The following is a 288,358-nucleotide window of genomic DNA, read 5'->3' as shown; positions in this document are numbered from 1 at the left end:
ATGTCATAAAGCCATAAACAAAAAGAGCTGGAAGGAAGCTTGGTGTCCATCTAGTCCAGAGATTTCAAACTGTAGCCCTCCAGGCAGAATATGGACTACAGAAATATTTTATTTTGTCTTCATATTTTGTCTTCATTGTTTTAGTTGTTACTTGTCAACAACTAAAAATTAAAGATTTCACATAAAAATCAGAATTGTTGAATTTTCTACAAAACTTAGAATATTGAATGTGCTTTGGCACTTAATCACAAACAGCTGAAGCTCTGTTATTTCTGTCTGTTTAAACAAGGTATGCATGCTTTAGTTAGACAGGTCCCCACCTGTCCTTCAGCCATTTAGCTACTTGGCCTTTGTAAGAATTTACATGTATGATCCATGGTTTGGTCGATCTCCAGATGGGAAATAGAGACTTAGAGAGGGACACCGACTTACCCAAGGCCACACAGAAAGTTGGTACCAGTACCAAGACTAGAGCCTAGGTCTTTTTGACTCCCAATTCAAGGTTCTTTCCACTACATGGTGTGTTTCTTTTTCTGTGTCTTTGAATAAGTTATTTCTCTTACTACTAATGGCTCTTTAAACATTTCTTTCAGTCTGTTCATTATTTCCTTCAAAACTGGCCTCAAAATTTACCACCATACATAGTTTTCCAGGCTAATCCCATCTGACTCTGATCACTAATATACTCAACATCCCCTTCGTACTAATTAATTTGCACTTTCTGATATGCTGCTTTGTAAAGCATTCAGTCATTTCCTCTGTGTATGTTTTATTTCCTCACCTAGACTAAGCTCCTTGAGACTAAGGCTGGCTTGAGGCAAAATATGTGAAGTTGGTGAAACTTGTGTTAGGTGGTTCCAGTTTCTTTCATTGCCCTTTTGACTATCTAGTGCTCACTCCGGTGTTCTCTTCCTAATCTTATCAAAGCTTTCCTTAAGGAACATCTCTGATGTCAATTTTTTAGCAAGGGTCCACAACTTGGTGTCCTGAAAGCTGAATTTGGCCAGGAGATATATTATGTTGGTATAGAAAACATTTTTTTTGCTTTTTTTGAATTTATATGTCTTTATATGAGACATTCAACTAGTTCATCACAGGCCCCTTTAATTTAGCATCATTGACTTGGCCTGATTTATACACTTGTGTTTTCTGCATCACCACTGTAGCTATTTGAGTTTGTGTTCCCTGTATCATATATTCCATTTGGGCTTCTGCATTATTCCCAAGACCTATTTCCACTTTGTCCTAGATTTGGTAACTGAATGCTTATCTTGTTCCCTGTGCTTGAGTCTGGGTAATCTTGATAATCTTTCCAATATCTCAAGATCTGCCTTGTTATCAGGTGACCCATTGCCTGATGCTAAACTAAGTCAGCTTGACTGTGTTCTGAATGAAATCTGCTCCTTGATTCAATGGATTTGTATTCTGACCTACTTTGGGGAGCATGCAGTTTCTTCCCATTAGACTCTCTCATGTTAACTGCTTGTGTAAATGACCACCTGTTGCCCTGTCAATCTGATATGTTGTCTGTCTGCCAGATAGGACTTCCCTCGAATGCTTAAGGCTGAATCTGATCCCAAGTACCTACCTCTGTCTAGTGGGATGACCTAATTCCAGATCCTGTTCCTGCCCAGTTTATCTGATGACATTTTCAATTAATTAGGCTGCAGTCAGGAAGGTCTACCGATACGACACTGAATGTGAATTTAAGTTAATGAACTCCCTTTTCTAGGAACATTTATATTCTGGCATTTTAGAAATCAGCCAATATGGGGCAAGGAAGGTTTAGAGGAGATGAAGGGGTAAAAGACATGAGGAAGAACTTCCCAGGGTCTCTGAAATATCAGGCTGTATCCAGGATTGTGATCCTGTTCAACACCTTGGTGAGGATTACTTTTTGTAAACCCATAATTTCTAAGCATAAATGGAGGTTGAGTAAATATTGTTTTCTTTCTGGGAAATTGTTCACAATGCAATACAAATCACATAACAGAACAAACCAGAAACAGAAAAGAAAGTTATTCAAAATTAAGTTCTTAGTGAAAAAGATTCAAGCTAGTTATATTACTACAGCAAAGAAACCAGGAGTTATAAAAACTCTTGGAATTTTATCCATGAAATCCTGGCTCAAAAGAGGAAATGGAAAGTTTAATCAAAGTAAAATGCTTTGTAAAAAACTAGTCTGGACCCCTTCTGATTGATTAAATTCTCACTCACATTTTTTTCTTTAGTTTTATCACCAAGTGTGTATAGGGCTTTTGTTAATAAAAGTAAACCTGGATTGTTTTTTAATTCTTTTCAAGATTAAATAAAATAAATAGTATCGCTTCTATTTTTCTCATAAGAAAACCATGACTGCTAAATTAGTAGTCCAAAGTCTCCAAGAGAATAGCACTCAGAATGAGAAAGGTCTGTTTTTCACAGTTACATGAATACGCCCAAGACCTCAACTCACTGATCTAGAACAGATATCCTTAATATAGTTATTAAATGTCCAACTGAAAATTATGTGATCATATATATTTTAATCCACATTTGTATTATTGTACATTGAAAATATGGAGACAACTTCTTGGAAAATAATAGCTATAGAATTAAGATAATTACACTAAAACTTAGAATTTTTCATATGCAGAATATATACTGTGGATGCAATTAAAATTAGCTGCAAAACTAATATATCAATTGAAATAATACTTTTAAACACATAATGGAGTATCCATAAAAAAAGAGATGGATACAAGATGAAACATCTATAAGGGGAATTATTTGCTGAGGGGTACATAATGGGCAGTTTTGTACATTCTCATAATCTGTGCCACTCATTGAGTAACTATTTATTTGTTAGGACACTTTATCTTCAAAGATGACTTTACCCTGCCTTTTGTTTATTTGTTTCATTTTCCCCTATTTTTTTAAACCTAATTTTTACCTGAACGAAATTGCCTTGTCATGAAATCTTACATAAAAATAGAAGTGTTGGGATGATTCTAGGAAGACAATGGCAGTACCCAGTGTAATTTTTAATCACTTGCCAAAATCACCCATAAAAACAGACAGAACAACTAGAACAGTAAACAAAAAAACATGAGCAACATCTAAAACAAAACTAGAGAGCAAGGTATCCCCCACAAATCCCAAAATTCAAGCTGGGGGAACAAACCACCAAGAGATAGATAGATGCAATATGGTAACAGCATCTGTGAGGAGGAGAGCTACAGAGCTTCTAACAGATATGAGAACACGAAAACACTAAAATAACCAAAGGTTACTCACTGGAAATTGCATTAAACCAATTTTATAATAGCAGCTGAAACTGAGATTGTTTCCAGTCTGCAGATGAGTAAAGAGGTCCAAAGAAAGGCTGAAGGGGTTGGAACAGTCTGTGCCCTATGAATTCTTGAAATTAACCATCTAAACTCTCTTCCATGCAAAGCCCTACATTGAGTAAAAAACCAGCTGAGAAAAGAAACCTCAAAATGAGCAAGAGAAGGAAAGGTCCAGACAAAAATGAGTTTGGTGAACATAAGCAAGAGATATCAGAAAGAGGGACATTTTTTTAAATCACTTTGTGAAAACAACATTAAGAAGCTCTAGAGTCATTAAGATAGAAAAACTCTCCTAACCCACCCTCCTTACCAAATTTCAGAAAAATAATGTCATGTTACGGTGAGCAAAAGAAAAGTATTGTGGTTGAATCCATACAAAAAATTGTGTGAGTGTCTGCATGAGAGAGAGGGAGAGAAAACATAAAGAACAGAACAAGAACATAAAGGAAAAAAAAAAAGTATGACAGAAAGACATGCCCACAAAGCAGATGAAAATTATAACCTAATATTTCAAAATAAGCTAAAATACATTAAGAAAATTATATAAAATTTGAAATAACATAAATAAGAATAAGAAGAACTCATAAATGAGATGATAGAACTCAGGAAAGAATTAGAAATTAAACAAAAAATTACTTCAGAAATAAATTCAAAACTAGAAGAAACAAAAGAGTGATATTGGGAAATAGAAGATGAAGAGAAGGAAATTTCTATTTTATTTCTATTTTTTAGTTTGCAAGGAAAATTGGAAATCATTATTTATTCTTAGAGTAGGAAGAAGAATCTTGAATGTTTATCTCAATGCCATCATGATTTACTAACCATTTATGTGGTTTGGATACACGGTGTAACTTTAAGAAAAGTTTAGAGAGTACATCACTCGACTCATATCAAATAACATAATTCTTAAAACATCATTGACATTTATATTACCTAGTGTTTCATGACATGTAATTTTCTACACACTGTTTCAAATCATTATAGGGTTCTGAAAGACAAAGGATTTTTTTCTTTTGTCTTCTTTTCTGGGCTCATAGACTACATTTCCCAGCTGCATCCCCCCTTTTTTTAATTGCAGTAAAATTGGTATATAACATTGTATAAATTTCAAGTGTACATCATTATATTTCTGCATAGATTACACCATGTTCTCATGTTCACCACCCAAATACTAATTACAATCCATCACCACACACATGTGCCTAATCATCCCTTTCACCCTCCTCCCTCCCCTCTTCCCCCCTGGTAACTACCAATCCGATCTCTATCTCTATGTGTTTGTTTGCTGTTGTTTTTATGTACTACTTAATGAGTGAGATCATACGGTATTTGACTCTCTCCCTCTGACTTATTTCACTTAGCATAATACTCTCAATGTCCATCCATGTTGTCACAAATGGCTAGATTTCATCGTTTCTTATGGCTGAGTAGTATTCCATTGTGTATATATACTACATCTTCTTCATCTGTTCATCCCTGATGGGCACATAGGTTGCTTCCAAGTCTTGGCTATTCTGAATAATGCTGCAATGAACACAGAGGTGAATGTATCTTTACGCATTAGCGTTTTCAAGTTCTTTGGATAAATACCCAGCAGTGGAATAACTGGATCGTATGGTAGTTCTATTCTTAATTTTTTGAGGAATCTCCATACTGTTTTCCATAGTGGCTGCACCAGTTTGCACTCCCACCAGCAGTGTATGAGAGTTCGCTTCTCTCCACATCCTCTTCAACACTTGTTGTTTCCTGTCTTGTTAATTATAGCCATTCTGACGGGGGCGAAAGAGGGCGTCATTGTAGTTTTGATTTGCATTTCTGTGATAGTTAATGATGTTGAACATCTTTTCATGTGCCCATTAGCCATTTGTATGTCTTCTTTGGAGAAATGTCTGTTCAGGTCTTTTGCCCATTTTTTAATTAGGTTGTTAGCTTTTTTGTTGTTGAGATCCATGAGTTCTTTATATATTTTGGAGATTAATCCCTTATCAGATATATGGCTTGCAAATATCTTCTCCCAATTGTTAGGTTGTCTTTTCATGTTGTTGATAGTTTCCTAGGCTGTGCAGAAGCTTTTTACTTTGATGTAGTCCCACTTGTTTATTTTTTCTATTGTTTCTCTTACCTGGTCAGACATGGTGCTTGAAAATATGTTGCTAAGACCCATGTTGAAGAGCGCACTGTCTATGTTTTCTTCCAGAAGTTTCATGGTTTCAGGTCTTACATTCAAGTCTTTAATCCAGTTCAAGTTAATTTTTGTGTATGGTGTAAGATAATGGCGTACTTTCATTTTTTTGCGTGTGGATGTTCAGTTTTCCCAGCACCATTTGTTGAAGAGACTTTCCTTTCTCCATTGTATGCTCTTGGCTCCTTAGACAAAGGATTCTTAATGCTATAACAAAAGACTAATACATTAAATCTATCAACTCTAGACGAATTCTCTTTTTTAAAGAAAATCAGAAGCTCAGTAAACAATGACTTCTAAATAAAATAGGGATAAAAAAGTTTTAAGACAAAGTGGCATATATAGGAGATAGGCAAGTAATATCCTACATACATACAAAAGAATCCCCAAAGAAAATCAAAGTTAAGGAAGAGTAAAAATGCTAACATCATTAATTCCAGAATATTTTCCTGAAGAAAATTGAAAAACTTGAAACTACATATTTAAAGGGCACACAATGTACTTGGGATAAATGTCCCAGAAAGATAAAGATTAACACATATTTTGGTAAACCTACTGGGCTTTAAAGAAGAAGAAAAAAGCCCTTTGGACAATGAAGCAAAAATACCAAGTTACATTTAAGTGAAAGATAAAATATAATTGTTATCAGAATTCTCAAATGTAAGCCCAATACAGTCTATTTGTCCCACTGATTATAAGTAAAAACTCTGAACAACAACAACAGCAAGAAGACTCTGAAAAGTAAATAAAGGCAGGCAGATTGGGGAATGTCAAAACCTGGAGATGTGATTCACACAGGGTGAGTTATTCATTTTTTTCTGCTTTTCTCTTATAACTTTGACCCAAAGAGGGAGTTCTACTTGCAGAATAGTTCAAGCAGCTAAAACTCTGAGAGAAATACTGTCTTCCTGGTCAGACGACCAGGAAAGGAGGCTCCTGTAGCCTGGAGACAGTAAAGAGAGAGTTGAAAAAGGGGATCTCCTTATACTGTGTGTAAACCCACTAAAAGACTGGGGTCATCTCTGAGCTACACAAGTGTGGTAAAAACCTTAAGCCACATAGCAAAGGCTTTTATAAATGAACTGACACTGGAACTACTACCCTAGAAGGTGAAACAGAATTTACAGTCTGAATCTAACTGAGTTGATCACCTGCTAAAACAAATAAAATCTTCTCTAGAGAATATTTTAAAAATTTACATGCAGAAAAATTAATTCTTTTAGGTGTAGAGTTCTGTGAGTTTTGACAAGTGCAGAGAGTCATGTAACCACCACCACAATCAAGATACAGAACAGCTTCATCATCCACCCTTAGCCCTTTGCAATTACTGTTCTGTTCTCCATCCCTATAGTTTTCCTCTATCAAGAATATCATATAGAAAGGGTCATATAGAATTTAGCCTTTTGAATCTGGCATCTTTCACTAAGCATAATACATTAGAGAATTATCCAAAAAATAAACTACTTGGTAATAAACTTTTAAAAGAATGTGTGCTGGATGTGTATGCTGAAGACCACAAAACCCTTAAAAGAACTCTAAGAAGACCTAAATAAATGATGAGCTACACTACATTCATGAATTGGAAGACTTAATATTGGTAGGATTTCAATAATCCCAAATCAATCTTTAGATTCAATGTTATCCTGATTAAAATCCCAGCAGGGGTTTTTTGTAGATATCAACAATTTGATTAAACAATTTACATAGAGAAATTTCCCTCTAGGCTAAGATGAAGTAACAGAAACTAGATTTACCCTCCTGCATGAAACAATTAAAACTAAAACATTGATTAAAATATATGAAACAATGGTTTCTAAGATTTGGGGCATCAGGCCTACAGTGATAGTGATCCCTGAAAGAAGGGAAACAAATGAGGTGATTCCTACAATTGCCCCAGTGTACCGCCTTGAGAGTGTTTCCAAGCCGTAGTGCAAGGAGGGGAAAAAAAAAAACAAATACACAGCCATAGAAACTATAAAAATGAAATACACAGGGAAAAACAAAAAAAAAATGAACAGAGCATCAGCGAGCAGTGGAATAATTTCCAAATATCTAATATACATGGAATTGGAGTACCATAAGGAGAGAAAAGAGAAGGAAAGGCAGAAAAAAGAAAAAGAATGGACAGAGTTATGTCAGGTAAATGGAAATGAAAAATGCAAGAGTCTCAATTTTGATACCTGATAAGATAGAATTCAGAACAAAATGCCTCAAAAAGGAAAAGGATGATTTATAATGAAAGCGGCTAAAAGTCACAATAATGTTATAACAGTTATTATTATTATTTGTGTACCCAGTAACAGCAACAATTCTAATAAAACAGAAACTATAAGTTATGCAAGGAGTAATAGAAAGAAACGCATTAATAACAGGAAGCTTTAACACACCTCATTCTGCTCAATAGAGATCAAGTGGAGAAAAAAATGATAATATAGAAGAACTAAACAACATAATCAATATCATATATCTGATAGATAGATATTGAACTATGAATCCCATTCGTAGAGAATACAGCTTCTTTAGAAATGTTCATGAAATGTTCACAAAAGCTACCCATATCTTAGCTCCAAAGAAAATCTCAATAAATTTCAACAAATAGAAATAATACATAAATGTCAATTATATCTCAATAAAACTGGAAAAAAAGAAATAATACAAACTGCATTCTCTGACTGTAATGCAATAAAACTAGAAATTAACAGCCCTCCCTCTTACCCCATAAAAAGGACCTTTTGCCTGGAATATTAAACCAAGAAACAAACATTGTACTAAACTCTTGAGTCAAATGGGAAATAGAAAAAAAAGACATAATTTATTTAATTTAATGAGAAATAAATCACGAAGTATCAGAATCTACAGTATACAGCTAAATCAATTATCAGAGGAATTTTATACTATTAATACTTATATCAAAAACACCTACATCAATAAAAATAAAATAATTAATTGAATACCTACTTCAGAAAGCTAGAAAAGAACAACAAAGTAAAGTAAAAGCAAACAGAAGGAAATAATTAAGAAAGGTAAAAGTAGAAATTAATGAGTTAGAATAAAAAAACAGCAGAATTAAAAAAATAAGTCCAAAACATAATTCTTTTAAAAAAATTAACAAAATATGTTAATACAAGTCATAATTAACCTAATCAAGAAAAAAAGGAGAAAACTCAAATGCACAAAATTAGAAATGACAAAGAGAAATAACCATAAAAATAGAGGAATTTAAATCATGAAACTACTTAGCACAACTCTGTACAAATAATTTTGACAATTGAGATAAAATTATTAGAAAAAAATGCAACTTACCAAAATTGACTCTAATAAAAAAGTCTAAAATAATAAATTACTATGGAATAGAGAAAGTAGTTAAAGAGACCCTCTGAAAACAAACAAACAAAAAACCAGCCCATAGGCTTCACAGGGGGAATTCTAGGAGGTCTAGTAATCTTTTAAAGATGGGATCATCTCAATTTAAATTAAACAAATCAGAGCATAAAAAAGAAAGAAAATTGTCAAATTAATTTTACACAATATAACATTGATCCCTAAACCTGACAAAGATTATACCAAAAATGGAAACCATAAACCAATCTCATTCCTGAATGTTGATGCAGAAATATTTAATAAAATAGTGGTAAATAGAATCCTACAGGCCACTTAAAAATATGTATTTCAACTGAATAGGGTTTATTCCAGACAAGCAAGAGTGGGTCAATATTAGGAGATCCATGAATATTATTCATGTTATTAATAGAGATAAAGAGAAAGATCATAAGATAATGTCCATATATGCAGAAAAGACTTTTTGTAAAAATATAACACTCAATCATGCTAAAAACACTAAAAAGAAAAAGAAGAAATCTATGGATACTTCCCTATTATGATACAAGAAAAATTTCTTTGATGCATAAGAATTGGAAAGAAGCAAACTATCTATATTTGTAGAAGGTATGCTTGCATACCTGGAAAACCAAAAATAACCAATGTAAAAAACTCCTACAGAAGATGAGAAAACGTAGTTAATTAGTGTTATAAAATTAATATACAAAAATCTGTAACTTTTATATATAAACAAAAATCAGATAGAAGATACAATGGAAGACAAGATTCTATTTATGATAGCATAAAAGAAAATTAAATACATGGCATAAACTTACCAAGAAATGTCCAAAACCTATATGAAGAAAACTATAAAACACTCCTAAAAGACACAAAAGTAGACTTGAATAAATGGAAAGACATAACATGTTCTTGAATAGGAAAAATTGAAATCCTAATTTCAATTACCTCTAAATCATTAATTTTATGCAATCTCAATAAAAATGCCGTAAGTTTTTATTTTCCTGAAACTAGACAAGGTAATTATTACAAAGTTCATATAGAAGACTAAACAATCAAGCATAGCTAGGAAACCCTGAGACAAAAAAAACAGGGGGAGCTGTCCATCCCGGATTTTAACACTAACTATAAAGCCTCTATAATTAAAACAATATGGTATCGAAACATGAATAAACAGATTAATGGAAGAGAATAGAAAATCTGATAAAATATACAAATTTGGTGTATGATAAAGGACATGTCTTAGCTTGGATTCCCCCAGAAAGAGATCCTGAGAGACAAGGATTTAGGTGCAAACGTTTATTTGTGAAGTGATCCTAGGAGATACCAAGAAGAGCAAGGGGTAATGAAATATGAAAGGGAAGGCAGCCAATAAAGATTTTGTTATCAAGCAAATTACCTCTGTGGGTATCTATAGCTAACTTCTGCTGGGTAATTCTGGAAGAACATGTGACTCATGGTTATCTCTCCTGAAGCTTATTCTGTCAGCAACTTTTATTAGTCATTGGTTGTAGGCCGCTTCTGAGTGATGTTAATTTCCAGGAACTTCCAACCTGAAGTGTGTGGGCAAAATAGGTTCTTGGGACCAGAGAAAACCCTCAGGCAACAAAAAGCAGTTGATGGTAATTGGAAGTCCTGTTGGCATGCACTGAAGTGGTAAGGACAAGGGGATATAGACAGGGCACTGACAGCTTCTGCCTCAGATAGAGCTCAAGTAAGGAGGAAAAAGATGAACTTCTTAATAAGTGGTATAAGGGTAACTAGAAAGCCATATGGAGTAAAGAAAAAACTGTATCCATTCTGCAAACTATACAATAGGACAAATTGTATAAGGATCAGAGATTTAAGTGTAAAAAATGAAGCCATACATGTACTAGAAGAAAATATGGGTAAATTATATTACAATCTTGGAATGCGGAAAACTTTCTTAATTATGACTTGATATCCAGAAGCAATAAGGGAAAATATAGATATATTTTTTTTAGATTTAACAAGACAAAAGACACTTCTTAAGTAAAGGAAAAAGACAAATGACAAAATTGGAAAAAAATATTTTCAATTTATATCACTAACAAAGTGTTAACATTTTTAATATATAAAAGTGCTTCTAAAAATAGAGACAAAAAGAGATCAATCACCTAAAAAAATGGACTGGAGAAATGAACAGTCAGTTCACAGAAAAAGAAATGCAAATAGCTCTTAATTCTATCATTCCTGGTGACTTTGAGAATTGGGTTTCTCAACATTGGAGAAAACAGATACAGATGTAAGATAAAAGACATTAATTTAAAACCTGTGATCTGGGATTTGAATTTTAAGTATCAGTATGCACTCATGAAGTATTTATTCTTTAAAATAAATTCCAAGCTCTGTCCACTGAAAATACCTAGAAATAATGATCAACTCAGGAACAAGGAGCACTCCTTAAGTACTCGGATTGTGGTCTTGCAAAAACTATTCTCTCTAAAATGAAGCAGTGTTACTTGGAGAAATTCAAGTTTTGGGGCAGGAAATGTACAAGATGAGCTTGGAACATCTTGTCATACCAGAAATAAGGAAGCTATTATTAGACTTCTGGGGGCTGTGTCAAAAAGACTCGGGGGCCAACTTCAACAGACTCTCACAGGTCAAAGAAGGACAATTTGATCACCCATAAGGATAATAACTGTCATGGATTGAAACACATTAATCAATTAGATCATGCTGAAAGTTTTAAAAAAACAAATTGGTCACCACAGGAAGCTGTTACTACACAAACTCATTTTGAAAGTTGTGAAATAAAGAGAAAGAATCAATATTTTCCCTGCCTCTCCTAAATAAAATGCATCTCAGAGTAACCAAATAGTAGATGGAGGTGAAGTTCATCTTTATAGAAGTATTCCAGCTAATAAATGAAGAAGAAATGTTACAACTAGAATATAACCATTTTGCAACTCTAATTAATTAATAGATCTAGACATTTAATATCAGCGGCTGCTAATATCTCAAAAAGAGACAGCTATACATATAATGCATGCCCCTGATGGAAGAGTGCAACACAACCTATGAAGCATTCTTGTCCCTCAAGAAAAAAAAATCAAATCTGAATCTGATCAAGCCTTTAGGTCCAGCTATCTATTTATTGGAAATACAGAGGGCACAAGAACATACTAAATGACACTTCTGGGATACAGTCATCAAAATCCAGACCATAGGAAATTCAATGTGTCAAATGATGTAATTTCGTCAATAAAATAAATTGCAAGAGGAAAAAAAGAAATAGAGCAGAAATCTACCAACTAAAAGAGACAAGAAATATATCAAGCAATCCAAATCTGTGGACCTTATTTGGATCCTAATTCAAACAAACAGCTGCTAAAAGAGTACTATAATATTTATGAAATAATTGGAAATTGGAAACTGGATATTTCATGACATTAAGGAATTAATTTTTAGGTGTGATAATGGTATTTTCGTATGTTAAACAGAGTTCTTATGCTTTAGAGAGAAATAATGAAATATTTATGGGTGATATATGATTCAGAGATTTGTCTCAAAATAATCAGAGGTGAGTATGGAGGTGAGGAATAGATAAAACTAGACCTCATAGTACATGAAGTCAGCCACTCTCTTACCAACTCCTTCAACTTAATTTCCTCTTTATCTTTCTTCTGAGGCTACCCTGATCAAAACTTAATCTAGGATCAATTCAACTATTCTCCTTCCTCAGTCCTACCCACAGAGAAATCAGAGAAACTAAAATAATCATGAAAATCAGTGCTACCATAAAAGTGTTTCTCATGACCCCTAAAATGGAACAATATTTTACATATATCTTTTTTTTAATTTTTTGTTTATTGCAGTAACATTGGTTTATAACATTGTAAAAATTTCAGGTGTACATCATTATACTTCTATTTCTGCACAGATTACATCATGTTCACCACTAATTACAACCCATCATCACACACATGTACCAAATTATCCCTTTCACGCTCCTCCCTCACCCCTTCCCCTCTGGTAACCACCAATCCAATCTCTGTCCCTATGTGTTTGTTTATTGTTGTTATTATCTACTACTTAATGAAGGAAATCAAATGATATTTGATCTTCTCCCTCTGACTTATTTCACTTTGCATGATACCCTCAGTGTCCATCCATGTTGTCACAAATGGCTGGATTTCATCATTTCTTATGGCTGAGTAGTATTCCATTGTGTATATACACCACATCTTCTTTATCCATTTGTCCCTTGATGGGCACTTAGGTTGCTTCCAAGTCTTGGCTATTGTGAGTAACGCTGCAATGAACACAGGGGTGCAGGTACCTTTACAAATTGGTGTTTTCAAGTTCTTTGGGTAAATACCCAACAGTGGAATACCTGGATCATATGGTAGTTCTATCCTTGATTTTTTGAGCAATCTCCATACTGTTTTCCATAGTGGATGCACCAGTTTGCACTCCCACCAGCAGTGTATGCGAGTTCCCTTCTCTCCACATCCTCTCCAACAGGTGTTGTTTCATTTCTTGTTAATTATAGCCATTCTGACGGGCGTGAGGTGATACCTCATTGTAGTTTTGATTTGCATTTCCCTGATAGTTAGTGATTTTGAACATCTTTTCATGTGTCTGTTGACCATCTGTATATCTTCTTTGGAGAAATGTCTGTTCAGGTCTTTTGCCCATTTTTTAATTGGGTTGGTAGTTTTTTTGTTGTTGAGATGCATGTGTTCTTTGTATATTTTGGAGATTAAGCCCTTATCAGATGTATGGTTTGCAAACATCTTCTCCCAATTGTTAGGTTGTCTTTTCGTTTTGTTGATGGTTTCCTTTGCTGTGCAGAAGCTTTTTAGTCTGATGTAGTCCCATTTGTTTATTTTTTCTATTGTTTCTCTTGCCCGGTCAGACATGGTATTTGAAAAGATGTTGCTAAGACCGATGTCAAAGAGCGTACTGCCTATGTTTTCTTCTAGAAGTTTCACAGTTTCAGGTCTTTCATTCAAGTCTTTAATCCATTTGGAGTTAATTTTTGTGAATGGTGTAAGGTAATCATTTTTTTGCATGTGGCTATCCAGTTTTCCCAACACCATTTGTTGAAGAGACTTGCTTTTCCCCATTGTATGTTCTTGGCTCCTTTGTCAAAGATTAGCTATCCATAGATGTGTGGGTTTATTTCTGGGCTTTCAATTCTATTCCATTGATCTGTGTGTCTGTTTTGGTGCCAGTACCATGCTGTTTTGGTTACTATAGCTTTGTAGTATATTTTGAAATCAGGGAGTGTGATACCTCCAGCTTTGTTCTTTTTTCTCAGGATTCCTTTAGCTATTCGGGGTCTTTTGTTGTTCCATATAAATTTTAGGATTCTTTGTTCTATTTCTGTGAAAAATGTTGTTGGAACTTTGATAGGGATTGCATTCAGTCTATAGATGGCTTTAGGAAGTACGGACATCTTAACTATGTTAATTCTTCCAATCCAAGAGCACGGAATATCTTTCCATTTCTTTGTGTCTTCTTCAGTTTCTTTCAGAAATGTTTTATAGTTTTTGGTGTACAGATCTTTCACCTCTTTGGTTAAGTTTATTCCTAGGTATTTTATTCTTTTTGTTGTAATTATAAATGGGATGGTATTCTTAATTTCTCTTTCTGCTACTTCATTGTTAGTGTACAGAAATGCAACTGATTTTTGTATGTTGATTTTGTATCCTGCAAATTTACCATATTCGTTTATTACTTCTAAAGTTTTCTGGTGAATTCTTTAGGGTTTTCTATATATAAAATCATGTCATTTGCAAATAGTGACAGTTTCACTTCTTCCTTTCCAATTTGGATCCCTTTTATTTCTTTCTCTTGCCTGATTGCTCTGGCTAGGACTTCAAGTACTATGTTAAATAACAGTGGTGACAGTGGGCATCCTTGTCTGGTTCCTGAACTTAGAGGGATAGTTTTCAGTTTTTCACCATCGAGGATGATATTAGCTGTGGGTTTATCATATACGGTCTTTATTATGTTGAGGTACTTTCCTTCTATACCCATTTTATTCAGAGTTTTTATCATAAATGGATGCTGTATCTTGTCAAATGCTTTCTCTGCATCTATTGAGATGATCATGTGATTTTTATTCTTCATTTTATTAATGTGGTGTATTACGTTGATTGATTTGCGAATGTTAAACCATCCCTGCATCCCTGGAATAAATCCCACTTGATCATGGTGTATAATCTTTTTAACGTATTGTTGTATGCGATTTGCTAGTATTTTGTTGAGGATTTTTGCATCGATGTTCATCAGTGATATTGGCCTTTAATTTTCTTTTTTTGTGTTGTCCTTGTCTGGTTTTGGTATCAGGGTAATGTCAGCTTCGTAGAATGAGTTAGGGAGCTTCCCCCCCTCCTCAATTTTTTGGAAGAGTTTGAGAAGGATAGGTATTAAGTCTTCTTTGAATGTTTGGTAGAATTCAGCAGGGAAGCCGTCTGGTCCTGGACTTTTATTTTGGGGGAGGTTTGTGATTGCTGTTTCGATCTCCTTACTGGTGATTGGTCTATTCAAATTCTCTACTTCTTCTTGATCCAGTTTTGGAAGGTTGTATGATTCTAAGAATTTATCCATTTCTTCCAGATTGTCGAATTGGTTGGCATATAGCTTTTCATAGTATTCTCTTATAATCTTTTGTATTTCTGAGGTGTCTGTTGTAACCTCTCCTCTTTCATTTCTGATTTTACTTATTTGTGCCTTCTCTCTTTTTCTTCATGAGTCTAGCTAAAGGTTTGTCAATTTTGTTGATCTTTTCAAAGAACCAGCTCTTGGTTTTATTAATTTTTTTCTATTGATTTTTGAGTCTCTATTTCATTTATCTCTGCTCTGATTTTTATTATTTCCCTTCTTCTACTGATTTTTGGCTTTGTTTGTTCTTCTTTTTCCAGTTCCTTTAGGTGCATTGTTAGATTGTTTATTTGAGATTTTTCTTGTTTGTTGAGATAGGCCTGTATTGCTATAAACTTCCCTCTTAGAACCGCTTTTGCTGTATCCCATAAATTCTGGCATGTTGGATTTTAATTTTTATTTGTCTTCAGGTATTTTTTGATTTCTTCTTTGATTTCTTCGCTAACCCAGTCGTTGTTCAGTAGCATTTTGTTTAATCTCCACGTATTTGTGGCTTTTCTGATTTTCTTCCTATAGTTGATTTCTAGTTTCATACCGTTCTGGTCAGAAAAGATGCTTGGTATTATTTCAATCTTCTTAAATTTATGGAGACTTGTTTTGTGGCCTAATATGTGATCAATCCTGGAGAATGTTCCATGTGCATTTGAAAACAACGTGTATTCTTCGGTTTTTGGATGGAATGCTCTGTATATATCTACAAGGTACATCTGTTCTAGTGTGTCATTTAAGGCCAATGTTTCCTTATTGATCTTCTGTTTGGATGATCTATCCATTGGTGTAAGCGGAGTGTTAAAGGTCCCCTATTATTATTGTGTTACTGTCTATTTCTGTTTTTTCTCTGTTAATAATTGCTGTATATATTTTGGTGCACCTACATTGGGTGCGTAGATATTTACAAGTGTTATATCCTCTTGTTGGATTGTTCCCTTGATCATTATGTAATGCCCTTCTTTGTCTCTTTTTACAGTTTTTGTTTTAAAGTCTATTTTGTCTGATATGAGTACTGCTACCCCAGCTTTCTTTTCATTGCCATTTGCATGGAGTATCTTTTTCCATCCCTTCACTTTCAGTTTGTGAGTGTCTTTAGGTCTGAAGTGTGTCTCTTGTATGCAGCATATATATGGGTCTTGTTTTTTTATCCAGTCAGCCACCCTATGCCTTTTAATTGGAGCATTTAGTCCATTGACGTTTAAAGTAGCTATTGGTAAGTATGTATTTACTGCCATTTTTTAAGTTTTTTTTTTTCTCAGTGTTTTAGTAGTCCTTCTCTGTTCCTTTCTTCTTCTATACAGAATTGATGGTCACTTTAGTTTGGCCTCTGTCTGAAAGCAGTACTCTTTAACCCCCCTCCTCCCTCCTTTTATGTTTTTGATATCATATCTAACCTCTTTCTTGTGCACTTGTATCCATTACCTTCTTATCATGGAAATAGATAATTTTTCCTATTTGTGGTCTTCTCTTTTCCCCTTAATTCAGTCCCTTTAACATTTCTTGTAGCACTGGTTTCTTGGCGACAAACTCCTTTAATTTTCGCTTGTCTGGGAAATTTTTGATCTCTCCTTCCATTTTGAATGATAATCTTGCTGGGTAGAGTATTCTTGGCTGTAAGTTTTTTTCCTTTTAGCACTTTAAATATATCATGCCATTCTCTTCTAGCCTGTAAGGTTTCTGCTGAGAAGTCAGCTGATAGACTTATGGGATTTCCTTTGTATGTAACTTGACTTTCTCTTGCGGCTTTTAGGATTCTCTCTTTATCTTTAATTCTGGACATTTTGATTATGATGTGTCTTGGTGTGGACCTCTTTGGGTTATCTTGTTTGGGGCTCTCTGTGCTTCCTGTACCTGGATGTCTGTTTCCTTCCTTAGGCTAGGGAAGTTTTCATCTATTATTTCTTGAAATAGATTCTCTGCCCCCTCTCTTGCTCTGCTCCTTCCGGGACACCTATAACACGGATGTTAGTGTGCTTGATGTTGTCCCAGAGGTCCCTTAGACTGTCCTCACTCTTTTTAATTCTTTTCTCTTTCACCTGTTCAGCTTGGGTAATTTCTTCTAGTCTTTCGTCCAGCTCACAGATCCGTTCTTCTGTATCCTCTACTCTGCTTTTGAGTCCTTCTAATCAATTTTTCATTTCCAGTATTGTATTCTTCATTTCTGATTGGTTCTTTTTTATATCTTCCATTTCTTTGTTGACATTCTCACTGAGTTCATCTATTCTTCTCCCCAGATCAGTGAGCATCCTTAACACTCATAGTTTGAACTCTCTGTCGGGTAGGTTGCTCATTTCTGTTTCACTTAGTTCCTTTTCTGGAGTTTTGTCCTGTTCCCTTACTTGGAATGTATTCTTTTGCCTCCTCATTTTGTCTCTTTCCCTGTGCTTGTGACTACGTATTAGGTAGGTCAGCTACGTCTCCTGCTCTTGGATAGGTGACCTTATGTAAGTGATGCCTTAGGAGACTTCCAGTGTGCTTCCCTCAGTTCTCAATGTTCCAGGGGTGACCTCTATGTGGGCTATGTGTGTCCTTCTGTTGTGGCCTGTTTGCTCTTCCTGTAGGCACCCAGGGAGGCCTAGTTATGCTCCTGGCCAGCTGTTGTAATGCTCAGCTGCTTGTAGTTGTTGTGGGCCCTTCAGTCTCTTTATCAGGTGTGGGGAGCCTCAGCACAGTTGCCTGCAATTCTAATACCACGTTTGTGTTGCAGTATTTCTTTTAAGTCAGTAGGCCCCCAGCGTGGCAGGTTGTTAGGCTCAGGGCCTTACAATTGCTCTAAGCCTCTAGCCTATTAGGTCTCTTGTCACTTCTCTGAGGATTGCAGCTGGGTGGGGCTGGCCTCAGGCAAAGGAGCACCCAATTGTTTCAGGCTTTGGAAGGTGGGGCAAACCCCCTATGTGGGTCTTCCAGAAGCACAAGTCTTCTGCAGCTGACAAGCCCTGCCGGCCACAGGTCCACACACACAGTCAACACAGTCCTGTCCCGTGTGTGCGCCCCAACCTCCCTAAGCGGACCCAGTCTCTCCACGGCTGGAGCCCCACACACTCTGCCACCGCCCCACACTCTCCACCGGCTCCTTGTGCACACCCTGCCCTGCTAAAGTTGGCTCAGTTGCCAGGCTGCAGAGAATCCAGTCACCAATCTAGGCAGGCCCACAAGTTGCCTGAGGGCTTGTTGTTGGGTGGGGCCAGTCTCTAGGGTGGGCTGCCTGCCCTGTATGAGCTGGATTAAATTGGTGCTCTAGTGGGTGGGGCAGACCCTGGGCTAGCTGGCCTCAGGGAGAACTCCAAGGGTGTCTGTGTCAGCACGCCCACACCAGGCCACAACAATGGCCGCCGCCAATGTCCCAGTCCCTGGAGAGGTCTCACCCCTCACCGAGATGCACTCAGGGCCTATTGGGTGAGTCTCTTTTCACCACAGCACTGTGCACCTTTCTTTCCGGTCATTTTAGGTTGCTTTCCAAAACGGGTGAGTTTGCACGTGGGCCCTTTAAGAGCCGGTTTTAGTTTCTTTGTGAACTGGGTTTTCTGGGGGTACTCCCCAATGTTTTAGTAGCAGGCAAAGTCAGATATTATGCCGCTGATCTTGATTGTGCTGGGTCCACAAAATGCCCACAGCAGGGACACTCGCCTGCTCAGGGCCCCGCTCCTCCAGGGAGGGCTGCGTACCTGTGAGCTGCTCCTGGTGGCTATGAAGCTGGCGGCTTGTGAAGGCGGCGTTTTTCCTCTCCAGAAGGGAGTCTCTGCCTCTTCTACCTCAGTTAGGATTGTCCGTTGTTGCAGGAGTTCCTCTTATCCAGTTTTCAGTTCTGTCTCAGGGGTAATTTTTCCACGAGTAGTTGTAAATTGGCTGTGTCCACGGGTGGAGGTGAGTTCAGAGTCTGCTTACGCCGCCATCTTGACTTGAGATCTTACTTATATCTATTCAGCACTTTTTCTCATTTCCCACAGTGCTTTTTTGATAACTTACAATCTCTTTCATCAGTTCATTCAATACTATATAGTTAATTCTTATCCCTCTGGATCTTGGGTTAGCAGTCTCATGAACTCATCTGCTTCTCAACTAATGAGTTCTGGAAATCTTGACTCAATCCACTGATATTTAAAACTTGTTTAAGAGATGCCATGAGAATCCAGTACCCAAGAGTCCATTCTCTTTAAAACATCAACAGTTAGAAGTATCTGGTGCAACTCTTTTCCACAGGGATCTGAGACACTCCTCCTTGGTTGAAGACACTAATTCTGGACTATAGCTGATTGCAGAGCCTTCAGGAAAGCATCAGACTAAAACAGAAAACTATCTGTAGATGACAGAGACTTAAAATGGCTATGGCTAATTTATTACTGATAATTTTCAAAAGTGAAAGACATGATGAAAGTTCATAACAAGAATAATCAAACTGACAAGTTAATTTGGTTGTTTCTATGGCATGCAGAACAAGATAATAAAGCCAATCCAAAAAGTTTTAGACAAAATGACTATAAAGATAATGATTAAGTCTATTTTCAAAGAATACAGTGAATGCTATATTTGATTTATAAAAATGGGTGAATATAATTTTTGTAGAGAAAAATATTTTGGGATATAACATTGTAATCCTGAAACATGATGTATGTAACACATTATGAATATGCTAAACAAAATAAGAATATACCAAGAATATATCCAGAATATCTAATAAAGAGATTTAGTAATCTGGAGTAGGTCCTAAATATCCATATTGTAATAAAAATCCATGGGTAAGTGATGTGAATTCCCAATTAAAAACCACTGGCCTAGAAGATCCCAGATTCACATTAAAAAAGTAAGATTGAGACCAAGTAACCATTTTAAATAATACTCTATCGTGCTGTTGCCTAACATCAGACAAACCACTTTCAAGACTCTGATAAATCTAGGAGGACTCAACAGAACTTTTAAATAATATGTCAGTGTTTTCCCAGAGGTGAAAACATATTATAGACAGTGAGGGCATTGACAAATCTCCAGGGACTTCCTAGGAAGCACACAATTTCTAAAATACTAACCATAATAACTTTTTACCCATAAAAATTTAATCTAGGGAAGGCTGAACATGTTTTTGGATTTGACAACTCTCATGCAATTCTTCAATAGTAACGTATCAAATAAACTTAGTTATTTCTAGTGCTTGTTTTTTTACAAAATGAAAAAGAAAGATCATTTGTGAATTTGCTCTCTGGGAAATCTCAAATAGTTTTAGTTACAACACATATCTCAAACCGCTACCTTACACCATACACAAAAATCAACTCAAAATGAATTAAAGACTCGAAAGTAAGAAACCATAAAATTCCTAAAAGAAAACATAGGGGGTAAGTTCTTTGACATTGGTCTTAGCAGTGATTTCTTTGGATTTAACATCAAAAGCAAAGGCAATAAACGCAAAAATAAACAAGTGGGACTACATCAAACTAAAAACTTCTGTATACCAAAGGAAACCATCAAGAAAATGAAAAAGCAACCCCACAGAGTGGGAGAAAATATTTGCAAATCATATGTCTCCTAAGGGGTTAATATCCAAAATATATAAAGAACTCATACAACTCGACAGCAAAAAAAAAAAAAAATCCAATTAAAAAATGTACAGAAGACCTGAATAGGCATTTTTCTAAAGAAGACATACAAATAGCCAACAGGTACATGAAAAGGTGCTAAACATCACTAATTATCAGGGAAATGCAAATCATGAGCTATTACCTCACACCTGTTAGGATGGCTATCATCAAAAAGACAAGAAATAACAAGTGTTGATGAGGATGTGGAGAAAAGGGAACGCTTGGGCAATATTGGTGGAAAAGTAAATTGGTGTATCAACTATGGAAAACAATATGGACATTTCTCAAAAAATTAAAAATAGAATTATATGATCCAACAATCCCACTTCTGAGTATATATCCAAATGGAATGAAAACAGGATATTGAAGAGATGGCTGCACTCCCACATTGATTGCAGCATTATTCACAATAGCCGAGATATGGAAACAGAGTAAGTGTCCATCAATGGATGAATGGATAAAGAAGATGTAGTATTTATGTACAATGGACTATTATTCAGCCACGATAAAGAAAGAAATCCTGTCATTTGTGACAACATGGATGGATCCTGACAGCATTATGCTAAGTGAAATAAGACAGAAAGGGAAGACAAATACTGTATGGTATCACTTATATGTGGAACCAAAAAGAAAAAAAGGTCCAACACATAGAAAGAGAGAGTAGAAAAGTGGTTGGGTGGTGGGCAAGGTGATGGGAGAAACAGGGAGAGGATGGTAAAAGGGTACAAACTTTCAGCTATAAGATGAATAATGTCTGAGGATCTAATGTAAAACATGATGACTATAGTTGGTAACACTCTATTGTGTAACTGAATTTTGCTAAAAGAGTAGAACTAAAAATAATCTTGAAATTTTATTTTGATTTATTTTACATTTAGAATTCAATTTTGGGAAGGCAAAAATCAAAAGTTAGGAAACTCAAATATTTAAGATAGTATCATGGGTGCTTGAGAAACGATACTTGTCTCCTCATTTGAAAGTGACAATAACAAATCTAAAAATAAGCATAGATGGTAAACATAATTATAAAGAATCTTAGCTCTTTGTTAAGTGATAAATCTCTGTCTTCTTAAATAATCAAGGACATAATAAAGTCAACATAAATCACAGAAAATTATTCTAGTCAAACACAGAATCTTTGCTATCTAGAGAGATTACATGGTATGGGGGAAAGAAAATTCTCCATATTGTAGGTTAAAGGCAATAAATAGTAAACAAGGAAATAAGCCAGTCAAAATTGAGCAAACTTTGCTAAGATGTTAACACATTTCAGAGCTTTTTAGACTCAGGCATTATATATAAACCTAGAAAAACAAAAGTTGCTTTCCAAGTATTGTCCATTATCCTCTTTCATCTCCTGGAACAAACTGCCACTTTATCTTAGAAGTTTTGTGAGGTCAGGACAAATTTCATAATATTACTAAGATGTTATTAACATACAATATATTCATCATTGGTATCTTCAAATGAATCAATGAGGAAATTTTTTAAAATTTCTCAGTTTCAATTTCTAATATGGTAAATATTGGTAGTTAAAACCCACGTAAAACTCCTTGGATACCTAAATACGTTTGAAGAGTATAAAGAGGTTTGGAGAAAAAGACAATACAAAACAAAACAAAACCCCTCTGACAACTGCTTCTTTATGATAAAACAACTCTTGTCCTTGAGAAACAAAAGCTCGTACACAGTTATATTTCTCTGAACCTATTGTTCTTAAGTACAGTCTCAACCGTGTATATTAATTATAACTTTTAACCAAAGTAACTTCTATTTTACAAAGAAAACTGAGGGGTGGGTAATTGAGAATTGCCTGTCACACTCCAGTATTTAGCAGGCTAGCAGAGTTCATGAATACACATAATATAACCTTTTACAGCCACAATCCGATATACAATCTCTCAAAGTGGCAAAAATGAACATATTACCAAGAACCAAAAATGTAACTTTGCATATAAAAATAAGAAGCAAAAGCATATAAATGTAAATTTATGCTTAATAATTCAGTTTCCTTTCATTTAGAAATGATCTAGAAATCCCATGAATCCATTAATTAACTCAATTCGATATCAATCCAAGACTTTAAGTTACCTAAAGATCTTTGAAATTATATTCAAGATGACATACTGCAAAACACAAATACTGTTGAAATAAAGTTCGTCAGAATAATGATTCAATTAGGTTAAACATAAATTTACATTTTTCATAGTCTTAAACATTAAGTAGAAGTAATGCTAGCTTAACTGATCAGTAAACCTGTATAAGTCAAATAAAATGTATGAATAAAAGTAGAATAAAATATATGCTTGTATCACACTTAACACTAATAAATCAGAGAAGACATGGCTATTTTTATTAAGACAAAATTATTAAACTACTCTCATTTGCCAAAGTTTTACCTAAATTATATAAACATATTTATATAACGTTTTCTGAGTTCATTTCTTCAAGAATACTTTTTTCTAGCACATTGGAAGTCTTAGGTATTTAATTTCTTTAAGTTCCTGGAACTTTAGGAATATTCAATTTATATAACTGCCTATTTATCTCCATAAGCCAAATACAATAGAGTTCCTTTAATTTAAGTGACTTATAATCTCATTTATTAATATCATCTGGAAGTAGAAAAATATCATACTCAAGCAATGAGAGGTAAATATTCATATATGGCTGATAAGTTATTTCCCATTGGTGACATACAGAAAAGAGTATAGACTTAGACCTAACAAACCCAAGTTTATACACAAGTTCAAATATTTATCAACAGTATGACCTTCGGCAAGAGACTTAATCTGTTTGATTCTCAGTTTCCCTATATGTAAAATGGGATAAACGTATCTCACAAGATTACTGGAAAAATAAAATGGACAATATAGCAGCATTTCTGACCCATGGTAAATATTCAATGTACGGTGACTCCCATTTTATTACCATAGTTGTTGTTACTATTATTATTTAAACATACATGCAGGTAACCCACCTAAAAACCAGTCTTTCTGTTACTGGACTTGCACAACTCCACTTTAGACATCCCACCCACATGGCTATACCCTAAATTTTATAACTGTTCCATTTCAGAAAAATTAAACTTTAGTATTCCACTATGACCACAACCGACTCTTCTACCAGTTCTCTCATACCCTTACTGCCTTCAAACCTGCTTTTTGAACTCAGAGTCTCTCAATTGTTCCATTATTTTTGCAACTGTAAGCACAATCCTGATTTCTCTATTTTGTCCGCCTATCTTGGGCTCCACGATTTATCATATGAACTATTCGTTCTCAATTCTCTTGTACATATTTTTCTTTCTTCTATACATTATTTCTCAGAAATTATCCACTCTGTCATCCAAATTTCAAACCCACGACTCATTTGCAATTCTCTTTGTCACTTTCCACATCTAAAGTTGCTGCTTTCACATGAAAAATATTTCTTAAACGTGTCTTCTTCTCTTCGTTCCTACATGTATCATTTTCAGAGCTTCCTATCTGCTTCTTGTCTTTTTCCCCTTCCAATGAAAATATGGCCATGTTACTCCCCAGCTTAAAACTCTTCAATGACTTTCCATCACTTGGATAATTCTTTAAATGTGGACTTTTGGAGCTCTACAGGCATTCTCATGGGTTCTACAAGTTCTCTATAAGAATTTTTAAGTTAAGGGCCGGCCCCGTGGCTTAGTGGTTAAGTGTGCAAGCTCTGCTGCTGGCGGCCTGGGTTCAGATCCTGGGTGTGTACAGACACACTGCTTCTCTGGCCATGCTGAGGCCACGTCCCACATACAGCAACTAGAAGGATGTGCAGCTATGACATATAACTATCTACTGGGGCTTTGGGGGAAAAAATAAATAAATAAAATTATATAAAAAAAGAATTTTTAAGTTAAAATCTAAAAAGTGTTAACTGAGTAATACTAAGAGAGTTGTGTCCATATTTGTATTTATGTTTATTATCAATTTGTCACATGTAGTACTACTTCAATGCTTTCTGATAAAGGTATATTAAACTTCTTGACAAGTGAAAAGTTAGATTATAAGTTTTAACTTCTACTTAAACAACTTATCGGATTAATTCTCTCTATCAATTATTAAAATTATATCCACAGTACAGTGAAGGCACATAGTTGTTGGTTACTCTGTAGAGCAGGGAGGTCCAATAGAACTTCCTGCAATGATGGAAATGTTCTGTATTTGTCCTGTCCAGTACAGAAACTACTTGCCACATGTGGCTATTGAACACTTGAAATGTGACTAATTTGACTGAAGAATTGAATTTTTAACTTAATTCAATTTAAACTTACATTGTCATATATTGCTAATGGCTTTCACATTGTACAAAACAGCTCCAGAATGCTTGAGTACTTCTGTTCTCTGAGTTGTGTGCTTACCAAGAGTCAACTACATTTGTTCTAAACATGTTTATGCCAGTTGTACTTGTTGCAATTATATAATATATATATAACATATATAATTGCATAATTTACTTAAATATTATGTAAACTGATGAAATCAGTGCAAAAAGAAAGATGTTTTATGAAAGCTAAGTTAAACTTTGGAAACACTCATTATATATCATTAAATAAATCTGCTGTCAAATCAGGTGTGGGTGACACAAGGGTAAATGATTGAGAAAAAATATTATGACACTATAATCTAGGATTCTGCCTTCTGATTACTTTGCAAACATCTTTAATTTCTTGACTCACTTTAAGGAAATTGAAACTGGAATGGATACAGTTTATGTCAGAAAGTTAACCGTGGAATACCTTCAGGATACCCATACTCAAGGAAATGTCTTGGTGCTAGAACAAACCAAAAAGTTCTTGGTGCAAGCACAAACTTGGTGATTGAAATAAGTTTAAATAAAATATTTAATGCATTTTATTTTCATTATTTCCCACTCCAACACCGTTTTTCAACAAATTCGCCAAATATCTGTTGATCTCTTCTCAGACTGCATTGATAAAACATTTTCTGCTGTAGTTTAAATAGAGAAAAAATAGTGGAAGAATTGGAATGTTTGGGCATAAAACAGAATAAGCAGGCAGAATTCAAACAAACCCATGCTGAGATAGTCAGTTTCATATCCAAATTAATTTCAACAAAATACCAAAATAAGTCACATTAATGTTGTTAATTCAAATTTAATGAGGTTTCTTCTTTTGTTTATATATTCATTGTAAATTTGTTTTGATTTAGTAGTGGAATTACTGATATATTAAATAAGCATAACTCATGGCATGATCAAAATAAAATTTATTATTATTATGTCTTTCACTGTTCCTTTAATATTTATTTATGGAGGTAATCTGTCTCCTCCCTTAAAAAAATACCCCAACAGGTCCAACAATTGCTTTTTACTTAGAAAAAAAGTTATTTTATTGTATAGTAAAGACTAGTAATACAGTGTGATAGTATCATAAACTTCCTTTTTTTTACAATTTTTTCTTGTGAAGAGAACTTTTAAGATTTACTCTCTTAGCAACTTTCAAATATAGAATACAGTATTAGTAACTATAGTTACCATGCTGTATGTTACATACCCATTACTTATTTATCTAATAACTGGAAGTTCATACCTTTGACCACCTTCACCCATTTGGCCCAAACCCCACCACGCACCTCTGGCACCCACCAATCTGATCTCTGTATCTGTGAGTTGTTTTTTGTTTTTTAGATTCCACATATAAGTGAAATCATATGGTATTTGTCTTTCTCATTTGACTTATTTTGCTTAGCATAATGCCCTCAAGGTCCATCCTTGTTGTTGCAAATGGCAAGATTTTATTCTTTTTTATGGTTGAATAATACTCTATTGTATGTATGTATAACACAACTTCTTTATCCATTCATCCATTGATGGACACTTCGCTTGCTTCCATGTCTTGGTTATTGTAAACAATGCTGCAATGAACATAGGGGTGCAGATATCTTTTTGAGCTAGTGTTTTCATTTCCTTTCGATAAATTCCCAGAAGTGAAATTGCTGGATCATATGGTAGTTCTATTTTTAATTTTTTGGGGAAACTTCATGCTATTTTCCATAGTAGCTGCACCAATTTACATTCCCACCAACACTGCACAAGGGTTCCCTTTTCTCCACATCTTCTCCAACACTTGTTATTTCTTGTCTTGTTAATTATAGCCATTCTGATGAGCATGAGGTGATATCTCATTGTGGTTTTGATTTGCATTTCCCTGATGATTAGTGATGTTGAACACATTGCATGTACCTTATAGCCATTCATATGTTGTCTTTGGAAAAATTTCTATTCAGAGCCTTTTCTCACTTTTTAATTGGAATGTTTTTTTTTTTTTACTATTGAGTTGTATGAGGTTTCTATATATTTGAGATATTAAGTTTTTATCAGAAATATGCTTTGCAAATATTTTTGCCCACTCAGAATGTTATTTTCATTTTGTTGATGGTTTTCTTTGCTATAAAGAAGCTTTCTAGTTTAATGTAGTCTTACTTTTTTATTTATTTTGTTGCCTTTACTTTTGGAGTCAAATCCAAAAATTCATCACCAAGACTGATATCAAGGAGCTTACTGCCTATGTTTTTCTTTTCAGAATTTTGTTGCATCAAATCTTATATTTAAGTCATTAGTCCATTTTGACATCATTTTTGCATATGGTGAAAGATAGTGATACAGTTTCATTCTTTTGCATGTGGCTATCCAGTTTTCTCACCACAATTTATTGAAGAGACTGTCCTTTTCCCATTGTATATTCTTGGTCATATATGTGTGGGTTTATTTCCGGGCTCTCTATTCTGTTAAATTGATCTATGTGTATTTTTTTGACAGTACCATACTGTTTTGATTACTATAGCTTTGTAATATAGTTTGAAATCAGGAAGCATGATGCCTCTAACTTTGTTCTTCTTTGTCAAGTTTGCATTGGCTATTCAGGGTCTTTGTGGTTCCACTAAAATATAGGATTGTTTTTTCTATTTCTGTGGAAAATGCAATTGGAATTTTGATAGGGATTGCATTGAATCTATAGATTTCTTTGGGTAGTATGAATATTTCAACAATACTAATTCTTCCAATCTATGAGTATAGACTATCATTCCATTTATTCGTGCCTCATCCAGTTTTTTTCATAAATGTCTTATAGTTTTCAGTGTACAGGTCTTTCCCCTCCTTGGTTAAATATAGTCCAAGGTATTTTATTTTTTTGATGCAATTATAAATGAGAATGTTTTCTTAATTTTTCTTTCTAATATTTTATTGTTACTGTACAGAAACAACTGACTTTTGTATGTTGATTATTTTATCCTACAACTTTACCAAATTTGTTTATTAGTTCTAATGGTTTTTTGGTGGAGTCTTTAGGGTTTTCTGTATATAATATCATGTCATCCACAAATACTTATAGCTTCTGCTTCTCTGAGTTACATGCCTTTTATTTAATTAATTTATTTTTTTTGTGAGGAAGCTCAGCCCTGAGCTAACATCCAATGCCAATCCTCCTCTTTTTGCCAATGAAGCTTGGCCCTGGGCTAACATCCGTACCCATCTTCCTCTACTTTATATGAGATGCCGCCATAGCATGCCTTGACAAGTGGTGTGTCAGCGCATGCCCGGGATCTGAACCTGCAAACCCTCAGGCTGCCAAAGTGGAGCGCAGGCACTTAACCACTGCGCCACCGGGCTGGTCCCGCATTTTATTTCTTTTACTTGCCTAATTGTTCTGGCTAGGACTTCCAATACTATGTTGAAAAAAAGTTTCTAGTGTAGGCATCCTTGTCTTGTTCCTGATCTTAGAAGAAAAGCTTTCAGCTTTTTGCTGTTGAGTATGATGTTAGCTATGGATTTGTCCTTTATGGCTTTTATTATGTTGAGGTACATTCTCTCTATACCCACTCTATCAAGAGTTTTTATCATAAATGGATGTTGAATTTTGTCAAATGCTTTTTCTGCATCTATTAAGATGATCATATGATTTTTGTCCTCCAGTTTGTTAAAGTGGGGTATCACATTGATTGATTTGTGGATGTTGATCCATCTTTACATCCCTGCAATAAATTCCACTTGATCGTGTAATATGATCCTTTTAATGTATTGTTGAATTTGCCTTGCAAATATTTTGTTGAGGATTTTTGCATCTAGGTTCATCAGGGATATGGTTTTTAATTTTCTTTTCTTGTGTTGCCCTTGTATGCTTTTGATATCAGGGTAATGCTGGCCTCATAAAATGAGTTTGGAAGTGTTCCATCCTCTTCTATTTTTGGAAGAATTTGAGAAGGATTGGTATTAATTCCTCTTTAAATGTTTGGAAGAATTCACCAGTGAAGCCATATGGTCCTGGATTTTCTTTGCATGGAGGTTTTTCAATTATTGATTTAATCTCCTCACTAGTAATCACTCTATTCAGATTTCCTATTTCTTCATAATTCAGTCTTGTATGTTTCTAGAAAGTTATCCATTTCTTCTAAGTTGTACAATTTGTGGGCATATAATTGTTCATAATAGTCTCTTACTATCTTTTGTATTTCTGTGGTATCAGTTGTAATGTCAACTCTTTTATTTCTGATTTTATTTGTCTTCTCTTTTTTCTTGATGAGTCTCACTAAATGTTTGTCAATTTTGTTGAGCATTTCAAAAAACCAGCTCTTAGTTTCATTGATCTTTTCTATCATCTTTTTAGTCTCTATTTTATTTATGTCACTGATCTTTGATATTTCCTTCCTTCTACTAACTTTGGGCTTTGTGTGTTCTTCTTTTTCTAGTTCCTTGAAGTATAAAATTAGATTGTTTATTTGAGATATTTCTTGTTTCTTGGTGTGGGCATTTATCACTATGAATTCCCCTCTTAGAACTGTTTTTGCTGCATCCCATAAGTTTTGGTATGTTCTATTTTCCTTTTCATTTTTCTCAAGGTATTTTTTTCATTTCTCTTTTGATTTTTTCTTTGACCTGTTGGTTGTTCAGTAGCGTGTTTAATTTCCACATATTTGTGAATTTTCCAGTTTTCTTTATGTAACTAATTTCTAACTTTATACCATTGTGGTCAGAAAAGATGCTCGATATGATTTCAGACTCCTTAAATTTATTAAGATTTGTTTCATGACCTAATATATCCTTTATACTGGAGAATGCTCCATGTGCACTTGAGAAAAATGTATATTCTGTTGCTCTTGGATGGAATATTCTGTATATGTCTGTTAAGTTCTTCTGGTCTAACATGTCACTTAAGGTCAATTTTTTCTTATTGATTTTCTGTCTGGATGAATTATCCATTGATGAAAGTGGGATATTAAAGTCCCTTACTATTATTGTATTGCTGTTTATTTATCCCTTTAGGTCTGTTAATATTTGCTTTATATATTTAGGTTCTCCTGTGTTGGGAGCATGAATATTTACAAATGTTTTATCCTTTCCTAGAATTGACCCCTTTATCATTACATAATGACCTTCCCTGTGTCTTATTACAGTCTTTTTCTTAGAGTCTATTTTGTCTGATATAAGTATAGCTACCCCAGCTTTCTTTTTGTTTCTATTTGCATGGATTATCTTTTTCCATCCCTTCACTTTCAGTCTGTGTTTGTTCTTACATCTGAAGTGAGTCTTGTAGGCAACATGTAGATGGGTCTGGCTTTTTTGTCCATTTAGACACTCTACGTCTTTTGATTGGAGAATTTAGTCCATATAAATTTAAAGTAATTATTGATAGATAAGGACTTATTGCTATTATGTATATTATTTTATGGCTGTTTTGTAATTTCTTTGTTCCTTTCTTCTTCTTTTGCTCTCTTCCTTTGTGATTTGGTGATACTCTGTAGTGGTATGCTTAGATTACTTTCTCTTTATTTGTTTTGTATCTTCTGTAGGTTTTTGCTTTGTGGTTACCATGAGGCTTACATAAGACGACTTATATGTATAACAGTCTATTTTAAGTTCACAACAACTTAAGTTTGAATGCATCTTAAAACTCTACTTTTTTACTCCCCCCAAGCATTTTATATTTTGATGTCACAATTTGTCTTTTTATCTTGTGTATCCAACAACAAATTAATGTAGTTATAGTTATTTTGACTACTTTTGTCTTTTAACCTTCATACTAGTTTTGTAATCATTAAAGCCACCACCTTCACAACATGAGATTGTTCTGAATTTTACTATATTTTTACTTTTACCAGTGAGATTTATACTTTCATATGTTTTCTTGTTACTAATTAGCACTCTTTCATTTCAGCTTAAGAAGTCCTTTTAACATTTCTTTTAAGGCCAGTTTAGTGGTGATAAATAACTTTAAGCTTTTGCTTATCTGAAAAACTCTTTATGCCTCCTTCAACTCTGAAGGGCAACTTCACTGGGTAGAGTAATCTGGGTTTGCAGCTTTTTTCTTTCAGCACTTTGAATATATTGTGCCACTCTCTTCTTGCTGAAAAATTTCTGCGAGAGATCTGTTTACAGTCTTATAGGGATTCCCTGGTATGTAACAAGTTGTATTCCCTTGCTACTTTTAACATTCTCTCCAAGACTTTAAATTTGGTGGTTTAATTATAATGTGTCTTGGTGTGAGTCTCTTTGGGTTCATCTTATTAGTAACTTTCTGGGCTCCTGGATGGATATCTGCTTACTTCCCCAGGTTAGGGGAGTTTTTAGTCATTATTTCTTCAAATAAGTTTTCTGCCTCTTTCTCTCGTCTCTTCTACTTCTAGGACCCCTATAATGTATATGTTGGTCCACTTGATGTTTGCCCATAAGTCCATTAGGCTCTCTTCACTCTTTTTCATTCTCTTTTCTTTTCACTGCTCTTTTGGATAAATTCCACTGTTCTGTCTTTGAGTTCACTGACCCTTTGTTTCACTACATCTAGTCTGCTATTGAACCCCTCTATTATACTTTTCAGTTCAATTATTGTATTCTTCAGCTCTGTGACTTTTATTTGGTACTTCTTTACATTTTTCGACCTCTTTTTTGAAATTCTAACTTTGGTCATCCAATCTTCTTCTGAGCTTTGTGATCATCTTTATGACAGTTATTTTGAACACTTTATCAGATAAATCACATATCCATTTCTTTAAGGTCTTTTTCTAAAGTTTTATCTTGTTTTTTGTTTGGAAAATATTCCTCTGTTTCTTTATTTTCCTTGACTCTCTGGGTTGCCTTCTATGTATTAAGCAAAAGAGTCACTTCTCCCAGTCTTGAAGGAGTGACCTCATGTAGGCGATGAAATTTGTTGTTCAACCCTGCCGTAGCTCTTTGTTTTCTCTCAAACTTTTTTTGTGATGAAGATTAGCCCTGAGCTAACATCCATTGCCAATCCTCCTCTTTTTGCTGAGGAAGATTGGCCATGGGCTAACATCTGTGCCCATCTTCCTCTACTTTATATGGGATGCCACCACAGCATGGCTTGACAAGCAGTGCATTGGTCTGCTCCTGGGATCTGAACCTGTGAACCCTGGGCCTCTGAAGCAGAGCATGTGAATTTAACCACTACACCACCAGGCCAGCACTCTCAAAACTTTTTGATTGTCCAAGAAGCCTACTTTATTCTTAGTGGCTCATAGTAGTTGAGGGTGTGCTAAGACCTGTCAGTGTCCCAAAAGGGAGGATCTCAGTAAGACTTAGATTCAGGCTGATTAGAAGTCAGACCCTCAGGCAGTTTTTTTTTTTGAAAAAAATAAATTTGACATGTAACATTGTGTAAGTTTAAGGTGTACGGCATGTTATTTTGATACCTTTACATATTGTAATGTTATTGCGGATATAGCAATATTTATCATGTTACATAATTATAGTACAATATTATTGTCTATCTTCATTATATTGTGCATTAGATCTCTATGACTTATTTAGTACTTGTTATAAATTTGTACCCATAAGCACCATCACTCTTAGCTCCCCCTATACTCTGGTAACCATAATTTTACTCTCTGCTTTTTACAGGCTTAACTTTTTAAAATTCTACATATAAATAATATCATACAGTACTTGTCTCTTTCTGACTTATCTCGCTTAGCATAATGTGCTCAAGGTCCATCCATGTTCTTGCAAATGGGAGGATATTCTCCTTTCTCATGGCTGAATAATATTCCACTGTGTATATGTACCACATCTTTTTTATCCATTCATCTGTTGATGGGCATATGGGTTGTTTCCATACCTTGGATATTGTGAATAATGCTGTGATAAACATGGGAGTACATATATCTCATCAAAATCCTGTTTTGATTTCCTTTGGGTGTATACTTGGAAGTGGAATTGCTGGATTGTATGGTAGACTCATTTTTAATTTCTTTAGGGAACTCCATATTCTTTTCCATGGTGGTTGGACCAATTTACATTCTAATAAACAATGTATAAGTGTTCCCTATTCACCTGCTTTCTCTTGTCTTCTTGGTGACAGCCATTCTAACAGGTGTGAGGTGATATCTCATTGTGGTTTCGATTTGCAATTCCCTGATGATTGGTGATTTTGACCATCTTTTCAGGTGTCTGTTGGCCATTTTGATGTCCTCTTTAGAAAAGTGTCTATTTAGTTCTTCTGATCATTTTTTAATGATATTGTTATTTTGTTGTTATTAAGTTGTCTGAATTCTCTATATATTTTGGATATTAACCCTTTATCTGATATACAATTTGCAAAAATTTTCTCTCATTCTGTAGGATGTCTTTTCATTTTGTTAATTATTTCTTTTGCTGTGCAGAATCTTTTGAGTTTGATCTAGTCCCATTTGTTGATTTTTGCTTTTGTTCTTTGTACTTGTAGTGTCATATTAAAAAATTATTGCCAAGACCAATATTGATGAGCTTCTTCTGTATGTTTTCTTCCAGGAACTTTATGGTATCAGGTCTTGTGTTTAAGTCTTTGATCCACTTTGAGTTAGTTTTTGTGAGTGCTGTGAGATAGGGGTCCAATTTTGTTCTGCATGTGTTTCTCCAGTTTCCCCAGAACCATTTTTTGAAGAGACTATCCTTTCCCTATTGGGCATTCTCGGCTCCCTTGTTGAATATTAGTTGACTGTATATAATGGGATTTAATTCTGGGCTCTCTATTCTGTTCCATTGGTTGATGTGTCTATTTTTGTTCCAGTATCATATTGCTTTTATTATTATGGCTTTGTATTATAGTTTGAAATCCAGAAGCATGATACCTCCATCTTTATTTTTTTTCTTTTACTTTTGCTTTGTCTATTTGGGGTCTTTTGTGGTTCCACACAAATCTAGGATTAAAATTATTTCTTCTATATTTGTGAAGAATTCTTTGGTGTTTTGATGAAGACTGCACTGAATCTGTAGATAGCTTTGGGTAGTATGGCCACTTTAACAATATTAATTCTTCTGATCCATAAACATGGGATGTCTTTCCATTTGTTTGCGTCTTCTTCAATTTCTTTCATCAAAGTCTTGTAGTCTTCATTGTACAGATCTTTTACTTCCTTGATTAAATTTATTCATAAATATTTTATTACTTTTAATACTATTGTGAATGGGATAGTTTTTATTTCCTTTTCAGATGCTTCATCATTAATGTAAAGTAATGCAACTGAATTCTGTATATTGATTTTGTATCCCTCCACTTTACTGAAATTGTTGATTAGTTCTAAAACTTTTTTGACTACCTCATTGGGATTTTCTATATATAAGATTGTATCATCAGCATATAGCAACAATTTTACTTCTTCTTTTCCAATTTTGATGTCTTTTATTTCTTTGTCTTGCCTAATTGCTCTAGCTAGGACTTCCAGTACTATATTGAATAGTAGTGGTGAGAGTGGAGATCCTTGTTTGTTCCTGATCTTAGAGTAAATGCTTTCAATTTTTCTCCATTGAGTATAATGTTAGCTGTGGGTTTGTTGTATATGGCCTTTATTATGTTGATGTATGTTCCTTCTATATCCAACCTGTTAAGTGTTTTTATCATGAAAGGATGTATTTCATCAAATGCTTTTTCAGCATCTATCGAGATGATCATGTGATTTTTATCTTTCATTTTATTGATGCAATGTATTACATTTATTGATTTGAGTATGTTGAACCAACCTTTCATTCCAGAGATAAATCCCACTTGGTCAAGTTGTATAATTCTTTTAATGTGTTCTTGAATTTGGTTTGCTAATACTTTGTTGAGAATTTTTGCATCTATATTCATCAGGGATATTGGTCTCCAGTTTTCTTTTCTTGTGGTAGCCTTTTCTGGTTTTGGTATCAAAGTAATTCTGGCATCATAGAATGAGTTTGGATGTGTTCCCTCCTCCTCAATATTTTGCAAGTGTTTGAGGGGAACTAGTGCTAATTCTTCTTTAAATGTTTGGTAGAATTCTCCAGTGAGGCCATTTGCTCCTAGAGTTTTCTGTGTTGGGAAGTTTTTGATTACTGATTCAATCTCTTTACTTGTTATTTGTCTGTTCAGATTGTCTATTTCTTCTTGATTCAGTCTTGGTCAAATGTGTGTTTCTAGAAATGTATCCATTTCTTCTAGGTTATGTAATTTGTTGGCATATAATTGTTCATAGTTGTCTCATGATTCTATGCATTTTTGTAGTATCAGTTGTAATGTCTCCTTTTTCATTTCTAATTTTATTTGAATCTTCTTTCTTTTTTTCTTAGTTAGTCTAGCTAAAGGTTTGTCAATTTTGTTTATCATTTTGAAGAACCAACTCTTAGTTTCATTAATCCTTTCTACCGTTTATCTGGTATTTATTTCATTTATTTCTGCTCTGATATTTTTTATTTCCTTCCTTCTGCCAACTTTCAACTTAATTTGTTCTTCTTTTTCTAGTTCCTTGAAGTTGTACAGTAAGGTTTTTTAAGATCAAATTTATTAATATATGTGTTTATTGGTATAAACATTCCTCTCAAAATTGCTTTTGATGCATCCCACAATATTTGCTATGCTGTATTTCCATTTTCATTTCTTTTGAGATAATTTGTATTTCCCTTTTGATTTCTTGTTTGACCCAGTGGTTGTTTAGAAGTGTGTTGTTTAATACCCTCATATTTACAGATCTTCTCACCTTCCTTTTCTTCTTGCTTTCTAGTTTCATACAATTGTGTTCAGAGAAGATAGTTGGTATGATTTCAATCTTCTTAAACTTGCTGAAATTTGTTTTATGGCCTATCATGTGATCTATTCTTGAGAATGTCCATGTGCACTTGAGAAGGTGTATTATGCTGCTGTTGGATGGAATGTTCTGTATATGTCTATGAAGTCCATTTGTTCTAAATTGTGATTCAATTCCAACATGTCCTTGTTGATTTTCTGTCTGGACTATCTATCCATTGCTGATAGTCAGGTATTAAAGTACCCTACAATTATTGCATTGTTGTCTATTTCTTTCTCAAGAGCTGTTAGTATTTGCTGAACATATTTTGGTGCTTGGATTTTTGTAACATATATATTTAGGATTGTTATATCTTCTGAACGCACTGACTCCTTTATCATTATATAATGACCTTCTTAGTCTCTTGTTACCCTTTTTGGCTTAAAGTCTATTTTGTCTAAGTATGGCTACATCCACTTTCTTTTGGTTTCTGTTTGCTTGGAATTTCCTCTTCCAGCCCATCATTTTGAGCCTATGTGTGTCTTTAGAGCTGAAATGAGTCTCCTGAAGGTAGCATATAATTGTTTTCTTTTTTAAATCTATCCAGCCACTCTGTGCCTTTTGATTAGTGAGTTCAACCCATTTACATGTGGAGTGATTATTGATATGTAAGGATATACTACTGCCATTTTTTCTTTTCTCTTCTGGTTGTTTGGTCTCTAAATTGTTTCTTTTTCCTTCTGTTTTTGCCTACCTTTGTAAGTTGGTGGCTTTCCATGGTCATTTGCTCGGTCTCCTCTTTTTTTTGTTTTGTATCTCTGCTCTAGGTTTTGCTTTGTGTCTACCATAAGGTTTACATAAAACATTTCACAGATAAAATAGTCCTTTTTCTGCTTATAGCAATTTATCTTCATTCACCTGTGAAGGTACCATCCTTTATTCTTCTCCTTTTATATTTTTGATGTTACAAATTATCCCCTTTTATGATTTGAATTTGTTACCCATCAGTAGCTAGTTATTTTTAATGCTTTTTTCCTTTAACCTTTATGTTATAATTAAGAGCTTAATATACTATTCTAAAAAATAATAACATTTTTCTAATTTTATTTATCACCTTAGTCAGAGTTTTGTGTACTTTCATCTCTTTGTTTCAGCTTGAAGAGCTCCTTTCAACTTTTCTTGTAAGGCGTGTCCAGTGGTGGTGAACTCCCTCAGCTTTTATTTGTCTTGAAAAGCCTTTGTTTTCCTTTTATATCTGAAAGATAACTTTGTAAGATAGAGTATTCTCGGCTGGCAGTTTTTATCTTTTACTATTTTGAATATTTCATTCCATTCTCTACTGGCCTGTAGAGTTTCTGCTGAGAAATCTGCTAATAGTCTAATGGGGATTCCTTTGTAGGTCACTGTCTTTTCTTCCCTGGGTGCCTTTAAAATTCTTTCTTTATCATTGACTTGACATTTTTTTGTGAGGAAGATTGGCCCCGACATCTGTTGCCAATCTTCCTCTTTTTGCTGTGGAAGATTGGCTCTGAGCTAACATCTGTGCCCATCTTCCTCTATTTTGTATGTGGGATGCCACCACAGTGTGGCTCGATGAGCAGTGCATTGGTCCGTGCCTGGGATTCAAACCTGTGAACCCTGCGCCACCGAAGCAGAGTGTGCAAACCTAACCACTACACCACGAGGCCAGCCCTGACTTTTGACATTTTAATATAATGTATCTTAGAGAAGGTCTTTTTGCATTGAGATAATAAGGTGTTCTATTAGTTTTGTGGACTTGTATACCCAATTCCTTCCCCAGGTTTAGTAAGTTCTCAGCTATTATTTCTTTAAACTCTCTGTTCCTTTCTTTCTTTCTTCTCCTTCTGGAGTACCCATTATTCTTATGTTGGCTTTTCTAATTGAGTCTCATAACACCTAGGGTTTCTCCACTTTTTAAAAATCTTAGTTCTCTCTCCTCTTCCACCTGCATCATTTATAGATTTCTATCTTATAACTCACTGATTCTATCTTCCATCTGATCTGCTCTATTTCCAATGCTTTATAATTCATTTTTCTTATCATTAGTTGTATTCTTTAGCTCCGGAATTTCTGTTTGGTTATTTTTTGAATTTCAACCTCTTTGGTATAGTACTCCTTCTATTTGTTAATTTTATTCCTAAGATCATTGTATTGCCTTTCTGAGTTTTCTTGCAGCTTATTTAATTTCTTCATAACAGCTATTTTGAATTCTTTATCAATCAGATTGCAATATTCCATGTCTCTGAATTTAGTTACTGGAAAATTGTCATTTTCTTTTTGTAATACCACGTTATTGTGATTTTTCATGGTGTTTGATAAAAAGTGCCTCTGCCACTGCCTTTGAAGTAGTGAATACCTTTCTTATTTAGGCAAGGCTTTGTTTACTTTCATTCTAACAATTCAATAGATTGGTAATAGGAGCCTTCTTTTTGTTTTCCAGAAGGTGGTGCTATAGCACATGTTTTTGGTTTCTCTTACCAGAGCTGATTCCTTGCTAAGATTGGGAGCACACGCATAAAAAAATCAAAAGCTGGCAGGGGGATAAAAAAGGCATTGGCAGAGTGGAGGAAGGTGTGTACTTAGCACTTGTGGTTTTTGGTATGCCCACTGGTTGATAGGGGAATCCTCAAGTGGGGGGGTCCCAGAGGTCCTTGGGTTGTCCTCTTACCAGAATCCCTGAGCAGACAGCAGGAAACCCTTCTTCAGTTTTCTTTGTCTGCCTACTTCCCTTTCTTTTCCCTCCTCCAATCACTGTGGTCTCTCCTCTGAGAGAGCAATGGGTCCATCCAGATGCAGAATGTGTGAAAGGGGAGATCCCCACTCACTGCCTTCATTCTCAACCTCCTCTGCCAGAAAGGTCATGCTATCCTGCTGCCAGACTTGTCACCACCTTCAGTGCCACTGCTGCCTCTGCTGTCACCAGCTCTGCTGCCACTCCCCTCACTCTTCAGCCTCTTTCATGATCCAATTGATTCATTTTGGGGTGCAGAGATGAAATGGATATCTTGGGTGTCTTGGTATCCTGTGCAAAGGTGTTTTTTTTTCAGCTATAGATGTCCTATTAGTTGTAAATGAAAGGGGAGAGAAAAAAGAAGCCACTTACTCTGCCATGATGCTGATGTTACCTCGGACAGTAGCTTTTAAATATTTAAATGTAGTTCTTTCAGGGGAAAACTGGGAGATGGACATTTATATCTGCTCCCTCTGTGATGAGCCCTGGGGTTGTAGCCCTTTAAAAACTGTTTCTTTCTTTGCTACCATCTCATTGAAGTCATGAATAGAAGTCCCTCTGGCCACCAGAGCCAGGCTATCAAGGGATGTGTCTTCTAGGTGGCAGCCACAAAATCCAGGGCATCTAATGTGTACACAAGCTCCTTTCTCAGAGACACCAATGACCTGAAGCAGGGCAGAGGGAAATCATGAATGTAGTGCCTAACGACCTCCCCAGTCTCTGGAGAGGAATGTAGTCAGCACCTAGATGTGTATTTAATTAGAAGCCCATCCCTCATGCCACAGCCATGAAGATAAGCTAATAGGCCTCTTTCACTGATACCAGCGACCCAGGCCACGACAGAGGGAGAGTGCAAAGATGGCACCCAGTGGCCTCTGCCCCTGGATAGAACCTTAGTAAGTCCCTAGATGTGTGCCAAACCAGAAGCCTGCCCCTTATGCCAAACCTCCAAGACAAGAAAATAAGCCTCTTTCATAGAAAGCCTGGGGTTGTACTTCAGTTTTCTCCCTCTGCACTGGGCCCTGGGGTGGGTGAGTCCTTTAAGAACTGTTTCTTAATTGATGATAGCCTTGTGAGTCTCATGGATGCAAGCCCTGTTGGCTTTCAAAGCTAGATGTTTTGGGGACTCATCTCTCAAGTGCAGGTCCTAAAAGTTGGGGTGCCAGATTTGGAGTTTAAACCCTTCACTCCTTAGGGAGAAGCTTGCGATTGTGAGCTTTCTCTCAATTGTGGGGTGCCACATGGGGAGTAGAGTTTATGGTGAGATTGTGTCTCAGCCTCTCCTACCTGCTTCAATGTCATTTTTTTCTCATTTGCCCACCCGATGTGTAGGAGTCATTCAGCTAGTTTTGTTGTTGTTGTTTTTTTTCAGAAAAGAAATTGTTTTGTATGTATCTGTAGATTTGGTGTGTCCAGGATAGGATATGAATTCAGGATCCTCTTACATCACCATCTTGAACTGAAACTCCCAAAACTTCTCTAATTATTCTTAGATAATAGACAGTCCAGCTCTGACTTTAAGTCACAAAGGTAGTCTGATTTAAAAATAAAAATATTTAGTACATGATATTAATAGGATTCTATAGTTAAAATTATTCAAATCTGCCCTAGCCCAGCTTGAGTTTATGTCAAGCTAGAAGACTTCAGTGGGAAAAATATATGGTTGACTTTTTATTATTATTATTTTTTTTTGCTGAGGAAGATTGGTTCTGAGCTAACAGCTGTGCTCGTATTCCTCTATTTTGTATGTGGGATGCCTCCACAGCATGGCTTGATGAGCAGTGTGTTGGTCCTTGCCTGGGATTTAAACCTGTGAACCCTGGACCACTGAAGTGGAGCATGCAAACTTAACCACTATGCCTCCAGGCCAGCCCCTGGTTGACTTATTTTTTATTTCTCTTCTTTGCACTTATCCTTTTCACTCCTAACTTGCCCATTCCTTGTTTGCTAGCAAATGTCTAACTGTTCCAAGGTCAAAGCAGTTAGAAGAAAGGGTAGGTAAAAGGATAGGAGAGTCTTGAACTGGTTCTGTCCTAGACTGGCTTTTTATTCTCTGGGTCCAATTGATATTTAAAGCTAACTCTTTCTCATTGAAGCTTTCTTGCATTCTTCAGAAATCTCTCTCCTGTAATTCTTTTACTTAGGTGGTAGGCATGTCTATCCCAGTTGGTAGCTGGTGACTCCTTCCATAGTTCTTGTGAATCTGGCATTTACCTCTAGATCTTGCTGCTGAGGTATCTGGCAGCCCTATTGAAAACATTAAAGATGACCTCCTGCTAATTCTCCCATGTGGCCTACATCTGGTCCACAAAATATACTTCTGCATTACTTGCCCTAATTCCAATACTGTCACCTCTACCCTACTTCTATAGCCTATTCTAGCTCTCATGTGTAGGCCAAGCACCAGTCTTCTATGTTCTCCCAAATGTAGGAAAAATTTTTCAAGCTCTCCAGATTTTACCATGGAAGGCCCATCACCAAGCTTTATGAGCAGAGGTAGAGCTCTCCTACTCCTCGTCCTTTGGGGAAATGTACATACTCACAGCAGTGCAAAAGTTCTCTTCACAAAAAAATCTTCTCATAAATTCTCTTCCTCCTTTTCTTTCCCCTTTTATATTCTTCAAAGAGTCAGGAGATTCAAGAGTTGATGAACCGTGACCTTAAAAGTTTGCATATGTCAATCTGTCCCACAAACTTTGGTACCCAATACTTATTGTATTGAGGGCAAAATTGAAATTGAGATGGGAAGAGTTCTACTTTAACAAACTGTTACAGCTTGTAACAGCTGTGTATAAGAGCTGGTATGTTTTTTCAAATCAAAATCTCTAATCCATTGATGCATTCTGCCACTTTTTCACTGTCCATCAACTCCATAATATTTCCCTTACTTTCCTCTTTACCCAGCTAGATTCCATGATCCATCACTAGAATCACACTCTTGCTTATACTTCTTAGTCCCATTTTTACGTACTTCATACTCACCTAGCAAAACACTAAATCTAGTTAAACATCCCTTCCTCCTGTTGTGCACCTGTGGTGAGCAGCAAGATGTAGCTGGAAATCAATACAAAACCATGTTGACTGCTCTAAATTTAAAAATAGGATGGTTAGCACCCCTAGAAATTCTGCTATATTTATCTTCTTATTCTCTTATTCTCCACTCTTCAAGACAAGGATTTTGTATCATCTCATCTCTCCTGAAATTCCAATACCTCTCCCTTGTCTTCACTCTTGCTGATCACTTTGCTTCTTATTTAATTGAGAAGATAGAAGCAAACAGAGGAGAACAATGTCATTTTTCCAACATCAATTATGCCAAACCATCTACACATATATCTATATTCGTTGACTTCTAGTTTTCTCCACTTCCTAGTTGTGTGACCTTGGGTAAATCACTTAACGATTATGTGCCATAGTTTTTTTCATATGAAAAATGGAATAACAATAATTCTTTCCTCATAGGGTTGTCATGAGGATGAGATGGGTTAACAACACTTAGAATAGTTCCTGGCACAAGTATGTTTGGGAAAAATCTTAACTCTTTTATTATTAAAATTCCTATTCATATCTAAGGCCAGTTGCTCTATTTGGCTCTAGATTTGCATCCCTATGCCTGATCAAGGACTTTACTCTGGAAATTATCTGTTACATGTCCTGCATCATCAATTTATTCATCTCTATTGAGCATTCTTATCATCATACAAACAAGCTATGATACCTCTTATCTTTAAAATTACTGTTTAGTTCCCATGTCCCTCTTCAGCTACCCAATATCTCTGCTCTCTTTAACAAAATTCTTTTTAAAAGTTGTTTCTTACTCAAGAAGGCCCTCAGGCCTGAAAAAAAGAAAAGAAAGGGAACACAAAGCTTGGAGGAAGGAGAAAAGTAGGTAGACAAAATCAGAGAAATAGTAGATCTTTACTGGAATAGGTTAACAACCACTTAAATACTAAACTCAAAGATCAAAGGAAGAAATTCACCAAAAATAAATTTAACCTCATCACTGTAAACACACAGCCACAACACAATATAGAATAAGGTATAACAAGAACAACTTAGAAGGGGAAGAGGAAAGTGACTGAATTGACTTAGTATAAGGAAATAGGAGGCTATCAGATAATGGACTATCTCATACACAAGATTTTTTGCCCAAACCTCAAGGTAACCACTAAACAAATAATCAAAGCAAAACCACATATGATAAACAAAGAGAAAACTAGAAGAATCATAAGACAGAACAACCAAACGGAATTGGCAGTCCAAAACAAATGGGACAAGAAACAAAGGAAATGCAAAAGAACCAGAAAATAAGTGACAAAACAGCAACATTAAGCCCTCATATATCAATAATTACCTTAAATGTAAATGGATTGAACTCTCCAATCAAAAGATACAGAGTGGCAGGATGGATTAAAAAGCAAGACCCAACAATATGCTGCCTTCAGGAAACATATCTTAGCACTAAAGACAAACACAGGCTCAGAGTGAAAGGATGGAAGACAATACTCCAAGCTAATGGCAAACAAAAGAAAGCAGGTGTTGCCATACTCATATCAGACAAAGTAGACTTCAAGATAAAACAGGTTAAGAAAGACAAAGAAGGGAAATATATAATGATAAAAGGGACACTACATCAAGAAGACATATCACTTATAAATATATATGCCCCCAACATAGGAGCACCAATGTACATAAAGCAACTATTAACAAACCTAAGAGGAGACATTAACAACAACACAATAATAGTAGGGGATCTTAATACGGCACTTACATCAATGGATAGATCATCCAGACAAAAAGTCAATAAAGAAATAGTGGACTTAAATGAAAAACTGGACGAGATGGACCTAGTAGACATATACAGAGCACTCCATCCAAAAACAGCTGACTACACATTCTTCTCAAGCACACATGGAACATTCTCTAGGATAGACCATATGTTGGGAAACAAAGCAAGCCTCAATAAATTTAAGAAGATTGAAATCATAACAAGCATCTTTTCAGACCATAAGGCTATGAAACTGGAAATGAACCAGGAAAAAAAACCTGGGAAAGTGACAAAAATGTGGAGATTAAACAACATGCTACTGAACAACCAATGGATCATTGATGAAATTAAAGGAGAAATCAAAAACTATCTGGAAACAAATGAAAATTATAACATGCCATATCAAACCATATGGGATGCAGCAAAAGCGGTCCTGAGAGGGAAACTCATAGCGATACAAGCCCACCTTAACAAACAAGAAAAAGCCCTAATAGGCAACCTTAAATTACACCTAACAGGACTAGAAAAAGAAGAACAAACAAAGCCCAAAGCCAGCAGAAGGAGAGAAATAATAAAAATCAGAGCAGAAATAAATGAAATTGAGACCAAAAAAACAGTAGAAAGGATTAATGAAGCAAAGAGTTGGTTCTTCGAGCAGATAAACAAAATCGACAAACATTTAGCCAGGCTTACTAAGAAAAAAAGAGAAAAGGCTCAAGTAAATAAAATTAGAAATGAAAGAGGAGAAATTACAACGGATACCATGGGAATACAGAGGATTATAAGAGAATACTATGAGAAATTATATGCCAACAAATTGGACAATCTAGAAGAAATGGATAAATTCTTAGACTTATACAACCTCCCAAAATTGAACCAAGAAGAAATGGAGAATCTGAATAGACCAATAACAAGTAAAGAGATTGAAATAGTAATCAAAAACCTCGCAAAAAATAAAAGTCCAGGACCAGATGGCTTCTCCAGTGAATTTTACCAAACATTCAAAGAAGATGTAATACTCATCCTTCTCAAACTATTCCAAAAAATAGAGGAAGATGGAACACTTCCTAAATCATTCTATGAGGCCAACATCACCCTGATACCAAAACCAGACAAAGACAATACAAAGAAAGAAAATTACAGGCCAATATCGCTGATGAACATTGATGCAAAAATCCTCAACAAAATATTGGCAAACCGAATACAACAATACATTAAAAAGATCATACACCATGATCAAGTGGGATTTATACCAGAGATGCAGGAATGGTTCAACATCCGCCAATCAATCAACGTGATACATCACATCAACAAAACAAAGAATAAAAACCACATGATCATCTCAATAGAAGCAGAGAAGGCATTTGACAAGATACAACATCCATTTATGATAAAAACTCTCAATAAAATGGGAATAGAAGGAAAGTACCTCGACATAATAAAGGCCATATATGACAAACCCACAGCCAACATCATACTCAACGGGGAAAGACTGAAAGCCATTCCTCTGAGAACAGGAATGAGGCAGGGCTGCCCACTCTCACCACTCCTGTTCAACATAGTACCGGAGGTTTTGGCCAGAGCAATTAGGCAAGAAAAAGGAATAAAAGGAATCCAAATAGGTAACGAAGAAGTGAAACTCTCACTATTTGCAGATGACATGATTGTATATATAGAAAACCCTAAAGAATCTGTTGGAAAACTATTAGAAACAATCAACAACTACAGCAAAGTGGCAGGGTACAAAATCAATCTACAAAAATCAGTTGCATTTCTATATGCTAATAATGAACTAACAGAAAGAGAGCTCAAAAAGATAATACCATTTACAATTGTATCAAAAAGAATAAAATACCTAGGAATAAATCTTACCAAGGAGGTGAAGGACCTATACAATGAGAACTACAAGACATTATTGAAAGAAATCCATGATGACATAAAGAAATGGAAAGATATCCCATGCACGTGGATTGGAAGAATAAACATAGTTAAAATGTCTATATTACCTAAAGCAATCTACAGATTCAATGCAATCCCAATCAGAATCCCAATGACATTCTTCACAGAAATAGAAAAAGGAATACTAAAATTTATATGGGGCAACAAAAGACCCCGAATAGCTAAAGAAATCCTAAAGAAAAAGAACTAAGCAGGAGGCATCACAATCCCTGACTTCAAAACATACTACAAAGCAATAGTAATCAAAACAGCATGGTACTGGTACAAAAACAGACACACAGATCAATGGAACAGAATTGAAAGCCCAGAAATAAAACCACACATATACGGACAGCTAATTTTCGACAAAGGTGCTAAGAACATGCAATGGAGAAAGGAAAGTCTCTTCAATAAATGGTGTTGGGAAAACTGGACAGCCACATGCAAAAGAATGAAAGTGGACCATGTGCTATCACCATTCACAAAAATTAACTCAAAATGGATCAAAGACCTGAAGGTGAGACCTGAAACTATAAAACTCATAGAAGAAAATATAGGCAACACACTATTTGACATTGGTTTTAAAGGAATCTTCTTGGATGACATGCCTACCCAGACTAGGGAAACTAAAGAAAAAATAAACAAGTGGGACTTTATCAGATTAAAGAGCTTTTATAAGACAAATGAAACCAGAATCAAGATGAACAGACAACCCACCAGCTGGGAGAGAATATTTGCAAAACATACATCTGACAAGGGGTTGATCTCCATAATATATAAAGAACTCACACAATTGAACAACAAAAAAACAAAAAACCCGATCAAAAAATGGGCAAAGGAAATGAACAGACACTTCTCCAAGGAAGATATACAGATGGCCAATAGGCACATGAAAAGATGCTCAACATCACTAATCATCAGGGAAATGCAAATCAAAACAACACTAAGATACCACCTCACGCCCGTTAGAATGGCTATAATCACCAAGACAAAAAACAACAAATGTTGGAGAGGATGTGGAGAAACAGGAACCCTCATACACAGCTGGTGGGAATGCAAATTGGTGCAGCCTCTATGGAAAACGGTATGGAGATTCCTCAAAGAATTAAAAATAGAGATGCCCTATGATCCAGCCATCCCACTACTGGGAATCTATCCAACGCACCTGAAATCAACAATCCAAAGAGGCTTATGCACCCCTATGTTCATTGCAGCATTATTCACCATAGCCAAGAAGTGGAAGCAACCTAAGTGTCCCTCGACTGACGATTGGATTAAGAAAATGTGGTATATATATACAATGGAATACTACTCAGCCATAAAAAAAGACAAAATCGTCCCATTTGCAACAACATCGATGGGCCTGGAGCGTATTATCTTAAGTGAAATAAGCCAGAAAGAGAAAGACAAACACTCTATGATCTCACTAATATGTGGAATATAAACCAACACATGGACAGAGAAAACTGGACTTTGGTTACCAGGGCAGTGGGGGTGGGGGGTGGGCACAAGGGGTGAAGGGAGTCATATATATGGTGATGGACAAACAAAAATGTACAACCCAAAATTTCACAATGTTAGAAACCATTAAAACATCAATAAAAAAAAAAAGTTGTTTCTATTTCCTCACTTGACCATTTTCTCCTCAATCCACTCCAATCAGGATTTTTTTCCCTACAACTCCAATGAAAACTCTCTTGTCAAGGTCACTAATAGCCTCTTTGTGCCAAATTTAATGTCCAATTGTCAGTCCTCATCAATTCTACCCATCATCAACATTTCACACAGTTGCTCACTCTCTCTTGTGTGAAGCACTTTCTTTACTTGGTGTGGTTTCTGAGACATCTTGGATGTACTAAGTTCTGAATATTTAAAAAATTAAAAAATACATGATGAGAAAGTTACAACATAGTGTTTCTCAGATTTGAGAACACAAGAACCCCCTAAATACATCTTTAGATGTCTCAGTTTGAAATACGTTACATTAAAATTTAATCATTCTCATTTCATGTGATCTTCTGGCACTTATGCTATCAGTAACAACTGCAAACGTGGATACTGAAATCATATGGAAATTTCAGTTATAAGATGGTCATTCAATTTAGTTATTCTAAATTATCATCCAAATAAAACCACAAACCTTACAATTTCTCATAGAGGACTCTCAAATCTTTGAAAATATCTTGGTGGATCTCTAGAAGGTACAAAAACTCTACAGTATGAAAAATAAGGACAAAGTGATCAAAACTCTTGGAGTCAGAAAATGTGATAGTTCTATATTCCAGATCCACTACTTACTAACCTTTTTAGCCATCTCTTTTCTTATCTAAAAATATAAATAATTATGATCGTTATGTTACTTATGTCATAGAATAGTTGTGTGGGTTACATGAAATAATTTATGTAAAGAGCTAAGCACCTAGTAAATGCTCAATAAATGCCATCTTTCATTCTCTCACTCTGTTTCTCTCTCTTCCTCTTTCTATATCTCTTTTAAAAACTATCTCTATGTAAATGAATAAAGCTTTGTCTCATATCTTAACCTTTTTTTAGGATGACAATCATTTTGGGAATCTAATTAAAGTTAGACACACTCTGCCCTGAAAAAGGAACATTTGAAAAAAATTTGCATTATATTTGCCATAATCCTGAATCCCCAAAATTGTTCATAACCCTTTCCCAAGATTTCAAATTTTTTGAATGCAACTATAGTAGAAAATAAATTTTAAATCATGATCCATGGAAAGCTATTTTACCTAAAGTTACATATGTAAGCAATAGCAGAAGTCGAGCACTCAGGTTGTCAGCATCAGGGATTCCTGCTAAGAAATAACAGGGACTTAGCCATTGGAGATTGACATGCCAAGGAAATTCAGTTATCAAGTCAGAGTGGCACCTGCACTAGATATAACAAGAAATGTGACCAGTAAGTTACTGTCATAAACTTCCTTATATATTCATCCTTCATTTACTCAAGATTGTCCTGGAATTTGTAATTGAACTAGGTTCCAGTTATCAACAGGTTAACATTTAGTAGTTAATATTTGGAAGAGTGTAGGAGTTGGGAAATCAAGCATGTTATTGTGTATGTACTTAAAAGAAAATATTAATGCTTTTATTTTTTCACTATTGAAATTTTTTTTAAATTCATAAAAATATGAAGAAGAAAATTAGAAGATTCCATAATATCACTATCAAGGTATAACCAATGTTAACATTTTAGTCTATTTTCTTCCACTTTTGTTTGTACACATAAATAATTTCACATCATGTAGGTTTTTTTTTTTGTGAGTGAGATCAGCCCTGACCTAACATCCATGCCAATCCTCCTCTCTTTTGCTGAGGAAGACTGGCCTTGAGCTAACATCTGTGCCTGTCTTTCTCCACTTTATATGTCATGCCGACACAGCATGGCCTGACAAGCAGTGCCTCGGTGTGCGCCCGGGATCCGAACCCAGGCTGCCAGCAGTGGAGCGCATGCACTTAACTGCTATGCCACAGGGCCGGCCCCACATCATGTAGTTTTTAAAGTAAAATTTGTGGTTACCTTTGAGTTGTGAAGAACATAAGTTAAGATTAATACAAACAGGAAGGATAAGATATTTCTAAGGGAAAAAAAAATCAGTTGAATCCTCCACACTAGTGATTCTGTATCAATCCAACCTAAGACAAAACCATTTTAGTAATAATTAAATTAACTTCATTATACACCACATTATTTTGGGGGTAAAATACTGTGTAATAACAATAGTCAATAACTGAGGAATCATTTAGATAATCTCCTTCATGGCTGTTACTAAGTGAAGACACTACAATTTTTAAGTCCTAAAACCCAAATATTTACAACTACTACTATCTCAGGCTTTTTTTTTGCATATCTTCACCATTAACATCATGCCAATTCTCTGATTTTAATTTGGTCTAGCATAGATCTTGTCCCAAAAACATACTGAAGAAAAAATGGAAAGTACAGGTAATAATATATGCTGAATTTTGCAGAACAGATGGAACAGTAATATGTGGGCAAGTATCTCTTGACGCTGCAAATCAGCCTACATCTGCTATAAAGGACATAAATATCATGATTTGTTTCAATTGCTAGAGTATAGAATCTTAGTAAATTGAGTAAGGTTAACAGAATTTTTTCCAATTAAATAAAAATAAAAAGACATGATGACTGACACTATAGTGATATTTGCATTTAACATACAAAGGGGACTTAAAACAATGTATCTAAAATAATTTAATTATGGCTTACAAAAAGGTAAAAAATTATATGAATCTTAAAGTTTTACAACATTGGAAGACAGGTGCATATAAAAATTGCTCTTTAAAAAATTATTATAATGTTGATGTGGTTCTCTTCTCTCATAAGAAAAAACTGCAAACTAATGTCATCATGATTATTTATCATTTTGTACATACTATGGGATAAAATGTGGTCATATGCATATGAGGATAAGTCAAAAACACTATACATAAATTTAGTAAAGTGTTAAAATTATAAATTAAAATATCTCCCCCAAATTATCAAGCTAATAATTTAGACAAAAATAATTAAAGCTTTAAAGCAACTAAAATTCTTACTGCTCAAACTTCATAAGGTATAATGGGGAAAAAAAATCACTGGACTATAAGTCAGGAGTCCTAGATTCTAGTATTACCTCTGGCCACAACTAGCTTTGTGACCACAATCAAGTCACTTCATCCTTTTGAGCTTAGGTTTCCTTATCTGAAAAATGAAGGAGTTGAATTAGGTCTCTGCAGACCCTTCTAAGTATATGACAACTTAACACTTGTTATATTAAATATGTTTTCTATAGCTCACGAAATAGCATAAGTTTATGGGCCCACAAAAACACTAATTTATGAGATTCTTGCATTTTAAATTTGGAAACGCACCAAAGGCCTTCTCCCAAATCTAGTTGCTATGTTTGCAAGTGATTGGGTAATCAATAGCCAAAATTTTATAATGATATTATATTTCCTGAAAAGCCTTATAGCTATTATATCCAATCATTTGTTTCCCCATTTTTGTGGTGATGTTCTGGATGATGGGAGGAGAGCACATATTTACATAAGTGAATTTTCTATCACACAGAATCAGCAACTTTGACACACAGACAGCAGATTTTTCTCACTTATGTATGGATACATACAAAATCTGTAGCTAAGTCATTTTCCCACTAAATTATCTGATAAAGATTTACAGCATGTTTTAACATAATTTTCATTATTTGGAGAAAAACTAAGTGAATTGTCTGGTAATTTTCTGCATTGTGCCATTAATTCTGAGGTAGGGGGTTTACAGAAGAGGTTTGAAAATAATGCAAGGAAATAGATTCTGTAGCCCTTAACACCTTTCACAATGTGGCATTACATTTTAAAATGGCTTGCAAAATTTATGTATCAGTTTAAAATAATTTTTAATAGAAGAATAGCAACCTTAATTTCCGAAAGTTGGCACAATCAACTCTTCATTATTTGCACTGTTACAGAGAAGCAAGGCAGTTAATCTAATAACATTTCTACTCAACATTACAATGTATTTTGGCTCCTAAATGTAATATGTTTATGTCTAATGGGATTGAGGATTTCCTTTACACATATGGGGTGTTTTGCCTCAATGTTATAAAAAAGTGAGATAATATTATACAGTTACTTTGTGATTTATTCTTCTCACCTAATAAGATGTCATAGACACCCATCAATTCATTCAAGCTCACCTAAACTATAGCTTCAATTTATTCTCTTTACAGATTACATTCCATGATTTCTATAATATTTCAGACTAATCCACAGAATTTACTATATTTTATTCAATTTTCCCCTACTAATGGATATTCTAATGTTTTCATTTCTTCCTGACACATATGTACTGCAAATAGTTGTCCACTAAACACCCTTGTATGTATATTCTTTTGTATTGGGGTTCTTATTTCTGTAGGATGTAATCCTTAAAGTTTGATTGCTAGGTCAAAGGACATAAGTGTTTTTAAATTATTGTGAATATGGCCAGGTTACTCTCAAAGAAAGAAGATTGTAGCAATTCTAACTCTAAACAGCATTGTACGAGAGTGTGTTTTCCCACACCTTTGCAGCACTAGGTATTATCAATTCTTGTAAATTTTTGTGAGCTTGATGGATAAGAAATCATGTCTTTGCTGTTTTCATTTACATTTCCCTCACTACCCAGCGGGTTGTACATGCTTATATATATTAATTGGCCAAGTTGCATTTTCTCTTCTGTGAATTGCCTGTTCATATCTTTGGGATTACTGATTTTAAAGTTATCATATTGACAAGCAAAATAAAAAAGCCATACTGTAAAGATTTGGCTCAAGAAGGACTGGAATATTATCTAGTTAATTTATTTTCAAATGACTAGAGGATCAATACTCAATACTTCAAAATGTACTGCTGAAGTTGTTATTAGTTTAAAATAAGGTGTCATAATTTTAAGAGGTTTTATGTAAGCCTCATGGTAACCACAAGGGAAAATCCTGTAGTAATTATACAAAAGAACACGATAAAGAAGACAAAGCTTACTGACACCACAAGACAGCAAAACACAAATAAAGATAGCAGGACAAGAAACAAGAAAAAAATGGATTTACAAATAACCAGAAAAAAATTAACAAAATGGCAATAGTAAGTCCTTACTTATGAATAATTACTTTAAATGTAAACAGATTAAATTCTCCAATCAAAAGACATAGAATGGCTGAATGAATTAGAAAAAACAAGGTCCAATGATATGCTGCATATAAGAGACTCACTTTAGCCTTAAACATATAGAGGTTTAGAGTGAAAGGATGGAAAAAGATATCTCAAGAAAATGGCAACCAAAATAAAAGCAGGGGTAGCTATACTTATATCAGACAAAATAGACTTTAAAGTAAAATTGGTAAAAATAGACAAAGAAGGTCATTATATAATAATAAAGGGGTCAATCCATCAAAAAGATATAACCATTATAAATATTTATGTGCCAAACATCTGAGCCCATAAAACCATAAAACAAAAACTAACAGAGCTAAAAGGAGAAATAAACAGCAATACAATAATAGTTGGAGACTTTAATACCCCACTCTCAACAATGATTAGATCATCCAGACAAAGAACCAATAAGGAAACAGCAGATTTGAACTACTCTATAGGACAAATAGGCCTAAAAGAAATATATAGAACATTCTATCTGACAACGGCAGAATACACATTCTTCTCAAGTGCACATGGAACATTTTCTAGGATAGACCATATGTTAGGCCACAAAAAACTGTTAGCAAATTCAAGAAGATTGAAATCATACCAAGTATCTTCTCTGACCACAATGGCATGAAACTAGAAATCAATAACATGAGGAAAACTGGAAAATACAGAAATACATGGGCATTAAACAACACTCTCCTGAACAAACAATGAATCAAAGAAAATGTTAAAGGAGAAATAAAAATGTATCTTGAGACAACTGAAAATGGAAACACAACATACCAAAACTTATGGGATGCAGCAAAAGCAGTTTTGGGAGGCAAGTTTGTAGCAATAAATGTCTACTTTAAGAAGCAAGAAAGATCCCAAATAAACAACTTAACTCTATACCTTAAAGAACTAGAAAAAGAAAAACAAACTGAGCCAAAGTTAGCAGAAGGGAGGAAATAATAAAAATTAGAGAAGAAATAAATATAGAACAGGAAAACAATAGAAAAGATTAACCAAACTAAGAGTTGGTTCTTTGAAAAGATAAACAAAATTAACAAAATTTTACCTAGACTAACCAAGGAAAGAAGAGAGATGACCCAAATCAACAAAATCATAAATGAAAAATGAGACATTACAACTGACACCACAGAAATACAAAAAATTATAAAAGGCTATCATGAACAACTTTATGCCAACTAACTGGACAACCTAGAAGAAATGGAAAAATTCTTAGAAATATAAAAACTACCAAAACTGAATAAGGAAGAAATAAAAAGTGTGAATAGAACAATTACTAATAAGGAGACTGAATCACTAATTGAAAAATTTCCAAACAATAAAAAGTCCAGGACTAGATGGCTTCACTGGTTAATTTTACCAAACATTCAAAGAAGAATTAGTGCCAATCCTTCTTAAACTCTTCAAAAAAATCAAAGAAGAGGGAACACTCCCAAACTCATTTTACAAGACCAGCATCATTCTGGATACCAAAGCCAGAAAATGGCACTACTAGAAAACTACAGACCAATATCCCTCATGATTATAGATGCAAAATTTTCAATAAAATGCTAGCAAAACAAATTAAGCAGCACGTTAATAGGATCATTCATGATTATCAAGTGGGATTTATACCCAAGATGCAAGGATGGCCCAAAATATGCAAATAAATCAGTGTGATACATGACCTTAATAGAGTGAAATAAAACAATCACACAATTATCTCAATAGATGCAGAAAAATTATTTGACAAAATTCAACATCTTTCATGATAAAAAAGTCTTTAAAAGTTAGGTATAGAAGGAATGTACCTCAACATAATAAAGGCCATATATGATAAGCCCAGACCTAATACCATACTCAATGGTGAAAAGTAGAAAGCTTTTCCTCTAAAATCAGGAACAAGGCAAGGGTGCCCAGTCTCACAACTCCTATTCAACAGAGGCCTGGAAGTCCTTGCCAGAGCAATCAGGCAAGACAAAGAAATAAAAGTCACCAGCATTGGAAAGGAAGAAGTAAAATTATCTGTATTTGCAGATGACATGATTTTATATATAGAAAATCCTAAAGACTCCACCAAAAAACTGTTAGAACTAATAAGTGAATTTAGTAAAGTTGCAATATACGAAATTAATATGCAAAAATTGGTGGTATTTCTATATATTAGCAAGAAATTATCTGAAAAAAGTAAGAAAATAATCCTATTCACAATAGCATAAAAAACAATCAAATACTTAGGAATAAACTTAACCAATGAGGTGAAAGATCTCTACCCTGAAAACTATAAGACATTGATGAGAGAAATTGAAGAATACACAAATAAATGGAAAGATATCCCATATTCATGGGTTGCAAGAATTAATACTGTTAAAATGTCCACAGTACCAAAACCATCTATAGATTCAATGCAACACTTATAAAGATTCCAAAGGCATTTTTTACAGAGGTAGAAAAAACAATCTTAAAATTTGTATGAAACCACAAAAGAGTCCAAATAGTCAAAGCAATCCTAATAAGAAGGAACAAAGTGGGAGTCATCACACTTCCTGATTTCCGGCTATATTATAAGCCTGTAGTAATCAAAACAGTAAGATACTGGCATAAAAACAGACATACAGATCAATGGAACAGAATTGAAAGCGCAGAAATAAACCCAAGGGAGGCCTGCTATGTATAACTAATATTTGGATGCCAACTGCACTCCCAATAGGTAGTTGACATCTGAATAAGATCATTACCAGGAATTGCTCAGTACCGTACTCTGCACAGAACACTGGACATTCTGGGAGTGAGGATTGCTTAAATCATGTCTCCCTCCAAAGTTTCCTATTCCTTTTGTGTACCATAATATAAATTGATCAATTACCTTTTCCAGGGTCAGCTCAGCAAGTGATGTAGTTCCTCCAGCCCACATAGTTCCAAGTTCCAATGAGTTGCTAGATTTAGCCAGCCTCCCATAGGAGCATGTCAGGGTCTCAGCCCTCAAGTTTCTATCCATCTATATAATTTTACTAAGACAACAATAATCTATAATGCAGCAAGATTTTAGATCTCTATTATTTTATGAGCATTATTAGAGCAGAATGTAAAAATTTAAGGAATACAAAAAATCTTGAATTAAATATTTCTGTTATCTGAAAAAATTGAAATAGGTTAACATTTTGGCTACTTAGCTTCCTCACTTCCCTATGAATGCTATTTTTTTCAGATAGTGTTTGTTGTGGGTGTGTGTATGTGTAAATGTACGAACACACTCAACTTTCATGTGCAATCAAGGATGCAAACACCATTAGCACAGTAAGAGTATGATGCCATGTAAAAGATACTAGCCTCCAAAACGGAAAGTCTCGATTTCTGTTATGGCTTAGTGTATTACAGCAAATTAATTAATCTTTATGTATTTAAATTCCCTGATATGATGATGAGGGGAACAGACTAGATTACCTTTCAGGTACCTTCCAGTTTTAATCTTCTGTAATCCTAAAACACCTCTTGTATTACCTCCTGTTAAATATATGATTAAGTATTCACTTAATGAAGGGATTGCATGAAAGCTGAGTACTAGTTCAAATGAAAAAAGTTTCATTTGTAAAAATTACATAGGGGCCGGCCCAGTGGCGCAAGTGGTTAAGTGTGCGTGCTCTGCTGCGGTGGCCCGGGGTTCGCCAGTTCGGATCTCAGGTGCGCACCGACGCACCGCTTAGCAAGCCATGCTGTGGCGGCATCCCATATAAAGTGGAGAAAGATGGGCATGGATGTTAGCCCAGGGCCAGTCTTCCTCAGCAAAAAGAGGAAGATTGGCAGATGTTAGCTCAGGGCCGATCTTCCTCACAAAAAATAAATAAATAAAATTAAAAAATTACATAGAAAAAAACTTGTTTGTGAAAGAGGAAAACTGTGCCTGTGTTTGCATTTGCTTTGCAACATTAAGTACATAATCTTATTAGGCAAATTAAAGCTTAAAGAATAAAATGATTTTTGCAAAATACACTGAGATAATTTGGAACCTTCAGAGATCAAATAAGGAAGGAAAGGATTCTGAGCTCAGAAATCTTCCTCAGGGAAAGAAGGATGGACAAATGCATAAACAAACAGGTTTAGCTAATTAAATTAGCATCAACCTCATTAAGACCATATCTTGCTGTTTGTTTGTTCCTCCTATTTTACAGAGAATCAGATTTACTTATACCAAAAATTTGTGAATACATTAGGTTTATTGTTTCCTTGCTGGGAGAAGCCAAATGGGATGGGGATTTACATAATAAACATGATTCATCAAACAACCAGCAACATTCAATGAACCCACTTAAAAGTTTAAAATGAATAAATTTTGTTCTGCCTAGCATCAAAATCACACATTGAAAAAGCTGCTTTTTGTAATAGGTTTGATTTACAAAGAGGTAGAGAAAAATTAGGTAGTGTGAAGAAAAGGGGATATGCTCAATAACCAATATGTGTCAAACACTGTTGGTTGCCTCCCTGATAGCCATTACCCCTTCTTCTTGCTAACAAAACCACATTTTGTCCAGGTGGAAATGTGTCCATCTCCAGAAGATGAATCAACTTTTGTCTTAGTGGAGGGTTGGGGAGAGATGAGGCATTACAGCCCCAAGAAGGTGCTTTGGAAAGTTGTGAGGGTGGTTTTGGCTGTTGTTGTGATGACTGGGGTGTCACTGGCATTCAGTGGATGGGCCTCATGGATATTAAGTGTCATGTAATGTACCAGATTGGATAGTCCCACAAAATGAAAAATTGCCTCATGATCCCTTGCCTTTCAAATGTCTCACTAGATATTCATTGAGGTTGAAAAAAAAACCTGCTTAAAATTATCTAACCTACATGTTCACATATAAACAGAAGAATTTTTTCCTTTTTTAGCTTTATTGAAGTATAACTGATATAGAAAAAAATGCACATATTTAATGTATACATCTTGATGAGTTTGGACATATACATACACCCGTGATACTATTACCATAACCAAGGTACTAAACATATCCATCACTTTCAAAAATATCCCTATGTTCTTTTGTGGGTTTGTTTTTGTTTTTGTTTCTTTTGTAAGAACACTTAACATGAGATCTAACTTCTTAATATATTTTAATGTGCACAATAACGTATTGTTAACCATAGGTACTATGTTGTAGAGCAGATCTCTGGAACTTATTCATTTTGCATAACAAACTTTATATCCATTAAAAAACAATTCCCCATTTATTTCCACCCCCAGCTTCTGGAAACCACCATTCTATTCTCTGCTTTTATGAGTTTGACTATTTTAGATTCTTCATATTGGTAAATCATGCAGTATTTATCCTTCTGTTACTGGCTTATTTGACTTAGCATTATTTCCTCTATGTTTATTGATGTCATCACAAATGGCAGGATTTCCTCCTTTTTTAGGGCTGAATAATATTATACTGTATGTATATAACACATTTTCTTTATCCATTCATGTGTTGGTGGACACTTGGGTCACTTCCATAGCTTCAATAGCTTGGCTATTGGAAATAATGCTGCAATGAACATGAGGATGAAGATATCACTTCAAGATCCTGATTTCAATTCTTTTATATATATAACCACAAGTGGGGTTTCTGGATCATATGGTAGTTCTCTTTTTAGTTTTTTGAGGAACCTCCATACTGTTTTCCATATTGGTTGCACAATTATACAATCCCACCAAAAGTGACCAAGGGTTCCAATTTCTCCACATCCTTGCTAACACTTGTTATTATGTATATATACAAATATATATAAAATAGCCATCCTAATAGGTGTGAGGTGATATCTCATTGTGGTTTTGATATCCATTTCCCTGATGCTTAGTGATGTTGAGCACCTTTTCATATACCTGGTGGTCATTAGTATGTCTTCTTTAGAGAAATGTCTATTTAAGTCCTTTGTCCATTCTTAAATTGGATTATTTGGCTTTTTGCTATTGAGTTTCTATTGAGATTCTTATCTTTTTTATATTAACTCTTTATCAGATAGACAGTTTACAAGTATTTTCTCCCATTCCATAGGATGACTTTTCACTCTGTTGATTATTACCTTTGCTGTGCAGAAACTTTTTAGTTTGATATGGCCCAACTTGTCTATTTTTGGTTTTGTTGCAAGAGCTTTTGGCATCAAATCCAAGAAATCATTGCCAAGACCAATGTCAAGAAGTTCCCCCGACCATGTTTTCTTCAAATAGTTTTACAGTTTAAGGTGTTATATTTAAATTTTTGATCCATTTTGAGTTTACTGTTGTGTGGGGTGTAAGATAGGGTCCAATTTCATTCTTTTCCATGTGGATATCCAGTTTTCCAAGCACCATTTGTTGAAGAGACTATCCTTCCCCCATTGTGTATTTCTGGCACCTTTGTCAAAGATCATTTGACTGTATATATGTGGATTTATTTCTGGGTTCTCTGTTCTCATTCATTGGCCAATATGTAAAAAAAGTATTTTCTGAACATTTTTGGTATACATGAATTCTTCAGGAATGCAACTACTGTGTAAATGAAGAAAAAATTGTATTTTGTTTATTTAAAATTCTACCAAGACTTGCTAACCATTTTGGAAAATTACATAACTAATAGCAATGAAGCTTGTGATGTTTGAGTTGCCAAGATAACACACTTTAAAGAGTCTACAATTGAGGCTGTCAAATTTATGGCAATTCTGTGCATGGGGACAAGTATCTGACTACTTTATTATTTCTTCTACTATAATAATGCACAAGCATATCCATATTGAAAAAAACATTTCTATTGTAAATGCCTCTTCTTTCTCTTTTATATTATAATTATGTTATTATAATTATGCCCTTTTATATTATGTGTGTAAGTATGTTTAAATATCCATACACTTCGTTTCAGGACAGTAAACGGAATTACAAAATATTTGTAATACCAAAACCAGACAAGGACACTACAAGAAAAGAAAATTATAGGACAATATCCCTAATGAACATAGACTCAAAAATTCTCAACAAAATATTATCAAACCAAATTCAACAATACATTAAAAGGATCATATAACATGATCAAGTGGGATTTATTCTAGAGATGCAGTGATGGTTCAACATCCACAAATCAATCAAGATGATACACCACATTAACAAATGAGGGATGGAAATTATATTATATTAATTATTATATTATAAATATTATAACAATATAAAAAATATAAATATATAATAAATTATTATGAATATTAAATTATACATTATATTTTGCATCTGAATCAATGCAGAAAAACATAATTCTACATCCCTTTATGATAAAAACTCTCAGCAAAATAGGTATAGATGGGATGTATCTCAACATAATAAAGGCTATACATGACAAGCCCACATCTAACATCATACTCAACAGTGAAAAATTGAAAGCTTTTCCCCTAAGATCAGGAACAAGACAAAGATACCTACTTTCACCACTTTTATTCAACATAGTCTTGGACATCCTAGCCAGAGCAATTAGACAAGAAAAAGAAAATGCATCCAAATCAGAACAGAGAAAGTAAAATTGTCTCTATTTGCAGATGATGTGGTATTATATACATAAAGCCCTAAAGACTCCACCAAAAAAATTGTTACAACTAATAAGTGAATTCAGCAAAGTTGCAAGATAAAAAATAAATATACAAAATCAATTGTGTTTCTATACATTAATAAGAAACTATCAGAAAGTGAAGTTGATAAAAAAATTTCCATTTACAATTGCATCAAAATGAATAAAATATGAAGGAATAAATTGAACCAAGGAAGTAAAAACCTATACACTGAAAACTATAAGACATTGATAAAAAAAATCAAAGAAGACACAAATAAATGGAAAGATATTCTATACTCATAGATTGGAAGAATTAACATTGTTAAAATGTCCATTTACAATTGTAAATGTCCTATTTACAATTGCATCGAAAATAATAAAATATTTAGGAATAAATTTAACCAAGGAGGTGAAAGATCTGTACACTGAAATCTATAAGATATTGATGAAAGAAATTGAAGACATGAATAAATGGAAGATAGTCCATTTCCATGGGTTGGAATGTCCATAGTACCCAAAGCAATCTACAGATTCAATGCAATCTCTATCAAAATTCCAATGGCATTTTCCACAGAAATAGAAAAAACAATCTTGAAATTTGTATAGAACCACAAAAGACCCCGAATAGCCAAAGCAAACTTGAGAAAGAAGAAGAAAGCTGGAGGCATCACACCTCCTGATTTAAAACTATATTACAAAGCTATAGTAATCAAAACAGCATGGTAGGGATATAAAAACAGACACATAGATCAATTTAACAGAATAGAGAGCCCAGAAATAAACCCGCACATATACTGTTACTTAATTTACAACAAAAGCGCCAAGAATATACAATGGAGGAAAGGCAGTCTCTTCAATAAATGGTGTTGAGAAAATTGGGCAGCCAAATGCAAAAGAAAGAAACTGGACCACTATCTTACACCATACACAATTGTATGTAAGATCTGAAACCATAAAACTCTTGAAGAAAACATAGGGGATAAACTCCTTGACATCACTTTCGGCAATGATTTTTTGGAGTTGACACCAAAAGCAAAGGCAACAAGAGCAAAAATAATGTGGGAATGTATCAAAATAAAAAGCTTCTGTACAACAAAGAAAACCATCAATAAAATGAAAGGCAACCTGCTGAATGGGGAGAATATATTTGTAAATCATATACAGTCATGTGTCACATAACATTTCAGTCAATGACAGACTGCACATACAACGGTAGTCTCATAATATTAGTACCATATAGCCCAGGTATGTAATAGGTAATACCATCTAGGTTTGCATAAGTTCACTCTATGTTTGCATGACTATGAAATCGCTTAACAATGCATATCTCAGAATGTATCCCTGTCATTAAGTGATGCATGACTGTATATGATAAAATGTTAATATCCAAAATATATAAAGAACTCATACAACTCAATAGCAAAAAACAATTCAATTACAAAGGGTCAGAGGATCTGAATAGACATTTTTCCAGAGAAGACATACAAATGGCCAACAGGCATATAACATGAAAACCTCAACATTATTAGTCATCAGGGAAATGCAAATCAAAAGCACAAGTAGATATCATCTCACACCTGTTATAATGGCTATTATCAAAAACACAAGAAATAACAAGTGCTAGCGAGGATGTTGAGAAAAGGGAATGCTTGCATGGTGTTGCGAGGAATGTAAATGAGCGCAGCCACTATAGAAAAAAGTATGGAGTTTCCTCAAAAAATTAAAAATAGAACTACAATTGCATATGATCCACCAATCCCACATCTGGATTTTTATCCAAAGAAAATAAAATCACTATCTCAAAAAGAAATTTGCATCCCCGTGTTTATTGCAGCATTATTTACAATAGTCAAGACATGGAAACAACCTAAGTGCCTATCAATGAATGAACGGATGAAGATGATGTTATATATATAAATATATATAATTGAATGAATATTATTCAGCCATAAAAAAGAAGGAAATTCTGCCATTGCAACAACATGGATGGAACTTGAGGGCATTATGCTAAGTTAAATAAGTCAGAAAAAGAAAGACAAACCATATGATCTCATTTATATGTGGAATCAAGTAAAGGAAAACCAAAACTCACAGCTACAGAGAATAGATTGGTGGTTACCAAAAGTGAAGAGGCCAGGAGTAGGGGAGTGGGGTGTGAAATGGGGTGAAGGTGGTGAAAAGGTACAAACTTCCAGTTATAAGATAAATAAGTCATGAGGATGTAATATACAGCATGATGCGTACAGTCCACAATACTGTACTGTATATTTGAAAATTGCTAAGAGAACAGATCTTAAGTTCTCACCATCAGAAAAAAATGGGTAACTATGTGGTGACGGTTGTTAGCTAAACTTATTGTGATAATAATTTTGCTATATATACATATATCAAATCATTACTTTGTACACCTAAAACTAACACAACATTATATGTCAATTATATCTCAATTTAAAAAATAAATTTAAAAACATTTTAAATAAAAAAAATCATCAGGTATGGTAGATTTGAAGACCTCTAGTTTAAGCCTATTAGGGCAGACCTGTTGCCATTTGCCAGAGATTGGTATAGGAACAGTGTAACTTTTTACTTTTTTGCCAATAAATAGTAAATGGGAATTTGCTGGAGAATTTCCTCCTTAATAAAAGAGAGAACTGCATAAGAGGAATGCTCTTTTTTTTCCTGAAGAAGACTCGTCCTGAGCTAATATCCATTGCTGATCCTCCCCCTTGCTTGAGGAAGATTAGCCCTGAGCCAACATCCATGCCAAACTTCCTCTACTTTTTTGTATGGGGGACACCTCCACAGCATGGCTAGTGAGTGGAGTAGGTCTGCGCCCCTGGGATCCAGGACTGCAAACCCAGACTGCAGAAGCAGAGCATGTGGAACTTTAACCACTCAGCCACGGGGCTAGGCCCAGAACTCTCTTTAGAAAAATTGCCTTTTTAAGTGTACAAGTCAGTGACATTAAGTACATTCACAAAGTTGTGTGTGCAACCATCACGACTGTCCATCTCCATAATTTTCCATCATCCCAAACTGAAACTCTGCACCTGTTAAACAATAAGTCCTCATTCCACCTTCACAACATGAATTTTACTATTCTAGGTACCTCCTGTAAGTGAAATTATACAATATTTGTCCTTTTGTGCCTGGCTTATTTTATTTAGCATAATATCTTTAGAGTTTCACTCCTTTTTAAGGCTAAATAATATACCATTGTATTTATATACTTCATTTTGTTTATCCATTTATCCATTGATGGACATCGAGTTCTTTCCACCTATTGAATATGGTGAATAATGCTGCTACTATGAACACTGGATTAACAGACATTTGGTCTTGCCAAAAATATTCATAAGACATTTGGTGCATAAGGCATTTGGTCCATGATAGAAGGTCCTTGATATTTGCAGGACCATTTGGTCCTGTCCAAGACATCCATGGAGACATTGGGTCCACACCAAAAGCTCCTTGATATTTGGTCCTGTCCAAAACTATTTGGCATGCCCAAATATGTTCATGGGTGTTTTGAACAAGACCAAATGTCAAGAACCCTTTGGCATAGACCAAATGTCTTATAGACATTTTGGACAGGACCAAATGTCGTGCATGGCGAACACTGATGTACAAACACCTGTCCAAGTCCCTGATTTCAACTCGTTTGGGTATATATCCCAAAGCAGAATTGGTGGATCATATGTAAATTCTACGTTTAATTTTTTGAGCAACTACCATACTGTTTTCCATAGCAGCTTCACCACTTTACATTCCCACAAGCAATGCTCAAGGGTTACAATTTTCCACATCCCCACCAACACTTTTCTTTTTATTGCAGTAACATTGGTTTATAACATTATATAAATTTCAGGTGTACACCATTATATTTCAATTTCTGTATAGATTACATCATGTTTACCACCCAAGGACTAATTACAATCCATCACCACACATATGTGGCTGAGTAGAATTCCATTGTGTATATATACCACATCTTCTTTATCCATTCATCACTTGATGGGCACCTAGGTTGCTTCCAAGCCTTGGCTATTGTGAATAATGCTGCAATGAACACAGGGGTGCATGTATCTATGCATTGGTGTTTTCATGTTCTTTGGATAAATACCCAGCAGTAGAATAGCTTGATCGTATGGTAGTTCTATGCTTAATTTTTGAGGAATCTCCATACCCTTTTCCAAAGTGGTTGCACAAGTTTGCACTCCCACCAGCAGTGTATGAGAGTTCCTTTCTCTCCACATCCTCTCCAACACTTGTTTCCTGTCTTGTTAATTATAGCCATTCTGACAGGAGAGAGGTGATATCTCATTGTAGTCTTGATTTGCATTTCCCTGATAATTAGTGATGTTGAACATCTTTTCATGTGCCTGTTGGCCATCTGTATATCTTCTTTGGAGAAATGTCTGTTTGATGATACAAATTACAGCTGAATTATGGTGGAGGTGAATTATGATTTTCCCAATCAATGGTGGAGGTAGGCAAGTTGAACCAAAATGAGGTATTTTATTTAAAAAAAAAGTGTCTGTTTGCAAACTTCTTTGTTTCTGTTAGATCCATTTTGTAGGAAATATCAAAAATGATGAATTATTTTGTAATAATGTATATTGTGCTGTAGCACATATCAAAGAAGTTTAACTAATTTTGGCTGAATAGCATCTCTGCTTTCAAGCCTTTACATTCAGTGATACAATATTACAAAAGTTCTATTCTTTATCTCACTGAATACATCCTGTACCATACAAAAATATGCATACTCTGTATCATTCATATACAAGTTCAGCAGCATAAGGAGGAGCAAAAGCTCATATATCTTCATTGCTTGTCTCTCTACCAGTTACTTCCCACATGCTAAAATCTAAAAACAAAATTTCCATTCTCATCACAAGAAAAAAATTTTGTACTATGTATGGTGACAGATGTTAACTAGACTTATTGTGGTGATCATTTTGCAATATATACAATTATCAAATCATCACATTGTACACCTGAAACTAATATAATGTTATATGTCAATTATACCTCAATAAAAAATATTCATTCATAAAAATATTCCATCCTAAGAAAAGCTACTTTTTACCCTGCTTCCCTCACACAATCAGTCTTATCAACAAATCCTATGGCATATATTTTTTCCTAGACAATTTCATCCATTTTCATGGTGTTCTCTTATCGCTTGTTTATAGTATTTAACAATATCTGTCACTTTTTCTTAAAATGCTTTCTTCCCTTGATTTCCATGACATATTGCTCACCTGTTTTTTTCTTCAACATCTCTGACATCTCCTTTTCATTATCCTTAATGCTCATGTATTTCACTAATCATTGTAGAAAATGTTGTAGAGCTGCAGGACCCTGTCATTGTCCCTCTTTCCTTTATCATTTGGTTTCCTCCAGCTGGGTGATCACGTTAATCACTGTGGCAGTATAATACAGTAGTTGAGATCATATATAGGCTTTGAGATTTCTAGTTCTGGTAATGATAGAGTTATAGGGACTGGATTTAACCACAATTGCCTAAAACAATAAAACAATTTAGACAATATATGAAACAATGGTTTTTGAGACACTAGACATGAAGTAAAGAAGGACAATGATACCTGAGAGACAGGAAACATAGGAGATGAGCCATACTTTTGTTCCAGCTTAATGCCTTATGAGTTTCCAGGCCACAACAGAGAGTGGGGCAAATCAAGGCAGAGCCAGACAGATTCTCTGAGCTGAGGAGATAGAACTGAGAATTTGTAGAGACCAAAGTGGCTCAATTTGAAGGACAGAGTAATGGAAGGAAGAGAGTTGCACAGAGACAGAATCCCTGAAATCTGCAGAGGTTCTTCCTTGAGTGTTCAGTAGAGTCCTGATCAGCTCATGTATGTTAGAAAACTACTTGAAGCTAAGGAAAGAATCTCCCAAAAGAATTAGAGGAAATATCACCCAGCACTAACAGAGAGCCAGAAACAGTATCAATGTATTTCCCATAGCCAGACCAATGAAAATTCTTAATTTATGAGACATTGGGTAGGGTACTCAGGAAGGAGTTACTTCAGTCATAGGAAATAATTATTCCTTGGTATGGCTCTAGACCTGCCTAAAAATCATTAAAAACAAGATCTGAAAGGGTAAAACTATCGCCAAGTAACTTAACTGCATCCTAGAATAAAGGTAAAAAATATTGATAGGAATGCAAAAGTACACAGCACCCAAAAGGTAAAATTGACAGTAGTGCTGTCACTTTGGAAAACAGTATGGAGATTTCTCAAAAAATTAAAAATAGAAATGCCATATGATTCAGGTATCCCGCTACTGGGTATTTATCCAAAGAATATGAAATCAAAAATTCAGAGAGATTTATGCATCCTTATGTTCATCATAGACTTATTCACAATAGCCAAGATGTGGAAGCAACCCAAGTGCCCATAAACAGATTAATGGATAAAGAAGATATGGTATATATACAATGGAATACTACTCAGCCATGCAAAAGTCAAAATAGTGACATTTGTGAAAACATGGATGGGACTTGAGGGTATTAAGCTAAGTGAAATAAAGCAGGTGGAGAAAGACAAACACTGTATGAATTCACTCATATGTGGAAGTTAAACAAACACACAGATAAGGAGAACAGATTAATGGTTACCAGAGAGGAAGAGGGTGGGGGGAGGGAGAAAGGGGTAAAAGGGCACATATGTATGGTAATGGATAAAAACCAGACTATTGGTGGTAAAGATGAGGCAGTGTACACAGAAACTAATATATAATAATGTACATCTGAAATTTACACAATGTTATAAGTCAATATGATCTCAATAAAATATTTCTTTTTAAAAAAGTAAAATTGACAGTGCTTGGCATCCAATGAAAGGTTACCAGCCATTTGATAATTACCAAAAGCAGGAAAATAAGACCCAAAATGAGGATATAAATCATTCCATTGAAATCAATCCAAAACTGACACAGATGTTAGAATTAGCAGAAAAAGACATTAAAATAGTTGTTATAACTGTATTCCTTATGCTAAAAAAGTCACATAGAGACAGGAAGAAATTTTTAAAAACCCAAATCAAACTTTTCCAGACAAAATTTAAAATTTCTGAGATAAAATAATGCACTGTACGGGACTCATGGAAGAATATGCTATGTAAAAAAGAAAAAGATTAGTCAACTTGAATAAATAGTAATTAAAACTATACCAAATACAGAAGAAAAAGACAAAAACAATATGAAAATACCATCGCTGATCTGTGGCACAACGTCAAGCAGTCTAATATATCGGTAACTGGAGTTCTCAACAGAGAAGAGAGACAGAGCAGGGTGGAGGGAGGGGGTAGGAGCACAGAAAAATATTTGAGGAAATAATGGCTGAAGATTTTCAAAAGTTATGAAAACTATAAATCAGAGGTTCAAGACAGTCAACAAATCTCAGGCACAAAAAACATAAAGAAAACTATATCAAAACATCATAGTTAAATTGCTCAAAACCTATGATAAAAAGAAAATAAAAACAAACAGCAAGAGACAAAAAAATGTACAAAAATGCAAAGATAAGGATGAACAAAGTGAAAACAAGAAGAAAAGAGAACAATATTTCTTAAACACTGAAAGAAAATAACTCAATCCACAAAACTATATTGAGTGAAAATATCTTGCAAAAACCATGATGAAATAAAGACTTTTTCCAGACACGCAAAAGCTGACTGGACTATGAGATATGTTAAATGAAGTTCTTTAGACAAAAGAAAAATGATACTGAGTGAAATCTGGATCTGCATAAAGGAGTAAAGAGCACTAAAAATAGTAACTATATTTATTATTAGTTAAATTTCTTTAAAAATTGTTTATGCAAAAGTTACAATGTATTGTGGCATTTATTATTTATGTAAAAGTAAGAAAATGACAACAATACCATAAAGGCAGGGAGGGGAGAAATAGAAGTATATTATTGTAAATTTCTTATACCATACATGAAGTAGTATGATATCACTTAAAAGTGCACTGTGAGAGGTAATGATGTATAATATAAACCTTAAAGCTACCACTAAAATACTAAAAAACAAAATAAAGAGTTGCAGCTAATAAACCAAAAGAAGAAATAAAATGTAATCAGAAAAAATAATCTAAAAGAAGGCAGAAAAGAGGAAAAAGGAGAACAAAGAACAAATGGGACAAGTAGAAAACAAATAGCAAGAAGGTGGATTTAAACAACCATATCAATGATCACATTAAAATTAAGTGGCTTAAACACCCCAATTAAAGGCAGATACAGTCAGATTGGATTTAAAAAAGCAAGACACAATTATATGATGCCTAAAAGAAACATAATTTAGGTATAAAGACAAAAATAGGTTAAAAGTTAAAGAAAGGAACACAATACATGACCCTACTTGAAAAGAAAAGAAAAAATAATGGGGTAGATATATTAATATCAAACAATATATATCTCACAGCAAAGAATGTTATCAGGGATAAAGCAGGTAATTTCATAACTATAAAGTCATCAATTATATCAGGACATATCAAAATTTTAGGAATTTTCATATAATCTCAAGAACATTATTTTAATAACATTCACCTATATAATATAACCTAAGAAGGTTTATATTTGACAATGTTTCCCATATAATTTGACATGTAAGCCTAATTAGTTTAATATCTCCCTTTTTATAAAGAGAGAACAAATCTTTTGAGAAGTCCCAGGGGCCCTCTGGAAATTCCCAAAGATACTTTCAGGTCAAAAAGACTTTATTTAGGCTGGGAAGATGGTGGCATACAGGACTCTGAACTCACCTCCTTCCATGGACACAACAAATCTACAACTACCTCTGAAACAATTACCTCTGAGAGAGAACTGGAAACTAGATAAAAAGAATCCCTTCCACAAAGGACAACACTGACAGATGGAAGAGGCAGAAATAACCCTCTGTTGAGGAAAAAAACACATTCTAGCTGCAGCACATTATAGCTAGGAGCAATCTTAAGGTACAAAGCTTTTCCTGGAGGAGTAGGGGATCTGAGAGGGAGAGCTATGCCACAATAAGCAGACTTTGAATTCAGCACAACTAAGATGAGCACAATTATACCTGGCTTTGCTGGCTATTAAAATCAGTGGGGAATACTCTCAGAAAAACTGTCAAACATAAGATAAAGAAAAGCCTACTCTTAAAAGGCCTAGCATAGATTCACCTACTCTGGAAACCAACAGAAAATCACCAGAAAGAAAGATACATAGCCCATTGGTAAAACAGACTCACTTGATAAGCTCTGAGCACATCTCAGAGAGGCAGCAGGCAGCTGGGCCCACAACCCCAAGAACTGAGACAATGGTGGCAGCCATTATTGTGACCTAACACAGGCATGCTGATACATATTCTGACAGATGTCATTGGATTTCTTCCTCTGGTCTGTTAGCACAGGGGTTTGCCCCACCCACTAGAACACTGATTTTATCCAGCTCATCCAGGGCAGGCAACCCACCCTAGGGACTGGCCCTCAGGGAACTTGTGGGCCTGCAAAAGTCGGGTGTGTGGGACATCTACAGTGTGGCATGTGGGTCTGCCTCAGTGGGTTGTGTGGGTGGGGTGTGTGAGTGCATAGGCAGTGGGACATGTCTACTGCAGCAGACTTGTGCCATTGGCCATCTCAAACAGCCACACAGGAGATCTGCCACACATTTCAACCCCTGAAAAGATTGTGTGCAGCCACATCAGGGGGCCAGCCCCACTCAGCTATGTTCTGAGAGAGCTGACAACAGGCTTGCAGGCAGGAGGCCTACTGCAATTGTGAACCCCTGAGGCTAGCAACTAGCAGTGCTGGAATCCTGACTCACTTAACAGCAAAGCAGCAGCAGGTGTGTGCCATTAGACCTTGCAAAGAGCTGTGCTGGGGGTTGCCCCACCGAATAATGTAACTAAATTGTCCATAGTAGTTGCACATGGCTGAGCCTTACAGTTAACAAGCCCAGGGGCCAGCTTATCCTACCAGTGTGCCTGCAGCAAAAACAACCCTGCTGTAACAGAAGTGCACACATAGCCCACCCAGGGGAAACAACTGGAACATTTGGAACTGGTGCCAAGAAAGAAGCAAATTTCTGGGCATTATAGGGCATCTCTTACATAAGGACACATCTCCAAGATTGGGAGATTAGTTGATCTACCTAATACATAGATACAAGCACAGAAAAGTAGGCAAAACGAGACAAAGGAATATGTTCCAAATAAGAGAACAGGACAAATTCTCAGAAAAAAGAACTAAACAAAACAGAGATAAACAATCTACCTGATAAAGAGTACAAACTAATAGTCAGAAGGATGCTCACTGATCTTGGGAAAAGAATAGATGAATGCAGTGAGAACATCAGCAAAGAATTGGAAAATATAAAAAGAACCAATCAGAAATGAAGAAAACAATATTGGAAATGAAAAAGTCACTAGGGGGAATCAACAGCAGAGTAGATGACATAGAAGAATGGATCAGTGAGCTGGACAAAAGAGCAGAGGAAATCACCAAAGCTGAACAGAAAAAAGAAAAAGGAATTAAAAAGAATGAAGACAGTCTAAGGGACATCTGGAACAATGTCAAGCATAATAACATCCATATTACAGAAGTCCCAGAAGGAGAAGAGAGAGACAAAAAGGCAGAGAAACTATTTGAAGAAATAATAGCTGAAAACTTTCCTAATGTAAGGAAGGAAACAGACATCCAGGTACAGGAAATACAGAGAGCACCAAATAAGATGAACACAAAGAGGCCCACACCAAGACACTTCATAATTAAAATGTCCAGAATTAAAGAGAGAATCCTAAAAGCCACAAGAGACAGGCAACAAGTTAAAAACAAAGGAAACACCATAAGGCTATCAGCTGACTTCTCAGCAGAAACCTTACAGGCTAGAAGGCAGTGGCATGATATATTCAAAGTGCTGAAAGGGAAAAAACCTATAGCCGGGAATACTCTACATGGCAAGGTTATCAGTCAGAATGGAAGATGAGATAAAGAGTTTTCCAGATAAGCAAAAACTAAAGAAGTTTATCACCAAAAAACCAGCCTCACAAGAAATGTTAAAGGGACATATTTAAGTGGTAAAGGAAAGACGAGACAGGAGTAAGAAAATTATCAAAGAAAAAATCACTGGTAAATGCAAATATACAATAAAAGTAGCAGATCAGTCACCTGTAAAGCTAATATGACAGTCCAAATTACTAAAAACATCTATCTCCAGGATAAAGGTTAAGGGATACAGACACAAAAAAAAGAGGTTAAATACAGTATCACATTACAGATAGGAGGAGGGGAGTAAAAGTACAGGGCTTTTAGTAAGAGGTCAAACTTAAGAGACCATCCACTTAATATAGATTGCTATTCACATAGGTTATTATATGTGAACCTCATTGTAATCACAAACCAGAAACTTATAATAAATAGACAAAAACTTAAGATAAAGGAACCCAAACATAATACTAAAGAAAGTTGTAAAAACACAAGGGAAGAGAGCAGGAGAAGAAAGGAACAGAGAAGATCTACTAAGATACCCAGAAAAAAGTAACAAAATGGCAGTAAGTACTTATCCATAGCTTCTTTAAATGACAATGGACTAAATGCTCCAATCAAAAGACATATGGTGGCTGAATGGATAAAAATACAAGACCCATATAAGTGATGCATTTAAGAGACACATTTCAAACCTACAAACACTCACAAACTGAAAGTGAAGGGATGGAAAAAGATACTCCATGCAAATGGCAATGAAAAGAAAGCTCAGGTAGCAATACTTATATCAGACAAAACAGACTTTAAAACAAAAATTGTAAAAAGAGAGAAAGAAGGGAACTACATAATAACAAAGGGAACAATCCAACAAGAGGATATAACACTTGTAAATATCTATGCATCCAACATAGGAGCACCTAAATATATAAAGCAATTAACAGACATAAAAGGTGAAACAGACAGTAACACAATAATAGTAGGGGACTTTAACACTCCACCTACATCAATGGATAGATCATCCAAACAGAAGATCAATAAGGAAACATTGGCTTTAAATGACACGTTCGACCAGATGGACTTAGTAGATATGTACAGAACATTCCATCCAAAAACCACAGATTACTCATTATTTTTGAATGCACATGGAAAATTCTCCAGGATAGATCACATATTAGGCCACAAAATGAATCTCAATAAATTGAAGATTATTGAAATTATACTAAGCATCTTTTCTGATCACAATGGTATGAAACTAGAAATCAACTACAAGAAGAAAACTGGAAAATCCACAAATGTGTGGAGATTAAACAAAATGCCACTGAAAAACTATTAGGTCAATGGAGAAATCAAAAAATACCTGGGGACAGATTAAAATAAAAATAAAACATGCCAGAATTTATGGGATACAACAAAAGCAGTGCTAAGAGGGAAGTTTATGGCACTACAGGCCTACCTTAACAAACAAGAAAAAGCTCAAAAATCTAACAGTCCACCTAAAGGAATTAGGAAAAAAAGAACAAACAAAACCAAAAAAACAGTAGAAGAAATGAAAGAATAAAAATCAGAATGGAAACAAGTGAAAGAGAGACTAAAAGGACAATAGAAAGGATCAATGAAACTAAAACTTGTTCTTAGAAAAGATAAACAAAATTGAAAAATCTTTAGCTAGAATTACCAATAAAAAATAAGACAGAAGACTCAAATAAAATCAGAAACAAAAGAGGAGACATTACAACAGACATATGTTATATAAGGATTATAAGAGAATACTATGAAAAGCTATATGACAACAAATTGGATAATCTAGAAGAAACGGATAAATTGTTGGAATCATACAACCTTCCAAAACTGAATCAAGAAGAAATAGAGAATTTCCATAGACCAAACACCAGTAAGGAGATCAAAACAGTAATAAAAAAATCTCCTGGGCCAGCCCCGTGGCTTAGCGGTTAACTGCGCACGCTCCGCTACTGGCGGCCTGGGTTCGGATCCCGAGCACGCACTAATGCACCGCTTCTCTGGCCATGCTGAGGCCACGTCCCACATACAGCAACTAGAAGGATGTGCAGCTATGACATACAACTATCTACTGGTGCTTTGGGGGAAAAAATAAATAAATAAATAAATAATTATAAAAAAAAATCTCCAAAATAACAAGAGTTCAAGACCAGATAGCTTCCCTGGTGAATTCTACCAAACATTAAAAAACACTTAATACCTATCTTTCTCAAACTCTTTCAAAAAATTGAATTTTTTTGAAGTGAAAAATTGAATTCTTAATTGAAGAGGAAGAGAAGCTACCTAACTCATTATATGAGGGCCACATTACCGTGATACCAAAACCAGACAAGGACAACACAAAAAGAGAAAATTAAAGGCCAATATCACTGATGAAAATTGATGTAAAAATCCTCAGCAAAATACTTGCAAATTGAATAATATGATACATTAAAAAGATCATACATTATGATCAAGTGGGATTTATTCCAAGGATGTAAGGATGGTTCAACCTCTGCATATCAATCAACATGACACACCATATCAACAAAATGAAAAATAAAAATCCAACGATCATCTCAATAGATGCTGAGAAAGCATTCAACAAGATACAACATCCATTTATGAGAAACTCTCTGAATAAAATGGGTATAGAAGAAAAGTATCTCAATATCATAAAGGTTATATATAACAAAACCACAGCTATTGTCATACTCAACAGTGAAAAACTGAAAGCTATCCCTTTAAGAACAGGAACCAGACAAGGATGCCCACTTTCACCACTCTTATTTAACATAGTATTGGAAGTCCTAGCCAGAGCCATCAGGTAAGAAAAAGAAATAAAAGGAATCCAAATTGGAAAGGAAGAATTAAAACTGTCCCTATTAGCTGATGACATGATTTTATATATACAAAACGCTAAAGAGTCCACAAAAAAACTTTTAGAAATAATAAATGAATATGGTGAAGTTGCAGGATAAAAAATCAACATACAAAAATCAGTTGAGTTTCTATACACTAACAACAAAATAGCAGAAAGAGAAATTAATTATACAATCCCATTTATAATTTCAATAGAAATAATAAAATATCTAGTAATAAATTTCACCAAAGAGGTGAAAGACCTGTAGACTGAAAATTATAAAACATTACTGAAAGAAATAAAAAATGACAAAAAAAATTGAAAGATATGCTGTGCTCATGGATTTGAAGAATTAACATAGTTAAAGTGTCCACACTTCCTAAAGCAATTTTCAGATTCGATGAAATGCCTATCAAAGTCCCAATGATGTTTTTCATGGAAATAGAATGAAGAATCCTAAAATTTACATGGAATAACAAAAGACCCTGAATAGCAAAGTAATCCTGAGAAAAAATGACAAAGTTGGACATATAATACTCCTTGACTTTAAAATATACCACAAAGCAATAGTAATCAAAACAGCATGATACTGGTACAAAAACAGACACACAGATCAATGGAACAGAATTGAGAGCTCAGAAATAAAGGCACACATCTATTGACAGCTAATTTTTGACAAGGTAGCTAAGAAGATACAATGGAGAAAGGAAAGTCTCTTTAATAAATGGTGTTGGGAAAACTGGAGAGCCATATGCAAAAGACTGAAAGTAGACTATATCTTATAGTAGACACAAAAATTAAGTCAAAATGGATTAAATACTTGAATGTAAGACCTGAAACCATAAAATTTCTAGAAGAAAACATAAGCAGTACACTCCTCAACATCAGTCTTAGCAGCATAGTTTTGAATACCATGTCTCACCAGGCAAGGGAAACAAAAGAAGAAATTAAAAAATGTGACCACTTCAGACTAAAAACCTTTTACACAGCCAAGGAAACCATCAACAAAACAAAAGGAGAACCTAACAGGTTGGAGAAGATATTTGCAAACCATATATCTGATGAGGGATTAATATCTAAAATATATAAAAAATTCATACAATTCAACAACAAAGAAACAAACTAACCAATTAAAAAATGGACAAAGGATCTGAACAGACATTTTTCCAAAGAAGATATACAGATGGCCATCGGCCACATGAAAAGATGTTCAAGATCACTAATTATTAGAGAGAAGCAAGTCAAAAATACAATGTGATATCACCTCATGCCCATTTGAATGAACATAATTAACAAGACACGAAATAAGTGTTGGAGAGGATGCTGAGAAAAGGGAACTCTCATATACTGCTGGTGGGAATGTAAACTGGTGCAGCCACTATGGAAAACAGTATGGAGATTCCTCAAAAAATTAAAGAACAAAACTACCGTATGATCCAGCTATTCTACTTCTGGGTATCTACCCAAAGAACACGAAAACACAAATGTGTGAAGATATTTGTACCCCTATGTTCATTGCAACATTATTCACAATATCTAAGACTTGGAAACAATCTAAATGCCCATTAAGGAATGAATGGATAAAGAAGATGTGGTATATATACACAATGGAATAGTGCTCATCTATAAAAAGAGATGAAATAGTGCCATTTGCAACAATATGGGTGCACCTTGAGAGTATTATGTGAGATGAAATGTCAGACAGAGAAAGTCAAATGCTGTATGATATTCACTTATAAGTGGAAAATAAAAACAACAACAAACACATTGACACAGAGATTAGATTGGTGGTTACCAGAGGGGAAGGGGAGAGGGAGGAGGGCAAAAAGGGTGATAGGGCATATTTGTGCAGTGACACATTGTAATTAGTCTTCAGGTGGTGAACATGATGTTGTCTACACAGAAATCAAAATATAATGATGTACACCTTAAATTTATATAATGTTATAAACCGATGTTACTTCAATTAAAAAAAAAAGAAATTTGTTCCCACAAAAAAAAAGACTTTATTTAGAATTTGATTTTTTGTTGGGGGAAGCAGTTTGTAAAATATCACTAAAATTTCAGACATTTGACCAAATAGGATCACAAAAAATTATAAAACAATACTTTATCCATTTAACCAAAGTGACAAATAGATTTCAAAGACAAATATGGAAGATTACATAGCTTCAAAAACCTTAGCTCTTTTTAATAGAAAAGACTCAATTTTTAAAATAAAACATAGCAAGTAATTTTGATAAAACTCAAAAATGTAAGGAAAAACCTTTCATAATCTCTTATCAGAATCAGATCAATAGCCCAAGCAAGCTTTGTCCTTTTAGTAGATGAAAAAAAATTGTTTTTAGTTTTAAATAAGTACATTATTGACATTAAGGCTTATTTTAAAATGCTTATAGCAATTTTACTTAGTCTTATCCATCTTGATCACGTGTAAAATTTCTTTCCGAAGATTCCTGTTTCACAAACATTTTACAACTTTCTTTTTCTTCAATAAGAATGTATCTCCATACGTCATACCTCTTATTACCAAACATACCTCTTATTTTCTTCGCATAGAATTATCCTAAATATTTGTATACCTAATAGCAGAGCTTCAAAATATGTAAATCAAAAACTGATAGAACTGGAAGAATTACACAAATCCACAATTATAGTCAGACTGATCAGGAAAAAAAGAGAAGACACAAATTGTCAATATCAGAAAAAAGAGACATGTCATTATTAAAGATATGACAGATATAAAAGGATAATAAAGGTGTATTATGAATAACTTTATGACAATTAATTTAACAAACTAGATAAAATCGAAAAATTTCTTAAAAACACAGAAAACCAAAGCCCACTAAAAAATTAGATAGGCTGGGTAGTGCTACATCTATTAAGAAAATTAATTTAGAGATAAAAACCTTCTAACAAAGAAAACTCAATGTTCACAAGTGAATTATACCAAACACTTATGAAATAAATAATATAAGTTCTACACAAACTGTTCCAGAAAATTAAAAATGAAGGAATATTTTTCAACTCATTTTATGAGGTCAGAAAATTGAATCTGATAATATACTAAGAAGATAATAATACATCATGGCCAAGTTGAATTTGTCCCAGAAATGCAGGATTTAACATCTTGGAAATCAAACAATATAACTCATCACATTAACAACTAAAAAAGAAAAGGTACAATATCATTTCAATAGAGGAAGAAAAAGCATTTAACAAAATCCAACACCCAGTTTGGACAAAAACTTTTGGCAAACTAGGAGCAGTAGGATACTTCCCTAACCTGATAAAGGGTTTAACCTACACATAACACCATACTTAGTGGTGAAAGACTGAAAGTTTTTATCCTAAGATCAAGAAGAAGAAAAAGACATACTCTCACTACTTCTATTCAACATTGTAATAGAGGTTTTGGTCAGTGTAAATAGGTGAAGGAAGGGGAAAGAAAGGAGAGGAAAAGAGAAGAAAGGAGGAGAGGAAGAAAGAAAAAAGGAGAAAAAGGCATCCAGATTGGAAAGGAAAAACTAAAATTGTCTTTATTTGCAAATGACATGATTGTCTACGTAGATAATCTGATGAAATTTACCAAAATTATGCTGAACTAATAAGTGAGTTTAGTAAGGATACAGAATACAAGACCAATATACAAAGTCAATTGTATTTCTATATACTATGTCAATTATATTTCTATATACTGTCAATGAAAAATTGGAAAACGAAATTATTTTAAATTTACATTTACTATAGCATCAAAAATATTAAATAGATTAGATTTGAGAAGAGATGCAAAAGTCATGTACACTAAAAACCTAAAAACTACAAAATTTTGCTGAGAGAAATGAAGGAAATCCTAAAAAATGAAGAGACATACCACATCTATGGGCAGAATACTTTTCATTTTAAGATCTAAATTCTCCACAAATTGGTCTATAGATTCCATACAATCCCAATCAAAATCACAGCATACATTTTTTGTAGAGATTGAAATACATATGGAAATGCAAATGACTTTAAAAAGTTTGAGATGAATAATTTTGGAGGGCTAAAACTACCTGATTTCAAGACTTACTATTAAAGATACAGTAATCAAATCAGTTTAATATTGAGAAAAGATACACAAGTAGATCATTGGAACAGAATACAAAGCTCAGAAATAAACTCCCAAATATATGGCCACTAATTTTTGACAAAGGTGCAAAAACAATGCAGTCTAGAAAGGATAGTCCTTTCAACAAACTGGGTTGAAATAACAAGACATCCATATGTAAAAAAATAAATAAATAAAAAACACAGAAACAAAATTTTCAACCCTTAATTCAAACCATATTTTTAAAAAACCCTCAAAATTAATCATAGTCCTAAATGTAAGACTTAAAACTATAAAACTTCTAGAAGAAGATATAGGAGATAATCTTTGTCACTTTGTTTAGGTAAATATTTCTTAGACATGACACCATAGGCGCTATCCATAAATGATCAAAATGATAAATTGGACTTCATCAAAGTCAAAAACTTCTAATCTTCAAAAGACACTAAGATAAGATAACTAGTCACAGACTAGGAGAAAATCATTGCAAAGCATATACCTGATGAAGGGCTTGTATCCAGAACATAAACATAACTGTGCAAAATCAATGATAAGAAAACAATCTAATAAAAACTGGTATAAGAGCCAGCCCTGATGGCCCAGCAGTTAAGTCTGGTGCACACCACTTCAGCAGCACGGGTTCAGCTCCTGGGCACAGAACCACACCACTCGTCTATCAGTAGCCATGCTATGGTGGTGGCTCACATAGAAAAACCAGAACATACAACCTTACATAAATATGTACGGGATTTGGGGAGGAAGGAAGAAAAAAGGAGAAAGATTTGCAACAGATGTTAGCTTAGGGTGAATCTTCCCCTGCAAAAAAAAAAATTGATCAACTTTTCCTTTAAAAAATGTTTTTAAAAAAATTGGCATAATATTGAAACAGACACTTCACAAGTGAAAATATATAAATCACAAATAAGCACATAAAAAGATGTTCAACATTATTAGGCATTAGAAAAATATAAGTTAAAATCACAATGAGATACCACTACATGTATATTAGAAGGTCTAAAATTTAAAATACTAGCCATACCATATGTCGAAGATATGGAGGAACCGGAACACTCACGCATTGCTGGTGAGAATGTAAAATAGTAAAATTACTATTAATACAGTTTGACAGTTTCTTAAAAAGTTAAATATACTTCTACCATATAATCCAGCCATTCCACTCCTAACAATGAAAGCATATGCTGATACAAAGAATATTGAATATTTGTAGAGAATGAATGATAGAATATTTAAAACACCTCTAATTGTAAAAGCTAAACACTGGAAACAACCCAAATATCCATCAATGGGTAAATGGATAAACAAATTGTGGTATACTCAGCAATAAAAAGGAATGAACTATTTTGATATATGCAACCACAAAAATGGGTCTCAAAATAATTATGTTTAAAGAAGCCATTAAAATAATATACCATATAATTTATTTTATATAAAACTCTAGAAAATGCTAAATAGTTTATAGTGAACAAAGCAGAACAGAAGTTGACTAGAGATGGGGGAAGCAGGAAGGGGCAGAAGAAAAAGATTTCAAAGAGGTACAAGGAAACTCTGAGGGTGAAAGATATGTTCACTATCTTGATTGTTGTGATGGCTTCGTGGTTGAATACATATATTTAAAATTAACAAAATGTGCACTAAACATATGTGTAATTTATTGTATGTTAATTTTTTTAATTACAGGTTTTCTTTTAATCAATCAAACCTAAGTTTGAGCCCTGACTCTGCCTCTATTTACTATGATTTGGGGCAAGTTAATTAACTTTTCTGGGTCAACTACAAAGGAACATAGTATGCATTTATTAAATGACCAATAAGCCTCAAAAATATGTCATCAGCCCACACCTAGACTTTGATCACTCATGTTATATTTTTAACTGACTCCTAGACATCTTGATGGGATCTTTAAATGCAACATGTGGTAATCCAAAACTTTATTTTGTTCATTTAAATCTGTTCCTCAAATTGTTTTTCTAATTTTAAGAATAGTATGACAATTCCTCCAAATAATGATGTCAAATCTTAAGGAGTCATTCTAGATACAATCACCAGAATATAATAATTAGTAACCAAGTCCTGAAAGTCATAACCAAAATCTGAGTAAAGGGTTGACCAGTTAGACAATTCACACTTAAAATCATTGGAGGACATCACGAAGACAAACCAGAAAGCTACAGGCCCTCCTTCTCCACAGAGACACTGAGTTAACAACTATATAGAGACCATAATACCTCTGTGAGAACTACAGAGACCAGTTGAGAAGCTAGAGCCTCCATACCACTGTAAAACCAAGAGGGGATTCCAGAAAAAGGAGTAGAAAAATTCACAGCATGTGGTGTACCCAGTTATGTCCATCCCCCTATGCAGTATAGCACAGAACAACCAGGAGGAAACATTCTGTTTTGTCTGGAGGCTGTCTGAGGGACTGGTTTCTGTCTTGCTTGATTCAGAGAACTGAAGGGACAGTGCCAGAGTTTGGAAGCCATTGATCATAAGCACATTAGAACTGCATTTCTGCAGGCAGATGTCAGGGGGGACAAGAGATTAGAAAAGGTTTGAGAGGTCCTAGAACCTCCATCAAGCCTGATTTGCAAAGATGTTCCCCTGCACAAAGCCAGTACTCAAAGACTGGAGGAAGTGGTTGTTTTTTAAAATGCCTAAATCCAGCAAAAAAAATTACAGGGCGTACAAGGAAACACAGAATTGACGCAATCACTGGAACAAAATAAAACTGCAGAAACTGACCTGAAGAAACATAGATCTATGAGCTTCTTCACAAAGAATTTAGAATAAGTGTCTTAAAAATGATCAATAAACTAAAAGAGAGCACACAGGGAAGGAGTCAAGATGGCATCATAGGCAGACTCAGAACTCACCTCCTCCCACAGCCACAGCCAATTTACAACTACTCATGGTAAAATTACCCCTGAGAGAGAAGTGAAAACTGGATAAGAGGAACTCCTGCAACAAATGACAATCCTAATTGAGGTGGAAGAGGCAGAAATTCCCTTCTGGAGAGGAAAAATGCCACCTTCACAAGCTGCAACACTTCACGGCCACCTGGGAGCAGCCAAAGGTACCCAGCCCTCCCTGAACGAGCAGCGGACCTGAACTGGGGAGCGCCCCCACTGTAGGCATTTTTTGGACCCAGCACAATTGAGACGAGTAGCATAATATCTGACTTTGTTTGCTACTAAAACATCGGGGAGTACCCCCAGAAAAGCTGGTTCACAAAGAAATTAAAACCAGCTCTTAAAGGGACCATGCACAAATTCATCTGATTCAGAAAGCAAACTAAAATCACCAGAAAGAGATTGGATTGGTGGTTACCAGAGGGGAAGGGGGGAGAGAGGAGGGCGAAAGGGATAATTTGGCACATGTGAGTGGTGATGGGTTGTAATTAGTATTTGGGTGGTGAACATGATGTAATCTATGCAGAAATAGAAATATAATGATGTACACCTGAAATTTATACAATGTTATAAACCAATGTTATTGCAATAAACAAAAAATTAAAAAAAAAAAGAATGGTGCACAGTGCTTTGGTGAAACAAGACACACCCGATAGGCTTTGAGTGCATCTCGGTGAGAGGTGAGACCTCTCCATGGACTGGGACATTGGCAGCAGCCATTGTTGTGGCCTGGTGTGGGTGTGCTGACACAGACAGTGGCAGACAACATTGGAGTTTTCCCTGGGGCCTGCTAGCCCAGGATCTGCCCACTCACTAGAGCACCGATTTAATCCAGCTCAACCAGGGCAGGCAGCTCACCCTAGGGACTGGCCCCAGCCAACAACAAGCCATCAGGCAACTTGTGGGCCTGCTAAGTGAACTGCCTGGATTCTCCACGGACTGGTGAGTGGGTCCAAGGAGCAGGTGGAGAGTGTGGGGCGGTGGTGGAGTGTGTCAGGTTCCCACCTTGGAGAGACTGGATCCACTTCAGGAGGCCGGGGAACAAACGGGGCAGGACTGTGTTGACTGTGTGTGTGTGGACCTGTGGGTGGTACAGCTTGTCAGCAGCAGAAGACTTGGGCTTCTCAAAGACCCACATAGGCAGTTTGCCCACCTGCCAAAGCCTAAAACAGTTGGGTGCTCCCGGGCCTGAGGCCAGCCCCACACAGCTGCAATCCTCAGAGAGCTGACAAGAGACCTAAAGGCTAGAGGCCTATAGCAATTGTAAGCCCCTGAGACTAACAACCTGCCACGCTGGGGGCCTACTCACTTGAAAGTAATACTGCAACACAAATGTGCTATTAGAACTTGCAGCCAACTGTGCTGGGGCTCACCACAACCAATAAAGAGACTTAAGGGCCCACAACAACTACAAGCAGCTGAGCATTACAATAGCTGGCCAGGGGCATAGCTCAGCCTCCCTGGGAACCTACAGGGAGACCAACCATGCCACAACAGAAGGACACACGTAGCCCACATAGGGGTCACTCCTGGAACATTCAGAACAGAGGGAAGCACACTTCCAGGCCTCATGAGGCATCACTTGCATAAAGTCACATCTCCAAGATCAGGAGGCATAGCTGACATACCTAATACATAAATACAAGCACAGGGAAACAGGCAAAATGAGGAGGCAAAGGAATACATTCCAAGCAAGGGAACAGGACAAAACCCCAGAAAAGTAACTAAGGGAAACAGAAATGAGTAACCTACTCGGCAGAGAGTTCAAACAAAAGGTGTTAAGGATGCTCACTGACCTTGGGAGAAGAATGGATGAAATCAGTGAGAATGTCAACAAAGAAATGGAAGATATAAAAAAGAACCAATCAGAAATGAAGAATACAATACTGGAAATGAAAAATTCACTAGAGGGACTCAAAAACAGATTAGAGGATACAGAAGAACAGATCTCCGAGCTGGATGAAAGACTAGAAGACATCATCCAAGCTGAACAGGTAAAAGAAAAAAGAATTAAAAAGAGTTAAGTCTAAGGAACCTCTGGGACAACATCAAGCACACTAACATCTGTGTTATCGGTGTCCCAGAAGGAGAAGAGCAGGACAAAGGAGCAGAGAATCTATTTGAAGAAATAATAGATGAAAACATTCCTAACCTAAGGAAGGAAACAGATATCAAGGAACAGGAAGCACAGACAGCACCAAACAAGATAAACCGGAAGAGGCCCACATTAAGACACATCATAATTAAAATGTCCAGAATTAAAGATAAAGAGAGAATCTGAAAAGCCACAAGAGAAAGACAAGTTACATACAAAGGAAAACCCATAAGGCTATCAGGTGACTTCTCAGCAAAAACCTTACAGGCTAGAAGAGAGTGGCACGATATATTTAAAGTGCTAAAAGGAAAAAAAACCTACAGCCAAGAATATTCTACCCAGCAAGGTTATCATTCAAAATGGAAGGAGAGATAAAAAGTTTCCAAAACAAGCCAAAATTAAAGGAGTTTGTCACCAAGAAACCAGTACTACAAGAAATGCTAAAGGGACTTATTTAAGGGGAAAAGATAAGACCACAAATAGGAAAAAGTATCTATTTCCATGATAAGACGGTTATGGATACAAATGCACAAAGAAGAGATTAGATATGATATCAAAAACATAAAATATAGGAGTAGGAGAGTTAAAGAATAGAGCTTTCAGACAGAGGTCAAACTAAAGACACTAACAACTTATTACAGATTCCTATATATGTAGGTTAAGGTATATGGACCCCATGGTAATCACAAACCAGAAACCTATAATAAATACACAAAAAACTAAGAGAAAGTAACCAAAACATAGTACTAAAGAAAGCCATCAACCCACAAGGGAAGAGAGCAAGAGAAGAAGAAAGGAACAGAGAAGGACTACTAAAACACTGAGAAAAGAAAAAGTTAAAAAATGACAGTAAGTATGTACTTATCAATAGCTACTTTAAACATCAATGGACTAAATGCTCCAATTAAAAGGCATAGGGTGCCTTATTGCATTAAAAAAAATACCCATATATATGCTGCATACAAGAGACACACTTCAGACCTAAAGACACTCACAAACTGAAAGTGAAGGGATGGAAAAAGACTCTTCATGCAAATGGCAATGAAAAGAAAGCTGGGGTAGCAATACTCATATCAGACAAAGTAGACTTTAAAACAAAAACTGTAAAAAGAGACAAAGAAGGGCATTACATAATGATCAAGGGAACAATCCAACAAGAGGATATAACACTTGTAAATATCTATGCACCCAACGTAGGAGCACCTAAATACATAAAGCAATTATTAACAGACATAAAAGAGAAATAGATAGTAACACAATAATAGTAGGGCACTTCAACACTCCACTTACAGCAACCGATAGATAATCCAAACAGCAAATCAATAAGGAAAGATTGGCCTTAAATGACACACTAGAACAAATGGACCTAGTAGATATATAGAGAACATTCCATCCAAAAACTGAAGAATACACGTTCATTTCAAATGCATATGGAACATTCTCCAGTATTGATCACATATTTGTCCACAAAACAAGTCTATATAAATATAAGAAGACTGAAATAGTACCAAGCATCTTTTCTGACCACAAAGGTATGAAACTAGAAATCAACTATAGGAAGAAAATCAGAAAAGCCACAAATATGTGGAGATTAAACAAAATGCTACTGAACAACGATTGGGTCAAAAAAGAAATCAAAGGAGAAATCAAAAAATACCTGGAGACAAATGAAATGAAAATACGACATGCCAGAATTTATGGGATACAGCAAAAGCGGTTCTAAGAGGGAAGTTTATAGGAATACAGGCCTATCTCAACAAACAAGAAAAATCTCAAATAAACAACCTAACAACGCACATAAAGGATCTGGAAAAAGAAGAACAAGCAAACCCCAAAATCAGTAGAAGAAAGGAAATAATAAAAATCAGGGCAGAAATAAATGAAGTAGAGGCCGGCCCCGTGGCTTAGCGGTTGGATGCGCACGCTCCGCTGCTGGCGGCCCTGGTTCGGATCCCGGGCAAGCACTGACGCACCACTTCTCTGGCCATGTTGGGGCCATGTCCTGCATACAGCAACTAGAAGGATGTGCAGCTACGACATGCAACTATCTGCTGGGGCTTTGGGGGACAAAAATAAATAAATAAAATCTTAAAATAAATAAATAAATGAAATAGAGACTAAAAAAAAAATAGAAAAAAATTAATAAAACCAAGAGCTGGTTCTTTGAATGGATAAACAAAATTGACAAACCTTTAGCTAGACTCACCAAGAAAAAAAGAGAGAAGGCACAAATAAGTAAAATCAGAAATGAAAGAGGAGAAATTACAACAGACAAGTCAGAAATACAAAAGATTATAAGAGACTACTATGAAAAGCTATATGCCAACAAATTCAACAATCTGGAAGAAATGGATAAATTCTTAGAACCATACAACCTTCCAAAACTGGATCAAGAAGAAGTAGAGAATTTGAATAGACCAATTGCCAGTAAGGAAATAGAAACAATAATCAAAAACCTCCCCAAAAATAAAAGTCCAAGACCTGACGGCTTCCCTGGTGAATTCTTCCAAACATTCAAAGACTTAATACCTATCCTTCTCAAACTCTTCCAAAAAATTGAGGAGGGGGGAAACCTCCCTAACTCATTCTATGAAGCCGACATTACCCTGATACCAAAACCAGACAAGGACAACAGAAAAAAAGAAAATTACAGGCCAATATCACTGGTGAACATCGATGCAAAAATCCTCAACAAAATACTAGCACATCACACACAACAATATATTAAAAAGATTATACACCATGATCAAGTGGGATTTACTCCAAAGATACAGGGATGGTTCAACATTCGCAAATCAACCAACGTGATACACCACATCAATAAAATGAAGAATAAAAATCACATGATCATCTCAATAGATACAGAGAAAACATTTGACAAGATACAGCATCCATTTATGATAAAAACTCTGAATAAAATGGGTATAGAAGGAAAGAACCTCAACATAATAAGGGCCATATATGACAAATCCACAGCTAGTATCATCCTCAATGGTGAAAAACTGAAAGCTGTCCCTCTAAGAACAGGAACCAGACAAGGATGCCCACTCTCACCACTCCTATTTAAGATAATATTGGAAGTCACAGCCAGAGGAATCATGCAAGAAAAAGAAATAAAAGGGATCCAAATTGGAAAGGAAGAAGTGAAAATGTCACTATTTGCAGATGACAAGATTTTATATATAGAAAACCCTAAAGAATCCACCAAAATTTTTAGAAGTAATAAATGAATATGGTAAAGTTGTATGATACAAAATCAGCAGGCAAAAATCAGTTGCATTTCTATATACTAACAATGAAATAGCAGAAAGAGAAATTAAGAATACAATCCCATTTACAATTGCAACAAAAAGAATAAAATACCTAGGAATAAACTTAACCAAAGAGGTGAAAGATCCATAGACTGAAAACTATAAAACATTGCTGAAAGAAATTGAAGAAGACAGAAAGAAATGGGAAGATTGTCCGTGCTCTTGGATTGGAAGAATTAACATAGTTAAGATGTCCACACTTCCTAAAGCAACCTATAGATTCAATGCAATCACTTTCAAATTTCCAGCAACAGTTTTCATATAAATAGAACAAAGAATCCTAAAATTTATATGGAACAACAAAAGACCCACAATAGCTAAAGGAATCCTGAGAAAAAAGAACAAAGCTGGAGGTATCACATTCCCTGATTTCAAGATATACTTAAGCTATAGTAACCAAAACAGCATGGTACTGGCACAACAACAGACACAGAAATCAATGGAATAGAATTATAAGTCCAGAAATAGACCCGCACATCTATGGACAGCTAATCTTCAACAAAGGAGCCAAGTACATACAATGGAGAAAGGAAAGTCTCTTCAACGAAATGTGTTTTGGGAAAACTGGACAGCCACATGCAAAAAAAATGAAAGTAGACCATTACCTTACACCATACACGAAAATTAACTCAAAATGGATTAAAGACTTGAATGTAAGACCTGAAACTATGGAACTTCTAGAAGAAAACATAGGCAGCACACTCTTTGACATTGGTCTTAGCAACATATTTTCAAGCACCAAGTCAGGGCCGGCCCCGTGGCTTAGCAGTTAACTGCGCGCGCTCCACTACTGGAGTTCCGGGTTCGGATCCCAGGCACGCACCGTCGCACCGCTTCTCTGGCCATGCTGAGGCCACCTCCCACATACAGCAACTAGAAGGATGTGCAGCTATGACATACAACTATGTACTGGGGCTTTGTGGGGAAAAATAAATAAATAAAATTATTTAAAAAAAAAAAAGCACTAAGTCTGACCAGGCAAGAGAAACAATAGAAAAAATAAACAAATGGGACTACATCAAACTAAAAAGCTTCTGCACAGCCAAGGAAACCATCAACAAAACGAAAAGACAACCTAACAATTGGGAGAAGATATTTGCAAACCATACATCTGATAAGGGCTTAATCTCCAAAACATATAAAGAACTCATGCATCTCAACAACAAAAAAACTAACAACCCAATTAAAAAATGGGCAAAAGACCTGAACAGACATTTCTCCAAAGAAGATATACAGATGGCTAACAGGCACATGAAAAGATGTTCAACGTCATTAACTATCAGGGAAATGCAAATCAAAACTACAATGAGATATCACTTCACACCCGTCAGAATGGCTGTAATTAACAAGACAGGAAACAAGTGTTGGAGAGGATGTGGAGAGAAAGGAACTCTCATACACTGTTGGTAGGAGTGCACATGGTGCAGCTACTATGGAAAACAGTACGGAGAGTCCTCAAAAAATCAAGGATAGAACTACCATACCATCCAGCTATTCCACTGCTGGTATTTATCCAAAGAATGTGAAAACACCAATGCGTAAAGATACATGCACCCCTGTGTTCATTGCAGCATTGTTCACAATACCCAAGACTTGGAAGCAAGCTAACTGCCCATCAAGGGATGAATGGATAAAGAAGATGTTGTATATACGCACAATGGAATACTACTCAGCCATAAGAAACGATGAAATCCAGCCATTTGTGACAACATGGATGGACACTGAGGGTATTATACAAAGTGAAATAAGTCAAAGGGAGAAGGTCAAATATCGTGATCTCACTCATTAAGTAGTAGATAATAACAACAACAAAAAAAAAAACACATAGAGACAGAGATTGGATTTATGGTTACCAAAGGGCAACAGGGGAAGGTGGAGGGCAAAAGGGATAATTAGGCACATGTGTGTTGTGATGGACTGTAATTAGTATTTTGGAGGTGAACATGAGAACATGATGTGATCCATGCAGAAATTGAAGTATAATGATGTACACCTGAAATTTATACAATGCTGTAAACCAATGTTACCACAATAAACAAAAAATAAATAAATAAATAAAAGAGATCACACATAGATGTCTAAATGAAACTAGGTAAAAATATTCATTAGACTGGTTCAACAGGAGACTTGATCAGGCAGAAGAATAATCAGTGAACTTGAAAATTGGTTATTTGAAATCATCAAATTCAAGGAGCAAAATTAGAAAAGAATGAATAAAATCAAAGAGACCCTGAGTTATGGATATTATCAAACAAACCAATATACGCATTATGGGACTCCTAGAAGGGGAAGAGAGAAAAGGAAAGAGAGTGTATTTGAAGAAATAACAGTGGAAAACTTCCCAGATCTGAGGAAAGAAATGAACTTACAGATTCATGAAGCTCAAAGGATACCAACTAGAAACAATTCAAAGAGAACTGCACTGAGACAAATGATAAATTATCAAAAGTCAAAGACAAAGAGAGAATCCTGAAAGCAGAAAGAGAAAAGCTTTTCATCATATACAAAGGATTTTCTGTAAGATAATTGGCAGGTTTCTCTGCATAAACTTGGCAGGCCAGAAGAGAACAGGATGATATATTCAAAGAGTGAAAGAAAAATTGTCAACCAAGAATAGTATATTCAGCAAAACTTTCCTTCAAAAATAGAGAAATTAAAACTTTCCCCAATAAACAAAATAAGAGGAGGTTCATTACCACAAGACTTGCTTTATAAGAAATGATAAAGGGAGTCCTTTAAGTTTAAACAAAAATACAGCAACAGTAATACAAAGCCATACAAAAATATAAGATTATTCAGTAAAGGTAAATACACAAATATAGTAGCATGTACTATTGAAATATTGGTGCATAGAATTTAAATGATAAAAACATTTTTAAACACTATAAATGCATGTTAATGGGTATACAATGTATAAAGATATAATTTCTGACATCAATAACAAAAAGTTGGGGGTGAAGCTGTAAAGGAGTAAAGTTTCTCATGAGATCTAAATAAAGTTATCAGTTTAAAATAGAATGCTACAACTTAAGATTCTTTATGTAATCACAATAATAACCACAAAGAAAATATTTACGGAATATACATAAAAGGAAATGAGAAAGGAATCAAAGCATATCACTACGAAAGATCAATGAAACACAAAGTAAGGCAGTGAGAGAGGAAAGGAGGGACAAAAAGTACAATTTATATAGAAAAAAATAACAAAATGTCAATATCAACTCATTCCCTGACAGTAATTACTTTAAAAGTAAATGGATTGGGCTGGCCCCATTGCTTAGTGGTTAAGTGCATGCGTTCCACTACTGGCAGCCCGGGTTTGGATCCCGGGCTCGCACCGACACACCACTTCTCTGGCCATGCTGAGGCCAAGTCCCACATACAGCAACTAAAAGGATGTGCAACTATGACATACAACTATCTACTGGGGCTTTGGGGGAAAAAAATGGAGGAGGATTGGCAACAGATGTTAGCTCAGAGCCGGTCTTCCTCAGCAAAAAGAGGAGGATTAGCACGGATGTTAGCTTAGGGCTGATCTTCCTCACACACACACAAAAAAAGTAAATGGATTAAGCTCCCCAATGAAAACAATAGATTTGTAGAATGGATTAAAAAAGAAAAAACAGGCTCCAATTATATGCTTTCTACAGGATATTCATTTTAGATCTAAGGATACCCATAGGCTGAAAGTGAAAGGATGAAAAAAGATACTCCACGCAAATGGTGACAAAAAGACAGCAGGAGTGGCAATACTAATATCAGAAAAAGTAGACTTTAAATCAAAAACTGCTACAAGACAGAGAAGGCCCTTATATAATGATAAAAATTTCAATTCACCAAGAAGATATAATAATTATATATATTTATGCATCAAACCTCAGAGCTTCTAAATATATGAAACAAACTTTCACAGAATTGAAGGGATAAATAGCAACACAATAATTGTAGGTGACTTCAATATCCCAGCTTCAATAAGGGACACAACAGACATAAGATAAATAAGGAAATAGAGGAATTGAACAATATGGTGGACCAATTGAAACTAACAGGCATATACAGAACGCTTCACATAAAAATAGCATAATATACATTCTTCTCAAGAAGACACATGGAACATTCTTCAGGATAGACCACATGATAAGCCAAAAAACAAGTCTTAACAACTTCAAGAAGATCGAAATCATACAAAGTATCTTCTCTGATCATGATGGAATGAAATTAGAATTCAATAGTATAAGAAGAACTGGAAAATCCACAAATATGTAGAAATTAAATAACACACTCTTAATCAATGAGTCAAAGAAGAAGTCACAAGGGAAATTAGAAAATATGTTGTGACAAATGAAAATGAAAACACAGCATACCAAAACTCATGGGATGCTGCAAAAACAATGCTAAGAGGGAATTTTATAACTGTGGATGTATACATTAAAAAATATGAAAAATCTCAGATCAACAATCTAACTTTGCACCTCAAGAAACTAGAAAAGAAACTAAACTCAAAGGTATCAGGAGGAAGGAAGTAATAAAAATTAGAGAAAATTTAGATAGAGAATAGCAAAAAAGAAAAAAATCAATGAAACTAAGAGTTGGTGGTTTGAAAAGATCAACAAACTCTTGACAAACTTAACTAGGTTAACTGAGACAAAAAGAGAGAAGACAAATAAAATCAGAAATGAAAGAGGGGACATTACAATCAATTCCACAGAAATCAAAATGATGATAAGAGAATACTATGAACAATTGTAAGGCAACAAATTGGATAACCTAAAAGAAATGAATAAATTCATAGAAACACACAACCTGCAGAGACTGAATCATGAAGAATCATTGCTGAGACCAAGGTCGAGGAGCTTCTTCCCTACATTTTCTTCTAGGAGTTTTATGGTATCAGGTCTTACATTTGGGTCTTTGATCCATTTAAAGTTAATTTTTGTGAGTGGTGCAAGAAAGAGGTGCAATTTCATTGTTAGCATGGGTTTATCCAGTTTTCCCAGCACCATTTGTTGAAGAGATTATCCTTTACCCATTCGTTGTTTCTGGCTCCCTTGTCAAATATTAGTTGACTGTATATGCAAGGGTTTCATTCTGGGTTCTCTATTTTGTTCCCTTGGTCTATGTATCTGTTTTTATGCCAGTACCATACTGTTTTCATTATTATAGCTTTATAGTTTATAGTATAGTTTGAAATCAAGAAGTGTGATACCTCTGGTTTTGTTCTTTCTCAGGATTGCTTTGACTATTTAAGATCTTCTGTGGTTCCATACAAATTTTAGGATTGCTTTTTCTATTTCTGTGAATTATGCCATTGGAATTTTGATAGGAATTGCAATTAATCTATAGATGGCTTTGGTAGTATGGACATTTTAAAAATATTTTTTCTTCTGATCCATGAACATGGAATGTCATTCCATTTGTTTGTCTTTGATTTCTTTCAACAAAGTCTCATAGTTTTCATTGCACAGATCTTTCACTTCCTTGATAAAATTTATTCCTAGTTATTTTATTGTTTTTGATGCTTTTGTGAATGGGATCGTTTTGTTTTCAGATGCTGCATTATTAGTGTATAGAAGTACAAATGATAGCTGTATGTTGATTTTCTATCCTGTAACTTTACTGAATGTGTTGATTATTTCCAACAGTTTTTGCTTGAGTCTTTGGGATTTTCTACATACAAAATCATATCACCTGCAAATAACAACAATTATATTTCTTTCTTTTCCAGTTGGATGCATTTTTTTTGTCTTAACTAATTGCTCTAACTAGGACTTCCAGTACTGTATTGAGTAAGAGTGGTGAGAGTGGGCATCCTTGTTTTGTTTCTGATCTTAGAGGAAAAGCTTTCAATTTTTCACTGTTCCATATAATGTTGGCTGTGGGTTTGTCACATATGGCCTTTATTATGTTGAGATATGCTCCTTCTATACCCAAATTGTTGAAGGTTTTTATCATGAAAGGATGTCGTATTTTGTAAAATGCTTTTTCAGCCTCTATTGAGATGATGTGATTTTTCTTTTATTCTATTAAGGGGATGTATTACATTTATTGATTTGAGAATGTTGAACCATCTTTGCATCCCAGGGATAAATTTCACTTGCTCATGGTATATAATCCTTTTAATGTTTTCTTGAATTTGGTTTGCTAATATTTTGTTGAAAATTTTTGCGTCTATATTCATCAGGGATATTGACATATAGTTTTCTTTCCTTGTAGTGACCTTCTCTGGCTTTAGTGTCAGAGTAATGCTGGCCTTATAGAATGAGTTTGGAAGTGTTCCCTCATCTTCAGTCTTTTGAAAGAGTTTGAGAAGGATTGCCATTAATTCTTCTTTAAATTTTTGGTAGACTTTGCCTGTGAAGCCACCTGTCCTGGGTTTTCTGTGTTGGGACATTGTTGATTACTGATTCAGTTTTCTTTACTAGTTATTTGGTCTGTTCATATTTTCTGATTGTTCCTGATTCAGTCTTGGGACGTTATGTGTTTCTAGAAATGTATCCATTTCTTCTAGGTTATCTAATTTGTTGGCATATAATTGTTGCTAGTTGTCTCTTATGGTACTATGTATTTCTGTAGTATCATTTGCAATTTCTCCTCTTTCATTTCTAATTTTATTTGTCTTCTCATTTTTTTCCTAGTCTAGGTAAATTGTTGTCAATTTTGTTTATCATTTGAAAAACCAACTCTTAGTTTTGTTGATCTTTCTATTTTTTTTTTTTTTGGTCTCTATTTCATTTATTTCTGCTCTGATCTTTATTATTTCCTTCTTTCTGCTAACTTGGGCCTTAAATTTTTCTTTGTTTTGTAGTTCCTTGAGGTGTGAAGTTACGTTGTTGATTTCAGATCTTCTAATTTCTTAATATATGCATTTATCACCATAAACTTTCTTCTCAGAACTGCTTTTACAGCATCCATAGGTTTTGGAATGTTGTGCTTCCATTTTAATTTGTTTTGAGATATATTTTTATTTCCTTTTTGATTTCTTCTTTGACCCATTGGTCGTTCAGAAGTGTGTTGTTTAGCTTCCACATAGTTGTAGATTTTTCAGCTTTCCATTTGTTATTAATTTGTAGTTTCATACCATTGTGGTTGGAAAAGAGAGTTGGTATGATTTCAATCTTCTTAAATCGGCTAAGAATTGCCTTGTGTCCTATCACATAGTCTATCCTGAAGAACGTTCTGTGTGTTCTTGAGAAGAATGTGTATTCTGCTGCTGTTGGAGGAAATGTTATGTATATATATGTCTGTTAAGTCTATTTGGTCTCAAGTATGATTCAACTCTAATATTACTTCATTGATTTTCTGTCTGGATGATGTATCCATTGCTGACAGTGGGATATTGAAGTCCTCTAGCATTATTGTATTGTTTGTTTCCCCCACCACATCTGTTAGTATTTTCTTAATATATTTTGGTGGTCCAACGTTGGGTGCATACATATTTATGATTGCTGTATCTTCTAGTGTATCAAACCTTTTATTATTATATAATGACCTTCTTTCTCTCTTGTTACTGTTTTTGTCTTAAAGTCTCTTTCATCTGATGTAAGTATGGCTACACTGACTTTCTTTTGGTTTCCACTGATTTTCACGGAGTGTCTTCTTCCATCTCTTCACTTTAAACCTATGTGTGTCTTTAAAGCTTTATTGAGACTCTTGTAGGCAGTATATAGTTGAGTCTTTTTTTAATCCATCTAGCCACTCTGTTCCTTTGTATTGGTGAATTCAATCCATTTACTTTTAGAGTGATTATTGATATTTAAGGACTTACTACTGCCATCTTGGTAATTGCTTTTTGGTTGTTTTGTATTTCCATTGATTCATTTTCCTTCTGTCTCTGCCTACTTTCGTTACTTGGTTATTTTCCATGGTGGTATGCCCTGTTTCCCCTTTCTTTGTCTTTTGTGGATCTACTCTTTGTTTTTGCTTTTTGGTACCTTATGATTTATGTAAAACATCTTATAGATGAAACAACCCATTTTAGGCTGATATCAACTTATGTTCAAAAGTCTATAAAGGCTCCACCCTTTCATTCCTCCTTTTTATATTTTTCATGTCACAATTTACCTCTTTTTAAGTGTTTTATCAACAAATTGTAGTAGCTATAGTTATTTTACTACTCTTTTCCTTTAACTTTTATGCTACAGTAAAGTGATTAACACACCATCCTAATATAGAGTTACAGTTTTCTAAGACTGACTGTATATTTTTCACCTTTACCAATGTGTTGTGTACTTTCATATGTTTTCGTGTTGCTTATTAGTGTTTTTTCATTTCAACTTGAATGAATCCTTTCAACATTTCTTGCAAGCTCAGTCTAGTGGTGGTGAACACTCTCAGCTTTTATTTGTCTGGGAAAGCCTTTATTTCTCCTTTGTATCTGAAGGATAACTTTGCCAGAAGAAGTTTTCTTGTCTGACAATTTTTATCTTTTAGCACTTTGAATATGTCATTTCATTCTCTTCTGGCCTATATAGTTTGTGCTGAGAAATCCACTGATAGCCTCATGGAATTTCTTTTGTAGATTACTTTCTTCTTTCTCCTGCTGTCTTGGGATTCTTTATCATTGATTTTTGTTTTTTATTTATTTATTTATTTTAATTTTTTGTTTATTGCAGTAACATTGGTTTATAACATTGTATACATTTCAGGTGTGCATCATTATACTTCTATTTCTACATAGATTACGTCATGTTCACCACCCAAATACTAATTACAACCCATCACCACACACATGTGCCTAATCATCCCTTTCAGCCTCCTCCCTCCCCCCTTCCCCTCTGGTAACCACCAATCCAATCTCTGTCTCTATGTGTTTGTTTATTGTTGTTATTATCTACTACTTAATGAAGGAAATCATACGGTATTTGACCTTCTCCCTCTGACTTATTTCACTTTACATAATACCCTCATAATTTAATTATAATGTGTGTTGGAGAAGGTCTTTTGGCATTGAGATAATAGGGTGCTCTATTAGCTTTGTGGACTTATATATCCAAGTCTTTCTCTAGGATTGGGACGTTCTCAGCAATTATTTCTTTAAATAAACTCTCTGCTGCCTTCTCCCTCTCTTCTTCTGGAATCACAATTATCATGTATTTGCCTTTCTGATGGAATCCAATGGTTCTCATAGGTTTTCTTCACTCTTTTTAAATATCCATTCACTATTCTCTTCTATCTGTAATATTTCTATATTCCTATCCTCCAAGACACTTATTCTTTCTTCCACCTGGTCTGCTCTGTTACAGATACTCCCTATTGTATTCTTCATCTCATTCACTGAATTCTTCAATACCAGAATTTCTGTTTGGTTCTTTTTTATAATTTCAATCTCTTTGGTAAAGAACTCCTTTTATTCATAAATTTTACTTCTGATTTCATTGAATTGTTTTTCTGGGTTTTCTTGTAGCTTGTTGAGTTTCTTCATAATAGCTATTTTGAATTCTTTATCAGTCAGATCACAATATTTTGTGCCTTTGAGCTCAGTTGCTAGAGAATTATCTTTTTTGTGATGCCATATTTCCTTGAGTTTTCATAGTGCTTGTAGTTATACACTTTGCTTTCATATTTGAAGTAATGGAGACCTCCTTAACTAAGCTTTTGTTTCTTCTCTGATTCTTAGGATTCACCAGACTGACTATTAGAAATCTCTCTTTTGTTTTCTAGAAGTTGGCACCACAGCTCAAATTTGTAGTTTCTCCCTTTCCCACCAACCAAGTCCTGTTGTCTGGCCATGCTTCTTGTCTACCAAAACTCACTCTAGGAGTGTGCACAAGGAACTAGCAGCAGAGTGGGGGGGGTGTGGCTCTAACACTCAGTGCAATTGGGCCACCTGTGGACCCAGTGGGAAAATCTCTGGGGGTGGCATCCCCAGAGGTATGTGGTTGGACTTTCTGCTGAGCACAATCCCTTTAAGGCAATTTGAAATTTTTATCTACCTTTTTCTCAATATAATCCCTCCTTCCAGTCACAGAACTCCTACTTTAGTACTCTGGGTGCTGTTGGAGAGAAATGGGTTTCTGCCAAGCATGTTCCACCTAGCTGGGAAACCAGGCCCTCTCTTAGCACCTCCTCTTTCCCTATAGGAGTGGTCCCTCCACGAGATAAATCAGACCTGATTAGCACCTTCTTGCTGAGGGGGGCACCAGGAAATTTCTCTTACCACCTCCCCTGTGACCAAACCTGCTTCTGCTGTAACCAGACTCATATTTTTCTTTTTTTGTTGTTTTTCCTCCAATGGCATGTTGGTGCCTCCTTTTCAGAGGGCTGGATATCTGCAATATCTCTCTCTCATAGGTAAGTATATGGCCAATTCAACACTCATCTGATTCTTGTCTGACAGTGGGGAGGGGGTCCAGGCAGTCTTGCTAGCTTCACTGGTTCCACAGCCCATACGGAGTATTGTCTATCTCCTACCAGCTACACTGATAGGCGAGATTCCTCTTGGGTCCCTTGGAGCAAGGTGCAAAGACTGATAACTCCCACAAAGGCACTCTCATTCAGGTGTGGATGTCCACATTTTTAATTAAAAGGGGGGATAAAAAGGAAGAATATCTTATTCCACCATGTTGCTGACATCACTGCCACTATTCTTTCTTAGCAGGAGATAATCCTAGAATTTATGCCAGGTTTTTGTGGTTTCATATTCACTTCAAATTATGTTTTAAATCTTGACATAAGTCTGAATGTAAAGATTCAAATGGTATACCAGATATATATTTATAAAATTTCATGTATTAGATTCCTCAGAGAGACCATAAATCCCTATGTAACATACATACACAACTTGTTTCTCAGTAGAAAGTTCACAGTAAAGTAAAAAAAAAAGGCAAGTATTGCAGATGTGTACCCATAACTATGAAAAATACCTTTGTGAAGTAGATCGATATTATTAACTGAAGAGTAAATAAATCAGCTATACCTAGAGACAATGGAAAAGAACTGTAGCATAAGAATTCAAATTTAAGTTTTTTTCACTTCATTTCAGGTTCAGATATTGTGGATATTTTATGATATCAGAGTTTCACAATAAAATGTTCACAGTACCTAGAACCCTTCATAATTAGAACCTCTGTTCTGGGGTTCTCAAGTTAGCCTAACCAGAAAATAAAGTCATTAAAGCATTGACTGTCCCTTCCAATAATTCATTTAAAAGAAAAGATTCATTTGGTTACCTTCTTTCCTGGTTTTCATCTGACACTCATTTGAATTTTGCTAAAATTTTCATTCCCTCTCTTATATGTATTTAGCTACAATTTCAAGTTCAATGTAGCAAACATGTTTATTGATCAAAGAGTCTAGCCACCTTCAAAAGTTTCATCTGTCTGCCTCTCTGATAGCTGTAGGATTTACCACCACTGACAGCTCTTCGAGTATGAAACCTCAGATTCATCATTTCCTCACAGTCCTTCACATTTGACATCTATCAGTGACCAAAAATTGCATCATTTTTCCTATATTTATTACATTGATTTCCTTCTTTCTTTCCATTTCCATAGCCAAATGCTTTGTTTAGGCTCTGATAATCCCCTAACTAGACTACCATAAACTTCTGTTCACTGGCTTCTTTAAATTTTCTCTTTTTTAGTCCTTCCAAATGCTATGGCTAAAATTTTTGTGCTCAGAAGCCATTTTGACAATATTTCTCACCTCTGTTAAGCCTCCTGTAACTCCCTCATCACATTCCACAATAGTCTAAATTCTCCATGCTTAGTTTTCAGAACTTTCATCAATTTTTCGTGTTCTAGTCTTATCCCTTAGTACTTTCAATTCTCTAACTCCCTCTATTCTAGTCAGATATAGCTACACAATCCATCTTCCTCCAATTTCTCTACTAGTTTATTTTTCTAGTTCCACTTGCCTTCTACTTCTAGTTCAAGTGTAAGTTCTCTGAGGTCCCATGAACTCTGAGAAAGTAAGTGAGATTTTATTCTTGTTTTCTAGTTAGCTATCCCAGTTCAGGTAGAATGGTCCTTTACACTTAATTGTTCTGAGTCTTCTAAGCTTTTACCTACTTCTATCCTTACATTTCAGTTCACTCATTTGTCACATCAAATTTCTCCTCTTTCCAATTTTATTTGAACATCCAGTTCTTATTCTTAACTATGGTAATCATGATTTTTTCTTATTTTCTGACTCATATTTTTCTCCCCACAAATCTTGGTATGACCATATGTTTTACCCTTTCAGACAATATCCATTTGTAACAACTTTACATTTATTGACAAACTTTAATTATAATGATAATTCCCATCTCCAGCTTCAAAGGATTTTGCTTAAGTACACATACAGCATGGAGAAGACTAGTTTTCACACCAACATCTATCATTACTCTGTTGAGCTCTGAATATTCACCCAGGATCTCCCTGTCATTCTGTGTTCTAAATTACATCCTTCAAGTTCTCAAAGGCTCAGTTCAAATTCTACCTCTTCCAGGAAGCCTTACAATGAAATGAAATGCAAAATTAGACCCTCAAGTAATTAGCAACCTTTACCCCTCCATTTAAAAACAAACACTAAAACTCTTTACTTATCAATGAAAAAGTGTCTCTGACTTTATATTCTAAAAGGCAATTTGTCTCTGTTCTCCAAGCAGATCAGTGTTATCATGATTTCACAAAAGACTGCAATGCTATTTCAGATGGCTTATGACAAAATATTTACAAAGCAAAGCATTTTGGATGTTCTCAGATTTGAAAATTTCACAATAATCTTGATGTCTCATAACCTCAGTGGCTCTTTGAAATGTCAATTAAGACACTGAGTAAAATCTAGAGATTTCCTTTCTTTCTCACTCTCTCTTTCTTTCATTATCTCTACCTAATTTTAGAATTAATTTGAACCTGGTGCACCTGTTGATGCAGTTCAGTTGGTTAAGAACATAAGACTAATGAAGCAAAATCTCAAGATTTGCTTCCTGAATATATTTCAATCTTTTGTATTGTCACAGATTGCATTCAAAATGTGGAAAGCTCTGTTATAAACTTACTTCACAAGTCAAAAGAGGGATAGGAGACAGAATGTAATAGATTAGTGAAAATCACTCTTGACCAGTCAAGACTTTCATACTTTGATATAAAAAATAACATATATTACTATTAAAGACATCACCACTTTCAGAAAATTAGATCTGAACATGAGCTATTTAAATAGAATGAACTAGTAAGTTCAGAGCACACATGAATAAATAACATGTAAAAGTGATTATAATAGCATCTGGCTCATAATAGGCAGTTGACAAATAATAAAACAAGCTCCCTTCCACTCATAAGCTCATAATTAGCAGAAAGACAAAGAAAAAATAATTATGAATCAGAATGATAAGTGCTACAATAGAAATATACACACTGTGTTATAAGAGCACTGAAGACTAAGTTTATATCTGAATGAGGTATGGTAACTACTAGGAGTAATTAACATTTTGGAGGACCTATAACTTACCAGGCACTGTGCTCAGTGGTTATTTCATTCAATTTTCACAACTCTCTAAATTACTATTGATTATCCCCTTTTTACAGATTGAAGAAACTAAAACCTAAAGAAGTTAAGTAACTTTTCCAAGGTCACACAACTGGCAAGTGCACATCAGTGCTAGAGTTAGAGAAGTCTTCTTGACAGAGGAGGTGAAATTTGAGCTGCACCTTGAAGGATGTTTCTCAGACTGTCAAGGAGAACTATATGAGCAAAGACAGAGCTGGAAACTTTCTCTAAATGTTCAGGAAATGGCAAAGCCTGATGTTGATTAGGCAAAAGGAAGAAAAAGAGAAAGAGAGAGAAAGAATGAATGTGTTGGTGGGGGTAGCTGGAAGGTGATGAAGCTGAAAAGGTGTGTTGGAGCCAGATCGTGAAGAACCTTGTAGGCTATATGGCTATATTCAGGAGCTTAAACTATTTTGTGAGCAAATGAGAATGATAGCATCAGACTGTGTTTTGGAAATTCCTAGCAGCATTATGTAGGATGAACTGAAGTAGGAAGAGATTATAGATACTGAGTTCTATTATGGAAATGTTACATAATCCCAGATATGAGATAACAAGGACTTAAGTTAGGAAAATATTAATGGGAAGTGAGAGTTTAAGAAAGAATTAAAAAGATAGAGGCAGAAGCCACGGGTCTGTCGACATAAGCATCATAAATGCTTATAGATTGAATTATACACTTACTCATTTCAACAACATACTCACTTAGATATCATGAATGAACATGCCTCAAAGTTATTAGTAGGTTTAAGAAGAGAGTGGAAAAAATTAAAAGGTTGATAAGAGAAGAGAAAGAGGATTGAAGGGTTTAAAGATTTTTGTTAACATTTCAATGTTTAGATATCAATACATTCCAAACTTCTGAGTGTTTAGAGCTTTTTCTAACCCTTCAACATTTTTCCAAGAAACATTCTAGTATTTTATTAAAATATAAATTGTTTCAAGTTGCCTAGCTTTACAAATGCAATAATGAAATTGAAATCTCTTGGGGCTGGCCCCATGGTGTAGCGGTTAAGTGCACGCACTCCGCTGCTGGCGGCCCGGGTTCAGATCCTGGGCGTGCACCAAGGCACCGCTTGTCAGGCCATGCTGTGGTGGCAACCCACATAAAGTGGAGGAAGATGGGCACGGATGTTAGATCAGGGCCAGTCTTCCTCAACAAAAAGCAGAGGATTGGCATGGATGTTAGCTCAGGGCTGATCTTCCTCACAAAAAAAAAAAAGAAATCTCTACATTGTTTCATATGTTTGGAGAATAACAAAGTTTTCCCTTCAATTCCATTTTACACACTTTCTGGGAGAAGATTTTTTAGACCAATTCTAGTAAATAAATCAAGACTACTAGATAGCTTGTGTTTATTCTAATAGTAGAAGTATGCAGCAGTTTTTCTGCTTTTGAGATAAATGGCTCACTTGAAAAGTAAAATTTTTGTTACCATAGCAACATCCTCCCATCCTGAAATGTTATATTAGTTCTTACATAAATGGTCAGGATTCCAAGGCATTTTCTCTATACTATAAGTGCCTCAAATATGTAAAAATATCTTGAAACTAAAGACTGTCTCAAGCATCTTTTATGAAAGACACTTAAAGATAGAATCAAATGTCTTTTGTTAAAAACAGATTGAAAGTTTAAAAAAGACATTACTGACAATGAAAAATAATATTGCTATAAATTTCTTAGCTGTTAAATTAAAGTCAATGAGCATTTCCCCTAAAAGAATTCTTCATAGCATTCCTGCTAGATGATTTACATTAATAATACTGTTGGAGGTATGATTATAATAAGTTAATTCTTTAAGAATTCCTGAATATATACATTTTAATGAATGTTGTCTTCTGGACAATACTTGTTTGTTAGTTTATGGCTCTTAAACAACGTTAAAGAAACATTTGGGCTATGGAAAAGAAGTCATAATTAGAATGCTCACCTTCATTTCAGGCCTCTGAAATCACATTAGATAATAATGGCAATAGCAAAACATTAAGAAATGCATTATATCAATGTTCTTTTAATGTGTCAAATTTTAATAAATAGGAAAATTTGAGTAAAATGAAGATAACATCAGACAGATTCAACAAAAAAACATAGGATATTGCAAAAGAATATTCAAAAGTACTTAATTATTTTATGCCTTAAGGTGATAATTTAGAATTATTTACAATAGTTAAAATGTATAAGCAACCTAAGTGTCCACCAATGGGTGAATGGATAAACAAAATGTGATACACACACACACACACACATACAATGGAATATTATTCAGCCTTAAAAAGGAGAGAACCTCTGACACATGCTACAATATGGATGAAACTTGAAGACATTATACTAAGTAAAATAAGCCAGTAACACAAAAAAACTCAAATACTGTAGGATTCCAATTATATGAAATACATAAAGTAGTCAAATTTAGGGAGATGGAAAGTATAATGGTGATTGCCAGGGGCTGTGGGGAGAGGCAAATAGGAAATCATGGCTTAATGAGTACAGAGTTTCAGTTTTGTAAGGTGAAAAGGGTTCTGGAGATGGATGATGGTGATGGTAGCACAGCAATGTAAATGCACTTAATTCCATGGAATTGTACATTTAAAAATGATTAAGATGGTAAATTTTATGTTACGTGTATTTTAACACAATTAAAAACCAAAAAAAATGGACATGAGTTTCCTTCACATATGTTGGTAGTGTGGTCATTTTTTGAATTGTTTTAATCAGATATACTAAACTGATTAAAACAACTGTTATATGGCAGGTTGTGTGAGATGATGTCAGAGACTGTGTCATATTTATAACTATATCACTAGTGCCTAGCACAGTGTCTGGTACATATATGGCCCTTAAAACTAAGGAAACAATGAATAAATGAGTGAATGATCAGAGGTGAAGAAGATGTGGTCCCTGTCTTCAAGGATATAACAATTTGTTTGGGAGAGGGATAAACAAATCATTACAATGCAATGTCTAAAACTTTATAATAGATATTTGAGCAAAATTCTATGGTAAAGCAGAGGATAGAGTCACGAAATCTGTTTAGAACATTCTGGGAAAGCCTCAGAGAGGAGAGAGAATTTGTGTAAGTCCTGAATGATAAATGGGAGTTTGCCAGGCAGAAAAGTGAGAAGACAAAAGATAGTCCAGAGGAGAGATATAAAAATAAAAAAACATCTGCCTTAGCCTGAGTTCCTCCCAGAACAGAGTCTGAGGTTTTCATTTGGTTAGTTTTTTTGGGAAATAATCCTAGGGGATGAGAATGAGGAACAGTGGACATGACATAGGAAAGAAAGAAGAGCTAATAAAAGGATTTATTGGCTATCACTACTCATAACTGAATGCTTGATCTCAGGGTACATCTGAGGAGCCTTATGAAATGAGTCTTTTAGAACTTTTCATCCAGGAGACAAAAGAAGCATTTATCTATTGGTTTCTGTCTCCTATTTGTCAAGGGTGACTCCATAGGTATAAGCTCCCCCAAACTTCTGGATTACACATCTATGAGTACCAAGCAGATTCCCAAAGCCATCTCTCACCATGTCAAAGAAGCACCGGGATAGGAAATGACAAGTATACACATGGTTGAGGCAAGGTGTGCCCTATCAGGGTGCACCCGCACAAAGCTGGTTGAAGCCAGAGTGGAACTGACCACTACAACAGAGGCTGAAGAAAGAGATTCAAGAGCATTTGAAGTAGCACACAAGAGGTAGATGAAACAACATATAAATGTGGTAATATATGTTGAGTTTGAAGAATAATGAATAATTCCACTTAGGTGTAGTGAAGGGTCCCAGGTAATGGCAGGAAATGAAGTTGAAAAGAAAGGTCAGAACTAAATTATGGAAGTCTTTATAGGGCATGCTAAGGTGTTTTTTTTTTATTATTTATTTTTATTTTTTGGTGAGGGAGATCAGCCCTGAGCTAACATCCATGCTAATCTTCCTCTTTTTGCTGAGGAAGACCAGCTCTGAGCTAACATCTATCGCCAATCCTCCTCCTTTTTTTCTTCCTCAAAGTCTCAGTAGATAGTTGTATGTCATAGTTGCACATCCTTCTAGTTGCTGTATGTGGGACATGGCCGGAGAAACGGTGCATTGGTGCACGCCCAGGATCCGAACCCGGGCTGCCAGTAGCGGAGTGTGCGCACCTAACCGCTAAACCACGGGGCTGGCCCCGCTAAGATGTTTAAAATGTAGTCCGTGGTAAGGTCCTCAAGAGCCAGACTTTGCAGGCTCAGAAACTTGATTTGATCTGTCAACACACAGTTGATAAGAGTTAGGGCACATGATGCACACAAACCAACTCACACGAGACTGCTGTATTAATCAAGATGCTAAGTTTTTCACTTATAATGAGAAAATACCTCCCAAGAAGGCCAGGATAATTTAATCTCCTTTTGGAAAGACTTTATTAGAAACTACCTTACTTTCAAAAGTTTGCTTGGTGTTACAGAGTCAATAAGGAGTGAAGGATCCCATAATGGCCTGATAATCATGTAATGTCCTGATGCACCTATGTTTATTCTTGACACACTTTGTCAGCTGCTCAGGGCATCCTCTTTCCTACAAAGATAAATATTTAAGTTCAAAATAAAGGCTCTATTTTCTGTAGAATCTTTGCAGACCACTACACTTATTTTAAAACATCCTTTCTTTAAAGAGTGTGATTACCGTCTAATTTTAAAATTACATCACAGTTTTAAGAATGCTCTTTGATTTGACTTGAGTGTTTCCCAAGTTTCCACAGAGATACACTTTACATATAATATTTCAGTATGGGGTACTTTTTCAACAGTGATGTGATTTAAAAAAAAATTGGGGGAGGTGTTTATCTCAGAGGGTAGGCTTTTCTTGGCATTAACCTGAAATTTTGCTTCTCCTTGACTGAAGTTCCTTTTATACTGACTACAATATACATTATTCAGTCGTGTGTGTGTATCTTGTGTAGCAAATGATATAAATTTATAAAAAGAATGTACTGCTCTGACTTCCATAGTTATGAAGAACTGGTTGAAACTGATGGCTATAAATGATTTTGTAACATTCACTTACTGATTAAACTGCTTTCAGACTAAGTAGTCAATGAAAATTTTTTTACTACTAAAGATAGGAGACTCTTATTCTTCTATAAAATCAGGCATCTAGATTCATGAAGGGTGTACTAACCAATATTGACTACATTATTTTATTGCATATATTCTCCCACTGAATGGACAGTTGTACTTTCTTTTTTTTTTTAGTTTGTTTTTTAATTTTTTGTTTATTGCAGTAACATTGGTTTATAACATTGTAAAAGTTTCAGGTGTACATCATTGTACTTCTATTTCTGCATAGATTACATCATGGACAGTTGTACTTTCATTGAAGCCTTTTGCTGATATTGACTTACATAACAAATCAGTGGTACCACATCCTTTCTTTTTTAACAAATAGCAAAGTTTTTGTGCTGCCAATGATGCTGATTTCCACTCACACAAATGCTATGTTGTCATGTCCTGATATTATTTTAACACTATTTGAAAATATTTGTTGATGCAGTATTGGTACAGTATACAAAGTTATGGTACTTGTATTTTACTTTAGCAATTATAAAATTAATGTTAATTTGTGAAGAAGAGTTTCTTGCTAATTAAACTCCATCAAAGCTACTGAAATGAATTGGTTATTCATAGAATAAGTATGTTATGTCCAAAAAAGATTTTAATAGAATAAACAAAACTGGACTGATAACTATTTTCATTTTAATTACAAGAAAAGGAAGAAAATCCTGCAGGCAGTTCAAATAGAAAGAACAACCTTCTGAATTACTCTTATTTAGACTTTTCAACCTGAAATTGGAGGAAAGCAGGTGGTACTAAAATAAGTCTTAGTAACAGTGCTAAACCTGATCAGCCTCAGGCTATGTCTGCATGTTGCCAGTCTTCTGGCTGAAAGCTGCAAAATTCAATCAAAGCTCCATATGTTTGGCTAAACAACATCAAATTTCTAAATGTTTAGGAATATCCAGATTTTTAAGGTTTTTTTTCCAGTTTTTATTTCAATTTTGGCTGTTACATGGAATCATGGTCTTTTATGAGTACAGAAAGAATAAATATACTTGGAGAAAAATTTTCATATAAATTCTATGCATTCATTTATACTCTAAGAGAAAAGAAAACCCTGCTAGAGAGCAAGCATGAATACTGGGAAAGTTATACAAGATGTAACCAATCACAAACTGAGCAATTAAACAAACAAGCAAACAAACTCCTATCCATATCATAGTCAAGGCATGAGCAGCCAGGCAAATACCTAGTACAAAAACAATCAAAGTTGAATCGGACTACTCCACAACATAGAAGGTCATTGATATTAATATGGAAATTAATATGGGTGGTTAAGAGCATGGATTTTGAAATCAGAAGGACTTGGGTTTGAATTCTGGCTGTGCCGTCTTTATTAGCTTCAATGTCTTCCTCAGTAAATGGGGATAAAAATAGGTCTTAACTCACAGGGTGATGTCAAGATTTAATGAGATAATGCATTTAAAGACTTTAGTAGTGTTTGGCACATGGTAAGCACTTGATATATAGTAGTTTTAAAAAGTGATATGTATTTTTTTAAATAAAATCTTAATATAACACGAAGCTAGTATGACGTTTTTACACACGGATTATTCTATATAGTTATTCACAATAAGCTCACTGACCTACAAATGAACCATAGACCAGTGGATAAATATATTTTTGATAAATCAGAGACAAAATAATTTTTGTTCCAAATAAAAGTTTTTACATCTTCTTCAATAAAATATAAATATATCTACTAAGATAGTAAGGTTTTACTGTAATCTAAGTAAAATCTTGCAAATAAAATATAATTTCCCACTTGTACTTAAAAGAACATTTATCTGAAGGAAAATGTTTGTGAAGATAGCATCTCATTGTGTTGGATAATGAAGATTCAAAAGAGATGATATGGAATATCATATCTCAGATTGATAGTTTGGCTTTTCAATGTCACCAATTAAATTCTTACTATATAGGAGAGAGAATAAAGAGGAAATTGCAGTTATAAAATAAATTCTTGTTTATTCAAATCAAATAACTGGTAAGCTCAATTAAATAGGAAGTGCCTCATGTACTAGTTACATAAAAAGAGAGATAAACAGTAAACAATATCACACCAGAGTTATACATTTAAAAATAATTCATTTTCTAAGAAACTTCATTTGAGTCCATAGAGAGAAAAATTCCAAATTTCTGTACTCTGTAATGAAGTCTGCTGTTCAGTTAGTCATCCTAACACACTAGAATAACTTCAATTGTGTTTATTAAAGTTCTAGTATTGTGTGTTTTATTGTATTTAATTCTTCACAATTCACAATGAGAGACGGTGTCAAGATGGCAGTGTATGCAGACTCTGAACTCACCTCCTCCCATGGACACAACAGATCTGCAAATATTCTTGGGACAATTACCCCTGAGAGAGAACTGAAAACTGGATAAGAGGAACCCCTGCAACAAGCAAGGCAGAAATTTCATTCTAGAGAGAAAAAAAGCCACCTTCTCAAACCACAGCACTTCATGGCAGCCTGGGAGTAACTCAAAGGTGCCTTCCCTGGAGAAGATGGGGACCTGAGCAGGGGGGATGTTGCTGCTATAAGCATTTTTTGGACCCAGCACAACCGAGACAAGTGTCATAATGTCTGGCCTTGCTGGTTACTAACTAGAACAGGGAATACTCCCAGAAAAGCTATTGTACAAAAGAGGGGAATAAAAGCCCTTAAGGGGCTAACACACAAATTCACCCATTTCGGAAAGCAACCTAAAATCACCAGAAAAAAAGTGCACAGCCCTTTGGCGAAAAGAGACTCACTTGATAGGCCCTGGGTGCATCTTGATGAGAGGTGAGACCTCTCCAGGGACTGAGACATTGGTGGCAGCCATTATTGTGACCTAGTGCAGGCGTGCTGACATGGATGCTGGCAGATGCCATTGGAGTTCTTCCCAGGCCTATTAGCCCAGGGGTCGGCCCCACCCACTAGAGCACTGATTTAATCCAGCTCACCCAGGGCAGGCAGCCCACACTAGGGACTGGCCTAACCCAATAGCAAGTCCTCAGGCAACTTGTGGGCCCACACAGGTGGGGTGCCTTGATCCTCTGCAACTCTGCCAGTGGGTCTGCCTTAGCAGGGCAAGGTACATATAAGGAGCGGGCCTGCATTAGTGGAGTGCATGAGGCCTCTGCAGAGGGGTGACTGGGTCCACTTCAGTGGGTCAGGGCACATGTACAGGGCAGGACTCTGTTGATGGAGTGTGGTCCTACGGGTTGTGAGGCCTGATAGCTGCAGCAGACTTTTGCTTCTCAAACAGCCACATAGGGGATCGACCTCACCTTCCAAAGCCTGAAAACATTGGATGCTCCCATGCTTGGGGCCAGCTCCACTCACCTGCAACCCTAAGAGAGCTGACAACAGCCTTGCAGGCCAGTGGCCTACAGCAATTGTAAGCCCCTGAGCTTAGAAACCAGCCACGCTGGGGGCCTGCTCACTTAACATAAAAACTGCAATATGAATGTGCTATTAGACCTTGCAGCCAACAGTGCTGGGGCTCCCCACAACCTATGAAGTGACTAAAAGGACCACAGCAGCCACACACAGCTGAGCATTACAACCAGCTGCCCAAGGTGACAGCCTAGCATCCCCCTGCACCTGCAGCAAGAGCAACCCTGCCATAACAGAAGGAGACATGTAGCCCACACAGGGGACACTCCTGGAACATTTGGAACTGGTGAGGAGTGAGAGGCACACTGCTGGGCCTCATAAAGCATCTCTCACATAAAGCCACCTCTCCAAGATCAGGAGATGTAGATGACCTACCTAATACATAGATATAAGCACAGAGAAAGAGGCAAAATCAGGAAACAAAGGAATATGTTCCAAGAAAGGGAACAGGACAAAGCCCCAGATAAAGAACTAAACAAAACTGAAATAAACAATCTACCTGACAAAGAGTTAAAACAAATGGTCATAGGGATACTCAATGCTCTTGGGAGAAGAATGGATGAACTCAGTGAGAACTTCAGCAAAGAATTGGAAAATATAAAAAAGAACCAATTAGCAGCTGGCCCAGTGGCGCAAGCAGTTAAGTGCGCGCACTCCGCAGCAGCGGCCCGGGGTTCGCCGGTTCGGATCCCGGGCATGCACCGACACACCGCTTGTCAAGCCATGCTGTGGTGGCCCCCCATATAAAGTGGAGGAAGATGGGCATGGATGTTAGCTCAGGGCCAGTCTTCCTCAGCAAAAAGAAGAGGATTGGCAGATGTTAGCTCAGGGCCGATCTTCCTCACACACACACAAAAATAATAAAGTAGAGGAAGATGGGCACAGACGTTAGCCCAGGGACAATCTTCCTCAGCAAAAAGAGGAGGATCAGCAACAGATGTTAGCTCAGGACTGATCTTCCTCACCAAAAAAAAAAAAAAAGAACCAATTAGAAATGAAGAATGCAATACTGGAAATAAAAAATTCACTAGAGGGACTCAATAGCAGAGTAGATGATGCAGAAGAATGGATCAGTGATATGGACAAAAGACTACAGGAAATTATGCAAGCTGAACAGATAAGAAAAATTAAAGAGATTGAAGACAGTCTAAGTGACCTCAGGGACAACATCAAGCACACTAACATCCATGTTATATGTGTCCCAGAAAGAGAAGAGAGAAACGAAGGGGCAGAGAATCTATGCTATTGAAGAAATAATAGCTGAAAACTTGCCTAACCTGAGGAAGGAAACCGACATCCAGGTACAAGAAGCACAGAGAGCACCAAACAAGATAAAACCAAAGAGGCCCACACAAAGACACATTATAATTAAAATGTCAAGAATTAAACATAAAGAGAGAATCCTAAAAGCCACAAGAGAAAGGCAACAAGTTACATACAAAGGAAACCCCATAAGGTTATTAGCTGACTTATCAGCAAAAACCTTACAGGCTAGAAGGGAGTGGCATGATATATTTAAAGTGATGAAAGGAAAAAACCTACAACCAAGAATACCCTACCTGGCAAGGTTATCATTCAGAATGGAAGGAGAGTTAAAGAGTTTCCCAGATAAGCAAAAACTAAAGCAGTTTATCACTAAGAAGCCAGCTTTACAAGACATCAGTTATACAAGAAATTCTAAAGGGACTTATTTAAGGGGGAAAGAGAAGATCACAAATAGGATAAAATTATCTATTTCCATGATAAGGGGGTAACGGACACAAATGCACAAATAGGAGGTTAGATATGATATCAAAAACATAAAATGTAGGAGGAGGGGAGAAAAAGAGTAGAGCTGTTTGAAAGAGGTCAAACTAAATCAACTTAATACAGATTGCTATTTACATAGATTATTATACACGAACCTCATGGTAATCACAAACCAGAAATCTATAATAAATACACAAAAAACTAAGAGAAAGGAACCCAAACATAATACTAAAGAAAGCCATCAAACTACAAGGGAAGAGAGCAAGAGAAGAAGAAAGGAATAGAGAAAAACTGCTAAAACACCCAGAAAAAAAGTAACAAAATGGCAATTAGTACATACTTATCAATAGCTACCTTAACTGTCAATGGACTAAATGATCCAATCAAAAGGCATAGGGTGGCTGATTGGATTAAAAAAAAAAACCCATATATATGCTGCATACAAGAGACACACTTCAGACGCAAAGACACTCACAAACTGAAAGTGAAGGGATTGAAAAAGATACTCCATGAAAATGACAATGAAAAGAAAGCTGAGGTAGCAATATTTGTATCAGACAAAATAGACTTTAAAACAAAAACTGTAACTAGAGACAAAGAAGGGCACTACATAACGATCAAAGGAACAATCCAACAAGGGGATATAACACTTGTAAATATCTATGCACCCAACATAGGAGCACCTAAATATATAAAGCGACTGTTAACAGACATCAAAGGTGAAATGGACAATAACACAATAATAGTAGGGGATTTTAACACTCCACTTACACCAATGGATACATCATCCAAACAGAAGATCAATAAGGAAACATTAGCCTTAAAAGACACACTAGACCAGATGGACTTAGGTGATATATACAAAACATTCCATCCAAAAAACAAAGAATATATTCTTTTAAAATGCACATGGAACCTTCTCCAGGATTGATCACATATTAGGCCACAAAACAAGTCTCCATAAATTTAAGAAGATTGAAATAATACCAAGCATGTTTTCTGACCACAGCAGTATGAAACTAGAAATCAACTACAGGAAGAAAATCAGAAATGCCACAAATATGTGGAGATAAAAGAAAATGCTATTGGATAATGATTGGGTCAATGAAGGAATCAAAGAAGAAATCAAAAAACACCTGGAGACAAATGAAAATGAAAAAATGACAAGCCAGACTTTATGGGATATAGTAAAACTGGTTCTAAGAGGGAAGTTTATAACAATACAGGCCTACCTCAACAAATAAGAAAAATATCAAATAAACAATCTAACAGTGCATCTAAAGGAACTGGACAAAGAAGAGCAAAGCCCCAAATCAGTAGAAGGAGGGAAATAATAAAAATCAGAGCAGAAATAAATAAAATAGAGACTAAAAAAACAATAGATAAAATCAATGAAACCAAGATCTGGTTTTTGACAGATAAACAAAATTGACAAAGCATTAGCTAGACTCACCAAGAAAAAAAGAGAGAAGGCACAAATAAGTAAAATCAGAAATGAAAGAGGAGAAATTAAATTGGACATCTCAGAAATACAAAAGATTATAAGAGAATACTATGAAAAGCTATCCGTCAACAAGTTAGATAATCTGGAAGAAATGGAAAAATTATTAGAATGATAAAACCTTCCAAAACTGAATCAATAAGAAATAAAGAATTTGAATAGACCATCACCAGCAAGAAGATCAAAACAATAATCAAAAATCTCCCAAAAAATAAAAGTCTAGGACCAGACGGCTTCTCTGGTGAATTCTATCAAACATTCAAAGAAGACTTAATGCCTATCCTTCTCAAACTCTTCAAAAAACTGGAGAAGGGGAAGCTTCCTAACTCATTCTATGAAGCTAACATTATCCTGATACCAAAACTAGACAAGGATAACACAAAAAAAGAAAATAAGAGGCCAATATCACTGATGAACATCAATGCAAAAATCCTCAATAATATACTAGCAAATCGAATAAAACAATACATTAAAAACATACACCATGATCAGTGGGATTTATTCCAGGGAAGCAGGGATGGTTCATCATTCACAAATAAATCAGTGTGATACACCACATTAACATAATGAAGAACAAAAATCACATGATCATCTCAATAGATTCAGAGAAAGCATTTGACAAGATACAGCATCCATTTATGATAAAAACTCTGAATAAAATGGGTATAGAAGGAAAGTACCTCAACATAGTAAAGGCCATATATGACAAACCCACAGCTAATATCATTCTCAATGGAGAAAAACTGAAAGCTATCTCTCTAAGAACAGGAACCAGAAAAGGATATCCACTTTCACCACTCTTATTTAACATAGTATTGGAAGTCCTAGCCAGATCAATCAGGCAAGAAGAAGAAAGAAAAGGTATCCAAGTTGGAAAAGAAGAAGTGAAACTGTCACTATTCACAGATGATATGATTTTATATATAGATAACCCTAAAGAATCCACCAAAAAAACTTTTAGAAATAATAAATGAATACAGTAAAGTTGCAGGATACAATATCAACATAGAAAAATCAGTTGCGTTTCTATACATTAACAATGAAGCAGCAGACAGAGAAATTAAGAATACAATCCCATTTACAATTGCAACAAAAAGAATAAAATACCTAGGAATAAACTTAACCAGGGAGGTGAAAGATCTGTACATGAATGTGTAAAGATACATGTACCCCTGTGTTCATTGCAGCATTATTCACAATAGCCAAGACTTGGAAGCAACCTACATGCCCATCAAGGGATGAATGGATAAAGAAGATGTGGTATATATACACAATGAAATACTACTCAGTCATAAGAAACGATGAAATCCAGTCATTTGTGACAGCATGGATGGACCTTGAGGGTATTATACTAAGCGAAATAAGTCAGAGGGAGAAATTTAATACCATATGATCTCACTCATAAGTAGAAGAGAAAATCTACAACAAACACTCACACAGAGACAGAGATTGGATTGGTGGTTACCAGAGGGTAAAGGAGGAGGGAGGAAGGTTGAAAGAGATGATTAGGCACATGTGTGTGGTGTTGGATTGTAATTAGTCTTTGGGTGGTGAACATGATGTAATCTATACAGAAATCGAAATATAATGATGTAGAATTGAAATTTATATAATGTTATAAAGCAATGTTACCACAATACAAAAAATTCACATTGACTTTCACTCCAAAACTATTGATGACCAAAGCAAGGAAAAAGAGGATGCTAGTTTAATATTTACTTCTAACGTCATTTAACTTTATTGAGTGTTTTCTCTGTATATAGCTCTCTGAAAGCACATCACATATATTATCTTGTTTCATCCCCATAATAACTGTGAAATAGGTACTCTTTCGTCATTGCCATTTTATTGATAAGAATGCTAAGATGCTGAGATGTTTAGAGTTTCAGAAAGCAGCACGCCCAATGTCACATACATAGTGTGTAGCAAAAGCATCCACTATGATATATGTACACGAAGAATAAAAATAAATAAATAAAAACAAGAATTTAAGAACCAGGTTTCACAGGAATTTAAGAGCCAGGATTCTAATAATGTCATAAATTATTGGTTGTTTAGGCTCAGACATTTTGTTGTGATGAACAGCCTTGTGTGGGTTTCCCTCCCAAAAAACTTTCTCTTTAATTGTGTGTGTGTGTGTGTGTGTGTGTGAGGAAGATCAGCTCTGAGCTAACATCCATGCCAATCCTCCTCTTTTTTTGCTGAGGAAGAGTGGCCCTGGGCTAACATCTGTGCCCATCTTCCTCCACTTTATGTGGGACGCCGCCACAGCATCGCCTGACAAGCTGTGCATCAGTGCGTGCCTGGGATCCAAACCCGGTCTGCCAGCAGCGGAGCAGGTGCACTTAACTGCTATGCCACAGGGCTGTCCCCTCTCTTTAATTTTGAAGTTTATCTTTTTTCTGTTCCAATCACAAGTTGGTCCTAATATATGAAGTGAATTGTTCTTAACGTTTAAATTTTTAAATAATTATAGATTCATAGGAAGTTGCAAAATCAATACAGAGACATCCAGTGTATCCTTCAACTGGTTTCCCCCATGGTAATTATAGTACTACCAAAACCAGGAAATTTACGTTTGTGCAGTCCACAAACATTATTTAAATTTCACCACTTTTACGTGTACTCATTTGTGTATGTGTGTGCTTGTGTGCAATTTCATTATGTGTAGATGAGTATAGCCATCACCACAGTCGAGATACACAACTATCCTATCACTACAAAGATACTTCATGCTGTCTTTTTATAGTCACATAGACCCCATTTTCTTCTTCCTCTAATCCCTAATCCCTGACAATCACTAATTTGTTCTTCGTATTTATAATTTCTCTAGTAATTTTCTATTCCATACTCTTCTCCTCTCTTCCTGAGACTCCAATGATACAAATGTTATATCTTTTATGCTTGTCCCACAGGTCCCTGAGGCTCTTTTCATTTCTTTTTACTCTATTTTCTCTCTGTATTGTTCAGATTGGGTAAATTCTATTGTTTTATCTTCAAGTTGACTGATTCGTTCCTCTGTTATATTCATTCTGCCATAGAGGCCATCCAGTTTTTTAATTCAGTTATTGTATTTTTCAGTTCTAAAATTTCCATGTGGTTCTTCTTTATATCTTTTGTTTCTTTGGTGAGACTTCCAATTTTTTATTTGTTTCAAGTGTGTTTGTAATTGCTCCTTGAGGCATTTTTCAACAGTTTTTAAAATCCTTATCAGATAATTCCATGTGTCATCTTGGTGTTGGTGTCTGTTGATTGTCTTTTCTTATTCAAGTTGTAATTGTTCTGAATCTTCATTTTGGGATTATGTTGTGAGACTTTGGATCCCATTTATCTTCTTTTTTGCAGACAGTCACTCTCTTTGAATGTAGTGTGCAAGCCCAGCTGGGGGTGGAAGTTCAGCCTCCCATTTAGATATACTGACACCTCTCTGGCAAAAGTGGAGCAGTGATTTGTACCAACTTGTTGCTGCTGAGTGGGGGCTGGAAATTCAGCTCCACACTAGGTCCTGGTAACATGAGATGTAGATGGGGGAGGGTGCCCACTAGCACTGCCTCATACCACCTCATTAACTCACAGCCTGTCATTCCTCAAGTGCCAAGGTCCCCAACAAGTCTTACATCTTTCACCTTTCATATTTATTTGTTGTGTTATATCCAGGGCTTTTCAATTGTAAGCGGGAGGTCTAATGAGGAGCGGAGATACTCCGTCTTGGCTGGAACTGGAATTCTCAACACTTAACTTTAATGCTTTATGTGGACTATATGATAATACCCAAAATATAAATATTCAGTTAATTAATTAGAATATGCTTACTTCCAATCATTCTGGATATACTGGAGTTTACTATGTTGAATTAGTTATGGTAAAATATTTTCAAAGTGTTTGCCCTCCTCCTTTAAAATGATAGAATCCAAAAAGCTACTATGGTAGGCAGCCTCTATGAAGGCCCTCAATGATCCCCATTTTCTGATATTGATGTCCTTGTGTATAATCTCCTCTTAATGACTTGCTTCTAACACACAGGATACAGAAAAAGTGATGAGATGTCATTTCCAAAATTAGGTTATCAAGAAATTGTGGTTTCCATATTGTGTTCTCTTTCTGCAATCTAACTCACTTGCTCTGAGAGAAGCCAACTATCATCTTGTGAACAGCCTTGTGGAGAGATTCACATGACAATAAACTGATATCTCTAGCCAATAGTCAGGGAGAACCTGAAGCCTTCCAAGATTTACATGAGTGAGACTGGAAGCAAATTCTCCCCCAATTGAGACTTGAGGTAACAGCAGCCCCAGCCAACATTTTGAATTCACTCTTGTGAAAATCTCTAAGCCAGAGGCACCCAGCTACACTGTGCCCAGAATCCATACCCACAGAAAATGTGGGAGAAATATTTGTTTGTCAAACCTCTAAGTTTTAGGGTAATTTGTTACAAAGCAATAGATCATTAATATGGCAATAGATCATTAATATGGCTCCCAAAACCAATAATATACCAAGTACAGTGATTCCCTGGGGTCCAGATTTTATTTCATTTTTTCATTCATTTCCATATTTTGACCATTTGTTTTCAGGAGATATAATGCCTTTTTAATTGTATTTATATTTTAAACTTCTAGCATTTATTTATGATAAATCTACACATATTAGAAAGTCTATGCATAGTATCTTTTTCATTAATAACTGAGTCATACATACTTTTTCTTTTTGGTCTTAATGTAATTTATAAAATATAGGGGAAAATCTCCTCAGGTCTGCAGAAGCTGGAGTAAAATGAGGAAAAAGAATGAGTGATTACAGAAGATGACCTTTAAAGTCCCTTCCATTTTTGAAATTCTATGAGTCTATAAAAAGCAGAATTTTTTGTCCTGTTTTCCTCTTCCTCCTCATCTTCTCCTTCTCCTGCTCTCTGCTCATGAACAATAAGACAATGTATATGCACAGTATAAATGAAAATGGACTTATACTACTCCTTTATGTAAGTGGAAGGCTAGAAGCATCTTTGCACAGGTAGTCTCCCCAGTGTGAAGTTGTTACCCTTCAGTTCCCAATGTGGCAACTGCCAGAGCAACCTAAAAAGGCACCAATTCCTGCTGAGAGGTTATCTACTCTGGTTGGGCAAAAGCCCAGTTTAAGCAGAAAACCTTGTGGAGTTTGTAGAGAGAAAGAAATTTTCTGCCCGTGGAGATTATGGTAGGTGCACTGTTGCATGCTTTGCATTTATGAGGGGATAATTAGGGTAAATATTTTCCTGTAATAATAATACCTTGCATTTGTTTAGTGTTTTATGCTTTGTGGTTGGTCAGGCAAGAAAAGTGAAATAAAGAGATTAGATCAATTGCCCGTGGATACACAGCTATGGCTTAATCTGTAGACCTGAACCAAGCCCAGAACTTGTCTCTAGATTCCTAGTCCAATGACTTTTAATTAATATGAGGCTCTTTCTATTTTGAAAATAGTATTATTTTCCAGGAAGGGATAAGTCCATAAAACAAATTGCTAATATGAAAACATTGTTAAATTTTTTTTAAACAATTGGATCCTTATGCTATGGCCTATATTTAAAAGAAAATCCAATTCCAATATATACAAAATGGCAGTCAACTTAAATGGCCACAGCTCAGGGATGAAACACCAATGATTTTGCCAAGTTTAATAAAATAATGTATAAAAGTCTGAAAGAAAAAAAATAGAGTTAATTTTAAAAGCAATTAGTGCTGTAATTGACCTCAAGTTCCTTTCTAATATTCTGACAATATTAGAATTCTGATAATTTGGTTCCCCTCCCAAAGTGACATCATAACATCACAAGTTTAAGTGTGTCCTTTGATTAAATGATACTGTGAAATAATAATTTAAAGTCTGCAATTTTTATATTGCTATTTTTTAGCAGCCAAATGCATTCTCTCTCACATATTTGTTTTTAATTCAAGAAATAAAATGCACAGTGTAAAATTTTTTAATATTATCATTAACTTAGCAACATTTCAGGACAAAAAGAGCCCAAGAAATATCAAATGTTAGCCTTCATTTTATGCCAAATTCATTTATGATCTTTGCCCATTGGTGAGATGGTTCATTTGTTTTAAAAAATAGATATTATATGGTTTGCTATTAAGAAATTAATTACATTATATTTAAAATTCTCCGTACTAACAATTGATGCACACAAAAAATAAAATATTCAATATTGGTTACATTTAAATATTTGCTGAGTTAGTAATTCATTTAAAATGACAGCTAAAGACAAAATCTTAACTGATAGAACCCATACACAAAATCTTCAGACAGCTCATCTTATCTTTCAAGTTGGTACTCTCAATATGTTGAGATATCAAGGACTGGCATCATTGACCTTCAGGGTTAAAGTGAGAAGCAGAACAATAGTAGGGGATTAGAGTTGCAGAGATAATTAGTTTCTTAAAAAGAGTAGAGAAATAAAGAATGATAGAATATTTAAGAACAAAGAGATTAAATGTAATAGTAATTTTTTTTAATTGAAAGACATCTATGATCTTTTTTAAAATATAAGTCAAAAAATGTTGTCTAGGATATTTCTTATGTATGAATTAAAGTTTTAATATTTCTGTGAAGTAATAAATATTATAATAAGAAATATATAACACATAAATAAAATATTGTCTTTAAAATATTCATTATACATCTGTGGAATATGTATAAAGAAAATTTAACTTGAGGTGTCCTATGCTTTTAAAAGCTTCCATTCATAAATGGCATACATACTGTCTAGCAGATAAACAGGATGCTGAACATCTAACAACAATTAATGGCTGGTTGCCATAATACAAATATGAGAAATGAGATTGATACACAGTGTAACAGATGGTATTATTCCACACAAATAGTGTTGTGTGCTGTATTAAATAAATTTGAAAACTTAGAAAAATATATTTATACTTTATAGAGCCAATATCTTATAAATTATGACATAGATAAAATATAATACAGAATTTAGAGACAAAGGGGAGTGTCTTCTTGACTAAGAATATTTCTTAATAGTTTCTAGACTAAAAAGTAATTTTTGGCTATGGAGCACCATCTAGAGGAAATGTGAGAAAAAAGCCCTTAAGAATGGAGTGAAATAAAAATCAAATTAAAAACAATCAAATAAAAAACCCTAAGGAACTAACACCTTTAGGATTATATATAATTCTGAAGTTTTACTATCCTCCAAATATCAATTATTTTTTACTTAAACAGTGAAGTCTTAATAGCGTCATATATGATATTTTATTTATGATTTCTATTTATTTCAGAGGAATTGTTTACAACACAGATATTTTTAGAAGGTCAGAACTGAAAAGGACCTTAGAAATCATATGGACTATTCCCCTTCCTTTTACAAGTGAGGAACCTGAGACACAGAGTTGAGAAATAACTTGCTCAGGGTCTTAATTGTGTTAATGATAGAACCAGGACTAAAATCTCTAGAATCTCCTGCTGCCCAGAACATAACTTTCTCATTCTAGCACACTATCCTTTAAACTGTATCATAAGTAAACATACATTACTTATTTTTTTTTGTGAGGAAGATTGGCCCTGAGCTAACATCTGCCAATCCTCCTCTTTTTTTTGCTGAGGAAGACTGGCCCTGGGCTAACATCCATGCTTATCTTCCTCCACTTTATATGGGACACTAGCACAGCATGGCTTGACAAGTGGTGCATCAGTGCACTCCCGGGATCCGAACCGGCGCACCCCAGGCTGCCATAGTGGAGTGCACGCACTTAACTGCTTGCACCACTGGGCCGGCCCCATACATTACTTTTGACTAGACAAAAGATCAATAACACCACTGAAACCTCTGTAATCTTACTGAAGTGTTTACCACAGAGTAACTATATTTTTATCCTTCTAATACTATTGATTTATTTGCATGTAATGGAGATCAATCTCTTTTCCCTTTTAGTTTAGAAACCTATTTGTTATTAGAAACTGATAGGTTTTTAGTGGGTTATATCATTAAACAACAAGAAAACTGAGATGGTGGGGCATAAAATATATAAAGTTAATAACTGTTCCCCCAAAGTAAGAATGGGAACTTTTTGATCCACCACCCTCTGCTGGTAATAAAATTTACTCTATAACTCATTCCTAATGGTGAATTACTGAGATGAAAGAAAGGTCAGTCAGTGCGATTAGTAGAAAGTGCACTGCTTATGTTGTCAGAATTCTGAATCTGAAACCCATTTACCACAAACTTCATAAATTTAGACAAATTATTTAAGTGTCCGGAATCTCAGATCTCTCATCTGTAAATGTAATACCAACTTCTCAGTGTTTTTATACAAATTAAAGTGAAATAATACATGCAGAAAACACTTATCACAATGCATAGCTAATAAACATTAGTTTTTAATTGAAAGATAAGTAATGCCAAAGAAAAAGTAAATTTCACATTAATTTCTAAAAGTATGAATATTTATTGAGTATAAATATACCCTGGAGAAAAAGTGACTTGACTTGTGTTGGGGGAATCCTCAGACCTGCTAAAATGTAAATGTAGGGGTCTTATTTTGAATATTAGAGTAGAGGTCATGAGGGTTATCTTTGGCATACAACTGTGTACCATGAATCTCAGAATAGAGTTGCAGTGTCAATAAGTCAGGGTGATTTTTCTCCTCAGGGGATATTTGGAAATATCTGGAGACATTTTAGGCTGTAACAACTGGGGTGGGAGGATACTACAGACATCTGGTGGGAAGACACGAGAGATGCTGTTAAACATTTTACAATTCACAGGACAGTTTCATGCTAACTCCACCTGACTTTATTGCATGTACACAACAAAGAATTATCTGACCAAAATGTCAATAGAGGTAATGTTGAGAAACCTTGGATTAAGGTAATGAAGTTAGAGTTTAGCAGAAATTAATAGATGAATATATGTTTAACTGATAAATGTTTAAAGTATTTTCTGTGATAGTCACTTTAAAAAATAAAGGTGCTCATCTGTAAAGTATTAAAAAGTCAGAATATATTATGCTCTAGATAAATGTCCCATTTTCTAGAAAATTTGTCCATACCACCTAGGAATATTTTTAAGTACATTATTTGGCTTAAGCCTTTCTCCTGTTCTTCTTGAATTTTTTTTTCATTGCTGTTATTCTGCACTGAAACATATTTAGACCACAAAACTTTAGATCACAGCTCCTGACCTCAAGGAGCTTACAGTGTAGCTTAAAAAGTAAGACATGCATTCAGAAAACTCTACTATATTATAAGCTCCATAGGGCAAAAGTCCTGTCTATCTTGTTCACCGCTAGGTCTCTTGTGCTAAGCACAGCTCCTGGCAATAGAAAGTTCTCAATAAATATTTTAAATATGTGAATAAAGCAATCAGTGAACAAGGTACAACAGTATATGGTCAAGTGAAATGAATGACTAAAGATATAGGATTGAGAGAAGGGAAAAATTAGTATAATTGAAAATATAGGTCTGGAAATAGGTCAGGAAAGTTTCTTTTAAAGAGATAGATGTTAAATAAAATATATAATTGAGTTGCTAAAGAGGATTAGAGTGGGGTGTTTCAGAGCGGAGGCAATATAGTCAAAGGCAAAGGAATAGCAATGATCATGATAGTAGAAAAATTGGCATAAAAGGATAAGAATTCTATAGAGGAACAGAAAAACAAAAGGTTAGAAGTTGAGAAGATGAACTTTTAAAGAAGAGAAAGATGTTGAAATGTGTTTTTTTTCTCATTTGTATATAGTGAGTTTGAGGTTGGCAGAATATCACAGGAGAAATGTCGAAGTAGACAATTTGAATTTCTGGCTCCTGCTTAACTTTGGTCACTCTTCCCTCAAACTCTATGGTCTGGCTAATTGATCTGCAATTCTATGGTCTCAACTAATTGAAGTTCCTCCCAAACACTATGCTGTCTATGACATCTAGGCTTTTGCTCATAGTGTTCCCTCCACCTGAAACTGTCTTTCCAACCTCTTCCTCCCCTTCAAACCTCCTTCACTTGGTTAACTCCTACTCACCCTTTAGGTCTCTAATTATATACCACATCCTCTGGGAAGTCCTCCTTGACCTCCTCCAATATTAGGATAGGTGTCCTTCTTTTATGCTCTCATGGTACTCTCTACTTCAACTGCAGCATTTATCATACTGTATAATAATATTCTGTTTACTTGTTAGTGTTCACCACCAGTCAATAAACCTGCTGTGTGCAGTAAATGTGCCTTGTTCGCTTTTGTATTTCCAGTATCTATCACCGTCTGGCACTTAGTAGGCACTCAATAAATATTTGTAAGATAAAAGAACAAATGATATAGAATTAAAGTTAGGAGATATGAGAGGACTACAAACATAGATTGGAAGTAATTAGATAAGAGATGGTAGTTGAAGCCATGAGAATATGAGTTAAAGAAGAGAAATAAACAGAAAGTAGCTGAAGGCTAGTCAGACTTTGGTAGTGACAGTTAAAAAGTATGAAGAGAAATTAGAATTAATAAAGAAAACACAGAAGGAACAATTGGAGATTTGGGAAAACAACTGGAATAGTATAATATCATGGAAGCCTAGGTAGGAGTTTCAAGAAGTTTCCACTCCAAGCAGCAAAAAAGCAGGATGGAGAAAGGTGGTTGGATTTCACGATTTTCAGTAGCAGTGGGAATAGAAGTCTGATTGCAAAGAATTAAAGAGTGAACTAGGCTACAAGAAATAGAATCATCTGCATCAGTCTGGGCCCAATTAGGAGAGAGAAACCGCACAGTAATTTGAATAGGAAAAGTTTAAGATAAAGAATTATTGACTATAACAGTGCATAGGAATAACAAGAGATTGGCTAGTAAGAAGTAAGGAGACTTTTCCTCGTCAATAAGCGGTGTTGAGAAAACTGGAGCCATATGCGAAAGAATGAAAGTAGAACATTATCTTAGACCATACACAAAAATTAACTCAAAATGGATTAAACACTTGAATGTAGGACCTGAAGCCATAAATCTCTTAGAAGACAACTGGGCCGGCCCCGTGGCTTAGTGGTTAAGTGCGGGCGCTCCGTGGCTGGCAGCCTGGGTTCGGATCCCGGGCGCGCACCGACGCACCACTTCTCCGGCCATGCTGAGGCTGTGTCCCACATGCAGCAACTAGAAGGATGTGCAGCTATGACATACAACTATCTACTGGGGCTTTGGGGGAAAAATAAATAAATAAAATTATAAAAAGAAAAAAAGAAGACAACCTAGGCAGTACACTCTTTGACATCAGTCTTAGCACTATCTTTTCTAATACCACGTCTACTCAGGCAAGGGAAACAAAAGAAAAAATAAACAAAGGGAACTACATCAGATTAAAAAGCTTCTACACAGCAAAGGAAACCAAATAAAAAGATAACCCACCAACTTGGAGAAAAATATTTGCAAATCACATATCCAACAAGGGGTTAATTTCCAAAATATATAAAGAACTCATGCAACTAAACAACAAAAAAGGAAAAATTCAATCAAAAAATAGGTAGAGGATATGAACAGATATTTTTCCAAAGAAGCTATACAGATGGCCAGCAGGTAAATGAAAAGATGTTCAACATCACTAATTATTAGGGAAATACAAATCAAAACTGCAATGAGATATAACCTCACTCCCGTCAGAATGGCTATAATTACCAAGACAAGAAATAACAAGCGTTGGAGAGGATATGGAGAAAAGGGAATGCTCATACACTGCTGGTAAGAATGCAAACTGGTGCAGCCACTATGGAAAACAGTATAGAGATTTCTCAAAAAATTAAAAATAGAAATACTATATGATCCAGGTATCCCGCTACTGGGTATTTATCCAAAGAACATGAAATCAACAACTCAGAGAGATTTATACATTCCTATGTTCATCACAGCATTATTCACAATAGCCAAGATGTGGAAGCAACCCAAGTGCCCATCAATGGATGAATGGACAAAGAAGATGTGGTATATATATATACAATGGAATACTATTCAGCCACAAAAAAGGCAAAATCGTGTCATTTACGACAACATAGATGGACCTTGAGGGTATTATGCTAAGCGAAATAAGTCAGATAAAGACAAATACCATATGATTTAACTTATATGTGGAAAATAAATGAACACATAGATAAGGAGAACAGATTCGTGGTTACCAGAGGAGGAGGGGGCGAGGGGAGGGTAAAAAGGATAAAGGAGCATACATGTATGGTGATGGATAAAAACTAGACTATTGGTGGTGAACCCAATGCAGTCTATACAGAAACCAAAACATAATAATGTACACCTGAAATTTGCACAGTTATAAACAATATGACCTCAACACAAAAAAGAACACTGTGCTAAACACAGTGTTCAAGGAACATATTATTATTATTATTATTTTTGTGTGTGAGGAAGATCAGCCCTGAGCTAACATCCATGCTAATCCTCCTCTTTTTGCTGAGGAAGACCGGCTCTGAGCTAACATCTATTGCCAATCCTCCTCCTTTTTTTTCCCCCCCCAAAGCCCCAGTAGATAGTTGTATGTCATAGTTGCACATCCTTCTAGTTGCTGTATGTGGGACACGGCCTCAGCATGGCCGGACAAGTGGTGTGTCGGTGCGCACCCAGGATCCAAACCCGGGCCGCCAGTAGCGGAGCGCGCTCACTTAACCGCTAAGCCACGGGGCCGGCACTCAAGGAACATATTAAATAAGAGGAGAAGAAGAAGTAAGGAAAGTTCTAAAGAATATAAGAATATCAGAAATAAGGAATGGCTACTACTCCTAGGGCTGAAATAGAGAACCCAAGGAAGAACATGCCTACCCCGCCCCCTGCCCGGGGCTTAGATCCAGACCTTATTGGAGTGGACACTATCATGACAGAGAAGTCACTTTGGTGTCATGCTGGGGGAACTTGCTAGAAATTTGCCCTTTAGGGCTTACCAGAAAACTACCCTCTAGGCTACCTAGAAAAGCTGATCATATGGAGGTATCAACTATAAAGTGCCCAAGGGGAAGCTGTGAGAGCTGAGCACTGGAGAAGGCATCTGTGCTGCAGGAGCTAGGTACTTGGGAAGATGCTTGTGCTACACGAGCCCTAGCACTGAAGAAGCTGCCCATGCTGCAGAAACTGGGCACTGGGGAAGCCACATGCACTACAGGAGTCTGCAAGTGAAACCTCTGGTGAGGAAGACTGGAGAGAAGCTGACATCCTCACGTGAGAACCAGATTTTGTTGGGCCAATAAACAGGGTTTAGAATAAAGTGGAATTTGCCTACAACAATCAGGGGTTCCACAAAGCACCCTAGAAGAAAGAAAAAGAGAAAATGTAGGATAATTAAGAGCAAAATAGAGTAAGGTAGGGATGTGCTGGATGAGTATTTGTATCTTAAAGGAGGTAACTGAAATGAGAGACTTGCATCTTCGCTGAATGGATATTAAACAAATGGAGGAAGTAATGGGCTGGAAGTAAAGATTATAGTCACAGAATTTTAGAACTAGAAGGAGTACACTCATTATATGGGTTTTTTAAAAAGGCTTAAATAAGTTATGTGATGTGCCTAAGGTCACACAGTAAATGAAGGAGCCAGAATTAGAATAAAATTTTTCACACCATTCCATATTCTTTCTACTGCATCATACTGGAAAGAGTTGTTTTGAGAGAAATAAAACTACTAGCGAATTCATCAGAATTTCAAAGGACAAAATGTACTTTGATGTTAGCTCAGGTGTAAAGCAAGTTTAATCAGACTAAGAAATTCACATACAGACACTTTTGTAGGGAGTTTTTGTTTGTGGAGCAATTTGATGAAAGAGTAGATATTTGGGGACCAGGTAAGTTAACTCAAGCTGTACTATTTAAAAATGTGAAACAAATTTAATGAGCAATATAGACTTCGATGCATCTAAAAGTTAATTACAGTAAAATTTTCATTTTTATCAGAAAGCTAGGGGAATGAGGAATTATGGCTTATAGTACCTGATTAATCAGAATTCCTCAAAATTTACTGTGGAAAATTTGTCTTACATTAGTAAATAAGAATGCTGAAATCAACAATACTTCTTTGAAGACTAAAAATTCTCTAGTAGGGTCTTGGATTATCACAGTGTTTAGTGGGATCTCATTCTACAGACTCATAGCACATACAAAAATTGGATTGTACATGTCCTGTCTCTCTGATATTCCCTAAAATGTAAAACAAAGTTCTTCTTTAACTTTGTTTGCTAAAAGTAGAATGCTATATAAATATCTATTTTTTTTATAATGAGGGTTCTCAGTTGGATATGAATGCAACTTTAGTACGACTTGTTATGTTTGTAGACAGCATCAATTAACAGTTAAATAAGTGGACAATTTTTAAATTTAACTTAAGGGAAAATGCTTAAATTGTGACTATTAAATTTTTGAATGATGCTATATAATTTGTTCCCAAGTAAAGAAAAAACTAGTCAAAATTCAAAAAGAAAACCACTATTCCAGAGATGGAAAGCTGGCAGTCACAGGCCAGATCCAGCCCTCAGATGCTGTGGGGCTTTGTTTGTTTTGTTTTATTTTGATGTGCCCACACAGGGTTTTAAAACAATTAGAATTAGATGGCAGCATTTAAAACCTGAGAAATTTAGCATAAAATTCTAGATTTATGGCTTCTTGAAAAATCAGATCTGGCCACACTGGGTCTACATTCCCACTTTACAAGAATCAGCCGGCACTGAGTTGTGGCTGCCTTATTTAGATGGAGTATGAACTGTTTTGTTTGTCACAGTTCCCATCACTGTTTTTGGAGTTCAGCCTCCATGCTTTATATAAACATTTGAGTTTACAACTCTTGCAACAAACCAATCTTACTTAAGAATACAGATGCAGGGCCAGCCCCGTGGCTTAGCGGTTAAGTGCACGCGCTCCGCTGCTGGCGGCCCGGCTTCAGATCCCGGGCACGCACCGATGCACCGCTTCTCCGGCCATGCTGAGGCCGCGTCCCACATACAGCAACTAGAAGGATGTGCAGCTATGACATACAACTATCTACTGGGGCTTTGGGGGAAAAAATAAATAAATAAAATTTAAAAAAAAAAAGAATACAGATGCAGGGCCTGCCCCATGGCTTACGGGTTAAGTGCACACGCTCTGCTACTGGCGGCCCAGGTTCCGATCCCAGGTGTGCACCGATGCACCGCTTCTCCGGCCATGCTGAGGCCACGTCCCACATACAGCAACTAGAAGGATGTGCAACTATGACATACAACTATCTACTGGGGCTTTGGGGATAAAAAGGAGGAGGATTGGCAATAGATGTTAGCTCAGAGCCGGTCTTCCTCAGCAAAAAGAGGAGGATTAGCATGGATGTTAGCTCAGGGCTGATCTTCCTCACAATAAATAAATAAATAAATAAATAAATAAATAAATAAATAAATAATACAGATGCAAAAATCCTAATTCAGCAGTATATTAAAATAATAATATACCATCTACAAATAGAATTTAATCCAAGAATGGAAAAGTTGTTTTATATTAGGAAATCTATCAATATAATGCATCACATCTATATTATTATTACAGTATCATGTTTCAGAAAGATTTTTATGTGGCTCAAAAGAGTACATAAAATACAGCTGATAAGATAAATGAAGACCAAGTAGGAAAAAAAGTAAAACAAGGAATATAAAATGGCACAAACATGATCATCTCGATAGGTACTAAAAAGGTAAATGTTAAAAAAAAACAAAATCCATTCCTGATTTAAAAAAAAAAAACCCTCTTAGAAAATGAAGAATAAGTATGCTTTTTTATTTTTTTAATTTTTTGTGAGGAAGATCAGCCCTAAGCTAACATCCAAGGTCAATCCCCCTCTTTTTGCTGAGGAAGACTGGCCCTGGGATAACATCCATGCCCATCTTCCTCTACTTTATATGGGATGCCACTACAGCATGGCTTGACAAGCGGTGCGTTGGTATGCACCCAGGATACGAACCCACAAACCCCGAGCCGCCAAAGCGGAGAGCGTTCACTTAACCACTATGCCACTGAGCCTGCCCCTACTTCTTCCCTTTTAATTGTGGAATAATATTTCATTGTATGTATATACCACATTTTGTTTATCTATTCATCAGTTGATGGATATTTGGGTTGTTTCCACTTTGGGGCTATTACGATTAATGTTGATATAAACATTCAAGTACAATTTTTTGAGTGGACATCTATTTTCAATTCTTTGCAGTATATATCTAGGAGTGAAATTATTAGGTAACTCTATGTTTAGATTATTGAGAAACTGAAACAGTTTTCCAAAACAGCTCTACCATTTTATGTTCCCACCACAAGTGTATGAGGGTTCCAATTTCTCCACATCCTCACCAACACTCGATAATATCCGCTTATTTAATTATAGCCATCCTAGTGGGATATCTATATCTCTATCTATCTATCTATCTATTTATAGATATGTGGCTCATATCTATCTATAAATAGATCTATCTATAAATAGATAGATAGATATATAAAGAGAGAGAGGAAGAGAGAGAGAGAGAGAGAGAGAGAGAGAGAGTTATTGTGAGGAATTGGCTCACACAGTTATGTAATGGAGGGTGAGAAGTCCCATGATCTGCCATCTGCAAGCTGAAGACCCAGGAAAGCCAGTGGTATAATTCATTCTGAGTCTGAAGGCCTGAAAACCAGAGGGGCCAACAGTGTAAATCTCAGTCCACGGGGAGGATAAGATAAGATGAGATGTCCCAGCTCAACAGTGAGACAGTAAAAAACAGGCAAATTCATACTTTTTTTGCCTTTTGTTCTATTTAGACCCTCAAGGGATTAGATGATTCCCATCCATATTGAGGAGGATAATAAATTTACTGATTCAAATGTTAATCTCATCCAGGAACACCCTAACAGACACACCCAGAAATAATGATTAATCTGGGCACCCCTTGGTCTAGTCAAGTTGACACATAAAATTAACCAACACAAGTCTACTCCTTGTCAATTTGGCACCCATATGCCATCTCCTTAAACCACAGTTAATCACCAAATAAAGACAATAGCAAGGGCCGGCCCCGTGGCTTAGCGGTTAAGTGCAGGCGCTCCGCTACTGGTGGCCCTGGTTCGGACCCCGGGCGCGCACCGACGCACCGCTTCTCCGGCCATGCTGAGGCCGAGTCCCACATACAGCAACTAGAAGGATGTGCAACTATGTCATACAACTATCTCCTGGGGCTTTGGGGGGAAAAAAAGGAGGAGGATTGGCAATAGATGTTAGCTCAGAGCCGGTCTTCCTCAGCAAAAGAAGGAGGATTAGCGTGGATGTTAGCTCAGGGCTGATCTTCCTCACACACACACAAAAAAAAGACAACAGCAAGGTTGTAATTCTTCCTAACATGATAAAATTATCCTGCATATAACCAAAAATACACTGACCCCTTCCCTTAAAGAGGAGGCGAGGTCCTTGAGTGATGTTTACTCTTCTTGATATCCCATAACTTAAATACTATGATGTAAAATTAACAATACTTAAATACTGTTATATAAAATCAATATACCTTACATATATATATATAGATATATATCTATATATATATATACACATACAAATGCATTCATAACAAAGTAAGGAGGAAATAATCATAATAATTACAGCCCTCATTTCTGTCACTGGTCAGTGGTCATAGCTAGTATTTATAACTACCTTCTTCTACTATTCATTCTATATTTCCTTTCTCTTCAGCAAGAACCTCAGCTGATCAGGGTTCTTTACCTGATGAGGTGACTCAAATCTTTTTTTCTGAGATGTCTGGGCCATTACTAATCCTGCCTGGATTGAGTTGTTGTAGTTTTCCATTGATCTTAATCACAGAGATGATAAAACAGAGATGCCTTAAGGAAACTCCTGTATTCCAGACACATTCCTCCTCACCTCCATTGTAGAGTAGTAGTCCAATTTCCCCTTGGCAGTCAGGATCAAACACTCCAGCCAACTCTATAATTATCTTCTTTGCCTGTTGATTCAGAAGCATGAGGAGCTCAAAGTGGCTAGGTGGCAGTCTTAGCTTCCTATTCCATGGAATCATTGTGTCTAATAGTGGAAGCATTCTTCCTTCTGGAACTAAGACCTCTAGGCCAACAGAGCATAAAGTCATGGTAATAGGAATCAAAAATCTTGCCAGTGGGTCACTAAGGGTAATAGTGAGTGGTGACACTACCTTCTTTTACCCTTTGATTCCTGGATCCATGAATTCTGTCTATGGGAGAAAGAGCACCATATATTGGAAGCTAATTTAGAGCATATACAGCCTTCTAGAGAATATTACCATAGCTCTGCAAGGTATTGCCACCTAGCTGGCACTGTAATTGAGTCTTCAAAAGCCATTCCACTGTTCTATCCAGCCAGCTGCTTCAGGATGGCAGAGAACGTGGTAAGACCAGAGAATTCCATGAGCATGGGCTCATTACCATGTTTCTTTTGCTGTGAAGTGAGTCCCTTGGTCAGAAGCAATTCTGCACAGTATACCATGATTGTGGAGCACATTGGGTGATGACAGGGTTGGACAAGGAAAGAGGCTGAGTGGTATCCAGGGAAAGGGTCATCCTATCCACTTGATTATTAAAATCCTGCTCTGCTAAGGTGACCTTTTGGTAAGCATTCACATGAGAATTCACAAATATCTTTGCCTTTTTTTTTACCCATTCAGGGAAGTCTATCCATGTATCTCTTCCCCAAATGCCTTTGTCATCAATTTTCCAATCACATTCCTTCCAAGTCCCAGACCATCCAGCCAAATCATTGGCTACAGCTAATCAATTGATATATAATCACACATCTGGCCAATACTCCTTCCAAGTAAAGTGAACAACCAGGTGCACTGACTGAAGTTCTGCACACTGGGAGAATTTCCCTTTACTACTGTCCTTCAGAGATGTCTCAGAGAGGGCTTTTTGTGATGCATCTGTCCACTTTTAGGTGGTGCTTTATATTGTGCAGAACCATCTGTAAAGCAGGCCCAAGTCTTCTCTTTTTCTGTCAACCGATCATATAGAACTCCCCATGAGGCCATAAGGTGCAGGCTGGGATGGGAGAGAGAAGGTAGTGTAAGAGGAATGCATATCATAAGTATTTGGGCCACTTCTTCATGTCACTTACTTTTGCCTTCAAGGCCTGCTTGGGCCCAATCATTTATAGACCACTTCCATTTGATGATGGTGTGTTTCTGTGCATGCCCAACTTTATGGCTTGGTGTGTCAGATAATACCCAGTTCATGATGGGCAGCTCAGGTCACATGATAACTTGGTGGCCTATGGCAAAGCATTTAGTCTCTTCTAAGGCCCAGCAGTAGGCCAAGAGCTATTTCTCATAAGGAAAGTAGCTATCTGCAGATTATGGTAGGGCCTTCCTCCAAAATCCTAAAGGCCTGTGCTACAGTTCACCTGTAGAGGGCTCCCAAAGGCTCTAAACAAGATCTCTAACTGCAATTGATACTTTAAGCACCATTGAATATGCAGGATCCTATAGTCCAAGTGGCAAAGCAGTTTGCACTACAGCCTAGACGTGTTACAGAGCCTTCTGTTGTTCAGGGCCCCACTAAAAACTAGCAGCTTTTTGGGTTGCTCAGTAAATGGGCCAGAGAACACACCCAAATGAGAAAGGAATATGTTGCCTCCACAATCCAAAGCTCGCTAGGTGTTAGGCCTCTTTCTTGGTTGTAGGAGGGGCCAGATGCAACAACTTATCCTTCGCCTTCGAAGAGGTATCTCAACATGTCCTATATCACAGGACCCCTAGAAATTTCACTGAAGAAGTCACCTGAATTTTAGTCAGACTTATTACCCATCCTCTGACACACAAATGTCTTACCATCAAGTCTAGAGTAGTTGCTACTTCTTGCTTACTAGTTTAATCAGCATAATGTCATCAACATAATGAAACAGAGTACTATCTTGTGGAATGGAAAAGTGATCAAGAGCCCTGAGAACTAAATTATGACAGGGCTGGAGAGTTGATATACTCCTGAGGTAGGACAGTGCAAGTGTATTGCTGTCCTTGTCAGCTGAAAGTAAAATGCTTCTGGTGGATCTTATGGACAAAGATAGAGAAAAAGGCATTTGCCAGATCAATAGCTGCATACCAGGTACCAGGGGATGTTTTGATTTGCTCAAGCAATGAAACTACATCTGGTGTAGCAGCTTCAATTGGAGTTGCCACCTGATTGGGCTTATCATGATCCATTGTAATTCTCCAAGATCCATCTGTCTTCTGCACAAGCCAAATAGAAGAGTTGAATGGGTATGTGTGTTGCATCATAATAGCCCTCACTCCACAGATCAGGGAACCAATGTGAGGTTTCTACCAGCTGCTAAGTATGTCTATGCCAATTATGAATTTTGGAACTGGAGACTAACCACAGGATGGGTTTGGGGGCCCACTGGACCCACTATGTGATGGACCTGAGCTAAAACTCCATTGATCACCTGACCTCCATAAGCCCCTATTCTGACTGGAGGGCCACAGTGACATTTTGGGTCTCCTGGAATAAACGTCAATTCAGAGCCAGAGTCCAGTAGTCCCCATAAAGTCTAATTATTTCCTTTTCCCCAATGCATATTTACCTTGGTAAAAGGCCATAGGTCCCTTTAGGGAAGGCTGAGAGAAATATTAACAGTATAAATTTTCAGTAGTATTACAGGTCCTTCCTTGAGGGGATATGGCCTCCCCTTCATTCAAGAGTTTCTGGGTCTGTAAACTGGATAAAGTATGGGAATTGATTGAGGGACCATGACTCTGTTTTTATGATTCAGGTTAGACTTTGGTTCACTTGACCTAGAAATTTTATGTTCATACAGATCAGATAAGAATTTAGCAGGCTTCCTGTCTCTTTCACTTCTAGGAACAACATGATCAATTAACCAATGCCATAGGTCTGGGTAAGTCATGCTTTTGTGATTGCTGCTTTAACTGTGCTGTTCATTATAGTAACCATGTCCACATTGCCTTTGATGGTTGAGTGCCACCACTTGTCCTCTGCCACCTGGGGATCCAATTATTCCCATTGTATTTAGGTTTCCCAATTCAGGGACTGCAGTTCCCACTGTGAGGTCTGGCATACAGAGAAGAGTAATCACAGAGCTCTTCAAGGATGCTGTAGCTTCCCTCACAAATTTATGTCTCACAGTATTGGTGAAAGGTAAGTCCTCTGAACCCTCCCAATTTGGGTGAGTTGGTCTTAAATGATAAATCCACTCCAGCATTCCAATCTCTCTAAGCTTTTATATCCCTTACTATATATTAAACCAAGACATGTCCAGCATTTCCAATTCACTCATGCTGGCTACCTTTCAGTCCTACCAATCAACAAACCAAAAAAACTGTAACAGCCCTTTCTAACTCCCCAAGCTGCAATATTAAATACAGAATTCCTTCTTAGTGAGCCCATATCAGTAAATTTACCCTGATCCAACTTTATCCACCACTATCCACACCTTTCATATCTATTCCCACACATGTTCCCAGGATTTCTGTTTGTATAAATTAGAAAACTACAGTAGTTCTTTTGGAGTACATAGACTTCCTAATGGGTCACACATTGTACCTCACTTTTAGGGACATACTGGGACTTGAGTCTAGTTATAGGTCTAGAAGCAAAGAGTGGTGGTGGGGGTGGGTCCTGAGGAGAATCACCATTGTCTTGCATGGCAACTGCCTCAAGGGATGCCTTTATAGTTTCCTTGGGCAATGCATGGTTAATCCTCTTAGATGGGAGTGGAATGCTAATACCGCTACAGGTGAAAAGGCTGATACTGATCAGGGTGGAGATGTTGCTGCCACTGGAGGTGGGGAGGCTGCTTCTATGAGGGTTGAAAAGGACACTTTTGCTAGGTGTTGGGAAGCCAATTCTGCTAGGGTAGAAGAGGCCACTTTCCACTGGTGGTGGGAAAGTCTCTTCCACTGGTAAAGAAGATTAATCAGAATTTAGGGCCCCAATATCTCCAGCTTCATCAGTGTCTTCCCACATATCCCCATCCCAATTTATAGGATCTCATTCTTTTATAATCCATGCTCTCACTTTAACAGTAGATACTTGCAAGGCTGGGAGTTCAACTTGCATTGTAATTCAACCAGTGACAGGATGAGGTTCTGCATTTGGTTTTAAGCAATTTCAGCCCTGCGGCTACAAGAGATAATAGTCTTCAACACAGCACACATAGAAGCTCTTAGGTCATTTATGTGGCTCTTGAGCTGTGAGCTCATCCTTTTCTTTCACCATTTTGTCCAGCGACATTAGGAGCAATCAACATCATGATATTCGTTAGTTTTTCCAAAATGGTGGAAAGTATTATATACAGAGGAATGTTGATGCAAAATAAACAATAACCATTCTATAGATAAGAGAGATGAGGTGAGTTTTACTTGAGCCAAACTGAGGATTCTAACCCAGGAAGGCCTTTTCCAGAAAGGAAGAAAGCACTCTGGAGAAGCATGGTTTTCAGTACAGTTTTATACATTTTCAGAACAAAAAACATACATTAAACATGCCCAGGATACATGTTCATCAAAGTTTCCAAGAGGGTCAGTTGCAAATTAGCAGGTCAACATGACTCTGATGTTGGGAAAGGGACTAAGCATTACCAATAGAGCATAGGAGGGGAAGTATGCATTCTTATCTTAAGAGAGTGCAGTCTTTACTTTAATGGTCAAAGCATACATACAAGGTATGTTTGATAGGCCATAAGTCAGGCTTCTTTAATTCAAGCCAAATCAGTTTTGAACCTGAAAAGTTACTCCATACACCTCAATATGTGAAAATCTCTTGTCAAGAGTTACCTAGATCCTTGCTCATTAGCATTTTTAAAATCTAATCAGATGAGAGAGCCAATTCACGAAACAACAGAACCAATTCAGAACACTCATCCATGGGGCCAGCCCCGTGGCTTAGAGGTGCGTGCTCCGCTGCTGGCGGCCCGGGTTCGGATCCCAGGCACTCACCAACGCACTGCCTCTCTGGCCATGCTGAGGCCGCGTCCCACATACAGCAACTAGAAGGCTGTCCAGCTATGACATACAACTATCTACTGGGGCTTTGGGGGGGAAAATAAATAAATAAATAAAATTATAAAAAAAAATCACTCATCCATGAAATTCTGTTCCTCTAGGAATTGGCTCACATGATTTGAAGGCTTAAGAAGTCCCATGATCTGCTGTCTCCAAGCTGGAGACCCAGGGAAGCCAGTGGTGTAATTCACTCTAAGTCTGAAGCCCTGAGAACCAGGGGAGCCAATGGTGTAAATCCCAGTCCAAGGGCAGAAGAAGATGAGATGAAATGTTCTAGCTCAAGCAGTAAAATAGGAAAAAAGGAGCAATATTCTCCTTCCTCCTCCTTTGTTCTTTTCTGGCCCTCAATGGATTAAATGACGCCTATCCACACTGGAGAGGGCAATCTGCTGTACTTAGCTCACCATTTCAAATGTTAATCTCATCCAGAAACACCCGCACAGACATCCCTAGAAATAATGTTTAATCTGGATACTAATAGCCAGTCAAGTTCACACATAAAATTAACCATCACAATATTCATAAGAGATATTGTCTATGGTTTTCTTTTCTTGTGATGTGTTGGTCTGCTTTTGATATCAAGGTAATAACTCATAGAATGAGTTACAAAGTATTCTTTCCTCTTCTATTTTTTGGAAGAGTTCGTGAAGAATTGTCATTAATTCTTCTTTAAATGTTTGCTAGAATTCAGCAATAAACCAAATGGGCCTGGGCTTTATTTGTTGGAAGTTTTTTGATTACTTTTTGTTTCTCTGAGCTTGGCAGTAATGTCTCATCTTTCATTCCTGATTTTAGTAATTTGAATCTTTTCTAATTTTTTTTCTTGGTCATCCTATCTAGTTTTGTCAGTTTGTTGATTGCTTCAAATGATCAACATTTGCTTTAATTGATTTTCTCTATCATTTTTTCATTCTCCATTTCATTAATTTTTCCTTTAATTTTCTTATTTCCTTCCTTCTGTGTGCTTTGCATTTCTTTTGCTCTTCTTTTTCCAGTGTATTATGGTGGAAGCTTAGTTTACTAATTTTGGACCTTTATTCTTTTTTAATATAGGCAGTCACAGCTTTAAATTTCCCTCCATGAACTACTTTAGATACATCTCATAAGTTTTGTTATATTTTGTCTTCATTGCCATTCATCTAAAATAATTTTTAAATTTCCCTTTTGATTTCTTCTTCTTTGGTTATTTAGGAGTGGCATGTTTAATTTCCACACATTTGTAAGTTTCCCAATTTTTTTTCTGTTATTCATTTCTAATTTGATTTCATTGTGGTCAGAGAACATAATTTGTATTATTTCTACCCTTTTAAAATTATCTAGGTCTGTTTTATGGTCTAGAATATGGTCTATCATGAAGAATGTTCCATATCACTTGAGAAGAATGTATACTCTATTTTTGTTGGGTGGAGTGTCTGTAGATGTTTGTTAGGTCTAGTTGTCTTATAGTATTGTTCAAGTCTTTTATTTCCCTGTTGATGTTTTGCCTGGTTGTTTCATACATTACTGAAAATAGGGTATTGAAGTCCCCAACTATTATCATTGAATTGTCTATCTCTACCTTCATTTCTATAAGTTTTTGCTTCTTGTATCTTGGTACTCTGCTATTAAGTACATGTATGTTTATAATTGTTATATCTCTTCCTGATGTATTGAACCTTCTATCATTATTTAATGTCCCTCTTTATCTCTAATAACATTTTTTGTTCATAATTTTACTTTTTCTGATATTAGTATAGACACTCTAGCGTTCTTGTGGTTGCTATTTGCATGATATATATTTTCCATCCTTTTAATCTATTTATATTTTTGCATCAAAAGTGTTTCACCTATAGATTACATATAGTAGGATAATGTTTTTTAATCCAGTATGACAATATGCATTTTCATTGGATTTTTTTTTATTGCAGTAACATTGGTTTGTAACATTGTATAAATTTCAGGCATACATCATTATACTTCTATTTCTGCATTGATTACATCATGTTCATTGTATTTTTAATCCACTCATTTAATATTACTATTGATATATTTGGATTCACATGTGCCATTTTACCTTTTTTCCAGCTTTATTGAGATATAATTGACATATAACATTGTGTAAATTTAAGGTGTACAAAGTGATGATTTGATGCAACTATATATTGTGAAATGATTATCATACAAGGTTAGTTAACACATCCTTCACCTCACATTATTACCAATTTTTGTTGTTGTTATGGTGAGAATATTTAAGATTTACTCTCTTAGTAACTTTCAAATATATAATCCAGTATTGTTAATCACCATGTTGTACATTAGTGTTCAGAGTTTAGCTAAACTACTCCACAATATTGCTACCTCAATAGCAATTTTGTATGGCCAAGTGGCCTACAGGGCCCTTGAACTGACATCAGCTTCTCCCAGGAGCACGTGCCCTATATAACACTCTGCAGAGTCACAAGTAAATGTAAGTTACTGATATGACTCCCCTAAAGGCCCTTGTGATAAACAGTCCCCAATGCTTCCCAGGGCTTTCTCCTTGTAGACCCCTTAGATAAAACTGTGCAGCTTACCAAACACCTCTTCCTTTTGGTTTAAACTGACCAATCTGACTTTAGCCCAGGCACTCCACCCTTGGACCCTAACAAAGGCATGTGTCCCAGGTTCTACTGCTCTTTCTCTGCCTGCACCCTGCATTGATCTCCCCACATGGCCACTTGAGGTATGCTGTGTACCTTCTCCAGGATTTGTGAGCAATAAACTTCTCTATTTCAATTCCCTTGTGGTCTTTTGTTGAACTGAGCCTCACCATCTGACATCCCAGGGCTCTACTTAACAAATAATACTTTAATGAAGTCACAACAATTAGATTCCCAGAACTTATTTACGTAATAACTAGAAGTTCGTACCCTTTGACCAACATCTCTCCCTTTCCCCTCACTTCCCTGTGCCTGGCAACCATCATTCTACTCTGTTTTTATGAGTTTGGCTTTTTTAAATTCCACACGTAAGTGAGATTATATAGTACTTGTCTTTTTCTGTCTGACTTATTTCACTTAGCAAAATGCCTCAAGTTTCATCCATACTCTTGCAAATAGCAGGATTTCCTCTTTATGGCTGAATAATATTCCATTGTATGTGTGTGTGTATCACATTTTCTTTATCCACTAATGTGTCGATGGACAGTTAGGTTGTTTCCATGTCTCAGCTATTGGGAATAATGCTGCCATGAACATGGCGGTGCGGATATCTGCATGAGACAGTGATTTCATTTCCTTCAGATATATACCCAGAAGTGGGATTGCTGGATCATATGGTAGAAGTATTTTTAATTTTTTGAGGAACCTTCATACTGTTTTTCATAGTGGCTGTATCAATTCACATTCCCACCAACAGTTGTGTCATTTTACTTTTTGTTTTCTATATGTGTGTTGCGCTTTTGTTCCTCTATGCCTCCCTTACTGCTTTCTTTTGCATTAAGTGAATCTTTTCTAATGCAGCATATACATTTCTTTAATGATTCTTTCTCTCTATATTTTTTGAGTTATTTCCTTAGTAGTTGTTCTGGAGCTTACTAGGTACATCGTAACTCACCAGAATCAGCTTACAATTTATACTAACTTAATTCTGCTGAGATATAGAAATATTACTCCTATGTAACTCTACTCCATATTCCCCCTTTTGTGGTATTAATGTTAAACATATTACATCTATAAATGTTTCAATCCAAACAATATATTGTCATAATCATTGCTTTATATAATTTAATGTCTTTTAAAGAACTAAGAGAAGAAAGAAGAGCTACTATATATTTATAGCTTTTGTTATATTAACCTGATTATTTTTCATTTCTTGTTCTCTGCACTTGTTCCTGTGGATTTGAGTTAGCATATATCACATCCTTAGCCCAATACAGCTTTGTTCTCACTCACCTTCTTTTTGTAGTTATTGGCAAATATATTGCATTTCTATATGTTATAGGCCAAATAATATATTATACACACAATATTTTATACAATTTTTAGAAAAGTAATTTAAGAAAAGTGGAAAATATGTATTTTTACTGTCTTATAATCACATAGTTATCTTTACCATTGCTCTTTTTTTTTTTTTTTTGCTGAGGATAATTCACCCTGAGCTAGCACCTATTGCCAGTCTTCCTCTTTTTGCTTGCAGAAGATTCACCCTGAGCTAACATCTATGCCAATCTTCCTCTATTTTGTATGTGGTTTACTGCCTCAGCATGGCAGCCAATGAGTGGTGTAGGTCCACACCTGGGAACCAAACACAGGCTGCCAAAGTGGAGCACACCAAACTTAACCACTAGGCCATGGGGCTTGCCCCTGCTCTTTGTTTTTTGTATGGATTTGAATTACTGTCTGGATTCGGTTGCTTATAGCCTGAATAATCTCCTTTAATATTTCTTGTAACATGAGTCTGCTAGCAACAAATTCTCTCACTTTTTGTTCATCTGGCAAGGTCTTTATTTCACCTTCATTTTAAAAGATAGTTTTTTTTGGGTATAAGATTCTTGTTTTTTTAATTTGAGCATACTGAATATGTTACCCCACTGCCTTCTGGTCTCCATTGTTTCAGATGAGAAATCAGCTTTTAATCTTCCTTTGTAAGGTGGGAATCATTTTTCTTTTACTACTTTCAAGATTTTCCTTTTGTCTTTGGCTTTTAGAATTTTTGCTATAATATGACTATTTGTGGATCTCTGCATGTTTCCTACTTGCATTTTACTGAGCTTCCTGCATATTTCATGTTTTTCAATAAATTTGGGAAGTTTTCAGCTATAATTTCTTCTAATATTGTTTTCTGCTTTCCTTTCTCACTAATACTCCCATTCCACATATGTTGGTACTCTTAATATTGTCCAACATTTCTCTGCGGTTTTCTTCATTCCTTTTTTCTCTGTTCTTCAGAGTTCATAATTTCTATCAATTATTCATCAAGTTTGTTAATTTTCTTATTGAGGTATAATTGACATATAACAATACATTAGTTTAAGGTATACAACATAATGATTAGATATTGGTATATATTGTGAAATGATCATCACAATAAGTCTAGTTAACATCCATCACCATACATAATTACAACATTTTTTTCTTGCCATGAGAACTTTTAAGATCTACTCTCCTAACAACTTTCAAACATGCAATACAGTATTGACTATTGATATAATGCTATACCTTACATCCTCATGACTTATTTATTTTATAACTGAAAGTTTGTACCTTTTGACTCCCTTCACCCATTTTGCCCACCCCCCACTCCCATCTCTGGCAGCCACCAATCTATTCTCTGTATCTAGGATCTTGTTTTTTGTTTGTTTGTTTGTTTTTTGTATTTGTTTTTTAGATTCCACATATAAGTGAGATCATACGGTATTTGTCTTTCTCTGTCCGACTTATTTGACTTAGCATAATGCCCTCAAGGTCCATCCATGCTGTCACAAATGGCAAGATTTCATTCTTTTTTATGGCTGAATAATATTCCATTGTGTATATATATACACATCATATTTTCTTTATCTATTCATCTGTCAGTAGACACTTAGGTTGTTTCCACATCTTGGCTACTGTAAATAATGCTGCAATGAACATGGGAGTGCATATATATTTTTGAATTGATGTTTTTGTTTTCTTCATATAAATACCTAGAAGTGGAATTACTGGATCATATGGTACTTCCACTTTTAATTTTGTGAGGAACCTCTATACTGTTTTCAATAGTGGCTGCACTAATTCACATTTCCACCAACAGTGCAGAAGGGTTCCCTTTTCTCTACATCCTCACTAACACTTGTTATTTCTTATCTTTTTGATAATAGCCATTCTATCAGGTGTGAGGTGATGTCTCATTGCGGTTTTTATTTGCATTTCCCTGATGATTAGTAATGTTGAGCATCTTTTCATGTACCTGTTAGCCATTTGTATGTCATCCTTGAAAAAATGTCTATTCAAATCCTCTGCCCATTTTAAAATTGAATGGTTTGGGTTTTTTTTTTTTTTTTTTTGCTAAATTGTATGAGTTCTTTATATAATTTGGATATTAACCTCTTATCAGATATATGATTTGCAAACATTTTCTCTCCTTCAGTAGGTTGCCTTTTCATTTTGCTGATGATTTCATTTTCTGTGCAGAAGCTTTTTAGTTTGATGTAGTCTCACTTGTTTATTTTTACTTTAAGTTTGTTCTTTATTCTGCCAGTTCAAATCTACTCTTGTTTCTTCTACTGAGTTGTTAATTTCAGTTATTTTTCTTTTGAACTCCAGAGTCTCCATTTGGTTCCTTTTTTTCTTTTAATAATTTCTATTTATATTCTCTATTTGATGTGACATTGATATCATACCTTCCTTTACTTCTTTAATCATGGTTTCCTTTAGTTCTTTGAACATATTTATAATGGCTACTTTGACAGTTTATTTTGCCCCCTTTTTGCTGATGTATGGTTCATACTTCCCTATTTCTTTGTATGTCTCAAAAATTTTTGTTGGAAACTAGACGTTTTAGATAATATATTGTAGTAATCCTGACTACTGGTTCCTTCCCCCACCACTCCAGGTCTTTTTCTTGTTATGTACTTGTTTACTTCACTGTGTGAAGCCTCTGATGTCGCCCCTCAGAGGTTGCAGCCTTGAGTATGCACACAGTCATCATGGGAAGACACTAATTTTTGCAGGGCTCTTTTTGTCTTTTTCCCCAACCACTCCTAGTTCTTAAGTTTCACTAATTCCCTGTTGTTTGCTCTGTTTTCAATGATGCCCTGGAGCATAAATTGCTTCACAGTCTGATCCAGTCAAATTTGGGCTCCTTTGAAGGAATATTTCCCTAGGTTAGTGTTTGAGATTTGCTCTGACATTAGGAGGGCTCTTTTCAATTGTGTTTTTCCTCTGTTTCCCTCCAGCAAACTAACTAGCCTAAGGTTTAACGTATAATTTCAAGAATCTACCAATTTCCTTCCAATTGTGTTTTACCACAACCTTCACTGTTTTTAAGAGTGATCTTAGGCTTGAATTTCTCCACACTCAGTTCCTCTGGGGAAAGATTCAGAGCTCTGTCTTCAAAGCTCTGCTTCTTTCCTAGGGCAAGATCTTTGAGCTACAGCTCTGGTAATGGGGACCAGCACAATGGCACACTTCTCTCTCACATCTCTGTTTTGAGAGAGGAGTGCTCAGTATAGGAGGGGGGCAGCAGGCCTAGGTTTCTTTGCCTTGCCTCTCAGCATGTATCTCCTGTGCCTCAATCCGGTGCAAGGGTGATCGAGGCCCCAGTATTCTTAGTGCCATCATGTCCGAGATCTAGCCTCGTCTCATAGTGGGGGCTGAGTGAAAGGAGGGAGTCCCCACCTCTTGGCTGTACTGGACCAGAACTTAGCCTCAACAGGTAGTCGGGGGAAGTATGAGAAACATTTATGTCCTGTCCCACCAAAAAGATAGTGATTTTCATTGTAACAAAATAATTCAAAGTGTTAGGCTTATCCTGAACAACAAATGAACACTTTTTATGTTAACATAAACATTTTAATAACTTTCTTTTTATCAACCTAGTCATTATAGTCAAGAAAACAGCAGGGAAGTTGGGCCAGTTTATTGATTTGTTGCTTATCTTCTCCAAATTCTCCTTTATTGACTGCTCTATGAAAATGGATCTGGGCCATTTAAATATTTTTCCTTTGGTCAGCTAGAACTGAAGCTTTGTCAGTACAGGGAAGTGGAGAGACAATGCAGGAAGAAAGGGTTTTGCTTCCCCTTCTGGCATGCTTACTGGGTAGGCTGCTCCTGCAAATTGTGCAGCTTTCTCCAGCCGCTGGCTCCTATAATGCATGGTTTTGGTACACCCAGCAGCTTCCCCTGGCACCCTCCCTCTGGTGGTTTTGTAGTAAAGTGCTGCCAGTGAGACACTTCCTTGTGAACATATTTTCCAAGCACCCTAGAGAGCTGATTCCAGAGGGTAGCCTTCTAAAAAGTTCCAGAGGAAAGAGTTCCAGCAATTCCCAAAGGTTGGAGTTTCAGCAAGTTCTGCCTGCAATGTACCACAGCATCTTTCCTGCCATTGAATGAGCCTCAGCTGGCTGTGTCCTCCCCAACAAGGTCTGTATCTTAGCCCTGGGTGGAAAGTAGGAATTGATGGTACTCTATCTCAGCTGTAGGGGTAGTGGCTATTATATAACTGCTATCTCTATATTCTTTAGTATTCTCTTTACTCCTTATTAGGTAATCCGTCATTACTCCAATCTCCTGTTATTGTTAATAATTCTGTATCTGAAACTTTCTCTATTCAAATTCTGTATGTCTTTTCTCTCCTGATTGCACCCAGACTGATACGGATCTTATCACTGGAAGAACAATGCCCTATAAAGTTTGAAATATGATACAAATATATCACATGACTTTGGCAATTCCTGTGAAGTGGGCACAGCAATTACTATTACGGTAGTCACCCCTTAGCCATGGTTTTGCTTTCTGTGGTTTCAGTTACCCATGGTCAACCACAGTCCAAAAATATTAAATGTAAAATTCCAGAAATAAACAATTCATAAGTTTTAAATTGTGTGTTCTCAGTAGCATGAAGAAATCTTGAACTGTCCTGCTCCATCCCACTGGGATGTGAATCATCCCTTTGTCCAGTGTATGCACGCTGTATACTACCCAACTGTTAGTCACTTAGTAGCTGCCTTGGTTATCAGATCAATTAATAATGGCCCCAAAGGGCAAGACTAGTGATGCTGGCAATTCAAATATGCCAAAGAGAAGCCATAAAGTGCTTCCTTTAAGGGAAAAGGTGAAGGTTCTTAACTTAAGAAGGAAAGAAAAGAGTCATATGCTGAGGTTGCTAAGATCTACATTAACTTTTATTATAGTATATTGTTATAATTGTTCTATTTTATTATTAGTTATTGTTAATAATGTCTTACTGTGCCTAATTTATAAATTAAACTTTATCATAGGTATGTGTGTATAGGAAAAAGCATAGTATATATAATCTTTGGTACCATCCACAGTTCCAGGCATCCACTGGGGATCTTGGAATGTATCCCTCATGGATAAGGTGGGGGTGGGGGACTACTGTTCTCACATTTTATAGATGAGGAATAAGGCTCACAGAATTTCAGTTGTCCAAAGTCATATAGTCATTTTTACCTTCTGTAAATTGGTGATAACAATAGAACCTACTTTCTAGGGTCATTATAAAGATTAAATAAGGTAAAGTATGTAAAGTGCTTAGTACATGGTAACGGCTTGATAATTATTAACTGTTATATATATTATAATTGACCTGTAAAAAATATTCAGACAGTCTGGTGTTTCACTATTTGAAATTAGGTGTCTAGGGCTTACATATCTTTTCAATATCTAATTTTTTCAGTTAATGGCATTTGTTTTTATCAAGTACTATAGCATAATGACCAAAGATAGACCTATATCACAATTACCTTGTGTGGTTATTTCTTTTTTGTGTGTGAGGAAGATCAGCCCTGACCTAACATCTGATGCCAATCCTCCTCCTTTTTTGCTGAGGAAGATTGGTCCTGGCCTAAAATCCATGCCCTTCTTCCTCTACTTTATATGGGACGCCACCACAGCATGGCTTGACAAGCAGTGCACGCCTGGGATCTGAACCCACGAACCCTGGGCTGCCAAAGGGAAGCACGTGCCCTTAACTGCTGCGCCACCAGGTGGGCCCTGGTTATTTCTTTCTGAGGGGAAAAAATGGCCAGAGAGAGCTAACCAACCTAGGCTAAGTTTGTGTCAGCATAATGCAATCCTAGGCCCACTGCCCTCAGTGGTTGAAGTCTGAGTGAGGAAACCAAATTCCTAAGAAGCCAGCCCTAAACTTCAAAGGTAAACCTTCCAACTTGAATGTAAATAGCACATTCAGCTTAAACAGTTATTTCTAGTCTCATCATATTCAGCTTCTATTAAATACTTCTTTGGTCAATGCTTCAAGTCGGAACAGGATATTAAGGGAAAGTAGGGAAATAAACTCAGTTTACTATACGTGTGTCAATTACTCTACAAATCCTTTGATCACTTAAGTTTTCAGTAACCAAATACTGAAAGTCGGTACTGTACTAAGGGGTTGGGGTTATATATTAAACAACAAACCTTGCCCCCAACCTGTAGAAAACTACCTTGCATACAAATATGCAATAACACATAAAAATCCATGGTAATATAAAACGCTTTGGCAGTATTTGAAGACACAATTTAAAATTATTCTATAGGAACGGAATATGGCACGTGTTAAACTTGCAGAAGGGGAAAACTAAAATGCTTCATATCTGACAGCAAATTCCTCCTGCAATGGGGAACATTTTTAGAACTCATCTTTCTCTATAACAATATGACCTCTACATTCTGGACTGCTAAGTACAGTGTTTCCATCTAGTACAAAAATCATTTTAAAGAGAAATAAGTGACGACAAAGTAGGGGCTTCTTTTCCTCCCTCAGTCACAAGATCCTTCAGCGGCTAGCCTCCTTTCAGTGGGAGAGAGACAAAAAAAACAAAGCCTCTTCGGTGCCGGGAGGAAAACGAAGAAAGCAGCTGAGCCAAATCTGCACCTCACATGTTCCTCACGATCACGCAGAAAGACTAGGTCCTCAACAGGAAAGGGCCCAACTGCCCTCACAGGAAGGACAACCGACTGAGGAGCTCGCGGAAGAGAACACCACCACTGAGTTCCACGGCGGCTGCTAGAGCGTCGGCCGTCAGCTAGCACCGCCCCCTCCTTCTGGGAGCTGTAGCTAGGCAACCGTCGGCCATCCGGGAGAGCCGAGGACCGGCAGCGGCGTTAGTGCCTCTGGCGGCGAACAACGAGCGCTGCAGGCCGCTCTCACAGTTTTTACCCTCCCCTCTCTCCACCCCTTTTGCCCCCGCCCACCCCTCCGCCACTTTGGCTCCTCCCTCCTCTTCTCTCTCTCCCTCTCCTTCCTCCTCCGCCTCCTCAGCTCCTGGGCTAGAATATCTATGGGTCGAAACGTGATGCGATGAATCCGAGAGAGACTGAAACTGGGACGAGGAGTGCGGCGGAAGCGGCGGGACTCCTGGGCATGGGGGCTTCACCACAATAGAGGCAGCGTCCCCACCCGCCCCCGCCGGCCCCTCCGGAGCGAAGCCCCCAAACCCCCTGGGGAAAAGGATGGCGGCGTCACCTACCCAGATCGAAGCCGGTGGGTAGCTGTGTCCGGGGGGCTAAGGGTATGGGGGCTTAGCGAGACGGCTGTCAGTTTCTTTTGAAAAAGCTTCTATTTCTCTTCTTTGCCTCCCTCTCAACCTCTTTTTCCCCTCTTCCTCAGAGCTATATTACCTGATTGCTAGATTCTTGCAGTCCGGACCCTGCAACAAATCCGCTCAGGTGAGAGGGAGGAGGACATCTGGGAGTCCTGGGGAATGGTCCCAATGGGGAAATCGAGGCAGCGGGGTGCGCGGTTCCGCTGAGGGTGAGGGAAAGGCCGGCCTTGACTAGTCTTACCGTCAGCGGCTCGGTTTGAAGTGGGGAGGGAGGAATGGGTTGATGGCCCGAGCTGCTCCTCATATCCGTTTCCCTTTTGCTCAGGTGCTAGTCCAGGAGCTCGAGGAGCATCAGGTACGGAGACCCTTCGGGAAGAGGTGGGGAGGGTTGGGGTGAGACTGGAGGAAGGGGAGGGCAAGTCAGGGGCGGAGGGCAGGGGCCGGGAGAGAGCCTTGGATCTGGACACTCATGGCTGTTGTCACAGGGGTGAACCGGCTTCTTCCCTCAAAAGGGGCAGATATCGCTGGGGTCTTAACTTGCCCCCTCTTTATGCCTGTGGGAGGCGGTTTTTCAGGATTTCCTCTCCCTCGGCCTCCTCCCCTCCACACTCGTCTAGCTCTGAGGCAACAGCTATCGGGACAAGAGAAATAAAGACGCCAAAGGGTCGAGGATCGGGACCCAGGTTGTGTCGGTTTGATGAGGAGCGGAGGCTTGGCCTTTATCGTCCCCCCCCCTTCTTTTCTCCGGCCCCCAGCTGATTCCGCGCCGCTTAGACTGGGAGGGGAAAGAGCATCGAAGAAGCTTCGAGGATCTGGTGAGTAAAGTTTTCATTTCAACTTTACCAAACTCTTTCTCCACTCGCTCCCCACCTTGTTCCCCCAACCCGCCCCCGACCCCTCAGCCGACACGGCTGTAGAGCTTGGTGCTGAGCCGAAGAACGACAGCCCCTTCCCCCTTCCCGCGAGTCGGAGAAAGGGTACCTTGCCCTCTCCTTGGCCTCGCTTGTTTCCAACCGAAAACTTTGAAGAATGTGAGTTTGTTATCAGAGATGCCGTATTGTGGATTATAAATACGTTACAAACATCGGGAAAGGCCCATTGTAGGGGGAAAAGGGAGAGAAACCAGGGGGTTATCTTGGGGCACGTACCAAGGACTGACGCTGGCCAATGACAGCGTTGGTAACAACCTGGAGTTCCGGATTAGTGGAAGAAAACTGGTTTCTGGTTGGTCCTGGCTTGAAATACGGGAACTGAGGCCAGGCTTAGTTGGGGGGGGGTTGGGGGGGGTGAGGCGTACGGGGGAGGGGGCTTAGGAGCGGAGTTGACCGACCCAGGATTGAGAAGAACCACACAATTAAAAATAATAGAGAGCATCAAGCGAATTCCAGTATTTGCCGGATTTAGATAATCGACTACCCAATAAGAGCATAATCGTTGTATATCTCAGATTTTAGAAAATAGCTCATCAAATCATTAAATCGCATTTGTGAAGATAACGTTTTCACTAAATAACAGCCATGGATTATGACCTTTTTGAGAATTGATGAAGCACGGTTTTGCAAGGAGACAACAATAGTTGTATTTTAAAATAGAATATATTTTAGTAAAGGACCAAAGGCATGGGATTGACTGTGTTCTTTCTCCTACAAGTATAATTTATAGTGTAAATGCACCTTCTGTTCAGCATTGACACCCACAGAAAGGTGATCCTTTTTATTTTTGGGAGGATGTTCCCTTGTGTTAGCCACTGGCACAGTGAATTGGAAGGAAATGAAAGGAGAAAGGGGTGGTGTTACTAAAATCTAAATTCAGCTATCTTCCCTTCAAATAAGATCCAAATGGAGGAAAATCGGACCCAGTTAAAGAAAGTTGGACGGGTATGGTAGATTCTAAATATAAATAAAGTGATTTAAAATTTATTTGCAATAAGATAATATTTAAATTGCTTTGCTGTTCATTTGATATTCCTCTTTGTATTAAATTACAATAATGAGGCCACGTTAATTATTACCAAATTTACAGACTAAATTTTTTCTTATTTTTTGCAAATCACAGAAAATGGTATAATAATTGTGATAAGGAGAAACTCCAGCATATGTATTATTAATGGTAAAAAATTTTTGGATGGATAAAAATTATTTTTGAAAAACCACATGTATTACCAGTTTATTTAGTTTGTAGTCAGACTTTTTGTCGGACCTAAGTCCTGCCAAAAAGAGGGCAAAAACGACAGTGCCTACCAATATATGTTTTAACACTTTATGACTAATAAGGTTTTGAAGACAGTTTTATACTGAGGTGTGTTGAAAATGTTTTTGTTTACATTTGTCTCTAAGCAGACCATTTTAAGCAGGTAGCAAAAGGAGACTTAAAAGGAAAAAATTTTTGTAAATTAACTTGACAATGATAAAAAGTAAATGAAATCAAAATAATAAAAATACAGTTTTCTAACCATACACACATAGGAAAACCAAAAACAAAACCAGACCTAGTTTGTTACACTTCCCTTCCTTGTATTGTAAAGGCATATTTATGTAATTGTAATCAGTGTCCATTTTATACTTTGTTTTCTTAACACCTTTACAAATACTTATCTGTATTTGAATAGTCATTGTTATTTTAATGGTAAGAAAAAATTCAATTGTATTTAAGTTGCTATGGTTTGAACTCAACTTCCAGTTAAGCATTTGGATTACTTCCAGTTTTTCACTAATATCTTTGCATAGTTACGTAGTTTTTCTTTTTTCCCTTTTTTTTTTGAGTTATTTTCCTGGGCTATATTCCTAAAGTGGAGTTATCAGGTCAAAGGGTCTCATCACTTTTATAGCTCTTGTTATGTATTGTAAGATTGCTCTCCAGAAGATTGTACTAATTTGTAATGTCACTAGGTACTTAGATTGAGGTTTTTTTATTAAATATTTTTTAATCTTTTGGTAGCTTTAAAAGGTGAAAGTAGCCCCTAGTTGATTTGATTAGCTTTTTCCCCCATTATTAGTGAGGCTTAAACTTTAACCAGTTATTTTTTTGTTAATCCATTTGTACATCCCTCCATGTACTTGATTTTCACCTTTATCTTTTAATTTATTGTTTGTTTTTATATTTTCTTATACATTTTAAAATTTTTATATACATAGAATTTCTTCTGTTTGAACATTATCTAGAGTTTAGATAGTGTATCGTTTTTTGTTTTTAATTTAATTTTTATATTTTACACTTAGATTGTTATTTTTTCACACTGGGATCCAGTTTTTCCAGTGATATTACATTTTGATAGTATGGTCTTATTTTAAGTCAAAAGTCTGTTCTCTACCTATAGATTTCTTTGTAAGGGAGGATAGGGCAGGGCTGAGTGAGAATTTGAACAGAAGAAAAATAAGTTTTGTGGCTGAGAACTGAGTGTGCCGTGTTAGATTGCTGGATTCATTAGTTGTATTGTTGATTAAAATTATTTCACATCTGACCTCTGATTTTGAGTGGCTTCTTTGTGGAGAAGACGGATTTTTTTCCTTGGGGTAGGTGTTTTTTAAAGTGCTAATAGAACAATGGTTATACAATGGTATCTTTGATTTAGCTTCATGTTTTGAATTGAAATTTAGGGCAAAGTATTAATAAGTAGTATAATCTGATATGTTAAATTATATAGCAACACTTCAAATTTAAGATGTACTGGGTTATAAAAAGCAAAGAATACAAATGCATAATGAAGAGATGAAGGACTATAAACAAGGATATCAAAATACTGACTTGGGGTTGCATAGCCGTGTACACTACATATTTGAAACAAAAATCCTGCCTTTCTGTCCATATGTATACTTTCACTTGAATTGTCTGTACTGCTTAACTTGATTTATCCAGAAGAATATTAAGATAATAAGTTGGTTCTTCAACACTTCATTATTACTGTTACTATTATGTATTCTAGAAATCCCCCTTTTTTCTTTCTTAAATCTGATTTAGTGTTTTGTAATTTGGAACACAAGGAAAGGTGCTTTTTTGTTAAAGCTACTGGAAGGCAAGGATTGACATTTCTAGATTTGAAGTGCCTTTAAAAAAGTGAGTCCTTAAATGAAATATTTGTTAGTTATGTTGAACTGTAAGGTTTTTCAATATGGCATTCAAAATTAAAACATTCTAAATTAATTTTCAGAGTTTTAAGTAATGATATAGCGAGAAATTGGAAGTTATGGTGATTGTTTTTGAAGTGTGATCTGTGCATTTTTATTTCTGCTTGACTGTTATTTACAACACAATAGAGTTAGATTTACTTCTTATAATTCATCTTAAGGTAGATAATTTAAATAATTACAGATGTCTTTTCACTTGTGGTGACCCTGTTGAATTGTTGGCTATTTTATTGCTTCCTCCTTGGAGCTTTATTGGGGACAACAAACATAGTAATGAGGGGTGTATGTGTTTGTGTGTGTATTTAAATGGACAGTTTTTTTTTTTTTTTGGTTTATAATTTTTTTTATTTATTTACTTTTCCCCCAAAGCCCCAGTAGATAGTTGTATGTCATAGTTGCACATCCTTCTAGTTGCTGTATGTGGGACGCGGCCTCAGCATGGCCAGAGAAATGGTGTGTCGGTGCGCGCCCGGGATCCGAACCCGGGCCGCCAGCAGCAGAGTGCGCGCTCTTAACCGCTAAGCCACGGGGCTGGCCCTGACAGTTTTTGTTAATATACAAATTTTATATATTGAAATGGTGACTTGGAAACTTTTTTTAAAGGCATGTGTTAAGATTTTTGAATCATTTTAAGGGGACTCCTATCATAAGACTGAACCAAAGTCATAATTATTTTTAGGTATGGTATATATTTTTACATTTATTCAGCATTTTTCATCCATAGAATTGAAAACACCAATTAGCGCTTACATTTGGAGTGATGGAGATTATATTACCTTCATTTTATATATAAAAGACTTGAAACAATTTTATGCTATTGAAAAAAAAACTTTCTTCAAGATTGTATGTTCACTACTATCTTTAAAAAGAATACATACCTCTAGGATGATATATGTCATTATAAGAACTTGCATCTTCATATAACACTGGAGTTTAAAATTGTTTTCACATTATCTCATTTGATGCTCACCAACTGCTTTAAAACACTGTATTTGAATTCTAGACATTCCTGTATTTTTTCTTACCTTACCCAGCTGTTGTTCTCTAATTACTAGTAATGGCTTAAATTATCTATTAGAACAGTAGAATGATCTTTGAGAGGGGTAGCATAGTTATTGCATGTCTAAGTGTGGAAGCAGTCTAAGCATGTGTGATTTATTAACTGCTATGTGGACACACAGCCGTAGTTAGGAAGAACAGAATGCATCATGGGAGGCCAATAAGAACGTGCTGCTCAACCCCAGTGTGGATATAATGCTAACTGATAGATATTATGGCAGAGAGCAATCAATGTCTGGAAACTAATACTCCTCACTACTGATTTGCTTGAGCCACGTGTATGCTCTTGCTATCTGTAATATGTTGGCTTTAGCTATTTGTCTGGATTGATCTTTGGCTTTTTTTTTTCGCCCTTGGGCTCTAGGAACATACTTTCAATGACTAAAATCCTTTTAGAGATTTATCATTAGTCCTAGGAAAACTGGTATCTGAGTACAAATGAGATGGTATTAAGAAAGTGAAGAGAGCTTCTGTTAGGGAGTGAGAATTTGGATTGGATTAATGTTCCTTATAAAATTTTGTACTGAAAGCACCTTTGTCAAATTTGAATATTAGTTTAAATTGTGTGTTTGTGTTCTTGTTTTACTGATGTTCATTACTGATTAATTAACAAACAGTTTTTTTGGTAGGGAGCAGAATAGTAATTTAAAGGCAATTTAATGTGTGTGTCATATTTTAGAGATGACCTTGTTTGACATTTCTCACATAGGATGATTTTGTGGGTAGTAGAAAAGACTGTAAGATTTAGTCTGGAAGATAGTCTTTCCTTGCTGAGTGACCTTGGGCAAGTTACTTCACCTCTCAGAGATTTAATTTCCTCATTTATAAAATAAAAACCCCTAGCTGTTTTACAAAGTTGTTTTGTGGACCAAATGAGTTAAATATGAAAGAATGCATTTTGTTAATTGAAAGTCTGTGCATATGAATTGGTTGCTACATTTTAAAAATAGGACAGAGAGGTTGAATGGTTAGCCTGGAAATCTGGAGAACTATGACCCCAGAATTTATATTTTCTTAGCTAATTATTACCACCTAATTTTCCTAAGATTTTTTTTAGGGTAAGGGGCATATAATACAGTACCTTTAAAAAAAGAGTATTTAAAAAGTGAGTGTCAGAATTGAACCCAAAATGAGTGTTTGAAGTGCATCTGTGTTAACTCAAACAAGAAATGATAATTATGTCAAAAGATATTTAATGTTATTTGCATTTTTATGAATTACAAAAAAGTAATTCTGTATGATACTGGTATAGTATTCACTTTTTTAAGCAGTGGGAGTTGTCTTTTTGATGTCTTGTTGCAAGGATCCTCAGCTCTTCTGATTGATAACTTCTTATCCTGAGTTTATTTTCTATACATTATTGATAATTAATTTCTTGTACTTTGTTACCTTTTTGAATATGTTTTCTCATGCCCTTTGTTATTTACCATGGTGCTTTATATTTAACTTGTCCTCAGTTATTATTTATTCAATTTTCTTAACTTGTTAGAAGCATTGCATGACATTTATTTTTTAGGCTTATTTAATCTGCTAGCTGGTACTGAGTTCTTTTATTGGACCTTTCTCTACTGAGAAACTTCTAGGATGTGGATGAGTCTCTTGTCCTTGTCTTAATATCATCTGCCTTCAAGGTTGTAGTACTTTTAGTGCTTTCTTGAAATGTAACCCAGAGAATACTTGAGCCTATGTGGGTTGCTCTGGCTGGCTCGTTTCTGAGGAAATCTTAAACCTAAAAAAAGGAAAAATCCTGTGAACAATGATTAACATTTTCAAAGGAAAGTGATAGGAAGTCTTGATACTTTGTAGCCCACACTGCTAACCAGTGGTATCACTACAACAGAAAAGCTTACCTGTTTTCTTTTCCTTTCTGCCCATTTTTTCCCCTCTCCTCCTTGAAATTCAGCAAACATTAAAACTCAACACTTAAATTATAAAGATATAATATCGGATTATTGCATACATTTATATTTTACTGAAAAGTATCAAGAAGAAAATAAACTATTATTAATATTTTTGTTTTCTTCCATTCTTGTTTTTTTGTAGAAGTATGTGTATTTTTTTCCCTTAAATCAGATGATTTTATGGATAGAGTTTTTTTTTTTTTAACTTAATGTTGTAGAGGAGCATCTTAAACATTGAGCCGATAGTATGTGCTGGTCACTGTGCAAAATGTGTTTACTGAGTGGGGGGGTGCCTTTCTCTTTGCCTGGAATGCCCTCCCTTCCCTTTGTCGTCTGTCTTGTGAACTTTTACTTAGCCTTCAAGTGTGAAAATGGACATGAACCGCTACCCCCAGGCCAAATTAGGTGCTGTACTTCTTTGCTTCTTTAGCTCTCTGTACTAACCTGTGGGCACTTATAGCTTTGATTTGTTTCTATTTAGTACTAGTTTATTTCCTCCACTGGAACTATGGGTTCCCTTAGGGCAGCAGATTAATCTTCTTTCCATTGCATCCCTCTATTTTAAATGTCTGAATGAACGAATGAATCAATACAAGAGTGAATGATTTTGTTTTTGTTTTAACCAGATCTTATGAGCTGGTTATCATTACTCCCTGTTTTATGGATAAGGAAGCTCAGGCTCAAAGAGTGAGTAACTTTTCAGGTCAAGAAAGTAGGAACTGGGGATGCTGGAAAAATTTAAATCTAAGTCCTTTCTACTGTATCACACTGCCAGAAGGAGTAACAGCTAATAAATTTCAGAGCCTGAATAATCCAGGCTCTCAGACTTCCAAGTACCACGCTTATCTCTATACTACACTTATATCGATATATTTAAGGCCTTGCTATATTTTTCAAAATCTGTTTTGTTTTCTGCCCCTAAATATCAAAAATCATGTGACTGTTTTTTCGTATGCACTTTTTTTTTTTTTTGAGGAAGATCATCCCTGAGCTAACATCCACGCCAATCCTCCTCTTTTTGCTGAGGAAGATTGGCCCTGGGCTAACATCTGTGCCCATCTTCCTCCACTTTATATGGGACACTGCCACAGCATGGCCTGACAAGTGGTGTATCTCTGCACACCCAGGATCCGAACCCCGGGCTGCCAGGAGCGAAGCACGCACACTTAACCGCTACGCCACTGGGCCAGCCCCTGTATGCACTTCTATCTCCGCCCTAAAAAATTTTTTTTAATTATTATTATTTTTTTATATATATATATTTTTAATAATTTTATTTATTTATTTATTTTTCCCCCAAAGCCCCAGCAGATAGTTGTATGTCATAGCTGCACATTCTTCTAGTTGCTGTATGTGGGACTTGGCCTCAGCATGGCCAGAAAAGCGGTGCGTCGTTGCGCGCCCAGGATCCGAACCCGGGCCGCCAGCAGCGGAGCACGCACACTCAACCGCTAAGCCACGGGGCCGGCCCTTTTAATTTTTTTTAAGATAAGACGTTGCATTGTACTTCTTCAGCATATGGTCTCAGTTTGAGTCTTCAATTCACCTGTGTAGTCATGATCTTAGAAAACAAAGCACACAAACAATTCTCTGTTTTGTTTTTTAGAGTTACTTGTCTGATCCTATTATTTCTAAAAGCCAAGGTAAAAATGATATCATTGCCATCTGAAAATTAGTATTTCAAATGTAGTTCTTGGTATAGGCCTGGCCCCCTGAGATTTTATTCAGTGCCCAGCTGGACTCCTTTTAACTAATTATGGTGAGGAGGATCATCTCAGTGAGCTCTCTGGTCTTCTCAGTTGCCATGATTCTGAAACGTGGTAATTCAGTTGTTAGATTTGCTCTTTAGGTCAGTCATTCTCCCTATCAAGAAGGTTTATAATCTAGGTTTCATTTAATTTCTTTAAGTTTATTCAAATTTATAATTTTAATTTTTTGCAGTCTTTGTGTTAATTATCTTCATAATTTTTCAACTGCCTTAATAAGACAGTAATAGAGCAGTGGGCAGGGAGACCCAGATTCATTCATTGTGACCATTCCTTCATTGTGACCATTGGACTTCACTTCTCTGGATCTGTTTTTCCTACTGTAAAATGTGGAGTTAGGTTGATGATGTATAAGGATCCTTGCATTTCAAAGATTCTATAATTTAAATTTTTGGAGCTATTTTACAGAATAATACAGACGTTTATCTTATACTCTTGAATTTTGTTTTTAGAGAATGCTTTTCTTCTGCAGATCTCAAGGCACTTATTGTGTTACTTGTTGGCATTATATTCCAGAAAGAGAAATATGGCTAAATAACTGAAATTAGAATATTTGAGCTTTTGGGCCGGCCCCGTGGCTTAGCGGTTAAGTGTGCATGCTCCGCTGCTGGCGGCCCGGGTTTGGATCCTGGGTGCGCACCGACGCACGGCTTCTCCGGCCACGCTGAGGCCGTGCCCCACACAGCAACTAGAAGGATATGCAACTATGACATACAACTATCTACTGGGGCTTTGGGGGGAAAAAAAAAAAGTAAAATTAAAAAAAAAAAAGAATATTTGAGCTTTAATTGAAAAGAGTGACTTATTAAGCCACAAATTTCATAGAATATTTTTAATATATACTTTTAATAGTACATTTTATTATATATTACATTATATTCATACATAATTATAATATAGAATTTTTAAAAACTTAAAAAATAATAATAATTCCTAAGAGTAGATAAGAATTCTTATACCTAAAAAGATCACCTTTAAAAAAATTCCAACTTTAATCAAAGCAAATGGATTGAAGTAAATGTTAACTACCACTTATAAATCCTGAAGTTTGATTTAGAAGAAATTATTATTGCAAGAACTGTGCTGATATAATCTGGAAGCCTGTTAACGTAGTTTAAAAGAGGAGCCAGCAGGTTCAAACTCAAATGAATTGTTATTATCGTGTTGATTGTGTTGATAGAGTTTGTGTTTCTCTAGTACTGTTTTATAATCAAATTTTTATTGATTTTAGAGGAATGGACTTTTTGAATGGGACCACTTAGAAATAGAGCAATTTTCTATTGTATAGGATAAAAATGAAACTTGTGAGATTTATTTAATAGTTTATAATACAAATTTTCAAGGGGAGAATTTGGGAGTAGATAAGCCTTGTTTTAGTTGCTTAATTAAGGATTTTGTATTTTTAAATTATCAGTGAGGAATTGATAAAAAAATTTATATAATTAGCTGAAGATCAAACATCATTGTTTCTATAAAATGAAGTAGTGGGGGGCTTAAGATGTCAGTTTAAGATATAATTCTGACAGATTTTCTATAAGAGGGTAATTCTAAAAATTCATATTAGAGAACTCCCATTTTCTGGATTATATATTGCTAGATATATTGCAGTTTCTAGGGTAGTTACTTAGGTTTTTGTAACAAGTAAATAACTCTTTTTTTTTTTTTTAAGATTTTATTTATTTATTTTTCTCCCAAAGCCCGGGTAGACAGTTGTATGTCGTAGCTGCACATCCATTCTGGTTGCTGTATGTGGGACGCGGCCTCAGCATGGCCGGAGAAGCGGTGCGTCGGTGCTCGCCCGGGATCCGAACCCGGGCCGCCAGCAGCGGAGCGCGCGCACTTAACCGCTAAGCCAGGGGGCAGGCCCAGTAAATAACTCTTGAGATGGTAATGGGATGAAGAAAAAATTGATGAAAAAGTAAATGCGGGGCTGGCCCGGTGGCGCAAGCGGTTAAGTGCGCGCGCTCCGCTGCGGCGGCCCGGGGTTCGCTGGTTCGGATCCCGGGCGCGCACCGAAGTACTGCTTGGTAAGCCATGCTGTGGCAGCGTCCCATATAAAGTGGAGGAAGATAGGCACCGATGTTAGCCCAGGGCCGTCTTCCTCAGCAAAAAAAAAAAGAGGAGGATTGGCGGATGTTAGCTCAGGGCTGATCTCCTCACAAAAAAAAAAAAAAAAAAAAAAAAAAAAAAGTAAATGCCAGTAAAGACATCAACTACCATCCTATGAAAAGCTTCATATAGCATTTACTTGATGGAAAAGTAATGGCTGATATCAGAAGCCCAGTTTTTCCAAGACATAATGTTGGGGGGGAAAAGGCATAAGCTATTATAGATGTTAATATGCAGTATTTAAGTATTTTCTTTGGGATACATATTTTTAGGTATACTAACTGTATGTTCTTGTGGGCATGTTTAGGAAATGCCCTAATATGAAGGGAATGAATTACAGACTAGTATTTTAGGATATTAGCATCTGCAGATAACAAGAAATGGTTTTTAGATTGAATCATCAGCTGCTTTGGCTTTAATATTACCTGTATATTTTACTTAGAGATAGTTCTATATAGTTAATTGCCTGGAAGACAAAACTGGAGATGTGAGAAATAACTGAAAGAATTTGCTTGATCCTTTGTCCCCATCCAGAAGTTAAACCTTGTACATGCAAATGTAAAATAATCAGGTTAAGTTGCCATTCTTCCTGAGCATCATGACAGTTGCCCAGGCTCCAGTTATTTTGGTAGATTAAAATTGGTTTTTGCAGGGACTTACAAAAGATAATTGGCAGGAAATAATTTTTAAAATCACAATAGAATCACTTATTCCCAGAATTCTGAATACATGTTGGATTTTAGTTCTTCGACCTGTGTTTCCTAAGAAAACAAGAAAAGGAACCCAAATATGAGAATCTAAGATTTTTCCTCTATAAATTCATATGATATTGCTTATAGATAGACTTTATTTTGGTTTCTATTGATTCAGTAAACAAATATTTATCGAGAACACACATAGTCTCTTTTCTCATGGTGATCATTCGGAATGATTTACAAAATTATTCTTTTGTGTTGTATTGTTCTTGACCTGGTGGTGATATGTATCCTATGTGATGATAGACGTATATATTTATATTTTTCTCTCTCTCTTTCTCTCTCTCTCTATATGTATATACATATATATATACAATTTATATTTATGAAATATAAAAATTGGCATTGTAGCTAGAAATAGATTGATTTCAGGACCTTATGTCAAGATGAGAATGTAGATGTCAAAGAACATCTAAGGATGTAAAAAGATATCTAAGGATTTTTTAATATTCTAGTTTTTTCTGTATACTGTTTTAATAATTAGGTGTTTATGAAACACGTCAGGGACTTGAACATTAGCTTAGATAAAAAATGAAAAACTGTTTTGTTGTTTTATTATCTCACCCCATCTACATATGTTAACCATCTTTAGAAATTTACTTGTGTTTTATTATTTTTATTTATTTATTTTTTTTGTGAGGAAGATCAGCCCTGAGCTAACATCTATTGCCAATCCTCCTCCTTTTTTTCTCCCCAAAGCCCCAGTAGATAGTTGTATGTCATAGTTGCACATCCTTCTAGTTGCTGTATGTGGGATGTGGCCTCAGCAGGGCCGGAGAAGCGGTGCGTTGGTGCGCGCCCGGGATCCGAACCCAGGCCGCCAGGAGTGGAGCGCACACTTAACCGCTAAGCCTTGGGGCCGGCCCGCTTGTGTGTTTTAAAACCAGTTAATGTTTGCCTTCATTAAGTAGTAGATAATAACAACAATAAACAAACACATAGGGACAGAGATTGGATTGGTGGTTACCAGAGGGGAAGGGGGGAGGGAGGAGGGTGAAAGGGATAATTTGGTACATGTGTGTGGTGATGGGTTGTAATTAGTATTTTGGTGGTGAACATGATGTAGTCCATGCAGAAATAGAAGTACAATGATGTACACCTGAAATTTTTACAATGTTATAAACCAATAAAAAAAAAAAACAGTTAATGTTGCAATGAATTTTGAGTACATAGTTGTTTATAAAATCATTAATTTGATACTATTTTGGAAATTAGTTAACTTTTGGGAAAAACGGTTCTACCTGATTAAGTAAATGTGTCCTGTTAATCCTAAAGGGATTTAGGTGAGAGTTTGGTTAATACTTTTTGTTTGCATTCTTATCATTTATATAGAATCTAGATCCTCTGATTCTTGATCAGTTCATTATTGAATAAATCGAATACTGGTAGAGTTTACCCATCATCTTTGTACTTCTTTAATTTTAGGCATACTCACTTTTGCTGTTTTTTTTTTAAATTAATTAATTTATTTATTTATTTTCCCCCAAAGCCCCAGTAGATAATTGTATGTCATGGTTGCACATCCTTCTAGTTGCTGTATGTGGGACACGCCCTCAGCATGGCCAGAGAAGCGGTTCCTCAGTGCGTGCCCGGGATCCGAACCTGGGCCGCCAGCAGCGGAGCGCGTGCACTTAACCGCTAAGCCACAGGGCCAGCCCACTTTTGCTGTTTTGTAATAACTTTTATTTCATAAGATTAACAGCTAAGCAAATGATTTAATCAAGGCATGTAAAAGTAAGAGTGCCATGTCATTTAAATCTTATGTCATTTAAATGTGCTTAATTTTTATAGCTGTTTCTTAAGTTTGGTTTAAGTATTAAATATTTAAAATGTTATTTTCCTGATTCCATATTTTAAAATTATACTTTGCTCCATGATGGAACAGTTTGGTAATGGAATAGATTAATGTCTTTAAACTAAATTTGTTTTCCTGTGTTTTATTTATGCTTTTTAGGTGGCAGCCAATGCACACATTCCTCCAGACTACCTCCTTAAAATTTGTGAGCGGATTGGTCCCTTACTAGATAAGGAGATCCCTCAGAGTGTTCCTGGGGTGCAGACATTACTAGGTGTTGGTCGGCAGTCTCTGTTAAGGGATGCCAAAGGTAAGATTTTCACAGTCTTTAGAAGAGGGAGTGGAGAGAAGCATATTTTTATGTTAAGTAAATGTTCCCATACTTTTTTTTTTTTTTTTCCTCTGTTTTTTTTTCTTCCCATACTTTTCTAAATATTGATTTTCTTCTAGTTTTTCTTATCTTGCCAATCTTGTTTTTATCTTCTTAGTGTACAGGTAATTTTTTAGAGGCCTAAAAGGAGCCATTTTCTGTAAAACAGTGATACCATAGAGGTAAAGAATATAAAAATCTCTTTGTAATCCTGTGGAACAGAGATCTCATAAGATCATTGCTCTATAAATATAGTGTAAATGCTTAAGATATTCTTTCATTACATTTTAATGTTCTTAATCTTTATGAGTCTTGATATTATCCTAATCACATTGTATATTTCATAACAGGTAAATAAAAATTATGATATGTAAAATTTTTTATAATTGAAAATGTTTAGAGAAAAATATCAACCCATCAGTGACTGTTCAATTACAGTTTCCCTACTCCACTGTTTTTCAGTCTTTCACAGATTTTCTCTAAAGTTTTACACGGAACCCTAATATGTATAACATATAAAGTAGTATTTTATGAACATGAAAATGTGAAGTTAGGTGTTAAGGATTGCCTCAGTGAATAATACTTCAGGTCTAGCAACCAATTTATTTCTATGTTTTATTTTATTATCATAATGTTTTTAAAAATCCTAATTCACAAAGATAAATAGTTGAATAAATGATACCAGTTGTTAAACATCTCATTTTATAATTTACGGAAATACTTCAATTCAGTTAATTTGGATGCTTTTAAGAGAGGAGTAGAATATTTTTGTTTCAAAATTGTGTTATTAGGAATGTTTCGTGTTTGCTTGAATTTTTTGACATAAACATAAAAGTTAGACAAAAAACCGAACTATTTATAGTCAGTTATCATCTGATATGCAATGTTGTTACCTGTTAATGGCATAACTGGCAGGCACTCCATAGCATGAGCATATACCAAGTATAAATGTTTTTGAATTTTACCTGGCTTATATATGCTGTAGTCATATCTTTGCTTATACAGTTTTATATGAGTAGACATGCATAAGCCTAAAGATCAAGAAGGACCAATGTAAACTTAAAACCTTATTAATCCATGACATATTTACATAAGAATCAAATATGTGTACAGTAAAAGCTTTAGTTCTAGATCAGCACAGAAATAAAATATTCTGATGATATATTAAGGTGTTGGTGTTTACCAGTCATAACATAGTTTATAACATGTTTAAACATGTGTGTGTTATTTTGTATTGTGGTTTTTTAATAGTTCAAAATGTATTTCAACAAATAAAATAAAAAATAGACATTTGCCTCTGAGGTACAGTTAAAAAAAACAACAAAAAACGCTGTTCTATTCCTTGACTAACTTTTGAATCTTTCTGTATAGACTGTAAGAGTACACTATGGAATGGGTCTGCTTTTGCAGCTCTACATAGAGGCAGACCTCCAGAACTACCTGTAAATTATGTGAAACCTCCAAATGTGGGTGAGTAATGGCCATGTGAGTTATAAACATATTCTTGATTTGTTCCTTCCTGAACTCATTATAAAGCCAAAAATAGGTACCAGAATTAAATTCCAAGTATAAACAAACTGCTTACATTCTTGGGGAGTTTTCATGGTTGGTCCCGATTTTTAAAGCATTTTTACTTTAAGCAAGTATAATCATGGTTTTATAAAAGGTGACTTTGTTTTCCTTATTTCATTTCTTTCTTCCTTCCTTACTCCTTCCCTCCTTCCCTCTGTCTCTCTCTCTTTTCCTTTCTTTCTTTTTTCTTAGCAGAAGCATTTCTTTTTTAATATTCTACAGGTGTTTTTAACCATATGAATGTCTATTTACATATATATGTGCTGAGCTCAAAAATCTTACAGGGAACTATGTAAAGATCGCTTTCAGAAGGAAACAAAAGTACATTCTGCTTATATCTGCTTGCCAAACTTATAATGATGTAATAAATTTTACATGTCTTTATTAAAACAAAAAATCACTTTTCCTACTTCTAGTTTACTAAAATTCACATGTCCCATTCAGATTATTCCTGGGACATCTCTGGTCAGACCATTATGAAGAAATGCTAGTAGTCGTTCCCAAAGAGATCTAGCTACAAAACCATGTATACTAATGTTAACTTTTACAAAGAATGTACAAAACCAAGCATCTAGATGAGTAACTGCCACTCTGCTTCCCTATTTTCTCACTCTTCTAAAAAATTATAATATTTCATATAGTGCCTATTGCCTAGAGAATATGCCTTAAATTCAAATAGAAAAGTAAGAATTCTTTTTTTTTAAAGCAATACTATTTTATATAATAAGCTTAGAGAACTGATTTATCCTAAGAGGTTAAATAAATTTAGCCTAGAAATAATTTTAAAGGATATTTAGGTAAAATTGATAGAGATTCATAAGGCTTGTTAAAGTAAGTTGGATACTTTACCGTATATTGCTAACAATACTCTTCCATAGCCTAGATATTACTGGGAAAAGTAGACCACTGGGTTAGGTCTAATTGGACTTGGCGTTTTTCACTTGTTTGTTTATTTTTAGAGGTCGTTTGTTTACCCTTCAGAATTTTCCATTGTTCACTTTTTCCTTAAAGCTTTATTCATAGTTAGTTTATTGAATTGAATTGAGGTCGCTTTTATTATTCGTGCATTTATGTTCAAAAGATAGAATATTTTTAGCCACACAATCAACATTATTTGTAATGCTTTATATTTCCTTCAGTGGTCACATGTGAAGCACTGAAGAGCAGCCTTTAGAGTATTAGGTTTTCAATCTTTCTTTATTCTTTCTTTCCTTCCCTTATTAAAAATTCTTTTAGCTATGCATAAAAATTCAAATTCTGCTCGTTTAGTACAGTAAATGCTTTACATTCTCACTTAAATCACTTTGTTATTCTTATAGTAATTGTTTAGGAATTTTAGTGACCCTGGCATTGATGCTTTCACATTCTTAAATCTGCCATGTTGTTTGAGGAGGAGCTATTAGTATAGAGATAATTCAATCATGATGTATTTTTATGTCATATATACTAGTTAAGATACTTAAGTTTAGGATATTTAGAATTCAGAACCTGATAAAAACTCAGAGAAGTTGACTAGGAAAGTAAGCAAGATGAATATGAAATCTTTTTAAATTTGTGATTTGAAATAATTTTCTCATTGTGGGGTACAGTTCTCCATAGCTACTTTAAAATCAATGTTTTATAGTTTTCCAGTGTAAATAAAACTTAATCATGAAGGTAAATCTTGAAAGTTTTATCAAAAAATCTTAGTATTAGAAAGAACTTTAGCAGCACTATTTCTTGCTAAAAGAGTTCCTTTGTCAAGTAAACCTGGGAAACATTGGGAAAAAAAATGAATGCACATAGGACTACTCAGAGCCTTTCATATGCCAAAATTCATTGTGAATCACCTTATGAGGAGCATTTCCTAACTAATTTGACAGTGGAAATCCCTTTCCCAGAATACCTGTGACATTCTGAAAGTTTCCTGGGAACAGACTTGGGAAACTGGGTTGTAAACCCCAGTATACTGCGGAAAAACCCAGAGCCCAGAGAAGTAGGTGGCTGGCATGAGTTACACTGCTTGCCTTCCACAAATAGTCTATTTCTAAACCATTTCATGGTCAGATGTCACCATACTTCCTTGGTATAACAGATCTACACTTATAGAGCTCCAAAGATAGAGGATTAGCCACATTACATTTATTTTTAAGTCAAATATTCACATAAAATAAAATTCTCCCTTTTTAAGTGTGTAGTTCAATGAGTTTTGACAAATGTATACATTTGTATAACCACCAGCGCAATAAAAATACAGAACATTTCCATCAGCCCCTAAATTTCCTTCATGCCTCATTGCAGTCAATCCCCTACTCCTCCCTCAACCTCTGGAAACAGCTAATCTCTCTGTCACTGTACTTTTTTCTTATTTAGCATGTCATCTAAATGAAATCATACAGTATGTAGCCTTTTGTGTCTGTCTGGTTTCTCTTAGACCTAATGCTTTTTTCATTCATGAATGTCATTTCATGTATCAGTAATTTATTCCTTTTTGTTACCAAATAGTATACTATTTAATGGATATACCACAATCTGTCCATTCACCAATTGATGGACATTTGAGTTGTTCTAGATTTTGGCTATTATTAATACAATTGTTATACACATGCTTGTACAGGTCTTTGCATGAACATCTGTTTTCATTTCTCTTGGGTAAATATCTAGGTAGTGAGATTGTTGGATCATACAGTAAGTTCAGGTTTGATTTTTTAAGAAACTGCCAAATTATTTCAAAAGTGGCTATCCTATTGTGTATTCCCACCAGCAATGTATAATTTTAGAATTAGCTTCTCAATTTCTATAAAAGAGCAACTGGGATTTTGCTTGGGATTATATTGAATCTGTGGTATATAGTATATAGTAGATCGATTTGGGGAAAATTAACATCGTAACAACATTGAGCTTTCCAATCCAGGAACATAGTATAATTCTCCATTTATTTAGGTCTTCTTTAATTTCTCACAGCAGTTTTGTAGTTTTCAGCGTACAGGTCTTACACATCTATTGTGAAATTTTTCTGTAAGGATTTCATATTTTTTGATGCTATTTTAAATTGTATATTTTAAAATTTCAATTTCCAGTTGTTTGTTGATAGTAAATAGAACATTTTTTTGTGTGTATTGACCTTGCTAAATTCACTAACTAGATATAATAGCATTTTTTTTTTGATTCTTTGGGATTCTCTGTATAAATGATCATGTTATCTGCAAATAGACAGATTTACTTTTTCCTTTCTAATCTTGTCTGCCTTATAGTTATTTTTCTTGTGTTCTTGAACTGCTAGTGCCTCAAGTACAATGGGGAATTGAAGTGGTGAGACTGGACATCCTTGCCTTGTTCCTGATCTTAGGGGGAAAGCAGGCAATCTTTCATTATTAAGTATTATCGTGGATGCCTTTTATCAGTTTGAGGGTGTTCCCTTCTGTTCCTACTTTGCCTAGAATTTTTATTATAAATAGATATGTTTCACTTTCTTATTTTATCCAGTATAGTTGGAATTATTCCAGTTATTTCTTGGGGCTCATTTTAACTGATATTTTATGTAGAATAGTGCTACCCGATAGAACTTTCTGTGATAGTGGAGATGTTCCGTCCTGTGATAACCAAAACAGTAGCCACTAGCCACATGTGACGATTGTATCTGAAGAACTAAATTTTCAATTTTGTGGAATTTTAAGTAATTTGACATTCAGTAACCACAAATGGCTAATGGCTACTGTATTGGACAGTGCAGATCCAGAACAATATGGGAACCAGTAAGCAGCTCTCTGGATAGGTGCATAATTTGGTAATAATGTGTTGAATAATGATTTATTTTGCAAATTTAACCAGGAATATTACCTATTTTTGCACTTAGAAACTACCTTTATCTTTTCCTGCTTTGATTTTAGTAACTCTCTTTAATGATCACATTGTGCCACTTCTTTCCGATGAAAGTTTTATAATTATCTTTGGCCAAAAACAGTAAAATTCTGACCTTATGTAGACTCTCCACTATATTGGCTTATTTATTCAAATGTTCCCATCCTTTGTGCAGTTAATCAACAGTGTTATTTAGTAATTTCATGAAATGGAGATGAAGGAGCATGTGGATGGAATTTGGGAGTTAATTTCCAGATTCCATTCTCCAAAGTAACTACTGTAATACTTTAAATATATATGTACTTAAGTTTACCAAGTGTGAATTTCCAAACTCCTATAGAGCAAGAGCAAAGATGCCTATAATATTTACATTATTATAGGTCTAAGCTCCACTCATGCCATTTCATTAGCTGTATGCTTGACTAATCTAATTGGTTTAGCATTGTGCCAAAATCAAATCAGAGGAAGAAAACTGAACTAAATTCAAAACAGTATTAATACCTAAAGCCATTCAAAGAAATCCTGGGACATATGTAATTATTATTTGTAGTATTGTTTGAGATCTTGCACTAAAATCACTATGTATTATTTTTTCATCTCTTTAAAGATTAGTATTTGTTTTGTAAACTTTATAGTTAGTTACACTAAAATTTGAAAATAAAATTTCACACAAACACAACTCTGCTGCTGAGCTAGTTTGTCAGTACAGAAGTAATTTTAAAAGTCTGTTTCATGTCTGTTTGAAATGAATATTTGGAAGAACTAGTATTATAGCTGTTATCTATCATGGTAAAGGTTTTAGAAATTTTTAAAATTATCATATTCTGAACAATTTTTATAAAATTATCCATAGAAATGGCAGCAAAGTGGCTTGTTCATTTTAGTTAGAGACTGACACTATACCCAAGGAACAAACATACATGCTTATATTTCTAAACTGAGTCAAGGGCATGAGGTGGTAAGATTGTGTTTTTAAACCTTTTTCTCCCCTTATACCTTTAGGACAATTGACATATGGCAATGTCCTATAATTTACATACTAGGCCTGTAATTTACACTGTATGTGGCTCAGGAGGCTTGCATTAACTCTATAGCCAAATTAATATTTCTGTGTTGCCATAAGCTTCCATGTAGCATTGATTGGCTCTTGACTTATTGGCCATTGTATGGTTGTATGTCACACTTAAAGCCAGAATTCACTTGGAGGTGGGAAACCTGACTCTTGTTAATATATAAATGTAAATTGAAAGAAAGTAGTCTAATTTAAACTTTTTATTTGGCTGAAGTGACTGAGTTTCTGCCAGGAATATTTGTCATCCTCCCTCTCTAATTTTGTGTAGTTCTTACCTCTTGCCCATGGATCACACTTTTGCCAGGCCTTGCTTTTTGTTGCCAGTTTTCCTCCACTAATCACCTTCCTCCTTTTTGTACTCACATCATTGTGCATGAAACAAGTTGCTTCCAAAGTCATTACTTTTATGTATCTGGAGAGGAGCAAGGGATTTTTGTCACACCTGCAAGTAATTAGAACTGGAATATAAATTCAGAATCTTTTGTATGTGCTACATTGTGAGTACTCACTAAATATTAAATGCATAGAAGTGCTATAAATGCTGCCACATGGAAATTGAAGCATCCCTTTTAAAGGCACTTATATGGTGTTATTCAGCTCATATGAGTTTCTAGCCCCTTTTATTAATTTCTGGAATCAATATTGTGTTAATACTAGGATTAAATTAGTTTTTCTATTTGAAAGAAAACAGATTATATGAGTCTTAGTATCATCGTATAAAATATAATGAAAAAGGAATTTCTTGATTTAATCTTATTATGAACATTTTTTTATTTTCTTCATTATTCTTTGTCATTCCTTTAGCTTTTTCTTTCAACATAAGCCAAAGTATTTTAAAATAATCCTTTAGTATTTGTTCTATACATTTTACTTAGTATGATATAGAAATAGAACGTTATCTTTATAGTTCATAAAGGGAAGCTGTAAACAGTTTCAGATTCGTTTAGTGGAAGGAAAAGGCAGTCTAAAACATCTGTGTATAAGGACCAAATCAGGTTAAATGGTTTAGAAGATAGTAAAATAAAGATTTACGGTATTTATTCCCAAATTATATTAAGTGAACTTTGCAGAAAGTCTGAATGGAATTAGAAATATTGTTTCTTTGCCATATCTCACTTAATATTACCCTAGCAATTATACATTCAATGACCATGAATATCATAGTTTGTAGGACTTATATAAATTGCACTGTGGATGGATGTTATGGGGTAGGAATGGCATCAGCCATTTTTTTTTTTTTTTTTTGGTGAGGAAGATCAGCCCTGAGCTAACGTCCATGCCAATCCTCCTCTTTTTTGCTGAGGAAGACTGGCCCTGGGCTAACATCTGTGCCCATCTTCTTCCACTTTATATGGGACGCTGCCACAGCATGGCCTGACAAGTGGTGCATTGGTGCGCGCCCGGGATCCGAAGCCAGGCTGCCAGCAGCGGAACGCACGCACTTAATTGGTACGCCACAGGGCCGGCCCCTAGCATCAGCCTTAAAGACTGTAAAGCTGTTACTCTGTGTGGTTAAAGTTTCAGAGACATAATTTGATCCATAGTAGCATCAAATCCATGAAAGAAATAATTCTGTTGTGCTTTTGCTACAGTTTTCAGGTTTTATTAAAATTAATTTTTGCTCTTTTCCTGGCTTCTTTCAAGACTTTATATTAGTTTACCTGTTAGAGCTTTTTTTGGGAAACCTCGAACCAAGCTTCACACAGAAAACATTTCTAGTCATTGTAAATCTAGAAGACACTGAATTTCTTGAGTCACTTTCCAGTGTTCTTGACAGACTATTTTCTTAGTCTGTTATTGTCCTCTCTATAGTAGCTGATATGTTCAACTGCATTTTAACCAATCAAAAGGTTGCATTTTTGCTATTATTCTATTTTCTGATTAAAATTTTTAAAAAATTAAGCTGCAGATGTTGACCAAGTGACTTTTTTGTAAAAGAGAAGACTAATCCAAGATTATTTTAGCCATCTTTAAATACAGCTTGTCGGGCCGGCCCCATGGCTTAGCGGTTACGTGTGCGCACTGCGCTGCTGGCGGCCCGGGTTCGGATCCCGGGTGCGCACCGAGGCACTGCTTCTCCGGCCATGCTGAGGCCGCGTCCCACATACAGCGACTACCCACATACAGCGACGAGAAGGACATGCAGCTATGACATACAACTATCCTCTAGGGCTTTGGGGGGGAAAAAAATAAATAAAATTATTAAAAAAAATAAATACAGCTTGTTTTCTGAAAAACTTCATATTTGAAGATAATATAGATGGTGATGGGTGTGGTATAAGAAGCCTGTTCTGTGAACAGTAGTCCTTTCTGCCTTGTGTGTATAAAGCTGTAAGACTGTTACTTGGTTAGCAGTTATTAGCTGAGCCTGGTACTGTTTTTGATTCAGTCTTAAGCTTTTGCTGAAAGCGTCCCTCTCCCTGTTTCATCCTCCACCCTACCCCTGGATTCCTGAAGTTTGTCTTTCGGGTAGGAGTGTAACTACTCTTTCTTAGAAGTTAAAAACTTGCTTTATTTTGAAGTTGTTTTAGTGGATTTTAAAACATTACTCCTATAGGCATCATATCAGAACATGATTTTGGTAATTATGTAATTATGTCCCTTGTCCTTCATTCCCCTCATAAGGCTGACCTAGCAAAGTTGGGTTGAGATTATTCTTTAAAATACCTGGACCTGCTATTTTCCAAAACATTATTGGTAATGAGGCACCTTTAAACTCTCTGGGTTGTTTCTGGCTTCAATGGATATGAAGTTAGCTTGACCTATGGTTAAAACAATTAATTGAGTTTATCCTTCAATGCCATTTATGGAAAAATTGGAAATATTATGATTTTTATATAATCTGTATTAGAGTTTAAAAATTAAAAGTTATAAAATTGCACAAGGATTTCATGAACACTATGTATAGTATATTATTAGATTGTAAGTGACAGATAAAATTGCTCAAGAGTTATGTGACTCATTTGTATTAAAAATCAGTTAATATCACCAATTTGTACACTTCTGGTTTTATGTGGATCTTGATGCTAAGTTGATGATAGATTCTTTCTCCCAGCAGATATGGTAGTTATCTGGCTTTGGTTAAGTACTATATATCTTAGCATCACTGATCAGATATTTCCTGTGATATAAGTAGTAGAATTCAGTGACACTGTTATTCATCTTTTTTGGCAGTGAAAATCTCTTGTGGTTGGTGATTTTCTGGTTTAGGCTTAGAAATTTTTTTTTCCGGGTGGGAGGGCTTTTATCAGTACTAAACTGCTGAATATGTAGGGTAATTCAAAATAACTTACCTTGTTAAAGCCTCATTAACCAGAGACCACGAGGAACAAGCCTGACAGAATCAGATTTATTGACTCATAGTGAGGGAGTTACTCTCTAGGAACCATAGAAGGTCTCTGGATAAGAGAAAGGAGGTAAGTGTATTTTGTAAGTTTTGGTTTACCACTGAAGAATTCTGAGGAGGGTCTGAAAGAAGCCAGGATTAGTGCTGGATTGGTGGCTGCTTCTGAGGCAAATTGAGAGAAGTAGGGATTAACTAGAGATAGTGTGCTATCATGAAAAAGGCCAGTTTAGGAATTGGGTATCTCCCTCCAGTAATAAAATAGTACAGCAAGTCTGGGGACATTACTGGTAAGAAAGCAGTAATCACTCAAAGAGGGGGTCGTTATGATATTTTACAACTGCTGCATGACCTTGGGAAAACAGTATTTCCTGTTAACTTTGCAGCTAGCTTTATCTGTGTCTGTCCTTCCAGCCTGATTAATTGCTGGACTGCTTTTTTCTTTTTCAGTTCTAGCTGATATTCACTCTTTCAGTCCCAGATAGATTTTGATTCTTTTAACATGTGGTCTTATAAATCTTCCAAAAGCACTTTGTTAGCATACAACAATTTGTTATTAATTGTATTTAAGGGCTTTTCTGTATGTTCTTAGTCTGTTGGGTTGGAAATCCTTTGTTTTAGCCTAGAAACATTTTCTGACACTAGTTCAAAGTTCCATGCCAGTATAAAATAATTTTAATACGAACAGATTTTTCTCCATTGTAAATAGAGAATGAATGGAGTAGACTAGTGGTCTAACAACTCTGATAATGGACATCTTACAGTACTCTTTGGTTCTTGGTGAACTTTTTAGTAAAACCCAATTTAGTAGATGCCGAAGTATGCTGATTTTGTTCAGTGTCTTTTGCAGGAAGAGGGAAGATTTAGGAATATAACGTAGAATTTTTGCTGTTAAAAGTTATTTCCTATTTCAGGCTTATAGCAGATTGTATTTTCTGTAATGTCATTAAATAGACAGTATTTGAAAAATGGGGAGACTCTTGAACTAGAATCAGGAGAACTGGATTGATCCTAGGCTCTGCCGTTTATTGGCTATATGATGTTAGGCAAGACAGTTTCTTTGGACCTTAATTTCTTCATTTACAAATTGAAGAAAATGCTTACCTTCATATCTCACAGAATTACTGTGAATTCAAATGAAATGTCTGTGGAATTACTTTATAAACTTTAAAATGTTATGCAAATATAATTTATAATTGTGATATTGGGTCACAGATGCTGATACTAATGTTGATAATGATAATAATGACTCATAGATTAAAGATCCAGTATTTGAGTTATCTTCATGAAAAGATTTTCCAGCTCACATGCAGCTATAGTGGGGCGCTACTTTAATATCTAAATGTAAGTCTCAGAAAGTGTCCTTTGACTCCAAATCCAGTGTTCTTCCCACAAAATTCTCAGCAAAGTAAATAATATATATTTCCTAGTTGACATAGTAGAACCTCTTGTTAACCATTGTAGGCTCTGAGATATTTATAATAATCATATTTTCTATCACTTTCCTGAATAGTTTCCAGCCTCTGATTTATGTTTAGAATCATAGTTTTCACATTGTTGTGTGTGTTTTAAATAAAACATGAGAGAATATCATGGGGATTGGTAAACACCATCATTTTATTCAATATACTTTGAGGTCCAACTGTATCAAGTACAGCTCTTTGAAAAATGAGTAGTGGTTTTATTCAGAAGAGAATTTCCTATTTGATATAATAATAGCCTAGAGTTTGCAGTGGGAGATGAGACTGGAAAGGGAGGTTGAGGCCCAATTATTCTGAACAGTCCATGCTAGTAGTCTGCAAAATTTTTGGATAAAGGACCAGATAGGAAAAATTTTTTGGCCTTCTGGGTCATTTGGTCTCTGTTGTGAATACTCAACTTAGTGGTGGTGTGAGAGCGGCCATAGATAATATGTAAATGAATGAGCATGGTTGTTTTCCAATAAAACTGTGTTTACCAAAACAGGTAGTGGGCTGAATTTGGCCCATGGACCTTAGTTCACCAACCCCTGCTCTACACTATACTAATGAGTTTAGATTTTATCCTATAGGTACTGAAGAACCATTGGATACTTTTTTTTAAAATTGATGTCATAATAGTTTATAACATTGTGAGATTTCAGTTGTACATTATTATTTGTCAGTCACCACATAAATGCGCCCCTTCACCCCTTGTCCCCACCCCCCAACCCCCTTCCCCCTGCTAACCACCAGTTATCTCTGTCTGTGTGTTAATTTATATTCCACATACGAGTGAAGTCATACTGTGTTTGTCTTTCTCTGTCTGGTTTATTTCGCTTTAAACATAATACCCTCCAGATCCATCCATGTTGTTGCAAATGGGACGATTTTGTCTTTTTTATGACTGAGTAGTATTCCACTGTATACGTATACCACATCTTCTTTATCCAGTCATATGTCGAGGGACACTTAGGTTGCTTCCACTTCTTGGCTATAGAGAATAATGCTGTAATAAACATAAGGGTGCATAAGCCTCTTTGGATTGTTGATTTCAAATTCTTTGGATAAATACCTAGAAGTGGGATAGCTGGATCATAAGGTATTTCTATTTTTAATTTTTTTTAGTTTTTTTATTGATGTCATAATAGTTTATAACATTGTGACACTTTAGTTGTACATTATTGTTTGTGAGTCACTGTATAAATGCATCCCTTCCCTCCTTATGCCCACCCCCCAACCCCCTTGCCCATGGTAACCACCAAACAGTTATCTCTGTCTGTGTGTTAGTTTATCTTCCACTTAGGAGTGAAAGCATGCAGTGTTGGTCTTTGTCTGGCTTATTTTACTTAACATAATACCCTCCAGGTCCATTCATGTTGTTGCAAATGGGATGATTTTGTCTTTTTTAATGCCTGAGTAGTATTCCATTGTATATATCTACCACATCTTCTTCATCCAATCATCATTCGAGGGACACTTAGGTTGCGCCGACTTCTTGGCTATAGTAAATAATGCTGCAATGAACATAGGGATGCATGAGCCTCTTTGAATTGTTTTTATTTTTTGTGAGGAAGATCAGCCCTGAGCTAACATCTGCCAATCTTCCTCTTTTTGCTGAGGAATACTGGCCCTGGGCTAACATCCATGCTGATCTTCCTCTACTTTATATGGGATGCCGCCAAAGCATGGCTTGACAAGCAGTGCATCGGTGTGCGCCCGGGATCTGAACCCCGGGCTGTTGCGGCAGAGCGTGCGCACTTAACCGCTACGCCACCGGGCCAGCCCACCTCTTTGGATTATTGATTTCAGGTTCGTTGGATAGATACCCAGTAGTGGGATAGCTGGGTCGTATGGTATTTCTATTTTTAATTTTTTGAGGAACCTCCATACTGTTTTCCATAGATGCTGCACTAGTTTGCATTCCCACCAGCAATCAATTAGGGTTCCCGATTCTCTGCAACCCTTCTGACGTTTGTTGTTTTTTGTCTTGATGATTATAGCCATTCTAATGGGTGTAAGGTGATATCTTAGTGTAGTTTTGATTTACTTTTCATGTGCCTATTGGCCGTCACTATATCTTCCTTGGAAAGGTGTCTGTTCATATTCTCTGCCCATTTTTTGTTCGAGTTGTTTTTTTTTTGTTGTTCCGTTGTGTGAGTTCTTTATATATTTTGCATATTAACCCCTTGTCACAAATATGATTTGCAAATATTTTCTCCCAGTTTGTGGGTTGTCTTTTCATTTTGATCCTGGTTTCATTTGCCTTGTAGAAATTCTTTAATCTGATGAAGTCCCACTTGTTTATTTTTTCTTTCGTTTCCCTTGTCCAAGTAGACATGGAATTTGAGAAGATCCCTTTATGACCAATGACAAATAGAGTACTGCCTACATTTTCTTCCAGGAGTTTTATGGTTTTAGGTTTGACCTTCAGGTCCTTGATCCATTTTGAGTTAATTTTTGTGTATGGCGAAAGGAGCTGATCTACTTTCATTCTTTTGCAATGTGGCTGTCCAGTTTTCCCAGCACCATTTATTGAAGAGACTTTCCTTTCTCCACTGTATGTTCTTAGCTCCTTCATTGAAGATTAGCTGTCCGTAGATGTGTGGTTTTATTTCTGGGCTTTCAATTCTGTTCCATTGATCTATGTGTGTGTTTTTGTAACGGTACCATGATGTTTTAATTACTGTGGCTTTATAGTATGTTTTGAAGTCGGGGATTGTGATGCCTTCAGGTTTGTTTTTTTTTCTCAGGATTGCTTTAGCTATTCAGGGTCTTTTGTTGCCCCATGTGAATCTTAATATTCTTTGTTCTATTTCACTGAAGAATGTCATTGGAATTCTGATTGTGGGATTGTGTTGAATCTGTAGATTGCTTTAGGTAGTATGGGCATTTTAACTATGTTTATTCTTCCAATCCATGTGCATGGGATGTTCTTCCATTTCTTTATGTCTTCATCGTTTTCATTCAATGATGTCTTTTTTTTTTTTTTTTGAGGAAGATCAGCCCTGAGCTAACATCCATGCTAATCCTACTCTTTTTGCTGAGGAAGACCGGCTCTGAGATAACATCCATTACCAATCCTCCTCCTTTTTTTTTTTTCCCCCAAAGCCCCAGTAGATAGTTGTATGTCATAGCTGCACATCATTCTAGTTGCTGTATGTGGGATGCGGCCTCAGCATGACCGGAGAAGCAGTGCGTCGGTGCACGCCCCGGATCCGAACCCGGGCCGCCAGTAGCGGAGCGTATGCACTTAACTGCTAAGCCACGGGGCCGGCCCTCAATGATGTCTTATAGTTTTCATTGTATAGGTGTTGCACCTCCTTGGTTAAATTTATTCCTGGATATTGTATTCTTTTTCTTGCAGTTGTAAATGGGATTGCCTTTTTGAGTTCTCTTTCTGTTAGTTTCTTATTAGCATATAGAAATGCAACTGATTTTTGTAGGTTGATTTTGTACGCTGCAACTTGGCTGTAGTCGTTGATTATTCTAATAGTATTCCAGTAGATTTGTTAGGGTTTTCTATATATAAAATTATGTCTTCTGCAGACAGTGAGAGTTTCACTTCATTGCCTGTTTGGATTCCCTTTATTCCTTTTTCTTGCCTAATTGCTCTGGCCAGAACCTCCAGTACTATGTTGAATAAGAGTGGCGGGAGTGGGCACCCTTGTCTTGTTCCTGTTCTCAGAGGAATGGCTGTCAATTTTTCCCCATTGAATATGATATTTGCTGTGAGTTTGTCATATATGACCTTTATTATGTTGAGGTACTTTCCTTCTATACTCATTTTATTGAGAGTTTTTATCATAAATGGATGTTGGATCTTGTCAAATGCTTTATTTGCATCCATTGAGATGATCATGTGATTTTCATTCATCATTTTGTTAATGTGGTGTATCACATTGATTTGTGGATGTTGAACCCTCCATGTATCCCTGGTATAAATCCCACTTGATCGTGGTGTATGATCTTTTTAATGTATTGCTGTATTCAGTTTGCTGATATTTTGTTGACGATTTTTTCGTCCATGATCATCAGCGATATTGGCCTATAATTTTCCTTCTGTGTATTGTGCTTGTCTGGCTTTGGTATCAGGGTGGTGTGGGCCTCGTAGAATGTGTTAGGAAGTGCTCCATCGTCCTCTATTTTCTGGAATTGTTTGAGAAGGATAGGTATTAAATCTTTGAATGTTTGGTAAAATTCTATGGAGAAGTCATCTGGTCCCGGAGTTTCATTTTTTGGGATGTTTTGATTACTGTTTCAATTTCTTTACTTGTGATTGATCTATTTAGAGTCTCTATTTCTCTTTGATTCAGTTTTGGGAGGTTGTATGAATCTAAGACTTTATCCATTTCTTGTAGATTGTCCAATTTGTTGGCATATATTTTTTCATAGTATTCTCTTATAATCCTTTGTATTTCTGTAGTATCCTTTGTAATTTCTCCTCTTTCTTTTCAAATTTTATTTGTTTGAGCCTTCTCTTTTTTTCTTAGATAGTCTTGCTAAGGGTTTGTCAATTTTGTTTATCTTCTCAAAGAACCAGCTTTTTGTTTCATTCATCCTTTCTACTGTTTTTTGGTTTCAATTTCATTTATTTCTGCTCTAGTTTTTATTATTTCCTTCCTTCTGCTGACTTTGGTCTTTGTTCTTCTTTTTCTGTTAGGTGTAGTTTTAGATTGCTTATTTGGGAATTTTCTTGTTTGTTAAGGTGGGCCTGTATTGCTTTGAGTTTCCCTCTCAGGGCCGCTTTTGCTGCATCCCATAAGAGTTGGTATGGTGTGTTTTTGTTTTCATTTGTCGCCAGATATTCTTTCACTTCTCCTTTCTTCAGTGATCCATTGGTTGTTCAATATCATGTTGTTTAGCCTCCACATCTTTGTCACATTCCCAGTTTTTTCTTATAGTTAATTTCTAATTTCATATCATTATGATCACAAAAGATGCTTGTTATGATTTCAATCTTCTTAAATTTATAGAGGTTTGCCTTGTTTCCCCACATATGGTCTACCCTTGAGAATGTTCCTTGCATTCTTGAGAAGAATGTCTAATCTGCTGTTCTTGGATGGAGTGGTCTCTATATATCTATTAAGTCCATCTGATCTAGTTTTTCAATTAAGTCCACTATTTCCTTATTGACTTTTTGTCTGGATGATCTATCCATTGATGTAAGTGGGATGTTAAGGTCCCCTACTATTATTGTGTTGTTGTTGATATCTCCTTTTAGGTCTGTTAATGTTTGCTTTATGTACTTTGGTGCTCCTGTGTTAGGTGCATATGTATTTATATGTGATATGTCTTCTTGGTGGAGTGTCCCTTTTATCATTATATATTGCCCCTCTTTTCCTCTCATTACCTTTTTTATCTTGAAGTCTATTTTGTCTGATAAAAGTATGGCTACACTCCCTTTCTTTTGGTTGCCATTTGCTTGAAGCCTCATCTTCCATCGCTTCACTCTGAGCCTGTGTTTGTTTTTAGAGCTGAGATGGGTCTCCTGGAGGCAGCATAGTGTTGCGTCTTGTTTTTTAATCCATCCTGCCACTCTGTGTTTTTTGATTGGGGAATTCAATCCATTTACATTTAGAGTGATTATTGATATATGAGGGCTTAATGCTGCCGTTTTATCGCTTGTTTTTCAGTTGTTATGTATTGCCCTTGTTTCTTGTCCTGTGTATTTTGGACTGCTAATTCAGTTTGGTGGTTCTCTCTGATGGTTTTCTCAGTTTTCTCTATTTATCATTTGTGTCTTTGTTCTTATTTTTTGTTTAGTGGTTACCAGGTGGTTTGTATGAAAGATCTCGTAGATGAGGTAGTCCATTCCCTGATAGCCTCTTGTTCCCTTAGTCTAAGCAGGTTTTATCCTTTTCCTCTTCCTTTTCTAAGTTATTGTTTTCACAACTTATTCCATTATGTGTTGTGAATTTGTCATTAAAATGAAGTGATAATATTTATTTTCGATATTTTCCTTTCATTTATCTTCAGAGTTATAGTTGTTTGCTAATCTGTTCTTATAGAAATTTGCAATTTTTTAATTTTGTCTGAATATTTATCCCCTTGTTCAAGGCTTTGTAAACCCTTTTTGTTTCTTTTTCAGTTACGAGGGCTTTCTTGATCAAATCTTGTAGGTGTGGTCTTGTGGCAATGAACTCCCTCAGCTTCTGTTTATCCGGGAAAGTTTTTATTTCTCCATCCTATCTGAAGGATATTTTTGTTAGATATAGTATTCTTGGCTGAAAGTTTTTGTCTTTCAGAATTTTGAATATATCATTGCACTCTCTCCTAGCCTGTAAGGTGTCTGCTGAAAATCCGCTGAAAGCCTGATAAGGCTTCCTTTATAGGTTATTTTCTTTTGTCTTGCTGCCCTTAATATTTTTTCTTTGTTATTGACTTTTGCCAGCTTTACTAATATATGCCTTGGAGAAAGTCTTTTTACATTGATGTAGTTAAGAGTTCTTTTGGCTTCTTTTACATGTAATTCTAGCTTCTCCGGGTTTGGGAAGTTCTCAGTTATTATTTCTTTGAACAAGCTCTCTGCTCCTTTTTCCCTCTCTTCTCCCCCTGGAATACCTATAATCCTTATGTTGCGTTTCCTAATTGACTCAGATATTTCTTGGAGAATTTCTTCATTTCTTTTTAGTCTAAGTTCTCTCTCCTCCTCCATCTGAAGTATTTCTGTATTCCTATCCTCTGGATTGCTAATTCTATCCTCCATATTGTCAGCTCTGTTGTTTCAGGACTCCAGATTTTTCTTTATCTCATCCATTGTGTTTTTCACCTCTAACTATTCTATTTGGTTTTTCTTTATATTTTTGATCTCTTTTGTGAAGAATTCCCTCTGTTCAGTCATTTGTTTCCTGATTTCATTGAACTGTCTTTCAGAATTCTCTTATAGCTCGTTGAATTTTCTTATGATAGCTGTCTTAAAGTCTGTGTCATTTATATTGTAGATTCCCATGCCTTCAGGATTGATTTGTGGGTATTTGTCTTTTTCCTTCTGGTCTGGAGTATTAATATATTTCTTTATACCGTTTGATGGAGTGGATTTGTGCTGGTGCATAGTGATAGTTTTGGGATGCAGGTTCCACCTGCTGCCACTTGGGGTGGGGGGGGGTGGGAGCCGTGTAATCTGAGTCTGCTGCCGCGATCCCTGTCAGTTGTGCCTATCCGAGCCTGGGCCACTCCTTGGGATCACAGCGGCCCTGTGGGGTCTCCCACCGAATGGGAAAGTAGTCACGCAGGGGGCTCAGGATTTCTGCCACCTGTTCCTACAGTCCCGCTGAGTTGTGCTCCCTGCTTTGGGGCCGCAGCGGTACTGTGAGCATTCACAGGAGCCCGGGGCTTATCCAGTTTCTGCTGCCATCTGCTCCTAGGTCACACCAGCTGTTGTGCTTGGTGGGCAGGACCTCCCCTCTTGGCCCAAGCCAAAACCACTCCCTGGGACCCCTGTGGGATTGTGGATTCTCTCACCAGATGAGAGAGTCATCACACAGGGACTCACAGCTACTGCTGCCTGCTCCTACAGTGCCGCTGAGATGCACTTCCCCCATTTGGGGCCACAGCAGTACCATGGGCATTCACAGCAGCCAGGAACTTGTTTGCCCAGTCAGCAGCTTAGCTGCCCTCTGCTCCTAGGTTGCACCAGCTTTTGTACTTGGTGGGCAGGGCTTCCCCACTGGGTCCAAGCCTGCACTACTCTCTGTGGGCAGCATGGCACTGAGGACTCTCCCACCAGACAGGGAAGCGATAACAAAGGGGCCCAGGGCTGCCGTCACCTGTTTCCACAGTCATGCTGAGGCACGCTCCCAACGTTGGGGCTGCAGCGGTGCTGTGATCGCTCCAGCCGGAAAAGTAGTCTCTTGTGTGCACTGGGCTGCCTTTGGTCCAGAGAGTTCTCACTGATCTCCACCACCTCCTCGGGGGGTAGTCCATCCACCTTCAGATGTATAGCTACTCAGGCCTCTCAGGTATTCTGATGTGGTGTGTGGGTATCCTCTGGTGATCAATGAATGTTATTTTAGTTGTAGTTCGAGGCAGGGGAGACAAAGGGAACAGCAAAATCCACCACGTTGCTGACATCACTCCTCCATTGGATACTTTTGAGTAGGAAAATTACATGATTGGACTTATTATTTTGAAATGATAACTCAGGTGGCAGAGTGTAGGATAAATTGTAGAGGAGAAAGACTGGAGGAGGCAGACAGAGAAATCTGGGAAAAGGCTATTACTGTCAATGAAGATGGGAGATGATGTGTGTGAGGTAATAGGAATTGAAATGGAGATAACTGGATTGATTCAAGAAAAATTTTGGAGGTGAGATTAATAATAAAGTTAGATTACATATGGGGCATAAAAGAGGAAGAATAAAAAATAATCTGTTAGTGACAAAGTTGAGGAGAGGGAGAATATAGGAAACTTGTGATGGAAGGATAATGAATTTGATTTGGGAAATCTCCATCTGTGATACCTCTAGGTAGAGGGGATAGATGTCCATTAGGTAGTTGAACATGTGGAACAGGACTTAAGGTTAAAAAAGATAAAGGTTGGAGATAAAGATTTGGCTGTAATTAGTATTTGGGTAGGTAAGATTGCAGGGACAGCATGAAGACAGAGAAGAGAACCCTGGATAGAATTTGAATGAACTATCAACATTTCATCAAGGGTGAGTCATGCGAGAAAAGGCAATATAAGAAACTAAGAAGACAATGTTTAGAGAGGCAGGGATAGAATCAGAAATGATATCTTATAAGTCACAAGAAGAGAATTGTAGACTTGATCAATATTCCGTATAAAACCTACTGACTCTATGGAGTTTATATTCTCAATGGTTTTGGAAGGTTGAACGATAATCAAAACTACGTAGCTTTCTAGAAATAATTTTTTTGCAATTCAGCAAATACTTGAACACCAAATATATGTAAAGCCTTTTCCAAGTATTCAGGGCAGTCTTTGCTATCAAGGATTTTACTCTTTTTTTGGGGAGGTTCAGAAAGATGCTGGAATATGATTGTACTACAGGGTGTTGTCTCAGTCCTTTTGTACTGCTATAACAAAATATCATAGACTGGGTGGCTTATAAACAAGAAACATTTATTTCTGACAATTCTGGAGTCTGAGAAGTCCAAGATCAAGGCTCTGGCAGATTCAGTGTCTCATGAGGGCCTGCTTTCTTGTTCATAGATGGTGCCCTCTCACTGTAACCTCACATGGAGGAAGGGGCAAGGGAGTTTCTTAGGCCTCTTTCATAAAACACTAATTCCATTCATGAGGGCAGAGCCCTCATGACCTAGTCACCTCCCAAAAGGCCCTACATCCTAATACCATCACATGGGACATTAGGTTTTCAACATATGAATTAGGGAGAGGGGTGGAAACATTCAGTCTATAGCAGGCATAGACTAAGTGATTTAAGGGAAATAAAGGGTTATGAGCATTCAGAAAAGAAAGATGAAACTGATTAAGAGAATCAAGGAAAGATTTTAAGGAATAAATGACCTTTGAGATGAACTTTGAAGGATTATTCATAACCTGAGGTATGGGACATTCCCAGAGAGAGAATATCTGCATGGAATAAAAAAAAAGGATGAAGAAAAATGGCTTGTCTCAGAAACAAAAGGAAAAAGAAACAATGGAAATATAGAGCAACCAGAAAACAAAAGATAAAATGGCCATATTAAGTCCTCATATATCAGTAATCACCATAAATGTAAATGGGTTGAATTCACCAAAAGACGCAGAGTGGCTGGATGGATTAAAAAACAAGACCCAACACTATGCTGCCTCCAGGAGACCCATCTCGGCTCTAAAGACAAACATAGGCTCTGAGTGAAATGATGGAAGATGAGGCTTCAAGCAAATGGCAACCAAAAGACAGGGAGTGTAGCCATACTTGTATCAGACAAAATAGACTTCAAGCCAAAAATGTTAACAAGAGGCAAAGGTGGACATTATATCATGATAAAGGGAACAATGCATCCAGAAGACATATTTACTAATATATATGCACCCAATATAAGAGCACCAAAGTATATAAGGCAACTATTAACAGACTTAAAGGGAGAAATTGAAAGCAACACAATAATAGTAGGTGACTTTAATACCTCACTTACATCAATGGATTTATCATCCAGGGAGAAAGTCAGCAAGGAAACAATGGCCTTAAATGAAACACTAGACCAGATGAACTTGATAGATATATATGGAACATTCCATCCAAAAGTAGCAGAATACACATTTTTCTCAAGTGCACATGAAACATTTTCAAAAATAGACCATATGTTGGGAAACAAAACATATATCAATCAATATAAGAAGATGGAAATCCTATCAACCATATTTTTTGACCACAGTGGTGTGAAACTAGAAATCAACTACAAGAAGAAAACTGGAAGAGAAACAAATATGTGGAGACTAAACATCGTGGTACTGAATGACTATTGGATCAATGAAGAAATCAAAGCAGAAATAAGAAAATACCTGGAGATAAATGCACATGAAAACACAACATACCAAGATGTATGGGTTGCAGCAAACAGCAATGCTAAGAGGGAAGTATATAGTAATACAGGCCTACTTTAAGAAACAAAAATCTGAGACAATCTAACTACACCTAAAGAAACTACAAAAAAATAAATGAAGCCCAAAGTCAGTAGAAGAAAAGAAATAGTAAAAATGAATGGAACTAGATAAAATAGAGACTAAAAAGATGGTGGGACAGATTGATGAAACTAAGAGCTGGTTCTTTGAAAAAATAAACCAAATTGACAAACTTTCAGCTAGACTCACTAAGAAAAAAAGAGAGAAGGCTCACATAAATAAAATCAGAAATGAAAGAGGAGAAATTACAATAGATACCACAGAAATAAAAAGCATCATAAGAGAATACTGTGAAAAGCTATATGCCAACAAATTGGACAACCTTGAAGAAATGGATAAATTCTTAGAATCATACAACCTTACAAAACTGAATCAAGAAGGAATACACAATCTGAATAAACCAATCACTAGTAAGGAGATTGAAACAGTAATCACAAATCTCCCCAAAAAACAAAAGTCCAGGACCAGATGACTTCTCTGGTGAATTCTATCAAACATTCAATGAAAATTTAATACCTATCCTTCTCAAACTCTTTCAAAAAATTGAAGAGGAGGGGACACTTCCTAACTCATTTTATAAGGCCAACATTACCCTGCTACTAAAACCAGACAAGGACAGCACGTACAATAAAAGAAAATTACAAGCTAATATCTGATGAACATAGATGCAAAAATTCTCAAGAAAATATTAGCAAATCAAATAAAATACATTAAAAGAATCACACACCGTGATCAAGTGGGATTTATTCCAGGGGTGCAAGGATAGTTTAACGTCCACAAATCAATGTGATACACCCCATTAACAAAATGAAGAATAAAATTTACATTATCGTCTCAATAGATTCAGAGAAAGTATTTGACTAGATTCAACATCCATTTAAGAAAAAAATTCGCAGTAAAATGGGTTTAGAAAGAATGTACTTCAACATAATAAAAACCATATATGACAAACCCACAACCAACATCATGCTCAATGGTGAAGAACTGAAAGCTATTCCTCTAAGAACATGAACAAGACAAGAATGCCCACTTTCACCACTCTTATTCAACATTGTATTGAAAGTCCTAGTCAGAGCAGTCATACAAGGAAAAGAAATAAATGATATCCAGATTGCAAAGGAAGAAGTAAAACTATCACTGTTTGCAGATGACGTGATTTTATATATATAGAAAACCCTAAAGAATCCACCAAAAAACTATTAGAAATAATGAATACAGTAAAGTTGCAGGGTACAAAATCCATAGACAAAAATCAGTTGTGTTTCTATACTAACAACTAACTAGCATAAAGAGAAATCAAGAATAAAGAGAAGCCAAGAATACAATCCCATTTATAATTGCAACAAAAATAAAAAAACACCTAGGAATAAATTTAACCAAGGAGGTGAAAGACCTGTACACTAAAAACTGTAAGACATTATTGAAAGAAATCAAAGAAGACACAATTAAATGGAAAGATATTCTGTTTTCATAGATTGGAAGAATAAACATAGTTAAAATGTCTATATTACCTAAATCAATCTACAGATTCAATGCAATCCCTATAAAAATCCCAATGAAATTTTTCCACGAAATGGAACAGAGTCCTAAAATTTATATGGCACAACAAAAGACCCTTAATAGTCAAAGCAATCCTGAGAAAAAAGAACAAAGCTGGAGGTATCACACTCTTTGATTTGAAAATATACTATAAAGCTATAATAGTCAAAAGAGCATGATACTGGCCGAAAAAAAAGACGCACAGATCAATGGAACAGAATTGAAAGCCTAGAAATAAACCCAAATATTTATAGACAGCTAATTTTTAACAAAGGAGCCAATAACATACAATGGCAAAAGGAAAGTCTCTTCAGTAGTTGGTGTTGGGAAAACTGGACAGCCACATGCAAAAGAATGAAAGTAGATCGCTATCTTATACCATACACAAAAATTAATTTGAAATGGATTAAAGACTTGGGTATAAGACCTGAAAACAAATCTAGACGAAAACATCAGCAGTATGTACTTTGACATTGGTCTTAGTAGTGTCTTTTTAAATATGTCTCCTTAGGCAAGGGAAACAAAAGCAAAAATCAGCAAATAGTATACATCAAACGAACAAGCTTCTTCATGCCTAAGGAAACCGTCAACAAAATGCAAACATAACCTACCAATTGGGAGAAGATAGTTGCAATTCATATATCTCATAAAGGGTTAATATCCAAAATATATAAAGAACTCATACAACTCAACAACAACAACAACAAAACAAACAACCCCATTAGAAAATGGGCTGAGGATCTGAACAGACATTTTTCCAAAGAGGATATACGGATGGCAACAGGCACATGAAAAGATGTTCAACATTGCTAATTATTGGGGATATGCAAATCTAAATCACAATGAGATATCACCTCATGCCTGTCAGAATGGCTATTATTAAAAAAGACAAGAAATAACAAGTGTTGGAGAGGATGTGGATAAAAGAGAATCGTCATACTCTCCTGGTGGGATTGTAGACTGGTGCAGCCGCTATGGAAAACGGTATGGAGATTTCTCAAGAAGCTTAGAATAGAACTACCATATGATCCAGCCATTTCACTTCTGGATATTTATCCAAAGAACATGAAAACATGAATGCTAAAGATATATGCACCTCTATGTTCATTGCAGCCTAAGTGCCCATTGATGGATGAATGGATAAAGAAGATTTATTATAGTATTCCATTGATATATATTGATATATAGATATAGATATAGATATAGGTATATGAAATGGAATAGTAATCAGCCATAATAAAAGATGAAATCTTGCCATTTGCAACAACATGGGTAGACCTCAAGGTCATTATGGTAAGTGAAATAAGTCAGACGGAGAAAGACAAATACTGTATGAATTTATGCGTATGTGGAAGATAAACAAAGAAATACATACAGAGAATAGATTGGTGGTTACCAGAAGGGAAAGGGGGTGAGGGTTGGGTAAAAGGGGTAAAGGGGTACATTCGTATGGTGATTGATGATGGCAACTAGGCTTTTGGTGGTGAACATGATGCAGTCTATACAGAAGTCAAAATATGATGTACACCTGAAATTATATAATGTTGTAAATCAACGTCACCTCAAAAAAACAAATTAAAAAAAGAAGGCTTGTCTGATTTCAAGTGGAAAATTTATGTCATGGAGAAATAGGAATTATGGTTGGATATTTTGGGAAAAGTGGGACCAGATTAATTAAACAAATACTTAAGTGTCTTTTGCTTCCAGGGTACTGAGTTAGGTCAGTGCATGATGCATTAGACATTAATTTCTCTCCTTAAAGTGCTTATAATCTTAGATCAGAGATATGCACAAATAATTAATACAAGGACCATGATAAGGTTCAGAAGGGAGGCAGGAGAGTTCATTTTTGTCTAAAGTGGTTGAGAAAGATTTCATGAAAAAGGAGGTAGTTTTAGGCTATGCGTCTTAGGATAGGAAGGCTATTGACAACCTGAAACAGCAGAGGTAAGCATAAGGGTAAAGGAATAGCATAACCTAAGGTGTCGGGGTGGTAAACTGAGAGAAGTTTGGTTTTAAGTTAAGACTCAGGATATTGCCTGTTGTCTAATCAGATGTTCTCAGTTTTGCTTGTACTCATTTGAGTGTGAGTGTATGCATACTAGGTTGTATACAGTTTTATCACTTGTGTATCCACCCCCACAGTTAAGATAAAGTTTCATCACCACAAGGATCCCTCAGGTTGCTCTTTTATAACCACACCCACCTACCTCCTGCCTTACCCCACCCCCAGTCTTGTCAACCAGTAATCTCTACTCCGTTTCTATAGTTTTGTCATTTCAAGAGTGTTATATAAATGGAATCATATTGTATATAACTTTCTTCTGCTTAGCATAATTCTCTAAGTTGTTGTATGTGTCAATATTCATTCCTTTTTATTGCTAAGTGGTATTCCATGTTATGGATATACTACAGTTTGACCATTCACCAGTTGAATGACATCTGGGTTGATTCCAGCTTTTGGCAGTTACAAATATAGCTGCTATGAACATTTGTGAACCAGTTTTTTGGGGTTTTTTTTGGATATGTGTATGTGTGTGAACATAAGCTTTCATTTCTCTAGGATAAAAGCCCAAGAGTATAATTGTGGTTCATATGGTATTTATGTTAGTTTTTTAAGAAATTTCTAAACTTTTTTCCAGAGTGGCCGTAGCATTTTATTTTCCCGCTAGTAATGTATGAGTGATCCAGTTTTTCCACATCTTTGCCAGCATTCAGTATTGTCACAATATTTTACTTTAGCTATTCTCATAGGTGTGTAGTGTGATGTATCATTTTGTTTTTAATTTGTGTTTCCCTGATGGCTAGTGATGTTGAACATCTTTCCGTGTGCTTATTTACTATATGTGTATATTGTTGAAATGTCTGTTCATGTCTTTCATCCATTTTCTAATTGGCTTGTTATTTTATTGTTGAACTTTAAGAGTTCTTTATATATTCTAGATACTAGTTCTAGATCTGTCATTTGAAAATATTTTCTCCCTGTCTGTAGCTTGTCTTTTCATCCTTTTCACTTAGGCTTTCAGAGACTAAAAGTTTTTAATTTTGATGACAAGTGATATATCAGTTTTCCCTCTTATGGATCACGCTTTTGTTGTCAAGCCTAAGAATTCTTCGCCTAGCTCCAGAGCCTGAAGATTGTCTCCTGTGTCTTTTTTTCTAAAAGCTTGATAGTTTTACATTTAATTCTATGATCCATTTTGAGTTAAATTGTGTAAGGTATGAGGTTTGGATGGAGGTTCGTTATTTTTTACCAATGGATGTCTAATTGCTCCAGTACCATTTGTTGAAAAGGTTATTCTTCCTCCATTGAATTTGATTTGCACTTTTTTTAAACATCAATTAAGAATATTTGTGTGGATGTATTTCTTGGTCATCTGTTCTGTTCCATTGATCTATGTGTTTATCTCCTCACCAGTACCACATTATTTTGATTACTGTAAAGGCATTCCTTGTTTTATTGCTCTTCACTTCATTGCACTCCAGAGATATTGCATTTTTTACAAGACTCTCCTCCAGCATAAAGATTACAACTCACTAAAGGCTCAGATGATAGTTAGCATATTTTAGCAATTAAGTGTTTCTAATTAAGGTATGTACCTTGTTTTTTTTAGACATAATGCTATTGCACACTTAATAGACTATAGCATAGTATAAACGTAACTTTTATATGCACTGGGAAACCAAAGAATTCGTGTGACTCTTTATTGCGACACTCGCTTTATTGTGACACTCGCTTTATTGCGGTGGTCTAGAACCAAACCCGCAGTATCTCTGAGGTATGCCTGCAACTACATAGTCAGCATTAACATGGGAAAGAGTAATGCCTTCCACTTTATTTTTTGTTAAGATTGTTTTCAATATTCTAGGCTCAGTGCCTTTACATATAAATTTTAGAATAAGCTTGTCAATTTCTGCTAAAGCCTTTGACAGGAATTGTGTTAAGCCTGTGAATCAGTTTGGGAGAATTGACATGTTCACTCTGTCAAGCCTTTTAATCCATGAATACGGTATGCCTTGCCATTTATTGACGTCTTCTTTGGTTTCTTTTTTGTGTATGTGTGAGGAAGATCAGCCCTGAGCTAACATCCATGCCAATCCTCCTCTTTTTTTGCTGAGGAAGAATAGCCGTGGGCTAACGTCTGTGCCCATCTTCCTCCACTTTATATGGGACGCCGCCACAGCATGGTTTGACAAGTGGTGCATCGGTGCGTGCCTGGGATCCGAACCCAGGCTGCCAGCAGTGGAGCACGTGCACTTAACTGCCACGCCACGGGGCCGGCCCCTTCTTTGGTTTCTTTTATAAGCATTTTGTAATTATAGCATACAGATATTTAACATGTTCTGTCAAGTGTATATCCAAGTATTTAGTTTTTTTGGAGTGATTGTAAATGGTATTGTGTTTTTAATTTTGGTTTCTGTGTATGTTGTTAGTGTATAGAAATGCAATTGATTTATGTGTCTTGATCTTATTTCCTGCAACCTTGCTGAGCTCACCTATTATTTCTAGGAGTTTTCAATCTCTTTTTAAACATATTCCATCCTGCTTTTTTTATACTACATTTTTGGCCTTGGATATTAATTATGTTCTGGGTTTGTTTGGGCTAGAATTTAAGGTTTGGAGTGAAACCTGTTATAGTCATTGGAGCATAGTTTACCCATTGGGGCACATGATAATTTTTTAAAATTTTCCTCTCATTTTCAGGAAAGCTATTATAGAATATTGGTTAAGAGATCAGCCTCTGTAGTCAGATTGCCTGGGTTTGAATCCTGGCTCTACCACTTACTAGTTTGTGATCTTGGAGAAATTACTTAACCCCTGTATGCCTCAATTTCACATCTTTAAGAAGGGGATATTAATAGTACTCACTTCCTAGGATTAAATAAGTTAAACATATAAAGTACTTAGCACAGTGCCTGGCACATAAAAAGCGTTAAGTAAATGTTAAGTTTTATTATATAAGAAGAGATTTTTTGTGCAGACTTTGTTCAGAAAAGTATGGGTAATATTTTTGTATGTATTTTATCATTTTCTTTAGCATAGAGATCACTATCCATTAGAGTCACTAATGTAAGTACCAAACTTCCTCCCACCCCATTCATTTTGGAATGTGAGAGCAGAGATCCCAGAGAGGAAAGGAAAGGGAAGAGGAATAAGGAACCAAGCTTCACAGGAACTAAGCCTACTGTGCTAGACATTCAACAAAATTCACCTCACTTAATTCTCAAGATAGGTGGTATTTTGCCTATTTTATAGATTGTATAGATAAGGAAGAAGCTAGGCCACTTGTTCTTTTCTCAATACTATGTTGCCTTTTTGCTACATCATGCTGCTAAAATAGGGGGAATTGGTAAAGTCAGAGCCAACTCTGCCAGCACCTATTGAGCTACTTGCCTGGCTCATTGATTTTTTCCCACAGGATTACTACGTTTTATGTTCTTTGCCCCTGCTCCTCCCCCACCCAATCACATGTCCCCATGGTTTACCTCTTTATATTGAATAGCAACTTGGTACCCAGAAAAACAAGGGGGCGAGTTTACTGCTTTAGACCCATCAATATCTTTTATTTGTTGAGAGGTAAACATTGCTGATATATTTAAACATAAAGCACTAACTGAGAGGCAGCTGTGGATTAAGAAAAAGAACATTGGACCCAAGTTCAAGCACCTTCCTTCTCTGTCAATTATTACCTGTATGGCTTTGGAAAACTTGCTTCACCAATCTGGTTGTAGTTTTTTTATATGTAAAATGAGTGATTGGACTAAAAATGAATCTTTAAAGTCCCTTCAAGCTCTAACAAAATTCTATAATAGACACTAGTTCAAAGAGAGAAAGGCAAAACATGGCTACACGTAAACTACTTCCTAGGGCCTCAGAAATGGAGATTAGCTTCTCAGTATCTTCACTAGTGTTGGCTTGCATTTTTTTCTTTCTTTCTCTCTTTCTCTCTCTCTTTCTCTCTTTCTTTCTCTCTTTCTCTCTCTCTCCCCTCCTTCCCTTCCTTCCCTATCCTTCCCTTCCCTCCCTTCCCTTCCTTTCTTGAGGAAGATTGGCCCTGAGCTAACATCTGTGCCAATCTTCCTCTATTTTGTATGTGGGATACCTCCACAGCATGGCTTGATGAGTGGTGTGTATGTCTGTGCCCAGGATCCAAACCCATGAACCCTGGGCCCCCGAAGTGGAGCACAGAAACTTAACCAGTGCACCATAGGGCTGGCCCATTAATTAATTAATTAATTAATTAATTAATTAATTATTTTTTTGTGTGTGTGAGGAAGATCAGCCCTGAGCTAACATCCATGCCAATCCTCCTTTTTTTGCTGAGAAAGACTGGCCCTGAGCTAACATTTGTGCCCATCTTCCTCCACTTTATGTGGGATGCCACCACAGCACGGCCTGACAAGTGATGCATCGGTGCGTGCCCAGGATCTGAACCCCGGGTCGCCAGCAGAGGAGTGCGAGCACTTAAGCGCTACGCCACAGGGCTGGGCCCTATTTATTTTTGAAAAATGAAAATTGTGTATATTTAAGGTGTACAAAATGATGTTTTGATATATGGCTACGTTGTGAAATGATTACCACAATAAAAAAAAATTAACATGTCCCTCACCTACCATAGTTAACATTTTTTTGTGTGTATGATAAGAACACTTGAGATCTACTCTAGCAAATTTCCAGTATACACTACATTGACTATAGTTACATTGCTGTATATTTGGTTTTCAGAATTTTTTTCATTTTATAACTGAATGCTTGTACCCTTTGATTAGTATCTCCCCTTCTCCTCCAGTCCCCAGCCTCTAGTAACCACCACCACCATTCTATGGATTGTTACTATGAATTCAACTTTTTTTTCTTTTTAGGATTCCACATATAAGTAAGATCATGTGATATTAATTTTTCTCTGTCTGGCTTATTTCACTTAGCATAATGTCCACCAGGTTCATGCATGTATCGCAGATAGTAGGTTTGCAGTTTCTTATTGTCAAAGGCAGGTGTTTTTCCTGTCTCCTACATTTCCTATGTCTAGAATTAAAGAGCACAATACTCAGTTACATTTTATTTTTTAATTTTTTATTTATTTTATTCTATTTATTTATTTTTGTTTATTGCAGTAACATTGTTTTATAACATTGTATAAATTTCAGGTGTACATCATTATACTTCTATTTCTGCATAGATTACATCATGTTCACCACCCAAATACTAATTACAACCCATCACCAAACACATGTGCCGAATTATCCCTTTCGCCCTCCTCCCTCCCCCTTCCTCTCTGGTAACCACCAATCCAATATCTGTCTCTATGTGTTTGTTTTTTGTTGTTATTATCTACTACTTAAATGTAAATCACAATGAAAATTTCTTAAGGATAGAGAAAATGAGTAGAAATATTAAATTTCTAATTGTACCTGTGGGCAGCTGTCTCTTAATATGGTTGAATCAAAAGCTTATTTGAACCTATGCTTTCTACAAAAATGGGCCTTTTTAATGCACTTTTTAAATTGAAATACATTTGACATATAACATTGTGTAAATTTAAGGTGTACAACATGTTAATTTGATACATTTATATATTGTAATATGATTGCCATTGTAGCAATAATTAGCACCTCTATCACATTACATAATTATCATTTTTTAATGGTTGGAATAATTAAGTTCTAGTCCCTTAGCAAGTTTGATGATAATAATACAAAATTGTTGTCTATATTCACTATACTGTGCTTTAGATCCCTAGGACTTATTTACTACTTTTTGCAAGTTTGTACCCTTAAACAACATCGGTCCTGTCCCTCTACCTCCCAGCCCCTGGTAGCCACCATTTTGCTCTCTGTGTAAGTTTGGCTTTTTTAGATTCCGCATGTAAGTGATATCATACACTACTTGTCTTTCTCTGTCTGAGCTTATCTCAGCATAATGTGCTCAAGTCCATTCACGTTGTCACAAATGGAAGGATGCCCTTCTTTCTCATGGCTGAATAATATTCCATTGTGTGTGTGTGTGTGTGTGTGTGTGTGTGTCTGTATACACACACACACACACACACCTCACATCTTCTTTATCCATTCATCCCTTCATGGACACTTAGGTTGTTTCCACATCATGACTGTTGTGAATAACACTACAATAAATATAGGAGTGCATGTATTTCTACAACATCCTATTTTCATATCCTTTGGGTATATACCCAGAAGTGGAATTGCTGGGTTATATGGTAGTTCTATTTATAATTTATTAAAATTTATATTTATTAAAATTTAATTTATTACCCCCATATTGTTTTCCGTGGTAGCTGAACCAACTTACATTTCTACCAACAGTGAACAAGGGTTCTCTTTTCTCCACATCTTCGTCAGCACTTATCTCTTACTTGTTGATAATAGCCATTCTAACAGATGTGAGATGGTATGTCATTGTGGTTTTGATTTGTATTTCCATGATTATTATTGATGTTGAGCATGTTTTCAGGTACCTGGTGGGCAGTTGGATGTTTTCGTTGGAAAATGTCTATTTAGTTCTTCTGCCCATTTTTTAAATCAGATTATTTGTGTTTTTGTTATTGAGTTCTATGAGTTCTTTATGTATTTTGGATTTTAACCCTTTGTCTGATATATTGTTTGCAAAAGTTTTCTCTCATTCTGGAGGTTGCCTTTTAATTTTGTTGATTGTTTCTTTTACTGTGGAGAAGCTTTGAAGTTTGATGTAGTCCGACTTATTTATCTTTGCTTTGGTTCTTTGTGCTTTTGGTGTCATATTTGAAAAATCATTGCCAAGAGCAATGTCAAGGAGCTTCTTCCCTACCTTTTCTTCTACGAGTTTTATGGTATCAGGTCTTATGTTTAAGCCTTTGATCCATTTTGAGTTAATTTTTGTGAGTGCTGTAAGATAAAGATAGGGTTCCAGTTTCATTGTTCATCATATGTTTATCCAGTTTTCCCAACACCATTTGTTGAAGAGACTATCCTTTCCCCATTGAGTGTTCCTGGCTTCCTTGTCAAGTATTAGTTGACCATATATCTAGGGTTTCATTCTGGGCTCTCTATGTTGTTCCATTGGTCTGTGTGTCTATTTTTATGCCAGTACCATACCATTTTCATTAGTGTAGCTTTATAGTTTATAGTATAGTTTGAAATCAGGAAGTGTGATACCTCTGGCTTTGTTCCTTCTCAGGATTGCTTTGACTATTCAGGGTCTTTTGTGGTTCCATACAAATTTTAGGATTGTTTTTTTCTATTTCTGTGAATTATGCCATGGAAATTTTGATAGGAATTGCAATGAATCTACACATGGCTTTGGTAGTATGGACATTTTAACAATATTCATTCTTCTGATCCGTGAACATGGAACATCTTTCCATTTGTTTGTGTCTTTGATTTCTTTCCACAGTCTTGTAGTTTTCATTGTACAGATCTTTCACTTCCTTGGTAAAATTTATTCCTAGGTATTTTATTGTTTTTGATGCTATTGTGAATGGGATAGTTTTGTTTGCAGATGTTGCATTTTTAGTGTATAGAAATACAAGTGAGGGGGCCGGCCCAGTGGCATAGCAGTTAAGTGCGTGCGCTCTGCTGTGGCAGCCCGGGGTTCGCAGGTTCGGATCCTGGGCGCGCACCAACGCACTGCTTGGCAAGCCATGCTGTGGCGGCGTCCCATATAAAGTAAAGGAAGATGGGCAGAGTTGTTAGCCCAGGGCCAATCTTCCTCAGCAAAAAGAGAAGGATTGGCATCGGATGTTAGCTCAGGGCTAATCTTCCTAATCTTGTTTACTTTCAGATGTTTTTATGTCACTTATTAGTGTATTTTCATTTCAACTTGAAGAACACTTTTCAGCATTTCTTTGAAGGCATGTTCTAGTGGTGGTGAATTCCTACAGTTTTTGCCCTTCTGGGAAAACCTTTATTTCTCCTTCGTACCTGAAGGATAACTTTGCCAGATAAAAATTGCCAGCCAGGAATATTTTATTTTTCAACACTTTGAATATGTCATTCCCTACTCTTCTGGCGTAAAGTTTCTGCTGAGAGATCCACTGATAGCCTATTGGGAGTTCCTTTGTAGGTTACTTTCATTTTTTCCCCCTTGCTACCTTTAATATTCTTTGTCATTGATTTTGAAATTTTCATTATAATGTGTCTTGTAGAAGGTCTTTTTGCATTGAGATAATAGGGTGTTTTATTAGCTTTGTGGACTTGTATGCCTGTCTTTTCCCAGGATTGGGAAGTTCTCAGCTATTATTGCTTTAAATAAACTCTGCCCCCCTTCCCTTTCTTCTCCTTCTGGTACACCAATTATTCTTATATTTGCCCTTCTCATTAAATCCAATAGCTTGTGTAAGGTTTCTTTGCTTTTCAATGCTTAGTTCTCTCTTCTCTTCTAATTGAATTATTTCTATATTCCCATCTTCCAAGCCATTCATTCTTTCTTCTATCTGGTCTTCCCTGTTACCAGTGCATTTTATTGCATTCTTCATATTATTAATTGAATTCTTTAGCTCCAGAATTTCTGGAGAATTTTAGGCTTGCATTGGATCCACAACTTCCACTTAGGTCCTATCTGCCCACTTTTCGATGCACAGTTGGGGAGAAATCTCCCAGGTGTCCTGGTGTAATGTATAGTGACACTAGTGTTCAGCTATGCATGTCCAATTAGTGGTTAATCAAAGAGGAGAGAAAATAGGAACCATTCATCTGCCTTGATGCTGACATCACTCTCCTAATGCACTTTAAATTTGGATTCTGCTGTTAATACTTGTGTCCTAGCAGGAAATGACGTGGAGTATGAGATTCTGTAAGAAATACTCATTTTAATTCTAAAATTAAAATTTTAATTTTCAAATAGCTTCCCCAATAAACTAGGACTCTTAAAATATTTTAGAAATCTAATTCAAATTTTTCCTTATTAAGTATATAAAATATCAAACCTTAAATTTAGTATAAAATAAATATTTTATACTTTATTACCACTTTTCTACTTTCCTCAATTTTTTTAAAGTTTTTTTTTTTTAATATTTTATTTATTTATTTTTCCCCCCAAAGCCCCAGTAGATAGTTGTGTGTCATAGCTGCACATCCTTCTAGTTGCTGTATGTGGGACGCGGCCTCAGCATGGCCGGAGAAGCGGTGCGTCGGTGCGCGCCCGGGATCCGAACCCGGGCCGCCAGTAGCGGAGCTCACGCACTTAACCGCTAAGCCACGGGGCCGGCCCCTCAATTTTTAAATTATTTACTACTTTACAATTTTTGTCCTCTCTACCTGTTATATAATTGTTTCAGTATGTTTCAACATATGCTTTCTGATCTTTTTTTGTTCTAATAATGTTCTGTCTTTCATATATGAAGATAATAGAAGGGAATGTGCTTTGAGGTGTTTTTCAGAGAAGTTATGCATTTGCAATGATCCTTCTGTTTCTTCTTGCTTACTGACCTAGGCGTTTTGATATGATTGACTGAATTTAGGAGAAGAGACTGTGGTCTTGAACTATTTTAGGAATAAGCTGCTGTACTAATAAAGTTTTCTTAGTACAACAACCCTGCAATAAATCCTTGATTTGAATTTATTGTTATTAAACTAAGTGTCCTTGTTATTGAGTGTGGCGGTTTTCTTGTTTTGTTTTGTTATCATCATTTAATATTTGGGAGTCTAGTTAGGGCAGTAAATAGTATATCTTGTACCACACTCAACAAATGTTCTAAAATGGAACTTTTTTCTAACACTAGGATTTTAACAGGTTATTGGTAGTGTTTTTTTCCTATAAGATGTTGGGATATGTCAGTAATGGAGAGGATAATGAAGAAAGGAGTAACATAAGAAAAGAAGCACATCTTTGTAATAAATTCAGGATGCCACAGAGTGAGAAAGGCAAAGCTATTATTGAAGACTACATGAAAAAAGTCAGTCTGGTTTGAACTTTATTAATTTGGGTTACAGTGTCCCATATTGTAATTTTGAAACAAATAGAATTTGAATATGTGAAATGGTGTTTTAGTATCCAACATACACTAGAATATCATACACTTCAAATTATGACATTTTTCTATTCCTTTTTTCAATGGCCATTCAGTATTCTTAATTTCTAAAGGTAATTCAATAGCATTTAAAATGTTAATAGAAAAAAATGACAAATTTCAGGAGAACTTTTATATGAATTTTATTCAGTTTTAATTAATTCCTTAATATGTTCTTGATAAAATTTAAGGCTTATTATGGGATAACCATTACCTTATATTCTCTCCCTTTTACTGTTCATTACTACTTAATTGATATTGAGAAAGCACAGGAAATTAAACTGAAATCAATTATTTTTACTATTTGTTAGGGACATTAGTAAAATTACCCAATTAAAAAAAATGATATGATGACGATAAGCACGTATAACATATGGAAAAGATCCATAAAGGAGGAAGTGACCAGCAATTCACAAGATAAAACATTAGGGTTGGGTAGGATATTTATAGGTATTAGGTATAATGCAGCAAAGTGAACCAGAAAATTTAACATACAGAGATACAAACCTGAAATGGTATTATTGCTTAAAATGTGAGGAATGTTTATACTTGGTTCTAAAAAAAGAGATCTAATTGGAAGGTGAGGAGTAACGGTGGATTTTAAACATATTTAGAAATCCATAGGGCCTGCCCAGTGGTGCAAGGGGTTAAGCGTGCACCCTCCGCTGCGGCAGCCCGGGGTTCTCAGGTTCGGAGCCCGGGTACACACCGACGCACTGCTTGGCAAGCCATGCTGTGGCGGCGTCCCATATAAAGTGGAGGAAGATGGCCATGGATGTTAGCTCAGGGCCAGTCTTCCTCAGCAAAAAAAGAGGAGGATTGGCAGATGTTAGCACAGGGCTGATCTCCTCACACAAAAAGAAAAAAAAAAAAAAGAAATCCATAGACCAAAATATACGTATACTGTGAAAAACAGTGGGTAGAGGTAAAAAGAGTGAGAAATCTATATGGGATTATACTATAGACTGGACAGTATAGATGATGCTTTCCTCATGGAGAGGTAAAGAAGCGGGATACTTTACCTTTAGATCAAACTAATGCTTGATTTTCCCCCATTCCTCCCTACTGCAACTATAGCTATTATGTTGAGCCATTTAACATCACTATTTTCTTTATGTAGAAAATGATTGAATATCAACAATTGTATATGGTTTGACCCATATAGGAATACCCCAAAACACCTTCAAAGTTCAAATTAACATGGAGAAGGAACCTATAGATTTTAGAAAGGAATAGCTGGTATAAATTCATTGGTGAAACGTAAGAGCTGGAGATAACCATATTTTGTTTTAGTTTTCTCTATCAAATAGAATGATCTCTAAACTGTAAAGAGTAGAGCAAGCACGGTTAAAGAAAAGAAAACCCAAGATACATGAGTATCTAACTGTTTTAAGAGGCTCAAGTGAATTAAATCCTGATATATTGAAATAATTTTCACTGGCAGGTATTTTTTGTGAAATCAGAGTGGACAGGAGAAATGGAAATTACCCAATGGACAAGTATGCAAAAGGGAACAAAGAGTAGATTCTAGAAATTGTATATTGGTGAACTTAGGTTTAACCCCAGGCAAAATTTTAGACAGGTTTATTGAACAGGTGGTTTGTGTACTCTTAGAAAAGAAAGAACTTATCACTAGGAACTTAATATGTTTACTAAGAAAGAATGCCAAACTAACTTTATTTCCTCTTTAATCTGATCAATAGATAGTAGAAGGAAGCTGTTTTAGAAAAGTAACATAGACTTTGCAGTCTTAAATTGCATTCATAGCAGTATAGTTGAAAATAATCCACTGTACTCTGTGCTGACGAGGCCACTGGAAGTTTTGCTCAGCTCTTGTTATTTTAAGAGGCTCAGACATTGATGAACTAGAGACTTCTCAGAAAAAAAGCAACCACAGTAGTATTTATGGTGAAAGAGTGTTTTTCTATTGGGGATGATAGGAAAGAGAAGTGTTTGTAAATTATGGCTGTGAGTAATGTAGAGGGGACTTCACATTTTCATTTTGAGAAGACTTAAAGCACAAATGATAGCTATCTTTAAATATTTCATGGGTTACCATGTAACAAAGGGATTTGACTTTTTTTAGTGTAGCTTCCAATGACAGAACCTGTATGACTCTCTGGAGGTTATAGGGAGACTGAGCTCAATTAAAGGTAGAATCTCCCCAAAATTAGAGCAGCTCAACCTGTGAATTGGCCATTTTTGAGAAATAATAATCTCTTTACTAGCAGTGTTTAGGCAGAGGCTGAATGACCGTCTGCCAGATACGTTATAGAAAGGATAATTTTGGGGGGAGGGAGGTTGGGCTAGAATTGGTGGTTCCCAAACTTAGCACAGTATCAGCAACACCTGCAGAGCTTATTAGAAAAACACACTTGGAGAGCTGTATATATTTCTGTAGATCGCTTTTCCCTTTAAAGTATCTTATTCATTTCTGAAATCGGGTAAATGATGAAACCTTCATCCAGTGGAAGGTAAATTCCACAAGGATGAGGATCTTGTTTGACTTGTTTATAAGCTGTATTTCTAGTGTCTGTCACAGTACTTAGCTCATAGTAGGTGGTCAACAAATACATGTTTTAAAGAAAGAAGGCAATTATTCCATTGATAGCTGTTTATTAATCTCTATGACTTAATAAATTTGTAAAATACACACAATAAGCCTTATCCTGCTCTTACTTAAATCTTTAAGCATTTTGGTCTATCACTGAATTAGTTCATATATCTTATCTTTTTTTAGAGAACAATTTAGAAGCTTATCCTACAAAATTTCAAAGAAAAAATTTGGAGACATAAGAAATTCTGAATAGAATATTTTGTATTTAAATAAATTTTATACATATGTACATTTGACTAATTTATCTCCTAGTTGAATCTGTCAACATTGCTAAATACAAAGAAATGTATTGTGACATCAAGGATGTTTCTCTCAAAAGGGAAGTTCTTAAAGTATTTCAAGACAAAGTTGGCATGTTCACAACACTACTCAAGAGAAAATGCTTTATAGTTGATTGTTGGAACCTGACCATAACTATCTCAGCTCCCCAAAACACAGGTGTCATTAAATACATACAGTGTACTATTTTTCTGAGGTTGCCAAATCCTTAACAACGGTGGATGGAGAAGCAGACATTTCGTTCTGACTAAAATTATGTTGATTGGTTGCCCTGTTTTAACCAGTGTTTTGAGAGTTGTATTGCCATTTTACTTTTGTGACTTTGTGGGGCTAAATTACGTAGTAAATAGAGACTGAGATAACATTACTTACCCTTTGTAGTGTTTTTGAAATACTTAAGTAATTAGTCAAGGTAATTAATTATATATACTAACACTTATCATATACCTTTGAAGTACTGTAGATTTTAGAATGCAATAATGACATTATAGTGGATATATCAGCATAGGATTGTGGGAATTTTTTCTCATTTATTTGTAGTTGTTTCTTCATTATACTTTGTTTGGGTGAAAGTTAAATTGCTCATCTCTAAACTTGTGGTATGCTTATAATAGAAGAAGAAACAATTCACTCAAATAGTACATTTGTTAGAGACATTCAGATACAACACAGCGATAATTGTGTGTGTGTGTGTGTGTGTGTGTCCGTCCTTTTATTTTATTGTTACTTTTGAGCACAGGAATAATGACTTTGAGCATCCCCCTCCCCCAGAGGAGCTATATAATATTCATGCCGGGAGAGTGAAATCCACTTCTTCTGAGTAAAATATTCAAGAGTTGGTCAAAAGTGAACTCCTTTTTTTTTTTTTTTAATTTTTTCCCCCAAAGCCCCAGTAGATAGTTGTATGTCATAGCTGCACATCCTTCTAGTTGCTGTATGTGGGATGCGGCCTCAGCATGGCCAGAAGTGGTGCGTCGGTGCGTGCGCGGGATCCGAACCCGGGCCGCCAGTAGCGGAGCGCGCGCACTTAACCGCTAAGCCACGGGGCCGGCCCAAAAAGTGAACTCTTTTTAATTGTATCTTTATAGTTAGTTATCAGCCATTAACAATTGGGGACAATGTTCCTGATAAAGTGCTCTGTAGATATATAAGAAAAGCAAGAAGCAGTAGTACTGAAAAATAGTGGCTAAATGGAGAATATATGCAAAATAGTGTTGACAGAACTCCTCAGTGTATAGAGCCTAAGGCCTATTGACATTACCAAAGGACTGAGAAAAATGTATAAATATTATCATGTCAGGTGCTCGATGAATAAACAAAAAATTGCTGAGATGAGAAAGAAAGAATATTTGATAATGCTGCTGTCAGATATGCCACATACCTTATATTAGAATTTTTGAATAACTGTTAATGATGACACAGAAGAACGTAGTAGAAAACTCATGTTTAAGATAAAGATGTATTGTTAAGAGTGTTAAGTGAAATTTTTAAAATTTACCTGTACTTTTATCACAAAGTAGTTGGTTTCATTTCTCATTTCTTTCTAGTCTTTATCCATATATGAATGCATATTTTTACCTAATTTAAATCATACTATACCTACAAGTTAGTATTTTATATTTTTTCCTTATTGTTCCTAATTTTTCCACACTGCTGTAGTTTTCATATTTTAATTATTTATTCTTATAGAATAGTCCATTACATATCCCATAATTTAACTGTTTCCCTGTTGTTGGGCTTAGGTTATTTATAATTTTTTGGTATTACAAATCGTACTCTATTAAACGTTTTGTACATGTAACTATATTTTGCTAATCAATTATGTCCCTAGGATAGATTCCCAGGGGTTGGGCAATGGGTGTGCATATTTTCATGATTCTTAAAGTGTATTCTCAAGATTATTTTTCAAATGGGTCATGTCACTTTATGGTGCATCTAGAAATGTAGATGTATACCAGTTCCAAGTAGTAATTGCTGGCATAGATTTTAGAATTTTTAAAATGCTAATTTATTAGGTGTAAAACTATATTTTGTTGTTTTCGTTTAAATGTCTTTTGATAGTTGGCAAAAAAGTTGAACGTTTTCTGTGACTTACTTTATTATTTGTATTTCCTATATTATGACTTATCGGTTAATTTTCTTTATTCACTCATCTATTAGATCTTGATGGTGTTCTTATAGATGGTTAGTTTTATGTGTTTTAAAATGTTAAGACTGTCATATTTGTTGCAAATAATTTCCATTTTTTCTTTTAAATTATTAGTTTTCTTTGTAAAGGAGTCCTAAAAGTAAAAAGCTAATTTGTATACACTATAAAGATGCATCAAGTTTTCAGTAATTGTTCCTGACTTACGAGTTTGGGCCTGAGATACTAACTCTTAATGGGGTCAAGAATATTTTGTTTATATGCTTAGTTGTGTTCTTTTGGCCGTTGAGAAACTCAGATATTTGTTGGATAAATGACTGGATTTCTGGTAGCTATTTACCTCTCCTCTCTGTTTTTCACTGGTTCTTTCTTTTTCTATCTCTGCTCCTCTTCTTAAAGTTGTTTTTCTGATTTTTTCTTCTTCTTGATGTTATTATTATTTTTTTTAATACTTCAGGCAGTGGTTTTCAACCACTTTCCCCACCCCAGGAGATGTTTGGCAATTTCTGGAGATATTGTTGCTTGTCATGACTTGGTGGTGGTGGGGTGATACTAGCATCTAGTGGGTAGAGGCCAGGGATGCTGCTAAACACTCTACAATAGACAGACAGTCCCCCACAATGAAGAATCATCAGGCCCAAAGTGCCAATAGTTCCAAGGCTGAGAAACCTTGCCTTAAAGTAACACTTTTCCTCTATCTACTTATAAAGTATGGATAGAAAAAAGCAGAGCAGAAATAATGGTTGATTGTCTCAAGGAACTCAGAGCTGTAAGAAATGTTTGACTGGATAAGGAAGATTACTAAAGTCTCAAAGTCTCTAAGTTCCAGCTTAGAGTTGTGGAAGTTTCTAGAGGTTGAGATGGGAAGCCGCTACCAAAAAGAAATCCTTTTACCTGGTACAGATGCTTATGGATTTTCTACCATTATTTACTCAGCATCTCACGGTGTTACATAAATACTCAGATCTGTAATGTGTTCTTATGATTTGCATTCAACGTTTCATCGATTTTGCTATTCATCATTCATTTTTTGTCATTTTGTCAGTTTAACATGGCCAGTGGATCTACCTTTGCCAGAAAAAAAGACTTCATTGCTCTTAAGATTGAGGCATTGAAAGATTGCGTGTTTTTGATTGTGGCATGGCTCTAATTGTGCTAATCTAGCTACAACTCAATTCTTGCCTTAATTTTGCCTTGCTTCAACATAAAGCTATTATTATTTGTACTATATTATTTGTGCACTATGATAAAATGTCACCTTGCCTCAAGGTGACTTTGAACTTACAAGGATCTTATATTTTGATTAAAATATAAGGTGTGGGATGTTAAATATTTTCAGTGTATAAGGGAAGACTGGAGGAATTTCACAGAGCAAGTGAGTGCTTGTAAATTCTTGCATGGGGATCAAGATCTCCATTTTAGGGAAGTGAACAGAATCCAGGTGATGTTTGTAGGGGAACTGTAAACTTTTGCTTTGTTCTGGCTGCTTTTTAAGAAAATTAAGAATAGGGCAAAACAAACAAAAAAAAAGGAGACAGGATCTAAGACGACCTCATAGGAGATGAAGCCTCAGAAGTTCATTGGTAACTAGAGGGAGAGCCTGCAGTTTCAGAAACCAAAAAGAGAAGAACCTACAGACAAGCCTAGAAAGGATTGTTTGTTACTGAAAACCTATGTGGTATCATAGCTTCCTTTCTCTTTTCACTGTGTAAATCTCTTGTATTACTCTTGAATTTTTAGGGACAGCTGTACATGGGGTGGATGGGTGTGAGGAGGTAAGACAGGAGTACATGAAATTCCCTATATAATTTTTAAGATGTATTATATTTAACCAAGTACAGTTTTTATTCTAAAATTTCTTCATGATATAATAAGATTTACCTATATATTTGAGGTGACAGTGTCTTTGACTACAGTGTACCAAGAAAGGCAAAACTTGAATGTACCTAAGAAAAGATAGTAAGGCAAACAGAAAATCAGACTTCTGGGATTTAAGAGTATGCTTAGTGCTTTGCAGTAGTGAACTTGAATTCATAAAATCATGAAATGTGTAATAGAATTTAGACTTCTCACAGGGTAGAATTGCTGTGGTGTGTGTAACCCTGTTTTGTCTCATCTTAATATTCATTTTTTGTTCATGAAGTAGGTTTTGCTTTAGGTTTTAACGAATGAATCTCCTATTTTATGTTTTCCAGTGAGTATCACCTCTGCCAGGCAATTAACCGGATGTAGTCGCTTCAGCCATATTTTCCCTTCATCTGCTTACCAGCACATTAAGATGCATAAGAGAATTCTGGGGCACTTGTCATCTGTCTACTGTGTAGCATTTGACCGAAGTGGGAGAAGAATTTTTACAGTGAGTTTAAAATTTATGATACTGTAGCATATTAAAGATTTACAACATTTGAAGCTAGATTTCATAGCATTCAATTACGCTTTGTAAGCAGTTCATCCTTTTTAGACACATGAATGCAACAAAAGATTAGTGGAAGTTGAAAATCTTTTCTCATTCTATATAAGTAAATGGGTGGACTATAATGCCCTCTATCTTTTGGGAAATCTAATTTAAAAAATTAAATCTTCAGAAGGCCTTATAGTCTAGAGATGGTTAATTTATGTGAAAAAAATTTACTTACTCAATTTCATTTGATTCCATTTTAGCAAACATTTATTAAAATGCATTTTCTATTTGTGACAGTGTAATTGGTGCCAGTTTGGCTTAATTAATGATTACATCATCCTTATGGTTGAATAGGTGAACTACACAGTTGGTAATGAAGATATACAGTTATTGTGTATATCTTTCTTTGATTTTAGTACTAATTATTTTTAAAATTGGCTTTTTATTAACCAGATCATATTGCATGCTTTTTAGTACAAAATTATAGCACACCAATATTTCCAAGAAAAGGCTTAGTCTCACTGCTTCAGTACTAAGTTAATATAGAAGTATAGGGAAGGGCATAATTTTCTTTCCTTTTTTTTTGTGAAGAAGATCAGCCCTGAGCTAACATCCATGCCAATCCTCCTCTTTTTGCTGGGGAAGACTGGCCCTGAGGTAACATCCGTGCCAATCTTCCTCCACTTTATGTGGGACACCGCCACAGCATGGCCTGACAAGTGGTGCGTCAGGATCCGAACCCAGGCCACTAGCAACAGAGCGTGTGCAATTAACTGCTAGGCCATGAGGCCGGCCCCCATAATTTTCTTTTTAAATTTCTATGCTACAACAAAGGAAATGGTTTGTATTTTGAAAAGTTATAACTCTTTGGAGTTCATTACAGACTTTTCAGTTGATGTTTTCATGACTCTAAATGCATCACCTAAGTATTTGGATGTTGATGATCATGATGATTGCCATCTTTTTGTTAACAGATAATTATTAAATAACTTATCTACCACATTAGAGTAGAATTGCTTTTTACTATTTTTAAATCTCTTTTGAAAATCTCAGTAGGAAGTTCAATATAATATTTTCACCAGAGATTATTAACAAAGCCTCATATTTACTGAGAAATACATATAGACTTTAGGTTAAATTTTTAAGTATTTGTAGAAAAAATATTCAAGCAATTAAGAAAAAGGCTGTTAAGACCTAAGGAAAGAAATAATGGCAGAGATAATGCCAAATCACTTAGATGAGTTAAAGATATTTTGAGTTGTCAGGATTGGTAGTAGTTTTGAGAGGAGTTCTTCACAAATGTCATTGTCAGTTTGGACAATGCTTTGTCAGTGCTATCATTTGGACATCGTTTATATTTCCTGCTAGATCCATGTTATATGGAGAGAAGACACTAAAAATAAATGCTTGGGAGTAACTTAAATCCTCCCTTTGTCTTTTGGGTTTTTTGGGAGGAGGCGAATTTCTGCTTTTTTGTAAATCTTTTGTCCTGTTGTGTTACTATAGGGTTCAGATGACTGTTTGGTGAAAATTTGGGCAACAGATGATGGACGCCTCCTTGCTACACTTCGAGGGCACTCTGCTGAAATTTCTGACATGGCTGTTAACTATGAAAACACTCTCATTGCCGCAGGCAGCTGTGATAAGGTTGTACGAGTGTGGTGTCTTCGAACTTGTGCACCAGTTGCAGTCCTTCAAGGACATTCAGCTTCTATTACTTCCATACAGGTAAAAAAAATGAAAAGACACCTCTAACATAGGTAATAAGGATGATAATTCTCTTGTTTTTTGTTACTGTTGTACGGAATGGCAACAGAAAAGTGTTGATCTCTTAAGGGCTTAGTTCCCACTCTGCAGACAGGTATTTTTTAAAGTTCCTTTTTCATATAAGTCTATTCCCTTTAGAAATAAGTAAAAATATCATTGAGAGGGTTTTTCAAATACAATGTGAGACGTCTTATTCATGTCAATTGTACTTATGAAGAGAGGAGAAGACTTGTAAATGCCTTAAGGAGCAACACTAATACCTGTTAGGATATAAACAGGTTCTAACTTGAATATTCACATATTTTGTGTTAATATTTAATGTAAGATATTTGTCAGTCAGATTTTGTGTGGGCGTGTATAGTTTATGGAAATTTTTGTTAGTTTCAGTCATTTCCTATTTCAACTTGATGTTTGACATACAATACATTGCCTTCTTTTAAATACTTGTCCATGTAGTGTTTTTATCAGATGTTGGTAGTGAAAGTCCTGGATACCCTCAAAAGAACTTAGTAAAACTAAGCTGAACTTTTGTTCTCTCTCTTTTTTTGAGAGCAAAACAGAGGAATCCTTCTGAAACTGTCTTTTACACTTTGGTCAAGGCGACCACTTTAGTGGATGAAATAATACTCCCCTTTACTTTATTCTTTAGTTGCTAAAAAGTATGCCAGTCAATTTTTCTGTGTTATTTAAATAATATATCACCTGTTTATGAGGAGCCAGCAAGAATTGTGTTCAATGTATATTGGATTTGAAAAATTTCATGTCAGAGTTTCTGATCAGTTGAAATTATTTTATGGATTTTGTTTTGGGTTACTTGTGTTCCCACCATGCTGTCTGACAGATAATTTCTAGAATTTGGAGATACTCTCATACAACATAAAAATAAATGACTGTTTATAGTCAAAAATGTTTATGATACTGTTTGGCTCATTTATAGTTTCATTTGCTAGTTTCTATCTCATTTCAGTTACATGTGGGAGCACCCTAGAGATACATGGACCTCTTCTCGGTCACATTATTTCCCTTAGTGATCTCATCAAGTCTCATGGCTTTGAATTTCATCTGTAGGCTGATGAGTCTCAAACTTATATTTTCATCTTAGGACCTATCTTTTAGTTCCATACTTGTATATTCAACTACCCACTTGGTATCATCACATGAATATCTACTAGGCATGTCAAACTCAACATATTCAACATTGAACTCCTATCTTTCCTCCTCAGATCTGCTCCTCCCAAAGCTTTTTTCATCTAAACAAATGGCAGTTTCATCCTTCCACTTGCTCAGAGTAGTCATCCCTGACTTTTTTCTTTCTCTTATATCTCATATCTAACTTGTTAGCAATCATGTTGGCTTTAACCTCAGAATATATTCAGAATCTGACAAATTCTCATGACCTCCAACATTACTACCCTATTTCAAACCACTATCATCTGTGACCTAGATTATTAAAATAGACTTCTAATTGATCTTCCTGCTTCTTCTCTTCCCTCTCTCCTGCCCTAGTCTAGGCTCTACAGGGCAGCCTGGTTGATTTTAAAATGGAAGTTAAATCATGTCACTGGAGCTCAGAACCTCAGTAACTTCCAAACTCAGAGTTAAAGCTGAAGTCTTTATATGACCCACAAGGCCTTACATTCTCAGCCCTTTGCGTTCTTTGACCTCATCTCCTACTACTTATTTCCTGTTTTGGTTCTACTTTAGCTGCTATCCACTCTACTTTTTTAGACCACTCTAGCTACATTCTTGCCTTTGCTCTTGCTGTTTCATGTCTTTGGAATGGTCTTCCATATGGCTTATTCCCTCACTTTTTAAATTCTTTGTGCAAATGTCACTTTCTCAGGGAGCCCTTCTCTGACCACCTTACCACTCTAAAATTGTAAATTGTCCCTCTCAACAGCACTCTGTATCTCTATTTAGTTTCATTTTTGTCCGTAGTAATGATCACCATTTAGTATGAATTCTGTATCCTTTATTTATTCTTTGCTACTTGACTGTCTCTATTAACATCATGGTGTATTATCCTTCCAGTTTCCTTCTTTCTTTTTTTTAACAAAATTGAGTTAAAATGGTATGATGTTAATAGTGGTTGCCTCTGGGTGGTGGGATTATAAGTAGCTTTTATTCTGTTTTTCTGTATGTCCGAAATTTTCTTCAATAACTATGTATTAATTTGTATTCAGAAATGTACATATATATAGTGTTTTTATTTTTATAGTCTCTAATATGATTTCTCATTTAAAGACAATCCAGGGGCCGGCCCAGTGGCGCAAGCGGTTAAGTGCGCACGCTCCACTGCGGTGGCCCGGGGTTCGCCGGTTCGGATCCCGGGCGTGCACCGACGCACTGCTTGGCAAGCCATGCTGTGGCAGCATCCCATATAAAGTGGAGGAAGATGGGCACGATGTTAGCCCAGGGCCAGTCTTCCTCAGCAAAAAAAGAGGAGGATTGGCAGATGTTAGCACAGAGCTGATCTCCTCACAAAAAAAAAAAAAAAAAAAACATAATCCAATTAAGGTACGTTAATAGGACCGATCCCCCTTTGTGATTGATGAATCAGTTTAAATAGAATGGGGATAATAAAGGTTTTAGTATTTCTTTAAACTTAATTAAATTATACTATTTCGTATTTAATTGTCTCATTCCCATAGATCAGAGATCAGCAAATTTATGGGCCAGATAGTAAATATTTTAAGCTTTGCAGGCCATGTGGTGCCTCTTACATCTACTTAACTCTGTTGTTGCAGTGCAGAAGCAGCTATAGACAGTGTAAGGTGACTGTGTTCCGATAAAACTTTATTTACCGAAACTTTATTTATAGGCAGCAAGCTGGATTTGGCATGTGGGCCGTAATTTGCAGACTCCTGCTATAGATTGTGGATTAAGCTTTCTAATGCAAGCTTCTGTATCTTAGAAATGAAAATATAGGCCTGATGTCTGAGTACTGGTTTCTTTACTATACGTCAACTAATAATGGATAATATTAATTGATAATTTTTGTTTGATTTAAACTCTGTAGTCTTTAGAAGTTCAGTACTTCCAAACAAGAAATCTAAATAAATGACTTCTAGTATCTACAATGATCATTTTCTTTTGATTTGAGTTCAAAATGTATTCAAATCCTATACATCTTGATCCTTAATCTTCATCTAAATGGAAGGTGCTCATTATCTCTGTTTGGGATTTTTAAAACTCACAGGCATGCTAGAGAGCCTGGTTTGATTTTCCACTTTTTCCTGTGTCCCAGGCATCAGGAGCCCAGTGGCTCTTCTCTTCTGTGTGACTCTCTTCTGACGACATGTAAAATACAGAGAGTCTGAGCCTGAGAATTCTACATGATAGAGGCCATCCATGGTCCATTTAGGGTAGTAGTCATCCTTTAAATTGGCAACTTAAGTATATTTTTTAATCTATTTTTTCTACAATGATACAGAGATTTGACCTATTTTACATTGTTCATTAAAACAAATGAAAATTATTTAAATTTAAAATGGACAAAATTGATATCATACTTCATTGAAGTTGAAGTTTGAAGTAAAATATTAAAACCCAAATGCTTAGATTTTAACTTCTTAATCATTGATTTTAGATTTAATTCTAATGCCCTATTCATATGAACTATAAAAATTCCATAATTGTTGCTGTATAAGTATATATTTACCAGATTTGTAATGGTTTAACTAGTAATGACTTTGTTTTATCTTCATTAAAAGTAGTGAAATAATAATCTTAAAGTTTGATGTTGAATAATTTTAAAATAATTTTTTTTAGGACTAAAGTATTTTATCCTAAATTCAATGACTGACTTTTTTTTTTTTGTTTACAGTTTTTTGATATTCTAAATTTTTCTAAGGCATTCATTAATCTAAGAAATTTAAATAACTAATTTCTTGAAACTGAAATTCTCAAGTGAATTTGTTTAAAGTGTATTTGTTAAAGTGATTATAATTTTAGAACATGCTATGTTTAAAATAAATTTCAACATGAAAACTTTCTATTTGAATTTAGAATTTCTTTTTATTTTTAGTTTTGTCCATCAACTAAAGGCACAACCAGATACCTCACTTCTACTGGTGCTGATGGAACAATCTGTTTCTGGCAATGGCATGTAAAAACAATGAAGTTTAGGTAAGTTTAGAATTGGATTAGAAATTCTGTGAAAAATCAAGCATGTTCACTTTTCCTTATTGCCCTGAGAGATTCTTAATAGTCCATGTATTTAAGTATATAAATGTATGTGTCTTGGTGTGTATATATACATCCAACCTACTTCACTTTGATGTTAGAGATTTTAAAATAAAATTTTTATGAAGCCAATGTTAAAGAGACTCTTTAATTTATACACAAGATTTTAGTAAGGAGTATTTGTTTCATTTCTTATTCCTGTAAGACGACTTTGAACTTCTCTTAATGGTAGTAGTAAGTGACATGGTAATTTGTCTGTAAAGCTAGAATAATAATGCTGATATCATAAAGTATATTTGCAAGGTTAAATGTGTTTTTAACCTGAATGATAAGAATAGTACTTATTGACCACTTCAATTTGTGGTTTCTATAATATTGGTGGTAAATCTGTCAACATCCAGCAGTGTGCTAAAATTCTTGCATATTAAATGAACATGATTGGGCCGGCCCCGTGGCTTGGCGGTTAGGTGCGCGCGCTCCGCTGCTGGCGGCCCGGGTTGGATCCCGGGTGCGCACTGACGCGCCGCTTCTCTGGCCATGCTGAGGCGGTGTCCCACAGACAGTAACTAGAAGAATGTGCAGCTGTGACATACAACTATCTACTTGGGCTTTGGGGAAAAAATAAATAAATAAAAATTATTAAATGAACATGATGAAAAATAAAAACATCTTACTTTTCTCTTAGAGATCGCCCAGTGAAATTTACTGAGAGATCCAGACCAGGAGTTCAGATATCTTGTTCATCTTTCAGTTCTGGTATGTGTAAAAATGAAGTGTTTTGAATACTCAAAATATTGAATGATCCAGTTGTAAAAGATATATTTTTCAATTTTGTGGAGAAAAAAATGCATATCTTTGAGTATTAATGGAAGCATACCAAAAATGTGAACCATAGGTTACAATAGATGGACCCTTGTGGACTTTAATTAACATGTAATAGCTTTTGAGTTTTTTTTCTTATTTATAATTAATATGTTTTTATATAATGCAGAATTTAGTTGGTAAAAAGTATAGCCCCCCCCCCAATTCATTAAAACCCTGCCCTGACTTTTCAGAGTTTACTGTGTCTCCATATAGAAGACGCTTCTACAATGTGTAAACAGTGCTTTTCTAGTGCTGAGAATCGTACACTAGTTAAGCTTTTCTTTTGTTTTTTATTGTGGTAAAGTATAACATAATATTTACCATTTTAATAACCATTTTTAATGTACAGTTCTGTGGCAGTAAGTATATTCACATTGTCCTGCATACATTACCATCATCTATCTCTAAAATTTTTTCATCATCCCAGAAGCAGTTGAGTTTTTACACTTAACCACTGTAGCCACTATAAAAAGAACTGTAGATATAGGTCATTTTATAAATAATTTTGAAACATTATGTTTTTACATAAAATAAAAAGAAATGATATTCTTCAAGGCTGTAACCTTTAATTATGATCTAAATGCATGTCTTTAATGTATAGTTGGTGGATTTTTGTTGGGTGAATGATATAGTTCTTTAAATATTTCTCTTGCTTTTCTTGAATTTTACTTATTTTTCTCTGAAATGTTAGTATGTCTTTAATGATTAGAAGATAACCTTGTGTTTCTTGAAGGCTTTTTATTAATATAAGGTATCTAAAGAAGCAATCAGAGGGTTTTTAATGTTCCTTGGTACAAAGTTTGTTTTTTAATCCTCCAGGTGGTATGTTCATTACAACAGGTAGCACTGACCATGTGATCAGAATCTATTATTTGGGTTCTGAGATCCCTGAGAAAATTGCTGAATTAGAGTCACATACGGTAAGAGCAAAATGAGAAACTTAAATATATTGCTTTCTTTTATAACACCCCTGGAAAATTGGTTTTATTTCTTCTTTTCTGATCTGTACCCTAATTTAATATAGATTAGTGCTGAAACCCATATGGTAATATGTCTCTTTAGTAATGAAGATCAGAGTGAAATTCTAGATTTGGTATGTTTATAGTATTTAAGACAAGTTCTATTTGACTATATGAAAAAAGAAAAATGTATATATTACAGTAATAGTTTATGAAAATCCTATTTTAGCCTGCTGTATTTTATTAGTTATATAAGCTGTTTGTTACTTTAAAATCTACACACTTATTAAAAGACGTATTAAGTATGCCTTAGGAAAAAAGTTCTTTTTACTGAATTTAGCTTGTTGATCTTAGTGTGATTGTTTTCAGAATGCCATCAAAGACTGCTGAAATCTAATCCCACTTAGTTATCAATAACAGCCTTCCATACAGGGAACAGCTTTATGCCTGGGGTGATAGTCATTGGTGACTAGCACTTTTCCTCTCAAGCTATCTCCACTTCCCTGTGGCTTTTTTAGGAAGCTTGGAGCCACTATTGTTTATTCATATCCTTGTGTACCTTTCATCTCTTCCTCCTCTTTCTTTCCTTACCTTCTTCTCCAGATAATTATTTACTGTGGAATACAGCAATATTTCTCTTTCAGCTCGCTGTACATCTCACATGCCTCCTTGTCAAAGCTGTATAGTTAGCATTTGAATGCACTCAGCTTTGCAAGTCTTAATGTTACTGTTCTTACTACTGTTGACACCTCATTTGGAATAGTATTAGTGCACATCAATAAAACACACACAGTTTCCCTGAAAGATGACCTTTATAAAAAGATGCTTTGTGAGTTGTAGAATCAATCATGTTCCTTAAATTAGTAGTACAAAAGACCTCTGTTGGAAACCTTCTCCTTGAGCTTTTGGAAACAACCTCCTGCTTTTTGTCCTATCGTATAAACATAATTGGACAATCTCCTTATGAAGAGTTACTGAACCAAGCTGAGCTCTCACCTTGGTATTACTTACTCTTAGATACTAACATCCTGGAATATTATGTAAATTGTGAAAGGAAAAACTTAGAAATATGTAAAGATATCAATCTGAGACTATCCAGTGGGAGAAATCCTTTTATTCTAGAGCATGCAAAAGAGGCATCTTTACAGTTACCACTCAAGCAGGGTGTGTATACAAGTGCAGTCAAGTTTATTGAGAGCTGAGAGAGAAATAGGCAATAAATGGATGAGAAAGAATTGAGGGGGGAAAATATGAAGAAAAATTGATTAGCAGAGTTTTTTTGCAGGTGCCCAGCTAAGCAAAAAAGTCAGAAAACGTAAACGTTCTCTGTTGAAATCAGTGGCGGCTTGGGCTGGCCCGGTGGCGCAGCGGTTAGGTGCACGCGCTCCACTTTGGCGGCCCTGGGTTTGCAGGTTCGTTCGGAACCCCGGCGCGCGCCAATGCATTGCTTGTCAGGCCATGTTGTGGCAGCGTCCTATATAAATTAGAGGAAGATGGGCACAGATGTTAGCTCAGGGCCAATCTTCCTCAGCAAAAAGAGGACGATTGGCGTCGGATGTTAGCTCAGGGCTGGTCTTCCTCAAAAAAAAAAAAGAAATCAGTGGTGGCTTGTTAGTCATTGAAAATAAGATATCTTTTCAGAACATCTAAAACCAATTATTACAACTGGCAGTGAGAATCCAGAATCTGTCAGATAAATACTACAGTGAAATCATGGAACAGTATGAATCACACATACATATGAAGACAGTTTAATAATTTTTAAAAATGAAAAATAATTAAATACAAAGTATCTGAGCTTTTTATTAAAAAATTAAGTTCAAATGTAGTTCAATTATTGAGTGGTTTGTGAAAATGTGTACAGCATTTGGGGATACATTTTAGCCTTATTATCAAGGAATAAAGAGAAGGAAAACACACATTTTGGCCTAGACTTTAATCTTCTCATCACTATAATACACATTATATTTGTCAAAGTATAGTTCAATATAAAAGAATATTCAAACAGCAGTATCTAAACAGTACCTAAAGACTGTCAGATGAATCCGTTGTAAAATAATTAAATAAACCATGTAAGAAATAGGAAATGATTGATTTGTTTTCTGAAATTAAAAAAAAAAAAGTTAAGTTGGGAAATTTAATTCAACTACTTTTAAATCAATTATTTTAAGGTGGCATTTTAGATTAGTGTGCTGCCTTGTTATGGGGGACGTAATCAACTAATACCTATTCAGAACTATCTGTCTCTTGAGATTATGGTTTAGAAACAGGTTTGCTTATGTCTGGTTTGTCTCAAATTACTGCTGATAAAGTATTCCTCCTTAGTTAATGAATTGTTTCAACCTTCATTAATTTTTTTTAAGAAAATCAGAGGTTTTTTAAAGAAAATTATAGTATTAAAAATCTGCTCCATGATGCTTTTGCACATGAATATGAGGGGAAGAGTACTTTATTAATTTTAAAAATAAATTAATTCTAACCAAAAATCTATTGTTTCATCTCTTAGGACAAAGTTGTTGCTGTTCAATTCTGTAACAATGGAGACAGGTAACTATGTATTACATATCTGTGTAAACAAATACGTGACATATTTTACCTCTGTTCCCTCAGAAGTAGCAAACTCTACTATAGATAGGTTTTTTTTTCTTCTGTGAGGAAGATCAGCCCTGAGCTAACATCCATACCAATCTTCCTCTTTTTGCTGAGGAAGACTGGCCCTGGGCTAACATCTGTGCCCATCTTCCTCCACTTTATATGGGATGCCGCCACAGCATGGCCTGACAAGCGGTGTATTGGTGTGTGCCTGGGATCTGAACCCCGGGCCGCCAGCAGTGGAGTGCGTGAACTTAACCGCTATGCCACGGGGCTGGCCCCTACTATAGATACTTTATTTCTATCTAGTCATTTAGGCTGAAAGCCCTTGTCTATCTTTGATGACATTCTCACCCCATCTCTTCTAAACTCCCATCCAAGTAGTAGGCATAGTCTATCAGTTCTTCCTTTCTGAATGATTTCTTTTTTGTTTATTTTGATTTTTCCATTTCTGTTATCACCCACCTTAGTCAAGGATTCCATCATTTGACCCATTGCCCTCAGTTTTCTTCTCCCTTCTAAATATATCCTGTCCATCTCTGCCAGCTCAGCATTGCTCTGTTCAGAAATCTTGAGTGTTTTCTCTTTGTCTGTAGAATAGAATTCAAATGTCTTAGTCTGGCATTCAGAACTCTCTAGCAACTTGGCTTAGAACTACATTTTTTTCTCATCTACTATTCCCCATATATAGATTCAGTCTAATTGATTTAATCATCATTCCTGTTATATCCCATATATATTCTTTCATATATTCCTTTGCTTATACTTTGCCTTACACCATTCTTACCCAGAAATATCATCCCCTTCCTTCCCTTCACTCCTTCTCTTTCCTTCCTACATCCTTTCTGTCCCTTCCACTGTCCGTCAGTCTATTTTCACTCTCCCTCCTGGATCTCTTCTTCTCTAAGTCCTATCTTCCTTTTAAGGTTTATGTCCACCTGAAGCCTTTCCTGACTGCTCCAGATTTTAGTTATCTTGTCTTCCTCTGAATATCTGTATCACTTATTGTTTCTACTATTCATGATACATATTTCCTATGTCTTTAAACTCAGAAATTATATACAGGTATTTGTATACCCTCCCAAATGTCTGATCCCAAAAAGGTGATAATCTTCTACTCTGGCCTGAAAATTGACCTAGAATAGACTTAAAAATTTAACCACTTAGCATAAATTTGTATCCATATATGTCTATAAAGACTTTATGTGGATGACCATGTTTTATTTTAAAATATTTTTCGGACAGTGGGTGATTACTGTGATGAATTTGTTCATCTTTGTTAAATGCAAGAGTAAATAGTGATGGTCCACAAAGAATGACATTTATATTAGGAATGAAAAAACCTTTAAATAATTTTTAAGGTTGGTTTATTGTGCTATACTGAGTTATACATTTAAAGGTTTGTACAGCTATGATTCTTTTCATGCTAGAAGAATCTGAATTTTTTAATTCCTTGTATTTTTCCTTAAAGGGGAATCGTTATTTTATCTTAATTAGTTATGTGGCCAATAAACATATCAAAAGATGCCCAGTTTTACTAATAATCAAAGAAATGCAATTTAGAATAACAGTTAAGAAGTTTTTTCTTTCATAATGACAAGATAATGAAGAATAACACACAATATTGCCAGGGGCTTAGGGAAAATGGACACTCTACACCACTTTTGATGAGATTGTAGATCATTAAAAAGAAAAATACTTTTCAGGGAAATAATTTGGCAGCATGTATCAGATAAAGGTTTAAAAATGTGCCTCCCCTTTGGCTCAGCAAAGATATATATAAGGTTGTACAAAGGTGTGTATATAGATAGGCATCACAACATTATTTATAATGATGAAAATTGGAAACAGTATGAATATTCATCATTAGGTTGTTGATTAAATTTTGATACATCCATATAGTTGAACACTTACTAAAGGTGATGGTAGTTTTATATTTGTAAACATAGAAATGTATCTATAAAATACACTTAAGTTAGGGAAAAATATTATAAAATGTTATATGTAGTATAATTCTATTTCCTGTAGGTGGAAAGATATAACTATATGTTTTTAATAAAGTCTGCAAGAATAGAAACTAAAGTATGAACAGTGATAGAATTATGGGTGAATGAATGTATTTTTTATAGCAATTTTATTGAGATATAATCCACATAACATAAAATTCAGTGTTTTTTAGTATATTCGTAGGGTTTTACAACCTTTACCAGGGCCGGCCCCGTGGCTTAGCTGTTAAGTGCGCGCGCTCCGCTGCTGGCGGCCCGGGTTCGGATCCCCAGGTGCACACTGACGGGTGCGCACTGACGCACAGCTTCTCCGGCCATGCTGAGGCCCTGTCCCACATACAGCAACTAGAAGGATGTGCAGCTATGACATACAACTATCTACTGGGGCTTTGGGGAAAAAAAATAAATAAATAAAATTAAAAAAAAAAAAAAAGATAAAAATTACAACCTGTACCACAATCAATTTTAGAACATTTCATCACCCCCCAAAAGAAATCCCATACAGTTTAGCTCTCAGTCCCCAATCTTTTTATGCTCCTACCTCAGCTCTGGGCAACCATTAATCCATTTTTTTGTCTTTATAGATTTTTTACTTATTCTGGACATTTCATATAAGTGGAATCATATAATATGTGGTCTTTTGTGACTGACTTCTTTCACTTATCATAATGTTTACAAGATTCATCCGTGTTGCAGCATGTATCATCATTTCATTTCTTTTTTTTTTTTTTATTATTTTTTTTTTTTGAGGAAGATCAGCCCTGAGCTAACATCCGTTCTAATCCTCCTCTTTTTGCTGAGGAAGACCGGCTCTGAGCTAACATCTATTACCAATCCTCCTCCTTTTTTTTTTTTTCCCCCCAAAGCCCCAGTAGATAGTTGTATGTCATAGTTGCACATCCTTCTAGTTGCTGTATGTGGGACGAGGCCTCAGCATGGCCAGAGAAGTGGTGTGTCGGTGCGCGCCCGGGATCCGAACCCCAGGCCGCCAGTAGTGGAGCACGCGCACTTAACCCCTAAGCCACGGGGCGGCCCCTATTTCATTTCTTTTTATTGCTGAATAATATTCGATTGTATGAATATACCACAATTTGTTTATCCATTTATCGGTTATTGGACAATTGGATTGTTACCACTTTTTGACTTGTGAATAATGCCACGAATATTTCTGTAGAAGTTTTTGTTTTTTTCTCTTGGGTATATATCTAAGAATAGAATTGCTGAGTCATGGTAACTCTGTTTATCATTTTGAGGGACTGCCAAACTATTTTCTAAAGTGTACCATTTTAATTCCCCCCAGTAGTGGATGAGGATGAACATACTACTTTTTATAATTAGAAAAAAAGTGATTTTCATTTTGGAGGAAAGTAATAAGTATATTTTAACTGTTTCTTTGCAGTTTAAGATTTGTTAGTGGAAGTAGAGATGGAACAGCAAGAATTTGGCAATATCAGCAACAAGAATGGAAGAGTATAGTGCTAGATATGGCTACTAAAATGTCTGGGTAAGATTGGATGCTAGATATTTCAGTGGTTCCCATATGGTATAGTATCTTTTACTTTATTATATTGTATTTAACAATGAAAATAAAATATCTTTAGATTAGTAAATCATTTGGAGTTAATTGGTAGATGTGATGTTTGCCTCTGTATTTAGTCTCTAAGTAAATTGCCTTTTGCTGTCGATTGACAGACTGGATGATAGGAACATTGCTGATTCATTCAAAATTCTGATCTCTTGTGACCCAAAGATCTCTGTGCTCTACTAATGCCCATAGAGTCATTCCCTGCCTTGGTTTTCTATAGGTCATTTTTTATATTTGTCTGTACTACTTTCTACTTTGAGGGCTGTCCCTATTAAATGTCATCATATGTTTAACCATTTTTCTAATTTACTGAGCATATTGGTAGCATAACTGCTTAATACTGTAAGTACACTTAATCAGCATTCTGTGTCATCATCTTCACTGTTGATTGGAAGACATATAGTTACCTCGTTGGGACACTATAGTTTCTTTAGAGTATGACCCTGAAATTAATTATCTTTCCATTAATAACAATATAGAACTGACTTTGTAGTCATAGCCAGCTACTGATAATGTCATATTCAATTAAATGAAAAGTTACTAAATTTCTTACTGTTCTATTACAAGATCTATTAGTTTCAAAATTTTTGATATTGAAGGGAATAAAGTGTCCATTATATATTTTTTCATATTTTCTGGTAACCACATTACTTTGTATTTTATTTTTCAAGATACTTGTAGATTTCTTTCTAGTTTCCCTTTTTTTCTTGTTCTTGTGTAACTAACTATGAAATTTTTGTCATTTTGTCTGTTTTTCTCCCTAAGATAAACTTATGGGTACTGATATAGGTACTTTTTATTATTTTATTTTGTGAATACTTAAAAGTATAGTTTAGAATTTTTTTTATCTAAAAAGTTGCATGCTCCTGGAGAGATTTTTGTCATAATTTGCTGTTTCAGATGTACCTTTGTTAAAAATATGCAATATATGAATATTGGAAATTATTTCCTTTAGGAATAATTTGCCATCTGGAGAAGACAAGGTCACTAAACTTAAGGTGACTATGGTGGCCTGGGATCGCTATGACACCACAGTTATTACTGCAGTGAACAATTTCCTTTTGAAAGTATGGAATTCTATCACAGGGCAACTTCTTCATACTTTATCTGTAAGTATTCTATTTTTAGAATAATTAAAATGGTCAAAAAGTGCCTTATTCTAGAAGACAGGAAATTTAAGTTCTAGGTTACTTTCTATGACTGTCCCTTGGTGGGGTAATTATTTCAGGTACCTCTGTTGACATATCTGCAAAATAGGAATGACACATGGTATAGCTGCTAAAAACAGGTACAAAAACCTTTGAAGAGCCTTTCCAGGTCTGATATTTATTTATCTGTTGTGTTATCATATGCAGTTAAGGGTATATAAGATATTTTGTTTTTACCATGAGTTGGGATTTTTTGTTGTTATTGTTTTAGGAGTAAAGCTAACTTTATTTCGATGGGTATCCTGTATATTCTACTTTCAGGGATTAGTTTACGCCAGAAGTAGAAGTAAGAGGAAGAAGTAGGAGAAAAAGGTGTCTTTTCTCTTTCTTTTAAAAAATGTATTCGTCATAGTAAAAGGCTGCAGTATTTGTGGTATGAAAAGTTGATGGGATTAATAACAGAAGTCACATAGATAGGGTTGATGTTGTTCAGTTTATCATGGTATAGGTTGACTTCAGGTTACCTTAAAAGCCTTATTTCCTATCTCCTTCAATTATCAATTCATAAGTACTTTAAGGAGAAGGGCCAAGTGATTGCCCTATGGTTTACATAGTAGTAAATGATAGGGATTAGAAACCAATTCTCATGACTCAATTCTCTTTGTAGTATACCATGGTATCATCCTTATTTGACTCCTGTGTCAGATAATCTTATCTAAGGCCTCTGAGGTTTCTAAAGATTTGTTTAATTTTGGGAGGATTTCCCATTTATCTTTCATATCCCCCACAAGTCCTCTTTCCTAAATAAAACCCTAACATTGCATTAGTGGAATTTTGGATTCTTCGTTTTATCTGTTAAACCAATCCTTACTTTGTTCTGGCTTTCCCTATTCCCTGATATAAGTTTCTATTAATATATGTGGGGAAAAAAATACTGTTTGCTTGATTCTTTATTAGGAAATATTTGTCTGTGTCAGCACACTCCAATAGAAGCGTGAGCCACATATATAATATTAATTTTTCTAGTATCCACAATAAAAAAGTAAAACACAATAGGTGAAATTAATTTTAATAGTATATTTTATTTAACCCAATATATCCAACATAGTAACATTTCAACATGTAATTAATATAAAAAATTCTTAATTAAATATTTTGCATTTTTTTCATACTAAACCTTTGAAACCTGGTTTGTATTTTACAGTTACAGAATATCTCAATACACACTAGCCACATTTCAAACGCTTAATAGTCACACGTGGCTAGCAGCTACAGTGTTAGACAACACAAGTCTATATCTCTAAAAATCACAATTTCAAAGGCCATGTAGCCGTTGGTTTTATAAATCCATGTAAAATTATCTTTTAATAAGTACCTTAACTTAGAGTTGTTTTTAGTGGCACTCGTCCCATGGGCTGACTCATGGGTCATCAGTTTTCAGTGAATTTCATGTCTTCAATGAAAAAATTTTAGAACAGGCTATTTTTGGTCCTTGTAACAGTCAAATCTACTTAGTTTGGGTATAGAACTTATATATTCTGTTCTAACAATTTGTATATCAGTGTCTTAGTGGGGTGTAAAGTTCTTCCATTCAGCAAATACTTATTGAGCATCTACTCTGTGCCAGCCACTGAGCTTGGTGTTAGGAATAAATGGTAAATTAAAGAGTGCTTGTTCTCCTGAAGTTTACAGCCTATTGAGAGGAAAAAAAAATAGTTAAATAAATTCTAAGAAAGAAACGTGCAAAATACATTGTAAATTTCTAACAAGGTGACAAAACCTGGTCTGCGAGGGTCATAGGAAGTGAACTTTAGGTTAAGATTTGAAAGATAAGTAGAAATTACCCAGGTCTCAGCCTAAATGTCACCTCCTTGGCAAGGCCTTCCCTGATCAAACAATCTAGATAGCCTCTCAGTCTGTCTTATTACATCACCTCGCTTTATTTTCATCATAGTGTTTATCATGACCTGATATTTTCTTGTTTGTTTATTTTCTGTCTCAACATGGTAGAGGATCAATTAATATTTGGTAAATTACATATGTGAGGAGGTTGGGAGGTTCTTCCAGGAAGAGGGAAGAGCGTATACAAAGGTCTTGAGGTAGAAGGGAGTTGAAAGAAAGCCAATTTTCATCACTTCTCGGCCTTTTGGCTAAGATCAAGTGAAAGAAAGCCAGTTTTTGTCTAGAGCACAGAGAGCAAAAAGAGTATCACCAGATAGGACTCAAGAAATGGACAGGGCCAAACTATTCAAGGTCTTCTAGGATCTATCTTAAGACCAATAGGAAACCATTAAAGGGTTTAAAAGCAAAGGAATGACAGGTGAATTTTGCTTTTAAAAAATAACCTTATAATTCTGATGACAGAGTAGAGAGAACAGATTAGAATGGAGATAAGAATGACTCTAGGATGCTGTAGGAGTCTATGGTAGGATGGGCCATGATGATAATTTAGATTTGGGTGGCTATGCTGGAAATAGAGGTGTGCTTAATAAATAAAAATAGAGCAGATGATAAATCATAAGACATTACTGAATTTGGCTAGGTTTTATTCTCCATGATCCAATGACTATGTCCTATCTTAAGGCATGTGACCAAAAAAATAAAATCCCCTATTTAGAAGCACGTCTTTCCCAGTGTACACTTAAGTAGTTGTATCATTATCATTTGAGTTTCATAAAGTAATGTTATTGTTTATTGGTTAGGAATCTGAGAAGGTATTTACTATATCATTGATTATTCAGCAAGTGCTTTTGTTATAACAAAGAGAATTTTTTTAGTAGTCACTGGGGAAAAAGCTTTGATAAACTTGCAGTTGTTATGGTATTTATTGTAATGGGATTTTACCTACTAATTTTAACATTTTACATTTTGAGCCAGTCTGCAGTTATTTTTTAATAAGCTATATTTTTGTCCATAATGGTAATGAGGTAAGATACGCCAATATTCCACTTTTTTATGCAATGATTTGGGATAAAATGCACTTTTTAGGTTCACAATATATGATCAATTGTAGAAGCTCCTAATGTGTAATATGCTGATGTGTTCCTAAGTGAAATGCGACTTCAGAATGTCCTGTATGCTTTTCTAAGACTTGGCGCCTGTTTGTTAATCATGTACTCTCTAGCCAGGAGTTAAGGAAAATCAACAATGATCTTACTCAGGTGTCAGCAAACTTGGTCTTTAAGAGGCCAGATAGTAAATATTTTAGCTTTGCAGGCCACATGTGGTCTCTGTTGCATATTCTTTGTTTTTTACAGCCTTTTAAAAATGTAAAAACAATTCTTAGCTCACAGGCTGTGTGTACAAAAATGTCTGGGAGCCGGATTTGGCTGGCAGGCTACAGTTTGAAAACTCCTGATCTAAGGTGTCTATATACTGGTATTCATTGATTTATTGAAAGGGAAACATTTGCATAAAGCATTGGTTTTAAAACTTATTTTTTTTAGCGGCAAATCCATTTTTCAGATAGCATATTAGATGAAACCTTCAAATATAAAGCAGATAAAAGGCAGAGCCATTATACTTTGTTGTTTGAATATATCGTGGGGCCTCCCAAAATACAATTTGAATACCAGCAATAGACAGTGCTGGATATTTATACAATGTTACAAACCAGTGTTACTGCAATAAAAAAATTAATTAAAAATTAAAAAAAAATAATGAATGGGTCATGAATGCTGAATGTTCTGCAGTGTCTGGAATGGTCCCACACAACTAAGAATTGTCTTACAATGCCAATAATACTCCTCTTAAGAAACATTGATAGCTACTTACAATGACGAAATGTAGTTAGGCACCCAGAATTGGGTTCTTGTAATAACATTTTCTTTGCAGTTAAGACTGGAGCTGTCAAAGAGGTAAGCATATTTTATATGTATAAGGAAAGGGATCATTGTTAAATATCTGAAATTAGGATGTGCATCTCTTTTCAGAGATGTGCTGGTAAAACCTAAGAGAGGGACTAACTAAGTACACTGGAGTGAGGGTATCTCCTGAGATTGGCTTCCCTACTTCTTGTTAACTGTTAGTGTTGATCTCTTTTAAAGCAGACACTCTTATGTGTTAAATTTGTGAACAGTGTAGATATATCGTATCCTACCAATGCTAGGACAAAATTACTCTTTTTATGCTCATTTCTTTTTCAAAAGGAGATCCTGAAAATAAGAATAACACCTCAGGGGCCGGCCGGTGGCATACTGGTTAAGTTCCCACTCTGTTTTGGTGGCCCGGTGTTCGCAGCTTTGGATCTCAGGGGCGGACCTGCACACCGCTGTCAAGCCATGCTGTGGCAGCCACGCACATGTGAAATAGAGGAAGATTGGCACACATGTTAGTTCAGTGACAATCTTCCTCACCAAAAAATAAAAAAATATATATTAAAAAAAAGAATAACACCTCAGCATTTTGTCAATGTTTTCCAAATTGAGCTGTTTTAAGACCGTGTTATTCCTAAGTAATGTTCAAAGAATGATCGGTAATCTGGATAGATACTTTCTTGTATTTTTCTCCTAGGAAAACTTAAAAGGCAAACCTACCAATAATAGTAACAAATCAAATGCCAAGGGAGTATTTTCAATGTTAGGACAATAAATGTATGTGTCTGAAGTTTAATTGTGCAAAAATTTGTTAGTGTCTTCGGTTTTAAGTTCTGAAATATATGTCAAGTTAAACTTGGTCACAGCTGTTCTAAGAAGTACTTAAGGAGAGAAAGAATGTTATTGTTCATTTTTTATGTGTATTTTATACATGCATATCTGTGCAAAAACTCTTTTACCAAAATTATTCATTAAAATCCACTTGTTGGGGAAAAAAAAAGTGCTGGATGAAGAACAATGGAAGTTTGTCTGTTATCACTGTGACAGAATTGAATGTTAATGAAAGATTCTGTTTGTCACATTTTCTTTGGCCTTTTAGATAGCAGAGTCCTAGAAATACAAATTCTACTTCAGGGGCCTGGTTAATGAACTGCAACTGTTTTGGACTATCATTATTTTAAACACCTTTTCGGGTTGACCAAATAAATCAGATACTCGGTGTTGCTTTTCATTTTTAATATTGATTTTATCACAGGGACATGATGATGAGGTATTTGTTTTGGAAGCACATCCATTTGATCAAAGGATCATACTTTCGGCGGGTCATGATGGGAACATTTTTATTTGGGACCTTGACCGGGGGACCAAAATTCGGAATTATTTTAACATGGTAAGGAAAATCTGTGCTTAGTTCATATTAAAACAGACTTCTCTTATATGACAGCTTGGTAATTAAAAGTATACTTAGTACCAAGGAACCTCTTGTCAATTTGTGTTTAAATCTATACAGTAACTTAGAGAATGCCTCAATACCTGAGAGTAAGGCCAGTAGAGAATTATGCCTTTCAGGGTAAGTCTATTATCGTGGTGTTAGCATTTTCCAAATTCTGGTCCCCAGCTCTAAACTCTAGAAGCTCAAATTTAATAAGATTTTGGAGCTCACACTAACCAAAATCACAAAAAGGTTAGTGTTTAAAATATAATCCTAATTTACAAATCACAGCAGTGACTATATTATATATGCCTCTGGTAAACACCATGTGGCTTAGTTAATAATCAAGAACTTGTTTTGCAAACGTGGAATTGGAGATATGGATACTCTTAAGATATATTTCATACAAACCATGGAAAAATCTGGTCAGCTATCTCTTCTCCCGGTAGAACACCCTCCTATGGTGATGGGACTACTCATCCTCCGTATTTAGTGTCCCCTTCTGAAGAATAGTTCTGACTGAACATTTCTAAATTGTTGGCCTTTGAGCTCCCTTTTATAGGTTTTATACAGATCCAGAGTATTAATAATACCCTCTGTCTTTTGTTAGTAAAATTGATTTGTGTGCTTTAATTTTGGGATGGTTATTTTAAGCCTTACTTGCATTACAATTTAAGATGTGAAAATATCTTGACTTTCTGATATAACACCTTTGTCAATTTGGTTGTATTTAGGTCTTTTTTTATTCTCCTCAGTCACTTATTTAGTACTTCTTGAGATATGACATTGCTAGTAATGTTTGATGCCATCCATTACCTTTTGATTCTCCCTAATTTCTTTCAGTGCTTTACTGTTTCAGTAGGTTCTGAAGCCAGAGAGTACATTGGAATGTTCATGCATCACAGAATCCAAGATATTAGCAAACAGAAGCTATTGACTACTTATTATTTGAAAATTACCTCTTAAGATGACTTAAAGTGACTCCTCTAAATTTCAGATTGAAGGCCAAGGCCATGGTGCAGTGTTTGACTGTAAATTTTCACCAGATGGAAACCATTTTGCCTGCACAGATTCTCATGGACATTTGCTACTTTTTGGTTTTGGATGCAGTAAATACTACGAAAAGGTTAGTATATTTAATTCTTGTTGTAGACTGCAATTTTGAATTGTATCATTCATCAATTTTATTTGAAGCCTTCCAGTTAATAAGGGGTGTTGTGTGTCAATAGATAAAAATGACAAAATCACCTTTCTTGGTAAAGCATTTCACAACTACCAGAACATAAGGCTTGGCACTGTGAATCACTGTTAAGATATAGAGTGATATAGATAAAAAAATTCATTAGGAAATCCTTTTGCTTAGAACATATTCTCTGCACTGGCTTTCAGGTATAGTAGGAGAACAGCATTACCAGATTGCATCTTTTACTTATCATAAATTGGGAATAAACAGCTGGTGACCGAATGTTTATTTCTTGCTTGGCTACTTTGCCTATTATTGATCTTATTAAAATACTTTGGAAGCTAACTTAATTGGTTCCTTATATTTTATTAGCTGTGAATTTGGAATAGATTATAGAATCTTGGAGTTGGAAGATAACTCATAATTATTGAGTTTAGCTCAATACTTGTATCACCTTTGAATGTCTTTGATGCGATTGATATTTACCTGTCTCACCATTTATATTATACTCAATCTACTCTTATTTGAATAAAAATAAGCAAGAAAAATAGTTACAAAGGTTGGTATGATTTTTGTAACTTAAATAAAAATACCTAACTTATCTACTGTGTTAATTGCTTTACTTTGTCCTATCCTAATTGGAGAAATATGATATAGGGCCAGAAAGTAATACAGATTGTAAGATTTTTGTGGAGAAAATATAGGATTATGATCTAGGTGATTCACTTCTACCTAGAGGGAACATATGACAATAAAGGGCTATAAGAGAATGCAAAAATTATCTGATTTTCAAAATGCATGTGCTCTAGGAATGAAAATATGTGCTTATCTATAAATTCCCTGTGCACGTTAAATACTAAAAATCTGTCATAAAGATTCCAGATCAGATGTTCTTCCACACGGATTATCGACCTCTTATTCGTGATGCTAACAACTATGTATTGGATGAACAAACCCAACAAGCTCCTCACCTCATGCCTCCGCCATTCTTGGTGGATGTTGATGGAAATCCTCATCCCACAAAATTCCAAAGGCTAGTGCCAGGACGGGAAAATTGTAAAGATGAACAGCTTATACCACAGCTGGGATATGTGGCTAATGGTATGTTATCTCCAAAATTAAATTTAAAACATTGTGCGAAAAATTTTACTTGCTACTGTTCTCTCTATGATACATGCCTCGTGCTAAACTCTGTAGTAATTTATAATATATTTTACCCAGTAATTCCATTAATTTTCAGTTGCATAGTTCTTTTTACCTTACCAGAGTACTTTTACATTGTTTATCTCACCTAGATGCAGATAAATGGATTAGGACAAATAAGCATATGCTCAAGCAGAGAATGTGTTGACCTGCCTCCTTAGAACCCTGAACATATGCATGATCCTGTTGTTTATAGTATTGACTGCTAGTAATGATTAAATGTACTAACTTTAATGTGTCAAGCTTTTACAATTGGTGAAATTTCACTGCTCATGGTATTGGTATTTTAACTTGAGAGTCCATAGTTGATGGACCCAAGAAGAGAAAATTTCAAAAACCACAAACTGGGAAGTGACTATTTACTCATCCTTATGTTTGAAATGCAAAGAATTATTGAGTTTTGGGGAGGTGGTTGTGAGTGTTTAAATAATACTCAATCTTAGAGGATATTGTGGAAGCACTGATGAGTGTGATGCATGATGGGAGGATAGTAGAATAAGACATTGAAATAAGCTATTGTCTATCAAAGAAACTCTCCTGGTTGGCATATTTTTCTTCTGTATACTGCCTCCTCCACCTGCACCTCCACCCCCCCCACCAGAATGTCTTTATATTTTAGTTTGTTACTTGTAGGTTTTCTTTCAGGTATGAGGTAGTGAGTTACTGATTTGCAAACAGAATTTTATTTCCTTACTAGGAAATTAAGACTTAAATTGATCTTTATAGAGCGAAATGTTGCACATCTTCTTATGTTGTGTCTCATAAAGGTTTGTAGAGTAATGAGATGGTGTTACGCGTGTGCTAATAGTTACTTTGATGATGTCATATTTATTAAACATGGGGAAAAGCATGAATATTAAATAGGAGACAAAACTAAAAACTGTTGGTCTAGTGGTTAAAATTCAGTGCTCACACTGTGTGTTCCAGGTTCATTTCCCCATCAGGGAACCACACCACTCGTCTGTTGGTTGTCATACTGTGGCAGCTGCCTGTTTCTATGATACTGAAAGCTATGCCACTAGTGTTTCAAATGCCAGCAGGGTCACCCATAGTGGACAGATTTCAGCAGAGCTTCCAGACTAAGACATACTAGGAAGAAGGACCTGTCCACCCACTTCTGAAAAAAATTGGCCATGAAAATCCTATGATTAGCAGCAGAGCATTGTCTGATGTGGGGCTGGAAGATGAGAGGATGGTGCAAAAAAGACTAGACAGAGTTCTGCTCTGCTGTACACAGGGTCACTAGGAGTCAGAATCAACTTGCACTAACAACAAGAAAAACTAAAAACATCTAATAAAAAAATCTGTAATTCATCACACTTCATTTCCTGTAAGACTTGATCACATGGCTACTCTATCAGATACCATTTAATATTAGTAGAGGACAAGATAAAAACAGGTCTAAGATATATTTAAGAAAGTAAAAGATCATAGAAGTAAATAAAGTTTTTATTCAGAAGTAATCATTGAATTTCAGTGTATCATAAGAAATAATTTCTCTACTCATCAATATAATGAGATGTTATAAAAAGAGACAGTATTTGGGGGCCAGCCCTATGGCGTAGTGCTTAGGTTTGGCATGCTCCTCTTTGGCCATCCGGGTTCATGGGTTCAGATCCTGGGTGCAGACCTACACCACTTGTCAGCCATGCTGTGGCAGTAACCCACAATCAAAGTAGAGGGAGATTGGCACAGATGTTAGCTCAGGGCTAATCTTTCTCAAGGAAAATAAATAAATAAATAAAGGAAGATTGGCAAGAGATGTTAGCTCAGGGCAAGTCTTTCTCAGCAAGAAAAAGAGACAGTGTTTGAAAGACCATAATTTTGATTTCTTTCAGAAAGGAAATTCTCATGAAAGAAAGATATAAAACATTTTAGGTATCTGTGGTTGAACTTCTTCAAACTTTACTCAAATCTCTACTCCTCACTTTTAGCTTGGAATGTTTCATGGAAAAATTCATTTTTAAATTAATAATTTAATAATTATTCTTTAGGATGAGAAGGCCCTCATAATAATGTCTAATTTGGGCACATTGGTTAAGTCACACACAAGCTGACATACAAAAAAATTTAAAAATTCTTTAAAAAACATTTTGTTTGATATATGTTCTATTTTCATTTTAATCCTGTTTTTTTTTTTTACTTGTCTGGAAATTTATAGATTAAGCTTGTTTTTACCATATTTATAGTATACTAAAATGTAAGTAATTTTGTGTCTTTGTATCTTTGGTTTCATTAAGGTGACGGTGAGGTGGTAGAACAAGTAATTGGGCAACAAACCAATGACCAAGATGAGAGCATTCTTGATGGAATAATCAGGGAGCTACAGAGAGAACAAGATCTGAGACTAATTAATGAAGGAAATGTTCCACATTTTCCAGTTAATAGATCATATTCTGCTAATGGTGGTAAGTGTGTATATATTTGTAAAAGGTATGATGACTGTACTTTATTTTACTTGTACCAAGTAGTTACATATGAAGAACATTTTAGGTTTTTAAATAAAAACAACATTAAAAACATTTTTACTAATTTACAATTGTGATATCAGATATAACCAAGTGCCATAGTCTCGTTATCATTTGTGGCTGAAAAGACTTAGCATCTCCTAAGAAATACATACAGGTGTTATATTTTAATATACTGTTTTCTTTTAACTCAATAATTTATTTGCAGTTTTTACTTTTGTTCTAATAAGCAATGTGCTGCAGTAAGTCCAGCTCTTTCGTAGGGGAACCAACCCATAAAGTTTTCAAAATTAAAAGCGCTGTTTTTAAAAATTACTACCAAGAATATTTACCCTCCTTTGTTGAAAAGAAAGCAATGTATCACCTTTCTCTCTTGAATTTACAAAAATACACTAGACAACAAGAAGCCCTCTTCTTAGGGAATACAGATGCAACTTCTAAATTGACTTACGGCAATTTGATCTTAATTACCAGTATTATTCTAATCTATTGTATCTCTCCTGTCACTTTGTGTGAAATATGCCTATGCATCTGAGTTTTATATCATCTTACCTTGTGTCAGTTTTACTTTTATCAAGAACTATTCTAGGGGGCCAGCCCAGTAGTGCAAGCGGTTAAGTGCGCGTGCTCCACTGCGGCGGCCCGGGGTTCGCCAGTTCCGATTCCGGTCGCACACCGATACACTGCTTGGCAAGCCATGCTGTGGCGGCGTCCCATATAAAGTGAAGGAAGATTGGCACGGATGTTAGCCTAGGGTCAGTCTTCCTCAGCAAAAAAAGAGGAGGATTGGCAGATGTTAGCACAGGGCTGATCTCCTCACAAAAAAAAAAAAAAAAGAACTATTCTACTTTAAAATGTAGTCCTCATATGGGATTTTGGCAAATATGTTTTTTTACATTTACATAATTGGGGTCACTTATTTGGGTATCGTGGAATTTTGGAGTCCACAGAAATGAATAAGGTGATTTAAATTTGAGGTGATTCACAAGGTATTTTAGTCATTTCCTGATTTCTTTAATATCCTAGAAAAGTAAAATAAAAACGTTCTTTGTTTAGGTCATTTGGAGCACCTAATTCATAAGCTTTCCTTAACCTGGAACAAGATAAGAAGTGGGCTGATAATCCTATCTATCCAGGCCCTTTGTTCCTAAGACATAAAACTTTCTTAGAACCCTGATTTAGAGACCTATTAATGAAATCAGCATTCAGCTGTACCTTTAATACTAGATTTCTGTGGATAAATTTAAAATGCCATTAGTCAGAGGGACTCCAATGACTTCTGCTTGCAATGTTCATTTGTTTTGAGGTTTTTCTGGTGCTTATTTTAACAGTTGAATGTTTCAGTTTGCATTTTTGTTTTATTTGCAAATATAACAAAAATCAATTAACAGAGACCTTTCCAGAGGATTAAAAAGAAAAGTAAAAGTTCTATTTTTTCTCCTTTCTTTCACTGCTTTCAAATTTTGAAAATGAAATTTTGATAGTTAAAAAAATTTTTTTTGTTTATACTTTTTCTCTATTTTTTTTATAAGGAAGATTCACCCTGAGCTAACATCTGTTGCCAGTCTTCCTCTTTTTGCTGAGAAAGATTGTCACTGAGCTAACATCTGTGCCAGTGTTCCTCTATTTTTTATGTGGGATGCCGCCACAGCATGGCTTGATGAGTGGTGTGTAGGTCCGCACCCGGAATCAGAACCTCGAATCCTGGGCCACAGAAGCAGAGCATGAGAACTTAACAACTATGCCACTGGGCCAGCCCGTCTCTTGCTATTTTTGAAAGCCTTATTGAAGCTTTATTCAGAAACCTTTTTTTTAATATTTTTATTGTTTGTTTATTTATTTTTCCCCCAAAGCCCCAGTAGATAGTTGTATGTCATAGTTGCACATCCTTCTAGTTGCTGTATGTGGGACGTGGCCTCAGCATGGCCGGAGAAGCAGTGTGTCGGTGCACACCCAGGATGTGAACCCGGACCACCAGTAGCGGTTAAGTGCGCACACTTAACCGCTAAGCCACGGGGGTGGCCCTCAGAAACCTTTTAAATGGCTAAATAAAGATAGAATTTAGATTAAAAAGCTGCTTTCTGAAGTACTACTAATAAACATTTGTGAATCTACCAAATCATGTTAAATACACTTTTTGTATTTACTGAGCATTTAGTAGATGACAGGTGAAAGTGCTTTGAAAAAAATTATAAAAGAGCCATAGAAACTAAACATTTAGTGAATGCCTGCTTTATTCATAACACTATAAAAACCATAAAGGGAGTATAGAAAAGGTAGAACAAATGGATAGCAATATTGTCCAGCAGTACTATCTTTGAATTTCCTATTTTATTTAGAGTTGTGATCTGGAAAAGTTTGGTGCCTTGGCTCAGAAATTAGTACCTTTCTTTGTTTTTATTTTAGCTCTGAGAAGTCCAAATATGGATATATCTTCTTCCCCAAATATTGGGCTTCGACGTAGTGGTCAAATTGAAGGTGTCCGACAAATGCATAACAATGCTCCTCGGAGCCAGATGGCCACTGAACGAGATCTCATGGCATGGAGCAGAAGAGTGGTGGTCAATGAGTTAAATAACGGTGTTAGTAGGTGAGTCAATAAGGTAACATTCAAAAGAAAATTGAGAGCTTTATTTTTTGTAAGTAAATTAAAATGTACTATGTTAACCTAATAACTAAGGTATTTTTTAATCCAGCTGAGTCGTGCATTAGTTTTTCCATATTATTCCTGTTAGTTCATTCCATAACAACTATTTAACGATTATCTTCATTTTGCTTAGCTTTGTGCTAAATGGTTTGGGGAATACTGAAAAATGAAAAACATGATCTCTGTCGTCCAAAAGTTTATAGTCTAGGTTAGCAGATAAGAATACAGATACTATTAAAGAAGAACATGAAGCCATATGTGATTAGATATGTCAGTGATATATGGACTCAAAATTCAACAGTGGTTCTGAGGAGAAGGCCATCAACTCTATATTGGAGCAGTGTGGGAGTGCAGTATAGATATGTAGTAGACCCCAGTGCTTTAGGGTATATTTAGAAGTGTCGTTTAAGTAGATTCCTTGGATGAAAGAATTTCATTAGGATGAATTTAAGATTTAGACTCCCTATCCTTATTTGTAAACTCTAACATTTGCTGTAATAGCAACTCCAGATGATCTACAGCAATTGGAAATATATTTAGAAAAGAGAAAGGACACTGACAGAGAACATATAAAATCCATTTTAATCATGTTATCTCCCTAATCAAGCCTTTTATGAGCTCAGCCAACAAGTAGCAAAATTAATTTGGTTTCACCCTTTCTTCCTTCAGCAGTAATAAAAAAAAGGTGACATAGCTAATTTATGAACTAAATGCTACCCCCTGGCAGTAGAGCAATTTGAAACAATTCTTTGCTCAAAACGTTAAAAGTCGAATTGAAAGCAGGGACTCAAATACATAGCTGTATGCCACTGTCATTGCAGCATTATTCACAATAGCTGAACAGTAGAAACAGCTCAAGTGTCTGTCAACAGATGAGTAGATAAACAAAATGTGGTATATACATAGAGTGGAATATTATTCAGCCATAAAAAGGAATGAAGTTCTGATACCTGCTACAACATGGATAAACATTAAAACATTATGCTAAGTGAAATAAACCAGACACAAAAAGACTAATAGCATATGATTCCACTTTATATGAAATATCTAGAATAGGCAAATTCATAGAGACATAAAGTAGATTACAGGTTAACAGGCACTGGTGGAAGGAGAAATAGTTATTGCTTAATGGTTACAAAGTTTATGTTTGGAGTGATGAAAAAGTTTTGGAAATAGTAGTGATGGTTGCACAACATTTTAAATGTCATTAACACCACTGAATTCTGCACCAAAAAATGGTTAAAATGGCAAATTTTACATTTAAAAATATTTTTGTTATCTGACTTTTAAACTATTGGGTTACATTTTGATGATTTTCTTTTACTTGGACCTTTGATTTGTTATTAGGGTTCAGGAAGAATGTCGAACTGCAAAAGGTGACATAGAAGTCAGTCTTTATACAGTTGAAAAGAAGAAAAAACCATGTTATACTACCCAAAGGGTAAGTTTGGTTTTACAGTACTTGGGAATACACTATTTGCAAATATTTGCAAATACCAGGTTTTTGAAAGGTGGCAGTTATGTATTGAGGGACCGTTTTGATAGGTGTCCGCATATAGGGAACCTAATTTTTGAACCCCAAATTGATAAAATTATACAAAGTCAGGATTGTCTCAAAAAATCTAGGACATGTGGTCATTGTAGCTATAGGATATTTGTATTAAAATACCATTTTCATATGGTTAAAGTAGAACCTTGAAATTATTGCCTGATCACTAATCACAATGTAATACAAATGCTCAGATACCCTAGGCCAGAGATTGGCAAACTACCACCCATGGGCTAAATCTGCTCTACTGCCTATTCTTGTTAATAAAATTTTATTGGAACACAGCCACACTTACTCATTTATATTTTGTCTGTGGCTGCTTTCACACTATACAGAGTTGAGTAGTTGGAACAGAGATCATATGACCTGCAAAGCCAAAAATATTTACACTCTGGCCCTTTACAGAAAAAGTTTGCTGACCCCTGCCCTTGGCCCACTCCTGGCCTAATCATACAGGAGCAAAATCTGATCTATACTTTGGGAAGATTCATATTCTCAGTAGAAACTGCTAAGCAGGAAGTAAGATTCCCGTACTCCATTAAGTACATGGTAAGCCCCTTACTCATACTCTGAGGTTGAACAAGTTAGTGGCATAAGAATGTATAGTTTTATCCCCAGATCTAACCGTAACTCCTGAAATGTATGGTAACTTGGAAAGTGTAGGATGATTTCAGTTTTATTAAATAAATCTAGGCAATGGACACTGAAATTTAAATGTTTTTTCAGTATTTATGAACACACTTTTAGGGAATTATATGAATATCGCCAAGATCATTTTGATGCCCACTTTCCTAATTTCTATTGAGGTTTCGTTGGCTTAGTTGATGTTCTCTGATAAGATTATTTTCTCAGAGACTTTGAATGACTCAGATCCATGATTTATATTCTTTTTTCCTGCAAAGCTGATTTGTCAAACATCAGACTTGTCTGAGACTAACAAATGGGTAGTTGGGTCTGTAAACATTTTTATTTATATTGAAAATGAAAAACATTTACATATAAGACAAGAAACTGGCCCTTGATACTGATTTATAAGACTTTTAAACTTGTTTACTCCTGATGACATGTTAGGGTTGTAGCTTTGACATATGGTATATCAGTAATAATATTTTATACTTGTAAAGGTTAGAATAAAATAGTTTTCACTTTACATTTCAGTTGTTAAAAATTAAATTTTTATTTTGACCTGTGTATTAAATATAGTTTTTTATAGAACTAAAGAAGTACATATTATATTAAGAATTATATATACATAAATATGATATAGCTATCTTGCTTCATCCTGTAATAAATTGTGAATAATATAGTATATGCAAATTCTGAGTGGGCAAATTCTTGCAGCTCAAACTTCCAGCACTGTCTTACAATTCGATCACAAAGTTTTCAAAATAGAAAATTAATCAATATTAATGGAAAGTGGGTTAAATGTATATAAATATAGTTATAGCGTGGGTTTTCGTTTTGGGGATTTATTCCTATCGCTTACCTCCACTTTCACCCCACCCTCACCCAACTGACTTGCTTTATATATGTTATTTGTGTATGTTCACTGAGCCTTTCATTTTTTTAAATCTATTTTCCTTCTGTTTTACAGAATGATTATCAGCCTAGCTGTGGGCGGTCTTTACGAAGGACACAACGCAAGCGTCAGCATACTTACCAAACACGGTCCAACATAGAGCATAATTCGCAAGCATCATGTCAAAATTCAGGTGTACAGGAAGACTCAGACAGCTCCTCAGAGGTTAGATATCTGCTATTATTTACTCAATGTATTTTTTGTTTTCCAGTTAGTATCATCACTTTAGGTTTACTTTTAAGGGTCACTTCTTTAATAGAAAATTATTTTAATGATTTTCTTATAAGAGGATTATTCGTTAATAAGGCATTTAAGTAGTCAAATTTGATATTTTCTCTGATTTTTACCGAAGATATTATCTAGGTTGAAGGTATCAAACATGCCACCACAAGTTTGGCTTTGGGACAGTGAGAAAAGAGAGTGAAAGGAAATCTGCCTAGAAATGGAAATAACAGTGATAACTAGTTATACAATCCCGGAACTGGTTGACTGTGTAATCAGCAGAATATATGCATTACTATTGACTTCACCAGTCATGGAGACTACTGAATCATGATTTTTCTCAGACCTACCTTTTTCATGGTAATAGAAAGAAGAGTATAGCAGTTCTTTTCTTCATGTTCCTCTCTTCTCTAGTCCTTTCCTTTTGTTCTCTTAACAACTGTAGTTGTGAAGTGAATAATGAGGTTTTAATTATGCATTGACAATATATGGTCCCCCCATTCTTCTGCCACCATTCACAGTTCTTTAACTCTTATCAGTGATGCCCCTCCTCGCTCCCCCACCCATGAAAATATTGATCTGAAAAGAATGATCAGATATTCAGGAATTGATGTTACCTTTTCAACGTAATAATGGTATTGTGGTTGTATTGAAAAAAACAATTTTAATCTCAACGAGTATTTATAATTAAAGTACTTTTTTTGTCAGGATTTACTTCAAAATAATTCCTGGGGTATGAGGCAGTTGGTGAGGGTATAGATAAAACGAGATAGGCAGTGAGGTATTGTCTAAACTGGAGATTGTGTACACAATGGTTATCTATTCCCTCTAGTTTGGTATGTTTGAAATTTTACATAACAAAATGATTATTAAAAGAGAGTAATTATATTACCTTCATGGAGGCATATAGATATTTTTAAAACAATGGTTTTAACATTTAAGGTTATATTTGGGAGTCTTAAGGAAATAATAAAAGATGTCTCATATCAATAAGATAGTAGATGCTAGAAATTTTTAAATACCTGGGAGGCTTAGTTGTGAGTTAAAGATATATGTAGAAAAATGATTATGTACATTTTAACTAGAACTTTTTTGTGTGTGTGTGTGAGGAGGACTAGCCCTGAGCTAACATCTGATGCCAATCCTCCCCTTTTTTCTTGAGGAAGACTGGCCCTGGTCTAACATCCGTGCCCATCTTCCTCTACTTTATATGGGATGCCGCCACAGCATGGCTTAACAAGCGGTGTGTCAGTGCGCACCCGGGATCCGAACCTGCGAACCCCGGGCCACCGCAGTAGAGCACGCTCACTTAACCACTGCGCCACCGGGCGGCTCCTTAACTAGAACTTTGTGGGCAGAGTGGGAAATAACAAAAAGTGTTATAAAACAGGTGATGTATGCTAATTAATAATATGCTAGTTAAGAATAACCATATATCTCAATTTCTGGCTCTTTGTTGCAGGAAGATGAAACAGTTGGCACAAGTGATGCTTCTATAGAGGATCCTGTTATTGAATGGCAAAGTGAAAGTTCCTCCAGGTAGTTTTAATGGTTTTGGTTTGGTCAAAATTATTTGACAGTTTTAATGTGAAATTATGTTCTTATAGGAATTTGGTAAAACCAGAGTTAAAATAGTGTTTTATAGTAGAAAGAGTACTGGGTTGGAAGCCTGTTGTTTTATCTTGCCTCTGCCAATATCTTTTTGGGCATATCACTATGGGCTTTTAGTTCCCTCATCTGTAAAATAAAAGATCCCAATAAATCTGAGATTCTACATCTTGGCAGGCTATATGTATTTATTTCAGTTTTAAAACAACTACATTTAACCATTTCCAGGGATAAGGAGTATCTTTATTTAAAAAAGCTTTTGTGATTTGGACAGGAGTTTTGAATTTTAAATCCTGTTGTGGGAAACTAAACATTATACTATATCCAAGAAGCATTTCATTAAAATCGCTTAAGTAACGATCATAATTATATGTTGATATTTTTTTCTCTTCGGTTAGAACAAAATCAAACCACGTCATTTATAATGCTGTTTGATTACAAAATGATCATCTTTCAATTATGAGGCAAAACTATTCCTTTTCTAAACTTATATATTCATAATTTTGATTTATTTACAGTGATTCATCAAGTGAATATTCTGATTGGACAGCAGATGCTGGAATAAATTTGCAACCTCCAAAAAGACAAACCAGACAGGCAGCACGGAAAATATGCAGCAGCTCTGAGGAGGAAAATTTGAAGTCACTAGAAGAAAGACAAAAGAAACCTAAACAGACTAGAAAGAAGGTTTGTAAGTTTACAAGTTGTTTTGTGTTTTTACCTTTGATAGTTGAATATATAACAATAACACCTGACTTTTCCCTAAAAATAACATTCCGTCTGAGAATCTAAGTAAAATTATTTATTTATTTATTTATTTTGTGAGGAAGATCAGCCCTGAGCTAACATCCATGTCAATCCTCCTCTTTTTTGCTGAGGAATACTGACCCTGGGCTAACATCCGTGCCCATCTTCCTGCACTTTATGTGGGACGCCGCCACAGCATGGCCTGACAAGCGGTGCATCGGTTCGCGCCCAGGATCCAAACCCAGGCTGCCAGCAGCGGAGCACGCACACTTAATCGCTAAGCCACTGGGCTGGCCCCTAAAATTATTTAAAGTGACTTCAAAATGAAAAGAATTTTTGAAATTGTTCTGTTATTAAAAGTAGAGGCTAGGGGCCGGCCTGGTGGCATAGTGGTTAATTTCACGTGCTCTGCTTTGGTGGCCCGGGGTTCACAGGTTCAGATCCCGGTTGCAGACCTATGCACCGCTTATCAAGCCATGCTGTGGCAGGCGTCCCACATTATAAAGTAGGGGAAGATGGGCATGGATGTTAGCCCAGGGCCAATGTTCTTCAGCAAAAAGAGGAGGGTTGGCAACAGATGTTAGCTCAAGGCTACTCTTCCTCACCAAAAAAAAAGAAAAAAGAAAAAAGTAGAGGCTAGAATTTCTTCATTATTATTTTAATTGTTATTAAACTAAAACATATTGACAATTGTTTGTTAAAATGTAGTCGAGTTTTAAATAATAAGCCAGTATAGTATAAAAGCGTTATTCTTGTCATATCACCATTCATAAATTTTTATACATATTTGAATTGTAAAATGAAAGGATATAATAAATCACGTAGGGCTCTTCTCCATTTCTTTGTTTTTACTTTAGCCCAGTGATGGTTTCTTTTCCCCACTATAATTTCATTTGGATGATTTAAAGACTTAATCCACATAGTTCTTTGAATATTAATTTAAAAATTTATTATGTACACATTCTGTAGCCTGTTGCTTTAGCAGACAGAATTATCTTCTTGATTGTCACCATTTTATTGGCAAAAAGTGATTGTGTTACTTGTATTTGAATTCATGTGGTATTCTAGGGACATGAGTAAAATTTCTGGTTTTTAGATAGTATGTAGTGTCATAGTATTATCTGTCAGCCAAAATTGAGCAATATGTTAAAGACCTCACTTGGTTATTTTATTGGTACAAAAATTATGCACAGTTAATTGGTAAAGGAAAATGTTTAAAATATATATATTTTATGTTTTATTATAACCTGATATTTTTAACTTTCTCTACTTGTTATTTTTCATACTACTGTTCATTTATTTGTGGTTTATATATTTGTGAACTATATTTTAGAAAGGAGGACTGGTTTCTATGGCAGGTGAGCCCAATGAAGAATGGTTTGCCCCTCAGTGGATCTTGGATACCATACCAAGACGTTCCCCGTTTGTCCCACAGATGGGAGATGAGGTAATTTTTACCTGTTATAACCTTTTTCTCATGGAACCTCGAGAGCACGCACTGTTATCAGTCTGAGGACATTTATATTCTTAATTCTATTATGGTTATATGTACACTGTCTTAGCTACTCTGCTCAGTTATGTATTTCTTGTGGCCAATGACTGAATCTTATTAATCTTTGTCTCCTTTGTAGGGCCTGACACAGTCTTCAGTATAGTAGATGCTCAATGAACATTGAGATAAATTGAGTGGCTTGTGAAGTCATGAAAATAATTTTCTTTATTTTTACTTTAATTGTCGCTTAGTAGAATAGAGTGGTATTCTGAGTCCGAATTCAAGTCCAAATATTGTTTGGGAAAAAAAAAAAGCCCATGCTCAACCTGATAGAAAATATAGTAGAGGATAATTACCCCTTTCAATGATTAGAGGAATGTCTTATCACAAACAAGGCCTTTCTGCTGAGCCTATGATTGAATAGCATAGCCATATGTATGATTGGTCAGTCAAAAATTGATTTAAATTCTATCTGGTGAAAAATTTTTAATTTTCATTTTCTTATGAAAATTATGGTAACATTATAATATTTGAGCTCCAGTTGGCTTGTATAGTCTCTGACATATTGACTAATCGTTCATTTTTGAGTGATTAAATGCTTACACAGTTTTCAATTTACGACTAATAGAAATGTAATATTGTCATCATAATAAAAGAAGGAGCAAAACCTTGCAAATGGGTCTAAAAGTCTTGGAATCAATAAAAATTTAATTAGACTTTTCTATAATTCCCTCTTATAGATATCTTGTACCAGAGATAGCTATCAAGTAGCCTTATGAATAAGCTATTGCTTGCTGATTATCTTGATATTATTAAAATGTTTTCTTTTCGTAAGTGTGTCTTGTAAGTATTGGACTTTTGAGAAGTGCTTGTTTGTGTGGTTATTTTAGCAGAATATGCTATGATGAATGCTGTATTAAAAAAACTTAGGGCTTTTTTGGGGGCATATCCAAAATTATGATTTCTTGTATTTATTGCCTATTTTTATGGAGGCTTAAGAGGAGTAATTTTGAATTCATCTTGGAAGACTTTACAGAACAAAATAAGGATCTGTGTACTCTATGATCTGATGCGACTCCTCTCTATTCTATGGGACCATATTTACCTTGGTGGAATCACTTTCCCTCTATTTTGTTAAACTTAGAACATGCTTATATGTTTCAAGACTAATGTGTATTAGGTAATGACAGTTGTTCAGGTAATGGAAAGAATGTTTTTAAAGAACTCGTAAGGCAGAAATATACTTTTTATATAATCAATCTCTTAATGACAGCATTATTTTTACTTTATCTAAGTGATAAGCCCTGATTATTTTGCCTGGAATACCCCTGCCCACAGATCATTGCCTCTCAAAATGCTCATTCTTTAAGGTCTAACTTAAATGCCAACTTCTCCTGGATGTTTACCCCTACTTTTCGTTTGCCTGCCACTCCTTCCTCATGAGCTTTGCCACCTAAATTATTTCTTTCTTATGATACATATTATAGTCTGCCTTGTATTATACTCATATATCTACATGTCTGTCCATATCCTTGAGGGAAAGGATTTTATTTTGATGTATTTCCACAGCACCCAGTTCCTTGTACATACATGTTTGATCGATATTTTTTGAGTATAGGAATAAATGTAAAATAAAGGATATCAGAATAATATGCTTATTATTGACTTTTTTACACATACCCCTACAATTATTTTTATATGCTAATATTTAAGTCTTTTTAACTTTCTACTTGTACTTTTAGCTGTTAGGAATTCTGGGTGAGATAATATTGATTGGTAGAGTATGTCAGTGTATTTTAAAAATTTCATAGTATGGTATTTTTTATGTTACTTTCTTATATTTATTTATCTCTACCACCACTTTAAAATTATTGTGAGAAAGAAATTTTTTTTTAATGAATCAGAATATGGTGAATGCTGTCTTAAGGAGGTGAAGGGTCTTACCAAACACTTGGATTCATTCTTTTTCCATACCATGCCAGTTTTGATGTTAATTCTTGCAAAAGAAAAGTTTTAATTTGCCTGGAAATTACTCTATTTAGTAGCCTGTGGTGAGAACTATATATGTATATAAAATGTGTAGGCTGACTATTAAAATGTTGATATTTAGAATATCAATTACAATTTGAAATATAGTACTTTAAGATATAACCAGTTTTGTGTACATTTATCATTAGTCTCTGTTTCTTCAGAAATTTATTAAGCTGCTAGGGAGAAAAGGACTATGTGTACAGTGTTTATAGAATACTTAGTTCAGGGCTGCATAGCCATAAGTACTGAATGAACATTATTTGATGGTGACAAGTTTATTGTACAAATTTTTTAAAAATTATGTTTGTTGTAAACAGAAGATGATGTTTGTTGGGATATCTATTGGGATGTATAGAGTTGTTAAATAGGATGCTTCTGTTTAATACATCATGTTTTCTGTTTTAGCTTATCTATTTTAGGCAAGGACATGAAGCTTATGTGCGGGCTGTAAGGAAATCAAAAATATATGGCGTTAATTTGCAAAAACAGCCATGGAATAAAATGGATCTCAGGGTAAGTTTGCCAAATTCCTAAGCTATGCAATTGAAGTAGCTTTGGAGTTATTTGCCTGTATACTTTTTCTCAGTTTCATGCATATTTTACTATTGATTTTGTGTCCAAGATAAGGTGATAAACTATAATCTTATACAGCTGAATGTTATGGATCATATTTTAAGTTTCCCGAAATTTATATGCCACCTATTGTCTTGATTATTTGACTTAATTTCTTTTAAGCTTCAGTACCTCTAGTGTATGCCATTCTATAATTGGAGCAAAGCAGTAGTTCCCTGGTGTGGATATTTTCCTAAGCAACTTTGTACATTCTGGAGACTCTATAAATTAACTGTGTGTGTGGACTACAAACGCTCAAGGTTCCAGTGGCTTTAGGATATAGTAAATATCATAAATCCCAAGAATTTCAGAACTTAGTGGTGCTTTATGAATTATCTCTTTTGATATAGTACCTATGTAGCTCCATGGTGTTGAGTAAAATAGATATATATATATTTTTAGAGGACTTTCTGACAATAAATACATACTCATACATATATACATACAGACAAATAGACATAGGGATACATACACCATCATTTCTACTTAGGTTTACATGTGTTTTGTTCTTTTGTTTTTCCCACTTGGAAAACAAGAGACTAAAGGGCAATTTTACAATGATTTTCGAGGTAAATGAAGGGTGGTTGTGTGATGATGCTTAGCAGGAAAGGTAGAAGAAAGAATGTGTATATTTATTGAAATAAAGATTTAGAAACTTGTAAAAAATTGTATTAAAGTTGTAAGGTGCTTAAGTATCTTATCAAGTGAGCTTTACATAATCATCTCCTGGGAGATAGGGATGCTACTCTATTCTGAATCAGGTGAAAGTTGAGTGTTTTTTGTTGTTGTTGTTTGTTTTTTTAGAATCAGGGGAATGAATAAAATGTATGATTTCTAATTTAAATTCTACCTCTGTGGTCTAGGAAATTGTAGGAGGCAGCACATGTGTGCTGCAAGAGCCTGGGCTTTGGGATAAGACCTTCACTTCAATCCCAGCTCTGCTATATACTAATGTATAACTTTAAGCAGGTCACTGTGCCCATGAGGTTCAGTTTTGTCATCTAAGTGTGACTAATAATCAGTGTATAAGGGTGGTATTGTAAAATAATATTGTAGGTGTTCAAAAATGTAAGTCCTTTCCCCAACGTACAGATCCATCTGCATATGTACGTACATATTTCTGCTAGAGGAGTGATTCTTAACCAGGCAGAGCATCAAAATCCCCTGAGAGATTTTTCAAAATATATATGACTGAGCTGTGTCCTAGACCTTTACTGAATTCAATTCTATAGGAGTAGTGTTTAGGAACATAAATTTTAAAAAGGTTCCTAAGGGGATTTTGCTGCTAGTCCTATGTTTAGAGCCCTGTACTAAACTACAATGTGCTATTAAGGGTCAAGAGCCATGTCTTATTACCTTTAACACTTAGTGGAGTGCCTTGTATTTGGTGAGTATTCAGATAATTTTTAAATTGTTCAAATCATAATGAAGTAATATGCAAATATTAGCCAATTATTTATATTGAAAGTAATAATTTATTGGTATTCCCATGAATAGGAACAAGAGTTTGTTAAGATTGTAGGAATCAAATATGAGGTTGGACCACCTACACTGTGCTGCTTGAAGCTTGCATTTCTGGACCCCATTTCAGGCAAAATGACTGGAGAATCTTTTTCCATTAAGTAAGTCGCTCTCTCTGGTTATGTGTGTGTGTGTGTGTGTGTGTGTGTGTGTGTGTGTGTGTGTGTATTTTAATCCTTCTCATGTATACTGCAGAGTACAAGGCTTGATGGGAGAGAAAACACTATAGTACTACCAGCTTTAGAGTTTTAAAGACTGAAGTTTAATTTTTAATTCTTGGTTTGTTTCTCCACTTAATAGCTATATGTATATGTATAGCAATTAATGTGTATGTGTCTGCATGTCTGTATATATATATACATATACACATATATAGCTAATGTAGATGTAATATAATGTATGTATATATATATTGTGTGTATATGTGTGTGTATATATATATAAATATATCTATGAGCACACCTCTGAATTTATGCCTTCATATTTAAAATGGAAATGTTAGTATCTTCCTCAGGATTATTGTGAGGAATAAAAGAAGAACCTTTATAAGTGTCTAACAGTGTGCTTGAAACATGGTGGTTGCTTTTACAGAACTAACTTAATGTTAATAAATTAATAGAACTAACTTAATGTTAATAAATTAACTATTTCTTTAACATTATTTCTTCTATTTTCTTTTTTTTGTGTTCATACAAAAACTTTTTTTTAAATTTTTTGTTTATTGCAATAACATTGGTTTATAACATTGTATAAATTTTAGGTGGACATCATTATACTTCTATTTCTGCATAGATTACATCATGTTCACCACCCAAATACTAATTACAACCCATCACCACACAAATGTGCCGAATTATCCCTTTCGCCCTGCTCCCGCCCCACATTCCCCTCTGGTAACCACCAATCCAATCTCTGTCTCTATGTGTTTGTTTATTGTTGTTATTATCTACTACTTAATGAAGAAAATCATACGGTATTTGATCTTCTCCCTCCGACTTATTTCACTTTGCATAATACCCTCAATGTCCATCCATGTTGTCACAAATGGCTGGATTTCATCCTTTCTTATGGCTGAGTAGTATTCTGTTGTGTATATATACCACATCTTCTTTATCCATTCGTCCCTTGATGGGCACTTAGGTTGCTTCCAAGTCTTGGATATTGTGACTAACGCTGCAATGAACACAGGGGTGCATGTATCTTTACACATTGGTGTTTTCAAGTTCTTTGGATAAATACCCAGCAGTGGAATAGCTGGATCATATGGTAGTTCTCTCCTTGATTTTTTGAGGAATCTCCATACTGTTTTCCATAGTGGCTGCACCAGTTTGCACTCCCACCAGCAGTGTATGAGAGTTCCCTTCTCTCCACAACCTCTCCTACACCTGTTGTTTCCTGTCTTGTTAATTATAGCCATTCTGACAGGCGTGAGGTGATATCTCATTGTAGTTTTGATTTGCATTTCCCTGATAGTTAGTGATTTTGAACATCTTTTCATGTGTCTGTTGGCCATCTGTATATCTTCTTTGGAGAAATGTCTGTTCAGGTCTTTTGCCCATTTTTTGATTGGGTTGTTAGTTTTTTGTTGTTGAGATGCATCAGTTCTTTGTATATTTTGGAGATTAAGCCCTTATCAGATGTATGGTTTGCAAATATCTTCTCCCAATTGTTAGGTTGTCTTTTCGTTTTGTTGATGGTTTCCTTTGCTGTGCAGAAGGTTTTTAGTTTGATGTAGTCCCATTTGTTTATTTTTTCTATTGTTTCTCTTGCCCGGTCAGACATGGTGATTGAAAATATGTTAAGACCGATGTCGAAGAGTGTACTGCCTATGTTTTGTTGTAGAAGTTTCATAGTTTCAGGTCTTCCATTCAAGTCTTTAATCCATTTGGAGTTCATTTTTGTGTATGGTGTAAGGTAAGGTTCTACTTTCATTTTTTTGCATGTGGCTATCCATTTTTCCCAACACCATTTGTTGAAGAGACTTTCTTTTCTCCATTGTATGTTCTTGGCTCCTTTGTCAAAGATTAGCTGTCCATAGATGTGTGGGTTTATTTCTGGGCTTTCGATTCTATTCCATTGATCTGTGTGTCTGTTTTTGTGCCAGTACCATGCTGTTTTGGTTACTATAGCTTTGTAGTATATTTTGAAATCAGGGAGTGTGATACCTCCAGCTTTGTTCTTTTTTCTCAGGATTCCTTTACTTATTCGGGGTCTTTTGTTGTTCCAAATAAATTTTAGGATTCTTTGTTCTATTTCTGTGAAAAATGTTGTTGGAACTTTGATAGGGATTGCATTGAATCTATAGATGGCTTTAGGAAGTATGGACATCTTAACTATGTTAATTCTTCCAATCCAAGAGCACGGAATATCTTTCCATTTCTTTGTGTCTTCTTCAATTTCTTTCTGCAATGTTTTATAGTTTTCCGTGTACAGCTCTTTCACCTTTTTGGTTAAGTTTATTCCTAGGTATTTTATTCTTTTTGTTGCAATTGTAAATGGAATGGTATTCTTAATTTCTCTTTCTGCTACTTCGTTGTTATTGTATAGAAATGCAACTGATTTATGTATGTTGGTTTTGTATCCTGCAACTTAACCATATTCGTTTATTACTTCTAAAACTTTTCTGGTGGATTCTTTAGGGTTTTCTATATATAATATCATGTCATCTGCAAATAGTGACAGTTTCACTTCTTCCTTTCCAATTTGGATCCCTTTTATTTCTTTCTCTTGCCTGATTGCTCTGGCTAGGACTTCCAGTACTATGTTAAATAGGAGTGGTGAGAGTGGGCATCCTTGTCTGGTTCCTGTTCTTAGAGGGATAGCTTTCAGTTTTTCACCGTTGAGGATGATATTAGCTGTGGGTTTCTCATATATAGTCTTTATTATGTTGAGGTACTTTCCTTCTATACCCATTTTATTCAGAGTTTTTATCATAAATGGATGCTGTATCTTGTCAAATGCTTTCTCTGCATCTATTGAGGTGATCATGTGATTTTTATTCTTCATTTTATTAATGTGGTATATCACGTTGATTGATTTGCGAATGTTAAACCATCCCTGCATACCTGGAATAAATCCCACTTGATCATGCTGTATAATCTTCTTAACGTATTGTTGTATGCGATTTACTAGTAGTTTGTTGAGGATTTTTGCATCGATGTTCATCAGTGATATTGGCCTGTAGTTTTCTTTTTTTGTGTTGTCCTTGTCTGGTTTTGGTATCAGGGTAATGTCGGCTTCATAGAATGAGTTAGGGAGCTTCTCCCCCTCCTCAAAATTTTGGAAGAGTTTGAGAAGGATAGGTATTAATTCTTCTTTGAATGTTTGGTAGAATTCACCAGGGAAGCCGACTGGTCCAGGACTTTTATTTTTGGGGAGGTTTTTGATTACTGTTTCGATCTCCTTACTGGTGATTGGTCTATTCAAATTCTCTACTTCTTCTTGATCCAGTTTTGGAAGGTTGTATGATTCTAAGAATTTATCCATTTCTTCCAGATTGTTGAATTTGTTGGCATATAGCTTTTCATAGTATTCTCTTATAATCTTTTTATTTCTGAGGTGTCTGTTGTAACCTCTCCTCTTTCATTTCTGATTTTACTTATTTTTGCCTTCTCTCTTTTTTTCTTGGTGAGTCTAGCTAAAGGTTTGTCAATTTTGTTGATCTTTTCAAAGAACCAGCTCATGGTTTTATTAATTTTTTCTATTGTTTTTTTTTGGTCTCTATTTCATTTATTTCTGCTCTGATTTTTATGATTTCCCTTCTTCTACTGATTTTGGGCTTTGTTTGTTCTTCTTTTTCCAGTTCCTTTAGGTGCATTGTTAGATTGTTTATTTGAGATTTTTCTTGTTTGTTGAGATAGGCCTGTATTGCTATAAACTTCCCTCTTAGAACCGCTTTTGCTGTATCCCATAAATTCTGGCATGTCGTATTTTCATTGTCATTTGTCTCCAGGTATTTTTTGATTTCTTATTTGATTTCTTCGTTGACCCAGTCATTGTTCAGTAGCACTTTGTTTAATCTCCACATTTGTGACTTTTCTGATTTTATTCCTATAGTTGATTTCTAGTTTCAAACTGTTGTGGTCAGAAAAGATGTTTGGTATTATGTCAATCTTCTTAAATTTCTGGAGACTTGTTTTGTGGCCTAATATGTGATCAGTCCTGGAGAATGTTCCATGTGCATTTGAAAAGAACGTGTATTCTTCGGATTTTGGATGGAATCCTCTGTATATATCTACTAGGTCCATCTGTTGTAGTGTATCATTTAAGGCCAATTTTTCCTTATTAATCTTCTGTTTGGATGATCTATCTGTTGGTGTAAGTGGAGTGTTAAAGTCCCCTACTATTATTGTGTTACTGTCTATTTCTGTTTTTATGTCTGTTAATAATTGCTTTATATATTTAGGTGCACCTACATCGGGTGCATAGGTATTTACAAGTGTTATATCCTCTTGTTGGATTGTTCCCTTGATCATTATGTAATGCCCTTCTTTGTCTCTTTTTACAGTTTTTGTTTTAAAGTTTAATTTGTTTGATATGAGTACTGCTACCCCAGCTTTCTTTTCATTGCAATCTGCATGAAGTATCATTTTCCATCCTTTCACTTTCCGTTTGTGAGTGTCTTTAGGTCTGAAGTGTGTCTCTTGTATGCAGCATATATATGGGTCTTGTTTTTTTGTTCAATCAGCCACCCTATGCCTTTTAATTGGTGCATTTAGTCCATTGACATTTAAAGTAGCTATTTATAATTATATACTTACTGCCATTTTTTAACTTTTGTTTTTCTCAGTGTTTTAGTAGTCCTTCTCTGTTCCTTTCTTCTTCTGTACAGAATTGATGGTCTCTTTAGTTTGACCTCTGTCTGAAAGCTCTACTCTTTAACTCCCCTCCTCCCTCATTTTATGTTTTCGATATCATATCTAACCTCTTTTTTGTGCATTTGTATCCATTACGTTCTTATCATGGAAATAGATAATTTTTCCTATTTGTGGTCTTCTCTTTTCCCCTTAAATCAGTCCCTTTCACATCTCTTGTAGCACTGGTTTCTTGGTGACAAACTCCTTTAATTTTTGCTTGTCTGGGAAATTTTTGATCTCTCCTTCCATTTTTTTTTTTTTTTAAAGATTTTATTTGGGGCTGGCCCAGTGGCGCAAGCGGTTAAGTGCGCGCGCTCCGCTGCGGCGGCCCGGGGTTCGCTGGTTCGGATCCCGGGCGCGCACCGACGCACTGCTTGGTAAGCCATGCTGTGGCGGCGTCCCATATAAAGTGGAGGAAGATAGGCACCGACGTTAGCCCAGGGCCGTCTTCCTCAGCGAAAAAAAGAGGAGGATTGGCGGATGTTAGCTCAGGGCTGATCTCCTCACAAAAAAAAAAAAAAAAAAAAAAAAAAAAGATTTTATTTATTTATTTTTTCCCCAAAGCCCCAGTAGATAGTCGTCTGTCATAGCTGCATATCCTTCTAGTTGCTGTATGTGGGATGCGGCCTCAGTGTGGCCGGAGGAGCGGTGCGTCGGTGTGCGCCCGGGATCTGAACCCGGGCCGCCGGCAGCGGAGTGCGCGCACTTAACCACTAAGCCACCGGGCCGGCCCCTCTCCTTCCATTTTTAATGATAACCTTGCTGGGTAGAGTATTCTTGGCTGTAAGTTTTTTCCTTTTAGCACTTTAAATATATCATGCCATTCTCTTCTAGTCTGTAAGGTTTCTGTTGAGAGGTCAGCTGAGAGCCTTATGGGGTTTCCTTTGTATTTAACTTGACTTTCTCTTGCAGCTTTTAGGATTCTCTCATTATCTTTAATTCTGGACATTTTGATTATGATGTGTCTTGTGGGCCTCTTTTGGTTTATCTTGTTTGGGCCTCTCTGTGCTTCCTGTACCTGGATGTCTGTTTCCTTCCTTAGGTTAGGGAAGTTTTCATCTATTATTTCTTGAAATAGATTCTCTGCCCCTTTGTCTTGCTCTGCTCCTTCCGGGACACCTATAACACGGAAGTTAGTGCACTTGATGTTCTCCCTGAGGTCCCTTAGACTGTCCTCACTCTTTTTAATTCTTTTCCCTTTTACCTGTTCAGCTTGGGTAATTTCTTCTAGTCTTTCGTCCAGCTCACAGATCCATTCTTCTGTATCCTCTACTCTGCTTTTGAGTCCCTCTAGTGAATTTTTCATTTACAATATTGTATTCTTCATTTCTGATTGGTTCTTTTTTATATCTTCCATTTCTTTGTTGACATTCTCACTGAGTTCATCTATTCTTCTCCCCAGATCAGTGAGCATCCTTAACACCCTTAGTTTGAACTCTCTGTCGGGTAGGTTGCTCATTTCTGTTTCACTTAGTTACTTTTCTGGGGTTTTGTCCTGTTCCCTTACTTGGAATGTATTCCTTTCCCTCCTCATTTTGCCTCTTTCCCTGTGCTTGTGACTACGTATTAGGTAGGTCAGCTACGTCTCCTGCTCTTGGATAGGTGACCTTATGTAACTGATGGCTTAGGAGGCCTGCCCTGTGCTTCCCTCAGTTTTCAGTGTTCCAGGGGTGACCCCTGTGTGGGCTACATGTGTCCTTCTGTTGTGGCCTGTTTGCTCTCTCTGTAGGCGCCCAGGGAGGCCGAGTTATGCTCCTAGCCAGCTGCTGTAATGCTCAGATGCTTGTAGTTGTTGTGTGCCCTTCAGTCTCTTTATCAGCTGTGGGGATCCCCAGCATAGTTGGCTGCAAGTTCTAATACCACATTTGTGTTGCAGTATTTCTTTTAAGTGAGTAGGCCCCCAGTGTGGCAGGTTGTGAGGCTCAGGGCCTTACAATTGGTATAAGCCTCCAGCCTTTAGGTCTCTTGTCAGCTCTCTGAGGATTGTAGCTGGGCGGGCCTGGCCTCAGGCACAGGAGCACCCAATTGTTTCAGGCTTTGGAAGGTTGGGCAAACCACCTATGTGGGTCTTTGAGAAGCACAAGTCTTCTGCAGCTGACAAGCCCTGCCGGCCACAGGTCCACACACACAGTCAACACAGTCCTGCCCCATGTGCGTGCCCCCACCTCCTGAAGCGGACCCAGTCTATCCCCGGCGGGACCTCCACACACTCCACCACTGCCCCACACTCTCCACCCGCTCCTTGTGCACGCCCTGCCCCACTGACTTCGGCTCAGTTGCCAGGCTGCAGAGAATCCAGCCACCAATCTATGCAGGCCCACAAGTTGCCTGAGGGCTTGTTGTTGGGTGGGGCCAGTCTCTAGGGTGGGCTGCCTGCCCTGGCTGAGCTGGATTAAATCAGTGCTCTAGCTGGTGGGGCAGACCCTGGGCTAGCAGGCCCCAGGGAGAACTCCAATGGTCAATGGTCTGTGTCAGCACTCCCACACCAGGCCCCAACAATGGCCGCCACCAATGTCCCAGTCCCTGGAGAGGTCTCAGCTCTCACCGAGATGCACACAGGGCCTATTAGTTGAGTCTGTTTTCACCAAAGCACTGTGCAACTTTCTGGTGATTTTAGGTTGCTTTCTGAAACGGGTGAGTTTGTTCGTGGGCCCTTTAAGAACCGGTTTTAATTTCTTTGTGACCCAGCTTTTCTGGGGGTATTCCACAATGTTTTAGTAGCAGGCAAAGTCAGATATTATGCCACTCGTCTCGATTGTGCTGGGTCTACAAAATGCCCACAGCGGGGGTGCTCCCGGCTCAGGGCCCTGGGCCTCCATGGAGGGCTGGGTACCTGTGGGCTGCTCCCGGGCGGCCGTGAGGCGCTGCGGCTTGTGAAGGCGGCGTTTTTCCTCTCCAGAAGGGAGTTTCTGCCTCTTCTACCTCAGTTAGGATTGTCCGTTGTTGCAGGAGTTCCTCTTATCCAGTTTTCAGTTCTGTCTCAGGGCTAATTTTTCCACAAGTAGTTGTAAATTGGCTGTGTCCGCGGGAGGAGGTGAGTTCAGAGTCTGCCTACGCTGCCATCTTGACTTCAAATCTCTCTTCTATTTTCTTAACAGAAATAATGTTAATAATAATAGGAATAATTAAGTCAATGGCACATTTCTTAAAGTTGAGTTTGAAATCTAAGGAGATGAAAGAACATCAATTCATACTTTTCTTAAAAAGCCTTTAATGTAAAATACCTTATATTAAGCTTTAAGAACCTTCATTGGCATCTTTATATTATTGAAGTGATACAGCAGTTGGCAGGGCACTCCCAAACTGATCAAAGCAGATGGGGTTTAATTTTAGTAAAGGTATTTATAGAGACCTTGAGGTTTGCAACATTTTGCTTAATAGCTCCACATTAAACATATATCCCTAGATATTTAGTAAGTAACATATAATATTATATCTTTATATTGATTCATATGCGCTTTATTTTCTGTACAGGTACCATGACATGCCAGATGTCATTGACTTCCTTGTGCTACATCAGTTTTATAATGAAGCCAAAGAAAGGAACTGGCAGATTGGTAAGTATAGAATTCTCACTTAATAACTATTAAGTTTGAAGTAGAGTAAATAACTTTTTTCACTCTGATTCAACAGAAAAAAACTAGTTTAACATGTAACTGGAAAAAGGTGTTAGCAAAATTAGAAAAATTAAATTTTCTTTTTCACTTACATTTAGGTGATTTTATGCACATTGTGTGAGGCATATAACCTCTAAACCTTCTGGGAATACCTACTGTATTAAAATACAAGTCTGAATTAAAAAGAAAATCATCAGGGGCTGGCCTGGTGACTTAGTGGTTGGGTTCGCGCACTCCGCTTCGGCGGCCTGGGGATCACAGATTTGGATCCCGTGTGCAGACCTATGCACTGCTTATCAAGCCATGCTATGGTAGGTGTCCCATATAAAGTAGAGAAAGATGGGCACGGGTGTTAGCCCAGGGCCAATCTTTCTCAGCAAAAAGAGGAGGATTGGCAACAGATGTTAGCTCAGGGCTAGTCTTCCTCACAAAAAAAAAAAATAAAGGAAAAGAAAATCATCAAATGTCAATTGCCCTAAAATAAAGTACTTAACACTTAGGCTCTTAAACAGACCATTACTGATTGTGGTTTCCTTTCTTTCTCTCTTTTTCTGTCTCTGTCTGTCTCTCTCTGTGTCTGTCTCTTTCTCCCTGTCTCTATCTGTTTCTCTTTCTCTCTCTACCTCTACCTTTCCCCACTCCTTCTTTCCCACTCTTCCTTTCCCCCCTCCTTTCCCGCTCTCCCTCTTCTCCTCTCCCTCCCTTCTCTCCTCACCAGCTATTTGTTCTTGGGCGAGTTTTTAACCTCTCTGTGCCTCACTTCCATTATCTTTAAAATGGGAATCATATCAGAACACACCTATAAGGTTGATGTGGGCAGTAAATGAATTAATATATAGAAAGCACTTAAATGGTACCTGACACAGAGTAAACTCTATGTAAATGTTTGCTAACAATACTTTTAAATTTTCCTTTCTTATGTGGAAGAAACATTTTTGTCCACAATCGTTTGGTTTTGTAATCCTTAGCCATTTAGAGACAGAAAACTAGTATGAAGAGATTTTTAAAGGCGAAAAGCTGAAAGTAAAAAGAAAGAAAGGAAGAAATAACTGTAGTAACATATGTACAGTGCAAGGAGTATGCCTAATGATGATCCCAAGTAATTGATAAAAGTAAAATTATATATGGTAGCATTTATTTTAGAAGACATGGATGTATGTGATGTATTTCAAAAAGATTATTAGCACTTGGCAATCAAAATCCTTGAAGAGGGTAAAATGTAAAATTCACTTCTCTGGAAAACTTAGATTTAAACCTCTAATAATGCTTGATATAATGCTGTTTCTGTATTCAACAAAAAGTAGCAAGTTAGAGTGGGAACAAAGCTATCATTCTCAAAAGCACCCTTTTAAGAATTTCTAAAAACATTATAGGTGATAGATTCCGCAGTATAATAGATGACGCCTGGTGGTTTGGAACTGTGGAGAGTCAGCAGCCTTTTCAACCAGAGTATCCTGATAGTTCTTTCCAGTGTTACAGTGTTCAGTAAGTACAGTTATGGTCTTTTATGCCTGATATATTTCTGTAGTACTATATGGACTTTCTATAAACCCTATCAGGAATAATACTTTTTTTTATCTGACTCATCTAGTCTTATAAGACCTGGACCTGTAAGGAAGTAATAGTTCCTGTAAGCATGGAATTTGATGATAAACCTTTTGGTCCAATATACATGCTAAAACAAAGCAAGAACTAAAGAATTATTTCTACCTCCCTTATGCCTGTATTTTCTCTTAAATATTTCTATTTTAGACACAAATTACAACTATTATTTTATGAAGAATATTGAAATTAATTCAATGTTTAAAGTAATTGTTGTAGCTGGAATATAGCAATGAATATTAGTACCTAGTCTTTTATTTAGTGGTATGAAGTCTAAGGAGAGGTGACTGCATTGCGTCTAAACGTACTATTTGTCTACAACATTTACTTTAGTTCTTCATGAAATCCCAGAGTTGTAAGATTCCTAATGAACGAAGCTTTCTTCTCAAGAATGATAGAAGAAATGTTTATCCTGTGAAGATTGACTTTTAGTCTCCATATTGTGGATGAAAAAGGAATATTAAAACTTTGGAGATGCTATAATACTTAAGCTCTAGGATAAAGTAGATTATCTCACAGAAAGAAGTGATCTATTAAATCGACTTTTTTAACCTGAAAGGAATTTTCCAAAGAGACCTTTTTATTCTGTACTCTGGCTTAACATTGAATATATGTCTGATTGGAATTAAAAAAAAAAAGCCAAGTAAAACTAAGAGTAAGCTTATTGCTCTTCAAGTTTCATATTAGTGGACCATGTTTTGTCTGTTAGAGGTTTATTATTATCTTTATGGAGGCAAAGTTGTACTTTAAGGAAAACTGTATTACCCCTTTCCAAATTTCACCCCCAAAAAGTCACGCAAATTATGCTAGTATACAAAAGTGTCATGTGAATTTGATTTATATCTTATTTTTTAATAGCTGGGACAATAACGAGAGAGAAAAGATGAGCCCCTGGGATATGGAGCCAATTCCAGAAGGAAGTAAATATGCTTTTAAAAATGAATTATAATTCTTCTAAAAGAAAAATGTCAGTAGCATACATTGGAAACTAATGATTTCTGATTTTTCATCTTATACATAGCTGCCTTTCCAGATGAAGTTGGTGCTGGTGTTCCTGTGTCCCAGGAGGAACTGACTGCTTTGCTATACAAACCCCAGGAAGGAGAGTGGGGGGCTCATTCCAGAGATGAGGAATGTGAACGGGTTATTCAGGGCATCAACCACCTTCTTTCCCTGGGTATGGTGAATATGAAAGAATACTAGAAGGATGGGAGGGAACAAGGAAAACCAGCAGAATTTTAAGTTATACAAAAGGAAATGGATTTATTTTCACTGTATACTTTTAACTTAAGAGGCACAGTGATTCTAGTATTAATATTAACATTTTTATATGCCTGGCCAAAGTAATGACTGATAAACTTTTTCAGTTCTCTGGGGGCTTGTAACAGAGAAGGCAGGCATATAGGTGTCTTGTACTTTCTTGCGTCATTTTGGCTCTCTAGCTATTCCCTGAGCCTGGCTTTGGATGGGTTCTTTGGTAAAGACAGTGGGTGAGTAATATATTTTACTCACATGACTAGTTATATTTTCTAAAACATATCACTGGAGATGTTTGGCATTTATCCAGAAGAAACATAAATTTGAAGTTAAATATGGTACTCCTTTAATTTTGTCTCATTTTACCTTATTTGAACCAGTGTATTATGCATGATTTATAGATATTATGTCCAAATAAAAAGAATAACATAATAACAGTATGGTCTAATATTTTCATAATTGAATCATTATCATTTTATAATGTAGCATGTTGCTCTCCCTTCTTGTTTATATATGAATTTTTGTTTGTTAACATGAAATTTTAATGTCCTTTAAAAAACTACCTTTTTTGATTTTGGTAATATTGTAGATTTTGCCAGCCCTTTTGCTGTTCCAGTGGATCTCAGTGCCTATCCCTTGTATTGTACTGTAGTTGCTTATCCAACTGACCTCAACACCATCAGGCGGAGACTTGAAAATCGCTTTTACAGGTCTGTTTAGTTTTATCATTTACTATAAAGTTTATAACTTTTCCATGTTTTGCTTTCCTTTTTGCGTAACGATACACTAAGATCTGTGTTTTCATATGTAAAATAATCATTCAAAAGACCCACTCCAAAATTTCTTCTAAAAATTTGAAACACTAATTTCCCTTTATTCAATAGATTCTCAGTCTTCCAGGGTAAGAAGGGATATGGAAAAAAGGACACGGAGGAAATTATGAGCAGCACAAATCACGTGTAAAACAAAACCTATGGTTAACTTTGTTTATTAAAAGCAGATTAAATGGTTTGTAGATTCATCATGATTAAGATGCTACAGAGACTCGGAGCATATTTAAATCCCCTGTTGGAGAATTAGGCAGCAAATAATTAGATTTAGTTACCAGCCCCAAAATGTGTATAGAAAAAGAGCCAAGTTATTTTTTCCTTGGTTTTGGTTGGAAGGGAGATGGTTAAGGGAGGGTGGTAGAGGGCACCTTTTGCTGCCTCTCTCACCCCAGATTCCACTGTGTCCTAACCACAGTTATTCCATGAACTGGTTGTAAATATAACCAGTTGGGTGTATTTTATAACATTACCTATAATTTCATTCAGTAAGTAGCTAGATAAAAATCTGTCCTTTTCTACAGCCTAGTTTCTTTTTTTCTTGCTCTTCTCATCTCTTCTCAAAACTAAACATTCTTTTGACTTTATCAAAACACTGTTTGTTTTTATTTGTTGGTATTTGATCAAATTGCTATTTACTTATAATGTCCTGGGTCAGTTTTTTTCCAAGTTTTAATATGCAGTCCAATGGTTCTAACTTCTTGCCTGTGCTTCCAATACTGTAACTATATACCTTTATTAGTGCACATCAGTCACACATGTATATTGCGTACATACATATGTTAGAACACCTTTGACATATCACAATTAAGTGCCTAGTTGTTCTATGTTGTATATTCCTAGAATAGACTTTAAATGTATCAACCAAAAGTAACAGAGAATATTTTTTCTTTCATAGGAGAATATCAGCGTTAATGTGGGAGGTACGCTACATTGAGCACAATGCCAGGACTTTCAATGAGCCAGACAGTCCTATAGTTAAAGCAGCCAAAATTGTAACTGATGTCTTACTTCGATTTATTGGGTAAGAAGAAGCTGTATCTTCCATAGGGGCTGACTTCTGATTTTTTTTAATTTATTGAAATGTATTTTTGACTTATCTTATTTCTTAGGGATCAGAGTTGTACTGATATACTGGATACTTACAATAAAATTAAGGCAGAAGAACTAAACAGTACTGATGCAGAGGAGGTAAGAATCGCACCATGATGAGTAAGCATGAATTCCTTTTCTGTTATTTGAAGGACAGTAAATATTACATGTAAGTGTTAGGACTGGCCATGAGTAGTGAAGCTGATTTCTAAAAGCTGGCTGAATACCTGCATCTTTTTATATTAAATTTTTTAACCTGTATTTATATAGCATATACCAAAAATGTAGTGGTGCTACAGTGTTTAGTCAGAGACAGGTGGCCAGTCATCCTATTTGACTCAGTGGCTTTCAGTGATGAGAAGCCAACACTTCATTTTCCAGCACTTAAAAACAAGACAAAGCACTAAATATTTTAAAAGAGTGGTTAGTTGATTGAAATTTTAGTATGGATTGATTTTCTACACAATATATGTACAATAAAATTTCATTCAGGTTTGAAAGTCTACATTTTTAGTAGTTTCGTGCAATTACTGTTTGATTTCCTTTATGGAAATTTGCAAACATAAGCCAATTTTCCTTAATGAAATGAAATTAATATTGTCAACAGACTCTCATATATCTGATTTCCCCACCCAGCCATATCCCTAATTTACATAAAGCCATTTTTGACTAGAGGCTACGATAGAGAGAAGCAAAAACCAAGATAAGAGGCTGAAACAATAATGGAAAGTGATAATTCAAAAATCTTTAGTGGAAAACAATTCATCCCAGGGATGAGTGACTCAAATATGCTAGATTCTATTGTATGGCTATTGTACAGAGATATTTTACATGTTTATATTATCTGTACTGTTAATCTCCAGAATGGTAAATCTCCAATGTTGTTTTTTATTCTTTCATGAAAACGTATCTGACTATAAAACATTGTAAGTACTATTGGAATTAAATGTTATTTACATAGTAAGAAAAACTCGGATGTGACAATTAGATATTATCCTCCTGAAACTAATGAAAAATTTATCATTCTTATTCCTGATATTATTTTCTCTGACCTTTCACATAAATGCATTTTGACTTAGGATTTGATGTAGTAAGAATTTCTCCTCAGAGTAGTACTACTTGAGTTAGAATAGAAAATTAAAGTAAAATGTAATTCAACAACTTTATCTTTTTTTTTTTTTTTTGGTGAGAACATTTAAGTTCTACTCTCTTAGGAAATTTCAATTATACAATACAGTGTTATCAGCTATAGTCACCATGGTTTACATTGGATCTTTAGATCCTCAGACCTTATTCATCTTTAAGCTGAAAGTTTATACCCTTTTACCAATCTCTTCCTATATCCCCTACCACCCAGCCCCTGACAACCACTTTTCTATCCTGTTTCTATGAGTTTGACTTTTTTTTTTAAGATTCCACATGTATGTGATACCATGCAATATCTGTCTTTATCTGTCTAATTTATTTCATTGAGCATGCCCTCAGGGCCCATCCATGTTGTAACAAATGGCAGGATTACCTTCTTTCTCAAGGCTGAGTAATATTCCATTGTATGTATATACCACATCTTCTTTATCCATTCATCTATCAATGGACTCTTAGGTTTCTTCCATATCTTGGCTATTAGAAGTAATGCTGCAGTACACATAGGGTTTCATATATCTTTTTGAATTAGTGTTTTGTTTTTTTCAGATAAATACCCAGAAGTGGAATTGCTGGATCATCTAGTAGTTCTATTTTTAATTTTTTGAGGAATCTTCATACTGTTTGCCATAGTGGCTACAGCAATTTACATTCTCATCAACAGTGTATGAGTGTTCTCTTTTCTCCACATCCTCATCAACACTTGTTATTTATTGTCTTTTTGATAATAGCAATTTTGACAGATGTGAGGTGATATCACATTGTGGTTTTCATTTGCATTTTCCTGATGGTTAGTGATGTTGAGCATCTTTTCATGTACCTTTTGGCCATCTGTATGTCATCTTCGGAAACATGTCTGTTCAAGTCCTCTGCCCATTTTTTAATTGGATTGTTTGTTTTTTTGCTATTGAGTTATATGAGTTCTTTATATATTTTGGATATTAACTCCTTATCAGATACATCATTTGCAAATATTTTCTTCCATTCCATAGATTGCCTTTTCATTTTGTTGATGATTTCCTTTGCTGTGAAGAAGCTTTTTAGTTTAATGTAGTTCCACTTGTTTATTTTTGCTTTTTTGCCTTTGCTTTTATTTCCTTTGGATTTTGTCAAATCCAAAAAAATCATTGCCAAGACTGATGTTAAGGAGCCTACCATCTGTGTTTTCTTCTGAGTTCTATAGTTTCATGTCTTTAATCCATTTTGAGTTGAGTTTTATGTATGGTATAAGATAGGAGTCCAGTTTCATTCTTTGGCATGTGGCTGTCCAGTTTTCCCAGCACCATTTATGGAAGAGACTATCCTTTCCCCATTGTATATTCTTGGCTCCTTTGTTGTAAATTAATTTACCATATATGTGTGGGTTTATTTTTGTGTTCTCTTTTCTGTTCCATTGATCTACGTGTCTGTTTTTATGCCAGTACCATACTGTTTTGATTACTATAGCTTTGTAATATAGTTTGAAATCAGGGAGTATGATGCCTCCAGCTTTATGCTTTCTGAAGATTGCTTTGACTATTAGTAGTATTTTTTGTGGTTCTGTACAAATTTTAGGATTATTTTTTTTTATTTTTGTAAAAAATGGCATTAGAATTTTGATAGGGATTGCATTGAATCTGTAGATTGCTTTGGGTGGTATGGACGTTTTAACAATATTAAATCTTACAATCCATGAGCACAGAGTATCTTTCCATTTATTAGCACAGAGTATCTTTCCATTTATTTGTGTCATCTTCAGTTTTCAGTGTATAATTTTCCCCTCCTTGGTTAAATTTATTCCTAGATATTTTATTCTTTTTGATACAATTACAGATGGGTTTATTTTTTTAATTTCACTTTCTGATAGTTCTTTGTTAGTGTATAGAAAAACAACTTATTTTTGTATATTGATTTTGTATCCTGCAACTTTACTGAATTTGTTTATTAGTTCTAACAGTTTTTTGGTGGAGTCTTTAGGGTTTTCTTTATGTAACATCATGTCGTCTGCTTAATAGAGACAATTTTACTCTTCCTTTCTGATTTGGATGCCTTTTGCTTTTCTTTCCTAATTGCTCTAGCTAGGACTTCCAATACTATGTTAAATACAAGTGGCTAGAGTGGGCATCCTATCTTGTTCCTGATCTTAGAGGAAAAGCTTTTAGCTTTCATTATTGACCATGATGCTAGCTGTGGGCTTGTCACATATGGCCTTTATTATGTTGAAGTACGTTCTCTCTATACCTAGTTTGTTGCGAGTCTTTATTATGAGTGGATGTTGCTCTTTTTAGAGTAGCACTCCTTGAGTTAGAATAGAAAATTAAAGTAAAATGTAATTCAACAACTTTATTTTATTAGAAAGGGGTACTAATAGCTCATGAGCTACTTTTCTTTTCTCCTAGGCATTACCTATATGCTTTACCATCACCAAGTAAATAGCGGTGCATGGGCCTTGCCTCTTTATATTAAAAAACTATCCGTCAGAGGGATACTTTACTGAATCTTAGGTTTTAATACACTTTTATATTTTCTCTATAATAAAGAGATGTATTTCTTAAAATAGCAAAAGATTAATCATGAGTAATTCATGATTATATTATATTAAATTAGCATGTCATCTAGAATAAGGTTTTTATTTTTCAATTCTAACATTTAGGTAGCCAGCCCTGGTGGTCTCAGAGGTTAAGATTCTGCACTCTCATTGCCATCGCCTTGGTTTGTTTCCCAGTCAGAGAACCAGACCACTTGTCTGTTGGTTGTCATACTGTGGCGGCTGCCTATTGCTGTGATGCCAAAATCGATGCCACCAGTATTTCAAATACCAGTAGGGTTACCCATGGTGTACAGATTTCAGCGGAGCTTCCAGACTAAGACAGACTAGGAAGAAGCAATGTCGGGTTTGGTTACTACTAGGATGGGAGGCAAACTAGGAAGAAGGACCTGGCCAACCACTTTCGAAAAAATTGGCCATGAAAACCCTATGAATAGCAGTGGAGTATTGTCTGATAGAGTGCCAGAGGATGAGAGCATGGCACAAAAAAGACTGGAGAGAGTTCCACTCTGCTGTACACAGCGTCCCTAGGAGTCAGAATTGACTTGATGGCACTAAAAACAAAAAAAATTTAGGTGGATCTTGAGATACTGATCACTATACAGGCAGATCTTGGAGATTTTACGGTTCCATTCCATGCCACCGCAACAAAGCAAATATCACATTAAAGCGAATCACACAAATTTTTTGGTTTCCCAGTGCATATAAAAGTTATGTTTACACTATACTGTAGTCTAAGTGTGCAACAGCATTATGTCTAAAAAAGCAATATACATACCTTATTTAAAAAATACTTTATTGCTAAAAAATGCTAGCCATCATCTGAGCCTTCAGTGAGTCATGATCTTTTTGCTGGTAGAGGGTCTTGCCTCGATGATGTTAATGGCTGCTGACTGATCAAGATGGTGGTTGCTGTATGTTGGGGTAGCTGTGGCAATTTCTTTTTTCTTTTCTTTTTTTTTTTTTTTTTTGCTGAAGAAGATTCTCCCTGAGCTAACATCTGTCGCCAATATTCCTCTTTGTTTTGCTCGAGGAAGATTAGCCCTGAGCTAACATCTATGCCAGTCTTCCTCTATTTTATGTGTGGGTCACCGCCACAGCATGGCTAACAAGTGGTATAGGTCTGTGCCGGATCTGAACCCGCGAACCCGGGCCGCCAGGGCATGCCAAACTTAACCACTAAGCCACGGGGCTGGCCCAATGTGGCAATTTTTTAAAATAAGACAACAGTGAAATTTGCCGCATTGATTGACTCTTCTTTTCATGAACAATTTCTCTCTAGCATGTGATGCTGTCTGAAAGCATTTTCCCCACAGTAGAACTTCTGTGAAAAGTGGAGTCAATCCTCTCAAACCCTGCTGCTGCTTTATCTACTAAGTTTATGTAATATTCTAAATCCATTGTTGTCATTTCAACAATCTTCACAGCATCTTCACCAGGAGTAGATCACATCTCAAGAAACCACTTTCTTTGCTCATCCGTAGGAGGCAACTCCTCATCTGTTAAAGATTTATCATGAGATTGCAGCAAGTCAGTCACATCTTCAGGTTCCATTTCTAATTCTAGTTCTCTTGCTGTTTCTGCTGCATCAGCAGTTACTTCCTCTACCGAAGTCTTGAACCCTTCCAAGTAATCCATGAAGGTTGGAATCAACTTCTTCCAAACTCCTGTTAATATTGATATTTTGACCTCTTCTCACGAATCACAGATGTTCTTAATGGCATCTACAGTGATGAATCCCTTCCAGAAGATTTTAAATTTACTTTGCCCAGATCCATCAGAGGAATCACTATCTATGGCAGCTATAGCCTTACAAAATGTATTTCTTAAATAATAAGACTTGAAAGTCGAACTTACTCCTTGATCATGGGCTGCAGAATGGATGTTGTATTAGCAGGCATGAAAAAACATACAACTTGTTGTACATCTCCATCAGAGCTCTTGGGCGACCAGGCTCATTGTCAATGAGCAGTAATATTTTGAAAAAAATCTTTTTTTCTGAGCAGTAGGTCTCAATATTGGACTTAACATAGTCATTAAACCTATGATGTAAACAGCTGTGCTTTCATAAGGCCCTATTGTTCCATTTATAGAGCATGGGCAGAGTAGATTTAGCATAATTTTTAAGGGCCCTCAGATTTTCAGAATGGTAAATGAGCATTGGCTTCAACTTACAGTCACCAGCTACATTAGCCCCTATCCAAAAGAGTCAGTCTGTCCTTTAAAGCTCTGAAGCCAGGCATTGACTTCTCATCTCTAGCTATGAAAGTTCTAGATGATATCTTCTTCCATTATAAGGCTGTTTCATCTACATTGAAAATCTGTTGTTTAGTGTAGCCACCTTCACTGACTGTCTTAGCTAGACCTTCTGGATAACTTGCTGCAGCTTCTACATCAGCAGTTGCTGCTTCACCTCGTATTTTTATGTTATGGAGATGGCTTCTTTCCTTAAACCTCATGAACTAATTTTTGCTAACTTCTGACTTTTTTTCTGCAGTTTCCACACCTCTCTCAGCCTTCATAGAGTTGAAGAGAGTTAGGGCCTTGCTCTGGATTAGACTTCAACTTAAGGGAGTGTTGTGGCTGATTTGATCTTCTATCCAGACCACTAAAACTTTCTTCATATCAGCAATAAGGCTGTTTTTGCTTTCTTATCATTCATGTGTTCACTGGAGTAGCACTTTTAATTGCCTTTAGGAACTTGGCATTCACGACTTGGCTAATGGGCAGAAGAGGCCTAGCTTTCAGCCTGTCTCAGCTTTCAACATGCCTTCCTCAGTAAGCTTAATTATTTCTAACTTTTGATTTAAGTGAGAGACATGTGACTCTTCCTTTCACTTGAACACTTAGAAACTATTGTAGGATTATTAATTGTCCTAATTTCAACATTGTTTTATCTGAGGGAATAGGTAGGCCCAAGGAGAGGGAGAGAGACAGGGGGAATGGCTAGTTGATGGAGCAGTCAGAACACACACACCATTTATTGATTAAGTTCACCATCTTATATGGGCACAGTTTGTGGCACCCCAAAACAATTACAATAGTAACATCAAAGATCACTGATCATAGATCACCATAACAAATAAACATTGCGAGACTTACCAAAATATGATACAGAGACACGAAATGAGCAAATGCTGTGGAAAAATGGCGCCGATAGATTTGCTCAACATAGAGTTGCCACAACTCTTCAATTTGTGAAAAAACACAGTATCTGTGAAGCTCAATAAAGCAAAGCTCAATAAAACAAGGTACGCCTGTACTTCTTCCCTCATTTCCTGTTCTGATTTAAAGAGAAACCTTGTTTACTGTTCTTCTCCCACTATATTTTCAAGCTTGTGCACAGCATATAGGGAAAGTTTTAAGTGAGTCTCTCTCTCCAGTCTTTGCTCTGCTGCCTGGTCCAATGATGGAGCAATTGTGATTGTATTTGCTATTTCTTTGTAAATATTCATCTAATTTGTAAGACTTTGAATGTAACGTAACATCTTCTCCTGCTCTTCCGTTTTAATTTTAGGATACAGAAATGGTTGATTTAGATTCAGATGGTCCTGGTACTTCATCTGGAAGAAGGGTGAGTGAATAAATGAACTGCTGATAAGAAAAGTTTTCAGGCTTCCTGTGTTGGGGATCCGTAAGACCAACTCCACTTGTCTGGAGAGTTGCTAGAAAGACTCAGGGAACACGGTATATATAGTTGTTACTCATTGCTAAGGTTTATTACAGTGACACAGTAAGTAAGGTTTATTACAATGATAAACAGCTGGATCGCAGGGAAAAAGACACAGACAGTCTGGTGGAATCCATTTGCAGACTTCTTTATGCTCTCTCTTCCTCTGATGGGCCACACAGAGCATACCCTTTCCTCTGCAATGAAAATGTAGCAACATGTGTGTGATTAGAGACTCAGTCTCCAAGGAATTTATTGGGATCTGGTTATGAAGACACTATCTGACTAACACATGCTAAGATTCTAGACTGCCAGAAAACAGGAAAGCACAGGAAATGTACAGGAAAATCACAAATCACATTGTTTGTATGAACAGTGTAGGGACAGTAAACCACCTTTATTATTTAGGAAACAGTTCAGGTGCCAAACTTCCAGATGCCAGCCAAGCGCCAACTTTGCAAGCAAGACCTACTAAAAGATAGCAGCCTTAAGTCTGTTATGTTAATTCTGTTCTGTACACCTTCCTATGATATTAGACAAATATTTGTTCTATATAGGGAAAAATTTCCTTTAAAATACTGAAAGAGATCATATAAGAAAGACATCAAATGGTAAAGGCCAGAATTTATCATGACAACAAAGGATTTACTAAAAAAACAAAATAGATCAATTCAAGTGTTATTTTAAAAAAATTGTGGTGCCATTATCAAATATACTTAACTATCAGCAAATATTAAGGCATTAAAATTATTAACCTTGTAGAGGAAAAAAAATTGTTCCTCTCTGTTTTATGAGGTTCACATTTTCTTAAAATGAAATTTCAGAATATTAGAATTCTTGCTATTTCCATGAGTATAATATCTAGTTTTTATTTGTTTATATTTTTGCTGGGGAGAATGATGCCTAATCTAAACTAAGAAACTTTTAAATAGGAGGTGCTCTATCTTATATAGATATATTAACATTAGGAAAACAGGAGAAAATCAATGAAGAGTTAAAGAAAGAGCTTTTAGGTATAATTCTATTAAAATCTACAGGTCAAATGCCGAGGCAGAAGACAGTCTTTAAAGTGTAATCCTGATGCTTGGAGAAAACAATGCAAAGAACTGTTGAGCCTCATTTATGAACGTGAAGACTCAGAGCCATTTCGACAGCCAGCTGATCATCTTTCTTACCCAGTAAGCATAGAGCTGTTCAAATAATTGCCCATGTGTAATTTCCCAAAGATGTCCATGCTAAGATCTGAAGAGCCACTTTCCCCCTTTTTTCCTTCCTTCCTCCCTCCCTCCCCTCTTCTTCCTTTGCTCCCTCTCGCTTTCCCTCCTTTTCCTTCCTTGTTTGTGTATCTTTGAATTGTGGAAGTGGGTAGCGTAATTAGTCATGACTTTTTTTTTTTTGGTGAGGGAGATCAGCCCTGAGCTAACATCCGTGCTAATCCTCGTCTTTTTGCTGAGGAAGACCGGCTCTGAGCTAACATCTATTGCCAATCCTCCTCCTTTTTTTCTTCCCCAAAGCCCCAGTAGATAGTTGTATGTCATAGTTGCACATCCTTCTAGTTGCTGTATGTGGGACGCAGCCTCAGCATGGCCGGAGAAGCGGTGCGCTGGTGCGCGCCCGGGACCGAACCCGGGCCGCCAGTAGCGGAGCGCGCGCACTTAACCGCCAAGCCATGGGGCCGGCCAGTCATGACTTTTTAAAATGCCTGTCATGTACTCTGTATGTAAATTATGCAGTTGTAAACCAAATTTTAATCTAAATATCTTTGTGATTCCTTCTTGCTTTTATTTCAGATATTTGTTTAATACATTTTACTAACTTCTAATACACTTCTACACACTGTAGACCCTTGGTGATAAATGTCAGCCCTGTTTAATTTATATTAAATATATGTTATCCAATATGGTCACTTAGAGTAACCAATATAACACACTGGTTTTCATCAAAGATAAAAGCATGAGAACTTATATTATAGGATTCTTTTTCTAGGAGTATTTATATGTTGAATAACCTTTTAGTATAGATAGCAAAACTATTTCAACTTTTTCAGGGAAAAGGCACAGCAATATTTCAGAAAAACCTCAGACCATCCTCTGAAATTAGTAAACATCAATATTCTCTGCATACACGTTCCAGTTGTGAAAAAATATCATTCAAATAAGGAACAAAATTATGTTCAGCAAAGCTTGCTTTGTTTGTAGGGAGTTTGGGTAGAATAAATTAGTCTTGTGTTTTTCATATTGAGAATGGTGAATGTAGAATCCCTTCATCTTAAAGTACAGTCAGTAAAATCATAATTCCTATTTATGGCTCTTTGAGCCTTAAGTCATAATAACACTTCAAGTCTTGATATTTTGTTGTGGTAGTCTGGAAACACTTTATATCTTCTTTACCCTAATAGGGCCATCAAGAGCAAGAGGGAGAATCCTCAGGGTCAGTTGTTCCAGAAAGACAACAAGATCTGTCTCTTTCTGAGGTAGGCCTATTAGTCTCTTAAAAGACATACACTGGTTGTTTTTGAGTTGTTTTATTTTTAAAAATCTCCATATTGTAAATGAACCTTTAATAATTTGTAAAGCTGTTTTCCAACTCTGTTCACTCTCTTTTTACCTTTGAGTTTTTGGTTGTCGTTTATTTTTTGTTTTTTAAATCAACACGTGTTCTCAAGAGTGTTCTTTCTAGCATCTGCATAGATGTTTATTTGTTTCTATAGATCTAAAGCTACTCTAGCAGAGTAGAAAACATCAATTACACAATATAATTATGTCTGTATTGCAGCTGATTATTCCCACTGGAACTTCATTTAGCAGCTGACTGGGTCTTTTGAGTTTTGGTCATCATATTACACAAAGTTCCCACATTTTTCCTCTATGAAAATCTTTGTTTCATAAGCCATACTGTGTTGGAATACACTTTTGATTTTTATGATTTAAGCCAAAAAAATGAAAAAGATAAATTAAGAGCAATTGTGGTTTCTCATACTTTGAAAAATATTTTCTCTCTTTTTATAATACCTTTCCTTTGCCCCTTTTTCTGGGCCTTTGGCTTCTGCTTTAAATGAAATGTGGTGATTTTACTTCTTAATGATTCTGAATAAGATGAGGGATCTAATACTGACTGTGATTTTCACTCCAAAATATGTTTATTTATTGATGATTATGGTATAAATAGCTATAAGTTTCAAATGTAATCCCATATGATAACCCTAGGATTATCTTAACTAGACTTGAAAGACTTAGGTTAAAATAGAATCTTCTCCCTTCCCTAATCAAAATCAAACTAATTCTGAATCTATGAGACTGAAGATCTTAGATGAAGCACAAATGCCACATTCATTAAAAAACAAAAAGATAGAGAGGCACAGACATGGCCAATTTGACTTTGACCTTCAACTAATGACGTCTTGGGTAGAACGCCCTCATAGCCAGAGATATCTTGGAAATATGTAGCTAATTTGTGACATGGAACTATTTAATTGTATGTGAATAATGCCATCTTCTACTTCCATTGAGCACTTAGCTGAGGAATTGGGGATTGCATCAACCTTCAAGCAAGAAATGGAATTCCGTATTATGGACTCTGTAGGGATGAAGCCAGTGGCTTTGGATTTTCTGTTCTGTCCTTTGAGAAAGTCATATGGTTATCGATTACAAGGTGAGGGCTAAGGCCCTCCCACAGACCCCTGCTGTTTTCATTTCCAAAAAAGCTCTATTAAATTGATGGTTTGAGGTTGGGGAGAGGTAGTTGGCTGACTGAAAAGCAGTGTATTTATTTCATGGTGGCTTGGTGATACAAATCTCAGTCCCATTGTATTGTGTAGTATTGTTACCCAGTCTGTGTATTTAATAACACATTCTTCTTTGTAGGGTTATCAGGATGTTATAGACAGTCGTATGGACTTCAGCACTGTGAAAGAAACTTTGGAAGCAGGAAACTATGGTAGTCCTCTGGAATTTTATAAGGACGTTCGCCAAATATTCAGCAACTCCAAAGCTTATACCTCTAATAAAAAGTCAAGGGTATGAAAAACCAATATTAGGTGGATTAATTATCTAAGCATTTAGTTATATATATCAAGCAGTTTTCTTTCACCAGTTTTAAAATTGCTAAACAAGTTATGTACTATAATTCTGACGTAGTTACTGAGGTTTGATTCTCAGTATCTTCTCTGAAACAGTTTATTAGGCGTGCATAAAGACACATTTAGCATGATCATTCTGAAATTAAGCACCTCTTCCTTTCTCTACCTGCTTCTTCTTTACTCTTTAGTAATACTTATATCTGCCAGAGAGAGGTCAAGGAAAGAAGAGGTAGTAATTTAAGTACTCTTTAATATGTCCAATAAATAATTTGGTAAATACAAGTGGTTGACAGTATTAATTTATATGAAATATTTGGATTAGCTCTAAATATTCATGTTCCCTTTATTATAACAGATAGTGAACCATATTGGGAAGTTATAGCTGTTATTTGTACTTACATTTAATACTTTCTCTATGTTTTGTCAGAACTTAAATATCTTGTGAACAAAAAAATAGTAATAATAATTTTTGTGTTTTGTAATCACTTGTATCTGATTAACTTTTAAATCAGTTGCACAATAGGTATATACTTGCCCACTTCCTCCTTATATAAAATGAATTTTCACTAATTTCTGCAGGCATACTTTTTTCACATTTATTTCCTACATTTACATATATACTTACATATGTTTATATATTCTTTAAAACAGTGGGTTTTATATTTTGAAGTCTTTTTTAACATATATTATGAATATTTTCCCATGTCATTCTTACTCTTTGAAAACAGGAGTTTTAATGTCTCCGTAGTATTCTCCCATATGGAGGTTTTATATTATTTAACCAGTGTCCTAGTGCTATAGATTTAGGTTGTTTCTAGTGGTTCACTTTACATGAATAATGCTGTGGTAACATCTTTAAGATTCTTGAATATAATTATTTTGTGTGTGCAATTCTCTGTTATTTCCTTAGGATGAATTCCCAGAAGTGAAATTATTAGTCAAAATATGTGTATATTTTTAAGATTTTTGGTACATATTGCAAATTGTCCTTTAGAATGTTGTTCCAGTTAAAATACTCACTGACAATGTCTGAGAATCTTTTTTTCCTACCCTTCCCAACATTGCATATTATCTTTTAAAAATCTTTCTTAACTTTTAGGTGAAAATGGTATCTTGTTTTAATTCTTCAGGAAGAGTTTTTCGTGTATATGAAATAGTGCATATGTTTTGTCTGGAAGGATGATGCTGATATTGTTCCAGGCATGTTTATATGTTTTATTTTTTATATAATCAAAGTAGTTGGTAAAACAAGGCTAATTTCTACCTTTTCAGATCTATAGCATGACGCTGCGATTATCTGCCTTATTTGAAAGTCATATTAAAAATATCATATCTGAATATAAATCAGCAATCCAGAGTCAGAAGAGGAGAAGGCCACGGTACAGAAAACGTCTAAGAAGCAGCAGCAGTTCGTTATCTAGTAGCAGAGCTCCTAGGTATATCATGTTGATGTAGCATTTTATGTTTTCAAAGCATTTTGTATGTATTACCTCATTCCTTAAAGTTTATTGAATTGTTTGAGGGGATCTCAAGACCCAGAGGATTTTTTTTTAGAACTCTTGCATTTGTGTAAAGATGGAGTTGGTAACCCAAAACTTTGTTTCTGTGGATTTTACTATACCGAAAACTTTTCTATTTTAATGATTGAAATTTAGTTTTGTCATGTTACCAATTTGAAGCATTTCTTTTTTCTCTTTTCTTCAGATATTATCCCCCATTTCTTCTTCTTTTTTTTTTTTTGAGGAAGATTGGCCCTATGCTAACATCTGTTGCCAATGTTCCTCTTTTTTTTCCCTCACCAAAGCCCCAGTACACAGTTGTGTCCCACAGTTGTAGAGTTCTAGCTCTTCTGTATGGGACACCACCCCAGCATGGCTTGATCAGCGGTGAGCAGGTCCACGCCAGGATCCGAAGCGGTGAACCCCGGGCCGCCGAAGCAGAATGTGTGAACTTAACCGCTATGCCACCGGCCTGCCCCCCCCCCGCCCCCCATTTCTTCTTTCTCACAGACTTTCCCATCTCTGTAAATGGCAGTTCCGTTTTTGTTTTTTTGTTTTTTTTTTGGCTCATGCCGAAAAGCTTGGAATCATTTCTGACACCTCTTTATTTTCATTCAACAAATCTAATTCACCAACAAATTCTGCCTAGCTCTAATCTTCAAAATATATCTTGAATTTAATAAATTTCACCACTTCCCTGCTACCATCTTCTCTTAAGTAGCTATCATGTCTTATCTGCACTATTTTATTTTATTGGGGTAAAATTGGTTTATAAATAATATAAATTTCAGGTGTACATCATTATATTTCAATTTCTGTGTAGACAACATCATGTTCACCACCCAAAGACTAATTACCATCTGTCACCATGCACATGTGCCCTATTACCCCTTTCACCCACCTCCCTCCCCCCTTGCCCTCTGGTAACCACCAATCTAATCTCTGTATCTATGTATATGTTTGTTGCTGCAGTTGTTTTTATCTTCCACTTATGAGTGAAATCATATGGTATTTTACTTTCTCCATCTGACTTAACTTCACTTAGCATAATACCCTCAACATCCATCCCTGTTGTTGCAAATGGCAAGATTTCATCTTTTCTATGGCAGAGTAGTATTCCATTGTATATATATACCACACCTTCTTTATCCATTCATCCATTGTTGGGCGCTTACCTTGTTTACAAATCTTGGCTATTGTGAATAATGCTGCAGTGAACATAGGAGTGCATATATCTTTAGACATTCATATTTCTTTTCTTGGGATAAATACCCATTAGTGGAATAGCTGGATCATTTGGTAGTTCTATTCTTAATTTTTTGAGGACTCTCCATAGTGGCTGTACCATTTTACATTCCCACACCAGCAGAGTATGAGGGTTCCCCTTTCTCCATATCCCCTCCAACACTTGTTATTTCTTGTCTTGTTAATTATAGCCTTTCTGATGGGCGTGAGGTGATATCTCATTGTAGTTTTGATTTGCATTTCCCTAATAATTAGTGATGTTGAACATCTTTTCATGTGCTTGTTGGTCATCTGTATGTCTTTTTTGGAAAAATATCTGTTCAGATCCTTTGCCTGTTTTTTAATTGGGTTGTTTGTTGAGTTGTATGAGTTCTTTATATATTTCGGAAATTAACCCCTTGTTGGATATATGATTTGCAAATATTTTCTCCCAGTTTGTGGGTTGTCTTTTCATTTTGTTCATGGTTTCCTTTGCCTTGCAGAAGCTTTTTAGGTTTGGTGTAGTCCCATTTGTTTGTTTTTTCTTTTGTTTCCCTTGCCTAGTGAGACATGATATTCAAAAAGATGCTGCTAAGACCGATGTCGAAGAGCATGCTACCTATGTTTTCTTCTAGAAGTTTTATGGATTCAGGTCTTAAATTCAAATCTTTAATCCATGTTTAGTTAATTTTTGTGTATGGTGTAAGATAATGGTCTGCTTTTCATTCTTTTGCATGTGGCTGTCCAGTTTCCCAACACCATTTATTGAAGAGACTTTCCTTTCTCCACTGTATGTTCTTGGCTCCTTTGTTGAAAATTAGCTGTACATAGATGTGTGGGCTTATTTCTGTGCTCTTGATTCTGTTCCATTGATCTGTGTGTCTGTTTTCATGCCAGTACCATTCTCTTTTGATTAATATAGCTTTGTAGTATATTTTGAAATCAGGGATTGTGATACCTCTAGCTTTGTTCTTTTTTCTCAGGATTGCTTTGGCTATTCGGAGTCTTTTGTTATTCCATATAAATTTTAGGATTCTTTGTTCTATTTCCATGAAAAATATCATTGGGACTTTGATAGGGATTGCATTGAATCTGTAGATTGCTTTAGGAAGTATGGACATTTTAACTACGTTAATTCTTCTCAATCTACAAGCATGGAATATCTTTCCATTTCTTTTTTTTTTTTTTAAGATTTTATTTATTCATTTTTTCCCCCCAAAGCCCCAGTAGATAGCTGTATGTCATAGGTTCACATCCTTCTAGTTGCTGTACGTGGGACTTGGCCTCGGGTTGGTCGGAGAAGTGGTGCCTTGGGGCGCGCCCGGGATCTGAACCCCGGGCCGCCAGCATCAGAGCGCGCGCACTTAACCGCTAAGCCACGGAGCCGGCCCGATCTTTCCATTTCTTTGTGTCTTCCTCGATTTCTTTCAATAATGTCTTATTGTTTTCAGTATACAGATCTTTGACTTCTTTCGTTAAATTTATTCCTAGGTATTTTATTCTTTTTATTGCAATTGTAAATGAGATTGTATTCTTGGTTTCTCTTTCGCTATTTCATTGTTAGTGTATAGAAATGCAACTGATTTTTGTATGTTGATTTTTACCGTGCAACTTTACTGTATTCATTTATTATTTCTAACAGTTTTTTGCTGGATTCTTTAGGGTTTTCTCTATATAAAATCATGTCATCTGCAAATAGGGACAGTTTTACTTCTTCCTTTATAATTTGGATCCCTTTTATTTTTTTTTCTTCCCTGATTGCTCTGGCTAGGACTTTCAATACTATGTTAAACAAGAGTGGTAAAAATGGGTTTCCTTTTCTTGTTGCTGTTCTTAAAGGGATAGTTTTAAGTTTTTCACTGTTGAGTATGATGTTGGCTGTGGGTTTGTCATATACGGCCTTTATTATGTTGAGGTACTTTTGTTCTATTCCCATTTTATTCAGAATTTTTATCATAAATGATTGTTGTATCATTGAATGCTTTCTCTGCATCTTTAGGGATGATCATGCAATTTTTATGCTTTATTTTGTAAATGTGGTGTATCACACTGATTGATTTGCAGATAGATGTTGGATCTTCCCTGCATCCCTGTACTAAATAGCCCTTGATCATCGTGTATGATCTTTTTAATGTATTGTTGTACTCAATTTGCTAGTATTTTCTTGAGGATTTTTGCATCTATGTTCATTAGTGATATTGGCCTGTAATTTTCTTTTTTTTTTCATTTTATGTCATTTAATTGTGTCATATTACCAATTTGGAGCATTTCTTGTTTGATCAGCTTGAGCATTTTATATCATGCTATCTTTGATAATATGGTGCTAGTAGAAAAAATGTTCATTGTTATATATTTTTGCTTGTAGTCCAAAAGGGAAACAGAAACAAATGAAGTTGCAGCCTAAAAATGACCAGAATACCTCAGTGTCTTATGCCAGGACTAGCTCTCCTTTCTCGTCTCCTGGTAAATATGTGTTTTGTTTTTGGTCTTCTGTATTTCAATTTAATATTGATATTAGGATATAGAAGAGACAGCATGGTTTATAGTGCAAAGAGCAATGGATTTGGATATAGAAAAGTTATATTGTATTCCTAATTCTTCTCTCTAGCTTTGTGGCCCTTAGTAAGACATTAGGCCATAGGATTCAGTTTCTTGATTTTTAAAATGAAGGTATTAAGACTAGATGAATTTTAAAGTCTCTTTGGTTTTAAAATACCATGACTTTATGATTTTTTACATCTGTAATATCTCAGAGTACTCATCTGCCATATATTTTCCTACATAAGAATTGAGGATTCATTATATGGGGAGGTGGTTTCTTTGGACAAGTTTTTCTGACATTCTGTGCTTGAAAGCTTAATAATATGATAAAGCATTTGTTCTCAAAATATTCATATTTCCTTCTTCAAACTTATAATCTTGATATTAGAGTAAAATAACTGAATGAGATATAGTTTTAGAAACAGCCTGTTTAACTTTTCTGAAAATATGTTATGTTAACGTTACAGTTTTTAAATGTAAGTTTCAGATGCTGCTGAAGGGCTTTCTCTATATTTACTCGACGATGAGCTGGATGGGCCATTTTCTTCATCTAGCTTCAGTGGCTATAGTCGAAGTGGAAATTGCCATGACCCAGGGAAAGCCAAATCATTTCGGAATAGAGTTTTGCCAGTTAAACAAGGTAGGAAATAAATATGGACAGGGCATTTATTCTTTGGTCCCTCATGATAGCGGATGAATAATTTATAAGCTGGTGTATTTTGGTAGTAAAAATTAGCGTGTCCTTATAGCTAATGAGGATTTTAATATTGTCAACTTTGAATCATACAGAGTTTTATATCCATAGCTAGGAATAGGACATTAACAGATTTCTAATAACTGTTTCCAAACATATTTTAGTCCTTTAAAATAAGTTGTAAAATGAATAGGGAGGAAAAACTAAATGAGATCTTTCCTCAAGCACATAAAACCAGACTGTTAGTCACATTTACAATTATTTATATATTATACCATATTAATAAGAAAGGAAAAAAAAATTTTAAGTCATCTTTAAATAGGACTCATATTTTTAAGGGCTACTCCAATTTATAAAAAGGGTTCAGGTTGAAAAATGAGCTTTCTTTCAGTCAATACCTACTTCTACCACCTTCTTTTGGTTTTCCAGTTATGTAACTCAGATATTCTCTTCCCTCGGGGCCTGCTGTCTCAATAATTCAGTGGTTTTCAGATTGTACTCTGCCTTTTTCTGGATAATCCATAGAGATACTTCAGGAATTCTCAGAAGAGCCTTCTCCATTCAACCGGAACAACTCTGTTTTTCATTTCGTGTAATGAGCTTCCATATAACTTTTATTTAAAGAAATATTTCACTGCTTAAAAAGAAATCACTGACCTAATAATTCATTATCATATGCATCCATTATGGACCATGTCAGGGGCATCAGTTATGAATACTGGAAGGTTATTGTTAATATGCCAACTTTTTTCTTATACTTAGACCTATGTTATGTACCCTGAACATATTCAAAGAAAGTTCTAATATGTTCATCTATTTGAAGTTTGTGAAGAATAGTTAATATGCTTTTACAAATATCTTTACTGGAATATATATTTTAATTTTATATAAATTTTTAATGAAAGATTAAGTAGCTTATCCATTGTTATTGAAATATCAACTTAAAAATAGACTTTCTAAAGATATTTTATATTGGTTATATGAGAAATATTGAAACATCTGATTACTTTAAAATAGTGCCTTTATTTTCCCAAATTTGTACCTTTAATCTCTCCTCTGATCCTGCTGCACATTGCATACTCATGCCACTTCCTTTTCTTTTTCTCCTTCCCTTTAGTGGCAAAATTTTAGAAACAGTAGCTTATACTTCCTGCTTCTGTTTTCTTTCCATCTAAACAATCCTTTATCCTTTTTAGTCTGACTTCTGCCCCCACCACTCTCACAGAAGCTTTTCTCCCTGGAATCACCAGTAATCTTCAGTGACCAACCAGTGTCCTTTCCTGGTTCTGTATCTCCTTGATCTGTCTTGATTTCTTGCTATTGACTACTCCCGCTAGGAGCTATACTGCCTGGCTTCTATATTCTACTAATTCTTCTATATCTCTGTTTCTCCTATATTTTCTGTTTCTTTTCTTTGGCCCTACTTGCCTCCTATTTGCAGAGTTTCCCACTGTTTTCTTTTTTTTTTGTCTTCTACAAATAAAGGAATCTAATGGCTACATCAATCATCTTTATGCTGATGACTTTCCAAATTCATATATCTAGCCCTAACATCTTTTTTTATACCAGTCTCATTTCCAAGTGTTTCCTAAAAAAAATTTACCTTGGGTGCCTATCATCCATCTTTCTGTCTCAGCTTGCTTCTTTTTCTGCACTCACTATTTTAGTTAATGGCACTGCCACCTTCCTAGTCAGCCAACTTAAAGTCTTGAGGTGTTCTTTGACTCTCCTTTTACCTTTCATATCCAGTCAGTTGCTAAGTGTGGGGAAGTCTAGAACTCTCTAATACCATTTAAATATCTTGTCTCCAGTTTCTATTGCTATCACCTTAGTCTCTAGCCTAGTATATTAGTCAAGTTGGACTTTCGCAACAATATACCACACACTGGGTACCTTAAACAACAGATATTTATTGTTTAAGCAGTTTTATTGATATATCGTTGACATAAAAATTGTATATATTAAAGTGTACAACTTGATGTTTCAATATATGTATACATTGTGAAATGGTCACCACAATCAAACTAATTAACATATCCATCACCTCTACATAGTTACAGTGTGTGTGTGTATGTGTGTATGTGTGTGTATCTGTCTGTGATAAGAAGATTTAAGATCTATCTTCTTAGCAAATTTCAAGTATACAATACAGTATTTTTAACTATAGTCACCGGGTTGTACATTATATATCCAGGACTTATTCATCCTGAGTAACTGAATCTTTGTACCTTTGACCAACACCTCCCCATTTCCCCTCCCCCCAGCCCCTAGCAACCACCATCCTATTCTCTGTTTCTATGAGTATGACTATTTTAGATTACACGTATAAGTGACATCATGCAATATTTCTTTTTCTGTATCTTGCTTATTTTGCTTAGCATAATGTCTTCCAGCTCCATCCATGCTGTTGCAAATGGCAAGATTTCCTTTTTTAAGGCTGAGTAATATTCCATTGTATATATGTGTATGCATATATACATATGTACATATATATGTATACAGATATACATACACCACATTTTCTTTATCCATTCATCTGTAGAAAGACATATAGGTTATTTCCATATCTTGGCTATTGTGAATAATGCTGCAAAGAACATGGGAGTGCAGATATCTGAAGGTCCTAATTTCAATTCCTTTGGATATATACCCAGAAGTGGGATTGCTGGATCAAATGGTAGTTCTATTTTTAATTTTCTGAGGAGCCTCCATACTGATTTCCATAATGGCTGTACTAATTTACCTTCTCACTAATAGTATACAAGGGTTCCCTGTTTTCTACATCCTCTCCAACACTTATCTTTTATATTTTGATACTAGCCATCCTAACAGGTGTGAGATGATATCAGATTGTGCTTTGGATTTGCCTTTGTCTGATGATTGGATATGTTAAATAATCATCACACATTATTTTCTCACATTTATTTTCTGGATGCTCAAAGTCCAGTATCAAGGTGCAGGTAAGGTTGTTGTCTGGTGAGGGCTCTCTTCCTGGCTTGCTGATGGCCACTTCCTCACTGTGTCCTCACGTAGCTTTTTCTCTGTGCATCCACAGACAGGGAGGGAGATCAAGCACTGGTGTCTCTTCCTCTCCTTATAAGGACACCAGTCCTAGTGCATTAGGGCCCACCCTTATAACTTCATTTGACTTTAATTCCCTAAAAGCCCTATCTCCCGATACAGTCGCATTGGGCGTTAGGGCTTCAAAATAGGTTTTTTTTTTTGGAGGGGGAACAATTCAGTCCATAACACCTAGACTATTAGACTAATCTTGTAACTGTGGTTACTATACAACCCTAGTCTTTGCTCCTTCCAATCTTTCTAGTCCACTCTCCTGTTTTCCTCCTACCTCACTGGCTATTCTCTCTCAATTATCTTTGCCAATTCTTTTTTATCTTTAAATGTTGGAATATCCCAAACTCAATCCTCAGCCACCTTCTCTCTCTTTACTTGCTCTCTCAATGAACTTTCTCAGTTCTCTTGACCCTAAATGTCATATTTTTACTGAAAATTTCCAAAATTATATCTCCAACTCTATCCGTCTTCCCTGAGCTCTTGACTATTTTATCCGCCTGCTTTTTTTCTTTTTGTGTCTTTAGTCTTTACTTGGATCTTTAGTAGTATTTAAAATTAAAATCTTGATTTTTCCACCAGTCTGCCCAAACCTATTCCTCCTTCATTGTTCTCGAACTTAGCAAAATATCTCTACCATTCACCCAGTTGCTCAGGCCATAAAACCTAGGAATTGACCTTCATGCTTTGCTTAACACTTGACATCCAATCCATCAGCAATTTCTATCAGTTTGAACTTTAAAAATAAAAGTTGGTTCTTGTGGCTCCTCTAGAAGGAAATATTCCAAATCTAATCACTTCTGTTCACCTCTATTGGTTCATCCTTCATCGTGTTTTACCTAGACTATTGCAGTGGACTCTCAACTGGTCTCTGCTTCCAATCTTGCTCCTTCTGTAATTTGTTCTCTATACAGCAACCACAGCACTCTTTTGAAAGTCTAAATCAGATCTTGTCATTCTCCAGCTTTAAAATTCTCCACTGGCAGTCATTTCCTACTACTCCCTGTTTTTCTCTTTCATTCTAGTTACACTGGGTTTCTTTTCCTCCAATGAAATGTTCTTTCCCCAGATCTCACTTCATTCAGTTCTTTTCTCAAATACTACTTCTGCAGAAGAGCCTTCCCTACCTAAGATACTCCCTCATACATGCATTTGTACTCTTTTTTTTACCCTCTTTTCTTTTTCTTTACAGCATGTATCATTACTTAAAATTATATTATTTATTTGTTCACTTCATAGTCTATCAGGCTTTCCCCACTAAAATATAAATTCAAAGAGCAAGGACTTTGTCTCATCATTGCCATATTCCAAGCTCCAAGCAATGCCTGGCTCATAGTATGTAACCAGTAAATATTTGGTGAATGAATGAATGAATATTATTCTGATACATGTTCCCGAATAATTCTTTCTAGAGTTCAAGCCCTTACAATTTCTGCCCAGCTACCTCACCACCCATATCCCTCCACAATTTCCTCCCCATCCCCCCAAAAACGCAATCAGATAAAAATCAAACTTGAGTATCTTCTTCCATTTCCAACAGATTTAAATTCAGACTCCAACATTCTCCATGATTTTACCCCATCTATCTTTGGGTTCTAAATATTTTTGATACACTGATAGACTTTATTTTACTTTTGAACTATCTTATCAATGTCAAAGCTTAACTTTAAAAAATAATTTATCTTGGTTTAGATCATTCTCTTGATGGACCCCTTACAAATGGTGATGGCAGAGAGCCCCGGACAGGAATCAAGAGAAAACTACTTGGTGCATCAGAAGAAGATGAACGCATGGGAAGAGAAGAGAAAGAGAAAAAAGAAGCAAAAGAGAAATCACATTTATCCTCCTCAGAGAGTGGAGAGTTAGGATCCAGTTTAAGTTCTGAAAGTACCTGTGGTTCTGATTCTGACTCTGAATCAACTTCCAGAACAGATCAAGATTACGTAGATGGAGACCATGATTATAGCAAATTCATACAAACTAGGCCTAAAAGAAAACTCAGAAAGCAATATGCCAATGGAAAAAGAAACTGGAAGACGAGAGGCACAGGAGGAAGGGGCAGATGGGGCAGATGGGGTAGATGGAGTAGAGGAGGCAGAGGAAGAGGAGGCAGGGGACGAGGGGGTCGAGGAAGAGGTGGAGGTGGCACTAGAGGGAGAGGGAGAGGGAGAGGAGGAAGAGGTGCTTCTAGAGGAGCCACCAGAGCCAAACGTGCACGTGTTGCAGATGATGAATTTGATACCATGTTTTCAGGACGTTTCAGTAGACTGCCTCGAATTAAAACAAGAAACCAAGGCAGGAGGACTGTTTTGTATAATGATGATTCTGATAATGACAATTTTGTGTCCACTGAAGATCCTCTGAATCTTGGTACATCCAGATCAGGCAGAGTGCGTAAAATGACAGAAAAAGCCAGGGTTAGCCATCTCATGGGATGGAATTATTGACAGTTAATAAATTTAGAATAGTTTAGAAAATTCAATGGCCTTCTACTGCAGGGAATTTACCAGGAAATCTACAAAGCAAGTTGTGTGGGGACTTCTGCTTCCTTTCACATTGGTGCTTTTCCATTATGCCAGTATACATTTGTTTCAAGACTTTTGATCTCCACACTTCATTTGTTCAAACAAGCCTTACTCATGAGGCCTTAAATTAAAAAAAAATTCTGCCCACACACACACACACACACACACACCACACACTACAGATTTACTACATGAAAGGAGCATTCAGCTTCTTAAGAGTAGCATGACATTTTTATCTCAATGGAATATCCCTCTTTTCCTTTTGTATCACAGAAGTATAGCACCTTCTTACAGAGTTTTATATAGTTTGTTTTTGCCATTTTGATTCCTGTACCCAGTAATAATAACTTTTGCACAATACACCAATCCTAAAGGCAGCTATTAAATGTTTACAGTTTCTATATTGTAAGAACGATCTGGATTATTTTACTCTTCCCAGGCCAAACTTTCGTGAATTGTACTGAACTGAAGTATATATTTATACTACAGTTTTTTGGGGGGTGGGGGGATCTTGATATGCTTTTCATTGATTTGCTTAATTCATGTTAAAGGTGAGAAAAGGGTTGGTGCCTTGTAAATATGTAGCAAATCTTTGTGGTGTGTCCTGATGTGTGCATTAACTTTATTAAAAAAGAATACTTGAGGTATCAATCTAGACAAGGTGCCAAATGCAAAAGTTTCTTGCATCCATTTTCTTTTTCCTGTTATATTTTATTGCATTAATAGAATTTGTGTAGCTTAAAGAATAACTTAAACATTTGAAAAATCCTCATCCACAAAGAATAACTTCTTTGAATAGTAGCTCAGCTACCTCTATTAACTACAACTACTGGAAATGTTAATGAAAATAGATGCTGTTATTCATTACTGACTAAGGAGAACTAGTACAAGCATGGTAGGAATGAATACTCATATAAGTTATAAGCAGAGAGGTTGTTAATAATTGGCTCTCAAATTAATAGTTGTAATTAACAAACTTTCGTAAGTATAGTATGTTTTACTTTAGGTTTTTCTTAGAACATATTTGTGTAAGTAGACTTGGTCTACTGCTTATATATCTCTGCTAGCATTTACTATTTAACAGCTGTGAGTGACTGGTTTTCATTTGAATTTTGAAATGTAACAAAGCACCTAGTTTGAGTTGGAATGTTTTGGCTAGCTAGTATTTTCAATCAACTTTAATAGGTTCTGCTCATACCATTCCAAAGGGTTTTTCTGTTATAATCTTTCAGAAAAGAACCTCATTGCACTGCACGCTCATATTTTGAGTCATTGTTTTATAGATGAAAAAAATTTTTTAAACCCTTCTGGTCTTGTTTACAGCAGTAGAGTGCACATGGTTCCATAAGTGAGCTTGAGTTCCAAGATCAGTTTTACTCCTCAAATTTGAGAGATTGCAAATTTGCTAATTTGTTAGATACTTAGATTTTTGAAGTGAGGGATAATTTTGATCTCTGTTTTTGTAACAGCAGAGTTGTTGCATTTAGATCAAACTTGTGGGATAAAAGAAACTTCTTAATGTATGCCTAGTAATCCCAGGATATTTCTTAAGCTAATATGTTTGTCTCATGCTTTCAATCATTTCATGCATCTGAAAATCCTTAAGTGCAGAGGAAGGAGTACACACATAACTTCGCTTTTTCAGTTGAGTCGGGTGAGGGTTATTCTTGGACTAACATCTTTAAACAATTTTCACTTGCAGTAGAAATGATATTCAGGCTTTAAGAAAGTATTGTTGTGAATTGTTAATGGCACTAACTTCTGTTACTGGACGGTAGATCAAGCTGATTTTTTTTTATAGTCTTTTTTTCACTATACCAAAACTACTTCTGGTTGTAACTCAGCTGCCACTTTTAACCATAGTATAGATTCAAAAACATTCATATTTGAAACTCTACATTTGATTTTTGCTAAAATATACTATTTTAGTTATTCATCTCTTGGGCATTTAGACTGAATTCTTGCCTGTGTTTTCCTGGAATCAGTAATACTTTGGCCTACCCTAGTCAAAGTAGCATAGTTATTTAAATTCATGGATGTACCCAAATGTTGTATCGTGTGTATCATTTTAGTGTGAAATTTTTTGTTGACATTCTTCTATGAAGAGCTGACCTCTTGAAATGTAGAAGAATTGCCATTTGTGTGATTTTAGCTATCTCATGCTTTATTTATAATTTATTTTTAAAAATAAAAATGCCACATTTATTCCCCAAATGTCAAGATTTTCTAGGTTTAGATAATTAGAATAATAAGACTGAAGACATTTTTAAGCATATTTTATATGTAGTGAAATACTGTGAAAATACTAGTGAACAGCATTTTGCTGTAACATTGATTTCAGTTATTAAAATTTAAAGAATTAGTCACCAGGGTATGTTAGATGAGCATAGGTATCATTTATTACAAAACAGATAATTTTCTGTTTGCATGCAAATTATTTTAATGAGTGTGAAAGTAAAAGTTTGGGAGATAGTGTTTTTACTTTTATATCTTGACTTTCCCCCCCCAACTTATACTTTGCTTTTTTTGTAACACTGCGTCCTGTAAATGTGTTGTAATTTGTGTCACATTGAATATTTTATCACTTTAATTTTTTAGAGGCCCTTTAAACCTAAATATGATCTGGGTTCAGCCATAGCAAAGCAAGTAGGAAATGACCTAAGAATTTTGAAGAAAAGTCTAAATCTTAGATGAGTTGCTAAGAAAAACCACTGTTACATTTAGGTCCATGAAAGCATACACATGTATAAGCTTAATCCTATGCTAGATATTAATAGTCAGTGAACTGTAATATTTCTCATGAATGCTAATAATGTTTTAATTCCCAGCTTTGAGATCTTAGCCTGTGTATCTGTTTATGAAAACAGAATTGTGTATTTCTTCTATGGCTTGCTGTGTGTATCTCTTCCAGCAATAGGATGCTCTCCAAAACATTCGCTAACCTATTAGCCCAATGACTAAATTTTTTTGTTTGTGTGTGTGTGTGCATGTGTGCACTCACATGTGTATGTAGATTTTTTCCAACTTGACACACTTTATCTCAGACATTGAAAAAAAAGAATATTTTGTATAGAAGACAGCCGTATTCACTGTCTACCAATTCTTTGCCTCTGTTGTAAAGTGTTTAGCCTGTATATATACTGCTTGATCATCCATTTCATTATGCCTTCTAGGTAAACAGTCTAGGTTTTGTCATGTACACGTGTCCCTCTAGTCTTTTAATTTAATTTTCCCTTCTTTCATTTGTTTCTTTTTCTGTTTCCCTTCCCAGAGATCAGGCTTGTGCTAGAATTCTTCCATACAGCACTTTGTTTCACTCAGAGGCTAAGAGACTGAGTAAAATTCATAAATCTCATTCTGCACAACTGTGTGCTCAGATATCTAACTCAGCCTTCTAATACTTTGAAGTAAATCTTTTTTGTTGTTTTTGTTGTAATGCTATAGATTGTCATCAGACAATAATAGAGTAATTGAAAGAGAAAGATGTGAATGCCACTTCTAACTTTTTGATAAAAACGTTTTTGAGCATTTTTCAAAATTTGTATGTTAGTGGTAGTGATAAATTAAACATCTTATTACTCGCTTATATATCTCGGGAATTATTTTATGTACATTTACCAACTGGTACCTATCTTTAAAGTTGTAATTTCACATCCACAAAAAGGAGACTTACATCCTGTATAATTTTCAGTATACTTTGATGTCCAGCCTTTTAAACAATTACCAACATTTTGAGTTTTGAAATGAATAGTTTAGTTCTGGGGGAAGAAATGGAACTTTAACATTTAAAGTTCATTCTTTTAAATGTTAGCCCCATCCCCAACATTTTTGTGGTACATGAAACTTTATGAAAGTTTTATTGAAAATAGAATATTCTAAGATCACTTTTAAAGCTTGTTTTAAAAATTAGTGTGAAAATATTTTCATGCTTTTTTGCTTTTCACCTGTTAGTAAAATTTCTTTACCAAATTTACCAAGTTTTGATTAAATTCTAATACAAAGTCAAATATTTTTCATGGTGCTGTATTTTGTAGAATATGGATTGCCCTCAAGTTTCTTAACATTTATTTCTTTTTTTTTTAATATCTACAGTGAAAGTGTATTTTGAGAACTGAATAGTTGAAGATACATAAAACCTAAGATTTTTTAACTCAAATAGGTTCAATACTTTCAGGTTTTTTTTGTTTGTTTGTTTATTGCTACTTATCCTTGATTATTTCCTTTTCCATCATTTCTCTTCTGCTTACTTTTATCCTCACTTCTCTTTCTGCATTGAAGACTACACTGATGAGAGAAGTATAGTAGAAAGGCCCTGCAGTTTAGAGTTAAGGTTTGTTTGTTCATTTATATGTATGCCCATTTGATATTCTTATACCTATCCTAATTGAAACTAGAATATGAGACTTTGACATAGAAAAGCATGATAAGTATTTTCTAAAAAATAAAACTATTGATGCATTTTAAAATTGCCATTGTAAATTGACTTTTAAAATTACATACAAAAATATTTAGAAACCCAGTTGGGAAATGTGTTTTTACATATGTCACCAGATACACATTAGGCAGTACTACAAATGTTAATTCTTTGCATAATGCTGTGGTGATGGCAATCAGTAATTTATTTCTTTGTCCTGTAACTTATCATCCTTGTCTTTTGTAATCCCTTACAAAGTATTAACAAACTGTACTTTATGTTTATTCTTAGTATCCATAAATTTTAAGATGGAAAAATCATTCAGTTAATAGTTGATGTGATGTTGTATATGGACAAAATGTCCATTAATCTAAAATTCAGTAAAGAAAGGTAAACTAAACTGGCTCGGTTTATAAAAGATGTTTTGTTTGGCAGTTATCAGTCATTATAAGCAATTATCTTCAAAGGTAGAAAACTGGACTAATTTGTTGCCATTCTTTATGGGATGTTTACAATAAAATTCCAAGTTGTTTGGAATCAATTGCACTCTTGCTGCTTTATGCCTTAACTCAGGTACTGGAGATAAATTAACAAGAAAGAAGTATGGAGTTACCTTTCCATTATCCAGCTTCAGAGATTGTAACATGTAACTCTTGAGTTGTTTCTTTCTTTTTCTTTGTCACATAATATTTTATTATTGTTATTTTTTTTTAATCTGAGAAACTAGGATGCTTCTTCCTATCAAAGAAAATTAAGGCTTTTTTTCTTTTTGCTTTAGTCATTGCAGATATTCTTTGGGTCACTTTTTGGTAATAAATATGTTAACATTTTAAATATGGGCTGCTTGGTGAATTAAATAACAGCCTGCAAAGCTTTAGTCAACATTTTGTTTTGTAGGGCTTTTTGAAATGAATACATTTCTAATGTCTTTATGGTTTATAAGTTTTAACAGCTGAGCTATGAATCTCTGACATTTTTATTTATAGTAAAATTACCCACAGAGGCTTAACTATATTATAAACAGTTCTTTAATTCAATGTAAGTGAAGGAGGGAGAGAAGTAAGGTGAGAGTTACTTTTGAGCCAGCAACTGAAAGCCCCACCAGGAACGTTCATCCTACTTCTGCAACTATATGGTTACCCAGAACTTTCTTCCCAATGGCAAGAATTCCATTTAGTTCAAGGTAAGTAAGCTGGCCAAAGACTGGACTGCATTTTTCATACATATACTGTCTGTTTTGTATATTTAGAATCAAGAAATAAGGTGTTTAGAAAAAATATCATCTTTGTCTTCTGGCATTGTATCCTATGGCTATGAAAATAGCCCACATTTTCACAATATTTGAAGATTGAGGTGGAGATACATTGTTTGGTATTTGTGGTTAATTGCTTGAATGGTTAACGGTAGCCCTCTTTAAAGATATAGAAGTGTACATTAAAAATTCTTTATTAGCAGGCTTTGATGTTTTCTGGCTTTACCTGCTAGATTTTTAAAATAAAAAAGTAAAGAATTTGTATAACAAAATATTACAGCAATATTAAGAAGAAAATCTATTTTTTTTCCTAGTTGAGACAGTCAAGAACAAAGTGCTCTCTACCCTCTTTCTCAATTATATGCCACTGACAATTTAAATCTATTTTACAAAAATGCACAAAATAAATCTAAACCAATATACTGCGCCTGTGAGTTGGTTTTCTTGGGATATTTAAGTCCATGCACTTACAGTTGCTATCTTAGGTCTTTAATGTAAATACTTAAAATGATTTTTTATGCTACATATTAATGGCAAGCCAAATGTAACATTAAATAAAATGAACTTTTTATGGTGTCAATGTTTTCCGAAAGCTTTGAGGAAACATTTTCTTTTTCTTTCCTTTCTTTGTAACTTTAGTATGTTTTTCTTTGCCAGCTGTGGCAATTGTCTTAATAAAGTTACCTTTCATCTTAAAATTACAAATGTCTAATAGATAATTTTAACTAAGTTATTAATTATTAACAAAGTTTAATTTGATATTAGAGAATTTTTGAAAACAACTTTCTGCAGCTGGTATCCTTTCATTAATTTGTAAATTTTGATTTGTCAACTTGCCTGCTCAACATCTTTATGATTTTTTCAGAGAATAAGTTTTATAGTAAATACATGAAGAAATCAAAACATTTCAAATTGCTTGATTTAGGTTACTAATGTTACTTGGTGGAATTTATTCATTTTCAGAAATGTTTTTTGGTTGATTTTTGTCATGTTACAATTCTAAGTAGAATTTGCATAGCAACATGTTAATTTATATTAGGAATTTTGTGTAGTCCGTCAAGTAATTTAGGCAGTAAAACTGTCTTAAGGTGTTTTTGTTTTGGCTTTTTAAAAAAGTATAGAATATCATGTTAAAATGAGATTTGCAGCCCAAATTGTATAATAGATCGTTTTTAGGCAGATATTTTGTTACCCTTGGTGTTGTTCATCTAAAATATTAATAATGAAGTGCTGGTGGTTCTGAATTGTTTCCATATGTTAAATTTTAATTTATAAATTAGAGCAAACCTTGTATATAAAAACAGAAGTGTTAATTTTGTCTAGTCTGATCCTATGGAGCAGAAAATATGATACCCTTGGCATTCTCATAGACACATTACCAAGTAATCCTTTCAGTTTTGGAGGTTCCTATTCATTTTTATTGTAATTGTGGTTAGTGGTTTTCATGATAAAGAAAAATAGTTATTAAGGCAAAATAATAGTTCAGGTTCATGATGCCTTTTGCTTTCCAGTGGCCTCAAAAAGATAAGACTGGTGAATACAATGACAAGTTTTCAACATTAAAAATACTAATCTTTTATTGCTTTGCTTATAATTATTCAAGCAGAAATTATCAGAGAACAATCTGAGATAATGTCACATTCTTTCTCCAGATACATATTGGGATGTCCTTCATACAAGGAGAACTGTACCAGCAGGAATTGTAGCCTATATTGTTTATGTCAGTGATAAGGGATGGCTAAAGGAAAACTAGTCTACTCCTTCCTAGACTTGTTTATTCGATCATTCAACATTTACTGAGTACCTTCTATGTGCCAAGCACTGTAATTTTATAAAGAGCTTTACAGTTTACAAAGTCCATCTCTCAAATATATTCTCAGTCACCAGAATGACACTATAAATAAATTCCATTTTTCACGTCAGAAAAATGAGTTTCAGTGAAATCAAGTAATTTGTCAAAGGTCACATGGCTAGTAAATAGAAAAGCCTTTATTCATTCAAAATATCTGATTCCAGGTTTCTAGTCTTAGCTTTTATATCTTGTTAATGGGATGGTATTTGGTTCCATTTTCCTCCTTCCCATTCTCCATGAAATGGAGACTCCAAAGTCATGCATGTGTACCTTAAACATCACATTTTCTTTTGCTTCTGGCTAAGATCATTTAATAAAGGGGACACTGAGATGTGAATCTTTATGCCTTTTAGTACTTTGAGGAGTTGGTAGTTAGAGGCTAAAAGTTTTTAAAGATATCAGGTTTGGAAGTAGAAAAATGAATGGAGCTCTTAAAGTGCATATCTTGTGCAAACTTACACACAGGTAAATGTCCAAGAAAAATGTAGAGAATTTACCCCTATCTTATTTATTAATTCTGCTAATAATGTACACAAGTGTGCTTTACAGTGCATGATACAAAATTTATCAGTAATTGCTACCTTCTACTCTTGCCAGTTGCAAAACCTAGAACTTTTATTTTCTCTTCTTAGTATAAATGGGTTTTAGGTACAATTCTCAGAGACTGCAGCAGGGTTTCTGACTTAATCAATGAGTTTAATTTAGTTTAGGGTTTTTGTTTCGGGGTTTGTTTTTTCTGCATTCTTTTAACTACTTCTGAGTTTTACTTGTTATTTGTCACTCTTCCTTTGTACTCTCATTTTAAAAATCTGCCCCAAATCCAAAATGTCCAGGGAAAATAAGACCATTTCAGAAAGAAAGCAGTTACTGTCTCAGCTTTCATATACCAATCCTTCTTTGATATCATTTTAATGATTTGGACTTTTTTTCCTAATTAAGACTTTGGGGCAGGGGGGTAGTTGATGGGGTTCGAGTAGCCCTATAACTACAGTAAAACTGAATTTGAAGTCCTACTAATTTGAATTTTATAACAGTTGTTATAGTATATGTGGTTATTAGAGAAAAAATTTCAAATAATTTAACTCAGTACTCATGTGTTTGTTACATGGTGGATTTCCTCTCTTTATTCTTCAGGAAAGGGGTTTCGCAACAGGTTTTGAAAAGCCATTAGGACTGCCCAAGTTGCATTTGGTTCATGGCATTTACATTGGTTTCATTAATATTTTACAATGCCACCTTTTCTCTTCTAACCACTTTCACCTGATCATCATCCGAGGAACAGAAATGTTGGTTTCTAACAGATAGACTATTGAATTTTTCTTGAATTTTTCTGTCAACAAAGATTGTTGCAAAAATCAAACAGAAAAGGAGTAGAAAGTAGACTATATTCATTTTCTCTGAGCTTGCTGCCTAATTTCTAGTACGTGAGGTCTGCTTTATTTTGGGCTTCAAAATAGGAGAGTTTACTTTTCTAGCTAGATAGAGCATATAAGGTTTGGCTAACTAAGTATACATACACTAATCTCTGCTGTATTAGGATAATGTAACCTAGAAATCTGGGTTGGAGTCTTGTGCTGTGGTTGGACACCATTCTGTGGCTTGGCCTGTATGCGTGAAAGTGTGTATTTAGATGGAAGTAGCCTGACCTGGAGTCAGTTACTGTGGTTATGGTGGAGGATAAGGGGAGAAAGAAAAGCTAAGGGTAAACTTTGAGATCTTTCTAAGATCCGTCTTAACTAGAGGAGAGAGAGGAATGGGGTTTGGAGGGTTAATCAGGAATGAAATCCCCTAGTGTTCAGGGTTTTGGGTGTCAATGCCTTCAAGCACAATAGCCTCAGAAACAGGTTAGGGGAAGTCCCACATGAGTTTTGTTTTTTGGGTGAGAGGGGCATTGCAAAGGGATCCATGGTGGTGATGGTGACATTTTAATGTTCGAATTGCTATGTATTAGTAATGATAGTTGTATTTCTTGAGAGCTCAACCCTATTAGAAAGGTACTATTAACCCCATTTTGCAGATGGGGAAACTGAGGTGTAGAAAAGCAAAGAAACTTGCCCAAGATCACACTGCTAATAAATAGCAGGATTTATACTCAGATCTGTTTCTAAAGACTGTGTGCTTAACTATTATTACACATACCACTTCCCATTGGGCTAGTTTTAGCCCTAGCTCTGTCAGAGACTTACTGCGTGGCTTTGGCCAAGTTCTTTTTCTTCCTTGATTTCAGTTGTCTTTAGCTGTATAAGGATGAAGTTGATCACTAAATCATTTCTAAGGTTCTTATGATTCTAATCTTTTAAATGTCTTGCTTATCCTTTCTTTATGCATCTTCCTAATCTCCAAAACATACTTCAATTGGAGGCTTGATTTTCTTAGAATCTTGATAAGCCCTATATCCTACTGATTAAATTTATTCATTTGGAGACAAATATCCCATCTGAACTACTTTGGGAGATTTCAATTTTCATAAAAGAAGGCTTACAAAATGCAATTTAGGAAGTATAAAAGAGTAATTAGAAAGGTTGACTTCTAACATGACAATGTGAGGAGCTCCACTGACTCACTTCTCAGTAAGTCTGAGAACTGGTGAACTGGTGAAAACTGTTAAAATAAAAAAACAATTAAAACATTTGGAAATGGTGCTAAGGGCAAATAGCAAATGGAAAAAAAAAATCTGTTCAAGAAAATCTATGAAAATTCTGTAAGAAAGGTGAGAATCTACGGTATTTGAACCAAGACCAAGACTACTCTCTCCCTACTCCATCCCAGGTCAGCGAGGTAGGTACTGTACTCTAGACTGCTGCATCCATGAACAGTCTCCGTGTCCCCCCAGCTCCCAGGCCAAGAGATTTCTTCCAGGTAGGAGCAGGACGTCAGCATTTCTCATCTGTCCTTCAGCTATGCGTTACTGAGGCTAAGTCCCAGTGAGTGAGGTTGACAGCTGGGGGCTCCTTTCTTCTGCCTAGCTCTATCCCATGGAATGGAGGCTCTACTTTGGTGCTGTGGGCTGAGAAGACTGAGGTCCTTATCACCCTTACCCCAGCTTATGATGTGGTGGTTCTATGTCAGGAGAAGACTTCAGGCTGCTGCCCTTGCCCCCACTGAGTGCTTAACTGTTAGAGTGAGGGTGTCACTCAGGGAGAAGCTTACCATTGTCCCCACCACCAGCACCAGAGCCCTGGTTCAAAGATTTTGCCTGGGGGGAGAACAGGCCATAAAACAGTTTC

General features: G+C 35.6%; 1 protein-coding gene across 1 annotated transcript; it reads left to right on the top strand.

The window, feature by feature from the left end:
* Positions 1–145,151: 145,151 nt before the first annotated feature.
* Positions 145,152–282,347, top strand: BRWD3 (bromodomain and WD repeat domain containing 3). Its single transcript, XM_058536252.1, has 41 exons — positions 145,152–145,373; positions 145,500–145,558; positions 145,760–145,789; positions 146,190–146,249; positions 159,103–159,253; positions 160,685–160,783; positions 201,969–202,129; positions 203,681–203,902; positions 207,969–208,069; positions 208,812–208,882; positions 209,810–209,910; positions 212,456–212,496; positions 215,947–216,051; positions 217,088–217,241; positions 222,351–222,485; positions 223,525–223,653; positions 224,586–224,811; positions 227,154–227,321; positions 229,788–229,971; positions 231,376–231,469; positions 233,172–233,321; positions 234,841–234,917; positions 235,505–235,673; positions 237,067–237,180; positions 239,662–239,769; positions 241,366–241,490; positions 249,720–249,802; positions 251,236–251,347; positions 252,323–252,384; positions 252,486–252,641; positions 253,311–253,431; positions 254,447–254,572; positions 254,661–254,739; positions 261,828–261,884; positions 263,018–263,158; positions 264,379–264,453; positions 265,844–265,996; positions 267,331–267,494; positions 271,147–271,244; positions 271,804–271,962; positions 276,781–282,347. The coding sequence occupies exons 1-41, from the start codon at positions 145,343–145,345 to the stop codon at positions 277,533–277,535; spliced, it is 5,406 nt and encodes a 1,801-aa protein (XP_058392235.1). The 5' UTR covers positions 145,152–145,342; the 3' UTR covers positions 277,536–282,347.
* Positions 282,348–288,358: the final 6,011 nt, after the last annotated feature.

The sequence above is a fragment of the Diceros bicornis genome, chromosome X (assembly GCF_020826845.1).
Source record: "Diceros bicornis minor isolate mBicDic1 chromosome X, mDicBic1.mat.cur, whole genome shotgun sequence".
Classification (NCBI taxonomy): domain Eukaryota; kingdom Metazoa; phylum Chordata; class Mammalia; order Perissodactyla; family Rhinocerotidae; genus Diceros; species Diceros bicornis.
This window is presented reverse-complemented; position numbering and strand designations above follow the sequence as displayed.

Coding starts and splice junctions, on each gene's coding strand:
- BRWD3 (XM_058536252.1), top strand. CDS start 145,343: ATGGCGGCGTCACCTACCCAGATCGAAGCCG. Junction 223,654..224,585: donor GCAGTAAATACTACGAAAAG/GTTAGTATATTT, acceptor TCTGTCATAAAG/ATTCCAGATCAGATGTTCTT. Junction 249,803..251,235: donor AGAAAGGAACTGGCAGATTG/GTAAGTATAGAA, acceptor AAAACATTATAG/GTGATAGATTCCGCAGTATA.